This window comes from Schistocerca serialis, chromosome 3 (assembly GCF_023864345.2).
Source record: "Schistocerca serialis cubense isolate TAMUIC-IGC-003099 chromosome 3, iqSchSeri2.2, whole genome shotgun sequence".
Lineage (NCBI taxonomy): Eukaryota > Metazoa > Arthropoda > Insecta > Orthoptera > Acrididae > Schistocerca > Schistocerca serialis.
The window spans coordinates 662,013,917-662,302,274 of record NC_064640.1 but is presented as its reverse complement, the minus strand read 5'-3'; the positions used below and the strand labels follow the sequence as shown (position 1 = coordinate 662,302,274).

At 41.2% G+C, this 288,358-nt stretch overlaps 1 protein-coding gene across 1 annotated transcript; it reads left to right on the top strand.

Moving 5' to 3' along the window:
• Window positions 1-107,481: 107,481 nt before the first annotated feature.
• LOC126469554 (uncharacterized) lies at window positions 107,482-240,788 on the top strand. Its single transcript, XM_050096676.1, has 16 exons — window positions 107,482-107,541; window positions 183,942-184,029; window positions 191,212-191,344; window positions 196,479-196,615; window positions 202,880-203,001; window positions 207,498-207,642; window positions 214,038-214,150; window positions 221,625-221,850; window positions 221,938-222,057; window positions 222,774-222,949; window positions 228,296-228,429; window positions 237,292-237,431; window positions 238,408-238,489; window positions 238,595-238,739; window positions 238,862-239,060; window positions 239,256-240,788. Exons 2-16 carry the CDS (start codon window positions 183,948-183,950, stop codon window positions 239,405-239,407), a joined length of 2,106 nt encoding a protein of 701 aa, XP_049952633.1. The 5' UTR covers window positions 107,482-107,541; window positions 183,942-183,947; the 3' UTR covers window positions 239,408-240,788.
• Window positions 240,789-288,358: the final 47,570 nt, after the last annotated feature.

The window sequence follows — 288,358 nt, the reverse complement described above, 5'->3', positions numbered from 1 at the left end:
ATATGATTTGAGGTATTTTTCCCTTCTATTTCTATACTTCTATATGGTAACATTCAAGTTTATGTAATGTAACTATTAGGTAAACTTTGATATTGTTCGAGGTATTTTTCCTTATATTTCTATGTTTCCATTTTGTAACACTTAGTATTGTGTGACATTGATGATTCACTTGTATTTCGCTATTTTACGTATTTTTTTCTCGCATTGTACATAACTGTTAGGTAGAGTTTCATGTTATGTGAGGTATGTTCCCTCATATTTCTCTGCTTGTATTTGGTAACATTTGGTATTATGTAACAGGTATTTCAGTTTTTTACATTTCGATGTTCTTTGAGTCACTGTGACTTGCAAACCTGGACTGTTGGCAAAGTTCGATTTGATACACCTCACTTAATACCCTATATGTCTGATATTTTTGTCCTATATAGAGATGTTTTGGTTTTGTACATTTTGATGTTCTGTGTTTCACTGTGAATAGCAAATCTCATGGTATTATACATTTTACTTAACATCCTAGGTTTATTGATCAATTTCATTGCTCTGTAATACTATTTTCATGAGAATACTATGTATATTTTATAGTGTATCTTCCATTGTAACTTTTTTTACGAATTTCGTGGGGAAATCTGTGCTAACTGCACAGATCCCCTCACAAAATTCTGGTCCATCGGACCAGAGGGTTGTAAAAGGTATGTGCTGAGATTCGATCAGGATAGAGCCAGTGAAAAATGTTGATAGTTCCCAACCGCAAGGTTGGACGAGTAGTAAGATCTTTGACAGCTAACAGAGCTAGGTGCACGCGGTAAAAGTTTGAGTAGTGGTGAGGAGATGCGCAGAGACAGCAGACGTGTTTCGAGTCGGAGCTAGATGCCTGCAGGAGGCAGCCGGGTCGTGACAGCATCAAAGTAAGAATTGGCGCTACGCACATAATAAGCTATATATTGAGCGAAACTCGGCACATACCTGGGGAAACTAGAAAGAATAATTAATAAAATAGGTTTTCTTTGGTTAAATAATGTCTAAAAGCTAGATAGAAATCCCATTGTTGATGCAATAAGCGTTTTGTGAAACTTTCTCGTAAATCCATGCTATAGAAGTTTTTTTTAGTTTTTCACATGTGCCTTAAAAGTTTGAACAATAAATATTTTTTAGATAAAATTAGTTTCATCTCACACTTTATGTCGTTCTCCACATCCTGTGCTTGCATTGAACCAAAAGGTACATTAAAGTAAAGTTCCCATGAGTAAAGCTAATAATTTCATTTATCAGAGTAAAATAATCTATATGCCATTGCACAGTTGGCAAATTATTCAGATCAGGACAGAATTTTTATTAAGTAACAAACAGGGCCAAAATGAGTAAAGTTATCTATAATGACAATTTTATGCCATTGCACTACGGCTGAGTTGAATATATGTTTTATTATCGGCTAAACGGGAAGGAGTGCACGAGCTAAGTCCACAGACGCAGTCAGATGCAGGTTGGTGACTTTCATTTATTTTTACCACTAAACTTTCATGCAGTCAGATGTGTATTTTGAGTATTAATTTTCCAACAATATTTTCATGCAGTCAGATAAAGTTCAGTTCAGTTAAATATGCAGTCAGATGCAAGTTTTATTAAAGACTAAAGCAATCACATGCAGTTCAGTCTAGTTTAAATAGCGAAATTTTATTAACAACACTTTCAAGACGAATTCCTGTCCAGTTCCCACGTGCGGCCACAATTAGACGATTCGCAAAATATTTCGAAAACGTTCTCACACTTTCATGCGTATAACACTAGACGTAAAAACATGGGGTACGTGAATAATTTTTCCCGGTGGAAGGGATAAGTGCGATTTGGAGGGCATCCGGCCACCCTATTCCACTAATAATGCCAAATCCAGATTTAACACGCCGACCTTGTGACGATAGAAGGAGAATGAGAAATTCTTTTCTGAAACAACTTGTCTGGAATGTAGCCTTGTACGGAAGTGAAATATGGACAGACAAGCAACTTCTGAAATGTGGTGCTTCAGAATAATGCTGAAGATTAGATGGGTACATCGGATAACTTACGATGAGGTAGTGAATCGAGTTAGAGAGAAAGGAAATTGACGGCACTGCTTCACTTAAAAAGGGATCGGTTGTTATTGGAGGGAAGTGGAGACTGAGCGGGGTTGCGACATAGATTGAAAATCTAGATGGAGACGAAGGCTTGACTGTAGTAAGCGGATTGCACGTAGGTTGTAGTAGTTATGCACAGATAAAATTACTTGCACAAGATACATTAGCGTGGAGAGCTGCACTCAACCTATCTTCGGATTAAAGTCCACGACGTCAACAACAACGCAGACGCAGTCAAAAAGGTAATAAGCTGTTTCCTGATCTGATCACAGTCTGACCAAATTAATCTAAAGATTATATGGAGTGGAGCGGATGTAGATGCAATGTCGTAGAGTTTTTTTTGGGATTGTTTGTTTTATAATTCATAAATTTAACTGTTGCAAAACTCTTAAAATCAGCAGGGGAAAATAAAATAAATTGCAATGATCGTGGAAAACATTTAGCACTCTGAAAAAATTCCGGATGACTGGAAAACTGCACCGATACTTCCACCACATAAAAAGGGAAACAGAAAGGATATTAATAATTAACGAGATATCTCTCTTCTTCCTATTCAATACAAAATTCTGTCACAATGTGTCCTGGACAGAATATAACCAACAACTCCAAAGACTAACTGGTGAGTATCTTGCAGGTTTGTGACCAAATAGATATTGCGCAGAACAAATTTTAGTTCTGAAAATAATTCTAAGGCATTAAAAAATTTACTATAAGATGGTAGTTTGTACTTTTGTAGATTTTAAGTGCCTTATGCGACTCTCTTTCAGATTCTGAAATAACAAGGTCTGGATCCCAAAACCACTGCAATTATTAGTGAAACACTAAATGGTACACAATCCAAGGTAAAATTCAGGGCATAACTTTCGGAACATTTTGATTTAAACCAGGAGTGAGTCAAGGTGACGGACTCTCTCCATTACTTTTCAGCTGTGTCTTAGAAGTACTAATCCAAGAGTGGCGGAAACTAAAATCAGAGTTTAAAAATGACGAACCAATAACACTAAGAAGAACTGAGATAAGGATAGACTGTTTAGCTTTTGCAGATGGCCGGCCGCTGTGACTGAGCGGTTCTAGGGGCTTCAGTCTGGAACCGCGTTGCTGCTACGGTCGCAGGTTTGAATCCTGCCTCGGGCATGGATGTGTGTGATGTCCTTAGGTTTAAGTAGTTCTAAGTCTAGGGGACTGATGACCTCATATGTTAAGTCCCATAGTGCTGAGAGCGATTTGAACTTTTTTTTTCAGATGACCTCTCGATTCTATGTCAAGAAATTCAAACAGTAACAAAACAAACAGAAATTTTTAATCATCCGAAAGAGTATCGCATCAAAAAAGAAAGTACATGCCCAGCTACAACTTGACGCCCAAAATTCTAAAAACTACTGTGAGAAAATCGAAGAGCTCCTCCGTTCAAGTATTCGGACGAAACCATTCAGGAAATTGTCCCTCAAAATGTTGGTTACGTAATTAGCAGTCACAAGTGGAAGCATCTTTCAAAGTTCCAAGAGACATCTACAACTAAAATTGCATCTCAAAATTCACCAAAAGCAGGCATCAAACCGGAGAGCCTTTATGAGCCACAAACACTCATTTTAAACAAAATGAAAGGCAGTAATTGGGAATATTTTCGGTCTAAATAATGAAAAAGTGGCGTACAGACAAAGAAAAGAGATCCTCGTCAGGCCGTGAGAGCACAAGGGATGTCTCCCGACCGCCGTGTCATCGTCTGATGTGGTCAGCACACAGCCTTCTCCGCTGTTTTCACACACTTTCCTGACCTTGGAGCCGCTACTACTCGTTCAAGTAGCTGCTCAGTTGACCTCATGGGGCCGAGTCCACCCCGCACCAATCCTCCCAAGAAACAAAAATCCTTCGTAGCACCGGAAATTGAAACCTGGATATCCAGACGGCAGCCATCTACGCTGACCAGTCAGCTACGGAGGCAGACAATCCAAACTAGCAACACGTAAATAAATTTTAAGGTATATCAACTCGTATTCGGATATGAGAAAACGAAGGCCAATATACCCTCGGCATATTAAAAGAATAGAACCATCTAGATGAACTATACGAGTTCTGGAATTCTAGGAAACGTGAAATAAAGAAAAAAAAATGGCTCTAAGCACTATGGGACTTAACATCTGAGGTCATCAGTCCCCTAGACTTACAACTACTTAAACCTAACTAAACTAAGGACATCACACACATCCATGCCCGAGGCAGGATTCGAACCTGCGACCGTAGCAGCAGTGCGGTTCCGGAAAGCAAAAACTGAAACCATAAAATGACTCGGTGTGGAAAAAGAAGACGGGCTAGAAGCAGAAATAACACAACTTGATATGCCACACAGGAGATTATTTAGGCAGAAAATTCGCGAGTGGGCAGTTGGCTTGGCAAAGATATCCAAGAAAACAAGAACAACTTGGTCTGTCGAGTGCAAAAGAACCTATTCTGAGAGAATGAACGTAATATGGGCGCGTAGGAAAGCTAAAACAATACTCTGAAAATGTCCCATGTTGTACATCGTGGGGTCGAGTAGGGCACAAACGTGAGTCATAATAATAATAATAATAGTGTAATTAACATTACTAAGGCCGCGCGGGGTAGCCGCTCGGTCTTGGCTGTCTTATCTCGGTCCGCGCGGCTTCCCCCCGTCGGAGGGTCGAGTCCTCCCTCGGGCATGGGTGTGTGTGTTGTCTATAGCGTAAGTTAGTTTAAGTTAGATGAAGTAGTGTGTAAGCTTAAGGACCGATGACCTTAGCACTTTGGTCCCATAAGATCTTACCACAAATTTACAATTTTTGTTCAAATGGTTCAAATGGCTCTGAGCACTATGCGACTTAACTTCTGATGTCATCAGTCGCCTAGAACTTAGAACTAATTAAACCTAACTAACCTAAGGACATCACACACATCCATGCCCGAGGTAGGATTCGAACCTGCGACCGTAGCGGTCGCTCGGCTCCAGACTGTAGCGCCCAGAACCGCAAGTCCACTCCGGCCGGCTACAATTTTTACAACATTAGTAAGCATACTGACTTTGAGTGCAGTTAATTCCATCACTACTAGGAGAGTTTCACAACGTGTGGCTTAACAACAAAACCTTCACTATAACAGCTGTTGTCCCGTAGTTCTTATGATTTAGACTGTCGTTTACTAAGGTTACATTTATTATTTATATGTATTTTCTGCTACCAGTCACTTTTATTTGTTTTATGTTTAATTTAACATAAAACAACGCGTTTCGTGGAGGAGGAGATTAGTGTTTAATGTCCCGTCGACAACGAGATCATTAGAGACGGAGAACAGGCTCGTATTAGGGAAGGACGGAGAAGAAAATCGGCCATGCCCTTTAAAAGAAACCTTCCCTGCATTTGGCTGGAGTGATTTAGGGACATAACGGAAAACCTAAATCAGGATGGCCGGACGCGGTATTGAACCGTCGTCCTCCCGAATGCGAGTCCAGAGTGCTATCCACTGTACCACCTCGCTCGGTGATGCATTTAGAATATGATCTGCCCATCTTCTGGCGTTTATGCACACAGAAAACTGTTACTTAAAATGAATTGTTTTAAACTAGCTTGACATAGAACTATTTATTTACTGTTTGGAAATGGGCAGAACATGCTCGAAACGTGCTGCGTTATGTTAAATTAAACATAAAACAAATAAAAGTGACTGGTAGCAGAAAATACAAATAAATACTTATTCCACATAGGAACGCCACAATTAGTTGTGGTCACACTTGTCTTCCAAGTATTTGTGTAATAAGAGACACTGAATCCCGTGTTTCCCTTCGAGAGAAGGGATGGAAGACAGAGAATAAAAAAAAATTCGCTGAAACCTTTTGATCTTATGGTCCTTGTTGCATCTGTCTGTTCTTAGCCCCACGCAAATTCTCGCTACGTGCAGTGACAGTGCAAATCTCAGACATCCCGCACGTCGAGAGCATTTATATGCTAAGCAGGCGCTGCTCCCACCGGACGGAGCCACATCATTACGCGGAGGAAGCGGCTGAGAGTACAGGCTTATAGCTCCGTTTCTTCTGAACGTGCGCACTGTGGCGCTTAGTTAGTCTGCATGAGTCGCTTTCCCAAAGAATCTAAATAAGAAAACGATTCATTATAACGGCTATCCAAGTATATAAGAATGCGCTTGGCACTTTTAAGCCTGAACTGTTGCAGAAAATTTGTACGTGATTAGATTTACTAGTTTCAAATCTTCATTGTTAAAAACAATAGTGAAGATAATCGAAAGTAATGATTCGTCACGAAGTGATTTAAATAGTTGCCAATGGTAAGCTGGTCAGGAATCTACTAACATTGCAATAAATAAAACACTCTAACTCGATTTCTATGGCAAAATCATTTGTTAGAGAAGGCACGCTGAGATATCAGAAAGGTGAACTGATGTGGCTGTAGTCTTACAGATGGAACAGTTTCAGCACTCTCGTCGGATGGCGGCTCAGTCATGTATCATTGTGCTGAGGTTTTTCTCTCTCTCTCTCTCTCTCTCTTTTTCGGATCGTGCCCATAGAGCCATTTTGTCACATGAAATATTATATTGCAATTGGTTTTGACAATTCATGGGATACATTATTTTAAGTCGTACACTGGTGCGATGTAACATAGGATTAACAAAGGACTGATCCGACATAATAAAGATTCACAACTAGAGTATACAAAAATGTGTCAACAACATGAAAATGAACACAGGATACGCAGTGGTAGTATACTATAAAACACAGTAAGAAATGATAAATCGCCGTTGTTATGCACTTGGGATATTTCCAACTCTGTCTACATTAATAACTAGATATTTAAATTAACAATAAAATGTTCTTTCTATGTCCTCTGAGAATTGTTTCAAAAGCTGAAGATAGAAAACTGAATATCTGTGCAGGTCTTTAAGTACCATCTACACAGAACAGGAGAACCTTTTACAAGAACCAGAGTCGTGCATTACAGCTACACACCAATGTTCTGATACGTACATATAGGAGGTACATAGTGACATAAATTTAGAGGCTGAGCGTTCCATAAAAATGGTTCAAATGGCTCTGAGCACTATGGGACTCAACATCTGTGGTCATCAGTCCCCTAGAACTTAGAACTACTTAAACCTAACTAACCTAAGGACATCACACACATCCATGCCCGAGGATGGATTCGAACCTGCGACCGTAGCGGTCACGCGGTTCCAGACTGACGCGCCTAGAACCGCACGGCCACACCGGCCGGCGAGAGTTCCATATTCTGCGGTGTAGCAAGTGGGCATACACTCAATTAATTGAACTTCGGTCTTTCCCTAGTATTCTAAGCATCAGGAGCATTAAATTAGCAGAGCTGGGAGCTATGTCTTGATGTTGGCTCTGTTGACAAACTCGTACAGCAGCTTATACGTTTCTATATCGCTGGATGCCAACAAAATGGCTCTGAGCACTATGGGACTTAACATCAGAGGTCATCAGTCCCCTAGAACTTAGAACTACTTAAATCTAACTAATCTAAGGACATCACACACATCCATGCCCGAGGCAGGATTCGAACCTGCGACCGTAGCGGTCGCGCGGTTCCAGACTGAAGCGCCTAGAACCTCTCGGCCACATCGGCCGGCGGATGCCAACAAGGTTTGGGGTTTGGAAGCTATTTGGGGTTGATGACCAAGAGCTCGAAGATTACTTGCAAGGAGGCCGAGTGGAGGGTCTGAATCAGAGGCTGAGACGGTTCTGCGACCGTGTGGGCTGCAGATTCCTCGACTTGCGCCATAGGGTGGTGGGGTTTCGGGTTCCGCTGGATAGGTCAGGAGTCCACTACACGCAACAAGCGGCTACACGGGTAGCAGGGGTTGTGTGGCGTGGGCTGGGCGGTTTTTTAGGTTAGATGGCCTTGGGCAAGTACAGAAAGGGCAACAGCCTCAACGGGTGCAGGGCAAAGTCAGGACATGCGGGGACCAAGCAGCAATCGGTATTGTAATTGTAAACTGTCGAAGCTGCGTTGGTAAAGTACCGGAACTTCAAGCGCTGATAGAAAGCACCGAAGCCGAAATCGTTATAGGTACAGAAAGCTGGTTGAAGCCAGAGATAAATTCTGCCGAAATTTTTACACAGGTACAGACGGTGTTTAGAAAGGATAGATTGCATGCAACCGGTGGTGGAGTGTTCGTCGCTGTTAGTAGTAGTTTATCCTGTAGTGAAATAGAAGTGGATAGTTCCTGTGAATTGTTATGGGTGGAGGTTACACTCAACAACCGAGCTAGGTTAATAATTGGCTCTTCTTACCGACCTCCCGACTCAGCAGCATTAGTGGCAGAACAACTGAGAGAAAAATTGGAATACATTACACATAAATTTTCTCAGCATGTTATAGTCTTAGGTGGAGATTTCAATTTACCAGATATAGACTGGGACGGGTGGTAGGGACAGAGCATCGAGTGACATTATACTGAGTGCACTATCCGAAAATTACCTCGAGCAATTAAACAGAGAACCGACTCGTGGAGATAACATCTTGGACCTACTGATAACAAACAGACCCGAAATTTTCGACTCTGTATGTACAGAACAGGGAATCAGTGATCATAAGGCCGTTGCAGCATCCCTGAATATGGAAGTTAGTAGGAATATAAAAAAAGGGAGGAAGGTTTATCTGTTTAGAAGAGTAATAGAAGGCAGATTTCAGACTACCTAACAGATCAAACCGAAAATTTCTGTTCCGACACTGACAATGTTGAGTGTTTATGGAAAATGTTCAAGGCAATCGTAAAATGCGTTTTAGACAGGTACGTGCCGAGTAAAACTGTGAGGGACGGGAAAAACCCACCGTGGTAAACAACGAAGTTCGGAAACTACTGCGAAAGAAAAAAGAGCTTCACTCTAAGTCTAAACGCAACCAAAACCTCTCAGACAAACAGAAGCTAAACGATGTCAAAGTTAGCGTAAGGAGGGCTATGCGTGAAGCGTTCAGTGAATTCGAAAGTAAAATTCTATGTACCGACTTGACAGAAAATCCTAGGAAGTTCTGGTCTTACGTTAAATCAGTAAGTGGCTCGAAACAGCATTTCCAGACACTCCGGGATGATGATGGCATTGAAACAGTGGATGACACGCCTAAAGCTGAAATACTAAACACCTTTTTCCAAAGCTGTTTCACAGAGGAAGACCGCACTGCAGTTCCTTCTCTAAATCCTCGCACAAACGAAAAAATGTCTGACATCGAAATAAGTGTCCAAGGAATAGAAAAACAACTGGAATCACTCAACAGAGGAAAGTCCACTGGACCTGACGGGATACCAATTCGATTCTACACAGAGTACGCAAAAGAACTTGCCCCCCTTCTAACAGCCGTGTACCGCAAGTCTCTAGAGGAACGGAAGGTTCCCAATGATTGGAAAAGAGCACAGGTAGTCCCAGTCTTCAAGAAGGGTCGTCGAGCAGATGCGCAAAACTATAGACCTATATCTCTGACGTCGATCTGTTGTAGAATTTTAGAACATGTTTTTTGCTCGAGTATCATGTCGTTTTTGGAAACCCAGAATCTACTATGTAGGAATCAACATGGATTCCGGAAACAGCGATCGTGTGAGACCCAACTCGCTTTATTTGTTCATGAGACCCAGAAAATATTAGATACAGGCTCCCAGGTAGATGCTATTTTTCTTGACTTCCGGAAGGCGTTCGATACAGTTCCGCACTGTCGCCTGATAAACAAAGTAAGAGCCTACGGAATATCAGACCAGCTGTGTGGCTGGATTGCAGAGTTTTTAGCAAACAGAACACAGCATGTTGTTCTCAATGGAGAGACGTCTACAGACGTTAAAGTAACCTCTGGCGTGCCACAGGGGAGTGTTATGGGACCATTGCTTTTCACAATATATATAAATGACCTAGTAGATAGTGTCGGAGGTCCCGTGCGGCTTTTCGCGGATGATGCTGTAGTATACAGAGAAGTTGCAGCATTAGAAAATTGTAGCGAAATGCAGGAAGATCTGCAGCGGATAGGCGCTTGGTGCAGGGAGTGGCAACTGACCCTTAACATAGACAAATGTAATGTATTGCGAATACATAGAAAGAAGGATCCTTTATTGAATGATTATATGATAGCGGAACAAACACTGGTAGCAGTTACTTCTGTAAAATATCTGGGAGTATGCGTATGGAACGATTTGAAGTAGAATGATCATATAAAATTAATTGTTGGTAAGGCGGGTACCAGGTTGAGATTCATTGGGAGAGTCCTTAGAAAATGTAGTCCATCAACAAAGGAGGTGGCTTACAAAACACTCGTTCGACCTATACTAGAGTATTGCTCATCAGTGTGGGACCCGTACCAGATCGGGTTGACGGAGGAGATAGAGAAGATCCAAAGAAGAGCGGCGCGTTTCGTCACAGGGTTATCTGGTAACCGTGATAACGTTACGGAGATGTTTAACAAACTCAAGTGGCAGACTCAGCAAGAGAGGCGCTCTGCATCGCGGTGTAGCTTGCTCGCCAGGTTTCGAGAGGGTGCGTTTCTGGATGAGGTATCGAATATATTGCTTCCACCTACTTATACCTCCCGAGGAGATCACGAATGTAAAATTAGAGAGGTTAGAGCGCGCACGGAGGCTTTCAGAGAGTCGTTCTTCCCGCGAACCATACACGACTGGAACAGGAAAGGGAGGTAATGACAGTGGCACGTAAAGTGCCCTCCGCCACACACCGTTGGGTGGCTTGCGGAGTATAAATGTAGATGTAGATGTAGATGTAGAGGTTTATGTGATACGTGTTGCGAGGACATAGTAGAAACATGTGGTTTGGGCCTTCTTCTCCCTCTCAGCAAACACATAGAGGGGTGACGCTTAGGTTGAGCCGACATAGGTGTTTCTTGAACTTCCAGTAATTAAATTTCAGCCATGCTATAATTGTCGTGAAGCTCCTTGATTTTTGTGTCTTGTTATACTATGGTACTCTTGGAATCGTGGGATGAACTAGTGCATAGTGGCGACCTTTGGTTGTAGATGTTCACAAGCATTCCTCCTGCCAATCCGAGGAAAACCGCTTTCTGAGCGTGAGTATTATGTCCGTGAGGGACTTCATCATATTTAACAGCTCCATGCGGAGTTGCTTTCGTTGCTAGGGCATCTACTTGTTCATTTCCAGATATCTCAGAGTGGCCATTAGTCCATATCGTCACGATGTTTCGACAGTTTCTCTGCACCCAAAACACAACCTCGATAATTGCTGCGACTCTGTGGTTGGTACAATATTATTATGGTTTCTAATCAGTTGTAGGGCTGACATACTATCAGAGATGATGACTTCTGTGTCTGCAGCTGACGTCTGTGCGTACAAATGGCTCTGAGCACTATGCGACTTAACTTCTGAGGTCATCAGTCGCCTGGAACTTAGAACATCACACACATCCATGCCCGAGGCAGGATTCGAACCTGCGACCGTAGTGGTCGCTCGGTTCCAGACTGTAGCGCCTAGAACCGCACGGCCACCCCAGCCGGCTCTGTGCGTACAGTAAGGCTTTCAAAATAGCAATCCGCACGACTATCGTAATAGTGGAGTGTGGACCCTACTTGAATAGGCCTTGTTGTTTGCTTCGGGGTACTCAATAAGCGCAGCCAGCGCCGTCACTAGCCTTGAACCCATCTGTATACACCATGCACGCATCGTGATAGTGACACAGGATTTCCATTCCCGGTGCCTTAGTTGGGTCCTGGTTTTGACACGTTAAACTGGTCCTGGCATCAATCTGCAGAGTCGGCGTTTCGTAAGGCCTGTTGTAATGCGGTAGAAGAGTTTTGCACACCTGGTGCTTTAATGTCTGCATCTCCATGTATTCAGCCGCGATGGATGGAAGTTACTTATTTATCCAGTATCTTCCTCACATGCAGTAAGATGTTAATTCCCTAATTTTTTCCTGAAGTTGCTCATATTCGTCGATATAGAGTCGCAGGAGGAATTTCTTGCAGAGGAATATTCGTCGCCACTTGAACTGTGGTTCATTCGCGTCAACCAGCAATGTGTTGGTTGGTGTTGACATGAACACCCCAGTAACTATACGCAAGGCTTTGTATCAGCTGTCTGATGCTGATCCGCAGCATAAGCGTCCGTAATCGAAGAGTGCCCCTAGTAGAGGCCGCTGTGAGGACATCGCTGTGCTGAGGTTCGTTAACGTTGCAGTGCGTTGAACAAAGGCACTTTCTAGGTATCTCAGCTATAAATCTGTCCACCACTTTACCCGCAAGCTGTGGTGACGACACTGTATACGTGCTCAGTGGCATACACGTCGCACAGGGAGCTGCTGTTTGGAAACATCGCTTAGTTGTACTGTATCCTTAGCTGGCGTCTATGTGGTCATTACGACATACACCCTAGTCCAAAAATTTTCGAGACTGGGTTCACAAAAAAGTGACAAACGTTAAGATGGTGATTTTAACACTTCATGTGTTGTACGTAGTTTCCCTCAAATTGAGTATAACACACAGAACATTCACTGTCTGAAATGTCTTTCTTTAGGATGTTGTTCAACTCGCGCGCCACATTGGCTTGAATGTTGGTTATGTCGTAAATGTGATGACTCTTCACGTGAATTTCTGCACTTTTTCATTTTGTGGTCTGTTCGTATTGATAACACTAAGACTTGTCACTCGTGATGATTTGTTTTACAGTAAACAAATTTCCGTGTTTCGCATTTTAATCAAGTCGCAGCTGACGTCCACGCGTTCGGGAGTCAAGGTGCGCGGGAAAAACTTTGCACACACTTTTATATTCTTAAAAAGACTCTGAGTAATGTCTCGAACGCTTGATTCAGAGATGCTGGCTGGTCCATTGCGTTTTGTGACACAACAACGTTGATACACTTCGGCCGCAAGTCTACTACACTGCCTGCTCGCGAATGACTGATCGATTGCACTTCCGTTGTTGGTACAAGCTGCCACCGTATTTGCTGCTCTTATGTTGCTCGTTTGCCAAGATTAAAAATAGTCTCTGAACTTTTTGGACGGATGGTGTACATGCCAGTATCTTTCCTTCCCAGAAGTAGCGTACCGCCCATTGGTTATAACAACAGTCATTACGTAGGTGGCCAGCTTCTTCACGTGTGGTTTCTGACGCAAGCGTCTCAAAATAAGGCACGCCGTTCGACGCTATTTATTGGAGGGAACCAACTACACTGTCTCTCGAAATTGCGGGCTGTGCAGCTAAGCCATAATCTGCGTAAAAATTTGTCTTTCTTTCATCATTGCCTACTTCGTAATTTGTGTTGCCAAATCTTCCGCTCAACATTCTCTTGTAGTAAAATATTATTCCTTTGATTATAATTTGAAATTAATGCCATCATATGACAGTCTAAATTGCGAAAGTGTACTGGTTAGCCTAAAAATGTAACATCTTCGGTACTAACTGCAATAGATTACAGAGGTTGAGAAAGACACAAATAAGAAAGAGTGACTGTATGCTGGGAGACCTGATAGTAAGAAAAGCCATGGTCTAATTTTGCAGATAGTCTATCCGGATTGATAAGTTACACTAGGAAAAACTGCTTTTCTCTGCCAAGGAACATTACCGTGGAACTTCCTGACAGATTATAACTGTGTGCCGAAAATCGAACCTGGGAACAGGTGCAACGTACCGTTGTGTGTCAGAATTCCCTCAATTACTACCAGCCGTCACCTGAAGTCCTACCCAATGGCTCCCCATACCATGACATCAGGAATAACACTGCTGTGCCTCTCCGAAACGTTTGGAAGTCTGAGACATTTGCCCAGGTCGCCGCCATATTCACTGACGGTGGTCATCCGAGGTAGTGCAGAACCGCGATTCATCACTAAACACAATGCGACGCCATTCATCGGCGGTCCATGCTTCCTGCCCACGGCAGCACTCCTACGCTGCCGTTTGTGTTGTATTAACGACAACCTACGCGTGGGACGGTTTATTCCAGTGTTTTCCAACCCCGTGAGGACTAAAATGTAATTCCCTGAGAGGTAAAAAGTTGTACTTCGGTCATAAAAGTAAATTATTCTTAAAAGTCCATTACTATTATCATAATTTCGAAAAACTTTAATACTGATTGCTTACGTTACCAATAATTACATACTTTTTAAATGCTGGCAAAACACCTGACACAATATGGTGGGAGTTACAGCTACTGAAACAAATGTATAAACATCATCTTCCTCACAAGGTCCACCCAATACACACATACTTGTACTTTGTACAATGGCCGGCCGCGGTGGTCTCGCGGTTCTAGGCGCTCAGTTCGGAGCCGCGCGACTGCTACGGTCGCAGGTTAGAATCTTGCCTCGGGCATGGATGTGTGTGATGTCCTTAGGTTAGTTAGGTTTAATTAGTTCTAATTTCTAGGGGACTGATGACCACAGATGTTAAGTCCCATAGTGCTCAGAGCCATTTGAACCATTTTTTTGAACTTTGTACAATGCGCCTATAACAGTAAAACTGAGACATAGTTATACATCACATATGCTCAAATATTTCATTAAAAATGCGTTATCCGAGTTGTAGGTGCCGCGCTGGATTAGCCGAGCTGTCTTAGGCGCTGCAGTCACGGACTGTGCGGCTGCTCCCGGCAGAGGTTCGAGTCCTCTCTCGGGCATGGGTGAGTGTGTTTGTCCTTAGCATAATTTAGGTTAAGTAGTGTGTAAGCTTAGGGACTGATGACCTTAGCAGTTAAGTCCCATAAGATTCCACACACATTTGAACATTTTTGAGTTGTAGGCAGTTCCAGCAACAGGCTATAAATTGCCTCATTCTTCACTTCGCAGCAATAAACGAACTTTTTGACAGCAAAACGCATCATTATCTATATAGTTATTACACTGCTGTAGAGCCTAAACTGTATTATTATTACTTCTTTTCTTTCTCAGACGTTATGTCTGGTTAAAAATGGAAAGTGACGCGGATCTTGATCAAGCGTGACTTCCTTTTAACTGTACGGTATATGTTACATTGCATTTAGGAACTTTCGGGTAATTGAACAAGTATCAATAATTACAGATTTCTGTAGTTGTATATATAAGTTTGGATGTAGCTGTATTGCGTTGATGTACTGGTGGATATTGTGTGGTATGACTCTGTAGTTGATAGTATAATCGGTATAATGTCAACTTTATCCTGATGCCACATGTCCTTGACTTCCTCAGCCAGTTGGATGTATTTTTCAATTTTTTCTCCTGTTTTCTTCTGTGTATTTGTTGTATTGGGTATGGATATTTCGATTAGTTGTGTTAATTTCTTCTTTTTATTGGTGAGTATGATGTCAGGTTTGTTATGTGGTGTTGTTTTATCTGTTATAATGGTTCTGTTCCAGTACATTCTCCAGTACATTTTGTGGTGCATACTTGTATGTGGGAACGTGTTGTTTTATTAGTTAATGTTGAATGGCAAGTTGTTGATGTATTATTTTTGCTACATTGTCATGTCTTCTGGGGTATTCTGTATTTGCTAGTATTGTACATCCGCTTGTGATGTGATCTACTGTTTCTATTTGTTGTTTGCAAAGTCTGCATTTATCTGTTGTGTTATTGGGATCTTTAATAATATGCTTGCTGTAATATCTGGTGTTTATTGTTTGATCCTGTATTGCAATCATGAATCCTTCTGTCTCACTGTATATATTGCCTTTTCTTAGCCATGTGTTGGATGCGTCTTGATCTATATGTGGCTGTGTTAGATGATACGGGTGCTTGCCATGTAGTGTTTTCTTTTTCCAATTTGCTTTCTTCATATCTGTTGATGTTATGTGATCTGAAGGGTTATAGAGGTGGTTATGAAATTGTAGTGGTGTAGCCGATGTATTTATATGAGTGACTGCTTTGTGTATTTTGCTAGTTTCTGCTCGTTCTATAAAGAATTTTCTTAAATTGTCTACCTGTCCATAATGTAGGTTTTTTATGTCGATTAATCCCCTTCCTCCTTCCTTTCCGCTTAATGTGAATGTTTCTCTTGCTGAATGTATGTGATGTATTCTATATTTGTGGCATTGTGATCGTGTAAGTGTATTGAGTGCTTCTAGGTCTGTGTTACTCCATTTCACTACTCCAAATGAGTGGGTCAATATTGGTATAGCATAAGTATTTATAGCTTTTGTCTTGTTTCTTGCTGTCAATTCTGTTTTCAGTATTTTTGTTAGTCTTTGTCTATATTTTTCTTTTAGTTCTTCTTTAATATTTGTATTATCTATTCCTATTTTTTGTCTGTATCCTAGATATTTATAGGCATCTGTTTTTTCCATCGCTTCTATGCAGTCGCTGTGGTCATCCAATATGTAATCTTCTTCTTTAGTGTGTTTTCCCTTTACTGTGCTATTTTTCTTACATTTGTCTATTCCAAAAGTCATATTTATATCATTGCTGAATACTTCTGTTATCTTTAGTAATTGGTTGAGTTGTTGATTTGTTGCTGCCAGTAGTTTTAGATCATCCATGTATAGCAAATGTGTGATTTTGTGTTGGTATGTTCCAGTAATATTGTATCCATAATTTGTATTATTTAGCATGTTGGATAGTGGGTTCAGAGCAAGGCAGAACCAGAAAGGACTTAATGAGCCTCCTTGGTATATTCCACGCTTAATCTGTATTGGCTGTGATGTGATAGTATTTGAATTTGTTTGGATATTAAGTGTGGTTTTCCAATTTTTCATTACTATGTTTAGGAACTGTATCAATTTAGAATCTACTTTGTATATTTCCAATATTTGTAGTAACCATGCGTGGGGTACACTATCAAAAGCTTTCCGGTAATCAATGTATGCGTAGTGTAGCGACCTTTGTTTAGTTTTAGCTTGGTATGTCACCACTGCATCTATTATCAGTTGCTCTTTACATCCTCGTGCTCCTTTGCAACAGCCTTTTTGTTCTTCATTTATAATTTTGTTTCGTGTTGTATGTGTCATTAATTTCTGTGTAATGACCGAAGTTAATATTTTTTATATTGTTGGTAGGCATGTTATGGGGCGATATTTAGCTGGGTTTGCTGTGTCTGCTTGATCTTTAGGTTTCAGATAAGTTATTCCATGTGTAAGTGTATCAGGGAATGTGTATGGGTTTGCAATGTAACTGTTAAATAATTTAGTTAGATGTGAATGTGTTGAGGTGAACTTCTTTAGCCAGAAATTTGCTATTTTATCTTTTCCAGGGGCTTTCCAATTGTGAGTAGAATTAATTGCTTGGGAGACTTCATGTTGCAAAATTATCACTTCAGGCATTTGTGGTATTATCCTGTATGTGTCTGTTTCTGCTTGTATCCACCGTGCATGCCTGTTATGTTGTACCGGGTTTGACCACATGTTGCTCCAGAAGTGTTCCATGTCTGTTATGTTTGGTGGATTGTCTATTTTAATGTGTGTGTGTTATCTATTGCCTGGTACAATTTCTTTTGGTTTGTGTTGAATGTTTGGTTTTGTTTCCTTCTATTTTCACTTTTTTTGTATCTTCTAAGTCGTTTGGCCAATGCTTGTAATTTCTGCTTCTTTTCATCTAATTGCTCTCTCGCTTCTTGTTGTGAGATTTTACCTAACCTTTTTCGTTTTTTGTCTGATATTTCATTTCTTATAAATTGTGTTAGCTGTCCGATGTCTTTTCTCAGTTTTTCTATTCTGATCTGTAGCCTGTGTTGCCATGCTGGTTTTGTGGGTTTCTTCTGTGTGTTCGTTGGTTCTGATCTCTGCCTAGTGTGTATATTTAGTGTAGTGAGTGCTCCTATATAAATCAGTAGTTGTAACTCTTCCATTGTTGTATTTTCATTTATTTTCTTGTGTATGATTGTGTTGATAGTTGTTATTGTTGTTTCGACTTGTGGGTTATTTGGTGGTCTATGCAAGAATGGTCTAATGTCTGAATTTGTGTCTTTGTATTCTATATATGTCATGTGAAATTTTTCTTCTATATCTAACGTGTGTGTCACTTCGTGTTCTATTTGTGCTTGTTCTGGTGGCTGTCTTAAGATTTCGTTTTCCTCTGATTGTTTAATTGATGCGTGTTGTTCTTTGTTTGTTTGCTCTGGGATGTTTGAGTCCATTACTGTATTTTCGTCTTCTTCTGATTGCACATTATTTTGTTCTAGTATTTGTTGTACTTATTGTTTGATGTTTTCTAATTCTGACTGGGGTATCCTGTTATTTTTGGTTATTAGACGGATCTGATTCAGCTAGTCGTTGTTCTGTTAAAAATTTTAATTCTGGGTATCTGGTAATAAATGTTGTGTATACTTGTGATCTGTATCCAGTTGTGTTTGTTCCTAAGTTTGTTGCTTGGTAATAACAGAACATGAGGTGTCGGTTAACTTAATCTGACCATCTCATCCTCTGTCTTTGTTCTTCTTCTGGAGTGGTTGCAGGAAGCATATCCTGCAAAACACCTCTATTTGGATTTAAATCATTTTCCGTATGGCTAGCAGTGTCGTTCCCATTGTGGCCGGGCATAGGGTTCAAGCGTCGTCCCCGACCATGACAGCGCCTGTCCGAGGCTTCATTAGTTCTGTCCTGAACCAATTAATCACACTAAAAGGGGGGTTAGCCCTATTAGTGGTTTGTTCTTTTCGTCGCCTTTTACGACTGGCAGAACATACCGGAGGCCTATTCTTTTCCCGGGCCTCCACGGGTATTATTATTATTGTTATTATCATTATTATCAGTGGCAGTGCTCAGACACGAAGTGTTGTATCCTGCCTACTCGTCAAGTATGGAGCGCCTAGGAAATCTGCTTTCTCGGATCGCTATACAACAATTCAATCAAATCGTATTAATGACTTTTGTTACAAAAGGAAATGATTACAATACTTAACTTCGTGTTAAACAGATGTGTCGCAGGCAAAAGACGACAGATAAACAAGCAATATTCTTCAGTATGCTGGTCTTGAACTGCCAAATCTTGATGCCGCGGCGCTTATGTTCTCTTCGCCTGGATGCCGTTGATGTCGCGTTTTCGTCCTGGAGAGCGGTCGGTCAGCGGGCAATTGGCTGACTTCTTCACAGCCTTCTCTGCTTTCTCTTTTCCACTGTCGTGCCGGAGCTTGACTTAACGCCGTAACACAGAGCATTGGCAGCCTGAAGTCTTCCAGTTTCTGTTTACCTAGAAGTAAGGAGTCCGGCAATCAAGTGAGGTACAAACAGTAAGCCTAAATGTAACGCACACATTTTAAGTCAGTTGATTGTTGGACATGGTGATCAACTGATAAAGCGCACGATTGGAAACAGAGAGGTCATGGGATCGAACACCGATGAGATCACGAATTTTTCGGTCTGCATTTTCACATAGCCGTAACACAGAGCATTGGCAGCCTGAAGTCTTCCAGTTTCTGTTTACCTAGAAGTAAGGAGTCCGGCAATCAAGTGAGGTACAAACAGTAAGCCTAAATGTAACGCACACATTTTAAGTCAGTTGATTGTTGGACATGGTGATCAACTGATAAAGCGCACGATTGGAAACAGAGAGGTTATGGGATCGAACACCGATGAGATCACGAATTTTTCGGTCTGCATTATCACATGTAATGAATCACCAGAAATGACACGTGCTTCGGATTCCAAGGTAAAATGTAAGTGCGCTTTCCAAAAAAATGGTTCAAATGGCTCTGAGCACTATGGGACTTAACATCTATGGTCATCAGTCCCCTAGAACTTAGAACTACTTAAACCTAACTAACCTAAAGACAGCACACAACACCCAGCCATCACGAGGCAGAGAAAATCCCTGACCCCGCCGGGAATCGAACCCGGGAACCCGGGCGCGGGAAGCGAGAACGCTACCGCACGACCACGAGATGCGGGCAAAGTGCGCTTTCCCCTGTTGTATAACTGAGGTACGTTAGGGGCACGCAAGTCGCTGAAGTTGCGTCCAATTGAAAGACTTGCACCAGCCGTTTAGCCACAGGAAATTATATTAAATGGGGTAAAAGGTGTGGGTGAAGCAATTGTCGCTAGAAAGAGAAGCGGTGCATAGGAAGTATGTTTTGAAACAAGAGTACATCCTCAATGTGGACAGTTAGCTTTCATTCTGAGAAGTAGTTGCAGGTTCACTAGCGAATCAGTGAGAATTGCTTCTCATTCCACGAAAAGCATGTTGTGAGAAATAAACAGTACCAATTATCTCACAGAATCATTAGTTCGTGGTTTAATAAAAACGACTACAAAAACTAAATATCATTTCTCTTTCGTCATTTTAAAAATGAAAGTGTCTCAAGAAAATTACTCTTCATTCTAAAGTATAATTAGAAGCCAACATATACTGGTTCAGGGCACATGTGAAGGAAATCAAATTGATAGCCCAAGGTAAATCTTCATGCCTATGATTGCAAAAAAGGCATTTCATAATTACCTGACAGCCATTTACCACAGACAGGATGATCTCAGTGAAGAAAGATAGCCAGGTTAAGCTGTCATATTTGTTAACAAGACATACCACTCTTTACCTCCATCCCTCCCCAAAATCTTGCAACCATAATCAGTTGCTGTTAGTGTCCAGTTGGCAAATAAGGCAGAAGTGTGTTCCTTTTATCTGTAGGCCTACCATAACGAAGACTTAGCTCCATCTCTGGGTACGCTTTCATGCCCTCGCCGACACTGCTCACTGTAAGGTTGAACTTCGGTCACTACTTCCCGATCAGGATATATCTGACAGATTGAGTAGTCGGAATGGAAGCTCAGCAGGGTTAAACGGTGCTGTACGACCAACTGGCTGTATATGAAGCTCGAGCCAGTGTCCAGGATTTGTTGGATAGCGTCACGAACACGATTCAGCAAGTCACTGATGTATGTGTTCCAAATCTTCCTCCACAAGGCATGTTCCTGGGAAGTGAAGAATGCCACTTTGTAGTTGTGAGATTGGGTCTGGTTCTGTTCAGTTCCAAATGTTGTCTGTCTACAGAGAACCGTACAGTCTTTCGGACAGCAAAGGTCAAATTCTTCTAATTATAAGAACAGGTCATGGCAGTAACTTATGAATTCCGTAAATGCTACACTAAATGTTAGACGGTATTAGAAACCATCAGGAAGATGTAAAGCCAGGGTACTAGGTGCTGTTAATGTTGTAAGCAGAGATGGGTTCCTCCAAAGCAGCAAAGGAGACATTAGCCAGACGATGTTGCGCATTTGACTCGAATTAGTGCCATTGTGCTAGCTGGTATCTAGCTTTTCGTCTCCCTGACTGATTTCTTAAAGGATCGGTGGGGATCTCAGTTCTACCAGGGGTGTAATTTACAATCTACCTTATTCTGTGTTGGTTTTACATCTGGTCTTGTGTGCAGTACGTGACGCATTATCAAGTCACGATAAATTTCATGACAGCATGTAGCAGCACATTGTGGTAAACCCTGCAGAAGTCTTTCTTAATTCATAGGAAGAAGCTATTTTAACTGCCACCCTATAACGCGAGAAGGGCTACAAATGGCCGCATTCCTATAGTAGAGTTGTTTTCTTTGGGAAAGACTTCGTGGAGGACGTTCAACCATTGTCGTCTCTGGGTCTTAGGATCCGTAGTTGCTTTCACTGTTGATTCAGGAGATGCCATCTTTGACAACCTTATCCTACAGGATATGAGTAAACAACAGACTTTGCTTGGCAGGCACCACCCAACAGATGTTTTATTCAACTGTCATAAGGCCTACGATGGTATCTGGAGGAATAATATCCTCTGAGAGCTCCCCAGATTCGTTGAAATATTTCTATTTTTTCAGTCCTTCATCTATCTCCTCGTGTAATTTTAGATACCGAGTTTACGATGTCCTATCAGATCATCTCATACAACAGAACTATGTCCGTCGAAATAGTGTTTCAAGTATAAACTTTCCTTTCAGTACCTGTAAATGGTAGAACGTCGGAGCCCGGTTCACTACTCATAGTTTTCAGCCAATTTTGTGGTTTTCTGCTCTTTCCTCAAATCTCTCAAAAAATGTACGCTACTTGCAAATCACGGTATTGGCTAGACGAGTAGAAGGAAAAAACTTCAAATTATTTTTCGAGATCTCTCTATGTGTTCATTTAAGTCGCGTTCACTACATTTCAGACACTAGAATGAAATACACCACTTTAATTTTTAAATATTGTTTTTGTGTCTCCGTCTCGATGATAAGCTCATCTGGCTCCCATACTTTAGAGTTCGGGAAGCACCGCCCCTCAAAGCGTTCGGTATATTAAAATATAAAGGACATAAAGAACTCGTCTGTTCAATATTTATAAGGACTTTGTACAAGCCTGGCCTACATCTACACCTATAGCTACCTGGATACTCTGGAAACGTATATGAAAAGCGGAATATTATGTATATTCTAGATTATTAATTTATTTTTAACCGGTTTTCGGCTTACGAAGCAATCATCAGACTTCAATTGATTATCATTGTCAAAGAGGGAGCAGTATTCAAGAACAATATTGTAAAAGATGTTACACATCGAGAATGACGTACTAATACAGAGTAAGTGGCATGTTTGATATTGCAGAGCCAACGCAATTAAAAATGTTAAAGTTAAGCGATAAACAAACATGAAGGAAACAAACGAGCAACACATTAGCTATTAACATGAAAAACAGCGCTTGTAACGTAATTTAAATTAAATTAACAATCCGAATAACACAAAAGTAGTATGCGATAAGAGTACTGAAGAATAGGTTGAAGCGCTATTACATACGGAAGGTGGCATAGGAACAAGGTAAAAGATACAATTGGCATTTGTATCAACAGAGTATAGGAGAACACAGACAAACTGAATTTAATAAACAAATAGAAGATAAAAGGAGGAACAGAATGGAATATAAAGAAAACTATGAGGAGTAAGTGAAGTTTGGAAAAGGGAAATTATTGAGCTGTGTTTGGTCATTTAATATGAATCAGGACTGTGCGCCAGATGTTTATTGATTTCAGAGTTTCCAACAGGTTAAGTTGTTTACATCTACATCCATACTCTGCAAACCACTGTGAAGTGCGTGGCAGAGGGTACGTCCCATTGTAACTGTATTTATGGCTTTTCACCACTCCATTCGAGAATGGAGCGCAGGAAGAATGAGTGCTTAAATGCCTCCATGCGTGCTGTAGTTAGCGTAATCTTGTCTTTGCAATGCTAACTGAGAAAGAAGGCCGTCTACATCGACCACAGACGACAATCACCAGACAGTTGAGGAACTGATTCATAGCAATCACAGACCGATGAGGACGTTCACACAGCAGTTCTCGAACTGCTCCGTGATCAAGGGGCCGATTTCTATCGTCGAGGATTTGAAGGATTGGTAGAAAATTGCGACCGTTCTTTACACAGACTTGGCGAAAAACAGTCATGTATCTGTGTCACTTTGAAATTTAGTGCATCATTCCACAAAAAGTTACTTGGATAGCCATAATCATTCGTAACTCAATTTTTGAAGTCCCTTCGTATCTGTGACACTCATTCAGCACATTCTCAGCAAACACGGAGTCATAATTCTACAACCATTAGCTGCGTTCATGATCAATCTAGCGAGTTACTGTGCTTCTGCCTGACTGGCCAATACAGAACTTGTCACAATCAGGACAAGTAATTTTGTATACGCCACTGTTGGCTCATTTTTGGGTCTTAGTTTGACTGATAAAAATGCACCGGGCTGTGGTCTCCCTCTAATAGGAGGAAATCCAGTAGTTATAGAATTTGAGTGTTATGGCTACACTCTGTGATACCTGTCTTAGGTATGGGATTGTGGACCACTTCCTGCAAACATTGGAAGGAACAGCAGCGGAAGCATAGAGGAGGGCTATAATTTTCAATTTCGGTTTCCTATGCAAGATGTGGTCCATTAAGACAGAGTTATAGCCATTGGTTAAGGAAATAAATTGTATCGTGTCTAAGTCTGCTTTGAAATCTCATTGGACATTGAAAGAGATAAGAGCGGTGCACCAATGAGTGGAAAGCTGCACATTTGTGTGTTACTGAGAGCTGAGAGTATAAAGGCATCACTGTGTTGCATAATTGTGGCTCCTCACTTGCTGAGCATGTACTGAGTGTTGGCAGCAGCTACCAGCCACAGCACCATGTCCCCCACTGAGCAAACAAAGAACAAAAACGTAATTTGTTGAAAACCCTGGAAAGCAATAAACATGTGGCCCACAGTTCTTATTTCATATGTTCGATATTTCCTCTCTCTTAAACTTCACCAAATATTCACAATTTTACATCGCTTCCTACATTGTCTGCTCTATTCTATTCCTCCTTTTATCTTGTATTCAATTATTTAATTACGTTTGCCGATGTAATCCATATATTCTATAACTATAAATGTCAGTTTTGTCTTTTATTCTGTTTCTGTATCAACTTCCATAAATAATACCACTTCAATGTATTCGACAGTACTCTCGTCATACACTAATTTTATTTTATTTCGATTGTTTGAACTGTGTTATGGGTGCTGTGGTGTCACCGCCAGACACCACACTTGCTAGGTGGTAGCCTTTAAATCGGCCGCGGTCCGTTAGTATACGTCGGATCCGCGTGTCGCCACTATCAGTGATTGCAGACCGAGCGCCGCCACACGGCAGGTCTAGAGAGACTTCCTAGCACTCGCCCCAGTTGTACAGCCGACTTTGCTGGCGATGGTTCACTGACAAATTACGCTGTCATTTGCCGAGACGATAGTTAGCATAGCCTTCAGCTACGTCATTTGCTACGACCTAGCAAGGCGCCATTATCATTTGCTATTATCTTGTAATGCATGTACCGTCAGACCGATGTTTACCAATTATGGATTAAAGTTAAGTATTCCAGAAGCTACGTACTTTTTTTACTAGACTCAACTCCTTTAACTGTTCCAGACCTCACTCCAGCCTGCATGAGCTTAAACGCGTGCCTTTCGGCTTCCTGTCATAGTGGCTTGGCTGTCTTGCCAAGTCACAACAGGTGCTATTTTTTCCTGTTTATATTTAACGGGTTTCTTTTTTGTTCCCTTTGCACGCAAATCAAAAAAAGTTTTGCATCTCCTCGGTTCCAAGAGTTCCGGAACCTGTGCAGAAAATTGGAATAGAGATCAACATAAACATCATTTTCGCCCTTCTTATTGCTCATGAAAACCACGCATTGAATGTTGTACTACAATACAGCGAGACCTTCAGAGGTGGTGGTCCAGATTGCTGCACACACCGATACCACTGATACCCAGTAGCACGTCCTCTTGCATTGATGCATACTATCCACAAGTTCATCAAGGCACTGTCGGTCCAGAGTGTCCCGCTCCTCAACGGCTATTCGGCGTAGATCCCTCAGAGTGGTTGGTGGGTCACTTCGTCCATAAACAGCCCTTTTCAATCTATCCCAACATGTTCGATACGGTTCATGTCTGGGGACAATTCTGGCCGCTCTAGTCGAGTGATGTCGTTACCCTGAAGGAAGTCATTTACAAGATGTGCCCGATGGGGGCGCGAATTGTCGTCCATGAAGACGAATGCCTCGCCAACATGTTGCCCATATGGTTGCACTATCGATCAGAGGATGGCATTCACGTATCGCACAGGCGTTACGGCACCTTCCATGACCACCAGCGGTGTACGTCGGCCCCACATAATGCCACCGCTAAACAGCAGGGAACCTCCACCTTGCTGCACTCGCTGGACAGTTTGTCTAAGGCGTTCAGCCTGACCGGGTTGCCTCTAAACACGTCTCCGATGATTGTCTGGTTGAAGGCATATGCGACACTCATCGGTGAAGAGAACGTGATGCCAATCCTGAGCGGTCCATTCGGCATGTTGTTTAGCCCATCTGTATCGCGCAGCATGGTGTCGTGGTTGCAAAGATGAACCTCGCCATGGACATCGGGAGTGAAGTTGCGCGTCATGTAGCCTATTGCGCACAGTTTGAGTCGTAACACGACGTCCTGTGGCTGCACGAATAGCATTATTCAACATGGTGGCGTTGATGCCAGGGTTCTTCCGAGCGTAATCCGTAGGTAGCGGTCATCCACTGTTGTAGTAGCCCTTGGGCGGCCTGAGCGAGGCGTGCCATTGACTGTTCCTTGTCTCTCTGTATCTGTTCCATGCCCGAACAACATCGCTTTGGTTCACTCCGAGATGCCTGGACACTTCAATTGTTGAGAGCCTTTCCTGGCACAAAGTAACAATGCGGACGCGATCAAACCGCGATATTGACCGTCTAGGTATGGTTGAACTACAGACAACATGAGCCGTGTATCTCCTTCCTGGTGGAATGACTAGAACTGATCGGCTGTCGGACCCCCTCCGTCTAATAGGCGCTGCTCACGCATGGTTGTTTACATCTTTGGATGGGTTTAATGACATCTCTGAGCAGTCAAAGGGACTGTGTCTGTGATACAATATCCACAGTCAAGTTCTGTCTTCAGGAGTTCTGGGAAGCGTGGTGATGCAAAACTTTTTTGATGTGTGTATTTATTTGCCGTTTAACAATTTCAATTGTATTACCACTGCACTATCAAAGGTATCATTTACTCTGTATGAGCACTTAACTCTTGACGTATAAAATATTGCTCTTGAAGATTGTACCCTCTTTGACGACGATGGTCAGCTGAGGTCTGGTGATGGCCCAGTAAGCCAAAAATCGATTAACAAAATAAATTAATACTGTAGAATATACACAATATTGTCCTTTTTATTTATAATTATGAAGTTATTCTACCAAGAAGCAATGGAAGATTTAGTTAATATGGCAAAATAATCCATCTTCATGATCATTACTATCGTTATCATAACCATTATCATCAATATGTTTAGCCGCATTGTAGTACTTGGAGAGGTTTCTCATCATCACAATTTAATTTCGTAAATGGTTAAATGGTGAGAGACATAAGAGATCACCAAAACTGTTCGAAAACATTTCTGCGCTCATATGTGTCAGTTACTAATCTAAATAATTGCTACAGGCTAATTTTGAGTCTTGCGTTATTTTCACTCAGGAGTACACAGCATTATAACCTAGCAAGTAGTTGCCCTGTCAAATACTATATTAATGTTATAGTACCTATCGTTATCTGTGTATGAAGTCACTTATAAAGTCGTTATGTGAGAAGGTAGACTGTGCTAGTTACTTTTTCGGGCGTGAGTCGGTATTTGCCCACTGTTTTGAGTTAGTCCTCATTTGAGGCTGTTTCATTGCTAAATTCAGGGTTATTATATTAGCTGATGAGGCGGTTGTATGTTGGTGCCTGCTGATATTTATTTGGCACTGTTGCTTTCTTGGATCTCGTATCACGAGTGCATTCATACTGACACAAAATGTGCTACAATGGTATTGTATTTCACATGGAATGTAACTGCTTGATTCAGGCCTGTAAGTAGCATAATGACGATGCTTCCGAAGCTACGCAGGACGGAGTCTCTTTTTTCGAGTTCCACTTGTTATAGGAACTGGTAGATGATTAGGAGTGCCCTCACACCCCGCCTAAAACATGACATTGTACCAGTCATCATCCGGAAAGTACAATTTTAATATATTAATAAAACCAGAAACGACAAAATTATTAACGGGGTTTATTCCTAGCTCCGCACAGCCACGTGCCTGGCTAACCACGTGAGGCTCAAGACCAGTTCCAACTATGAGGAAGAGCTGGGTGAAAGTCTGACAGAATCAATGGTAGCAGATAACGACCTACAGTTCTTCCCCTTTGTAAATGTCAGTTCTACTTCCAGAGGCCCAGCAGGCTAATCCATGAGATGTGGCTCTGAGCACTATGGTACTTAACATCTATGGTCATCAGTCCCCTAGAACTTAGAACTACTTAAACCTAACTACCCTAAGGACAGCACACAACACCCAGCCATCACGAGGCAGAGAAAATCCCTGACCCCGCCGGGAATCGAACCCGGGAACCCGGGCGTGGGAAGCGAGAACGCTTACCGCACGACCACGAGATGCGGGCATCATGAGATGTGTATTTTGATTTATCTGGTACAGCTGTTCCATGTAAAGGACGTCCAGGCCATTTGTACCAAAAATGGTTCAAATGGTTCTGAGCAGTATGGGACTTAACATCTGTGGTCATCAGTCCCCTAGAACTTAGAACTAATTAAACCGAACTAACCTAAGGACATCACACACATCCATTCCCGAGGCAGGATTCGAACCTGCGACCGTAGCCGTTGCACGGTTTCGGATTGAAGCGCCTAGAACCGCAAGGCCACCGCGGCCGGCATTTGTACCTCTGGAATTTCCCACATGTGGCAGTAATACCACACCTCCTAAACAATATACCTCTAACTTCCAGCAAAGGTGACAGGCTCCATACGCTCGTCTAATATGATGGCTTCCCATTGCCCTAAACTAATCTCCATCCCCAATGTTCTGGTTGTATCAGCTAGCACTTCCCTTTCGGGCGAATGTGAAGGCCGCGCGGTTAGAGGCGCCATGTCACTGAGTGCGCGGACCCTCCCGCCGGAGGTTCGAGTCCTCCCTCGGGCATGGGTGTGCGTGATGTTCATAGCAAGCAGTTTGGTCCCTTAGAAATTCACACACATCTGAACATTTGCGAATGTGAACCAAGAGTCATAGTGCAAACTAAAGCCGTAGACATCTGTGAAGAGTACATTATTCCTTTCTTCCAAGGTTCTCGATATTGATTATTGCACAGTAAACGTGTCTGTCTCTGGGTTTCTCCGAGAGAGAATACATTCTGGTGTGTTCGACATACAGATTTCTGTGATCCCCGGTACACAGTCTGGCCGGAAATTGCAACTCCTGAGGCAGCTGTAATCTCTGTAGACAATTATTTTACATACCTTATTTTGTTTCGCCGTTGGAGGTCAGTACGCAAAAGAAGCTTTATATCCTCTACACCATAACACCTGGACCACCGAAACGATCATGTCCGACAATGTCCATGGGTGCATTGCGTGTCCCCACCTCTTGCCATGTGAAGGTGCGTCCAGAATACTAGAAGAGAGAGAAAACACGTGTGCCTGGAAGAATGAGCAGGGGACGTTAAATAACTATGCCTTGTTTCTCTGCAACCGTGAATCAGTTATGTGTTACATCTGTTTGTAGGCTAGTGCAAATTTTGGACACAATGTGGTGAATGTTTTTTCTGTGACTATTTTAGTACTAACTGTTATGCGAGGTCTCAGCTATCGTGACAGGTATCAGAGATGGAAGGATAGGGAGCTGACGCGGCCGTTACGGAGACGGACGGCGTGACAAGATACAGTTAGCTGGCGACTCTAATGCTTCTGCAGACGATAACTCCACCAGCCGCAAGAAGCGCTACGTCCGTATGGGGATGCGGCCATTGCTTGAGCATTGTGGGGACTCTCATTAACGCCGCTCCCAACGCTTTCGTATGCCACCTTGGGACTTCACACGTGCCCCGAAACAATGATCCTAAATTCTTCTTTAGACAATTAGAAGAGGTACGATTTTTATCAGTATTCTTCAGGGATGACAGCGAACTTCGATGAAACGCTAACAACTGCGAAAACGGAAACACTAAGAACGATACATGCGCTTGAAATTGATGTTATGCCGCAGAAAAGACACGGAGACCATACAAATGGCGTTGCTTACAGATCAAAGAGTATGGTGAATGCGTTTTTTTAGCAGTAAGTGTTGACCCTGCAATTTGCTACAATTTTCCCGATAGTCTGATCCGTTGAGACAGGCAGCGTCGAGTTAGAACACGTTATGACTTGTCAGTCAGCGTCCACAGATGCTGCATTGAGGATGTGCGTATTTACCGCATCTGTCGAGCACCAAGGATTCCGAACAACATTTAAGTTCTGTTTCAATTTGCAAAAAAGTGCCAATAATTGGTATATGGCGTAATGCTGTAAGTATGAAGTGGTATGAGCGATTTAAAAGCGGAAATGAATCAGTAGAAGGCGAGCAACGTTAGGGACATCCATTAACCTCAAAAACAGAAGTAAACGTGCAAAAAGTGGTAGGCGAATAAGTATTCGAGAGCTTACCGAAGAACTTAGCAGTTCGCACGGGTCCGTGCAAAGCGTTTTAACCGATCATTCGTAAATGAGATGAGTGAGTGCAAAATGTGTTCCCAAACGTTTTGAGTATGAACAGAAAGAAATTCCTGTGTCCATTTGCACCGAGTTGAAGGATTCTCTTCATTCAGATCCAGACTTCATGTCCAGCGTTGTATCTGGAGATGAAACTTAGGTCTACGGAAATGATTCTGAGACGAAAATTCAGAGTTCCCAGTGCAAAACCAGTGAACATCCTCTCCCTAAAACGACACGTCGGTCAAAATCGAATCAAAGTCATGTTCATTGTTTTTTTTTTTATTTTGAGGGCATAGTGCAATTAGAGTTCTGTTCAAGGAGAACAACTGTAAATGCCGAATTTTACAAGGGCTTACTGCAACGTCTGCGAAACGATGTACGAAGAAAGAGATCAGAAAAATGGGCCAATGGCTTCCCTCTTCATCACAACAACGCTACGTTCCATGTGTCGCTTTTGATTCGCGATTTTTCGGCAGGAAAAAAAAAGGTTCAAATGGCTCTGAGCACTATGGGACTTAACTTCTGAGGTCATCAGTCCCCTACAACTTAGAACTACTTAAACCTAACTAACCTAAGGACATCACACACATCCATGCCCGAGGCAGGATTCGAACCTGCGACCGTAGCGGTCGCACGGTTCCAGAGTGTAGCGCCTAGAACCGCTCGGCCACTCCGGCCGGCGGCAAGAAAAAATGTTCCCTACTGTCCATATCAAAGTTACTAACCAAATTTAGCACCATGCAACTTCTGGCTTTTCCCTAAAATTAAAACTGTGCGTAAAGAAAACTGTTTTAACACCATTCCTGAACGCCCTTTCGAAAATAGCCTTCCAGAAATGTTTCCAGTCGTCGATTCAACGTTGGGACAAGTGCATTGCTAGCCAAGGACAGTACTTTGAACAAGATTACGTCTAATTCTATGTAAGCTTATTACGTTGTTTCTAATAAAATATCTTATCACACCTCGTATACTACCTCTGACTGAGATTTCAGTAAGGCCTGAAGTCAAATATCTTGACGTAGGAACAAAGAGAGCTTTGATTCGTTGTTGGGAAATATTCCTCTATGCGTTTTGGATGCTAGTCTGGCGAAGACATCAACGTGAGTTCACTATCACCATCCTCAGACCACTCTAGAACGATTCTGACGTTGTGGCACTGACAGTTATCCTGCTGGAGGATGTCACTGACGTAGGGGAAACCATCAGGCATGAAGGGTGGTGGTGTTTCATGATAACGTTCACGTACGATAGTCTACAACTGTCACTGTGCCTTCGGTTACTACCATAGTCCCATGGAAACTCAAGTAAATGTCAACAATTGCGTAACACTGCCCAACCAGCCGTGGCACGGTGTATGTTTCGAGCAGCCATTCACCTGGATGATGGGGAATCCAGACGAGCGATCTAGTATTACGAGAAATGGAATTCTTTCTACCAGGCAGCACGTCTCGATGATCCCGTGTCCATTGCAATCGTAACTGATGACGCCGTTTGGTGAACAGGGGGTAACGTAGCGATCTTCCGTTGCGGAGTTCCATATCCAACAACGTGCGCTGAACAGTATGTTCCGAAACACTTTTTCCTGCTCGAGCACCGAACACTATCGTCAGACCTGCCCCTGATCGCCGCGTATCCTACTTGACAAAGCGAACAAGTTTCCGTCCTCCATGTTCTGTGATGAGGCGTGGACGTTCAAAACCTTGTCGCCTACACGTGGTTTCACTGTCCTTCAACAATTTTTAATACATGCTCACGACAGTAACGAGCGAACTGCTGACCAGCTTCTCCGTTTCCGAGATGCTAATTTCCAAGTTCCCGGCCATGAGAGTTTTCTGATTGTCAAATTCGATTATATCGGTGAATTTTCCTATTTCTGGCCAGCATCGTAAGTAGAATGATTCCCGTCTTCTCTGCTCCGCTTATACATTTACCTTAACGAGGGCTAGGGAGCACCCACACAGACAGACCAAATTAAGAGAATGAATCTGAGGATTGGTGAAAGGAATTTTCCGTGTCATTTCGCCGTCCCACGCCTTGCACCTACAGAAGGGGGTGAGCACAAAGAATAGCTGGAGTCAGTCGCAATTATGAACTTCACTACTGAAGTGAAGAATCTGTTTTTTGCGGCCATTTACCATATCGATCATACTTCCCGTAGTTGTTGAACTGGTGGACTGGCTGAGACTGAGAGCCGTAAATTGCTTCTGTAGGGCCTAAGTGGGCGCACAACTCACTGCGATGTTATCCTCTGCGGTAACGTATGTACTTAGAAAAGCACTGTGTAATAAGTTGACTTTAAGATATATCCAATGATAACAAATAAATGAATGTTCACATGTCACAAGAACATCAGCCACATATGATCTTTCCCCTTTGGTTAGTTTCAAGTACTAGGGGGACGACCGCCGCTGCGATCTTCTGCTGGTGCCTGGTACGATCATGTACGGAATAGAAAGCTGAGAGCAGTGTCGATATACAACACAATTAATACTGCATTTGTGCCAGCAACTGACTAACACATCACCTGTCTAACATCAGTTAGTTTCCTGTTTCATGAGTGATTCCTATGATTAACCGTAATTATATGGAACATGTCGTTTTACATTATTATTACACATTCATATGTTAATATGGCTACGTACTCACCATTTACAAATTTGTTGTTTTTTAATACAGATGTGAATTATTAATTCCTACCTACCTCTTTTTACACAAAAAATCGAAATTCCTCTGCAGAATAGAAGGAGCTGTGAAGAAGAAACTTTTACAGTTTGTTTTCAATTTTAACTTTGCTTTCTGTCAGACATTTAAAATCATGAACAGCTGACCAAACATTTTGGTGGTAGCATTGTGCACCCCTTTTTGTCCTAAAGACAATCTTAATGTGAAGTAATGAATGTCATTATTTCATCTGGTATTATAATTATGTCATACTTGTATTGCAGTGGATTATTTACAACAAACTTCGTTATGGGGTAAATATCCTGCGAAGCTATAGACAAAATGCCTAACATCCTAAACAGTACCACATGTTATTCTTACATCACGTTTTCGAGTAATGAAAATTTTGTTTCTTAGAGATGAGCTGCCCAGAACATTATTCCACATGATATTATTCAATGAAAATACGCAAAATATCTCAACTTACTGATTAGTTTGTCCCCAAGATTTGCAGTGTTTCAAAGTGCAAATGTGGCTCAACTAAGTTGCTTTAGGAGTCCAAAAACGTGTTTTTTTCCAGTTTAAATTCCCATCAACATGGACACATAAAATATTAAAAATTTCCGCCCTAGTTATTATTTCCTTACCATGCGTTACGGCATCACTGGTGTAATAACTCTAGATGTGATAACTGAATATGTTGTGCCTTTATGAAACTTAGAGGAAGGCCATTCGCAGAAAACCACTCAGCAATACTTCTAAGAATTTTATTTACTATTTCTTTTGTTACTGTATATACATTTGGATTGATTACAGTACTAGTGTCATCCACAAAAAGAACTACTTCCGTTTGTTGTATGTTAGACGGAAGATGGTTCTACAAACAGTCAAGTGCCTTAGATAGATCACAAAAAATACCAACACTTACTTTTTGTTATTTAACGTCCTTAAAATTTTATGAATGAACGTGTAAATGCAGTTGAGCAACTTTTCTGAAATCCAAACCTTGAAGATATTACTGTTGCTCAGGTGGGAAACTATTCCAGGATACTTCATCTTCTCAAGGGTTTTGTAAAATGATGTCAGTGGTGAAACGAGTTGGTTTTAAAGAAAATTTCAAAGGATTTTCATGTAACGCTTCAACAAATTTGACACAGATCAGCATTTCACATTTAAGACGTACACTGTAAAAGCACAGACTTATCAGAGATCGATATGCAGGCGAGTATGTCACAGCATGAAACCCAAACTGTTCCATTCGCTGTGTCACAGGAGCGCTTAGTGCTCTCTCAGCTACTGACCACTAATTCAATTGTTGATGTGTGTATTACATACATTTTGATTTGACTGTTGAGGTCTTTGAAGGCGTACAGTTTTAGAGTAATACAAGCATTCAAAGTAAACCTTACATAGCCCTTAGTACCCAGAATTTCATTTTGTTCTAAGATGAGCGTTAGTCGTGATCGAAGCTCTCCTGTACCTCGTTTTTAGAGCCACATGTGACATCAAAGAAGCTCTTTAGAGGAAACAACAAGAATCTTGCTCTATTGTAGTTCTTCTCATTTTCATAAAAAGCCGCCAGCCTTGTTGCAATGACCGTCAGCAGCGTTGTTTATTTAGCATTTTATTTGATTCCCGTGAGAAAGGAGCCGGAGCGTGTGCTCGCAGGAACGGTCTGCGCGTCGGGATCCCTTTGTACGGGGGCAGGCATTGCCCTCTACCTTCCGTGGCGATTGTTGGAGCTTGCCGTTATTTGCACCCTATACAGTTATGCCGCATTACAATACTCATACGGAACGGAACGGAATTGTCGGCTCCGCTTTAGTGCATCAGAATGGCCGAAGACATCTCTCGTATCTGATCCGAGGCGTTTGCACATCGGCAGAAAGCTCCCTGTATTCTCTAGGTCACGTCTGTCAGCCAAGGAAGCGGAGCTGCATAATCTCGTTATGCTTTCTTTCGGTTGGTCGTTTCAGCTCGTGCAACTAGAAGGGAACGAAGCAAGTTACAGTTCTGAATGGTTTTCACGAAAATTTTCATGCAACGCTTTAACAAATTTGACACAGATGAGCAATTCCCCTACCAAGAGACGTTGTGAGACTCAACCAAACACAGGGCATGCACTAACGTGCCTTTAACACAAAAGGAATGTTTATCTGCGGCAGACAGAAGGCGTAGAAGATGCTGAGCAGGAATAGACTAGTATAAGAAAAGCTGTTAAGACTGCTGAGAAAGCAGTCGGTAAGAAGAAAAAGATACGACGGAAAACGGGCTTAAAATCTGAGCGCTACACCTTGAAACAACCATAAAGATCAAAAAAATGTTTATCTCGATTATTTTAACAACTCAACAGAAGAAAATAATCACACTTTCAAACATAGAAGGGCCAGTGATAAAAAGGAAAAATGGTTCAAATGACTCTGAGCACTAAGGCACTTACCATCTGAGGTCATCAGTCCCCTAGACTTGTTGTTGTTGTTTTGGTCTTCGGTCCAGAGACTGGTTTGATGCAGCTCTCCATGCTACTCTATCCTGTGCAAGCTTCTTCATCTCCCAGTACCTACCGCAACCTACATCCTTCTTAATCTGCCTAGTGTATTTATCTCTTGGTCTCCCTCTACGATTTTTACCCTCCACACTCCCCTTCAATACTAAATTGGTGATCCCTTGATGCCTCAGAACATGGCCTATCAACCGATCCCTTCTTCTAGTCAAGTTGTGCCAAAAACTGCTTTTCTCCCCAATTCTATTCAATACCTCCTCATTAGTTATGTGATCTACACATCCAATTTTCAGCATTCTTCTGTAGCACCACATTTCAAAAGCTTCTATTCTCTTCTTGTCCAAACTATTTATCGTCCATGTTTCACTTCCACACATGGCTACACTCCATACAAATACTTTCAGAAACGACTTCCTGGCACTTAAATATATACTCGACGTTAACAAATTTCTCTTCTTCAGAAACGCTTTCCTTGCCATTGCGAGTCTACATTTTATATCTTCTCTACTTCGACCATCATCAGTTATTTTGCTCCCCAAATAGCAAAACTCCTTTACTACTTTCAGTGTCTCATTTCCTAATCTAATTCCCTCAGCATTACCCGACTTAAGTCGACTACATTCCATTATCTTCGTTTTGCTTTTGTTGATGTTCATCTTATATCCTCTTTTCAAGACACTGTCCATTTCGTTCAACTGTTCTTCCAAGTCCTTTGCCACCTCTGACAGAATTAAATGTCATCGGCGAACCTCAAAGTTTTTATTTCTTCTCCATGGATTTTAATACCTACCCCGAATTTTTCTTTTCTTTCCTTTACTGCTTGCTCAAGACTTAGAACTACTTAAACCTAACTAACCTAAGGACATCACACACATCCATGCCCGAGGCAGGATTCGAACCTGCAACCGTAGCAGCAGCGCGGTTCCAGACTGTAGCGCCTAGAATCGCTCCGCCACAGCGGCCGGCGATGAAAAGGCCGTTAAAGATGCCCAACAAGAATCATGAGAACAGTTTCTAAGTATAATCGAAGATGACATCCACGTAAGACAAGCACTAGCCTATAAGGCAATGAAAAAACTTAACAAAACAGACAGAAAAATAGCACAGATTAATAACACAGAATAGCAGCAATGAGTCGAGCATTACAAATGTCTTTGGTATGCAGACGGGCAAACGGAAGATGGAGAAATGTGATATATACACCCGTAAAGTGTGGACGATTTGTGCATTTGTGGCTATGATGGCCTTGAAGCACAGGAAAGCTGCACGTACGGGCAGAATCAACAATGAATTCATAAGATAATGTGGAATTTCTCTCTGCGTGAGTCTGCTAAATTCGTTCAATATGCATAGCACAAGAAGTGTCATACAAAGAGAATGGCAACAAGTTGAAGTTATACTGCTGTTTAAAAAAGGAGATGGGCGTAACAGCCAGAATTATAGAGGGATTAGCTTACTAGACGCAGCATACAAAGCTTACGCTAGGATCATGAATAACAGATGAAACGGAATATCAGAATTTTTACAAAGTGAAGAACAAATGGACTTCCATAGAGGAAGTTCGCCAACAGGCGTGATATTTGTGATCAAAGCGATCATTTAAAAACATGTAGAATTTAATCGAGAGACCCACTTAACCTTTGTTGATCCGGAAAAGACCTTTGATAAAGATAATAGATAAAAACTGTGGAACATAGTGAAGAAAATAGAGTCCTCATTCCATTTAATTAACTCTTTAAGAAGCTTATACGATAGTTATCAATCACGTTAGATATAAATGGAGAGCCGGCCGTGCCTTTCGTCACTAAAAATGTGTGTTTGCGCGTGTGTGTGTGTGTCTGTGTGTGTGTGTGTGTGTGTGTGTTGTGTGTGTGTGTGTGTGTGTGTGTGTGTTTGAGGGATGTGTGGGGGAGAGTCAGACAGAGATGTAGCATTTCGTAATTTCACCCAGGCTTTTTAATATACTTACAGACGGTTTATTGTCAAAAGCAAGTCTCATCCAGGTATTACAATAGTCAAACACACTACCCTGAATTGTGTTATATATACAGATGATGTCACAATCTTAACACACAGAGAGAATGACCTACAAAAAGGTTTTTATCTTCCAAGCAAGGTAGCCGAAGACTACAATATGACCATATCCACAAAGAAAACTAAACAGTGGCTTTTATAAGATGGGACCTCATAAGAACAAAAATAGTAGTGAACAGTACAGTAGGAGAATAGGTCAGGCATTTTAATAATCTGGGATATGATATTACATACAAGTATTACAGAGATATAGACAAGAAGGTAGCAAAATTTGGAAAAATAAGTGGAACAATGAAATAAACAGGTACTTCAGAAACAAGACATAAAAAATAACAACAAACAAGTTATATAAAGTAATGTCGGCCCCATACTACCCTGGGAAAGTGATTCGTGGGTCATTCACAAACAACAAAAAACTACTGTCCGGCAACTGACACGAGATATATTGTCGGTGTGAGAGGCTATATCAGAGTAGAAAGATTAGGAAACAGCGACATTAAGAATGAATTAAACATATTTAACGAAAGAAAATAAAATTTCAAACAACAGAAGGAAATGGAGTGATCATCTCGACAGAATGAGCAACGGTACATTAGTTTAGAAAGTCAAAAATTATAATTCACTAAAATGAAGAAGTCTTGGAAGTCCAAGGAAGAACTGGAAACCATAACAGGCAAAGGCCTAATATTTGAAGTGCAGAAGAATAAGAAAAAGGTGGTGATGATGATGATGATGATGATGAGGAGGAGGAGGAGGAGGAGGAGGAGAAACAATAAGACTACTCAGATCTGTACGACAGTTGGACTGCGTATTTAAGCTGTCACAATTTTCATCAAAATTGATCAACTCAAAGGCAGTGGACCGGCACTCCATACGTGTTCTTATACTCCACCAAAAAATCACGGATGACAAAAAGTAAATTACACTGATTCTGCAATTTTCTGTACGTACATATTTGGGGTATATATTCAGTTGGTAGTGGTCGCCTTCAAATGAAGACCTATTTCAGTTAACACACGTTTGAATTCGTTGCCTCCAGCGCTCAAAACAGTTCTACATGTCGTGTTCCACAAGTCCGCGCGGGGTAGCCGTGCGGTCTTTGGCGCCTTGCCTCGCTTCGAGCGGCTCCCCCCATCGGGGCTTCGAGTTCTCCCTCGGGCATGGGTGTGTGTGTTGTCCTTAGTGTAAGTTAGTTTAAGTTAGATTACGTAGTGTGTAAGCCTAGGGACCGATGACCTTAGCAGTTAGGTCCCATAGGAACTTACCACAAATTTCCTTTCGTGTTCCATGGGGCTGCACACTTTTGCCTCCTGGTGAAGTGCAAGAACACTTCTGAACTAAACTGATCATTCGCGACCAGGAATTGATCTATTTTGATGACTCTTGTCACAGAGTCTGAAATCTTCAATCCAGCACAGTATATACAGGACGGACACGAAAATAGAGATGTTAAGCGTGTAGACTTTCTAGACCTGTCATATCTAGACCGCATATGGTACCATCCGCTATAAACTTCTGATGAAGAAAATCTATAAGATGGCGATGCATCAGAAGCTAACACAGACTATCATAATTCTTCTCAAAAATCGCAGGTTCCTCTGTATGATAACTCTTCTTCAAAATCGCAGGTTCCTCACAGAGATTCAGGATAAAAGTAATAAGTGGTGGAATAAAGAAATAATCTAGAAGGCAGTGTGCTCGGCCTGCTCTATTGAACATCTACACTAACGACGAGCCCGTATCCAAAGATTCAAATAGACGGCTCATTATTTGTGCCACAATACTCAGAATCGATGGACGTCCTCCGGTTTGCTGCCAAGTGGAAGGTCTAAACCAGATTTTCGTATGATGCGAATTTTTCTACCCCCGCAATTGGGTGGAGAATTGTAGTGCCTCCCTCAATGAACTTTTCGAATTACTTAACGGTGAAGAGGGCATCACTGAACAGTGTGTGGTCTAGCAGGATGTACCGTAGAGAAAGCAGAAGGAATATATAAACAAAAGTTTTGGAATAGACGTCATCCGAATTGGTTCAAATGGCTCTGAATATATAAACAAAAGTTTTGGAATATACGTCATCCGAATTGGTTCAAAGGGCTCTGAGCACTATGGGACTTACCTGCTGATGTCATTAGTCCCCTAGAACTTAGAACTACTTAAACCTAACTAACCTAAGGACATCACACACATCCATGCCCGAGGCAGGATTCGAACCTGCGACCGTATCGGTCGCGCGGTTCCAGACTGTAGCGCCTAGAACCGCTTGACCACTCCGGCCTGCCATCCGAATTGGAAAAAACTTGTTGCTGTGTGTAGAAACCTATGAGAAGCTTAATCGCTAAGGCCACAGAGAACTGCCCAAGATTCTCAAAAATTAACTGTTGAGGGGATTGCATTTGGGGAGTTGCTGTTGGGTCATGTGGAAGAAGTAAGGCATCAGTTGTCATATGCCAATGATGGCACCAATGAATACGGGTGTTACAAATAATATTAAGGAAGGTAAGAAAACATTTTCCTTGACAAAACTGCAGAGTATCTGAGTAGTTGACACAAAATTTTCAGTTCTGAGGACGAAGGTGTGGAGTATAAATGAATACGTTCAATACGTCTTAAACCAATAGTTGCCAAGTAAGATTGTAGTGAATGAGTAAGGCCCCACGTTATTCAATAGCAAATTTTGAAAGTTGCTACAAGAACATACGGAACTGCATCACAGGAATATGGGAAGCCAAAGCCTAGATGACAAACAAAAACTGAACGAAATTGAAATGCCGGCCGGGGTGGCCGAGCGGTTCTAGGCGCTACAGTCTGGAACCGCGCGACCGCTACGGTCGCGGTTTCGAATCCTGCCTCGGGAATGGATGTGTGTGATGTCCTTAGGTTAGTTAGGTTTAAGTAGTTCTAAGTTCTAGGGGACTGATGACCTGAGAAGTTAAGTCCCATAGTGCTCAGAGCCATTTGAACCTTTTTTTTTTTTTTTTTAATTGAAATGAGCCTAAAAATAGCACTGAGAAAAGAGTTTAGTGAATCTGGAAGTAAATTTTTGACAACCAGTGTAACTAAAAGCCCTAAAACTTTTGGTCTTAGTTAAAGTGAGTAAGCTAAATGAAATAATCTACTCAGTCGCTCAGTGCCCATACTAGCACCGAAATTGAAGATGACAGAGAGAAGGCAAATACTAGGTCTTCCAAAACTGCATCACCGAGGAAGATCGTGATACGGTTCCTCCTTTGGCTCAGAACACGAATTCCGAAATGGTAGAAATTGGCATAAATGATCGCGGAATGAAAAATCAATTAAAATCATTCAATAGTGGAATGGAATCGCAACCGGATGAGATACCTGTGAAAATCTACATAAATTATGTGAAAGAATGTTTTCCTTCCAGTAGCATTTTAACATAGGTCGCTGGAGCATCGAAGGACATCTAACGACTGTCACAAATCTCAGGTCATTTCCGTTTTCAAGAAGGGTCGTAGGACAGATGCACATAATTATAAGTCCATAGCGTTGAGCTCAGTTTGTTATAGAATTATGGAACATGTTTCGCGCTCAAGTACATTCTAAGAAAAAAAAAGTGTTGTTCTACCTCTGGGCCCGTTTTGTTGACCTCCATGGCAAGCCTTCCCAGCAAGATAATGCCCGTCCGCACACGATAAGAGTTCCTAATGCTTCTCTTCGTGCAAAACAAACCCTATCTTAGCCAGACAGGACGCCGGATCTCTCCCCAACTGAGATAGTTTGGAGCGTTATGGGAAAGTCACTCCAACCCAGCCAGGGATCTTTGTGATCTAACGTGCCAGTTGGATTGAATTTCCCACAACATCCCTCAGAAGGACATCCAACAACTCTATCAGTCAATAACTGCTTGCATAACGGCCAGAGGTAGACCAGCGGGGTATTGACTTGCTCAATTTGTGAAGCTCTTTCTCATAAATAAATTATCCAGTTTTTCTGAACTTTTAATCATATTTCCTCTGCACATCTACATTACTTCTACCGATTTCTGTCCCATTTGGATAATTCGTTCGTGGTGCGTCTGTTTTTTCTTTGAGTGGATTATGACATCCTGAGGGCCATAAACACCGGCGCCCAGGTTGATGAAGTGTTCCTTGCCTAAAGAAGACATTTGATACAGTTCCGTAGTGTCGTTTAGTGAACAAAATACAAGTTTACTGAGCATCAGACCACATATATGGCAGGATTCAGGACTTCCTTACAGACAGAACTCAACACTTTGCTCTTAACGGAAGAAAATAGACACACACATAGGTAATTTCAAGAGTACGCCAAGGAAGTCTGATAGGAACGTTACCGTTTACAATATACAGTGTGAGCCAGAACTCCACCGACAAACTTTCAGAGATTGTTCGGGAATACTTCCTGAGTAGTTTGATATATGGGACCCTCAGTCTCCGTCGGCTCGTTACTGAGTTATTGCATTTTGTTCAATTTCTTCCCCAAATTAGCTCTGTATATGTGTGGCACTGAAAGTCGTTGCACAACAGTGCAAAAACTGTTTCACTACTATAACATTTAATAACTGCTTCGGCCAGTAATGTTGTCCACTTCCAAGTGATGACGGCGGCTTGTCTCGCCCCACGACGACAATGTAGGGATGGTGCAGAACGCAGTAACGCATAGGCACGCAGGACGAAGGGTGTTGATATGCGGGGCCGCAGCACCGTGGGACTGTGGCGACGTGCATTCTACAGCAGTGCATTTCGATGCCACCCGCTTCCGCGAGTGCGAGGCGCTCGTATACGAATACGAGGTATAGGAACTAGCACCGCCTAAGCGTTGTAACGTTTCTTACCTCCATTCATATGACGTCCTATGTAACGTGGGCACCCAGGTAGATTGTTAGCAGTTTGAAATATCAAAACAACATTTCTGATTAGCGATTTGTATATAGGTGTAAGTAGACCGAGCGAGGTGGCGCAGTGGTAGCACACCGTACTCGCATTCGGGAGGACGACGGTTCAATCCCGCGTCCGGCCATCCTGATTTAGGTTTTCCGTGATTTCCCTAAATCGCTCCAGGCAAATGCTGGGATGGTTCCTTTCAAAGGGCACGGCCGACTTCCTTCCCTAATCCGATGAGACCGATGACCTCGTTGTTTGGTCTCTTCCCCCAAAACAACCCAATAGGTGTAAGTAATTTACCAACGTAGGGAAACTTATTTACCACTTTATTTCTGTCTTCAACAGCCTTCGAAAATCGTAAAAAAGTTATTTACCACTTTATTTCTGTCTTCAACAGCCTTCGAACATCGTAAAAAAAGTACATCGAGCCGTTTAAAACTCAGTTATTGCTTCAAAATATTGGATTATTTTTAAGCAACAATTGTTTTCTTAGATAGCTCAATTACCTTTTCGTTTTTACTATGTTATGAGTCTTTCGATGGGTGTAATAAAGTGATCAATACATTTTAGCAAACTTCTTAAAGTGAGTGTTCAAGAATAGGGCTGTGGCCATATTATCATATGTTTACCCCGAAAAAGAGGCAAAAGTGAGGTGTGCCAGAACCTGAATCCTCAAATTTACATTTTCAGTTACTCTTGGTGAAACTTTTCACAATATCGCTGTATTCTTCCTTTCAAAAGGGCTGGTATACAAGAAAATCGTTCCACACGGCAAAAGATTACACCTTTTACGTTAACAACTTACCGAAAATGTTTTTTCTTGCATTAGTTCAAAATGGTTCAAATGGCTCTGAGCACTATGCGACTTAACTACAGAGGTCATAAGTCGCCTAGAACTTAGAACTAATTAAACCTAGCTAACCTAAGGACATCACACACATCCATGCCCGAGGCAGACTGTAGCGCCTAGAACCGCACGGCCACTCCGGCCGGCTCTTGCATTAGTGCAAAACGAAGAATGATCACCTTGAAGCAATGGCCGCCCCATATTACATAGGTGGTACACTTTGTGATATAATTTCGTTCAATTCACCGCTACTTCTGTCAGTCAAAGATCGATTTCAAGCACTCAATTAACGTCTGATCTGTTTCCTCTGACTGAAATTTCTTTGTTCCCTATCATCCAGTTTTTCACTCAATTGAAGTTTGTTCTGATGAAACATGACATTTTCGACCAAAACAAAAAATTGCTAGAAATTTTCAGCCTCCTTCCACATCAATGATTTTACTTCTGTTTATCAACTGGCATTATGTGATTCAAAATATCACTTTCGGTTTCCCCTTTAGAAACTGTGCTAGCATCGCTAACATTTACTCTAAGTGATGAGAAGCTTTTCAGGATCATATCTTCCATGAGATAAACGTACAAAGCCTGATAGAAAGACACGGCTCCTCTTGTTCGTGACACTTTTTAAAAACAGCCTTTTGCAAAAGGTGAGTTGTCTCAGTCAAAATTGAAGGTCAGAATACCTAGATTCAGGCCGCTAGTTTCACAATGAGACAATGCTTTAATTAATGTCAATTGATTAAAACATCAATAAGAATATATCGATAACTTTCAAAATACATTGCTTGGAATAATTTTATTTCAGATTTGTAATCCACAAATCAAATGCTGTCGATTAATAATATACTGATCAGAGAGAACATCATGGCCACCTACCTAAGAGCCGGTATGTCCACTTCTGTCACAGGTAACAGCGGCGACGCGTCGTGGCATGGAAGCAATGAGGCGTCGGTAGGTCGCTGGAGGGAATTCGCAGTTGACACCACATGTGCACACACAAGTCACCTAATTCCCACAAATTCTGGGGGACGTGTTCCGATTGGGTTCAGATCTGGCGAGTTGGGGTGGCCAGTTCACCAATTGGAACTCTTTATTGTGTTCCTCTAACCACTCCATCACACTCCTGGCCGTGTGACATAACGCATTATCTTGCTGAAAACTGCCACTGCTGTCGGGCAACATGACCGTCATGAAGGGGTGTACGTGGTCTGCAACCAGTGCACGATACTCCTTCAATGCTATGGTGCCTTGAACTAACTCCAAATTATCCATGGATGCCCTTGCCAATATTCCCCAGAGCATAAAGGAACCGCCGCCAGCTTGTCTCCGTGCCTCAGTACAGTTGTTAAGGAGCTGTTCCCCAGGAATAAGACAGATTTGCGCCCTCCCATTGGCATGATGAGGAAGGGATCGTGACGCATCAGACCATGCAATGCTCTGCCACTGTGCCAACGTCCAGTGCCGATGGTCTCGTGTCCATTTTTGCAAAAAAATGGCTCTGAGCACTATGGGCCTTAACATCTGAGGTCATCAGCTCCCTAGAACTTAGAACTACTTAAACCTAACTAACCTAAGGACATTACACACATCCATGCTCGAGGCAGGATTCGAACCTGCGACCGTAGCGGTCGCGCGGTTCCAGACTGAAGCGCCTAGAACTGCTCGGCCACACCGGCCGGCCCATTTTTGCAGATGCCGTTGTGTTAACATTGGCACATGCATGGGTCGTCGGCTGCGAAGGCCCATCGTCAGGAGTGTTCGACGCATTATGTGTTCAAAGACACTAGTACTCTGCCTAGCATTAAAGTCTGACGTCAGTACCACCACAGTTCGTCGCCTGTCCTGTTTTACCATTGTAACCAGCCTACGACGTCGACACCTGTAACGAGGTGGCCGCCCAACGACGTCTGGACGTGGTTTCACCTTTGTTTCGTCATGTGTTGAAGACACTCACCACAGCACTTCTCGAACACCCAACAAGCCGCGCAGTTTCCGAAATGGTTGTGCCGAGTCTCTGGGCCATCACAATCTGCCCTCGGTCAAGCTCAGATAGATCGCGTGCCTTCCCCATTCTACAGACGGACAGCATGCTCACTGAGACTACAAGCACCTTGCGTGTGTCTGACTAGAAGACATTCCCCGCCAGGTGACGCTGCTATCATCTGGACGGGTTTATATTAATATTGTATCCGTGGTCATGTTCTAGCTGATCAGCATATACGTAATAAGAACATTATATTAATTTTGGCAATGTCTTTGTACATTTAGCTTTTGTATGTTCTGAGCCCTTCTGTGCCGGCCGGTGTGGTCGAGCGGTTCTAGGCGCTTCAGTTTGGAACCGCGCGACCGCTACGGTCGCAGGTTCGAATCCTGCCTCAGATATGGATATGTGTGATGTCCTTAGGTTAGTTATGTTTAAGTAGTTCTAAGTTTTAGGGGTCTGATGACCTCAGATGTTGAGTCCCATAGTACTCAGAGCCATTTGAACCATTTTTGAGCCCTTCTATCCGCATGTAAACCCCGTACAGTCATAATCTTACAAATGTCATCTTCAAGCAAACAGAATCATCACTTTGTAAGAGACGTGCGCCGGTTCATATACAATATTTGCCTTCGGTTTCAGTTTTACTTACAAAAAGTATAAGTTTAAATAAAATATATGGAGCAAGCCATTTCAAAATAAGGTGCCTCATCTGTCTGAATGACATCGTCAATGGGAAGTTCACACACTGTCTGTCACTCGAATTGGGTCAGTATTTTGGTTTGAAATTATTTTATTCTAATGTAACATTGATTTCAGCCATGCTGGAATTCGGTCCAATTTTCAGATTTCATTCATGTATTTTTGTTCGAGCTGCAAATAAAAAAGAAAAAAGATTCTCATGTCCTTCATTGGTAATGCGAAAGTAAATAACCTTTGTCATCACAAGAGGCCATGGACCTTCCTTCACCTCTGGACAAAAACGACGCCATCAGAAATATCACTGTATCCATGGGAAACGTGGATTTGGGAGTCTAGAAACGTATTTACCATAAAAGAACGTTCTAACTAAATAGTTCACAGGTGAACAGCCGGGTGCCAGTGTCCAGTGGGCACAATATTTCGGCAAGCGACAACGATGTCATCATCAGGTGTGCTTATGAACTGGTCACTCGGGGACCAGCAAGGAGCTTTTATCTCTTTAGCCCCTCCCTCGGATCTGATCAGTCATTCGCGTCCACCATCTCCTCCTCTTTTCTTCCTGGACACATTGCTCCATCCTAGGTTCACACCTCTGCTGTTCCTCCGCCTACCCCCAAAGTCAGTTCATTGTGGGATATTTCCTTCCTCTTCTTAATCAGACTAATCACGGGTTTTCAGGCCATAGTAAGGATGTAGCCACAAATACGATTCATCAGCGATTCCCTTACAGGAATGCCGATGGATTCTTTAATGACATATTCCCTGAAGTTAGACGTCTGTGTCAGAATCTTAGTCTGGTCATAATGCATTCCGTGTAATTCCGATAGGCCGGCTTGTTAGACTGCTGAAGCCTGGTGTGCGGTTAGTATTCTCAGCAGCAATCTTCGACAGTACGCACCGTCTTACCTATATATGTCTTGCCACATTGGCAGGGTGTCTGAAAGACCACGAATTTCCGTAGTTTGAATTCGTTTTTGACATTACCAAGCAGTGCCCATGTTTTAGTTGGTGGGTAGAAGACGTCTTCACCTGGTGTTTCCATGAGTTCGCCCTATCTTCCCGGATAATGTGTCAAAAAAAGGAATAAATGCGGTGACCACATCCTCCAGAGGTTCATCTTCTGTTTCTGATAATTGTACAATTTGTGTACGGATTAGCTTATTCGGCACTTGCCCCTCCTGGTAGCAGTTCTTCTGGAACAACATCCACAGACGTTCAAGGCTTTCATTGTCAGAGAGCGCGTGAGAGCTGTGTACCAGTGTTTTCAACACGCTGTTCTTCTGTGCCAGGTGGTGGCATCTGTCTGCATGAGAGTACATGTCAGTGTACATCTTCTGTCCGTACATGTTGTGTCCTAGTGTACTGTCTGCTCTACTTTTTATCAGGGTCTCCGGAAAGGGCTACACTCCACCCACTTCTGCTTCCATGTCCTGGGGGATGGAATCGATATATATGAGGAACTCACTCAGCTTGTCTCTCCCAAGTGGCCATATGACGAAAGCATCGTCTATGCTATGTACACTGCAAAAGCTATACAGCAAGCTACAACGACTTGGAATGCCCCCTCGCTCCTGTGACCCGCTGTAAAGGTGACCCCACGCTCTCACATACCACCTTTACGGAAAAACACATGATTCGAATCTTAACCGATGCAAATCTTATGTCGGGGATAGTCCTGTAGTTTGGCTGCTCACTGAGCTCGAAAAACTTTCATGGGAGTTTAATAAGCTTCACAGCGACAACGTTCCCATAGCCAAATCGAAGGAGAATGAAGATTTGTACGATACAGCGGTTGACTGTCATATTTGGGGGCTGTCGTTAGATAGAAAAGCAGGAACTCTTCATAGGGACCTCTGTCATCTCTCGGGGAAGTTCCGTGGCGCAGCTCATAATAAGTGCAATTTTAAATACCGGTTACCAAGGCAAATTCCCGGTTTCTTTCATAATTTAAGCGGGCATGACGCTCACTTTTCAGAGAACTTGGTTGATTTCGGTATGGAGAAAGATCGGGTCAGTGTCCAACCTGAGAGCGTCGAGAAATACATTTCGCTCTTCCTTGACACAATACTTTTATGCAGGTGCCACTACAGAACTCGCTGGAACTCTACCTTGGGGGGATATGCATACCAATCGAGATGGATTTCCCGACGAGAAAGGCTCCAAAAATGGTTCAAATGGCTCTGAGCACTATGGGACTTAACATCTGAGGTCATCAGACCCCTATAACTTAGAACTACTTAAACCTAACTAACCTAAGGACATCACACACGTCCATGACCGAGGCAGGATTCGAACCTGCGACCGTAGCGGTCGCGCGGTTCCAGACTGAAGCGCCTAAAACCGCTCGGTCACAGCGGCCGGTGGAAAGGTTTCAACTTGTGACTAGGAAGAGGGTTTCCCATACGAGTATGTGGATAGTATGGCGAAACTCAACGAAACCAGGCTACCCGACATAACTGCGTTCTCTAGCAACCTTACAGGCGATGCCATAACGGATGCAGAGTAAGAGCATGCTGTGAATGTGTGGCAGCATCTCCATTTCAGCAGAGTACGCACGACTTTACATGGACACAGACGTGCGCTTGCTTGCTGACGTTTTCGAGATTTTCCAGAGTCTATGCATAGCCACATATTCTCCGGGTCCCACCTTTTATTACACAGCGTCTGGGTTGTCTAGGGACGCAACGCTCAAGAAAATGAAGTGCAGCATTAAATTATTGACCGATGCTGACATGCTTCTTTCCTTTGAACGAGGGATCTGTGGGGGACTTTGCCAATGTGTCCATAGGCATGCATGGGCAGATAACCTATGAATGGGTGACAGGTTCAACGCATCCTTTGATTCGAGTTACATAATTTACTTGGATGTAAATAACTTATACAGGCACGCCATGCAACAATCACTACCGATTGGTGAGTTTCGATGGGTGTCCGAAGACGACTGCAAGGAATTAGGTAGAAAAATCATGGGCAGTATGGCGGCTTATTCTGATGTAGGATATGTGGTGGAGGCAGAACTCAAATACCATATTAGTTAGCATGGTGTGCACGCCCATTTGCCGCTGTGTCCAGAGCAACTAATCCCGTGAGGAGGTTCCACCCCAAATCTGATGACAACACTAGGGAATAAGGGGAGATATGTTATTCATTATCGCAGTCGCCAGCAGTGTCTCAGCTTGGGGATGGAACTGGTTAGAATCACCTAGGCTATCCCCTTCAAGCAGTCCCCCTGGTTCAAGGAGTATGTTGATTTGAATACGAGACAGAGAGCTTCCGTGACGTGTGACTTTGAGAAAGATTTTTATAAATTAATGAATAAATCAATTTTCGGGAAAACAATGGAGAATTTGAGGGAACGAAGTGAAATTTTGATTAGAACCGAATGGGATGGGCGTTATGGCGTAAGAAAATGCATTGCGAGACCAAATTTTAAGCGGGTCATCATATTCAATCTGTGACAGGGCGCCTCAAACCGCTTGTAATAAAGACTATTTGCGTTGCCTGTACAGCGGTGTTCGCAAAGCTGCACGGCAGCCGCCGCATATGGTACGGCAAACTAGTATTCGATCGAGAGGACACGAGGTGTACATTTTGCTGCAGTCTAAACTCGGCTTGTCGCCTCATGGCGATAAAACAGTAATTTGTGATGACGGGATTGAAACTCTCCCACACTCACACTACTCACTTGTAGCAAGGGAAGGAGTGCGGGACTCTGATTGAGTGATAGGGAGAGAATGAGTGAGAGAGAGAGAGTGTGTGTGTCAGCAGCGTAGTTGTATGACCCTTTTATCATAGTGTAAGAATTTGTGTGTGTGTATGTGTGTGTGTGTGTGTGTGTGTGTTATTAATATTTATTTGTACTATGTACACGTCTATATGCACACACACAGACGATGTGTGGAAAAAGATAAAAAGAAAAACACACACACACACACACATATATATATATATATATATATATGTATATATATATATATATATATATATATATATATATATATATATACACTCCAGGAAATGGAAAAAAGAACACATTGACACCGGCGTGTCAGACCCACCATACTTGCTCCGGACACTGCGAGAGGGCTGTACAAGCAATGATCACACGCACGGCACAGCGGACACACCAGGAACCGCGGTGTTGGCCGTCGAATGGCGCTAGCTGCGCAGCATTTGTGCACCCCCGCCGTCAGTGTCAGCCAGTTTGCCGTGGCATACGGAGCTCCATCGCAGTCTTTAACACTGGTAGCATGCCGCGACAGCGTGGACGTGAACCGTATGTGCAGTTGACGGACTTTGAGCGAGGGCGTATAGTGTGCATGCGGGAGGCGGGGTGGACGTACCGCCGAATTGCTCAACACGTGGGGCGTGAGGTCTCCACAGTACATCGATGTTGTCGCCAGTGGTCGGCGGAAGGTGCACGTGCCCGTCGACCTGGGACCGGACCGCAGCGACGCACGGATGCACGCCAAGACCGTAGGATCCTACGCAGTGCCGTAGGGGACCGCACCGCCACTTCCCAGCAAATTAGGGACACTGCTGCTCCTGGGGTATCGGCGAGGACCATTCGCAACCGTCTCCATGAAGCTGGGCTACGGTCCCGCACACCGTTAGGCCGTCTTCCGCTCACGCCCCAACATCGTGCAGCCCGCCTCCAGTGGTGTCGCGACAGGCGTGAATGGAGGGACGAATGGAGACGTGTCGTCTTCAGCGATGAGAGTCGCTTCTGCCTTGGTGCCAATGATGGTCGTATGCGTGTTTGGCGCCGTGCAGGTGAGCGCCACAATCAGGACTGCATACGACCGAGGCACACAGGGCCAACACCCGGCATCATGGTGTGGGGAGCGATCTCCTACACTGGCCGTACACCACTGGTGATCGTCGAGGGGACACTGAATAGTGCACGGTACATCCAAACCGTCATCGAACCCATCGTTCTACCATTCCTAGACCGGCAAGGGAACTTGCTGTTCCAACAGGACAATGCACGTCCGCATGTATCCCGTGCCACCCAACGTGCTCTAGAAGGTGTAAGTCAACTACCCTGGCCAGCAAGATCTCCGGATCTGTCCCCCATTGAGCATGTTTGGGACTGGATGAAGCGTCGTCTCACGCGGTCTGCACGTCCAGCACGAACGCTGGTCCAACTGAGGCGCCAGGTGGAAATGGCATGGCAAGCCGTTCCACAGGACTACATCCAGCATCTCTACGATCGTCTCCATGGGAGAATAGCAGCCTGCATTGCTGCGAAAGGTGGATATACACTGTACTAGTGCCGACATTGTGCATGCTCTGTTGCCTGTGTCTATGTGCCTGTGGTTCTGTCAGTGTGATCATGTGATGTATCTGACCCCAGGAATGTGTCAATAAAGTTTCCCCTTCCTGGGACAATGAATTCACGGTGTTCTTATTTCAATTTCCAGGAGTATATATATATATATATATATATATATATATATATATATATATATATATATATATACATATATATGGTGTTACAAAAAGGTACGGCCAAACTTTGAGGAAACATTCCTCACACACAAATAAAGAAAAGATGTTATGTAGACATGTGTCCGGAAACGCTTAATTTCCATGATACAGCTCATTTTAGTTTCGTCAGTATGTACTGTACATCCTCGATTCACCGCCAGTTGGCCCAATTGAAGGAAGGTAATGTTGACTTCGGTGCTTGTGTTGACATGCGACTCATTGCTCTGTTGATCCCGAACGTGGTTCTGCAGTCAGTGCGATGTTTACAAATGTGGAGTTGGCAGATGCCCATTTGATGTATGGATTAGCACGGGGCAATAGCCGTGGCGCGGTACGTTTGTATCGAGACAGATTTCCAGAACGAAGGTGTCCCGACAGGAAGACGTTCGAAGCAATTGATCGGCGTCTTAGGGAGCACGGAACATTCCAGCCTATGACTCGCGACTGGGGAAGACCTAGAACGACGAGGACACCTGCAATGGACCAGGCAATTCTTCGTGCAGTTGACGATAACCCTAATGTCAGCGTCAGAGAAGTTGCTGCTGTACAAGGTAACGTTGACCACGTCACTGTATGGAGAGTGCTACGGGAGAACCAGTTGTTTCCGTACCATGTACAGCGAGTGCAGGCGCTATCAGCAGCTGATTGGCCTCCACGGGTACACTTCTGCGAATGGTTCATCCAACAATGTGTCAATCCTCATTTCAGTGCTAATGTTCTCTTTACGGATGAGGCTTCATTCCAACGTGATCAAATTGTAAATTTTCACAATCAACATGTGTGGGCTGACGAGAATCCGCACACAATTGTGCAATCACGTCATCAACACAGATTTTCTGTGAACATTTGGGCAGGCATTGTTGGTAATGTCTTGATTGGGCCCCATGTTCTTCCACCTACGCTCAATGGAGCACGTTATCTTGATTTCATACGGCATACTCTAACTGTGCTGCTAGAACATGTGCCTTTACAAGTACGACATAACATGTGGTTCATGCACGATGGAGCTCCTGCACATTTCAGTCGATGTGTTCATACGCTTCTCAACAACAGATTCGGTGACCGATGGATTGGTAGAGGCGGACCAATTCCATAGCCTCCACGCTCTCCTGACCTCAACCCTCTTGACTTTCATTTATGGGGGCATTTGAAAGCTCTTGTCTACGTAACCCCGGTACCAAATGTAGAGACTCTTCATGCTCGTATTGTGGACGGCTGTGATACAATACGCCATTCTCCAAGGCTGCATCAGCGCATCAGGGATTCCATGCGACGGAGGGTGGATGCATGTATCCTCACTAACGGAGGACGTTTTGAACATTTCCTGTAACAAAGTGTTTGAAGTCACGCTGGTACGTTCTGTTGATGTGTGTTTCCATTGCATGATTAATGTGATTTGAAGAGAATTAATAAAATGAGCTCTAACATGGAATGTAAGCGTTTCCGAACACATGTCCACATAACATATTTTCTTTCTTTGTGTGTGAGGAATGTTTCCTGAAAGTTTGGCCGTACCTTTTTGTAACACCATATATATATATATATATATATATATATATATATATATATATATATATATATACAGGGTGAGTCACCTAACGCTACCGCTGGATATATTTCGTAAACCACATCAAATACTGACGAACCGATTCCACAGACCGAACGTGAGGAGAGGGGCTAGTGTAATTGTTTAATACAAACCATACAAAAATGCACGGAAGTATGTTTTTTAACACAAACCTACGTTTTTTAAAATGGAACCACGTTAGTTTTGTTAGCACATCTGAACATATAAACAAATACGTAATCAGTGCCGTTTGTTGCACTGTAAAATGTTAATTACATCCGGAGATATTGTAACCTAAAGTTGACGCTTGAAACATTGTCCTCACTTTATTGCAGGGGCCCAAACAGCTGCAACATATATCGCGTTTCTACAGAATGATCTGCCAACGTTGCTCGAAAATGTCCCACTGGAAACGCGTCGACGTATGTGGTATCAGCATGATTGTGCACCTGCTCATTCCGCAATTAAGACTAGGCTGACCCTTGACAGGATGTTCGACGGGCGTTTCATAGGACGTGGAGGACGCATAAATTGGCCAGCCCGTTCTCCTGATCTTACACCTCTGGACTTCTTTCTGTGGGGTACGTTAACGGAGAATGTGTACCGTGATGTGCCTACAACCCCAGAGGATATGAAACAACGCCGGCCGAAGTGGCCGTGCGGTTAAAGGCGCTGCAGTCTGGAACCGCAAGACTGCTACGGTCGCAGGTTCGAATCCTGCCTCGGGCATGGGTGTTTGTGATGTCCTTAGGTTAGTTAGGTTTAACTAGTTCTAAGTTCTAGGGGACTAATGACCTCAGAAGTTGTCCCATAGTGCTCAGAGCCATTTGAACCATTTTTGGATATGAAACAACGTATTGTGGCAGCCTGCGGCGACATTACACCAGATGTACTGCGGCGTGTACGACATTCATTACACCAGAGATTGCAATTGTGTGCAGCAAATGATGGCCACCACATTGAACATCTATTGGCCTGACATGTCGGGACACACGCTATTCCACTCCGTAATTGAAAACGGCCATCACGTGTGTACGTGTACCTCACCCCTCATGGTAATGTACATGTGCGTCAGTGAAAAAGACCAATAAAAAGGTGTTAGCATGTGGACATAATGTGCTGTTCCAGTCTCTTCTGTGCCTAAGGACCACCACCGTTCCCTCTGGATCCCTACGTAATTCGGTGCTCTCCGATACACACGATCGAACATCGGAGGAGTGGTACTCAAGCATCGACTTTAGGTTACAATATCTCCGGATGTAATTAACATTTTACAGTGCAACAAACGGCACTGATTACGTATTTGTTTATATGTTCAGATGTGCTAACAAAACTAACGGGGTTCCATTTAAAAAACGTAGGTTTGTGTTAAAAAACATACTTCCGTGCATTTTTTTATGGTTTGTAGTAACCAATTACACTAGCCCCTCTCCTCACGTTCGGTCTGTGGAATCGATTCGTCAGTATTTGATGTGCGGTAATGTTAGGTGACCCACCCTATATATATATATATATATATATATATATATATATATATATATATATATATATATATATATATAACTGGATTTTATCTGTTTGAACTGAATATATGAAAATATTTCGTTACCTTACGTCTTTGTTGTTGAACTGAATAAACGAAAATACTTCGTTACCATATGTCTTTGTTGTTGATATTTACAAAAAAACCTATCCCCTACTGCGGCTGTGCAGATCACAAATGACATTAGTTTTTCTGAAGATGACTGCTATTGAGATGAAGTTTAAGATGGAAGATAACAAAATGTATAGAATGGTTGCATGGAACTACGCCTATCGTGCAGCACGAATTGGGTTATTGGAGCAGGAGGCACGTGACCGTGCCCGCTTCCAAAAACATATAGCAAACATGTCTAAAATTACATCTCCTGTGCTTGAAGAAAACTACAGACATAATATCTGGACGAAACAGTACCCTGTCAAAGCGGGGACAGGTTGAAGAGAAGTCATACACATATTATGAGGTGAAAATTCGTTTATTTCTCGTCCAAATTAAAAGTAATTTTACATTTTCATAAGCAGACACAGCAACACTATTTTCACACATCTTCTTCTTCCTGAGTCGATGGAGATCAGGACATCCGTGGAATTCCAGGTTTTGAGTAGCAGTAAACTTGAAGATTCGACTCATCAATGGGATCTTCTCCTTCCCCTTCACGTAGATGATGGTATCCGTGTGGTCGAATAACTGAAGCGACGTCACCGTATATTTATAGGATATGCCAGGATCATCCCAGTGAATTCCAAAGTAGATATGTGTTAACTAATTTCCACTTTTCCGCGTTTTAGTGCAATTCACGTCCTTGAACGACCTCAGTGATGATATGTTTACTGAGAATGTCTCTATTACTCCGGCAACTTCTGTGTACGCTATGAATGCAACTTCTTTAAATATGAACTGTCTATGCCCAGCTTCATAGAAACGCTGAGCGTCTGCAGTGATGTTCACACGTTGAGATACCATTGTGGAATGCTCGATGCACCACCTCATCTAATGTGCGACGTTCTCGTACCCTCCCATAAGCGAGTAACATGCAACGCGACTAGTCAGTCTGGCATCCCGTTAATTTTGATTTCTTGCACTGTTGAAAGCATTCGCGATAGTGGACAGAGACCCTTTTTGCTAACACACGGTTAACCCTTGACGCAGTACGCCAACGGTCTTGCTACGATAAAATTTTCCGACACCTCGCGTTTTGCCCATCCAGTGCTCAACTGTAATTTTGACGACCGTTTTAAGATCTGACGAAATCCCAGTCACGCAAGACGCCAAACTATTCAATTCGGTATGGTGCCATGTTACTTTCTCCTACATACACGTCGCGAAAAAACCACGAAGGTAAAGCTGGAGAGTTTCAAGCAGGCCGTCTCTAATCGCTCTTCCCATACGCCATAAGCGACAAGAACAGGAAAGGGAGAAGTCACAGTTGTACACAAAGCACCCTCCGCTATACAATATAAAGTGGATTGCAGTGTATAAATGTGGATGTCAATACTTAAAGTATATGACGGAGGCCCGTGACAATATTTCTTCGCACTGACACTAGGACAGGGGAGGGTGACATTCCCATCGCCTCAGCCGCCTTTTAATCCTGGAAAAGACTGCAGCACTCATCTAATAGGAGGCTGAGTGGACTTGCGGCCATCCTGTAGGGTATGGAAGGAGAAAAAATCCCCGTCCCTGTCCAGGATTGAACTCGAGACCTCAAGTGTTGGACTCCACTGCTCTATCTGCCAGATCGCTACAGTAGTACGAGCAGTTACACAATAATAATGAAGAAGAAGACTTCTCACCTGGGCCTTCGTTGAGGGCGTTTCCGTACTACACCTCTACAATACAATATTTAATGGGGCAGCCAAAAATCACTTATTTAAAAGACAGGAAATTATGGATATAAAACTACTAAAGCGTTAGATGATTTTGTTTCAGCCGAATCTCTAAAATATTGTTAAAAATCTATGTGTACTTGTTGTCTTGTATCTACTCCGAACTTCCCTTTGCGAATCGCTAGTTGCTCCTGGTCTTTACCGTGACATACCATCGATGAGGTAGGCGAAGTTTGTACTACATTTGCTCAGAATGTTATCCTCTCATCCAGCACATTTCTTGTCGTACATATCCGACAGTACATCATTTTCTGAAACTCAGGTGCTGATGCAAGACTCTCCGAAGTTTATAAATGTGTTACGCTAGTGCTGTAATATTTTTAGACTGCTTTAAGCTCTGTTACGTTTAGATGCACGAGCACACGCTCAAGGCAACACAGTTCACCCGACAGCGAAAGAATTACAGTTTCCTGTGTCCTAATTGTCTGTTCCATTGAATACAAACTAATGTATCCTGCATTTACACTGGAAGCTGCGATGAACGGTTCTGTCAGAGAAGAAGTCATTAATTTTCTACAATGAACTACGCTTATTGTCTTCTCAAAGATCCGAGAGGTGCTTGCCCCTCCGAAACTTCCGGGGTGAGCGTATCTACGGCCTATGGCGGCAATAATTCCAACCATTCTGACGATACGTAGACCACAAGCACTTCGTCGAACACAAAAGTAGCCAGTTTTTTTGTGGTCTCTTAAGTTTGCACACAGGTGATATCCAAAGTCAATGGGGGTCTACGAATTAGTGTGAAGACATAAACATTTTCATAAAATATGTTTGTCTGCATGGTGGTCTTCTGCAGCAGCTGTTAAATATAAATTATTACTGAGGTTTTCGTTTTAAGCTTACTGCAATTAAAGAATATTTTTCAGCAGACGCGTTTCGCTTTTTGATCATCAAGCATCCACTTTGTGGTCATTCTGGAAATATGGTAGAAATAACATTTCTAAATTTTTGTTATTTATTTCTTCATGAAATTGGAGCACAGCTTACTTATACTGTTTTTGCCTCTTGTTTACGTATTATGAAGGCCACTGTTTTCTCCTTAGTTATTAGTGAAGGTTGAAATTGAAAGAAACTTGGTTGTAGTTTCACTTTCGATAATGTCTTGTCTTTATTGAACCCGATTTTTCTTACACTATATTTGTCTTTTTTCCACTTCACTTCATTAACTATAAACATCACAAGAGCGACAGTACTGTAATTTCACTTGTTCCGCACTCAACACAGTGTTTATATTTATGCATTTTTTATCCGTGTACGTTGTGAGTACTACCAACGTGTGAATGCATTTCTTGTTTCTCGTATTCGTGTGTGTGTGTGTGTGTGTGTGTGTGTGTGTGTGTATGTGAGTGAGAGAGAGAGAGAGAGAGCGACAGCAGACAGAGAGAGAGAAAGAGCGACAGAGAGAGAGAGAGAGAAAGAGAGAGTGGGAGAGAGAGACAGAGAGAGGCCGACAAGGCAGACAGACTAGAGTAAGGGGGCAGAGATAAGGAAATAACAAATTTCCTTGCTAAACGATTGAGAAAATGAAAGGAGTTAATAAAATCTTGAGGTCTTTTATTATACCACCTACCACATAAGCAGTGAGCTCATTGTCATCTTTAAATCATTTCCCTAGTAGATGAGCCTTCAATCGTCCCAGCTGACGTATACCTAATGACATTTTCATTCCTTTTAAGAGGACATCGTCTTCATGCAGTCTTGTTTGCAAGTCCTATATGCATAATAGAAAGGGTTTTTATTTCTTTAGTATTATTTCATGTCCCTCGCACAATATGAGTGGTGGGTCAGGGATCAGCGGTTCAGAAATCCAATTCCCCGGTCAAAAAATTTAAAAGCCCATAAAGATGAAACAATAAAATTAATGAATGAAATATAAAATATTTCTAAATAAATATAAGACGAATTTCGTTGATGGTATGCATTATGCTTGACAAAAAAGTGAAGCACCCACAGTGGGAGGAAGATACGAAATGAAACTTCGCCAGTCCAAAGGGTATGTATTGTTATTTCAGTGATTGCAAAATCGAGTAAAATTTGCGAAGAACTTGGCAGTAGGAACCCACTTGTCACAAAAGTGTTGCATCCCCTCTGACCTGGATGCATGCACTAATTCGACAGGGGAGGGTGACAAAATGACGTTGTATTCCCTCCTGAGGCAAACTGGCCCACAACTGTTGCAAATTGTCCTTGATGTCATGGATACTGGCGCTGGGACGGAATTGACGTCCAAGATGGTCCCACACATTTTCTATCATAGACAGATCTGGGGATCTTGCTGGCCACGGTAATACGTCAACATCATGCAGATAGTTCATAGAAACCCGTCTCATATGTGGACTACCATTGCCATGTTGAAAAACGGCACCACCATACTGTCGCATAGGAGCTAACATATGAGGAGGCGGGATGTCTGACGTTGCATTGTCAGAGTTCCCTCAATTGCCATCAACCATGTCTTGAAGTCATACCTGATGGCTCCCCACGCCATAACACCAGAAGTAATACCCCTGTGTCCCTCAAAAACATTGGAAGAATGGGACCTCTCTCCACGTCGTCGACATACTCGACAACGATTGTCATCCATGATAGTGCAGAACCATGATTCATCACTGAACACAGTGTGAAGCCATTCATCAACACTTAATGCTTCCTGGTCAGGGCACCACCCGAAATGCAACTGTTTGTGGTTGGGCGTAATTCCATAGTTCAGATGCTGCTGGTTTCTGGTCAGTGATGTGGGATGACACAGAATGTTGCAAGAAGTCCATTACTTATAGTCAGATGGCAGGTGAAGATGCAAATCAGTTACGATGTGCTTGGTGCACAATACAGTGATTAGCCCTTTGTGGTAATTAGGCGTGGTACACATGAACGTCGACAAAGAGTACGCCTGCCCTCACATTCCCATGCTGCCCAACATTGGGCTGCTCTCACATCCCAGTGTCCCAAAAATCTGGATATTGCACGATTCAACCAGCTGGTCAAATGGAGACCCACAACGAAGTCCCTTTTCAAGTTCTGTTAGCTGCTGATAGCACTGTCTCAAACATGCATGCGGCATCACCATGTCCTTCACGGTGATCACTCGACATGACTTCTTTCATGCCACTTACGCCCAACCAGGCCTGGCAACAATGCTAAACATGAACAATACTAATGCTCTGTGGTGGGCGTTCTACCTATCACAGAGAACTGCAACTCTAACCATTTACATAGTCGTTGATGGCATGTATGTTCACGAGGCTACAAAGACATCTGATCATGTCTTCTGGGTGCTTCCCTTTTTTTCAGTCATTGTGTATAAGACTAAGTGTTGCGTTTAACTCTTTTAAATTAGACTCTAAAGCTGAAACGTTAAATACAACAATAAAAAGGTATTCCAAAGACGTTGCAAAGAGGTAACGATCTAAAACTGAAAAATTGCACTTTCTCTAAAAAGAACTCAAGGTATTCTCGCATTTAACAGTTTCTCCGTTAAAACGTCAGTCATCGACATATAGCTGTACAATGCAATAGTACTGTCACCTTTCTTTCCTAACCCACTCAAATATATTTATTCAGCAACGAACGACGAAACTTCTGCTGCCACCATCTCTTCCTGTTCTATTCGTGAATGGTGGCTGAAAAGAATGTCTTTCTCGTTGTGATCATTTCGTGATAACTGTGTGGGATGCTGTAATCGCTACAAACGTTTTCTTTAAGCCGTATGTATAATAACACAATTGACTCGCTTTCGTGTTGTTCACAGATGAAGTCATTTTTGCAAGATAGAGTGTGTTCAACAGAAGAAAAAGCTGTCTACGACTTAATGAAAACTCATACACACTCTGTCAATACAATTTCGTTGTGAACATATGGAATGGTAGTGTCATCGATTATGTAACTTAAACTTACTTACTTCCCGATACACTCAATGTAGTCATGCTCTTTTAACATGTCCTCCCACATATGCTTGAGTACGTTGATTATCTCTCGGTAAAACCACATTAAACCACAATTTTCTCATTGCAGTCATTTCGCGAGACGTACGTAGGAGGAAGTAACATGTTTACTGAGAAGACATAGAAGGAGGAGTAAACAGATCGCCTCTCAGCTCCGTTTTCTCAGAGTATCGATCCCCCCCCTCCAACACCCAATATTGTTGCACCATTCACGTATCTCCCAGTCTTCAATATATACCATTTGCATGTGTCCGATTATGAAATACAAAAACCGTTACATCACAATTCAGGCGCTAATACAAAAGCGTACCAATCCCTCGTTGTTTTAGAATAGTGGTTAAGTCAAGATTGAAGACGTCTTGAGTTTAGGGCGTATCCTCCGCCATATAGACAGTTCGTGTGTCCATGAAACATTTATTTGGAAAGATGGACGAAAATTGTTGTTTAGTTGCACACAGATGATATCTATCTGGTACTCACACACACACACACACACACGCACGCACACGCACACACACACACACACACACACACACACACACACACACGCGCGCGCGCGCGCGCGCGCGCGCGTTTCACTTATAGGACTCCACCAATCAAAGTCTTGCAGTTTTGCGACAAATATGCCGTCTACTAACACAATACATTTCAAGATGTGTTACAGAACTCTCCTCTGGATCACTTCTACTGTAGCAACTGTGTAGCAGATCAGTCACAAACAGTCCTTGAACATGACTACTTTGTCAGTAGCAGTGTTCTGAAAACCACTTCTTTTGCAGGTGCATGAATCCGAGCAAAACATATCTTTTGTTTTGACTTCCTTTCACGCTTTGTGGTTTTTTAGTGGATACAGGAGCGAGGAACAGACGCTTTTCATCAATAGAGGATTCATATATTAATTTGTTCTATGTCTAATATCAAATACTGAAAATAATACATAACTTTGTTGCGGTAATTGCAGTGTCAGCTGCTAACAGTAGATCTGAATAAAGAAATATATTCAGATACAAAATATTTATAAATGTGTCGCTCTTCAATAGAGGCCTGCCCACTCCGAAAGTCTGTAAATGTTATTCAGGTGGCAAACACACAAAGTGGGGTCAGTGCATGAATGTTCGAGCTTAAGTACACCAGCTGCAGTAACTCCGGAGAGGGGATGCTTGCATCTCATTGACGGCATCGTAATAGTGCATGGCAGCGCCCTTGTGCCACGGTGGCTGATGTAACACGGCGGCATAATTGGCGGCCCGCATATTCGAAAGTGTGGCCGACTATATAGCAACCGATACTGCAGTCTTCTTCTGCTTTAGCTTCTTCCTGTGTGTGTTTTTGTATGGTACTTAATGTTTGCGCCATTAGCGTACAGCAAGGATACAATGACCGCGGCCCGCAGGCACATGCGGCCCGCAATTGATCTGATAGTGGCCCGTCCCTAGCCGTTCGTACTTGTAATTATATTTAACCTTATGTTTCATTCCTTCCCAAAAAGGAGAGACCGTACCCTTGTAGAACTTATTTTCGTACTTTCAACATTGCAGCACAGTCAGCAATAGTGATAATCTAATATATAAGAAACTGTCAGTCTCGATTGCGGTAATGAAACCAAGCTTTACCTAGGTTTCAGCCCAAATAACTGAGCCTTCTTCAGAAGATATACCTGAATCTATAATATGTCTAAGAGGGCATGATCTAGAAATAAAACTGAAACAGCCTGAATAGGCGTGTTCACGTTTTAAAAATGCGGTACATAAGTCAACACCAAGACTTAACTTAAACTCTGGCGTACGCCTCGTCTCCATGGACGGCGTGCGGTGGGCCTCGGGAGCTCACGTGAAACTAAATTTCATTTCAGAATACGACAGGTAAAAAGCTCTGGGAAATACAACGTATTTCTCACGGGAACATATGGGTGGATTAGGGTACTTATGGGGGTACACAGACAATCATTTTTTAATCGAACAGTGCACGAGAGTGGGAAGGAAAGGTAGTAGATAATACTGGTATGATGTACCCTCCCACTTGCTCTGTACAGTGGCTTGCGATGTATGTGTATAGGTGTAGAATGTTTTGTGGGTGATGGAGATGTCCATGTGAAGGCAGCAGCCAGTTCAGGAACACCTGTGGAGGATCGGTACAGAGACTGCCAGTTGACCTGAACTTAAGTAAATGTAACTATTGCACATGAAGAGGACCAGATTCATCATGTGTGTACAGACGTGCAACAACTTGCAAGCCACTCACTGTAATTATGTAAAGGCCGTAAATTCAAAAATAATGTGCAGTGACGCAAGTTGTTACTCCAAATTGAAATCTCCCTACCCCAATTCCAGACAGAATGGGCCAAAAGAACAAATTTCTATATGGTTAAAAATAATTATAAGAACGAATGAGGAGGGGCGGGCCACACTCAGATCAACTGCAGGCCACGTACAACAAAATCACCATAAACTTTCACTTCCATAAAAAAAATACCTAGGAGAAAGCCAAAACAGAAGAAGAATACGTTTTACTCGGATTCATTCCAGAAATATTGAAGGACTGCATTCCACCCATGACAGAAGTGGTTTTCACACATAATTACTGACAAAAGTCGCATCAATTTAAATGATTCAGTGGACAACTCCACAACACTGCTAGGAACGTATTACGTCAGTAGAAAGAAAGGATTGTATTTCTCATGAAACTGCAAGACTCTGATTGGGAATGCCGTATGTGAGTTTTCGACGAGTGTGTGTGTGTGTGTGTGTGTGTGTGTGTGTGTACCAGATAAACCCCATCTGCATGCTACTAAACACAATTCGCTTCCATCTTTGCAAAGAAATGCTTCTAAAATAATCATCGCATTGGACATGTGCACTGCCTGCATGGGAGAAGATATACACCACTCTACCCTAAATCCGCTTTTGGAGTTCTCCGACCTTGAACGCTACCCTCAAGTACAACTGAACATTTATAATATGCATAGCGGGTCTTCGCCGTCATAGGAATCGAGCAATTTCGTAGATGTGGAATGACTTTACCACTAAAGTAAAATAACGAGGGATGGGTACGCTTTGGATGATCGCCTGAAGTTCAATTTAACGGTTGCAGAAAGAGAGAGAAGTTCTGACGACTACAGATCTCGCGAAAAGACTTCAGTTAGAAAATTGTGGCAAACACGGTTTTACCAAGAGATATTTTTACCACACGCCTTTCGACGAACAGTGGGAGGACATGTTGAAGGTGTCTTATTTACACGACTACGTTTAGTGTATCGGGAAGCAAGTTTAAATCTCATAATCGATACACTGTTACCCAAATATTCACAATGAAATTGTACTGATAGTGTGTGTATGGGTTTTCGTTATCCCATAGATAGCTTTTTTTCTATTGAACACACCCTATCTTGAAAAAATGTCCTCATCTGTGAACAATACGAAGTCAGGAGAATTGTGTTATTCTGAATAGGCTTACAAAACCTGTTTTCGGCTCATCACAGCGTCCCACACAGTTATCACCAAATGATTACAACGACGAAGACATTCTTTCTACGCGCCATTCACGAACGGAAGAGGGTGATATGGTAGCAGTAGAGGTCCTGTCTTCCATTTCTGTATAAATATGTTTGAGTGGGGTAGGAAAGAGAGGCGATAATACCGACTGCATTGTACAGCTATACATCAATGGCTGAGGTTTTCATGGAGAAATTGTTAAATGAGAGAATATAGGGCAAAGTGGTATTATCCACAAAAGAATGGCTTACGAAACACGTTTTTAGCTCGTCACGCCATCCCACACATGTCTCACGAAACGATGACAATGAAAAAAGCATTCGTTACACAGCCATTCACAAATGGTTTGTGGTGCTAGAAAAAAAGACATCATATTTCCTGCAAAACGGGATTGCACTCTGATCGGGAATTCCAAAAGTGAATGTTCCACCTGCGATTGTACACCAGATAAATCCCATCCTGTGCTATGACTGGTTGAGCCAATATTTCACTGCTCTGATTGGTTGAAAAATATAGGATATCGGTGACTGTAGTTTTAATGGAAGATTTGTTAATGGAAAGAAGCGATGTCCTTCGAAAACAGGGGGAAGGGGGGGGAGGCGGGCCCAGGCTGAAGGGCGAGGTCTTTGTCGCTTCTTCTAAGTGTTATGAGCAAAAATATTACTCCCTTACACACACACACACACACACACACACACACACAACTATATGAAAAAACATAAATTAATTACGAACTACAGTGTGCACACACTTTATTCAACATGTAAACGTCTACAGTTATTCAGATTTAGGTTATGACATGTTCGATATTCCTGCCATCATTGGCGATGATGTAGCGCAGACGAATAGCGAAATTCTGCATGACCCGCTGAAGTGTCGGAACATCGATGCTGTGATGACCTCCTGAAAGACTGTTTTCAGCTCAGCAGTGGTTTTGGGGCTATTGCTGTACACCTTGTCTTTAATATAACCCCACAAAAAGGAGTCACATGTGTTCAGATCCGGAGAATATGGCGGCCAATTGAGGCCCATGCCAGTGGCCTCCGGGTACCCCTAAATCAGAATGCGGTCCCTATAGAACATCTGCAGGACATCAAACACTCTCCTGCCTCGATGGAGTCGAGCATCGTCTTGCATGAACCACATCTTGTCATAATGAGGGTCACTTTGGATAACGGTGATGAAATCATCTTCCAAAATCTTCATGTACCAGAATGAGATTTTCACTCTGCAGCGGAGTGTGCGCTGATATGAAACTTCCTGGCAGATTAAAACTGTGTGCCGGACCGAGACTCGAACTCGGGACCTTTGCCTTTCGCGGGCAAGTGCTCTACCAACTGAGGTCCCGAGTTCGAGTCTCGGTCCGGCACACAGTTTTAATCTGCCCGGAAGTTTCTTCATGTACCGTTCGGTAGTCGCCGTGTCGTCAAGGAATATTGCACCGATTAATCCATGACTGGGCATTGTACACTACACAGTCACCCATTGAGAGTGAAGAGACTTCTCTATCGCGAAATGCGGATTCTCAGTCCTCCAAATGCGCCAATTTTACTTATTGATGAACCTATCCAAATGAAAGTGGGCTTCGTCCCTAAACCAAACCATGCACGTGCATACTAATTCCCATCACGCCCGGCAGCCAAACCTCCAGTTTGAACGTCCTAACGCAAGCCGTTCAGAAGTTATGACGTTTTTATTTCATATAGCTCAATAACTGTCACCCTGTATTAAATGCAGTGTACCTCCCAGCATTCAATGTACAATGGCCTGTGTAGTATGTGTATTTAGATAGGACGGCTGTAACAGCAGAGTTTTAACGGTTTATTTTTTCTCACTGTGATATCAGTCTTACATAGCCAGAGACAGATCGAGGAGGGTGGGGGATCGAGATGGCTTTTTAGCTTATGGGATAGCTCTGTTGTTTGTGATAAGAATTACCGATAATATCACGAAACACCTTAAGATGCATACAGTACCATTTATAATACAGAGAAATGAGAAACCACCCTAGGAATTCCATAACTATGTGCTTAGTATAGCTTCGTTGTGCAGCTATTCGATTGTATTCAGTGAACCCATACACGACATGTGTGTATTAGTTTAAAAAAAGAGAGAGAGACACAACCGAGCAGTGCTGAGTGCAAGCGTGAGGGCAAAGGGTAAAGTAGAAGTTGCCATCGTAAACAGGAAATACCGTGAGTAAATGGAAAATGTTTGTTTCGAGACGAGATATACAAAATATACCGTCCACAATTTGTGGTCTACGTAGATATTTTCAGTGCAATACAATGAAAGCGGTGCATTAAACAATGTCTTTCAAACGATTTATTTTTTATGCGAGTTTTATGCCACTGGCATTGTAGGGTGATATGAAATGTGACGTATTTGTTTACACACCACAAGCAACCAGGAGGAATGTAAAATCGTGCTTGTGGTCAGCACTGATCCGTAGAGCTATTAGAAAGGAAGTGGTCGAAGCCATCATCACATACAGGGGAACCCCAATGCCGGTTGCTACGAAAGATGGCCGCAGCGCAGTGGCCTTCGCTTATCTGTCTCTGGGCGCTAGGTGGGTCGGAGGGATGGGGTGGAGAACCCATCAGCCAATCAAGAGAACACGATATGTGTACTCTTAATGTCCCGTTTACCCATGTGCACTTCCCAGCGCTCAGACTGGCTCTGGCACGCACTGTAGTGGATAATCTCCAGTCGCCAGTGTTAGCAGCAACGGTTATGCCGTAGGAATACACTGTTCCGAGTACAGAAGCTATTTTTATTTCTTTGTTCTTAAATAAAGTGCACAGTTCTCTCTTTACTGTTCTTACCCCTGTGGTAGTGGCGTGGGTTAGGAATATTAACGATGCATATAAAAATAGGAAGAAGAAATAAATACCTTGAGGTTTGCCAATGGCATGGTAATTCTGTCAGACACGGCAAAGGACATGGAAGAGCAGTTGAACGGAATGAACAGCACCTTGAAAGGAGAATGTAAGATTAACATAAAAAAACGCAAAACGATGAAAATGGAATACAGGGTGTTTCCGTAAGAGCATGCAAAAGTGTAACAGGACATAGAGAATACTCCACTGAACAATTTGAGGTAGGTAACCTGGGATCAAACAAGCCAGCTTAAAGAGATACAGAAGTAAACTTGTATACCGCTTTGTCTAGCAATACCATTTTTCAGCTTATTTGCAACTAACCTGCGTACAAGTTTACACGTACTGTGCTTTTTATTTACATGTACATTCTTTATTTCCTGGAAGGAAAAAAGGAGAACGATCATGATTACTAGGAAGTCATGATGCAGGTTTTGTTTACTTTACTTCTCCATAAGGCGGCTCTGTTCTGTAGTTTTTACATTGTCCCATGACAGAACGTGCTATGAATCAACGACAGACCATTCATTCCTTAGTGCTATTCATAGACGTAAAGTACAATACGATGGAGCAGTGTCAGTACAGTTTCGCAGATCTCACTGACATGCACCTCGTGTATGGGGAAGTACGTTGCAATGCTCTCGGTGCTGAAAGGTTGTACAGGGAACAATCTCCTAACAGGCATCATCCGCCACGACAAGTGTTTATTTTTGTTTATCGATAAATGCGGGAGGCTGATTCATTGGCAAGGAGAAACGAGAGACCTGGCAACATGAGGACCACTCGCACACCCGATTTTGAAGAGGAGGTGCTGGGTCGTGTAGCAGCGGACCCGCTACAAGTACTCTTCGTATTGCACGTGAAATGGGCGCTGCACAGACTAGCGTATGGCGAATACTCCATGAACAACAATTACACTCATATCTCCCCCAACGAGTCCATGCAATGCTTGTGATTGACTTTGCACCAGAGGTTACATTGTGTCATTGGTTGCTCCAACAACGGATTGATCGACCAGATTTCCTCACAATCGTACTGTTTACTGACGACCTCTCATTTGATCGTGATAGTATTTCGGACGGCAGGGACAGCCATGTGTGGGATGAGTAAAACCCTCACGCTGTAGTAGGGTCACACAATCAAGTACGTTTTGCTGTGAATATCTGGGGCAGCACTGTAGGCGACAACCTCATTGGACCACATCTTCTGCCTGGCCGTCTGAATGGTCACCTGTTTTTGAGGTTCGTGCAAATAATTCTGCCTGAGTTGTTGGAGAATGTACCCTTAGCTGTTCGTGTGAGGATGTGGATACAACATTCTGAGACATCATGGGATGACCAATTTAGTACTGAATACAGCAGCAGATTGAGAAGTATATTGCAGTAGTTACTCAGAGATGAAGAGGCTTGCATAGGATAGACAAGCATGGAGAGCTGCCTCAAACTAGTCTTCAGACTGAAGACCACAACAACAGCAACTTACCTTTCTTTGTAGAAGCGCCCCCGCCCCTCCCCCATTGTTTTTACACGTCTCATATAATCTTACAGCCTTAGGGGACCTGACAGTAACGTCACACACTAATAGTTCTGGGAGTAGTTCGTTCAAGTGAAACGTAGGACTGATGCAATATTTCTTGTAAAATGAAGCGGGAGACCAGGAGATGAATACAGTAAGCAGATTCAGAAAGATGTAGGTTGGAGTAGTTTTCCGGAGATGAAGAAGCTTGTACAGGATTGCAAGAAAAATGGTTCAAATGGCTCTGAGCACTATGGGACTTAACATCTATGGTCATCAGTCCCCTAGAACTTAGAACTACTTAAACCTAACTAACCTAAGGACAGCACACAACACCCAGCCATCACGAGGCAGAGAAAATCCCTGACCCCGCCGGGAATCGAACCCGGGAACCCGGGCGTGGGAAGCGAGAACGCTACCGCACGACCACGAGATGCGGGCTAATTGCAAGAAAAGTGTTGCTGAAGAAGAGAAATTAGTTAACATCGAATATAGAGTTAAGTGTCAGGAACTCTTTTCTGAATGTATTTTTCTGGAGCATAGCAATGTGTGGAAGTGAAACATGACAATAAATACCGTATACAAGAAGAGAATACAAGCTTTTGAAATGTGGTGCTACAGAATAATACTGAAGATTATATGGTTAGATCTGGGAAATAATGGGGAGGTACTAAATAGAACTAGGGAGAGAAGAAATTTGTGGCACAACTTGATTAAAAGAAGGGACTGGTTGATAGGATACATTCTGAGACATCAAGGTACCACCAGTTTAGTACGTGAGGGAAGTGTGGTGTTTGCGTGTGTGGGGGGGGGGGGGGGAGGAAGGAGGGTAATGGTAGAGGAAGAATAACAGATGAATACAGTAAGCGGATTGAGAAGGATATTGCAGTAGTTAGAGATGAAGAGGTTTGCATAGGAAGAAGAAGCATGGAAAGCTGCATCAAACCACTCTTCGGACTGGAGACCACAACAACAACTTACCTTTCTCTGTAGAAACTGCCCCCGCCGTTATTTTTACAAGTCTCATATAATCTTACAGTCTTAGGGGACCTGACAGTACCGTCACACATTAATAGTTCTGGGAGTAGCTCATTTAAGTGAAAGGTAGGCCTGATGCAATATTTCTTGTGAAATGAAAATTGTTTTTAACGGTGAGTATACGTTTAATTTCTTAAACTGTCGTGATTTAGTAACTGGTTGACATATATTTTTATGTAAGTCTTCCTGAAAAAATTGACTGTGTATGAATTAATACAGAGAAAAACTGACGCTGTTGTTCAAGCAAGGTACAGACCAAGAATGCCAAGTCACCTCTTAGAATGCTGTGAACACTAAGGGAAGGACCAGTAGGAACACACTGCACCGTTGGGGAGAGGAGGCTCTATTATTGGGTTATAAATTACCATCTTTATGATGGCATTTGTCGAACACAGGGGTTAACATGAACCCAAGTGCACTATTCGGCCGCCATCTTGGTTATAAATAATCGTAATTATAATGACAGTTGTAGACCATTAATTGCTGTTATAGTGACAGTTCTTGCCCTTTAATTACATACTATATGAACAAAACAAGGGCCCAAGTGAGCAGTTTGTTGACATAATGGTCATTAAATTAAGCTAGAGCAACTGGCTGGTTTGGCCGCGGTGGTCTCGCGGTTCTAGGCGCGCAGTCCGGAACCGTGCGCCTGCTACGGTCGCAGGTTCGAATCCTGCCTCGGGCATGGATGTGTGTGATGTCCTTAGGTAAGTTAGGTTTAAGTAGTTCTAAGTTCTAGGGGACTGATGACCACAGCAGTTGAGTCCCATAGTGCTCAGAGCCATTTGAACCAACTGGCTGGTTTGTTTAGATAAGAGAATGATGCTCCTCCCATTGAGGTTGGACTACTACAGTCCCGATACTGATATAGAGTGTGAGTAGGTGTACAGTTGGTGGACTGTGTCGGTATAGAAGCAGCAGTGTGACAGAAGTGTAAATTAAAAGACAAATAACAGAATGGTTGGAGTCGAGTTTCTGGATAGTGAATGATGTACATAGGTGTTTAATGTGAGTGAAGAGAGGTAGGAATTTGATGAGACGGTAAAGAATCGCTGTAATTGAGGTAAAGAGATGCGGAAAGTGAGCTAGAGTGTGTAAAGTTCCAGGATTTCGAGGGAGCGACAGAACTTCGGTGGATCGGATATCTATGATGCACTGGCATAGAAGAGAATAGTTCAAATCATTGTTTCGTAGGTGTGGATGATATTGGAGGTTTGTATTGATTTTAGTCCGTTTTGCACTTTTTGCTGGATGGTTAAAAGGTAGGGCTTCCACGTTAGATGCTGGTCTAGTGTTTGGCTAAGCAGAGAGAGGATGGAATCTTGGTACACAACAACAGCAACATGAGGGATATGGGAATTGACGTTCCTAATAAAGGATGGACGATTGCTGCGGACAGGTGCAATAAGGTGAACAGAGTTGAGAAGAAATACACTCCTGGAAATTGAAATAAGAACATCGTGAATTCATTGTCCCAGGAAGGGGAAACTTTATTGACACATCCCTGGGGTCAGATACATCACATGATCACACTGACAGAACCACAGGCACATAGACACAGGCAACAGAGCATGTACAATGTCGGCACTAGTACAGTGTATATCCACCTTTCGCAGCAATGCAGGCTGCTATTCTCCCATGGAGACGATCGTAGAGATGCTGGATGTAGTCCTGTGGAACGGCTTGCCATGCCATTTCCACCTGGCGCCTCAGTTGGACCAGCGTTCGTGCTGGACGTGCAGACCGCGTGAAACGACGCTTCATCCAGTCCCAAACATGCTCAATGGGGGACAGATCCGGAGATCTTGCTGGCCAGGGTAGTTGACTTACACCTTCTAGAGCACGTTGGGTGGCACGGGATACATGCGGACGTGCATTGTCCTGTTGGAACAGCAAGTTCCCTTGCCGGTCTAGGAATGGTAGAACGATGGGTTCGATGACGGTTTGGATGTACCGTGCACTATTCAGTGTCCCCTCGACGATCACCAGTGGTGTACGGCCAGTGTAGGAGATCGCTCCCCACACCATGATGCCGGGTGTTGGCCCTGTGTTCCTCGGTCGTATGCAGTCCTGATTGTGGCGCTCACCTGCACGGCGCCAAACACGCATACGACCATCATTGGCACCAAGGCAGAAGCGACTCTCATCGCTGAAGACGACACGTATCCATTCGTCCCTCCATTCACGCCTGTCGCGACACCACTGGAGGCGGGCTGCACGATGTTGGGGCGTGAGCGGAAGACGGCCTAACGGTGTGCGGGACCGTAGCCCAGCTTCATGGAGACGGTTGCGAATGGTCCTCGCCGATACCCCAGGAGCAACAGTGTCCCTAATTTGCTGGGAAGTGGCGGTGCGGTCCCCTACGGCACTGCGTAGGATCCTACGGTCTTGGCGTGCATCCGTGCGTCGCTGCGGTCCGGTCCCAGGTCGACGGGCACATGCACCTTCCGCCGACCACTGGCGACAACATCGATGTACTGTGGAGACCTCACGCCCCACGTGTTGAGCAATTCGGCGGTACGTCCACCCGGCCCCCTGCATGCCCACTATACGCCCTCGCTCAAAGTCCGTCAACTGCACATACGGTTCACGTCCACGCTGTCGCGGCATGCTACCAGTGTTAAAGACTGCGATGGAGCTCCGTATGCCACGGCAAACTGGCTGACACTGACGGCGGCGGTGCACAAATGCTGCGCAGCTAGCGCCATTCGACGGCCAACACCGCGGTTCCTGGTGTGTCCGCTGTGCCGTGCGTGTGATCATTGCTTGTACAGCCCTCTCGCAGTGTCCGGAGCAAGTATGGTGGGTCTGACACACCGGTGTCAATGTGTTCTTTTTTCCATTTCCAGGAGTGTACATATGATGGAGTTTGGAAAGAAGGCTAAAATGACATACGTGAGCACATACTTTCTCAAGCTCAGGGAATACAAAAACTGCAGATTTTTGGTTATTAAGATGGTGGGATAGGAGTTGACTGGGGTACAGGAGTTGGTCATCAGAGGATAAGCTGGGACAGAATGGCACACCGATTAGCTGATATGCTGATTTAGGTGTTGACAGGTGCGATGAAAGGGGATGCATTCAAAGATGTTGTACATTCGTCATTTTTTCCGTTTTCTGTCGTTCCTTAGTTGCTTCAAAATTCATGGTGGTATGTTCCGCCTTTGCAACTAAATGAGGGCCTGTTTATTTTTTTCTGTAACTATTTCGCTTCTTTTATTTACAAGGCATCTTCAGTGACCTGTAAAACATGTTTGTTTTTATACATATAATAAATGCATTATCTAATAGTTACAGGTATGTTAATATGTTACCTTTTCTCATGTAATGTTGTTTTTCAGGTTAGAAACGACTTTTGTATTTCGTGAGGTTAAATTATTGTTTGATGTTACTTACGATTTCCGTTGTTGTTAGTTCTTGTGTGTCATCCTAGAGATGTGTTTACTCTGTCTCCATATATCAGATGACCAGTTTTTGGCGTTTTCTGGCCCACAATTATCACAACACTTCCCAGTGTAGTGAATGTGTGTGTGTGTGTACAGTGTGTAGTGTTGCCAACTATCTCTGTGTGTGTGTATCTTTCGTCTTTGTTGTGTATAGGTGGTTTGATATTCATACATTTGTTGTGTGTGTGTGTGTGTGTGTGTGTGTGTGTGTGAGAGAGAGAGAGAGAGAGAGAGAGAGAGAGAGAGAGAGAGAGAGAGAGAGAGAGAGAGAGGAGGGGAGGGGGGATTAAATAATTATTTATTTTGGTTATGTTTTAAATTTCTGTTCGTTATGGTTTTAGTGACTAACAGTATCAGTGAGTTATGTTGATTTCGTCATTAATTACTTTCTTTTTCATTGCAAGGGCTCTTTGTATTTGAAACAAGAACACTGCAATGTACATTGAACAAACACGTATGAAAAGTTAAAACACTCACTAACAAAAATAACCGGGATGAAAAACACAACGTACAATACATCCATCTCCAGAAATTCCACCCAAAACTACGAAACCTCATAGATAAGAAATTAAAAGAGAAAGTAACACAACTGTTCTAACAAAAAGCCTCAGATACAATATCAGTACAAAGATAGACAACAACTGCACACAAAACTGATTTTAAGAACAGGAAACATCTTGACAGAGGCAGAGAAACAAGAAAATAACGCTGTAAATATTGGGCTAGCACACGAACTAGTGAAGGAAGACGTAAACAACTTATTCGCCATATCAAAGAAAGAGCAAAACAGGAAACTTCAAACAGAAATAAGCAATTAAAAGAAAAACTGCCCTCTAATAACATCACAGTAACAAGAGTCGATAAAGGTAACAGCACAGAACTAATCAATAAAGAACAATTGTAGAAACTACCAAAGATTTCATCTCTTCTAACAATATCACAAACTGAAATCTGATCTAACAGCATGTTTCCAGACACATATACACAATAAACTTAAAAACATTAAACATATAGTCAAAGATGAACAAAAACGACACATCGTACAGAAGAACCCAAAGGTACTAACACTCAGAAGGCAACACAGAGTCCACGACGCTGTAACTCCAGTGAGCCCCGTTATTAATTTCATGAATGCTCAGTCATACCATGTGGCAAAACATATGAACAAAATCATAATGCAGCGCTATGAAATGTAGAACAGAAGAACATTGAAAATCACAAATGAACTCATAATACAAATAAAAGACTTACACATTTCAAAAACAGCATCACTCATTTCTTTTGACATGGAGGACATCAAAACCCTTAAAGTAATCACATCCAAAAATTACTACCAGCAGAGACGTCTAGTTGAGCAGCGATGTGTTTGATTGTGATCCGTCGATCACATCGAATTAGAGTGTCCACACATTTCAACATTGTAGGAGTCACACCTGCGTGAGGTCGTCCAACAAGTGGGAGGTCAGACAGTTTTGCGAGACCTTGTTGGGATGATGACAGACGCCTCGGCCAACGACTCACCATGGTCTTGGTCACTGCCAGCTCACCTTAGACATTCTGCAAGCACCTATGAATATATGCGATACAAATTCCGCGTCTCTTTTTTAACCGAAATTGGCTGAGAAAAAAATGTGCTGCATTACTTATTCAACACCCCTCAAACATTTCTTGCACACAACAATAAAGAGAGACAGCAACAACCACACATTTGACATCATCTGAAAGCCAGCAGCCACAGACACAGTGTTTCATGTCATTTCCAACTGCGCACAAAATTAAAAGTTAGCAGTCCTGCGACACATGCTGCACAGTGTAAGTAATATACAACTCAGTAAAGAAAATTATGAAAAAGAATTACAAACAATACAACTCACAGCTACAAACGATGGTTATAATACCCATATAGTACAAGAATTCAAACACAAAATCAAAACAAAACTAAAGAAAAATAAAAACAAGCAGAGAGCGCAAACGCCACAGAACCCCACAAACAATACAGACACTGTAGCACACACAGAAACTCAAAACACTAGCACTCATCACACGACTAACAGAGAGAAGTGGTACACCTTAACACACAAAAACAAATCAACATACAGAATAGCAAATACACCAAACAAACGAAGATTACAATTTTGTTACAAAACAAGAAACACACTCCGGTCACATTTACAAACAACAATAAACAAATCAGACAAATACCAAGGGGCAGGTATATACCAGTCAGAATGTCAAGAATGTGAATCAGTGTATCTGGTAACGACTCGCAGGAATTTCAAAACTAGGTAGAAAGAACATATATGAAACTGTAAGTATGAAAACAGCCATTCTATGTTTGCTGAACACCTGATAAAACATCGACATGAACCATCCCACATGGAACAGGACGTGAAAATTATTAGAGTGAACAATCACAACAAAAAACTCTTGACATTACAGGAAACGTTTCATATACAAAGAGCCCATGCTATTCATGAAAGTGATTAATGATCAAATCAACATAAGCAATAACTCACTGATTATGTTAACCACTAAAACAACAGCAATCAGAACTGAAAAACATAATGAGACTACATAATTAATGAATCATCTCTCTCTCTCTCTCTCTCTCTCTCTCTCTCACACACACACACACACAAAATAATACACTCACATATAATAAAACACACACGCGCAAAACAAATGAACAAATGCACAACAGAAATAAAAGACGAAAATACACTGCGACAACTGTTAACACCACACGCTGTAAACATACACATTCGTCACTCTGCGAAGTGCAAGTGAAGTGGTGCAATAAATGTGGGCGACAAGACGCCGAAAACCGGTATTTGGAGTGTGGACTTCGTGTAATCATATCTCCAGGATGACGCACATGAACTAACAACATTAGAAATCCCAAGCAACTCCAAACGATAACTTAACCTCACGAAACTTGGGCTGCAAGTGGATTCCAACCTGAAAAAGAAGAGAGTGACGTGGAGAAACGTAATATATTAACATATTTGTCGCAGTGGTAACACCGGTTTCCGTCAGTTCACGGAAGTTAAGCGCTGTCAGGCTGGGCTAGCACTTGGATGGGTGACCATCTAGTCTGCCGAGCGCTGTTGGCAAGTGGGGTGCACTCAGCCCTTGTGATAGAAACTGAGGAGCTACTTGGTTGAGAAATAGCGGCTTTGCTCTCGTAAACTGAGGATCCGTATCCAGTGACACGGCGGCCGGTTGGATCGGGCGGAAAAAAAAAAAAATATATATATATATATATATATATATATATATATATATATATATATATATATATATAATGTGCGATTAGACCCTGTTGGATCACGCAAAGCTTCTTGATTCGTTTTCCTTTTTTTCCATACTGCTGTAATTTTTTCTGCATGGGCTCCCTTCCTTTCCTCTGTCCATTTTGTTCCTGCGTCCTTCGGACCTTCATTCTCTGACTTAACTTCCCATCTGTCAACTTTTTGTTTAAATACCTTTCTGTCCAAAATAACTGAATAATTAATCTGAGCTTTTTGTAGGTCCTTTTTGACCTCTTGTATCCAGGGTACAGTTTTAACTCCTTCTATGCATTTAAGAATTTTGTGCGTAAGTCTTGTTTTGGGAAACCTACAGACGTGTCCATAAAATTTTAATCACCTTTTTCTAATGTCTGCTGCAAGGCTGGACAATTTCTCAGTTGTTTGACGAGATTTTAGTCCATAGCCCTCTTATGTTTCCTTTGGCCATAGTTCTGATGATTTTACGTTCTTCCTTTAATAAGTTCTCTAGGTCACCTTTTATGTGGACTGTCAGGGTTTCACTGGCATACTGGACTTCAGGTTTTAGTACTGTATTATAGTGCCTAATTTTAGTGTTTTTGGACAAGCATTTTTTATTGTACAACTTGTAGGTTCTCCCAAGGCTCCCTTTAGTTTTTGGAAAAATGGTTCAAATGGCTCTGAGCACTAGGGGACTTAACATCTGTGGTCATCAGTCCCCTAGAACTTAGAACTACTTAAACCTAATTAACCTAAGGACATCACTCACATCCATGCCCGAGGCAGGATTCGAACCTGCGACCGTAGTAGTCGCGCGGTTCCGGACTGAGCTCCTGAACCGCTAGACCACCGCGGCCGGCTTTAGTTTTCGGAGGCGAATGTTTTGTACTATTTTCTCTCGCGCCTGAGGTTCAAGTACTTCACCTAAGTATTTAAAATATAGGACTCTATTGGTGTGACCCTAGTCTGTAGTGAGGTTTTGTGTGTCAATTGGTCGGCCGAAGTGGCCGTGCGGTTAAAGGCGCTGCAGTCTGGAACCGCAAGACCGCTACGGTCGCAGGTTCGAATCCTGCCTCGGGCATGGATGTTTGTGATGTCCTTAGGTTAGTTAGGTTTAACTAGTTCTAAGTTCTAGGGGACTAATGACCTCAGCAGTTGAGTCCCATAGTGCTCAGAGCCATTTTTGGGTGTCAATTTTTGTAGCGATGAACTCAGACTTTAGGAAAAACATTTGCAGACCAACTTCCTCTGCACATTCTTTAAGGGTTTCAACCAGTTCGATTGCTGTTCTCTCATCATCCGCTAGTAAGACCAAGTCGTCAGCAAAAGCTAAAAATGAAATTCTTACGTCATCCTTGACTCGCCCCATCTGTATAGGTTTCCAGCAGTTTTTATTCTTCAATTCCTTTTCCCGTTCGCGGATGACCTTGTCCAGCACAAGTTTGAATAGGAGAGGAGACTGACCATCACCTTGTCGGATGCCAGTGTTGATCAGGAAGGGCTCGTATACTTCACCCATGAATTTCACGTTGAAGGTAGTATCGGTCAATGTTTCTTTGATGAGGTTAAGCGTTTTTGGATCTAACCCTTGTTCTTCAAGGATATCAAATAGTGCTTGTCGGTCAACTGAGTCGTATGCCTTTTTAAAGCCAATAAACGTGCAAATTATTGGGCTGTTTCTACTTTGCATTTTAGCATGGTCTTTAGATTGAAAATTTGTCCTTTGCAGGATCGACTGGGGCGAAAGCCACCTTGGTATTCACCAGTTTTGTTTTCCAGATGCTCTTGTACTCTTTGAATAAAACAGGCTGATAGAAATTTGTATGCGACCTGAAGTATGGATATGCCTCGATAATTATTTACATCAGATTTGTCTCCCTTTTTGTGTAACGGATGAATAAGCGCACATTTCCACTCCTGGGGCAATTTTTCCGTCTCCCAAATATCTGCAATGATTTGGTTAACTCTCTGAGAGAATTTGGTCCTAGAGTATTCAGTAGCTCAGCAATTATCCCATCTTCACCACATGTTCTATTGTTTTTGAATTTAATAATATGCTTGTGAATTTCTTCTTATGTTGGTGAGGATGATTCAGGGTGCGTGTAAGAAGGTCTTTCTTTATGGAATCTCGAAGGTGGTTCCGGACAATTAAGGAGTGTTGAAAAATAATGTGTCAGTTCCTTACAGTTTTCTTGGTTAGTGAGTGCAAATTTTCCAGTCAGGTTTCTTGAAACATGAATTTTGTAGGCTAGATCCGCGAATTTTTTCTACAAAAGTTCTGTAAAAATCTCGTGCATTGTAGTTGCGGAAGTTTTCTTCGATTAAATTCAGTTTGTTTTTCAGGTATTTTCTTTTAGTCTGCCTAATGATTTTGCCACTTGTTTCCTAGTTCCATAAAAGTATTGAAGATTTTCTGGTAAAGCATCTTCAGTGACATATATGTATATAGGGTGTCCCACCTAACTCTGCCACTTCAAATATCTCTGGAACAACAATAGATAATCAAAAACGGCTTTCACGAGCATGAACGTACGGCAGGGGCTTAGGAAACCAAATACTACGCGAAATTTTAAAACGTAAACAAATACTATTGTATTTTCAACACCAACTTGGGTATTTTTAAAAGGACACCCCTATTATTTCTTATGCAATCAATAGCATGAATAATCACAAAAATAATGGTGTTGGTTGTATCGCAATACGTCAGTTACATCCCGAGAAATTGCGAAGCGAAGTTGACACTTGAAATAAATGAAGCGCACAGCTAGCGCACGTCCTGACACTCAAGCGTGCACCTCATGCTGCTGGTAATCGTGATGTGATTGACGTACTACGTCAGTGGAGTGTTAGTGTATGGTGTGGTATTGTATGACAACAAATCATAGGCCCATACTTCATTGATGGTACTCCTAAAGGAGGATAGTTTAGCCCCTTCTTGAGCTGTACCTTACTTGAACCGGTCCACCTCTTATAATTTGTCAAATAATGCTGTGTCAAAATGATGGATGTCCTGCGCATAATGTTTATTGTTGCGAAATGACAACTAGAGGTACAGTTAGTGGTAACACACTTGGTTTCACGTTTCTAAACCTCATAAGTTCTGAAATATGTGGCTTGTAAAGGATAGCAACGGCGTAACAGTTTCTGACGTAATGCCTCGCATGTAGTACTGTGCTCAGAGGAGGGGTTGCCTGCACTGGCGTCTGTCTGTATCCTGCCGTAAACGTATCTATCTGGTCTGATGAACTGCTCTCATACTGTAACGTAATTCACATACGTTGCCACATTAAAACCTATTTTCTTGGGGCTTGCTACATTTGCCGTCATCTGGTCGATATACCGGCCTTCAGTAATGAAGAAAAACTAGATATTATTTTAATTTATGGCGAATGTCACAGTAATGCAACCGGAGCTGTGACGCTGTATGCTGAACAATACCCAGATCGGCGGTGTCCGTCACGTCGAACTATTGGCAACATCTGCAAGACACTCACGGAAACAAGAAGCTGGGCTCCCACAAAACGTTGACGTACAACGCCAGCGACTGGCAATGAAAACGATATTGCTGCTCTGGCTGCTGTAGCGCACAATCCTCAGGTGGGTGTACGAGAAATTGCACGGGGTGTAGGACTAAGCCGCAGTAGTGTGTGCAGAATCTTGCATCGGCATCGGTTTCATCTGTTTCATAGCTCACTGTACCAAGAACTGTACGGAAATGACTTTGAATCCATATCTCACTGCACCAAGAACTGTACGGGAATGACTTTGAATCCTGCATTGCATTCTGTCGTTTTGCACTTCAGCAGTACCAAGTAATCCAGTATTCCTAAGCAGTACATTGTTTACGGAAGAGGCTTCATTTACAGATCATGGTAATGTGAATCTGCGGAACATGCACTACTGGTCCGTGCAAAATCCCCACTGGATTCGCCAAGTTGCTCATCAACGACAGTGGAGCGTCAATGTTTGGTGCGGTATCATTGCTAACTGTATTGTAGGTCCCTATTTTTACCGTGGAACATCGAATGGACGGCGATATGCATCATTTCTTCAACACATACTAGCGCTCCTCATGGAGGATCTAGGATTGGAAACTCTTCTATCAATGTGGTTTCAACATGATGGATGTCTCGCACACAATGAAAAAGTTGCCAGAGACGTTCTATATGCGAGATTTCCAAATAGGTGGATGGTCGGGATGGTACTGTGCGATGGCCAGCACGGTCCCCCGACTTGACGCCATTAGACTTCTTCCTCTGTGGCGCAGTGAGAGACAGAGAACCCCTAAGGACAGTAGAGGATATGCAACATCGTATTACTGCGGCGTGTGCGGCAATATCTGTAGGAAACTCTACAATCTGTGCAACATTCTCTCATTACCATCTGCAAACGAGTATTGATGCAAACGGAAGGCACTTCGAATATATGTTGACGTGACACAGTTTCATTGGTCAAGATGTGGGTGTATTTTCTACGCTGGATGTAATGCACAACAATACAGTTGCTGTGGGCGACAGGGCACTAGAAAATGTGTTTAGCATAGTGAATTTAAGTGTGTTATTTCTAATTGTAGTTCTAGTCGTCATTTCACTAGAAAAAACAGACATATACAATTTAGAAAACTTTGCGTTGGACATGTTACTTGTTTGCTTTTGTGGACTGGACATACCTTCCCATTGTGTGAGCCCCTGACACAGGCAGCGTGAAGTGCACACTTGAGTCTCAGGACGTGCTTTAGCTGTGCGCTTCATTTATTTCAAGCGTCAACTTCGCTTCGCAATTTCTCGGGATGTATTTGACGTATTACGATGCAACCAACGCCATTATTTTTGTGATTTTTCATGCTATTGATTGCATACGAAATAATAGGGGGCGTCCCTTTAAAAATATACAAGTTTGTGTTGAAAATAGTATTTGTTTACGTTTTAAAATTTCGCATAGTATTTGGTTTCCTAAGCCCCTGCCGTACGTTCATGCTGGTGAAAACCCGTTTTGTATATCTATTATTGTTGCAGAGATATTTGAGGTGGCAGGCCGGCCGAGGTGGCCGAGCGTTTCTAGGCGCTACAGTCTGGAACCGCGCGACCGCTACGGTCGCAGGTTCGAATCCTGCCTCGGGCATGGATGTGTGTGATGTCCTTAGGTTAGTTAGGTTTAAGTAGTTCTAAGTTCTAGGGGACTGATGACCTCAGAAGTTAAGTCCCATAGTGCTCAGAGCCATTTGAACCGTTTGAGGTGGCAGAGTTAGGTGAGACACACCCTATATATACATACAGAGTGTTTCACTAAATGTGTTTGCCTCTGTTAGTTACGAAATAATAGGTGACGGAAATATTTATTGTGGTAGGTCACCATAAGAAACGTTACACTGTCTGCGGAGCTATGAACATAGTTTCAAAATGGTTCAAATGGCTCTGAGCACTATGGGACTCAACATCTTAGGTCATAAGTCCCGTAGAACTTAGAACTACTTAAACCTAACTAACCTAAGGACATCACACACACCCATGCCCGAGGCAGGATTCGAACCTGCGACCGTAGCAGTCCCGCGGTTCCGGACTGCAGCGCCAGAACCGCTAGACCACCGCGGCCGGCGAACATAGTTTATTGTGTTATTATCCAAAGAGTTACAGCAAAAAGATACAATTTTTAAATGGAATAATAGTTGTTTCTATCATGCACTGGAATCAGTATCACCAGCTGTGTATACATCGATTTAAATTATATTCCTATCACTTTTAGCTTTGGAGCTACAACCCTTCGAAGTTTCAGGGGCAGATACCACACACTGTACATAATACACGGCAGTGTGGTGGATGATGGATGTTCTGGCGGTGGAAAATTGATTTAAATGAGATATTCAAATGTGTGCCCAAGTTCCTGAATGCACAATTCAATGAGCCTTCTAAAGGATCTGCGGACGAGATGTAACATCGCCGGTGTTACGGAGCAACATGCGTCCTCGATGCGCTGTTTTAGATCACCTGGGGATGTGGGCTCAGTGACATAATCACGGTCCTTCAGATATACCCATAAAAAGAAATCTAATGGTGTTAAATCGGGCGACCTTGCAGGCCATGAATGAGGACCATGGCGCCCCAATCACCTTCCTGCAAACCTGTTGTTTAGTTCTTCCACAACAGCACACGCAGAATGGGCTGGGTGACCATAGTGCTGCATCCACATATGGACTCTCGTGTGTAGACACACATGTTCAAGGAGACCGCCAAAACTGTCGACTGTAAACGCTCGATATAACTCACCCGTCAGTGTACCTGGGAAGTAGTGTGGACCGATGATTTCATCCCCAAGGATTCCACACTATACATTAACAGACCACCTACGTTGACGGTAGACAGGTCGTACCCACCGAGGATTGTCTGCAACCCAGTAGTGCACGTTATGGCGATTCACTGCACCATAATTTGTGAACGTGGACTCATCAGAGAACATAACACCTTGTAAAGTCTCCAGCGTGAAATTACGCATGGTCCATCCACAGAATGTAACTCTCGCACGGAAATCGTTCCCATGCAGCTCCTGGGTCAGTGACAGGCGGTACTGGTGAAGCCTGTGGCTGTGTACTATACGCCACACAAATGTGAGAGTGACACCAGCGACTGCAGCAACGGCTCGTAAGCTGACATGAGGATCGTGGTGTACTTCAGCTAAAAGAAACACCTCCGGTTCCTCACTTCTTGCAGTTCTTCGTCTGTTACTGCGGCACATTACCAAGCTGCCTGTTTATGGAAGTCGTTGTTCGGCACGTAAGAACGTAATGGCTGCCGGAGCTCTTCACCTAGGATTCCTCAGGGCGTACGCCATGGCTGCTTCAGTGGCATCGTGTCGGCACTCACCGAGCATCAGCAACATGTCAACTTACTCGTTGTTCGTGTATGCCATCTTCATCCGATGTCGGTAACTGTGGTATATTGAGCCTCGTTTGTTTGTGTGGCTCGAACTGTCGGGTATACGGCCCTGTGCGGCGACAGTCGGCAGTCTAACAGCGCATCGAGGAAGCTTCTCGCTCTGTGACACCGGCGACGTTACAACTCGGCCGCACCACATTTAGAAGGCGCATTGCATTATGCGCAGCGTGTGTGGTATCTGCCCTTGAAACTTTGAATGGTTGTAGCTCCCAAACTAAGAGTGATAGGAATGTAATTTAAATTGATGTATACACAGATGATGTTACTGATTCCAGTGCTTGATAGAAACAACTATTGTTCCATCGCCTGAAGCAAATCGACGGCCATGAATTTCGTTATTCAGGGCGCCAAAAACATGTAACAGCACGGGGAGGGATCGGAACTTATGGAGGATGTGTAGGGGCTTCCCAGCGAAACTTCTGCAGTGTACTCGAAACAACCTTGACAACTTTCTTCGGACGAAGAGGTGCATACCTGTGTACAATCATGTTTCCGTAGGCAATAGCAAATATTTATCCATGAAGGTATTGATCGTCTTGTCTCACAGTGGGATAAACGTATTAACAGTAACAGTAATGGCGATTATTTTAGAACTAATAAACAATTTACTTATTTTTTTCATCTGTCTCTTTTTCATTTGAGTACCCTTTTATGTAAACTCTAGTATACTGGCAGGCCGTAAAGCAAATTTCGTTATTTCGTATCTTTCCTGGTGCTGCAGTTTTAAAGGTCAGCGATGTGCAATAGAAATGATATAGTATAAAATGCAAATGGCTGTTTATTTTCTTTTACACACTACTTAAACCAACTTACGCTCAGGACAACACACACACTCACGCCCGAGGGAGGACTCGAACCTCCGGCGGGAGGGACCGCGCAATTCGTGACAGGGCGCCTATAACCGCGCGGCCACTCCGAGCGGCGCAAATGGCTGTGGTGCTGCTGGTGCTAAGATGATGATGATTACGATATTGCATCTACCAAGTCCCTTGATGTCATCCCCAGTAAATGTTCTGCGCGTAAAAAGAAAATATGGATGGATGGGGCGAAACACCGACAGAATTTCTAAGGTTGTTCAAGGATATTTTCGAAGTATTTTGGTATAAGTGACCTAAGGTCCCCAGTGGCCGGTTACTTAAATTGCGTTGAGTTAAGCAGTATACGAGGTTCATATTGGCTATCTCTTCATCAGTAAACCTACCCAAACTGAGTGTATCACTGTTACGGTAAACTGACACTGCCGGAGAAACAAACACGAGACAGAACCGAGTAATACTGAATGCAAGCTTGAGAGCGAAGAGTAAAGTGGCCATTGCTGTTGTCAGTACAAAGTACCATGAGTGAACGGAACAAGGTTGTTCCCAAACAAGATACACAGCGCATGCCGTTGAAATCTCCATTGTTGTACAGATATTATCAGAGCAATGCAGATACAAAGGTACGTGGGGGTAACAAATCAAACTAAATGCAATTATTCTGTAAAGAGACAACGGAGACCACGGTTCTCTTATACAAAAATATTTCTGAACACTCTCTGTACTTCTGTTGATGGAGTTCTGGGTCACAATATAGTTAAGTTACCATGTCTGGGAGCGGGAAGATGATGGTGGGCTGGGCAGTGGGATGCAGTTGTTAAGCAGTTCAACACTGATTTCCAATCTTAAGTAGTCACTTAACTATACTCTTAGAAACTTTTGCTAGATTCTTGTTAATGTGACAACCCCGTAATTCAATAATTTGTTCTTTTCGGCGTTTTTCTTATATATATATAAAGCTCATTAATATTATTTTCTTCTCGATAACACCATGCAGTCTACACTAGTGTACAAAACTTAAACACGAAATTAACGTTCGTATGATATGTAATTTTCAAGTAACATAGCTCGATGAAAGTTGGACCATACGTAGAAAGAACTGCTAGAGTACAGAAGGCAACTGAAAGGAATACGCAATGAGATGAACAGAAACGACACTTTTATTCAAACGCAATAATTACATTGCAGTATCCTCGATTTATGATGGTCCTCTACGTATTACAAAAGGCAGGACATGTTTCTGTGATCTCCACGGAGGCCGGCAGCTGTGACCGAGCGGTTATCGGCGCTTCAGTCCGGAACCGTGCTGCTGCTACGGTCGCAGGTTCGAATCCTGCCTCGGGCATGGATGTGTGTGATGTCCTTAGGTTAGTTAGGTTTAAGTAGTTCTAAGTCCTGGGGACTGATGACCTCAGATGTTAAGTCCCATAGTGTTTAGAGCCATTTGAACCATTTTTTGATCACCACGGAGAGCACTGTGCGCTGTGCAACGTGCGCTCATGCCAGAAGTTTTTGTGGTACGGCCCGCATCTCGTGGTCGTGCGGTAGCGTTCTCGCTTCCCACGCCCGGGTTCCCGGGTTCGATTCCCGGCGGGGGCAGGGATTTTCTCTGCCTCGTGATGGCTGGGTGTTGTGTGATGTCCTTAGGTTTGTTAGGTTTAAGTAGTTCTAAGTTCTAGGGGACTGATGACCTTAGATGTTAAGTCCCATAGTGCTCAGAGCCATTTGAACCATTTTTTTTTTTTTTTTTTGTGGTACGGCGTTACATACCTGCACCAACGCGGTTGACAACTTCCGGATGGTCGTTGGGGCATGAGAATGTGCTGCAGTATGTCTCCCCACACGTGCTCGGTATGATTTAGGTCGGGGGAAAGTGACGCCAGTCCATTCGCCCAATTTTCTCTCGAGTCAAGAGCTCCACCTGCGCTGTTCGATACGGTCGTGCATTCTCACGCATGAAAATGAAGTCAGGGTAGAATGCACCCATGAAACGACGCACACAGGGAAGGAGTATAGTGTCACAATACCGTTGACCGGTGAGTTGACCGTGTTCAAAGATTTGGAGCTCAGTACGCCCATGCAGCATTATGCCTCACCACACAATACCACCTGAACCACCAAAACGATGATGTGCGACCTAACGCGTTAGTGAGAACAAAAGATAATAAAGATAACTTTTCAACAACATGACTTTACTGACATAACAAAAACTAAACTCACTCTATGTAGTGCGCTGTTGTTATACTACACTCATGATCATAAATTAAGGATAATGCTGATACATGGTGAAACAACGCTCTGGTGGGCGGTTTGCGGGTTTAAATCATCTCGAGGTATGACCATGCGGTGCATCTGACTTGCGGTCGTCGCACGGTGGCGCTGGCAGCAGTCCACATACGCAGAGGTGTGTTGGTGCATGTCAGAGTACGGTGCAGCGAGTAAGTGTGCAGACGTTTCCAGACGTGCTAATGGTGACTGTGTGTTGAAAATGGCTCAAAGAACACATATTGATGACGTTATGAGGGGTAGAATACTAGGGTGACTGGATTCTAGTCAAACACAGCAGGTCGTAGCACGGGCCTTCCGTGTGCCACATAGCGTGATCTCAAGATTATGGCAACGATTCCAGCAGACAGGAAACGTGTCTAGGCGCTACAGTACGGGACGTCCACAGTGTACAAAACCACAAGAAGACCGATATTTCACCATCAGTGCCCGTAGACGGGCACGGAGTATTGCACGTAGCCTTGCTCGGAACCTTACCGCAGCCACTGGAACAGTTGTCTCCAGACACACAGTCTACAGACGACTGAACAGACATGGTTTATTCGCCCGAAGACCTGCAAGGTGCATTCCACTGACCCCTGGTCACAGGAGAGCCCGTTAAAGCCGGGTATCAAGGACACAGTACATGGTCATTGGAACAGCGGTCCCAGGTTATGTTCACGTACGAGTCCAGGTATAGTCTGAACAGCGATTCTCACCGGGTTTTCATCTGGCGTGAACCAAGAACCAGATACCAAGCCCTTAATGTCCTTGAAAGGGATCTGTATGGAAGTCGTGGCTTGATGTTGTGGGGAGGGATTATGATTGGTGCACGTACACCCCTGCATGTCTTTGACAGAGAAACTGTAACAGGTCAGGTGTATCTGGACGTCATTTTGCACCAGTATGTCCACCTTTTCAGGGGTGTTGTGGGTCCCACCTTCCTCCTGGTGGATGATAATGCACGGCCCCACCGAGCTGCCATCGTGGAGGAGTACCTTGTAACAGAAGATATCAGGCGAATGGAGTGGCCTGCCTGTTCTCCAGACCTAAACCCCATCGAGCACGTATGGGATACTCTCGGTCGACGTATCGCTGCACATCTTCAAACCCCTACGACACTTCAGGAGCTCCGACAGGCACCGGTGCAAGAATGGGAGGTTATACCCCAGCAGCTGTCCGACCACCTGATCCAGAGTATGCCAACCCGTTGTGCGGCCTGTGTACGTGTACATGGTTGTCATATCCCATATTGATGTCGGGTACATGCCCAGAAAACAGTGGCGTTTTGTAGCACATGTGTTTCGGGACCGTTTTCTCAACTTATCACCATACCGTGGACTTACAGATTTGTATCGAGTGTGTTCCCTATGTACCTATGCTATTAGCGCCAGTTTTGTGTAGTGCCACGCTGTGTGGCACCACATTCTGCGCCGGCCGGAGTGGCCGTGCGGTTATAGGCGCTACAGTCTGGAACCGCGTGACCGCTACGGTCGCAGGTTCGAATCCTGCCTCGGGCATGGATGTGTGTGATGTCCTTAGGTTAGTTAGGTTTAAGTAGTTCTAAGTTCTAGGGGACTGATGACCACAGTAGTTAAGTCCCATAGTGCTCAGAGCCATTTGAACCATTTTTGAACCACATTCTGCCATTATCCTTAATTTATGAGCATGAGTGTATATGTGAACCGCAGATATCAACCTAGAAACCTAGCGCAGCTGGCCTCGGCACCGGAGTCGGCATGGCTGCACATCCCTGTCGGTTACTTTCATGACCTCATTGACTCTCTTCACGTCTCGCGCTGCGAAAGGTGGTTATTCAGGCTTTTGACAGCTGATCACAATATTGTGACTGGGTCCTATATACAACACTGCCAACTGATGGGTCAATGTATTGGTAATGTGTACACAGGGTGTAACAAAAATGTAAGGCACAAATTGCAGGACACATTTCTCACACGTAGACGAAGAAATTATGTTATATAAACAGTGGTCTGGAAATGTTTTGTTTCTAGGTTACAACTCATTTTCTCCAACTCATTAATCACGGGGAAGACACACGAACAGAACACACCAGCATACCACATGCAACTCTTTCTCACAGGAGATGTTCAATATACCTTCCTTGGGCATTGTTGCATCCGTCAGCCTGCCGCCTATTGAAGTTGTGTGTTTCACCTCTCGTCATAAGAGAGTACATCCAGCATTGTGGAACAATTAGAAGCGGTTTCTTATCTTGAGACTGCGTAACTGACAGCGAGCAAATACCCGGATTTTATTCATCCACAATTTGAGAACAAGAGCACTTAGCGACTACTAACAAACTTAATACACGATTTCAAACCCTTAGTAATCGTTTTCTCACTGACAACCCCACAAATTGATGAAAGGAAAAAATATTTTCGCGTACTGCATTTTCGCTGTTCATGCAGTCAGACTTCAGCATCAGACATGACATTCATTATTACTTCTTTAATACAGATTCTATTCGAAAAATATCTTACGGACGGCAGCAGCGTATACCACTAAATACACGAGCAAAATTATATCATTGTACGTCACACAGTTCAGGAGATATGACGTCATAAAAATTTAGATGAGTGAAAAACTAGCTTATGCTCAAAATGGAGCGCCAATTACCCAGATTATATTCATTCATTGTTTTATAATGAGAGCAATTAGGGACTTCCAACAAACTTGAGGTATAATTTCAAGCCGACCGATGTGGTCGAGCGGTTCTAGGAGCTTCAGTCTGGAACCCCGCAACCGCTACGGTCGCAGGTTCGAATCCTACCTCGGGCATGGATGTGTGTGATGTCCTTAGGTTAGTTAGGTTTAAGTAGTTCTAAGTTCTAGGGGACTGATGACCTCAGATGTTAAGTCCCATAGTGCTCAGTGCCATTTGAACCATATAATTTCAACCCTTATCTAAACTTATGCTCGCTTATGTATTTCACGTCAAATATTTAACGCATTAACTCACTTGCAAAGTAATCAGATTTTGAAATTGTTTTATACATGGGAGCTCGATTCTTTAAAGAACAGGAGAGTCACAGGTTGTCTCTAAACCAGGGGTAGTCAAACTTTTTTGCCTACCGCCCTCCTGTGTATCTCTGTTTGTAGTTAAATTTTTTAACCGCCCTCAAGTTCTACAGTAATGGTGTTTTATAAAGTAAGAGAGTAAAATACGAGAGTATAAAAGAGAGTAAAGTACAAAATTTATAAAGCAGATTTGCAGCAAGTAAAGCCTATAATAACAATTACTTACCAAATATTTTATGTCAAAATTTTATGAAAACCTAAAGAAAATATATTTTTATTCCCCGAGCGTGTTCCGCCCATCATGAAAGCTGGAATGCCCACTAGTGGGCGGTAGGGACCAGGTTGACTACCGCTGCGTTAAACAATATTTCAACTTCTTCTGTTCTCGCGGAGACCTTTTGCTGTAGATCAACATAATTGTGACATTCAATAGGACGGCTAGTATCATCTGCGAATGATATTGCCTCTGCCACTGACAGCTGACATGGTTAATGATGTACAAAAATCAAACATAACATACGGCCTAATAGAGTGCCTTGGGATACGTCTTAACTAATTTTCCTGTACGTGATAAGTAATTTCTTATTTCATGACGTTTATACCATATTTTATCTGCCATAAAGGTATGAGCTAAAACCAGTTATAGGCAACTCCTCGGATACCATACTTGTTTAATTCCCTAAGCAGTAAATTGTGGTTCATCAAATCAAAGTCATAGACAAAGGTATAAACAGTCCACGGTATAAATCATCATCGTCTACAGCATTAAGGGCTTGCTTCAAGAAGTCAAGTTCAAATTCAGTACATTTCTTTTTCCTGTAGGCAATTTGAGGATTAACAAATATTATATTTTTATTCAAAGGTAGATAATTTTTCATGGATGATACTTTCAGTTGTTTTAGCAAAGCTAGGTAATAGTGAGACCTGTCTACGGTTTTTCGAGTCTTGTGTATCATCACGTCTGTACAGTGGTTTTACTATTGTCTGTGTTAGGTTGTTTTGGAATGTTCCTGTACGAGATGAAACACTGATGATATCAGTTAACTGAGATCCAGTTTTGCTTGAACTTTAACGGCCTTATCTTATATACACTCAGGACTAGATGTTTTATGTATATACATACAGTTTTTTTTTTTTTGCGAGGGCGTGCTGAAAAGTAATGCCTCCGAATTTTTTATGTGAAAACGATCAATGCTTTTTAAATAAGAGATTTTACATCTTTATTCTTCACTTTACACATTTGCAGCCCTCTATCGTTAAAGGTCTTCGAATTGTAACATGGAGTATGTAACATGGCTGTGTGTAGCGTAACTACACTGGTATCCAAAATTAAATTGCGTTTACTTTGCCACGAAACACTATAATCAGGTGACCGTAAAGTAGAAACAATATAAAGAATATACAACATGAAGAACTGCAGCATGCATAACGGTAGACAAAAATTTTCTTCTTTTTTTTTCGACTTAACGGATCTACACACACATTCCGACAACTGGTTAATGCGCTCAGTATGGGGTGTGACCACCTCTGACAGACATACAGGCCTGACAAACGATGGGGCATGCTGTGAATGGTGTCATCAATCTCATGTTGAAGCAATAACGCCCATTGTTCCTGTAGCGTTGCTCGCAAGTCTTGGAGAGTGGTTGGTGGATGCTGACGTGAAGTAATCCATGTCCCTAGCGCATCCGACGTGCTATATGGGATTCAAATTGGGAGAGCAAGCAGGCCGCACCAGGAGTGCAGTATCTTCCATTTCCAAGAAAACATGAACACCCATGCTCTATGACGTCGAGCATTATCTTCCATCGATAAGAACTCTGGGCCCATAGCACCCAGCAACAACCGCACATGAGGTCCCAAGATCTCGTCACGATACCTGAGAGCAATTAAACTTTGCCGATTTAACAGCACAATTTCATGAAGAGGTTTTCGAGTGGTCAACATAATCCCTGCCCACACCATATCATCCTCGATATCAGTCTCTTTACACAACGGGTTGGGTCCCGAAACCGTGTTCCACATTTCCACCAGATGCGAATCCACTGAGAATCACTCTCCAGACCAAATTAGGACTTATCTGTGAAAAGAACATTGACCCACTGTTCGACCGTCTAGGTGGCATGTTGACGGCTCCACTCTAGACGTTCCCTTCTGTGAAGACCTGTCAGAGGTACACATACAGCAGGTCTCCGACAATAAAGGCCACTCTGGCAAAGCCATCTGTACACCGTTTGCTTCGATACAACACATCCAGTGGAAGCTGCGAGGTCAGATGCCATGCAGTACAAAGCCGGTACCGTTGTGCCCTTATAAAATAACGATTCTCTCTTCCTGATGCCGGCCGGTGTGGCCGAGCCGTTCTAGGCGCGTCAGTCTGGAACCGCGCGGCCGCTACGGTCGCAGGTTCGAATCCTGCCTCGGGCATGGATGTGTGTGATGTCCTTAGGTTAGTTAGGTTTAAGTAGTTCTAAGTTATAGGGGACTGGTGACCTCAGATGTTAAGTCCCATAGTGCTCAGAGCCATTTGAACCATTTTTTTCTTCCTTATGTTGCATGTGCTTGGCCCCGCCCTGGTCTTCGGGATACAGTTTCGGTCTCTATAAATTGTCGCCACATCAGAAAAATAACAGAACATTTCACATTAAGCCATCAGGCCACATCAGTTTGCTGCTTCCATTCTTTGCATGGCTCTCCACTACAGACGGCCTGATACACGCCTTTTCTGTGACATACTGCCCTGTCTGTGACTGTGTACACAGCGATTGTAAATGTGGGATCACTCGGCAAACATTATCCTGTTTGATAGGTGGCCTGATGTCATCGTTGGCGTGGTGGTCCGTTGACCAGGATGCCATCTTCCATGCAGAACACGATCGTACGGACATCTGTTGACAGGTTGTATGATTATATCTTGAATTAGACACAGGACGGAGAAACAATAGTTGGTTGCTTTAATTTTGGACACCGGTGTATGTAGGTGCGTGGAAACAGCGTGTTATAAAATCGAGTTTCGTATTCGAAGAGTTCGACCACACATGGAGCATCCTCTCCTTCAGCATGACAATGCCAGACCACACACGATAGCTGCAAACTCTGCAACAGACCGACGACTTAGGTTCACAGTTTTCTATCATCCCATACAGTTCCGACTTGGCCCCACCCGATTTTCATCTATTTCCAAAACTTAAAGAACGCCTTCGACGCATTCACTTTGATAGTGATGAAGCACTGCAAGCAGAAGTGAAGTTGTGGGTTCGTCAACAAAGTCAAACGTTCTACAGTGACGGTATCAACATACCCGGTCTCTCGTTGGAAGAAATGTGTTCGTCACCAGGGTGACTACGTTGACGCACAGATATGTAGACATAATGACAGAAATGTAGAAGAGTTTTCACATAAAAATTTCGAAGGCATCACTTTTCAGCTCGCCCTCGTACTTCTCTTCCCGTCTCTGGATACTGAAGATAGGTCTTCATAGGATATAGGTTCCGCCTTTTTGCAAACACACAGTTTTTTCTTCTTGCCCAAACATGTTTCAGTACATCTGTGTTATCATCAGAGGATTTTTGTTTATAGAAAACTGCAATAAGTGAAAATATATTATGTCACAATTGATTTAACAAAGTGAGGCCCAAAGAAAATTTTTGTTCGTTTTGCTTCTTACTGTGATTTTACATTATATGGTTTTGCAGGACCATCTGTCTGGTGTCCTGCACTGATAGCACGTCATCCGAAAACCATACGATGTATGCCTTGATATTTAAAAATATGTGGTTTCTCTCTCTCTCTCTCTCTCTCTCTCTCTCTCTCTCTCTCTCTGTGTGTGTGTGTGTGTGTGTGTGTGTGTGTGTATGTAAGCTCTTTTAACTGTTTGTGTTGCCTTTTCTGTAAAGTTCACACACACACACACACACACACACACACACACACACACACACACAGAAGAGAGAGAAAAAGTAAACAAAATTTAAATTCGGCGTCAAATTCTCTCGGGAACAAATTAACGCCGACGGGGGTAGGAAACGCAACTGCACAGTGCTCACCCCGATTTGCGAATTAAAAAGGCGTTTATAAAGAAACAAATTACACAAAGTACATTAATATGTGTGTGCAGTGTCATTGGAACCTTAAAGAAGAAGAATCAGACACAACAAAACCTGAGTAGTAACAATTATACACGCAAAACATATTGACACGCCAAAATCAGGTTTTTAAAAATCGAGGGCTGTGTTAACTCGCTGATGAAATTTACATTTACATAGGTTGGTTTGCAGATGACAAGCTATTAATGCAGGACACCATACAGTTGGTCCTGCAAAACCATATAATGTAAGAGACAAAACGAACAAAAATTTTCTTTAGGCATAAATAGTTTCAATTTTTAGAGTTCTGAATAAACAAAAACCCACTGATGATGGCACAGAGGTGCTGAAAAATGTTTCAGCTGCAGATCCAAAAGATGAAGAACGTGATACTTTCATTGTATAGGATTTTCACATAATTAGTTGGGTCATATCTCCCGTGTGGGGTTGTTAGAGCCCCCATCTGGCGCCTCCTCAGGTGGCGGATAGGAGAAAACCTCCCAGATATGGATGGTACTGGGGAAATGAAATACTCATAGTGGAGCAAATACTAACTTAGACCTAAACTCATTCGTGTCTGTTCTGGCATCCAGCGGCTAGTGGTCAGCGTCTGCTCAGCAGGTCTGCAACAAATATGTCTTGATCTTAACAAAAAAGTCTTTAACATTTGTGATGTCCAACAGAGATCACCACAATCACCCTCAATTTGAAAAAAATCGTGATGGAACAACAGGAAAAGTATTCACTGCCTCAGGCCCCAGAAAATATTCTGGGCTTTCCCTGTCATCGGATTCTGGGGAACCAGGAACATCATGAAAACGAGAAGAGTCGGTGCTTCTCGAAACCTCTTCGAAAACGCTATATTGGCATACTGAAAACAATATTCGCTGGTTGAGACAGGCAAACTCAAACAACTTGCGGATGTTTCGGGAAAAATTTCACACCAAAATACTCGCAATACAAGAGACGCGTGTCACAGACGAAAACCACTTCAACACAGGGAACTATAGGATATACAAAGGAAAACCGGCTGTCAGAAGAGGAACACCAACAATGTTTGGCACAGGATTTGAAGTTCATAAATCAGTCATAGGCAACACCCTACATTTCAGTTCAGTATCAGACAGAATATCTAAAATAACCTTCAAATCAGGAAACAAAAGCCAGACAGTCATCAGTACATGCACCTACAAACGCTCACAACAGAAAGAAACCACAAGAAGTCGAAGATTTTTGGGAAGACACGGAAGAAATAACAAATAAAATACCAGAAATACATGTTAAAATTGTATTAGGAGACTTCAATGCACAACTAGGCATAGAGAAGTAGTACAAACAAATCACAGGCACACACACAGCACAAAAACGCACCATCGAGAATGGAGGACATCTCATACATTACTGTCAAAATTTTAACTTAAGCCTGCCGCTGTGGTCGAGCGGCTCTAGGCGCTTCAGTCCGGAACCATGCGGTTCATACAGTCGCAGGTTCTAATCCTACCTCGGACATGGTTGTGTGTGATGTCCTTAGGTTAGTTAGGTTTAAGTAGTTCTAAGTCTAGGGGACTGATGACCTCAGATGTTAAGTCCCATAGTACTTACAAGGGAACCTCCCCATCGCACCCCCCTCAGATTTAGTTATAAATTGGCACAGTGGATAGGCCTTGAAAAACTGAACACAGATCAATCGAGAAAATAGGAAGAAGTTATGTGGAACTATGAAAAAACAAGCAAAATATACAACCTGAGTAGTCCATGCGCAAGATAGGTAACATGATGGCGAGTGTGAACACAGTAGCGCCGTGGTCCCGTGGTTAGAGTGAGCAGCTGCGGAATGAGAGGTCCTTGGTTCAAGTATGCCCTCGAGTGAAAAGTTTTCTTTATTTTCAGACAATTATCAAAGTTCAGGCACTCACACATAATCAAATTCACTCTCCAATATTCCAGGACATGTTCAGATTTCCTTGGAAATATGCAGGATTTGATGGTCTACACACGGAAAAATTTGAAAACGTTAAAAACATATGTTTTGACAGAGCACAGGGAAAACTGGAAAACTGTGCGACTGTGAAACTATTGCATTCATTTGTTGCAGTTTATGTGACAAACTCTTACGTTTTCATCACTTTTTTGGGAGTGATTATCACATCCACAAGAAAACCTAAATCGGGCAAGGTAGAAGAATCTTTTTACCCATTCGCCAAGTGTACAAGTTAGGTGGGTCGACAACATATTGCTGTCATGTGACGCACACGCCATCACCATTGTCATATAGAATACATCAGACGTGTTTTCCTGTGGAGGAATCGGTTGACCTATGATCTTGCGATCAAATGTTTTCGGTTCCCATTGGAGAGGCACGTCCTTTCGTCTACTAATTGCACGGTTTTGCGGTGCGGTCGCAAAACACCGACGCTAAACTTATTACAGTGAACAGAGACGTCAATGAACGAACGGACAGATCATAACTTAAAAAAAGAAAAAAAAAAGTAAACTCTTCATTCGCGGAAAGACTTGAACTAAGGACCACTCATTCCGCAGCTGCTCACGCTAACCACGGGACCACGGCGCTCCTGTCTTCAGATTAGCCATGATGTTGCCTATCTTGCGTTTGGACTACTCAGTTTGTATATTTTGCTTATTTTTTTCATAGTTCCGCATAACTTCTTCCTGTTTTCTCGATTGATCTGTGTTCTGTTTTTCAAGGCCTATCCACTGTGCCAACTTATAACTAAATCTGAGGGGGCTGCGATGGGGAGGTTCCCTTGTTAGAGCCATTTGAACCATTTTTTTAAATTAAAAATTATGTCAACGCAATTAAAAATTCAAATCTAAACATCACTACATGTAAAATGCCCAAAAACATATGGGGAGTATTTTAGATAGATCGTGTAGCCACAACAAATAAAAATACAAGCGAAATGCTGAATGTGAGAACGCGCAAAAGGATTCTTCGAGTCTGGCCATCATTTGCTACAAGTAAAAATTAGGCCAATAGCAAGAAACAGAAAGGTAAAACAGAAAAAATATAAGATCAGACCCAGGATATTTAAAGATAAATAAAGACAAAATTATTGAAGAAATTAATTTAAGTTCAACATAAAATTGAACACACCTAGTGAAGACAATTCAGAATTCAATGCGTTGGGGTCAACCGCATAAGAAACGAAAAGGTACAGTAGCTGGTGGAGCGCAACTTGTGACCTTGCCATTGAACGTAGAATCCAGGCCTGGAAAAGTTTAGCAGTAACAGAACAAAAGAGACGTGGTACGATTTTCATAAATTCCAAAAACAATCCTCGAAAGATATTAGAAGAGTGAAAAAGGCTTATGACAAAAATAGACTAAATGAAATAGAGGAAGACCGCAAGAGAAATAACAAGAGAAATTTCTACAGAATATTCGGAGAAAATATAAAGGATTATCAGCCTCCAAATATTTGCTTCAAAAGAACAGAACAGACGGATCTCTGGAAACAAATACTGAAGAAAACTGCAAAATTCCTAAAAACTATTTTGATAAACTCCTCAACTGTGAGATTCCTAAAGAATAATTACACTTCACGAAAGCAGTACCAAACCCAGATTCAGAACAGCATTCAATAACAGGGTTAGAGCAGATTATAAAACAACTACGAGTAAAAACATTAGAGCCCCAGGAGATGACATCTCCAAGACCTGGAAACTCAAAGGTCAAATCTCACGCAGAAAATCCATAAAATCCTCACAGAAATATGGAATACAGAGAAAATTCCACAAGAATGGAAATGTTCGTTGATTCACCCGCTCCACAAAGAGAGCGACAAGACAGCCCCTCATAACTGCAGACGTATCTCATTATTACTGGTGACCTAAAACATTCTCTCCAAAGCATTACTCAACAGATTAGAACCACAATCTGATACAAAGACAGATGAATATGAAGCAGGCTTCAGAAAAGTAAGGTCGTGTGTTGAACAGATTTGGAACCTGCGAACACTCCTGAAGGTCAGACAACAACACAGTAGTCACATTCGTGGACCTTAAAAAGGCCTACGACTCCACAGACAGGCAGATTCTCTTTGAAATTCTAGAAGAATATGGAATAGACTGGAAGACTGGAACACTCATACAACAGACACTTACAGACACCACATCCAAAATGAAAGTCGTGGGAGAAATCTTAGACCCATTCGAAATACATACAGATGTCAGACAAGGAGATGGTCTCTCACCGCTTTTATTCAACATGGTCTTGGACAAAATTGTCAAACAATGGGAAGGAAAAGTAAAAGGAATTAAGTTAGGAAGTACCTATGCAAAGAATACGACCATAAAATGCCTGGAATTTGCAGATGACCTGTCGATACTCAGCGAGAATAGACAAAAAGCACAAGGAGCACTGGAATACTTACATGACGTCTATGTCAAAACATGTCTATAATATCACGTGAGAAAACGCAGTACGTGGAAAGAAAGAACAGCAACTACCAAGCCACGTACACAACATACGTAAAAGTTAACAGAGTGAAAAAATTCAAATATCTTGGTGAATATATACAAACAGGATGATCAAACAAAGCATCCAACATAGAAGGAAGAGAAAAATTTCAGAAAGCGTTCAAACTGACATGGATGCAGTACAATAAAAGAAATATTTCAAGACAGGCCAAACTTAGGCACTACAGCACAGCTGTACTACCAGAAGCACTCTACGCATCAGAAACGACCACAATCGGAGCATCAGGCATCACAGACACAGAAAAAAAAAATAGAACTCAAAATCCACAGAAAAATTTTTGGAGCAGTACACAGAGATCGTATATGGATGAAGAGACCAACCAAAGATTGAAATGAACGCACAAACAGACTCACTGACATGATCAGAAAACGCCGACTAACATTCTGTGGAATATACATAGAATGAATAACCACAGACTCACAAAGAGGAGTTTTGATGTATTAAACAGTTCAGCCAAAAGCATCAATTGATTGCAAGAAATAGAAGAAGATCTAAAACAAGCAGGGACCAGTATTGAAATGATAAACGAAAGAGACAAATTCAGAAACAAAATTATGAACACGAAGTTTGAAGTAAGAGAAAGGAAGAAAACACGCAAAATATGGACAGAACAAAGGAAACCTGAACGCAGCCAAAGCATGAAGAGGTTTTAGGAATAGAAAAAGAAGAACGAAACAAGAAAAAAAATGAATAATCATGTAATATTCAAGTTAACCAATGTCCTGGAGGCAAAAATGTGCAATAATAATAATAGTAACTGAGTTTCTCTATTTTCATGTGTAATGACTGAAATAATGATGTACATATTTAACAGTATAGCAACAAAGGGTACCTCATTGCATCGTTACTCAAGGTCTGTAGTTTCGAAATTTTTTGCACTAGGTTACAATAATTTCTCAAAGTTTACAAAGGTAAAGTGATAATTCTTTTCACTACCTGATGTCTGATCGTCGTTTGCGTAGACTACTTGCAAGGTTCCTAATTGTCGATGAGCATGGGACTGTACTCACTCCTTCTTCTGTATAAACCTACCTTGTGACAGATGGGTGTGTTCGTCGTACGCCAGTCTGCTTGACTTCAGCTGTTTCATTGGTAAGTCCTAAAGGGATGACTACACTGAGATATGTTTGTAATTCCGTTTTACTCATTTCATAGCCGAGATCTACGTAGATGTGGTGGGCCAGTATTCGACGGCTCCGGAAGATTATCCGATAGCTTTACGTCTGAGCTTCATTTACTTTGGCATTAATCTGGACAATATGAGCACTTTTCAGGCTGCACGAAAACGTACGAAAGGAATTTGCTATGAGGACGGTTCTGTCCACGCTACTCGAGAGGTTTCAGCAAGCCTCAGGTAAAAATTATCTAGCGACAGCAGTATAATTTGCCTATTACGTAAATGCTTATTCCGCAGAACTTCACAAGACGTCTGTTATTTTATTTGAACCACCATCCTTTTAGAAAAAATTATCGAAGTACGATTTGGATTAATCGGAGAACATATGTCTAATTGATTTCAATCTGCAGCTTCCATGGGATGAAACATGTTCATTACGCTTACACGAGCGATTTTCCTTTAACTTACGTATAAGACTATTTTATCTGTAGATGACAGTATGGAGAACTGTTCAAAAGTATTAGATCCATTACACGGTGAGCTGACAAGCAATAGTAAAAATATTCAGAGAAGCTTCACACGGGTAATTAAGATACATTATTTTAAATAAAAGAACTCTGGGAAACTGGCAATGAGTGATGCTGTTTCCGTCTGCAGAAGGAGACAGGTGGTCTTATAAAGTGCTATTGAGTAATATACAAGTTCATATAATCAAAAATAACATAAAAATTTCTGCAGCCTCCAACGTATCTCATATTTAGGAAGCGGAAAAGCAAGGTTAAACTAATTATTACAAGCACCTAGGCATATAAATAATTATTCTTCCAATTACGTATCTATGACAGAAACAAAATAAGGCTCCGGTAGTAAGGAACACATCAGAAAGAAATATGTCAGTCACAACAATAACATATGGGCATATGGTAATATAAATTACTCGAAAATTGTAGTCAAGTCTTTAAGATTTACTGTCCACACTACAAATCTCATTTAAAGTCTGTAGTCAAGTCTTTAAGATTTACTGTCCACACTACAAATCTCATTTAAAGTCTCGTCAACGACGAGGTCATTAGAAACGTGGCACCAGACGCTGGAACAGCGTCTGTGGTCCAAAGAGTAAGACCATTCCAGATATGTGCTAAATCTAAATCTGGTTGCGTGCATGCAGTTTTCGTGAATATGAATACAAATTTCATACTGCACTTAATTTTTAGCGATGAAGCGACGTTTTGTCCTACCGATCGCAGTGCGAGAAGAATTCAAGCATCACGCCGTTGTGGAGCACGAGGGAGACCATTCCTTAGCGTGCGTGTTTTATATCATTTTTCACACAATGCTTTATGGCGCTTTACTTTTAAAGAGAAACGCGATTAAGAGAGAAATATCTGGAAATACTGGAGGCTTGGCTTTCTCATAATTCAACAAAGACTTGACTAACACAGAGCATCCACTCGCTGGCACAACGTTCGATAGTTGCTAAATAACGCCCTCTCGTCGATGTTTGTTTGACTGTCAGATGTCTCCAAACACGATACAGTTGGACATGAAAAAAAGTGTTTTTCTTTCATTTTGACTGATGGCCATTAATGAAATAAAAAATAAAAAGACACAAAGCGGTGATATAAAGTCACACAGGAGGAAAGTGAGCATGGTAAACCATATACAGTGGAATCTCGCTTCACGAGCACCTCCCACAATGAGCAATTCGCATAACGAGAAAAAAGAAATTTAAAAAAATGTCTAGCTTAACGAGCGATGGTTTGCATAACGAGCGACGACGATTTAGTGTAACGTCACCAGCCATTCGCACGCGGCAGGGGAAACGTTCAACAATATGAACACCATCAAGCGTTTTGTGTAAGTCTGCAGGCTTTCGTGGCCGTTGTCACTGAAGTTAAAATCTTCTGGGTTATTAGGCTGCGTCATATTTCTTCTAAAATGATCGACGTTTCAACCCCTCTGCTGGGATCTCCCTCAGGATCTTCTGGTGTCGACTACTGTTAGAACACCTTTCATTGTCGGCAGCGACATATGAACAATGTCTTTAGTACGTACTGCAGTCTGGGTTCAGCGCTCTTTTTGTTATCATCTTAGCGCAACTTGTGATCACACATTTTTCTAAACTTGTGTTCACACAGTGTTTTTTTGTGTGCAAATTTTCATAACCTTCTTAGAAATGTCCCAGAAGACAAAACCGCAAGAAGACGCCGGCAAGAGAAGGAAAATGACCTTAGAAATGAAACGTAAATTCATTGAAAAACGCGAACGTGGTGTGAGCGATGCTGATTTAGCACGCACATACAATCGCCTTACATCAACTCTTTGCACTAGGACAAGACTAAGGAGACAGTTGCTTCAAAGGGCGTGACAAGAGAATCTAAACAACGGTTTTGTCAAAACGTTGCTCCTTATAAGGATAACTGAAAATCAAATGCAAGGCGACTCTATTAACGTGAACATCATTTGTGAGACGGCGAGGATGATTCCCGCCGACCTCGATAGAAAGATCCCAGGGTCATAAGCAGTCGAAGAGGTGTTTAAAGGAAGCCGTGGATGGTTCAAGAAGTTTAGGAAAAGAACCGACATCCACAGCGTTATGAGGCACGGTGAAGCAGCCAGCTCCGACACAAAGGCAGCAGAGGACTTCATCAGCAACTTCAAGATGCTCGTACATTCTGAGGGTTATCTGCTGCAACAGGTTTTTAACTGTGACGAGACGGGTCTATTCTGGAGAAAGATGCCGAAGCGTACCATTATAACAGCAGAGGAGAATGCACTGCCCGGTCACAAGCCAATGAAAGACCGTCTCACACTGCTATTCTGTGCCAATGCAAGCGGCGATTTGAAAATTAAACCGCTGCTTCATTACCATTCAGAAACTCCACTAACCTTCAAGAAGTCCAGAAGAGCAGGTTAAAACTGATGTGGAGGTCCAACAACAAGACTTGGGTGACACGTGATCTTTTTTGTGATTAGGTCAATTAATATTTGCTTGAGATGAATCTGACACTCTATGTCTTGCTTATTATGGGCAACGCTCCTGCCCATTCTCCAGGCGTACAAGACCACCTCCTTGAAGAATTTAAATTCATCAAGATACAATTTCTGCCTCTCAACACCACTCCGTTACTCCAGCATATGGACCAGCACATTATTTCTAACTTTAAGAAGCTCTACCTTAAAGCGGTCTTCGAGCATTGCTTTCAGTTGACTGAAGCTACCAATCTCACTCTCAGAGAGTTTTGTAAATAGTACTTAAACATCGTTTCCTGCGTCAAGATGATCGAAAAGGCGTGGGAAGGGGTTCCCAAGAGAACTCTCGCTTGTGAGTGGAAGAAGCTTTGGCCGGAGTGCGTTGTCCAATGTGACTCTGAGGCATTTGAGTCAGTACCTGTGGAGCCTGTAGTCAACGAGATTGTGTCTTTGGCCGAGAGCATGGGACTAGAAGTGGATAACAATGATATCGATGAGCTTGTGGAAGATCACAGCCAAGAAATGACTACCGAAGAGCTTATGGAGTTACAGTGTGTTTCACAGGAGGAATTTGCGGAGAGGAGTTCCACAGAGGTGGAGAAGAAAGCGGTAACAGTAAAGCAGCAATCTTCTAGCGCAATAAGGGAAATGCTGAAAGCATGGGAATCGGTTGCATCGTACACTGAAAATCATCACCTCAATAAAGCAGTGGCTGCGCGCGCTACAAATTTATTTCACGATAATGCTGTGTCGCATTCACGCCAAGTGTTGAAGCGTCGGCAAAAAAAAGAATATAGATAGCTTCCTAGTAAAACGGAATTAGTTACATATCGTGAATAATAAAGTACATAATACTGTACGCTGCCTCGGGCATGGATGTGTGTGATGTCTTTAGGTTAGTTAGGTTTAAGTAGTTCTAAGTTCTAGGGGACTGATGACCTCAGAAGTTAAGTCCCATAGTGCTGAGAGCCATTTGAACCATAATACTGTGCGTATAATTTCCTTTGAGTAAATGGCGTGGACAAAACTTTTAGTACTTTTTGCTGCACGGAACACATTATCGTATTGCACATTAATTTCTGTGGGATAACTGTTTCGCTTAACGAGTGTTTCGCACTACGAGTGATAAATGTCGTGTGACTAGGGCCTCCCGTAGGGTAGACTGTTCGCCGGGCACAAGTCTTTCGATTTGACGCCACTTCGACGACTTGCGCGTCGATGGAGATGAAATGAAGATGATTAGGACAACACAACACCCAGTCCAAGAGCGGAGAAAAATCTCCGACCCAGCCGGGAATCGAACCCAGGCCCTTAGGACTGATATTCTGTCGCGCTGACCACTCAGGTACCGGGAGAGGACGCACTACGAGTGAGATTCTGGAACAGATTATGCTCGCTATGCGAGGTTCCACTGCATGTAGTCTGCAGAAAGCTGAGTAGGTCACAAGGTAATAAGACCTTAACTGAATACAAAATAACTTTGTTGATCCAAAATTACGGGTTCCGGCGTATGCCATCATCAAATAATCCTTGCATTCAAGATAAGATGAAACACTGCCAGTACTGATGAATATTTACGCGCTACTGCACAAACAAACTGAAACAGAATCAATCAACCGGGAGAGGAATTATAACTACTGATGGCGTTTAATTATGTAATGTTTAAGGCTGCTACGACTAAACTTCCGGCTGACCTGAAGTGACAATACCTATACGTTTAGGTCTGATGTATTTCTGAACTACTACCTGCTAAGGATCTTGCTCGGATTTAATTCATTCATTCATATACTTACTTTCATCCTATTGAACATACGTATCAATGACACAACGGCATCAACAAGTCGTAGCATATGCATAACTTTATTTAAAAAATTAAATTTTGATATCCCATCATGAAAATAACCTTGAAAACAACAACAATAATAAATTTTGTTATTATTTAAAACAATCCTTCGAACTTTTTTACTATAGAAAACAAGTACGGTGTGGCCGAGCGGTTCTAGGCGCTTCAGTCTGGAACCGCGCGACCGCTACGGTCGCAGGTTCGAATCCTGCCTCGGGCATGGATGAATGTGATGTCCTTAGGTTAGTTAGGTTTAAGTAGTTCTAAGTTCTAGGGAACTGATGACCTCAGATGTTAAGTCCCATAGTGCTCAGAGCCATTTGAAACATTCGAAAACAAGTATTCGTAATTTCTTCTTTCTGATTTTATTTATTTATTTTTTTCCTTTCGTCACAGTTCTTTTCATTCTTTCGGCTCGTTGTCTGCTGTGTTCCTCAGTGATCGTTCTTCATCATTTGATTTTCTTTTCTTGAAAACAGAGAAAATTTGTGTTTTGCATATTTCTTTGCTATGAATGCCATCATCCGATATAACCATTTCTTTTAATTATTTTTTTAATGTCATTAGACCATTTATTTTTGTTGGAATACTGAAAAGTCTGTTTGTTAATTCTACGTTGTTCCATTCATATCTGTGATTTGTTTCTAACATCCTTCAATTTAAGTATAAGCCTACTGAAAATGTGTGTTGGAGAATGTTGTAGCCTTTTTTTAACAGGGCTTAAGCACGTTTTCATTACACAAATATCGTTCCTCTGTCTTGGTTCACACAATGGATGCTACTGTTCCCTTTAAATGACTACATGTTGGCCACAACTCTCAATAGCGAGTTGATATACCGCGATATGTGTGTAAGACTAAATAACTTGTTTAACTGAGTGCACCTGAGTTTCATGGATTAACAACACGTATATCGCTGATGGCTCTGTTTTATTCTAAATACGTGCTTTTCGCTTGATCTAAGTTGCCCCAACATACTATCCCGCATGCTGTCAAGGAATGGAATCAGCAAAGTGTCATACTCAAGAAAGCGTCCACATCCTTCATAATTCGTAATAGTTGTGACTGTCGACAATAACATTGTTTCAGATTGCAGCATGTGGTTGCTTTGTACCATACTGACTTATCCGTGTCAGACATTATGTACAGTTCTATATTCCTAACCATGGCAGTGTTCGTTACGCATCTGATATGTTGCTGTTGTTGTTGTTCTTGTTACGGCAGCCATCAGTCCGAAAATTGATGCAGCTCTTCACGGTAGTCTATCTTGTCCAAGCCTCTTCATCTTTGCATAACTATTGCAACCTTCGTACTTTTGTATTGACTTTCTGTCGTCTCCCTCTAAAATTTTAATCCCACTCCCATCTCGAAACTTCCCTCCACTACCAAATTAACAATTCCTTGATGCCTCAAAATGTGCCCTACTAACCTATCCCTTGTTTTATGGAAATTGGGCCACACAGCTCCTTGCTCCCTAGTTCCCCACAGTACCTCATCGTTCTTCACTCGATCTTCATACCTAGTCTTCTACAGCACCTCATTTCAAAAGCTCCTATTCTCCTCTTCTTCTGTACTGTTTATGTCCACGTTTCAAATTCGAAACAAATAGTTTAAGAAACGTTTTCCTGACATAAATTTGTACTCTATGTTTACATACTTTCCTTTTTCATGAAAGTTTTTCCTACTATTGCCAGCCCTTTTTATTTCTGATGTTGTTAGTTACTTTGCTGCCCAAATATCAAAAGTCGTCTGCTACTGTCAGCGTATTATTTCCTGAATTCCCTGTACATCACCTTATTTAATTGGACTACATTCCATTATCCTTGTTTTACCTTCGATGTTATTCATCTTACAATCTCTTTTAAGGAGCTATCCACTCCGTTCAACTACTATTTGCAGAACTTTGTCGTCTCTGACATAATTACGGCATCGAAAAACTTTAAAGTGATTATCCTATGTGGTAAAGTGTTATGGTAGGATACTCGTGGTTAGCAGCTATCAATGGATGAACATTTTTCAATGAATCGATGTAGACCGTCTGACTAAAAGTATCAGGACACCTATTACTACCTTAACATGGGTCGTGTGCATCCTTCGCCCTTATGACGGTTTGACTCTGTTGGCGACACCTTCAGTGAGGTATCTGAATGTCTGTGGATGGTGATGATGTTTGGTTTGTGGAGCACTCAACTGCGCGGTCATCAGCACCCGTACAAGTTCATAATCTGTACGCAGTCCAATCTAGACACTTTCACGAATGATGATGAAATGATGAGGACAACACAAACACCCAATCCCCAGGCAGAGAAAATCCCAACCCGGCCGGGAATCGAACCTGGGACCCCGTGATCCAGAAGTAGCAACGCTGGACACAAGACCACGAGCTACAGACAATGTCTGTGGAGGGATGGCAGCCCATTCTTCCTCAAGGGCCGACACCAGAGAAAGTAGTGATGTTGGACGATAGGGTCTGGAGCGAAGTCGACATTCTATCGCATCCTAAAGGTGTTCCATTGGGTTCAGGACTGGATTCTGGGCACGCTATTCCATATCAGGAATGTTATTGCCTCGCAGATTCTGCTTTATGACGGGATGCAGTGTTATGTTGATACAGTCAATCATCGTCTCAGAACTGTTCCTCTACTGTAAGCAGTACACAATGCTGTAAAATGTATTCATATCTTCCACATGTAGCGTGCTCTTAATCACAATAAGAGGATAACAGTCTAACTACGAGAAACACCCCCATACACTGAGTAACATCACCTCCTCCGTACCACACTGTTGTCACTACACCTGATGGCAGGTAACGATCACCAGCCGTTCCCCAAACCCTTTCATTTGTTTGTATGATTCAGCACTTCAAATCACTCGTTTCCAGTCATTCACTGTCCCGTGATGTCGCTCGTTACGCCATCTCAGGCGTCTCTTAGCACTGGCTACAGAAATTTATGGCTTATGAGGTACTGCTCGATCATTGTACCCTACTTATTTTGACTCCCTACATACGGTCCTTGCTCTAGACAGACTGCTGGTAGCACTTTGTAACTCACAATTGATTTCTCCCGCTTTTCCATGAGATTTTTACAGCCATCCTTCGCAGTGCTCATCGGTCCCTGTCCCGTCAGTACTAGAGATCTGCCTGGTATTTGTTTAGCTGAGGCTGTTCCATCGCGTTTCCACTTGACGCTCACATCACCAATAGTCGACTTTGGGAGTTTTAGAAGGGTTGAAATGTCCGTGATGTATTTTTTTTTTTTTATTCAGGTGACATCCAATGATTAGTCTACCTCTAAGTTACTCAACTCACCTAACCGACCCAGTCGGAGCGTACTGTTTCTCTACTGACAACACGCCGGCCGCTGTGGCCGAGCGCTTCTAGGCGCTTCAGTCCGGAACCGCGTTGCTGCTACGGTCGCAGGTTCGAATCCTGCCTCGGACATGGCTGTGTGTGATGTCCTTAGGTTAGTTTTAAGTAGTTCTAAGTCTAGGGACGGATGACCTCAGTTGTTAAGTCCCATAGTGCTAAAAAGAAAAAAAAACTACTGACAACACAACACTCCCCCCAACCACCCTTCTTCTTATACTGGCGGGTCCGCCTTTCCTGACTTGTAGTGGTCACTTCCACATTGCGTAAGGGTGTCCCTAATCTTTTGATAAGGTACGGTATACATGAATGGCTTCCCAGTTACATCTAATGATGTAGTGAATATTCCAAAATCGATTTGGCGTGTTGAGTGAATGATCAACGTCAATAAAAAAACATTGTCACAAGTTATGTCTAAATCTACAAATGCTGCTTGTGATATAAAATTCATGTCACATATACCTTTCTCTGTCATGCAGTTTCCAGAAAAGGGAGCGCATTTTAATTTTCTGAAAATTGTATTTTTTTCCGGACGTGTAGTAGGGCTAATCAAACTTGCAGACGTATTCTGTATTACATTCTGTTTTCATTGACACATACAAGTGCTTGTACTAGGAATGTTCTTTTAGGAAGAGGCAGTATTAATGGCGTAAACAATGAGATGAAAGACGCAGGATGGAGCTGCATCTCGCCCACCGCCTCCCACTCCCAGCCAACAATGGAGCAGCAGTGGCGGCAGCAGGGAGCAGTGACCATGACGCGGCCGCAGCAGCCGCGGCCAATGGCGGCGCGCCTCACCTGCAGACACCGTTGGCCACCACACTTATAAAACTGTGGCGCCGCCAGACCCACTGCCAGTTTGCCAAGTGCAGTGCGCCGCTACCGCACGTCTGCTCCTCAGCCTCGCCTACAGGTACGTGCTCAGATGGTCACCGTTACACACTCCATCTTTATAACAACCGTTACCTTCGACAGGTAGATTTGGTACATTTACCTACGTGTAGTTTGCCACCACTGTTCTTTCAATTCCGTGCGTGTTTTAACGTAAAAAAATGCCTGTAAAAGGACACGAAAGTTTACGTTCTCTCTTGTCTCGGCCTCCCAGTTTTTGCAGCGAAGCGCTTCGGATATTCCTAGAGAGACCGAAGCACTTCCGCATCACTTCAAGAAATTTTAATTTAATTGTTGTGAGATACTGGCGTCTGTATAACGCCAGTCCAATAAAACACCAAATTAGAGCGAAGATTCTAAAACGTAGTATTTTCTTTTACATTAAAGATTTTATTTGTGCAGTTGTTTTACAGTACTCCATGTGATATAAAATGCTTTGATCGTCCTCGATCTAATATTTCATCATATTCAACAGTTATAATATTGGTCCCGCTTGTTGTAGAGGAGCAACGACGAAGACTCTGCATTTCCTCGGTCTCAAAATACATAAATCGTGATTCTTGGTGTAGACAGTAAATGGCAGAAAGAAGGTAAAGGGATCAAACAAGAATTTTGCCTCTACGTTTACTACTGTCTGTGTCAGAAATGTAGTGCTGCAGATAGTAACTCTAGTTTCTGTGATAGTGATTTGTTGGCACCAATATTTATTTAGAAGTTCCGCTTTATGCTTCCGAAGCTAGCTACTTTAATCAAGGAGTATTCTGAAACTGATAAAGTAGCTTAGCAGAAAATACATCCAAATTTTTCTGGACGCGAATCTCTTCCTTCGTAGTTGCGCGCAGCAGCACGGAAAATTATCAGCATACTATGTTCTTCTTTCTCTATCTTAACTTTATTTTTTAGCGTGTGCGCGTCTGAAAACGAATTTTTATTGTTTGGTATCAACTTTCATAGTTCTTAATTCTCAGTAGCATAATTTCTGACGCCGTATTTGTTATGACTGAAGTTACACGCAAACCAAGGTGGGTAGCCGGCCGCGGTGGCCGAGCGGTCCTAGGCGCTTCAGTCCGGAACCGCGTGACTGCTACGGTCGCAGGTTCGAATCCCGCCTCGGGCATGGATGTGTGTGATGTCCTTAGATTAGTTAGGTTTAAGTAGTTCTAAGCTCTAGGGGACTGATGACCTCAGAACTTAAGTCCCATAGTGCTCAGAGCCATTTGAACCAAAGTGGGTAGTATTTTCGAGCAAACTTTTGTTTAATTGGCTTCCGGAATGTGACAATACAGCCATCTCTACACTGGAAATGTTATACTACAGTTTCTTTCGACAATTTAGAGTATATATTGGTTTAAGTCGAACCTTGCTACGAAGTTACATAGGCCAACAAAGGACAGATTTCGATATAAAATAAATTTTACATCCACGGTATACAGAAACGATGCTAGTGTTGTATCCGTGTCTTTTTTTTCCCTGTCGTTAATGTAACTGACAATGTTGCAATAGTCATTCGTGACACAAATTATACAACTTTCGTGCCCTAGAAATTTTCCGAATGTTAGTAGACTGGTAATTCGCTGCAGTCTGAGAAAAAATTCCAAGTGAATTTCGTTTCTCTAAAAAAGAATGCAATACACAGGATGTTCGCAGGAGGACTGTAGCGTTAAAGTTCAGTGAACCTGCAGACCGTTCAGTATATTAAAAGTTCAGAACGCTTTCATCGCCAGACCAACTGGTTCCCCACGTATCAGAGTGTGATCTTATCCAGGTTAATGTTGCGGGCCCTTGCTAATAGGGCCACCTTTCTTCGTGTAATGCTGTCGATAGTCAGATAAACAGTTCGCCAACGGCATCCTAGGTGCTTTTTTATGAGTTTTTGTTCACCTTATCTGTATTCTAGGAAGTGCCTCGAGATGTTAATATGTAGTCTGTAGGAAACAAGAATCCAGAACTGTTTACTCTGTAGCTGTGACAAAAAGTAACCTCTGGTGGAGGTACTCCAGATCTGGATCGTAGCTACCGTCGGAATATAAATTGTTAGAAGCGCTTCCAGTCTATGGAATTGTTAGTGTTTAATTTCCCATATACGGCTGTGTCATTAAATCTGCTCGGTTTTTTCTTGCTCTCTTTTGTAACACTTCTTTTTAATCTTTAGAGGGAAGCTACCTCAGAATGGTCGAGGACTGAGGGGAGAATCGGAGGAGACAGCAACACACGATGAATAACTCACCTGGAGAAATTTATGCTGACTCCCTTAAAACTTAATCATGACGGTCACAAGGGGCTCTGCCAGCCATCTCGCTGGTCGCAGTTTCGATCTTCCTAGTGCTTCCCAGACGGCGAAGTTACTGCAAGCGTCGCTCAGAATAGCCGAATGGGACTCAAACCGAGCTACTGTTCGATACGTCCTGTATATTGCCGCGATGCACACTCACCAAATAACAGAAATAATTAGGGGAGAACTTTTGCGAAGATTGTGAAGTAGGGGAGAGAAAGCCTCAGAAGTTGCGGGAGCAGGTCGTCAATCAAACGTGGGTAGTTCCGTCGACAGGAGCATTGTCCGCGAAACGCGAGCTTCCGGGTTCGAGTCCCGTCTCAGCTCACAGTTTTAAACTGACTGGAAGCTGAAGTTTCAAAATAACTTGTTTCAACCTAGACTAGTAGTACAAATAATTAAGTAATAATGCTTATTTCTTCATACATACTTTGCTTTGTATTGATTTTTGCTGCAAATCTGCCCATTGCTGACAGGTTATAGATTCTAGAAGGATAAGGCTGTGTTAAAATACACACTTTTTTCCCGAAAGTAACATGTGTCCTATGCATTCATTGTAGTAAAAATGCGACGGCAAAATCTCGATAAGAGTCTTTATTTGAAGTACAGGGTTTTGCGACATGGTCACTTCCTGAAACTGACTTTAACAAACTACTGGCGTTACATTTCAGCGCTCTGGTTAATTTACCTACAGGACCCAGTATTTCGTAATGACAGAGTGGCCTTTTTGCGAGGTAGGGGAATCGCGTTTGACACTGGATTTTTCTGCTGCAAGGAAGGCGGTCAGTAACGGTGTTCCCTGAAACTCGTGAGGTCAGCTGAAGAGCGGCGTTCATGCGGAGAAGGCGCCTCGCCGAGATTTTATTACAGGCCACGCTATAGCAGTCTACCAGGCCGTAACACTAGAGAAGCTTTGGTCGAGTACGAAGAGTGGTGTTACCTCTTACTTCTTTTTTCTGAGACCGCATTGGGTAAGACACTGGAATAAGACCTAGAAGAGCGAAGAAAATCAAGTTAAAAGTAAGCCTTATATGACAGGAGCTTTCCTAGCCAAAATATTTCGTGATATACCGACTGTACAACGGTACTCGTAGTTTATTGGTGCCTTCTTCATGGGGCAAAACTCCATTTACGAGCTAATTAAGTAGAAACAACTACAGACTTGTTTTTTTCTGCTTCGCAATGCGTCAGTATCCCAGTCTGACAGAATGTGCGGAAGATATCAGCTGTAGCCAAATTTAAGGAAGAATTTCAGGACTTACTTAGAGTGATTTGCGAAAATCGTGCGAGATTTAAATCAAATTACCCGGTCTCAAATTCCAACCCAGCTTTTCCTGTTTAATCGCCCAGTATTGCACCGATGGGCTCGGTTGTACGAAATTAATGCAGGTCTAAAAATTACGGATTCTATCGTAACTCTTCGCTGTCGTTCTCCTTAAGACTTGAAATTGAAACAGATGTCTTCACAGTAGCTTTCCGTACAACTTTGGCTTTCGTGGCTGTTGCAGAAATAGCGCACGTATACATGTAAGCGTATTTGCATTAAGCCTTCAGTACTTCTACATCAATATTTGCAGTTTTCAGGAGAGAAATACAAGGAACATCAGTCAGTGTAATACAGAGAGCTACTGACGGACGTTCGTCTCTCAAGTCGATTTCTGCACAGGATCTGCGTCACTCGTCACGAAAATGGCATCAGTTTCTTTCTTCCAGCATACGAACATGAACGTTGAATGGAATTTATGACGCAAGTTACTATTGTTCACTGGGGAGATGTAACAAACCTTATACGGATGACAGAGAAATTTCTTTGAGATTACGAACTAACAGTCAAAAATGAATACTTATCTGCTGTTTTCTTCTTGTTTATATAAACAACTTACACCTTGTAGTGATTACGTAAACCCATCGCAGTAACTACTGTTCGGAGTAAATACCTCCAATTTTAATGCGTATATAGAATTATGCGGTACTCTCTCGAATATCCAAACAGTAGAGTGACGCAGGCAGCTAGGACCAGTTGCTCTGCAGTTTCCACTTGAGTTTTATTCACCAATGACCGCATGTAGCCCCACGGGAAATAAACATTTGGAGTTAAATTCGATGATTTCGCTGGCCATGGAGCACCAGGTAAAGTGCTCCATTCAAATGGATGGCAGCAAATAATGTTATGTTAGTTGATCGTGTATAATTCCACCCGACAGATGATATGAGACTGCGGTATTTTATCACACCGAACGTGTCTATTGTAGCAGCTCATAACGTCATCACAGTTGAAATAAGTTTCAACCATGAAGAAAAAATGGCTTCAAATGGCTCTGAACACTATGGGACTTAACATCTGAGGTCATCAGTCCCCAAGAACTTGGAACTACTTAAACCTAACCAACCTAAAGACATCACACACATCCATGCCCCAGGCAGGATTCGAACCTGCGACCGTACCGGTCTCGCGGTTCCACACTGAAGCGCCTAGAACCGCTCGGCCACACCGGCCGGCATAAAGGACAAAAGGTCACGTACTGTCAGCAGTATTCATTTCCGATCATTGTGTTTTAATCCCAAATGCTGATTTTGGGATCCTCCCCTCTCTTTATAGTTTTAAGACTGTAGGCTTGGAACACACTGTATAGGGAACGCAATGGAATTTCGTCTGCCTGTCGTGGAAAACTCGTCCGTCTACCCGTGTTCGAAGCAATATCACTTCGATTTCGAAGAGGATCCTTAGCAGAGAAATAGGTGCACTGCAACGTCAACGGCGACGGGCTCATCCAGCAACGCCTTTTTTAACGCTATCTATGCTTCAGTTACGTTTGTTGACAACGAGTAACCTACACTCAGAACGGCAGAAGTCAAAGACGTTTTCCGTTTGGCTTTGGACGTTAATTTACAGAAATGATACTGTCACCAAAATATTAGTACCGTCCCTATGGCAAAGTCTGAGAAGCTTATGAGACAAATAATGATAACAGTTATCCGTAGCTTAACTTTCGACTCTCTCTTAATTTCTATTATCCATCATACTGAAGTGTGACAACTTTAAGAAACTAGAAATCCTCTCTCGAAATCTGTTGCCGATATTTGTCAGTTAACAAACTAGAAACATCAACTTTTGAGCAGATTTGCGCTCTTACTAATTTCGTTGCTCCTCGTTTCCCTCCTGAGCCTGTAATCTGCTATCACAAGTTGCACATTGTAATTGCGAAACTCTTAAAGATCAAATTAAATCGAATTGGTGTGGTTTTCACTTGTTATTTGCACGCCCCATCTTCTCTTCCGTTTGAAATACGCGTATAGGAAGCGTAACAAGCGCCAGAACATGTTGTAAATGATTTGGAAAGAGCCGAAGATATTTTTTTCTCAGTTTTTAACTTCGCCTTTTACGTCATTTCTGGAAACGACGAGGGCATAATGAGCTGTGTACGATTCAAAACTAACATGCCGTGATTTAGGGAAAATGCGAAGTATCGAAATCGGAGTGGTTTAGTTTTACTTCTTTGTTCCGAAACTTTCCGTACTGTTACATATGTGACTCCATATGAGAAATGTTAATTTAATAAAACGTCAGTAATAGACGAAATTATTACAGTGGATTCTCACCGGTGTAACAGTTAAGCTTAAACGAAAATACTGTGGTATCGGAATGCGACGGTAGCCTTTCTGCAGGAAGTGTAGGACACAGCTTTGACTTCCGTGTCTTCCTCCCGTACCCAAGTAGCGTCGTCAAATTTCCGGCCGGAGGCAGACACTCCCTCTGCACACTGCTTACTGCTCACGGTCGCATTGTCTGTCTGGTTGCCTTCTATGGTAGGCCGGGGGTTCTTCCCTCCTGTACTAATTTGGCATTTATTTCTAGGAAAGTCGTATGATCCATTCCCAAAACGTCTTGGAGAAACAAACGGATCTCGCGTAATCAACAGAATTTTTTTATCGAAGAAATAATAAAAACAAAGTTAGCAGTACCCTTACGCACAGATTTGCTTACCACGGCAATGAACTCGTCTATTCGTATGCTCAGTGATGTTTGAGATGTACATTCCAACGAGGTTTGCACAAAACAACACAGAATCACTCAAGAAACGTTGTTCTGAATTTACTCAACTAGTCGCACACTGGAATTCAATAATGACAGCATATTCAATAAATGCTCTATACAAAACTATCATATGAAAAGCATCTCACGTACCTTATACGATTGCCTTCAAGTACAACGAGAAATACTCCGTACTTTTCAATGGATGTTAATATGATGGCGAACTACCGTCCCGGTAATGGCTTAAGCCACAAGTGCCACTGATGGCGATTTGACAAATTTTCGTCCAGTAAGTGTGTTTCGTAGGCTTTCCAGAATTATTCCACAAGGAGATCTCAGTTTTTGTATGACATATCTAAACGTGAGTTTGTGAGAAGTGTTCCCAAAAATCACCCTTTCACACAGCTCATTCTGATTGTGCACATGTGTGTGTGTGTGTGTGTGTGTGTGTGTGTGTGTGTGTGTGTGTGTGTCTTTTCTTGATTAGCTCTATTTTCGTTCTGAACACAGGACTGTAAATATACACAAATTGGATGTTTTCGCACTAGCTCTATGAGTTGTGAATCATCCATTTTGAGCAGCAAAACTGTCAGATCGAGGCGAACTGCAATGACAACGCTCTCGATCGCGAGCGGATATTATGGCTCGACTGCTCGACAGAGCATCATCTCAGCCGCCGCAATGGAATCGCACCTTAAGGTCAGGTACGAAAATGAATCACTTAATTCCTTAGAAGGGGATGACCTAGATACAGAGGTAACACAGACTTTTTCTAATTATCTCAATAGATTCAATATAAGAAGCACTGATAGAATCATTTATGGAAAAACGGGAACATGTAGTGGCAGAGCGCTTCGATCAAAGGCTTACACTGGATGCAGAGATAAGACTGTTTAAGAGGCCGTAGTTTATATGTTATTACATGTGACAGGGAAGCACGTGCTGTTTTGATTAGACTATCAGACACATTTTCCAGGAGAGGGGAAGTGAGCAAGAAGCTCGGTAATGTCAATCAAGACTGCATCATTGTAAACCCTGCGTCAGATGAGACAGTGTAAGGAAATGATGTTTGACGTCAGCATTAGTAATCTAACTCCTTTGTTCCTGATGAGTACCAGTGGTTCCGGCTTCGTAGTCGCCCGCTGAGACCGAGCGGTTCTAGGCGCTTCAGTCCGGAACCGCGCTGCTGCTACGGTCGCAGGTTCGAATCCTGCCTTGGGCATGGATGTATGTGATGTCCTTAGGTTAGTTAGGTTTAAATAGTTCTAAGTCTAGGGGACTGATGACCTCAGATGTTAAGTCCCATACTGCTTAGAGCCATTTGAACCATCTTGAACCGGCTTCGTGCGCACTCCAGCAGAAAAAAGGATAACAGCACGCCACATCTACAGGGTCTCTAAAGATAAAAGGCAAGCTGAAGTCTGTGGCGCAAACCAGTGACTGGGCTACTGGCCTGACTGCAGGCAGAGTGCAGCCTTCCTTCACTGCGACACTAGGAGGGGTAGAGTGGTGGATTCATCGACCCGGCGCCTTTTACCCCAGAGAATGATCCATGGTGCTGATTTGATAGCAGGCCGAATGGACCTGGGGCCATCCTGGAGGGACTAGAAGGAGTAAAATCCGCACTCCTATCCAGGATTGAACCCGGAACCTCCAGGAGTGGAGTCTGTTACTCTACCTTCTTTTTTTCCCATAGACCACCTCGGCCACCAACAGGATCTGTCGTGGGGACAAAGGAGAGAACCACAGCGACATCCTACGTGCCAAAAACCTGAAGACCAGTGTTAATCCTACACTAACAGTCAACAGTTGTAGAATGAAAGAGGCTACATTTATCGAGACTGAAACTCGGCGTCGGATTCGAATGATGTGGACTTCACCATTCTAGCAGATGTTGACAGTCAATCTAGGATTGACACTGGACTTCATGTTTTTACTGGCTGTGATCAGTAGACTGCCTTTTATCATGCGCAGATAAAACAATAGCCGTGCGGGATTAGCCGAGCGGTCTGGGCGCTGCAGTCATGGACTGTGCAGCTGGTCCCGGCGGAGGTTCGAGTCCTTAGGGTAATTTACGTCAAGTAGTGTGTAAGCTTAGGGACTGATGACCTTAGCAGTTAAGTCCCATAAGATTTCACACACATTTGAACATCTTGATAAAACAATAACAGCATAATGAATAATTCCTACTTAAGCCTACTATCGTCTCTTTAATTTTCTTACTATATTTTACCATAGCTGCCAAAATCTTTTCGTTATTTTTAATGTTTGCCTCTAGTTAAGTTGTACGTTGTTTTTGTTAATCTCACAATCTCCTTTTCTCCTATCTTTTCTTCTTCTCTAGCTCAGTTTCTTTTCATTAATTATTTTTCTACTTTTTAAATAGTTAAGTAATGTAATGAGGTGGTGGGTTTCGGGGCTGTTCAGATAATTGCATATAAAAGAAGGAAACAGTTTTATTTATGTATTGTAATAGTAACGATAGCAACTGTGAAACGCGGCCTTCAGCTGCTTCTGTGGCGCATGTTACACATAAAAATTAAACCAACTAAACTCCGCCCACCGGTCTTGGCAGCCCCAGCGGGGCTGCATTGGATCGGTATGAAGCACACCGCTCGCCTAACCGTTGTGTTTTCGTCCCATGGAGCCGCTACTTCTCGGTCAAGTAGTTCTTCAGTTGGCACCTCGAAGCTGAATAAACCCGTTTCAGTCCTTCTGTCAAGAAAAACATTGCTGGCAGTACCGGTAATCGAACCAGGTTCCTCTACACGAGGGACAGCCATGCTAATCACTGTTTCTGTTTATCTCATTTTTTTTCGTTATTCGTCGTTGCATGTGTTCGAGGCGGACGTCGCATGACACCTGTTCAAGTACATCGTTGATCCAGTTACTCATTCTTTTTACTACAGAGGGCAGTTAGCCCCCTGACCGAACAAGATGAGCCACCATGCCGGCAAATAAATATAAAGTAAGTAAAAAGACGCAGTAAAGGTGGCAAAACAGTTGCGCACTAATACAACAGGGCAAATAGTCCTCTAGTAATGCACGCTGTGTCGTTTATTTTGTGCTGAACTGGTAGAAGAAGCTGTGACACGTTTACGGCTTCGCAAGCCGCTGAGTGGTGTAAACTTTTCAGGATGGGTGTCCATGACTTCTGTATTGTTGGTGTAGCTTCTACCCGCCACCGTAGTTAACTGTCTCATGGAAGAACAATGTTCAATGCCCAGTACTGCCAAAGAATTTTTCTTGGTGGGAGGATTGGAACGGGTGTGCACTCCGTTATGCAATGGCCGATTTGCAGGGCGATGCTCTTATGCAGCGAGGGTGATGCGGAGGTACCGCACTGTTGCTCTCTGACACTAATAAACGTAAGACTGTCAGCCACCCAGCGTTATTTCAGCTTTCGTATTGGCTGCGACCAGCGGAGGAAGGAAGGGAAGATTGAATTTAATATTCTGCAAGCGTCGAGGTTATGGGAGACTGTTTTTGACTGCTGTTTCAGGTGAATTCCGAAGTTGATTCGGCACGGAGATGCGGAGTTATGCTAGCAGAAATAGGGTGAAATGCTGATGATGCTAATGGTTAGGTGCGAGGCGCAGTACACAGCTCAGGGTCTGCAAGCGAATGTAGACATTCGCGTCTTCAATATGTGGTGTCCTTCCGTGTCGCAGTTAAAACGGCTGCAGGCGACCCGTTATCATAGAATAGAATTGCATTTGTATTAGACAATTCCGCCATATTTTTATATGCTAAATAGCCACAGTGCATCTGTAAAACCATTCATCAGCAGTAGGTCGTCAACTTTTGATGATACATGCGCTCAGACAATGCTAGTTTCCATAAGCTTAAGGACAGTTCTGAGGAAATCATATTGAAATTGAAATGCACAAGTTTCCCGCTGCAAGACAAGTGCTCTGCTGTTAGTTCTTCTCGCTCACAAGGAGTCCCAGGCCACCGATAACGCAAGTTACCATGAGGCAACGACCACTTATACTCTCATCTTCGTCACCAAGACCAGAGACCTTCCGGCCAAGTTATACGTAGCATTTACCAAAATACAGTAGCATTCATCTCGCTGGATTCATTACTGCTGCAAGTGAACATAAACCGAGTTTCCACTACCAACATTAAGTTGGCTCTTAGACTACAATTGCAGCTCGTAATTGTCTGAGATGATGCCGAATTAAGCTCCATCCACGGGGTTAACAAAATATTAACAATCGCGGAGAGCTACTGCTAAAGTGTTATTACGACAGCGTCGATGACTGAGAACTGCACGTACAGAGCCATAAGTGTCTATGCCGCCATAAACACAGTCTGGAAATAATTATCTCCCTCCTCCGATATTCCAGACCTAATAGCATTTCTTAGCGAAGAGAATTTCCTCAAGGCCTATATGGTATGTAAGAAAGAGTCGCAGTCCCATCTGAAGAATTTCTGTGGACAAAAGTCGACTGAAGATAATAGGTCTATTAGTGAGCCATTTGTGAGTTCCTCTAGTACCGGAGTTATAAGTAGTCATGTTCTTTGGCAATTAAAGTAAAATTGATTATCACCACACCCCTTATTTTCGTTCCCTTGCGTCTGTTTTCTTTCCTAAACACGATAATAGCTGCGGAAGATCAGAGTTATTACATAAAACTGGAGAAAAAGAGTCGTTCAGCCATTCAGCTATCGCCATTTTACTTTACTGGAACAAATAGTTCAACAGATAGTGATCTAGCAATGTTTCACATCTGAATAAATATGGAAAACTACTGGTATATGAAAGGCATATAACAGATTCCGGGTACACATTTGGTCAGTTCATCCACAAGAGATGATTAAACGATTTAGATAAATATGTTTAGAAAGCTGTATCTTCTGTTTTCCTCGCCCTTGCAAGTTTCACAATCATTCCTTTACTTACATAACAGGAGACGTTGTTGTTAATGTCGCTGTTCGTCTTCTCCAGTGCAACCGATAATTCAATACAGTACATTTTTGTTGTTAGTAACTGTTGTAAGCTATACTTGTAACGAGGACTCTTTCGCTGTTTTCGGTTGATTCAGCAGTTGAATATAAGTATTTGTATTGCGTATCTGTCCTCGTGTACCGTCACTCGAATCAGTAACTAACTATCTAATGAGAGAAAACAAGAGAGATTGAACATTTTATTTCCAGAGCATAGTCGAAAATGAAAGATTCTCTTAAGTAATATGATGTTTAGCTCCAGTAAAACTACACTATCAAAGGAGAAATAACCCAGCCAACCGGATGCAAATAAGTTTGACAGAAACATTAACAAAGATGAAAAATGTCATGACATCGAAAGGTTACTTGCGTACAGTTACACTGCGAGCAGGCAATAGTCAAAGTTACGAGCAGACACGCTCAAGTCAAAAATTTAAAGTTAAAAATGTTCCAGCATTTGGTAGGTGTATCTTGCAATGAACATCAGACTTTACGGTCCAGTGGCTTACATTGCTGCCACGAAAACAGGACAAGTTGCGAGCCTTTCGGGTGCGGACATTTGAGACATTATAACAGATGTAATCGAATTAAATACCTCTTAATTATGGAACAACAAAATTCAAAGGATGAGAGCTTAACGAATCTTTGAAAGTACAAAATAGTCAAGCAAATGAAGTACAACTGAGAGCCATCTATTAGGCTTTACAGAAATGGCCATGACATGAAGTCCAGAATATTGTAGAATATTTATACAAACAGCTGCACAGTCCAAAAAAACATCCCCATGAAGGAAACTTTAGTAGTACGTATCTATATGAGGTTGTAAGAAACAGATGTTTCGGAACTAGAGGCAGGAAAACATAGTAAAAAATAAAGAAATCAAAATTTTGCGAGTAGTGGATTAAAGCCATAATTCGTTACGTAACTGTTTATTGAGGATGAGGCCATTGTTCTTAGAAATATGCTTGAAAATCTCCAGCTCTTCGAGTACGTCGAGCCCCTGACCTTTCTTTTCCCTATGTAAAATGGAAATTTCTTCAACACTTTTCGACTTGTGACCAGAAATTAACAAATGATCAGCAAAGTGGAATTATGTACATTAGTGCCTCTTTTTCCCAACAAATATTTCTTGTACCAGACACTGTAAGATCTTCCAGTTTGCCCTACTTAAAATCCGGACGCGTACCGCAAGTGATCTAATAAACTACGCTAAGTACCCGTACAGGTTGCAGCGGTGGAATACTAATTATGGCAAGAGATGTACTCAGTAGTAAAGCCGCATTATAAAAAGGGAGAAAGGGATAATGTAGACGATTATAGACCTATTTCTACGCCATCAGTGTTTGCTAAAGCTATTGAAAAAGCTGTGTATGTAAGGATAATTGGTCATTTTATATCACATAATTTGCTATCAGATGTACAGTTCGGCTTTAGAAGTCGTTTAACAACTGAAAATGCTATATTCTCTTTTCTCTGTGAAGTACAGGTTGGATTAAACAAAAGGTTTGGAACGCTAGGCAATTTTTTGATTTAACTAAGGCGTTTGATTGTGATGATCACGAAATATTGCTCCAGAAGTTGGACCATTACAGAAGTTAGCTTATTGAAAATGGACGCAGCTGTATACTGCACACCTTTCTACACAAGAGTTAAGGAAGCACGACTCAAATGCAGATTGGGTTTCTGCCGAATATTAACTGAGTGAAAGTGGCTAATTACTGGGATTAAGCTGATATCGTTAACAAGAAACGACAGTAAAGAATATATATATTGAGAGGCCAATGTCAAAATACTCAGACTAGTGAACAGGGGTCGACAAGAGGTTCGCGAACTTACACCACTTGATGCCCGAACTGCCCGTTTCTGAGGCAAATATAGCCTTTTAAAAAGGGACGAGTTACTCCAAAATATAATACCATACGACATAAGCAAATGAAAATAAGGGAAGTACACTAATTTTCGTGTCGAGCGATCACTTATTTCAGATACAGAATGGGCATATGATTAGTGAAACAGAACAGTTCAAGTTTCTAGGTGTTCGGGCAGATAGTTAACTGTCGTGGAAAGCCCACGTTCAGGCTCTTGTTCAAAGACTTAATGCTCCCATTTTTACTATTCAAACGGTTTCTGAAGTAAGTTATCGCTCGACACGAAAATTAGTGTACTTTGCTTATTTTCATTTGCTTATGTCGTATGGTATTATATTTTGGAATAACTCGTCCCATTTTAAAAGGCTAGTTTTGGCTCAGAAACGGGCAGTTCGGGCAATAAGTGGTGTAAGTTCGCGAACCTCTTGTCGAACCCTGTTCACTAGTCTGAGTGTTTTGACATTGGCCTCTCAATATATATATTCTTTATTGTCGTTTCTTGTTAATGATATCAGCTTATTCCCAGAAATTAGCAGCTTTCACTCAGTTAATATTCGGCGGAAACATACATTACCTGATCGGAATAATCCGAACACGGCTAGTAATGTTGATTTGACTACAAGATGTCTTGAAAGGGGAACCTGACAATATTAAATGAGGCGGGGAGTATAGTGTTGTCAGTAGAGAAGCAATTACAGCAGAAATTGTCTGTCAGGAGAGCTTAGTGACTTCGAACGTGGAATAGTCATTGGATGTCACCTGAGTAACAAATGCATCAGGGACATTTCAACCCTTCTAACACCGTCTAAGTCGACTGTTGATGACGTGGTTGTGAAGTGGAGATGCGAAGTAACAACCACAGTTAAACCAAGACTAGGCAGACATTACGTACTGACAGACAGGAACCGTCGAGTTCAGCGGACGGTGGCGGTAAAAAATCACGTGAAATCAGCGAAAGGAGTCACTCGTGGATTCCGAAGAGCTACAAGCAGTTGAGCTAGTTGTGAGTAGGGAGTTAAAAAGAAGCTGTAACAATGGTCGAGCAACTCCTCATATGCTATAAATTTCTGTAGTCAGTGCCAACGGACACTTGAGACGGTGTGAAGAAAGACGCCACTGGACACTGGGTGACTGGAAACAAGTATTTTGGAGTGATGAATCACGTTATACCCTTTAGCAATCCGATGAAAGAGATTGCCTGGAGTACACTGCCTGCCATCATGTGTGGTGCCAACAGTAAAGCACCGAGGATGTGTTGTTACAGTATGGAGGTGTTTTTCTGGTTAGATTGTGGTCCTTTTATTGCGCTTAAGAAAACGCTAAATGCGGAATGTATGAACACATTTTACAGCAGTGTGTACTGCTTACAGTAGAGGAACAGTCCGGAGACGATGACTGACTGTATCGGGATGACAATGCACGCTGTCATAAAGCAGCGTCTGTGAGGCAATGGTTTGTGGTCAATAATGTTTCTGAACTGGACTAGTGTACCCAGGGTCCCGTTCATAAACCCAATGAAACAAAAAAATGGTTCAAATGGCTCTGAGCACTATGGGACTTAACTTCTGAAGTCATCAGTCCCTAGAACTTAGAACTACTTAAACCTAACTAACCTAAGGACATCACACACATCTATGCCCGAGGCAGGATTCGAACCTACGACCGTAACAGCAGTGCGGTTCCTGACTGAAGCGCCTAGAACCGCTCGGCCACACCGGCCGGCCCAATGGAACACCTTTAGAATGTATTAGAATGTCGACTTAGCTCCAGACCCTATCGTCCAACGTCACCAACTTCTCTCGTTTCGGCTCATGAGGAAAAACGGCCTGTCATCCCTCCACAGGCATTCAGAGACCTCACTGAAAGTGTCGCCACTAGAGTCCGAGCCTTCATAAAGGCGAAGCGTGGACACGTCCGATATTAATGTCCACTAGTCCGGATACATTTGATCAGATAGTGTATCTTCCTCGTGATCTTTACACTAGTCTTTTAAAATTTTGTATTCATATATACGAGTGTAAATAATACGAGGACGATATTCAACAGCGATGTCATTTCCAACCAAAAGCAACAAAATCCACAAATTCGATTTTTTCGAAGGTTCTGCAATGATCAACTAATATACTGAAGATGAAGCTGTGCTTCGAAATGTACTTTAGCGAATAAATACGCTCTTAAAGAGAGAATTGACGGACTTTTAGATTAGGATTTCAGTTTTTATTTACAATGTATGCATGAGAAACTCAGAATCGAAAGAAAAATCAAATGACGCGTGTTTCTTACAAAAGAGAAGACTGTCGATAAGGCGTCCAGCTGAGCCGGCACAGGTGCGTGCGGTTCGTTCCGTTGTTTGACAATGAGGACATGACGGTCACGGCAACGGGATCCGGCGACCGCGAGCGCCAGCACCAGATAACGTACAGGAATGCTCCCCCTACCCTCAGCCGGTCCGCCCCCACCACCGGCGCTCGCTCGGCCGGAAGACTCCGGCGGACGGCACGGCACGGCACGCCGCGCGTACCGACCGGTTACCTCCGCGCCCAGCCACGCTACCGGGCTTCCTTTTAAAAAATACCTGTTCCGGTCGCTCATTGAGGGGCCTAGCAGTACCACGTCAAACGCTGACTCTAATTATCTATCTCCGTTAGTTTCCTCGCCTTTATCTGTGTCCGGACATAAGTTTATGTGAAGTGTTTAGCAGGTCTTCCGCACACTACGTTTACACAAGACACAACTTCCGGAAGACGGAAACCGAATTTCGGAAACCATTTATCGGTGTCGTGTTCACATGTTAAGGCTTTACAGACTGACTAAATACGGCGTCTGGAAATCAGGCGTTCTGGTTTCTGATTCGCTCACCACAATGGCTGTTTCCCTTCATTTAAATTACACGCTCAGTGTAACATATCTACTTCTTCACTGGACCAAAACTCACTCCATCCAGATTAGCCGATTTTTTTAAGTAACACGTTTAAAAATCGGTTGTGCGTTTACATGGGAGAGTTTGTGGAAGTGGGAATTCGGCAGCTAGAACCGGATTTCCGGAACCGGTATTGTAGTATTTACGCGACCAACCAGAAGCGGTATTAGGAAATCGGTTTGCGGAATCCAGTTTTGGGAATCCCATGTAAATGTAATAATAGGAAGGTCTTTGAGGCTGGGCAACGAAGGACTTATCTGTATCTGCTAGGGGCTGCGAAAGAACCGTTTGCAACAGTAATTATGATAGCATTTCGCACTGTACAGTATAGTCTCGGTGGTACGATTTAGGCTTCTGTCCGATACAGATGTTGTTCTAATCATCCGTAAGTTGCAAAAGGCATGTTGCGTTCAGTATAGATCAGTGGCTGAAATGGACAGCCAATCACGAGAAATACAAAATTTGAAATCCGGTAAAGTTCAACTGATAGAATTGTTATGTAAATAAATAAATATACTGTTCACATATTCCAAATTCGCAACAGTTTTTTGGGCATGTGGCACAGTGAGGAAAGTACAAAAGCGGAGCATAGACGAATGGGGAATCATTCTAATGGGGAAATCTTCTCACTTAAGCGACTTTGACAAAGGGTAGACTGTTATGGCCCAACGCCTGGGAACGAACATCTCTCAAACAGCGAAGCTCGTCGGCTGTTGGCGTGCTACTCTCGAGAACATCTGCGGAAAGTGGTTGAAGGTCGGTCAAACCACGAGTAGGCGACAAAGTGTTGGGTGTCCACGCCTCATCACAGAACATGGAGGCTTGAGGTTTGCCCGTACTGTTAATCAGGATAGGTGTTCCACATCTGATGTTTCCTAAGTGTCCCTATGTTCACTGAAAGACATCCTCAGTTACGATTTTAGTGGGGTGGGATCATCAAGATTTGACCGTGGATCAATGGAAACGTGTCGCCTGGTCGGACGAATCATGTCTTTTATTACACCAAGTAGATGATAGCGTTCGAATATACAATCATTCAGGCGAATGGCTGCTCGAAACAAGCACCGCGCCACGGGCGCAGGCCGGTCGAGGCATCATTATGCTGTGGAGGTATTCACCTGAGCTTCCATGGGACCTGTGGCAATAATTGAACACACCATGACAGCAGCGGACTACGTGAACATTACTGCGGACCACCTGCAACCAATCATAACTGATGTCTTCCCGGAGGGTGATAACATCTTCCAGTATGACAATGTCCGTGTCACAAGGCCAGGATCGTACTACAGTGGTTTGAGGAGCATGATAATAAAATCACGTTGATGTCTTGGCCTCCAAATCTGCTTGATCTGAACCTGATGGAACACATCTGGGACACTACTGAGCGCTAGCTCCGCGCCCTCAAACAATCAGCCAGTAACTTACGTGACCTATGCGTAGACATCTAACGCCGCATACACCCAGAAAACTACCAAGGCCTTGTCGAATCTCTCTCACGCAGAGTCACTGCTGTATTACGTTCCCAATGTGAAGCAACACGCTATTAAACAGCCGGTCATAATTTTTTTGGCTTATCGGCGTAGCTTCACTCGATCAGAAAATAAAAATGTATATTGTCATGCAGAATCCGGAATCAAGTAACAGTTACGAGAGCAGGATCATCAACAGGAACTAACATTTCACACTGAAAGAAAGTTTATTAAGCACATATAAAATACACGCTGAGCTGATCTGTCTCTCTCCAGAAGGTGTTCCTGTTCGTACTTATACAGAATGTTCTGGCAAATTACAGTATTTCATAAATAATTAAGTGCCTCCAGAAACATCGAAGCATAATTAATAGTAGGAGGTGGGATTCGAACCGAGGACCCGCACGTCGCTAGCCAGTTACGCTACATAGGACAACACAATGCACGTGGTAACATTGATGACACTTTCTGACGAACAATTCTGATTTTCTCGGCCCTTGATGTTGTGATACGAAGGTCTGTGCAGTATATAATGCTGCAGCCCGGAAGTGACCGATTATGAAATGGAAGCAGTTGATTCAGTACTCACCACGATCCCTTTCAGCCCACAGCTCTCGCGTTGTACATGTCGCTGCACGTACTCACAGTACTAACTGTTGCCGCGAGACAAACAATCAAAAATGGTTCAAATGGCTCTGAGCACTATGGGACTTAACTTCTGTGGTCATCAGTCCCCTAGAACTTAGAATTACTTAAACCTAACTAACCTAAGGACATCACACACATCCATGCCCGAGGCAGGATTCGAACCTGCGACCGTAGCAGTCGCGCGGTTCCGGACCGAGCGCCTTAACCGCGAGACCACCGCGGCCGGCGACAAACAATCTCTTTCGTACTGGACCACCTACGCATCTTTCATATGGAAACAAAATACTGTTTTCAAGTTTGCTGAAACAGTTTGCCATCTGCAAAGCTGTTCATATAGCACACGGAGTGAGACACTAAACGAGCCTCCATACACAGAATCCTGGTTTCAATAATTCTTTAGAGTAAATTTCAGTATAAAATATAGTGCTCTAGTTTATTGCTTTCGATCTACTCCTCTTCATTTATCTCTTTTTTATTCTTCGATGCCTCGAACTCCGCAAAATTTGAGAAAGTAATGTTATTTTACAGGACAAACATATATTGTAAAGTTTTGTCTTTAGTCTTCTTCTTTTATCTTTATCCTGCAGCTAACTTACACGGGTTCGTCATGTTAATTATCGTAAATTACATTCTTAATGATAGTGGTTGGACCGATGCCCTTCTTGTTGCCTCTCCTTAGCACGCAAAAACGGAAATTGTTTACTCCATCTGTCTGCGTCTAATGTAATTCATCAGAAAGTTTGCGAAAGTTTCCCTAAATGTTTTCAAATCACGTAACTGAGGCGGGACGTGGGTACCGGCCCAGTATTCTCCCAGATGAATGTGGAAAATCACTTAAAAACCACAACCAGTCCTCGTCGTTAATCCGCCTGACGGATTCGATCCGAGGCCGGCACGCCCTCCTCAAGCACGCGCAACTATGCAGGCGTTTAGAAATGTCGATAAAACCCAAATCGTTGAAGCTGTATGCTACCACAAAGGGTTGCACGTTCATGGGGCTTGTTGAGCAGAAGTAATCACGGGCGCGTGACTTTTTTATGTCACTTCTGTCACCTAATAGTAATATCCTAGAAGTCGACTGTACCGTGAGAAGCCTACCGATATGATATTTCCTCAACTTGCATCCAACTGTTAAGGTCTTCTAGGCGTCCAGCAAAGGGGTGCGTGTATAACAAGTTGCTTACGAACGAATAAATGCTGGTCGCAGATTACCCCACTGATCTTTTCACATGCAAGGTGTAACTTCCCATGTCATTTTACGGTACGACCATACCATGAACAACAATTAATTTTGTTTGGGGTCTAAGCTTCGTCGATTTTTAAGTCATCGAGAGACCCATCTAACTAACTGTCATTTATTGTAGCTATGCAGAACTGTGACTGCGTGAAATAGTTATTTGTATTTTTCTGCTACCAGTCACATTTATTTATTTTATGTTTGATTTGCAACTGAGAGATCTTTATGTAATATCTGTAGGCATAAAAAAATAAAATGTGGATGGCAGCAGTAAAATACAAATAATATCTGATTCTGGTTTCCTTACTCAAAAAGCAACTGCAATTTCAATTTTTAATGGAAATTGCACTGCCTTGTGAATCAGAAGTTGTGTTCGTGAAAATAGTGCGAGAGGTTAAGGCGGAGGCTGTGAATCTACAAGGCCATTCAAAATCAGACTCGAGCTGGTCTTTTCGTCACTTTTCAGAAAATGAAACTGAATCACGACACGTCTCCGTTGACTTAGAACCCCGCAGTGAACACAGAACCCGAACGTAAAAATTAATGATGAAACATCAAATTTTTTCGCCACAACTGATTGAGACGACGGATTAGTAAAGTCATTTGATTCGCATTCTAGAGTATCAGGATTAAAATCCCTTTCTGGTGATCCAGGTTCAGCTTCTCTACGGTTTCCCTAAATTACTTTAGTGAAATGCTAGGATGGCTGTAGCCATAACCGATATCCTGCTCCAAACATCTCCAGTATAGACTTGTTTCCAATCTCTAATGACCTACTCGTCGAGAGAACGATACGTCCTTATCTCCCCTTTTCTCACCATATTCCAGTGAGGACGACAAGCACAGCCACCACCGTCTCGAATAATGATGAGCATACAAATTTACTGACAGGACTGGAAACTGGCAAAACGTTGTCTTTCCGCGGGAAAGGCATAAATATGCGACCCGGTCGAGCAAGCAGCCAGTCTCAGGGAACACCTGATGAAGACGTCAAGTAATGACGTCGAAATATCGTGTTTGGAAGACGCTGATATCCGGCAGAAAACCCGATTTCCACGAGTAGATTGATTGTATTTAACATTTACAAATAATTGAATATAAATCCCAGAAACCAGTTTACTGATATATACAATTTCTGACGATCCTAGAGCTACACTCAAGACCTCGAGTCACCTGGATCGTACCTGAGACTGAATAATTGTATCTTTCAGTCACGATTCTGGCAGTCGTTTGCAAATTAGTGTTTAGCACGTCCTTTTTGCAATTTTACTCGAAGGGGGAACCTGTTTTACATTAAAAAGTTAGTACTGTTATAATCCACGAAGCCAACAATTTGTATGTACGGTTACAAAGCTAATGTCACATGAGAACAATTTCACTAGCGGTAATTGTAATAGGGGATGGTTTACTTAGGTAAAAAGGTATGGAAATCGGGAACATCAGCTTTTGATCTGATTTTGATGTATCTGATTTCGTAAGATAATCGGAGCACTGATAAGATACAGTGGAGCGCTAAACAAACTGGTATAGGGTTGCGCTTTCAAATACAGAGATATGTAAACATGCAGAATACGGCACTGCAGACGGCAATGCCTATATAAAACAACAAGTTGTTAGATCGGTTACAGCTGCTACAACGGCAGATTGTTAAGATTTAAGTGAGTTTGAACGTGGTGTTATAGTCGGTGCACGAGCGATGGGACACAGCATCTCCGAGGTAGCGATGGCGTAGGGATTTTACGATACGACCATTTCACGAGTGTACCGTGAATATCAGGAATCCAGTAAAACATCAAATCTCCGACATTGCTTCGGCCGGAAAAAGACCCTGCAAGAACAGGACCAACGACGACTGAAGAGAATCGTTCACCCTGTCAGAAGTACAACACTTCCGCAAATTGCTGCACATTTCAATGCTGGGTCATCAACAAGTGACAGCGTGCGAACCATTCAACGAAACATCATCGATATGGGCTTTTGGAGACGAAGGTCCACTCGTGTCCCCTTGATGACTGCACGACACAAAGCTGTAGGCCTCGCCTGGGCCCGTCAACACCGACATTGGACTGTTGATGACTGGAAACATGTTGCCTGGCAGGACGAGTCTCGTTTCAAATTGTATCGAGCGAATGGACGTGCACAGGTACGGAGACAATCTCATGAACCCATGGACCCTGCATGTCAACAAAGGACTGTTCAAGTTGATGGAGGCTCTGTAATGATGTTGGGCGAGTTCAGTTGGAGTGATATGGGACCTCTAATACGTCTAGATACGACTCTGACAGGTGACACGAACGTAAGCGTCTTGTCTGATCACCTGCATATATTCATGTCCATTGTGCATTCCGACGGACTTGGGCAATTTCAGCAGGACAATGCGCCACCCCACACGTCAAATATTGCTAAGGAGTGACTCAAGGAATACTCTTCTGAGTTTAAACACTTCCGCTGGTCGCCAGACTTCCCAGACATAAACATTATTGAGCATATCTGGGATGCCTTGCAACGAGCTGAGATCTCCACCCCACGTACTCTTACGGATTTATAGACAGCCCTGCAGGATTCATGGTGCCAATTCCCTCCAGCACTATTTCAGACATTCGTCGAGTCCGTGCCAAGTGTTGCGGTACTTCTGCGTGTTCGCAGGGGCCCTACACGATAGTGGGCAGGTGTACACGTTTCTTTGGCTCTTCAGTGTATATCGAAACACGACATTTAGGTCGTATGTGCTTTACTTTTTGGATTACTCTGCCAGCTGCTTCCCGGTGAGATGAGAAGGTGGACACTTCATGCATTTCAGAGAGAGAGAGAGAGAGAGAGAGAGAGAGACAGACCTACAGTGTTATGTGACAAGCTACCCCGCAGGAAAGTGGAACATTTACTCGCTGCTGCGCACCACAGACGAAAGTGAGCGCGTTTCGTTGTCCGAGAGAAAGTTATGTAATGTCGCAGGAGCTGTCCATTCTAGGCGCCTGTGAAAACCTTCAGAGGTGCATCTTATTATTATGTGTGGCACACCTATCAGCAAAACGGAAAACGAAGGACAATCAATTTTAAATTATTCCATCGGCGCAGTTGTGTGGTAAATATGTTCAAATGTGTGTGAATTCCTAAGGGACCAAACTGCTTATGTCATCGGTCCGTAGACTTACACACTAATTAAACTGACTCATGCTAAGAACAATACACACACCCATGCCCGATGGAGGACTCGAACCTCCGGCGGGAGGGGCCGTGCAGTCCGTGACATGACGCCTCAAACCGTGCGGCCCCTCCGCGCAGCTGTGGCAAATATTTTAACGGACTATTTTCTACACCTGAAGAACTTTTTATCATTTTTAAGAGAGAAAAGGACACAAACTACAGTTTTTCTACAAAAATTTATTTATTATGAGTCAGTTTTCGGATTTTTATACCATAGTCAGGTAACAAATGACTATCATCCACAAAGAAGCTAATGTACAAGAAACCAATCCCTGAAACGTATAGTATACAGGGCAGAATGCATCAGATCGAAACGTTGTGCTCCTAAATATTCAACATTTGTTACATTTCTGCATCGATACACTAGATAAAACTGTTTAAGTAGGAACATAACCAATTGCTGTCTGCCTTACAGGAGCATTGCTATTTTCAGCATGCCTTAGCAGTAAGAAAAGAGAATGTTTAGTGTTTAACATTGAGTCCACGTTTAGTTGATGAGAGAGAGAACGACTAAGGATGTGGGAGGAAACCAATCTTCTCCTTTGTAATGAAACCATTCTATCATTCGTCTATACCAACTAAGAGAAAGCTAATTGAGCATTTGACTTTATGGCTGCTCCTCCAGAATGCACGCGAAGTGTGATAACCACTGCGCCATCTCCTTCGTCAGCAGCACAATCAATATATAATACCGTCCATGCAGTCTACAAGCAATCAGTCCTGATAGTGTAGCAGTACAGGGCGTGCTTGGAAACCGAGAGGTCCCAGGGTCAAAGCCTGATCGGACCGCGGAAATTTCCTGTCTCTCATTAACCTAGCTAGCCAACACCTATCAACGATGTGAGTAATCACCAGCAACGACATGTGATTCGAATTCCACGTTAATCTGTGGGTCTCCTTTCGCCGGTTAGACAACTGAGGTAGGTTAGGGACACGCAAGTCGCCGAAGAGGCGGCCAGTTGAAAGACATACACCCGGCAATTGAACCACACTCTATTATTATTAGTCTTCGAGACGGATCAGTATCATCCGTGCTCTCTGCAGATATCATAGTTGATTGGGAGACCATTTGATGTCAGGAGATTGGAAGGAGGATTATCTTCTAACATTCCGTCGACGACTAAGTCATTAGAGTAGGGCACAACCTCGGACTAGACACAGATAGAGAAGTATGGAAGGAAATCAGCCCTACTTTCAAAGAATTCGTCCTGACATTCCTTTTAAGCGACTTAGGGTCTATACAAAACCTAAATCTGGAAAACCGGACGGAGATTTGAATTCCTTTCCCTCCGATTACGAAGCCGCTGTGCCACATCGCAGGCATCTTAGGAGGGGACCTGTCGTATCAGTGCGTACTAAGGACAAATGCTCATCATAGCTAAGCAGTCAGATGGATGGAAATGTAAAAGCGAGTAGGAAATAACCTCGAGGACAATTTGAGTATAGTTTGTCCATCAGGTTCGGCCAGTGGAGGCAGAAAACTATGCAGCTGCATTCGATTCTGCGATGCTTATTTTGTAAACGTGCAAATAATCACACTCGCTGATTTGGTCCATCATCCTCGTTTTTCCATGGAGATTTAATCCATTTCCGCTGCGCAAGAGGTGTATTCATTTTTGTGTGTTCTTTTTTTCCGGTTTGGGTATTATTAGCTATGAGGCGATCGGAGCCGGCTGGTAAGGGCCGCTAATTGCAGGAAGACGGAGCGGGACTGCTGCACGTAGAGCGGCTTCCCGTTACGTCGTGGCCTGGCCTACTCCCGCCGCGAGCGCTCACTGGAACCGAAGGCACTAGCTGACATCGCTGGAATCCCATTGTTTCCACTGCCGAGATAGTGCTGGCCAACGAGCTGAGAAAAGCAGCACACCTAGCCGAAACCTATTACGGTACGCCTTTATCGCACCATTCGTCCTTCTTTCTTTGGTATTGCCTCGTAACATTACTTCGTCTTCAGTTCCTACTATTAAAGCGCCTTTCGAAAGGTAGACTCGACAATGTCTTCGTTTACTTCACACCAGGATGATCACAAGGAATTTCGTGTTATCTGTTTCATATCTATACATATTATAAACTGGAGTCCCCGACCGCGATTTTCTGTCTGTATGTGAACGCAAAACTCACGAACTGCTGTAAGGATTTTGATATGGTTTTCACTAACAGAGAGACTGATTCACGAGGAAGGTTTGCGTATGCAGCTTATAACTGCTGGTATATAAGTATGTAATTTAGAGGATTACAATTATTGAACTATATAAAATAAACGTAAATTAGTTACAGACTACGGCGTGCACGCACTTTATTCAACATGTAAACGTCGCTACAGACATTCGGATTTAGCTTATGACATATTCGATATGCCTGCCATCATTGGCAATGATGTGGCGCAAACGAATAGCGAAACTTTGCATGACCCGTTGAATTGTCGGAATATCGATGCTGTCGGTGACCTTCTGAATGGCTGTTTTCAGCTCAGCATTGCTTTTGGGGTATTGCTGTACACCTTGTCTTTAATATAGCCCCACAAAAAGGAGTTGCAAGTGTTCACATCCAGATAATATGGCGGCCAATCGAGGCCCATGTCTGTGGCCTCTGGGTACCCTAGAGAAAGAATGCGGTCTGCAAAGTGCTCCTCCAGAACATCAAACACTATCGTGTTTCGATGGGGTCGAGCTCCATCTTGCATGAGCGACATCTTGTCCAAATCAGAGTCACCTTGGATAATGGGGATGAAATCATCTTCCAAAACCTTCATGTACCATTTAGTAGTGACCGTGCCGTCAAGGAATATCGCACCGACTATTCCGTCACTAGACTTTGCACACCACACATTCACCCGTTGGGGATGAAGAGACTTCTCATTTGCGAGATATGGATTCTCAGTCCCCCAAATGCGCCAATTTTGCTGATTGACGAACCCACCCATATGAATGTGGGCTTCGTCGCTAAACCAAGTCATATTAACATCGAAGTTCTGTTAGTCAGTTCTGTGGACAATAGTGTTGGCGAAACACAACCGCTGTTCCATGGTCCTGAGACTAAATGGCTGATGAGTTTGAATTTTGTATGGGAAGAGATGCAGGTCTTCAACAACAATTTGTCGCAGTGTCTCCCAGTTGATTCCCGCCTGTGGAGTAGCTCGTCTGATCGATTTCCTGGGGCCGATTTGAAACACAGCGCGTGTCTTGTCGATGTTTTCAGTCGTTTTCACACATTTTTGGATGACCGATATTGCCAACACTGTCTTCACGAACACTACCCTTTCTTTGAAACTTGCGAATCAAATTCCTGATTGTTAGCACACTTGGACCGGTTGTCTTCAGCTTGAACTCGGTCGCAAACTTCCTTTAAGCCGCAGGTGGGCTGTTATTGCTCGCCTAGTAGGCCTTCACAAACGCTATACCCTCAGGCATGTTGTTGCACCGTGACATTTTCACGATCAAATGACCGATAACAACAAGGCGCGGGGTGCTCATGCAGAGACTAATTCTCATCATGCCCCGCGGCCAGTTTGAACGTCCTGACGCAAACCGTTCAGAAGTTATGACGATTTTATTTCATATAGTTCAATAATTGTCACCCTGCGTGTATTGTTATATCTAAACTGTCGCAACGAGTAACAGGAAAGTAGCATGGGAGAACTGTAATTTCAGTCCTGGAAGATTTAAATCATAAAGAGATATGAAGAAGATTCCAACGGAAAAGTAGCAAGTGCGCATATTCCACAGGCAGCTACACTTAAACAGTGAAGGACGGCGTTGGTGTTCTACATAGTCGCCGTACTTCTTCAGACATTGCTATTAGTGACACATACAAGCATCGACACCGTCATCTGTGTAACGACATCGTTGTGTTTTACCTATCACACAAGTAAAGCGTATACACGAAAATTACGGGGTGCCAGCTCTGTGCTCTGACACTCATGATTTCCGTCCGTGTCGGCCATTACCGAAAACTTGTCAGTGGGTTCGCAACCGATTTGAACCTCCAGCACGCCGTCAGATTGTGAGTCCACGTATATATGCTGTAGTGCAACGATAAAACAAATGCTTAAAGAAGTATGAATGTTGTGTTTAAAAGTAATATGGTCCACTGCCATACAACAGTGACTCAGTGTACCTCACATTGGGAAAGAATGGGGAAGAAAAGCTACCATGTTCTTTCAAAATAACCATCCCAAAATTCCTTAAAACGATGTAGGAAAATTACGGAAAATCTGTATTTAGATGGTCGGACGAGTATATGAACCGATGTCCTCCCTGACGTGAGTCCAGCAGCACTGGAAATGGCCGTACGGGGATTTGAAACGTCGTCCTCCTTGATGTGAGACCAGCGGCACCTTTGTAGTAATTTGTGAAACTGATCCTTCTTCAGACGCGTATCTGAAGCATCTCGCCCGACGTAGTTATTATGTTGTTTATTACGATGATGTATATAGTTGGTCGTTAAAATTGTTAAGCCAGGAAGGAGAGCAAATAACGAAATTTTACTTACTCCGCACACACAGTGTAGTAGGGAGAATACATTATTAAATTTGAGGTTATTTGGGATTATGAAGAGTGCGAAATTTAGTACGCAGATCTACCTCCTCTGGCAACGAGTCGGACTTAGCTTGGATGACAGACACGGCCATGTCATTCCCAGCTGCTTCATTCTATGCCAGAGTTCGTCAATCGTAATGACTGTCGAATGTTAGCGTGCCAGTCTCTCGTCAACCAATGACATCAAGGAAACCTCGAAGCCAGGGAACAGGCACCGACCTCTAGATGTCGTCACACTATTCTTGTGGACACGTGACTTGCTGCGAACAAGTCCATGTCCTGACCCAACGTATGAGACGTGGCTGTACGATCCTGCACGGTCGAATGGACAATAAGTCTACCTTCGCGGAAGCCAGTCGTACGGAACCGTTGAGATCCTGCATGGTGCTAAGAATGACCCTCCTGAACCCATCGGCTCCATATTCACATGACAGTCGTGGACCCCCACCAATGCGAAAAGTAACATGACGCAATGATAAACTGCTGGCTCAAAAGGGCACAGTCCTGCCGCTGTTGAATTCCAGCACGTGCTGTAGACGGTTCTCTTTCTTGCACGACGCATAACATGATTTTTTCACTAACAACCGACATTCAAATGCTATTTCTGAATGAGAAACGCGCACTTGTCTTTCCTAATACACAGAATGCAGATTGTGTCACTCCTGTGTACATTGTACGGTTGCGCTGTAATGCTAATCATTTGCATATCCCAACTTCTAATACACTGCATGCCAATTTGACGTTCGTTGCATGCTGTCTTCATGGTGTTGCGATTCAACGACTAGCAATGTACTTGTGAACCAGATAACAAAATTAGATGAGAGAAGGGTGGTACACTAGCAGGTACCGACCAGGGCTGCACCGAACGAAGTGATACGATCGTTAGTAGCAGATTCGACGGGTATCCAGGAGAGGCAGGGTCCACCTTCCTATCCAGGTTTCCAGCTTTGCGTTTCTGTTTTACCCTGAGGGAAATGCCAGAATAGAACATATGCGGATCAGTAGTTGTCGTGGAGCAAGTAGTCAGTTTTACATGCAGTACACAGCGTCCAAAGTCACACAGTGCACAGTATGTGAAACTGAATACTTGCTCCGCAACTATGATGACGTTCTGTAAATGAAAGAAGCCAGATGTCACTGTGCAAAAGTGCGACAGCAGACTGTAAAATAAGATGTTATCATAAATCATATTTGAAATTGTTTTTTGGAACTTCTTTTACTAAATATGGTGATTGACACAATTCGCACTTCATTTCTCTTTAGGAATTTTCAATGAAGTCTAATATTTTCTTCGTAATCTTTCCTTAGCAACTGGAATTTAATACACAATAAGAAATATTTACTGAAATATCCTAGACATGCATCGTAATTTAGTGACAAAAATACAGGCTTACCGAGTATAGGACCAGATTTATGACTGGATCCAGAATTTTCTTGCAGAGAGAGGTCATAACGTTGCTCTTAACGGAACAAAATCGACAGATGTAAAGGTAATTTCAGGAGAGCCCCATGGAAGTGTGATAGGATGGCTCTGAGCACTATCGGACTTAACAGCTGAGGTTATCAGTCCCCTAGAACTTAGAACTGCTTAAACCTAACTAACCTAAGGACATCACACACATCCATGCCCGAGGCAGGATTCGAACCTGCGACCGTAGCGGTCGCGCGGTTCCAGACTGAAGCGCCTAGAACCGCTCGGCCACACTGGTCGGCTGAAGTGTGATAGGACCGTCACTGTTTACAGTATTTATAAATGCTCTAGTGCATAACGCCGGACGCTCCATGAGGCTGTTTTCAGATTATACGTTAGTCTATAAGAAGGTAGCAACGCAAGAAGACTGTAGCGAACTACAGAAAGACCTGCAGAGGAGGGACTGGTAGTTGACCCTAAACATAAATAAATGTAACCTATTGCACCTACGTAGCAGAAGGATCCACCGTTGTACAATTGCATCATTGGTGACAAATCGATGGAAACGGTAACTACCGTAAAATATCTACAAGTAACCATCCAGGGTGACCTTAAGTGGAAAGATCGCACAAAAAAAAAGCAGGAAAAGCAAAGGCCTAGTTGAAATTCATAGGAACAATATCACGCAAATGTAATTCAACCACAAACACTTGCTCGACTGATTCTTGAGTGTTGGCCAGTAGTCTGGGAACCTTGCCAGGTTGGATTAATAGAAGAGATAGGCAAAATACAACGAAGAGCGACACGGTCCGTCACGGGATCGTTTAGCCCGCGCGAGACCTTTCCGACAATGCTCAACCAGCTACAGGGGCAGACGCTGCAAGAGAAAAAAATGGTTCAAATGGCTTTGAGCACTATGGGATTTAACATCTGAGGTCATCAGTCCCCGAAAACTTAGAACTACTTAAACCTAACTAACCTAAGGACATCACACACATCCATGCCCGAGGCAGGATTCGAACCTGCGACCGTAGCGGTCGCGCGGTTCCAGACTGAAGCGCCTAGATCCGCTCGGCCACAACGGCCGGCTCTACAAGAGAGGCGTTGTGCATCACTGAGAGGTTTTCTATTAAAATACAGAGAGGGATCGTTCTGGGAAGAGTCGGGCATCTTTTTACGTCCTCCCACATACATCTCGCGAAATGATCACAACGAGAAAATTCGAGAAATTGGAGCTAGTACGGAGGTTTACCGACAATCACCCTTTCAACGCGCCCTTCGCGAGTGGTACAGGGAATGGAGGATCAGATATGGGTATCAGACATATGTCTATCCTCTGCCACACATCTTAAGAGGACTTGCACAGTATAAATGTAGCTATAGATATCAATTTTAAGTTGGCAGAAAATACGACCACTCTCTGTACGGACGCAATACTGTTATGTATCTTTTCCAAGCCAGTAGGGACAGGTTGTAGGAGAAATAATTATTCCATCTAGATTTCAGTCGTGTGCTATAATTGCAGATTGAATGACATCCGCTGTCGTTGAGACGACAGCATTTTTGGAAAACGTTCTTAACAGCACGGGAGCTGAAATACTCTATTCACCGCCAGACATAGAAAGGTGGGTTGGACTTTTCCCACATCCGAGCATAGTGTGGCAGTCGGAAAAGCTTTCAAATATTCAGATGGAAGTAGTGAGAACTTTGAACGTCATTCATTTGCAAATTAGGTTACACCTGTTACTGTTACGTGACAGCACTGAAGAAGGCTGCAATTAATGGTAGAGAGGTCTGAACCAGCGTAGCGTAGCGTAGCGGAGAGACAAGCTGATTGTTCTGCAACCACAAGTTGATTGGCTAAAAGACCTCAAATGTTAAACAAATTTCGAGAATTGCGGACAGTCCACCGGGACCAGGTCTTGACCTGATGTCGGCATATCCGAGCTTCGGAGGAAAATGCCGTTGTTTTATGGAGGCAGCGATCCTGCAGTGAAGACTAATAGCCAGTAGCTAATTTCCAAGTCGAGTGTACGGCACTTAGAGCCAACGGGTGCGAATATTCGGAACTTTGAATTAGATAGGGGAGGAGGTGCTGGTCGAAGAAACGGATATTAAGATAGGAACATATGATATTGTTTCCGTGGGACCTGAAGTGCGTTTATGACAATCACATCTCGAACGCCTACCCAAGACTTGTTATCAGCTGAGAATGTTAAAAGATGCTATTTGAAGGTTAAGCGGAAACTGCCCACGCTGTAGGTTCTCATTTCAGTGTCCGGATCTAGAAATTTCCACGGGTACCGCAGGAGTACACCAAGATCAGCGATATGAGTTGTCTAACAGGTCAAAGAGGGATTCTCGACTTTTATTAAACATTATTTCGCTAATACGCCAAAGCAGAGAAATGGCCTGAGTTAGCCATTTAATAATTCCCACGCCAAATAGTGCAATTACGTCGCGCAGCAAGATCACGAGCGCCGCGAACGATGGGTGTATCGATCTCCACACGGAGCTATTTTTGCGAATTGCACACTTAAGAAGATAAGGGAATTCTTACAGGGTCGCAGGTTTAAAAGTCTTATAAGCAGTACGAACACCTTGTTACAAACGTATGCAAGTCGATGTCAGAAGCGATACTATTTCAGCACGAGGGGAGAGTGTCACGGACGTGATAAGGATTTGGGTTGACATCATTTAAACAAAGGCATTTCTCGCTGCGGAGTGGATCTTCTCACGAAATTTCAATCACCATCTTTCTGCTCCGAATGCGAAAATATTTTGTTGACGCCAGCTAAATGTGGAGAAGCGATCATCGTTATAAAATAACGGAAATCAGAGCTCGCACGGAATGCTATAGATGTTCGTTTCTTACGCGTTGGTGTTTGACAGTGGACAAACAGAGAATTTTTGTGAAGGTGTTTCGATGAACCCCCTGCCAGGCAATTAAGTGTGATTTGCAGAGTAACAGTGTAGATGTAGATGACCCATTAACGTTCTCTTAGGTAAAGTGGTGCGTGAGAACGAAATTGCAAAGATAACAAAACTGGATGAAGAGAGAGTAACGAATCGAAGTACAGAATCTACCGGCGCGGTCTCCGTCGGGTAACAACCACGCGCGGGAAAGAAAATGTGTGAGTAACGAAATGAATAAGGGAGTGCTTAACCTACACTTAGCGTCTCGTAGAATATCTGTTACTGTATAACGAAACCACATGTTTTCCAACAGCCCTAGTGTCGACCTGTACTAGGAGAACGGCCGCTGTCACATAACGCCAGCGTGCGCGGTGTGTCGGTGGACCGTGTTCCCGTGCGTAGCTCTTCTGGCCCGTGACGGCCTTGGTGACGCGGAAGCCGGCAGAGCAGTGGCAGCGGGTCAGCGGCACGGGTCACGCCCAAGTGGGTCAACGCCACGTAACGGAGCCCAGCACTCCTCACCGCTCCTCCGCTCTCTCTCTCTCTCTCTCCACAGGTTAGCTGTTTCTGCTTCAAGCTCCTCCCATTCTTTTCTTCTTTTGGTCCATACTACCACCTCTGAAAGTTAGTGGTGCAGTTCTGGTTCGCCCATTGTATATGCACCGTCTGACACAGTAAAGGACCCAAAAGACAAGGATGATGTCAATGTTACTTCGCACTAGTACACACCATCCGCGGGTACGTAAATTCTTTGAGTGGCAGTTCTCTGTGACAGGTAACGGCCACAAAAGTCCATTAGTGTTGTTCATGTTTAGTGTTGTTACCAGGCCTGGTAGGGCGTGAATAGCGTTAGATGTTGAGTAATCACCGTGAAGGACTCGGAGAAGCCGCGTACTCGTGTGCGACAGCGTTGTCATGTTTTTCGAAATTCCTTCACCAAAGAAGACGAAATAAACATTTCAGAATTCTAATCAAGAACAGCTACCAACATGAGTAACTTAGAAGGAGATATCCACGACGTAACGAAGGAGTTTAAATCACTTAATAAAGGCAAGTCTTTCGGTCCAGATTATACAGTAACTGCTGATACAATAGCTCCATACTTCGTAAAATCACTGCAACTGCTCGCTCGACGAAATATCCGTACCTAACGACTGGAAAGTTGCACAGGTCACGCCAGTATATAAAAAAGGAAATACGAGTAATCCGCTGAATTACAGACCCATATCACTGACGTCGATTTGCAGTACGCTTTTGGAACATATGATGTGGTCGAACTTCATGAAGTACATCGATGAGAACGATCTGTTGACAAATAGCATGGATTGAGAAAGTATAGCTCCTTAGAAACACAACTAGCGCTTTCTTCACACTAATTAATGTGTGCTATCGGCATATGGTATCAAATTGATTTCATATTTCTAGATTTCCAAAGGCTTTTGACACCGCACGAGTGACTTCTAAAGGCGTGCCTGCGTAGTATTTTCTCAGCTGTGCGACTGGATTCGTGATTTCGAGTTTGAAAGGTAGTTGAAAAGTCATCGAGTAAGACAGAAGTGATATCTGGCGTTCCCCAAGGAAGTGCTATAGGCCGTTTTCTGTTCCTAATCCATATAAACGATTTAGGAGACAATCTGAGCAGCGTTCTTAGATTGTTTGCCGGTGATGCTCTCATTTGCCGTCTTGTAAAATCAACAAAAGATCAAAACCAACTGCAAAATGATGGTACAGACAAGACATGTGTATTTTGCGAAAAATGTAAATTGACTCTAAATAATGGAAAATGTTAAGTTATCCGCATAGATATTAAAAATATTTCGTTAAATTTCGGTTAGACAATAAATCATACATATCTAAAGACTGTCATTTCAACAAAGTACACTCCATTTCGGATAATTTCTTCGTGGTGCAACTCTTTTTGTCTCAGACTGTGCATACGAATTAAAATTACGAATAACTTAAAGTGGAACGATCACATAGATAAAGTTGTTGGGAAAGCGAACCAAACACTTAGATGATGAAATAAGTGTACTAAAGAGACTACCTACATACGCCTCTCCGCCTTCTTCTGGATTATTGCTGCGCGGTATGGGACCCGTATCAATAGGATAAACGGAGGACATCGAAAAAGTTCAAAAAAGAACAGTTCGTTCTGTATTATGGCGAAATAGGGGTGAGAGCTTCATGGTTATGGTACGTGAGTTGGGGTGGCAATCAATAAAACATGTACTACATGAAAAATACGTTACAGCTTCTACAGCGATCAAGATCTGTCTCATTAGCGCATCACTCTACCTGTCAGTCTACAAATCTCGTGCTTCGGGGTTCAATCCTCAGGCAGTAGGAGAATTATTCCGTCACTTACCACTTCTTCCACCTCTGACAACGAGTTGTGTATGTGAAAAATGTTATGTTGCATCGTGGTTCAGGGTACTTGCTAAACTATAGGCTACCTATAACTGACTGAGGAAGTCACTTCAGATATGAGGAGAAGGCGAGGGTATACCACTTCCGATGTGAGCGTACCTAGTAAAGCACTGTGCAGTTTTAAACCAACCTTTGGATTGAGAACAGTTTTATGGAAGTCAACTGGCCACGTTCAATAAACACAGCAACAATCGATAGTGCCTTAAAGAAAGCGAGACTTGCGAACGTACATAATTTGGCTTGGCGTAACAAATTCATATCTCAGTCTCTGCTGCATTATTGTTCCAATTCCGACCATAGTTTCTGGTTTATACCAGAATAGGTCACACACGTTATTCACATTCTCAGTAAATTTTGTCGCAGAACTGTTGCTGCTGTATGTCTGAAGCATGTGCTACTCTTGCAGACAATCTGAAGAGTTCAATAGCTTAACGTTTAATTTATCTACTCATAATTGTCTGTTACGTTTTTCGCTGTAACTGCAGATAATTATTACCAGACTGGGTGGCGCACTCGTCGTCCTCTTCCGGAGAAGTAGGATTCTGTATCCCTTTGCGTTATCTTCATTTATATCTAAATCTACGTCCACTCTCTGCAAACGTTTGTGAAATGCATGGCAGAGGGTACATCTACTATCCACTGTTCCGGATATAAGGGTTTCTTGCCGGTGCAATCGCGTAAGGAACGCGGGAAGAATGACTAAATTACTTTGTGCGGGCTGCAATTAGACTAAAACTGTCTTCGCGGCCGCTACGAGAGCGATACGTTGGGACTGTAGTATATTGCTAGATTCTTCATTTAATACTCGCACTTTAAACCATGTAAATAGACTGTAAGTGGCGCCAATCTTCGAGCATCTGCCAATTCAGGTTTTTTAGCATCTCCGTGACGCTATCCCGTGGCTCATATAAACCTGTGGCCATTTCTGCTGTACTTTTTTGAATGCGTTAAATACCCCCTGTTAGTCCCATCTGGTATGGGTCTCACACACTGGAGCACTATTGTAAGATGACATGCACAAGCGTTTTCTAAGTATCTTCTTTGTGTACTGACTACATTTTCTCTGTAGATAACGTCGGAGGTTCCAGGAGGCGTTTTGCGGGTGATACTGTTGTATAGCCGTTGTGAGGCTAGAAAATTGTAGCGAAATAGAGGAATACCTGCAGAGGATCGACGCTTAGTGCAGGGAGTGGCAATTGACCCTTAACGTAACAAATGTAGAGTGTTGGGAATACATAGATAGAAAAACGCTTTATTGTATGAGTATACAATTGCATAACAATCACTAGAAGCAGTTGCTTCATAAAATAACCAGCAGTATGTGTGTGCGGAGCGATTTGAAATGGAGCGACCACACAAAATTAATAACATGTAAGTCAGATGCCAGACTAATCGCATTTAAGGCAGATTCCAGACTGAGATTCATTGGAAAGATCCTCAGGAAATGTAGTCCATCAACAAAGAAAGTAGTTTACAAAACTGCTTCGACCAATACTTGAAAATTGCTCGTTAGTATGGTATTCGTACGACATAGGACTGATAGAGGAAATAGAGAAGATCCAAAGATGAGCAGCACGTTTCGTTACAGTTTCATTCCGTAAGCGCGAAAGCGTCATGGAGATGCTCAGCCAGATAGAGTGATAGACATTGCAACACAGGCGTTCTCCATCACGGTATAGTCTACTGTTAAAGTTCCGAGAACGTGCAGTCCTAGAAGAGTCAACCAATGTATTGCTTCCTCCTACATATATCTTGCGAGAAGACCATGAAGATAAAATTTGAGAATTTCGAGGCTTACCAGCGATCGTTCTTTCCACGAACCAAACGCAACAGGAAACTGGGGAAGTGACACTGGTACAAAAAGTACACTCCGCCATACATCGTAAGGCGGCTTGCGGAGCATGGATGTATGATATATCATACGAAAGAACATAAGTCTGCCACCTGCTTTACTTACGATTCAGCCTACGTAATCATTCTATTTCACACTCTCACAAATTACTAGACCCATATATTTGTAAGACTTGACTGATTTCAGTTAGGATTGACTGGCACTTCAATCACAGGATACTTCATTCCTCCCTTCAGTGAAGTGCACTTTCCCGATGTACGTTGAAGTAGACCAAGAGTAGGTTTTTGCCGTAATTGTCGATACTAAAATATTAATGTATCTGTGATGCAGAGAAGTTCTTCCAGAAATTGTACTATATCCTTCTACATACCTCCGCTGATCGTTCGTCGGCATCTGTGTAAGCGTATTTCTTTATGAATTTAGTTTTAGAGCGCTTTATTTGGGTTCAGGTACCTCAAAACAGATCAAGAGCTGGATCGCCAAAATGGGAAGCTGTATTGTCGCGAAGACTAATGTCCCGCGCAGCGGTACCAGAGAGTATATCCGACGCGTGACCTGCACCTCGATAGCGCCCCTCATTCTATTTGGAACCGCTACACGCCATAGATAGTTACCAGCTGTCGCGCTCCTAACGACAAGGACTACTAACCTTACAAAGTCATTGAGGACATTAGAGCGTGAGTATTTTTTCCCTTGGGGGGCTTAACATGCGTGTACAACCACCAGCAGCTCAGCCAGATTGGGTCCTCTGGTCCAACTGAACTGATCATTGATTGTAAATGGTTATGTTCGGCTACTTGGAGACGATTTGCAGTCATTCATCGACTTCATGTTCCCAAGCAACGGTGGAATTTTTATAGATGACAATGCGCCATTTCACCAGGCCGCAATTGTTTGCGATTGGTTTGAAGAACCTTCTGGACAACTCGAGCGAATGATTTGGCCACACAGATTGCCCGACATGAAACCCGACGAACGCTTGTGGAACATAATGGAGAGGTCAGTTCTTGCACAAAATCCTGCACCGGCAACATTTTCGCCGTTATGGACTGCTATAGAGGCAGCGTGGCTCAATATACTTGCAGGGAACTTCCAGCGACTTGTTGAGTCCATGCCACGTTGAGCTGCTGGACTACGGCGGCCAAAATGAGGCCCGAGATTATATTAAGAGGTATCCCATGACTTTTGAAACCACAGCGTATCAGCTTCTCCATGTCTGGAGTGTGCTGATTCTGCAACTGTTGTTCAGTCAATGAAAAGCCTCTGCAGTTGTTTTCTTTAGAACTTAATTACTTCATACGACCGGTTTCGGCCTTTATATTAGCACATTATCAATTGTATCTGAAAGTTATGCTGTAGAGGAGCAATGTCAAACGATAATTTTTTTGATAATCTGACATTGCTTCTCTGCAACATAACTTTCAGATACACCTGATAATGGCCTAAAATAAAGGCCGAAAGCGGCCATGTGAAATTTATTAAGTTCCAAGAAAAGCAACTTAAGTGGCTTTTCGTTAATTAACATTGCTAAGTGCGCGAGTTGTGGCTGCGGCCGCAAGTGCGATACTGCGCCAGTTCCCAGTTCCACAAAGCTATCTTCACTCAATCTGAGCAGTTTCGCAGTGTCGCTGACAATTTTTTGTCATCATATTTACTTGATAGCCCAGGTGTTGTTCCCAGAAGAGGATAATAACAATAATAATTTCGTGTGGCTCGACGTCCTGGTCCAAGTCTTTCAATTGGTCGTCATTTCGCTGACTTGCAAATCCCTAACCCACTCCAGTTATTCAGATGGGAAAAGAGGACCTACAGTTTAACGTGGAATCCAATTAAGTGTCGTTTCTGGCGACTCCTCACATAGGTGAGAGGTGAAGGCTGGGTTAAAACGCAGAATGAAAAATCTGTGGTCCGACCGGGATTCGATTCCACGGCCTCTCAGCTTCCAGGCACGCGCTTTACACCTTTTTTTCGTTCTGGCTTTTGATCTTTTCATCATTTTTTGTCAGTACTTCTATGCGGATGTCGCTTGACACCCCTCAGTTTCATCAATGAAAACTTCACTCAGTAGCCCACCAGGCCCGACTAGGAGGGGTGACATCTACTAACACAATAATGCCTCTTTTCTGCTACGGCAGCAGCCCATTAACGCCAAATTTCGCCGCACTGTCCTAGTGTTGTTTGTCTGTTAGCACTGAGAACACTACAGATACGCCACTTCTCTCGGTAGTTAAGTGTAGACCGTCGGCCACTGCGTTGTCCGTGGTGAGAGACAATTCCTGAAATTTGTTAATCTCTGCACACTCTTGATAATGTGGCTCTCAGAATACTGACTTCCCTAACTATTTCCAAAATGGAATGTCCCATGCGTCTAGTTCCAACTACCATTCCGCATTGAAAGTCTGCTAATTTCCGTCGTGCGTCCACAATCACGTCCGAAATCTTTTCACATGGATCATCTGAGTACCAATAACAGCTCGACCAATACACTGCCCTTTTATACATGGTGTACGCAATACTACCGCCATCTGTACATGAGCACATCGCTATCCCATTACTTTCGTCACCTCAGTGTAAAAGTTTTTTGATCGTAGAGGTACGCAGTGCAGAAATAATAAATTATTAGCCTGTCACCTTCCTGGAGTATCTATCGAAGAGTTGAAATAAGTTCAAAATGGTTCAAATGGCTCTGAGCACTATGGGACTCAACTGCTGAGGTCATTAGTCCCCTAGAACTTAGAACTAGTTAAACCTAACTAACCTAAGGACATCACACACATCCATGCCCGAGGCAGGATTCGAACCTGCGACCGTAGCGGTCTCGCGGTTCCAGACTGCAGCGCCAGAACCGCGCGGCCACTTAGGCCGGCTTGAAATAAGTCTCCATTCACGGGACATCCACAACTGTTACTCATTGTCAATGGTAAAATCCGCTGCAGTTGTAAAAGTTACTTGTTTCTAAAAAGGGAAACACTGCCCGCTTACAGTACATACTCCTATGTCCCATCTTCAGGTGCATGTTAAAATGCGAGTCCATAAAGGATGCATAACTAAGAATAAAATAGGTTAAAATACGAAAAATTAGTTGAAATAAGTAAGAAAGATTTGTATTTAACACCCCCTCGATGGCGAAGACATTACAGACAGAATTCAAGTTCGAATATGATCATGAGGAAAAAAATTGGGCGTCTCCTTCGTGATTCTTGCGTTGAAGGAATTACAAGAAAAAATAAATGTCTAGGACATATTGAACCTGCACATACAACAGTTAGGTTCATAGCCGCCTGTTCTATAAAGGCAGGAAAAAGGGCCGCTCATACGAGAGACGAGGCAACTGCGAGGAGCAGCTTTGGCGATGCAGGGACGCGCTTGGCAATGACGTCAGCGGCCGGTCGTCACTCCCGAACCCGGACAGCATCCTGCCGTCTCTCAATACCTGCAATCAAACGTCTAACGTTATCACAAATTATAATATTCATTTTCTCTTATTTTATAGCTAGCTCTGTCCACAAAATAAATAGTGAGCGAGTGGTATAGAACTTACCTTTTGACGAGCAATTACCATTTCAGCTAGTGCTAGCGACAGTTATTGGCCTTTTTCATAAACTAGACCGATACAGACGCTCTTCGGAATATTATAATCTAATAAACGCGTACAACTTGTACAGAAACAAGGCTACAGTTAAGAGTCGAAGGACATTAAAGAGAACCAGGAGATGAGAAGGGAGTGAGACAGGATTGTTGCCTCTCACCGAAGTTATTCAACCTGTACAATTAGCGAGCTTGAAGGAAACTAGAGAGAAATTTGTAAAGGAATTAGAGTTCAGAGAGAACAAATTAAAACTCTGAGGTTTGCCGATAGCAATGTCATTGTGTCAGAGACGGCAGAAGAGCATTTGAAAGGAATAGATAGTGTCTTGAAAAGAGGGTATAAGATGAACACTAACAAAAGTAAAACAAGGATAATGGGATACAGTCAATTTAATTAGGCAATACTGAGGGAATTAGATTAGGAAATGAGACATTAAAGTAGTACACGAGTTTTGCCGTTTGGACAACAAAATAACTGACAATGGACGAAGTAGGGAGGATGTAAAACGTAAGCTGGTAATAGCAAAAAATGTATTACTATGAAGAACAGAAATTTGTTAACATGGGATAACGTAACTTTGGATCTAGCATTCACCTCACAATGATGTCGAAAGGTTCGTATTCCAAGCTAAATTGTAGTTCCCCATTCCCAGGTTGGATAACTGGAGCAGGTTAGGAACATGCAAATAGACGAAGTGGTGCTTTATTGAAAGACTTGCACCAGGCCACTGAGCAACACGAAATTATTATTATAGTTGTTATTAGTGTTAGGAAGTCTTTTGTACGCAAATGAAACGTGAACGATAAACATTTCAGACAAGAAGCGAATAGAAGTTTTTGAAACATGGTGTGACGAAATAATGCTGAATATGCTAGATCGCGTAACTAACGAGGATGTTCGAAATGGAATTGGGTAAAAGAAAAATCTATGGAGCAACTAGACTAAAAGAAAGGATCGATTGATAGGGCATGTGCTGAGGCGTGATGGTATCTACAGTTTGGTAACAGAGGAAAGAGTGGGGAAGGGGGGGGGATCGTAAAAATTGTAGATGGAGATCAAGAAATACTGTTGAGTACGGCTTTAGAGTCGTTTTTCGCAGTCCCATGAACGAAACGCGAAAAACTTAAGAACCAGTGATATCACGGCAGTATAATAGCATGACGGTCACGAATGGCTTGATGGAGACAGACAACTTGACTCACGTCTAGGCTTTTCTTGCTGTTTTCAGTTTGCGTTCTGGGGTCAGTTAAAATCGTCTTGGTGAGCTTATAATACTTGTGTGCGTATGAGTAGGCAATGGCAACAACGCGTATCTTGCTGCTCGAGTACTTGGGCATCCTTGGAAGGTAAAAAAGAAAAGAGATCAGTCCCATCAACGTTGAGGTCATTAGAGACAGAGTATTTTTGTTCGGCAACACTCTCCCCACACTGTCAATTTGGTAACGTTTTACTGGAGGGTAAAGTGTGTGGGCTCACGTATCGGCTACGTAAGCCAGTCTCTGTTTAATCCCAATTCTTCATTTTTCCCAAAAATCTAATGCAATCTACCCCCTTTGCAATTAGGTTTTCTCCTTTGTATGTGATCATTCGTATACTCTGGCACCTATTAAAACAGAGAAAAAATTTTCTGGGTGCTTCTTTGCTAGCCTTTTAAGTTTAGTACGCTTGGCGAAAGTTCTATTTTGGGAAGAACGACATTTCAATCGAGTCTGAGAAGTCTGTGATCGTTGAAATGCTTGTATTGAAAATAATTTATTTTCCTGCACCATCGCAACCATTTCACTACGAATTACCTCTTTGTTCTGTCACCGTCCATCTTCAGATCTACAAAATAAATCATTTTAAATGTTAAAAGAGATGTTATGTGCGAGATTGCGTCAAATTTAAAATCCAGTAAAATAACGTGTTGTTAGACAATAAGACAGATGCAGGGTTTCACTCAGACAACTGAGGAAACCACAGTGTAAACGAATATTCGTCAGGAGAGTCCTGTATACATAAGCTAATCTCCAAGTGAGCTAATAATTAACTATTCATGTGCTACTGACATATTTCAACAAAATTAAAAAAGTACATCAGTCAGTCCAATGTATAAAATTACAATAAATATTTGCAATTTCCTTATTTTACAACAGAATGTGATGCACTATTGAGAAGTAGATACATTATATAAAATGGTATGACAGTATGCCAATAAGCTTAAGACAGTCAAATTTTAATTTTTTTAAAATTTTAATAACTCTAGAAATTCGTATTGTACAAGAAGGGTCTCTTACATAGACAGTACTGTGAATAGTGAGCATTGAACGTACACCGTGACTTGCATGATGCAGATGATTTCATTTTTGACCAGCAAAGGGCATCTAAGTTGACGTCGTGTTCGCTGTGCACGTACTCATTTCCTTGTTGACAGCCCTCTCAAAAAAATAGTTCAAATGGCTCTAAGCACTATGGGACTTAACATCTGAGGTCATCAGTCCCCTAGACTTAGAACTACTTAAACCCAACTAACCTAAGGACATCCCACACATCCATGCCCGAGGCAGGATTCGAACCTGCGGCCGTAGCAGCAGCGCGGTTCCGGACTGAAGCGCCTAGAACCACTCGGCCACATCGGCCGGCCAACCCTGTCGCTCACACCGTACTGTCGCATCTGTGCCATAAATTACGTCAACTGCAGACTACTTAATGTAATTTTAAACAGTTTATTGACCAAAGTGCTTCTGCACAGTCTTCTTAGCTTTTTTATACAGGACCCACGTCAATATGTGAACCACAGCATCTGTCTTATGGTATGACAACACTTCACTTTACTGTATTTAAAATTTGACGTAATCTGCATAGCTTCTCTCTTAACTTTTAAACTTATTTGTCTTGTAGATCTGAATATGGTCGGCAACGGCCAAAACTACTAACTTCGTATTGAAGTTTTTGTTATTGTGTCCGAAAACAAATTATTTTCAAAACAAGCAAAAGCTTTAGTTTTTGCAGAGTCTGTAGTCTGTAGTTCGTAATACTGCAGAAATTAATGCCTATGCCACATTTACCAGTGTCGTCTACAGAACGCGTATTTTCCTTCGAGGACCATAAACCGAGGCTACTGCCTTCAGCATCGTGTCTCTTCTTCCGTAATTTGCGCGCTGTCGATTTACTCCATTTGAACATTCTACAAGCACATTCCGTCACCTAATCGGTGCTGTCATTCCTTTCCCTTTTGCATAGAAGATGAATTTAATGAAGTTAATAACAAAGCATCGAGCCTGCCCGCGAAGATATTTTCCCCTAACTCTTTCTATGCTTGCACAGCGAGGTAACAACGCTCATAATTTTTAATTGCGACGTGTTTGTGAGTAATCTAATTTTTCATGGGTTTTGGAGGTCAGTTTTCTTTTGTTGAGTAATAATCAAGAATTTGAAGTTTCTTATGAATAATATTGGAATAAATTGCGTTTTTAAACGATTTCCCTGCGGCAAGGGTGGAATGATTTAGGGAATGCACGGGAACCTAACAAAAGGGATTCAAATTCAGCTCCTCGATATTAACAATCTGTCACGAACTCCAATTGACAAAGAGTGCTTTTGTCGGTCTTCACGCATATCATTACCAAAGAGTTTCTGGTAGACAAATAGCACAGCTACGCCGCAGCAGGAAACTGACTACATACTCCTTTCGTACAGGGCTCTGGCGCAACATCGTGTCTGCACCGGCCAGCCTTCGGCATTCGGCTGTTCACTGCTTGCTCACACCAATCACAAAATTTCAGTCTCAACCATGACGCTGCATCCATTTTTATTCATACGTATGACTACATTCCGCTCTAGAGGTTAAACCAGTTTCGGCCATGTCGAAGAAACTGTCCCGGAAATTTCCTTAAGCTTTAAGAGGCGATCAAAAAGTTTCCGATTGAAGGCGTTGCTGTAGCGTATATGTAACATAGCGCGACTCCGATGTGGGCATATAAGCATCGACATGTAGGCAAGGGATTAGTGTGGAATTCGTGTCTTTCCTACGTGCGTGCGATAAATGCGCAAACGTCAACTATGGCGTCGCTATTACCAAATGCGTCCAAACAGGACCAACATACAATTATTCTGTTCTTGGCTATCGAAGAACAAATACTGGTAGGCGTCCATAAGGGCAGGCGCACACGGGAGACTTACTGTAGCGCCACCATTTCGTCTTTGTCGCTTTCCCGTTGTTTCGGTTTTTGAGAGCTCGCACACGATGAGCAACCCATTTTCAAGGGTTTTTGTAGTGCAGTCGATCAGTGCACAGAGATGGATTGTTTTGAGACTGCAGTTTCAACCGTAGGCATACAACTACTCGTCGTATGGTTGAATGCACATTTGGCATATTGCCGAACAAATGGAGTATTTTCCATAGACCTCTTGATGTTACCATCGATTTCTGCGATACAGTAATCAGAGCATGTTGTGTGCTGCACAATTTTGTGCGCAGAAGAGATGGAATAAATTTTACAGATATGGCTTATGAATGTCCACTGCAGAGTATAGACATTGAACACCAGGGTAGAACGATATCTGCTGTCAATACACGCAACTATTTTGCAACCTATTTTACGTCCCCTCGAGGATCTGTTCCGTGGCAGTACGATGGAATCCGATTTCACTACGACTCAACAACATTGAAAAACTTACTTGTCCTATTCACAAAACATTATTAAGAAGTGTAATATAATAACAATGTTAAAAATATGTAAATAAAAGCAGCTTTGTAAAATAATAACTTACCTGCTTGCTTTTTTGTGTAGAGAGTTGTCCCCAGATCGTACTCCACACGTTTACACACACTTCTTCCCATAGTTTGCTTTTCAAATTAGCGTCAGAATAATCTTTTAAAGTTTTATTGAACAATGCAGGACTCTTTTCTACTTCATTTATGAGCAATTCAGGGAGACAGGACGGAGACAGTTGCGTGGCCCTTCTGTCGGCGGCCAGAGCAACGGAAAAGTTGTGCCGCTGTCGCGTCGCTCCGTGTGCGCTCTTACATATGATTGTACAGACTCTGTGGAAAAGACGAGACAGTTGCACGATAAAAAGTCTGCCGTGTGCGCCCGCCCTAACAGAATGAAGAATGTGCATAGGGTAGCACGTCTGTCGAAAACCACCGTTCTGGAGTAGTCCGGCAAGGGGTGCTGCTGCTTCATAATAACGTACGTCCCCACACCGCAAATGTCGTAAAGCAGAAGTTACGTCAACTCAAGTGGGAGACACTCGAGCACACGCCCTATAGTCCTGATCTCTTCCCATGCGATTATCACGCCTTCGGTCCTTTAAACAAGACCTTGAATGGTCGACGATTCCTGTCGGACAAGGATGTACAGGAGGCAGTTACGAACTTCTTCAAGCAGCAGGACACAGTGTCTTACCGAACGTGTGTCTTCAACCTGAACCGTCGATGGGATGATTGCCTCAACGTTCACGGTGATTTTACCTGATTGGCATACCGATTCTGGACTGTACGGCCTTCGGATGGGAACTTTTTGATCGCCCCTTATCTTTAGGGCAACTATTAAAACCTAAATCTGCATTTGAACTGCCTTCCTCACGAAAGCGAGATTAATGCCTTAATCGTGGGCCATCTTGCAGTTGCTTTCCTGGCAAGACGCATGTGATCACCTCCCACCAGCTATGGCGGTGGTGTGACCTTGTGCGGAGCCATGGTACCAAACATTGTCAGTTGAAGAGCGTTTGCAAGACATGGTAACATAGCTGTCGTGTGATACGATGGCTGAATTGAGGACAATGCAGGACTCTTTTCTACTTCATTTATGAGCAATTCAGGGAGACAGGACGGAGACAGTTGCGTCGCCCTTCTGTCGGCGGCCAGAGCAACTGAAAAGTGTCGCTGTCGCGTCGCTCCGTGTGCGCTCTTACATATGATTGTACAGACTCTGTGGAAAAGACGATACATTTGCACGTGAAGAAACTACACTACTTATGGGAGCGAAAAGGAAAGCACCACCATCACTCACTGATTACAAATAGAGAACGAACTTTTTGTTGCTGATATAACGAAGCATTTAAGTAAACTGCAGTAAGGATCTACTGAGCATTAACATGTGTGATAATATTACTGTATTCATTGACAAACTGCGTCTATTTCAAGGCAAACAGAGTGGAGAGAAAATATTTGAGAACTTTATCATCTACTCTTTATTAAGATTAATTATAGCAAATAATTATTTAAGCAAATAAACCTGTTCTGGTATCGTGTCATACGTATAGAAGAATTTCCCAAGTGACGGTTATCATAGCAACTTTATAGGCGTGAAAATAATAAAAAACTGAAAATGGTCCTATATTCACTAAGCAATAATGCGAAGCATTTTATGTCTTGCTTGACACCAGATCACTTGTAAATAAAAATAAATGCCACGTTGCGAAAATATAACAAAATGTTTTGGCATGAAAACAAAAACTGGAAAAGGTCCTATATTCACTATGCAATAATGAGGAGAGTTTTACGTCTTGCTTGACAACAAATATTTCGTCACTTGTGAATGAAAAGAATGTTCCGAAAATATAACAAAATGTATGATTTGTGCTCTAGTTTAACTTTTTGGGGAGATAGTGCAGCTTGTTTCCACAGTGTTAAATCTCTCAGGTCTAAGGCCATTTTACTTTTAAAAGCATAATTTTGAAACTTAATGAACTGCGAGATTCCGAGTAGAGACCTGAACTGCCAACCTCTCGAATACGAGTCTAGTGCTCCTTACCAGCTGTAATATTGTGAAAGAAAACGTGCCCCAGTTGTCTCTCTTCATGGAATCCTAGTATTATTATTTCAACTGCTAGTTAATCACAGACGCGTTTTTGGAAATCTTTTGTGACCTATAAATGTAAGATTATCCTTGAACTTCTTTCCTTCTCATAGGAAAAATGAGCTTTTACTGTTTAAGATAAACACTACAACACAAACAGAAAACTAAAGTTTTGCACCCCATCAGACGTATAACATCTTTCTCCTCACCATACGGTATCCGGCAGTGTTTCGCTCCCGCGTGAGGTGTTCGCCCGTATGGACGTGCTCGCTGCACCTGCCACAGCCTGTTCATGGCGCTCTTGTCGCAAAGGCAAATTCCTCCCAATGCCCCCTTCAGAAACGGCCATCATGCTTGTTAATACAGATGCCCACGTAACACTCGTTCTTACTTAAATTCATTCCAAAGTAGTTACCATTAAAAGCGTCAATTGAAGTCTTCTAAGATCATATAAGTATTCCATTTTTTACATTTGAATCAATGCGCAGCATCTTGAATCGGCATACAGAAGTCATTACATACCATGGGATCATCTTTCTTGACGACTTGGATATAGATTTTGACAGACAGGGAAATAATACATCTAATAGATAACTGCAACATTCATCAGACAACAGCGTGGCTCGTGTTCCTCATTTTCTGTTTTTTTTCTGTTGAGTCAGTGTTTTTGTATTTTAATGCCCTAGAGTAGTCGAATCCACAGACCTAATAAAGGTAGTGACTAAGGCCTTTCTTAGCGCAAGAACGTATTTCTCTTCTGAACTGACTAGGAGAATGCACAATATGAAATCAACAATAAAAGCCAGAAAAATTTTATCTTCCCTTGAGGGAGTGAGATAAGCTGCTTGTGAGTTTTGCGAACCTCCGTGTCAGAATACACCTTTCATTAACAGACTGAACTGACGAAGCCATATAGAGCGCACGTGTAACAGATTGAACTCATCCATGTTGAGCTGTTCGGCAGCTTTGTTCAGAGGAGTCCTAATTAATTACGCCCTATCACGACACTTTTGTTGTTGAAAGTATCTTAAAATTCAAATACACAACTCATCATTGCTGGCAGAGAGTAAAGATAGACCCTGCGACATAAGTAGGGAAAGAGAGGTCGAGACTGTGACATTTTCAGGGCACCGCCCGCTGCAAGTCTGCAGGTAAGAGCGCAAAAGCAGTTCACCTTGCATCGTGCAAACTACTGAAGGCTGCTATAGTTTCGCCGTAACTATTCGCAGCCGGGTATGAAAAGCTGGCTCAGCAACTAGTCCTATTCTGAATGTCAGCCACTTCCTGACGCAGTCGTCCTCTTCGTCTTAGACTTAGTAACATAACACGTGCAACTGATTCTGGCTGTCAGAAATGTACACAATGTACCACGAACAGCACAAAAATAATAGCTATAGCGTTTATCAGTGGAGCCGATACCCCGAGAGCTGCAGAAATCGGATCCATTTGTCGTATCAGTACTAAAGTTCATTCACCTCCAATCAGTTCTTTACAGCCTACTGACCCACAGGACATGCCACAACCCACGCAAATGCCGAAGCGTTCTACCTACTCCTACATGTCGCACACCACACCTAACTATTATTGTACTGGCATTATTGGGTGGGAGACACGAACAGTTGTTCAGAAGGTTGGTATACACAATGGTATCTGTAGTACAGATTTTTCATCCGTTGCAGTATTCCGATGCATTTATAGAAAGGATTATCTGTGATTCTACGAAACCACAGATTTGCCACTGTCGAGTGCGGAAAGAAATTGTGTGGATATAGCAGTAACTACACAATATATGTTTATTTAGTTATCACGCTGTTCACGGGAAAATATCTCGTTTTTTTGGCGCAGCTGCGGTTCCGGCGCTTCCCTACATTGAAAGAGAATATGAAGCTTTACAGAAAATTGCTCAAATAAAGTCCCCAATCTGTCGTCTGTCGCTTGCTCGCACAGCCCTTATCGAGCTGTAGAAAAGGACTGATTGGACACCCAGAGTCTAGTGCCATTTCCTAGGAAAGGCATTCCTCCCTCGACAGCGGTACGTAAACATAGTTGTGATATACCCCGCTGACATCCATCCCCAAATCCCACAACGGCTCCCTCTACCCATATTGCAAACTTATTCTCAATAGCAGTTTACCTATTGTCAAGTAAACTTAGACCCACGGTGGCTTAAAAAAAAAGTCCGTGTTACACTGTGCTTCACCTCTGGGGCAAAATACAATGATCGGAAAGACAAAATGCTGTTTTCCGGGCTAAGAAAAGAGAAAAAAATTGTTGAATTTCAAGGTTGAAAATATGTCAGTTTCACAAATTGAAACCGTCTTCATCTCTGTAGGGTTCAGCACAGAGTTACATGCAGTCATGGAGCTACAAATTCGGTATAACGTGAAATTAAGGTGCCAAGCTGCGAAGGCGAAGACGGTTGAATCCTTGGCTGCTAAGAGTCGTTTCCACAGGCCAATTTACTGTTACGTTTTGGAGGTGTTCGATGTTTATCTAGTGGAATATTGGACCTAGAATTCACAAACTACTAAAAAAAATGGAACTTCTAAGACATATGTCGCTAAGTTGTCATTAAAAAGATAGACTGCCTGGCAAAAAAAGTGAAGCATCCAGTATGGGAGGAGGAAACGATTTTAAACTTCACGGATTGAGAGAGTACGTGATGGCATATCAGTGATCATAAACTCGAGTCAAATTTACGAAGGACTTGACGCTATAGCCCACTTATCAGTATGAAGTTGTGCCACATCTGGCCTGGATACTTGCATCGCTTCGATTGGGAAGGGTATCATAAAAGCCGTTGTACCCTCTCCTGAGGCAAGTTGGCCCACAACTGTTTAGCTTTTTCAAACTACTAATGTACTGGGTACATTGATGGTTGTCGTAATCGCTGACTGAAAGTGACTTTCAAATAACGCTTTGCATACATTCGTTTCTATCGCATTAAGTCATGTGCTAATGATTGTAATTAAAAATTTACGGTTACTGACCTAATGAATATTAGAGTCTTAATGAAACAGTGATTGTAAAGATTATTTTTAAATAATGTATCATAGTGAATAAATCACACTTTAAATCTTTTTGTAAACAGCCCTCAGAAAATTAAATTTCACATCAGTTGGGAACCACAACACTTGGTATAATGCCAACGTAACGTCAAGCTGCTGAACATTGAAAGTGATCCTATAAGAGACTGTTCATCTTACAAAATTTCGCAATGATGTAACACCATTCACGAACTAACAATAGTAGTAGAGTTTCCTTAACGGTTAAAGCAAAATTCGTAGCGGATATTCTTGACAGAGATCGTATGTTGAATTCTACACACTGCTGGGAACTGAAAGAACAGAAAAAGTGTCGTACAACATCGACGTTTATTTTCTCGAGAAAATAAATACATACAAGTACATCAAAACATATTTAGAAAACAGTATTAGGTGACAAAGCGAACTGAAGCCCTGTGCAGAGTATTTGCACCGTCTCGTTTACGCCTGAGAAACAACGTACACTTTCGTATTCTTACGAGTGGAGCTCTGTCACGCGTTGCATGCCATACTCTAATACTCTGCATAGCACAACAATAAAACATTCACCGGCACTTTTGTTTAACCATACTCCCCGCATACCATCACTTGACAACATTTACTCACACTGTGACGAATGTAGCTTCGCCTTTCGTCCCAATAAACAACTGAAAAAAACTTCGCAATCGGGCCCACAGGACCGTGTTATGTCGACCTGCCGCCGTCTGTACCTCTTCCATATGGCTTTATTCGGATGGTGTGTGGAGGGGCATGGAGTCCGCCACCGCTCTTCCGACCGTTGCTGGTCTTCCAGACACTTCTCATTTGAATAGCTCCTCACTTGGCATCATGCGGCTGCGTAGAACCCGATCCAGCCCTCCCATCAGGGAAAATTCCTGGCAATACAGCGAACTGAGCACAGGTCCTCCTGCATGATAAGTAGACAGATACGATGACTAGTCAGCTGCGGAGGCGACCTTATGCTTCATTTTTTTGTAACAGTCTAATGCAATATGCCTTTTTTAAATTCTATTTTAACTGGTTCGCAAATGATAAGTCCCTTATTCTGGCACCTTCTAAAATGTTGGTAGCCTAGAAGTCTAGATCTGTTGGCATTACTTTGTATTGGTCATGATACCGCAGGAATTTCTGTGTAATACCACACTTAGCTGCAATCGTCAGTGGGATATTTATTGTCTGCACTTCTTTGGGATAGATACTAGAATTCCATTCCACTTAGCCCTCATTTGCACAGTAACGGCATACTCAACGTTAACGTTTTTCTTCCACAATCCGCCACATTTTCCGGTAAGCAGTGTCACCCCTTTCTCCTTCTCATCGTCGGTTAATTTAATGATGTTAATAGCAGTTCGTCACAGTTGTCCACGCTGGCGTTTTCAGCGAGTGACCGCTTTTCGCGCTTGCACTGCGAAGTAACCATCGCGCTACTTTGAATTGAAACGTGGCTATACTTAATCATGTGACAGGCTAGTTCCCGCTACGGCCGGGTGGACAGTTCGCTTTATCATTTGCATCTTGTTTTCTTTGTGTTTGCGAAATACTGTTGAAACTATCTTCATAAAAACAACTTGTCATCAACTCACATTATTATTTACACATTATTTAGGCATTTTCTTATTCCAGGAATTGTATTTTGGAACTTGAATTACTTTTCGCTTTCAGATATTGGATTTCTCTTGTCATGAAAACAAAACAAGCAATAAAATGTAGATTATGAAGACAAATAATCACAAAATCGACTACAACAACATGAATGAGCACGGCGAGAATGGTTTACTTCCGATGATAGTAGATGACGTCACTGCTCCGTCTCTCAAAACTTTCTTTTCGAGAATCGTTTCGTACACAGTCTGTGGAAATGCTGCAGTTCCAAATGCATTGTGGAATGTTTTGGCGTTCCGTTCCGTAATGCCCAATAAGACTCGACCTTAACTCGATTTTTTCCCTTTCCTCCACGTCGAAGTACACTGCAAATACAAAAACCATTAAGTCACCAGTTAGGGAGAGACGTCTTTTTAGGGAAAAGCTTTGTAACTGCCAATGACTTGCAACATACGAGCCCTGTACACTGTCCAGTCGCAGTTATTTATGTTGTTGGTGGTGTTATTGTAGTACTCAGCCAGATGGCTGGGTTGATGCAACTCTCCGAGCTATTCTATCCTATGAAAGGCTCGTCATCTTCAAATAACTATTGCACCCGACATGCATTTGAACCTACTTATTGTATTCGTATCTTGGTCTCCCTAAACAATTTCCATCGCCTATACTTCCCTCCAGTACTAAAACGACGATTCCTTCATTTCTCAAAATGTGTCCTATCAACCGATCCCTTCTTTTATTCAAGTTATGCCACATTTCTTTTTTCCTCAATTCCCTTCGGTATTTCGTCATTAGTTACGCCATCTACCTATCAAATCCCCAACATTCTTCTGTAGCACCACATTTGAAAGGCTTCTATTCTGTTCTTGTCTAAACTGCTTATCGTCCACGTTACACTTCCACACAAGGCTATATGACAGACAAATACTTTCAGAAGAGACTTCCTAACACTTAAATTTCTATTCGATGTTAACAAATTTCACTTTTACAGGAACGCTCGTCTTGCCATTGCCAGTCTACATTTTATATCCTCTCTACTCCGGCCATCATTAGTTATTTTGCTGCCCAAATAACGAAATTCGTCTACTACTTTTAGTATCACAGTTCCTGATCTAATTTCCTGAGCATCGCCTGTTTTAATTCGACTATATTCGATTACCTTTGTTTTATTTTTGTTGGAGTTCATCTTATATCCTGTCGATTCCATCGAAGTCTTTTGCAGTCCCTGGAAGAATTAAAATGTATTCTCTAAAAATTTCTTTCGTTTCGTTTACTGCTTGCTCATTGTACAGATTGAATAACATAGGGGACAGACTACAACTAGGTCTCACTCCCTTTTCTACCACTGCTTGCCTTTCGTGCACCTCGTCTCTTACAACTGCCGCTTGGTTTCTGTGCCACTTGCATATAACGTTTCGCTCCCTATATTTTACCCCTGCTACCTTCAGAATTCCAAATAGTGGATTCGAGTCAACATAACGAAAAGTTTTCTCTAATTATACAAACGCAATAAACATGGGTTTGCCTTTCTTTAACCTACCTTCTAAGATAAGTCATAGGGTCAGTATTGCCTCGCCTGTTCCTATTTATATGTTTGGTGAAATGTGAAGATCCAGGACAGCAGATAGAAAGTGCTCCTGAGAAAACTTAAGCAGGACTTGTTTAATAAAGGAAAAAAAATAATGCCAAATCTTTGTGTCAGAACATAGAATCGTAGAACTATTTGGAAGGTGGTGCTTATGTTAGAGAACAGATGCAACTGGGGGCTAGTTTACGGCAACGTGTGCGACGGAAACAAGGCGACACATTCATGTTAATCTACTTCCACCGTCTGATTAGTAGTATCTCTGTCCTACATTTGCATCTACAGGGTGCCGCAGACATCTAAGGTTTCGACCCTAAATATCTCTTGATACATTAAACTAATAATACGTTCTAACCTCGACAAATATTTGTAGGCGACCCATAAAAAATGACTTTTTTTAACGAGCTCCTCGTCAGGCCGTGAAGGCCGCCGTGACGCCTTCTGCCTTGCAGCATCATGCGAGTGCGGTTGGAGGGGCATGCGGTCAGCACACCGTTCTCCCGTCCGTTTTGCAGACTTTCTAGACTGTGCAGCCGCCACTGCTCGGTCAGGTAGCTCCTCACTTGATATCACGAGGCTGAGTGTACCCCGTACCAGTATTCTCACCTAGGAAAAATTCTTGGTATTGCCGGAAATCGAACCTGCATCATCCGCATCTACACTGACCACTCAATTACAAAGGCGAAATAAAATAATATCTGACAAATATTAGTTTCATATAGCGTGAAAAGAATTTGCAATATTGTTGCTCACAGTATTATACGCAGATGTAAAGGAGCTACATGTGCAGTATCGCTTTCCTCCTATTCATCATATATCCTGGTCTCCAGCAGACGACGCTTCATTTACTTCAAATCAACCGTCGATCGACCGTCGATATGTTAGAGCTCCATACCAGAGTCTTTCTAGAAATCTATCAGTGGTAGAGAGCCTTTTATTAATTGGTATTGTGTCAACACTAAACTTTCGAGTGACTGGTAAACCTCGCGTGGGTTTAAATAGCTCGCTTTGGTTGTCGAGCTCAGTGGCGAGTGCGACTGAGGGGTGATGCGAAGAGCAAAGTGAGGGCTGCTTCCGGACGCCGCTAGAGTCAAGAGGTTTGCTGACAATACTATTTGTGTTAAATTAGATTTACATTCTGCATTAGGAATACCATGGCGTCTACAAATTTTCCCAAAAAAAAAAAGGGGGGGGGCGGCGAAGCCACATCGTTTAACGCCAAATGGGAATAACTTTACTTTTCGTATCGTTTAAAAGCCATGCAACGTGATTAATATGTCATCGCACTATTATGAACTGGAAAAACACTTATTGGAACGTCATTACAACACCAGCCACGAAGATGATATGATGCACATGTCTTCTGAAGAGCGACAGTGAAAACTAGCCGAACTGAAGGTGGCCGAAAAAAAAATGAGTTAAGGGTAAGAAGAGTGGTGACAAAATCTTTTATTTTTTGTATATCCATCCTTTAGGCAGGCGGTCTTTGGGACGACGGCCGTTTACTATTGTGACAAAATAAAACAACTACAGCAGTCCTTATGATTTTATTTTATTTTATTTTGTTACAAACAGTTTCAGCTAGTTGATGGTTAGAGTGCTGACACATTATCTGCGTATACAGTTATGCTGGAAACTGATGCGATATATATAGGGATCGTATCGAGCCTTTCCGCATCAACTACAACCTGAAGATGGCGCACTGAAGCGCTGAAACTGGTTGCAACGAAATAAAATAAAATCATAAGGACGGCTGTAGGTGTTTCATTTTGTCACAAAATCTTTTATGGTCAACATCACCAATTATTTGAATTCACTAAAGGTCTTAATGCAAGGGAAGAATCATTTTGGTTACAGATATGGTGGGTGAGATTGATGCTATCAAACAAAAATCAATTCCATGGAAAAATCACCTCGAAGTTCATGACAGAGAACGCTTCTCGGAACTTAAGGCAGTCATTTTTTGTCCAGACATGACTGACTACGTTTCAGTAATTCAAACATTTCATCATGAGTTCTCAAATAAATTTTAAGATATTGCACGACCGAAGACTGATTTCGATTTATTTGTCAGACCGCTCTCGCTTTTGGCTGGTGAAGATGCCCATTATTTCCAACTTGACCTGATAGAGGTACGCTGTGGCAACCAGCTCAACAACCTGTTTGTACAATCCAGGAATTTACAACACTTTTATTAAATATTACCCCAAGAGCAATATCGTCGAATGCACGGGGAAGCCGCTAAACTTATTTCAGTGTTTATTTCAACTCATGTCTACGATATTTTTTCTGTTATGAAATTGACAATATCCAGCCAAAATTCGGGTTTAACAGTTTTTAATCTCCGTAACGCCATGTGTTTCACTGTATCACGAACCATAGTTCCAGATGTACTGTATCACATATTCTAAAATAGAAATATGTGTAAATTTATAAACTCCGCATCTTAATGCGACTGCCTGTATGTAAACCTTTTTGTAGTTCTGCTCACCGTATTAGCATTGTCTTTTGAACTTAATGAAGTAATAAAAGTTATTCCTTTGGCAGAAAAATGAAAAGTTGAAAATAAACACACATGATAAATTCCTACTCATAAAAGTATGCTGCTGTATTCGCCTATTAGAAGTAGTCGCACTGTGTTGCAAACTCGTCCTGCTAAGTTAGTTTCCCGCGTGTGCAGCCGCTGGCGAACACCCGTCTCACCTGCTCGGGAAAGCGCAGTGGTGAGGGGGGGGGGAAGCAAGCCGGAGCGCTGAGCAGACTCGGCTGCGCTTCCGAAGCACAAATCTTCGACAGGCCTGATGTAGACGAATGTGATGCGAAACATTTCATTTAAATACTTGCGGACGTGAAAACTTTCAGCTCGCGCAAAGTGATAAGCACGGCTTCAGTGGCCATTAATCTCCCGAACATTTTGCCCACGCAAGTTCATTTGGCACGGCGAAGCTCGTACACGTGGACGTGACAGTAGCTCTGTGCTTAGCCGTTTGTACCAACATTCTTACTGCAGCATCGTCTGCGCGTGTTTAATCAATTTATGACGTACGTTCGACTCGGGTAGGATAGCGTCCAGCAGAAGACCTTAGATCTCGAGAGTGGCAGCGGGCTGTAGGAGGGAACGCTCGAGGCGTCCTTGCTGCGCTGCAGCTGTGCGGGTCATCAACCGGCCGCGCTACCTTCGCCGGAATTCTACCTGCGCCCCAAAATAGACGCAAAAAACTTCCGCGGGGATCTCAGGCTTCACACGCACAGCTTCCAGCTTCCAACTGGGTTGCGTGTCTTGTTCTGCCGAACAGAAGCCTTATGCCTCGCCTCTAAAACGACAGTCAGAGCTTTCACCTCTTCCAAAACGTTCCTTTTTCCATTTCCTGCCTCCACTTACGCTGTCGAAAAATTCGAAAGTCGCCTTAACGCACTTGATGCATTTTACGAACTACTGATTACATTTCGTAAGGACTAGGAAGTAGTAAAAAAATCAGAAAAGGATTCGAATAACTCTGTCCTCCTCTCCCCACCCCCACCCCCAAATGATCCCCATAGTTTTTTTTGATAAGATGTTAAAAATTTTGATGGGTGACAAAACACGGAAGGAGGAGATCTGAATTCTTTTATCCATAAGTCCCCGTGCATGTGCTGTAATACAGTATGACCCATCTATTTAGTCAAGTCGGTTTCAAGCGGGTTACAGTGTTACTTCTGCGTTTTTATGTAGGTATAAATGTGAAGCAAAGCTGTGGAGTGGCGCTTCGTTGAAAATAACGAACGATATCTCTGCATTGATATCACAATGCAATGAATGATTCAGCACACGCCTTCTTTGCAGTATAATGGCAGCATTGTGATTTCATTGTTTGCTTTAAATATAGCACTTCGAAAACATATATTCCCAGACCATTGCTGAACGTTTCTAATCAATGATAGCGGGAAACACAACAGAAGCACTGTCAGCCGCTAGGGACGGACATTTCGACACGAAGCAGTTTCAGTAAAACCAAATAGTCTGGAAACGATCAGCTACCGTCAACTTTTTAAATTTGTTGCACGGTATGAGAAATTTCGTGCCATCTGTGGACATTATTGCACAATACCTTGCCAGCAGCTAGCAAGATTCGTTTACAGGACTTGATCTTCGTTCTTACTTTCTTTATAGTTCATGTTCGATTTTCATATTTTTCGTTATTACAAAGCCACTTGGAAAAAGAGGCAAAAAATGAAAGAAGGTCATTCATTATTAAATGCATATAACTGCCAGTATTTTACAGGCAATGTGGACTGTGGAGGTGTGTGAATATAACAACAGGCTATAGAAAAGTAACACGTGCGTACTGTTGCTCAGACACGTAAAAGGTACCCACAGTTTTGTGCAAATATCTGACAAAGAACTTCTACACGTTGAATACCAATATATGCGCAACTTCCTAAAGCAGAATATCTCTTTGTTGGATTTCTAGTGATGTATCAAATGTTTGTATAAAAGGATATGGTAACATTAACGTCGTTCCCGCTCGACTCTCCCATCATATTACACGAATTCTTCATGCATTTTCCCCCTCTTCTTACAACAAAGTAGGGCAACTAACATAGCAGCAACATCTTGATGATCCATCATTTCGGACCGGACCACATAACTGCGTAACTTAATTGGGCTGTCTATAATAACATTGCACGTCATCATTGTAAAGTAGTATTGACGTCTTAAGGGCAGCTTCGCCGCAACACTTAATATATAAGATTTTAGTAAGAACGCATGACGGAAAAATTTAGTGAAAACATTTTGGATTACGCGATGGCCTACCATGCTGACAGAATCTTCCGATGTGGAATCTACAAGCCAAGTATAAACTATCTCGAACAAATCCTTCAGGTTGCAGCTGCAGCAAACTCCCGATTACCCGTATGTAGAGTATCGAGCTTGAGGATTATCCGTGCATAGTTCGGCGATTTTTGAGAAAAAAAATAAAGCCTGAAATACTCTGTTATGCTATCATTTGAACAAATATTTTCGTTTAGAATGCAAGTTTCTGGCTGTGAAGGCGTAGATGATCAAGACTTCCACGAGTGGGAAAACGGCATTTGAGTGGCTAGATGACGCGTAGAGAGTGAATAAAGTACGTTAGGTAGTGGAGGAGAGCAGAGACGAGCGATCGAGGAACTCGTCGTCACGCATACAGAAGCGCCGAAATTGTTAAACTGTTATCAGTGAGTGCAAGACAAAATTCGTGTGGATACATCCATTTCTTGTCTAGAAAATGAGGACCATCGTCAGGTAAAAGTGAAGGAGAAACAGAAAAAAAAATTGACGCTTATTTCTCTAAAGTGAAATGAAAGCAAGTAATACGAAACAAGGTGTGCATTAAGTGTAATTTTGTAAATACGTTGTCAGTTTTCTACGACTGACGGGTAAATAAAGTAGTGATATGACATGTACATTGATGAGCCGAAACATAATGACCACTGTCCACCGCAAAGTTGGATGCCGCCTGGTGACATTGCGAGCACGTGACGCGGTAACAAAGGTATGTAAGCGGAGCAGCCACGTATCGGGGACCATCCTAGCGAAGATAAGGGCTTCGCACGCCTAAGTGTTTCAGAGCACACCGCTCATGTACATGGAGCTCCTCAGTAGACCTGCCGTTCTCGTTCACGTGTTGAGCCAACGACATCGTCAGTTACGATTGCCGTGAGCACGGGACCATCGGAATTCGGCCGTCGATCGAAGGAAACGTGTCGGCTCTTCGGATGTATCACACTTTTGCTACACTAGGACGCTGGTCGTCTCCACAAACGCCGTCGCCGAGGTGAACGGCGGCTCGAAACGTGTAGCTGGCTATGGACGGAGGCTGGTAGGAGCAATATTATGCTATAGGAGACATCCCCCTTCGCTTGCATGGGACCTGTGGTAGTAATCGAAGACACGCTGACAGCTGCATATCCAAATGAACTTTGCAGCGTAATTCATAATAATACAGGCACTACAATATCGTATTTATCCGCCGACAACGGAGTACAGATTGTGAACGCATGGTTGATGACGTATACAAGTTTGGGTCTGGCCGTGAGTTGTGCACAGATAGCTAAAATGGTAAGGCGACTGCTCGCGATCAGCGGGATATCTGGGTTAGAGTTGCGGTCTGGCACAAATTTTCATTGTCGTCATTCCATTCTACAGCTGATGGTTTCCATATTCGCAGTTGCGATTACATTTAATGTATTTCAAAACGGCTGTAGTCGCCGCAATGCCATGCATGCATGTCAAAAGGAACTTTGCATCGTAATTCAGAATAACACAGGCATTGCAATATCGTCTTCATGCTTGATGTCTTCCAAGACGGCGATGTCATCTTTCAGCAGTATAATTGTCCGTGTCTCGGAGCCACAACCGTGCTGCAGTAGTTTGAGGAGCATTACTGTGAACTCACGTCGATGTTTCAGCGACCAAATTCGCCTGATGTAAATCCTATGGAACCCATCTGGATCGCTATCGGGCGCTACCACAGCGTACACAAATCAGGGGTCCGTTATTTATGCGAAGTACATGACGTGTGTGTAGACATCTAATACCTCCGTAAACCTAGCAACGAACTGTCGGATCCCAGATAGGCAGAATCAGTGATGTAATTCGTTCCAAATACGGACAAGCAAGTTAATAAGCAGGTGGTCATAATGTTTTGGCTCATCATTGTAGTATGTTCCGGTAAAAACATGTATACTTCGGAATATACGTGTTTTCCGTTTATCCTTGCAGTCTTAGGTCCGCGTTAACCCGAATAGTTGGGAGCTTTCTGATTTAAATGTCTAAGAGATAACGGTATACACTTTTCATCAAACATCTTGTCTCTGTAGAGTCAGTTGCGGTGCCACTAGAACAGTTGTCACTATTAACAACCCCGACATCTAACAGCAACTGCTTAATCGAATTCAGTCAGAAAATACTCAGCAGAACAACATCTCATATAAAAAATTGCCATTTATGGAGCAATGACGCGACAGATTTCAGCCGCAACTGTTAAATATAAGAAACGATAAATCCATCTAAAAAGTTCGATTCTTCTTTTGTGTGCGTATTTGTTTGTTTTCATTGCTCATTGCTGTTCTCTATCAGGTCTGTGATATACGGTCGTCTCATTTCATATTACTTTACGAAGCGATCGTACGGGTACATTGTTTTGTCTGCGTTAGCTGTGACGAATAGCCCTTTTCAGAAGCAAATAACACACGCAGTCTTTAATTTACGCACGCAAAATGTTACATATTCATTGATACCCCCATAACACTTTGGTGTTTGGCAGGTGTTCCGCACCGATCGAGGGGCGAGGGGACGCAGTGGTAACTCACTGGAGGACGGCGGTTTAAGTCTCCTCGGGCCATCCGCATTTAGTTTTTTCGTGATTTCCCTAAATCGCTTAAGATAGATAAAGGAAGGGTTTCTTTGAAAGAACATTGCCTATACTCTTAGGACCCTTCTCCAAACCAAACTTATGCTCTGCTTCTAATGACCTAGGCGTTGGCGGGAAGTTAAACATCAATCTTCATTCCTTCAGTTCTCCTAGCAGAGACCCTGATTTCATCCGATTGTTATTTCTGTAACTCTTAACGTCAGTCGTGCGGATTAATGTCTGAACCAGTACCACTGAATCTTTGAACATATTCTTAGCTTAAACGTAATGGGGTGCCTCAAACAGAATGACCGTCTTCATGGCAACCAGCTTGGATTCCGTAAACATCGATGATGTGAAATACAACTTGCCCTTTCCTCAAATGACGTACTGAAACCCACGGAACAAGGCCGTCAGGTATACGCAGTATTTATCGACTTTCAAAAAGTATTTTTCTCCGTACCACATCTACTCTTATTATTAAAGGAACGATCGTATGTGTCATCAAGCGGAATTTGTGCCTAGGTTGAATATTTTTTGATAGGGAGGAGACAGCATGTTATTTTGCATGGAGAAACATCGAAAGATGTAGAAACAACTTCGCAAGTTCCCCAGGGACGAGTGTTGGGAGCCTTGCTGTTCCTATTGTATATTAATGATCGTGCACACAATATTAATAGTAACGTCAGTTACTTCATGCAGTCATCTGTAATAAGGTAGAGTCTCAAAGAGGCTGTACCGGTACTAATATTCAGTCAGATCGTGAAAAGATTTCAAAGTTGTGCAAAGATTGGGAACTTGATTTAAATATTTAGAAACATAAAATTGTGGACATCGCAAAACGAAAAAAACATAATATTCTTTGACTATAATATCAATGAGCCACATCTGGAATCGGTAAGTTCATACACAAACCTGCCTGTAGCTCTTTGTAGGGAGCCGGCCGAAGTGGCCGTGCGGTTAAAGGCGCTGCAGTCTGGAACCGCAAGACCGCTACGGTCGCAGGTTCGAATCCTGCCTCGGGCATGGATGTTTGTGATGTCCTTAGGTTAGTTAGGTTTAACTAGTTCTAAGTTCTAGGGGACTAATGACCTCAGCAGTTGAGTCCCATAGTGCTCAGAGCCGCATTTAGTTTTTTCGTGATTTCCCTAAATCGCTTAAGATAGATAAAGGAAGGGTTTCTTTGAAAGAACATTGCCTATACTCTTAGGACCCTTCTCCAAACCAAACTTATGCTCTGCTTCTAATGACCTAGGCGTTGGCGGGAAGTTAAACATCAATCTTCATTCCTTCAGTTCTCCTAGCAGAGACCCTGATTTCATCCGATTGTTATTTCTGTAACTCTTAACGTCAGTCGTGCGGATTAATGTCTGAACCAGTACCACTGAATCTTTGAACATATTCTTAGCTTAAACGTAATGGGGTGCCTCAAACAGAATGACCGTCTTCATGGCAACCAGCTTGGATTCCGTAAACATCGATGATGTGAAATACAACTTGCCCTTTCCTCAAATGACGTACTGAAACCCTCGGAACAAGGCCGTCAGGTATACGCAGTATTTATCGACTTTCAAAAAGTATTTTTCTCCGTACCACATCTACTCTTATTATTAAAGGAACGATCGTATGTGTCATCAAGCGGAATTTGTGCCTAGGTTGAATATTTTTTGATAGGGAGGAGACAGCATGTTATTTTGCATGGAGAAACATCGAAAGATGTAGAAACAACTTCGCAAGTTCCCCAGGGACGAGTGTTGGGAGCCTTGCTGTTCCTATTGTATATTAATGATCGTGCACACAATATTAATAGTAACGTCAGTTACTTCATGCAGTCATCTGTAATAAGGTAGAGTCTCAAAGAGGCTGTACCGGTACTAATATTCAGTCAGATCGTGAAAAGATTTCAAAGTTGTGCAAAGATTGGGAACTTGATTTAAATATTTAGAAACATAAAATTGTGGACATCGCAAAACGAAAAAAACATAATATTCTTTGACTATAATATCAATGAGCCACATCTGGAATCGGTAAGTTCATACACAAACCTGCCTGTAGCTCTTTGTAGGGAGCCGGCCGAAGTGGCCGTGCGGTTAAAGGCGCTGCAGTCTGGAACCGCAAGACCGCTACGGTCGCAGGTTCGAATCCTGCCTCGGGCATGGATGTTTGTGATGTCCTTAGGTTAGTTAGGTTTAACTAGTTCTAAGTTCTAGGGGACTAATGACCTCAGCAGTTGAGTCCCATAGTGCTCAGAGCCATTTTTCTTTGTAGGGATGTGAAATGAAACGACCACGTAGGCTCAGATACAGGCAGAGCAGATGGTAGACTTCGGTTTATTGGTAAAATTCCATGGAAATGCAGTCAGTCTACAAAGGTGATTGCTTACAAATCACTCGTGCGACACATCCTAGAATATTGCTCAGGTATGTTGGACCCGTACGAAATAGGACACTGTACGTATACAGAGAAGGGCAGCATAAATGGTCACATGTTCGACTGACCCGTGTGAGAGATTCACGGAGATGCTGAAAGAACTGGCAGACTCTTGAAGATAGACGTACACTATCCCGATAAAAGCCTGCTTGCAGAGTTTCGAGAACTGGCATTAAATGAGGACTCTTGGAATATACTAAAATCCTCTATGTATCGCTCCAGTAGGCAGTAGGAATCGTGAGGATAAGACACATTAATTATAGTGCGCATGTAGACATTTAAATAGTCATTCTTTCCACGCTCCGTGCGTGAATGGAACGATAAGATGCCCTAATAACTTGTACAATGGGACTTACCGTCTGCCACGCACTTCAGGGTAGTTTTCAGAGTAGATGTGGATGCACATTGACATCTTTTATTATCACTGAAATCCATCTGTTGTAAAATTTTACACCATATACTGGGCTCAGACACATTGAGGTATCTGGAACACAATGACCTTCTGCACACCAGCCAGCATGAGAAACGAAACTTGCGCTCACATGACATCCAGAAAGCCGTGGCAATCAGATGGATTCAGTATTTCTTGACTACCGAAAATCACTTGACTCGATATCACAGCAACGCTTATTAACGGAAGTACAATCATACAGGGTATCAAACGAAATTTATAATTGGCTTGAGCATTTCATTGTAGGGGACGCAGCACATATAGTTCGGCGGACAGTCATCGACGGATGTAGAAGTACACTATGAGATCAGAAGTATCCAGACACCCCCAAAACATAAGTTTTTCATATTAGGTGCATTGTACTGCCACATACTGCCATTATACATCGTGAGAGAGCAGACTGGGGCGCTCCGCCGAACCCTCGGAATTTGAACGTGGTCAGGTGGTTGGGTGTCACTTGTGTCATACGTCTGTACGCGAGATTTCCACACTCCTAAACATCCCTAGGTCCACTGTTTCCGATGTGATAGTGAAGTGGACACGTACAGCACAAAAGCGTACAGGCTGACCTCGTCTGTTGACTGACAGAGACCGTCGACAGTTGAAGAGGCTCGTAATGTGTAATAGGCAGACATCTATCCAGACCAGCACACAGGACTTCCAGACTGCATCAGGCTGCACTGCAAGTACTATGACAGTTAGGCGGCAGGTGAGAAAACGGATTTATGGTCGAGCGGCTACTCATAAGCTACACATCACGCCGGTAAATGCCAGACGACGCCTCGCTTGGTGTAAGGAGTGTAAACATTGGGCGATTCAACAGTGGAAAAACGTTGTGTGGAGTGACACATTGCGGTACACAATGTGGCGCTCCGATGGCTGGGTGTGGGTACGGCGAATGCCCGATGAACGTCATCTGGCTCTGAGCACTATGGGACTTAACATCTATGTTCATCAGTCCCCTAGAACTTAGAACTACTTAAACCTAACTAACCTAAGGACATCACTCAACACCCAGCCGTCACGAGGCAGAGAAAATCCCTGACCCCGCCGGGAATCGAACCCGGGAACCCGGGCGTGGGAAGCGAGAACGCTACCGCACGACCACGAATGCGGGCGAACGTCATCTGCCAGCGTGTATGGTGCCAACACTATCACAGCACAGGCCTACATTGATGTTTTAAGCACCTTGTTGCTTCCCACTACTGAAGAGCAATTCGGGGTTGGCGATCGCATCTTTCAACGAGACCTGTTCGTAACGCACGGCATGAGGCGGAGTGGTTACACGACAATAACATCCCTGTAATGGACCAGCCTGCACAGAGTACTGACCTGAATCCTATAGAACACCTTTGGGATGTTTTGGAACGCCGACTTCGTGCCAGGACTCATCGACCGACATCGATACCTCTCCTCAGTGCAGCACTCCGTGAAGAATGGGCTGCCATTCCCCAAGAAACCTTCCAGCACCTGATTGAACGTAGGCATGCGAAGCTGTCATCAAGGCTAAGAGTGGGCAAACACCATACTTATTTCCAGCATTACCGGTGGAGGGCGCCACTAACTTGTAAGGCATTTTCAGCCAGGCGTCCGGATACTTTTGATCACATAGTGTAAGTTGAGGCAAGCCCCTGAGCTGTGTGTTGGAACATTTGCGGTTCACGCTGTACATTAATGACCAGACTGATCATATTAACAGTAACCTCAAACTTTTTACAGATAATGCAGTTAAGAAACATAGTCACAGTTGGAATCAATCAGATCATACAAACAGCTACGTGCAAAGGCTTAGCCAAACGGGGGAGAGGTAGAGGGGTAGGAGAGGTTGCAGGAGTTCCGGACAACCCCCCCTCCACCCCACAACCTAACTGAAATTTCACACGAACTATTTGCCATATAGTCCAGTTGAAAAATATAATGGGCAATCAATGAGTTTCTGTTTGAGGGCGTTACTACAGAGTTTATCCAACGTATCACCGACATGTAGGCAAAGGATAAGTGTGACATTCGTGTCTTTCCGACAGGCGTGTGGTAAATGTGGAAACGTGAACAATGACTACGTTATTACCAAATGCCTCTAAACAGAACCAACATGCTGTTATCGTTTTCTTGACTGCTGTAGGACAAGCACTGGTTGACATCCATCGGAGATGAAAAATATGTAATGGGCAGCATTTCTGTCGATAAGCGCCGTTGTGGAATGGTGCGACAAGGGGTGCTGCTGCTTCATGATGACGCACGTCCGCATATCGCAAATGTAACGCAGAAGTTACGCCAACTCAAGTAGGAAACACTCAAGTGTCTGCCTTACGGTCTTGGTCCCTCCCGATGCGATTATCACGCCTTCGGTCCCTCAAAAAAGGCCTTGGAGCGTCGACGGCTCCTGTTGGACGAGGATGTGCAGCAGGCAGTTACGGACTCCTTCACGCAGCAGTACACGATGTTTTACCAAACGTGTATCTTCAATCTGCTATGATGATGGGGTGATTGCCTCAATGCCCAAGGCGATTTTGCCTGAGTGACATACCGATTCTGGACTGTATGGCCTTCGGACAGAAACTTTTTGATCGTCCCTATATTTTGTTTTTCAATCATACGACGAGAAAGGGATACATTAGAAGTCTAGTTGAAATTAATGCTTGAATCAATGTTAAGATCCCATTTCTGAAGCTCATAGTATCTGTGTATTCTGTTTTGTTTCACTAATAAATTTGATTGTTATGGTTTATAATTTATATAAAAGCAGCTACCAGCCACATTTCTGGATCTCAAAATATCAAACCTAAATAACAAACACCATTTTGGTATCTTTCGAAAACCAACAACCACAGATGTTACCATCAGCAATACATCCTGCCACCCGAACCTACATAAGATGGCTAATTTCCGGTCAATGCTACATCGTATGCATAAAGTCCCCCTCACCCCCACTGAACAGCACAAAGAAATCAGCATAATCAAATCAATTGCCCAAAATAATGGCTATGATGCTTCAATCATAGACACACTCTCTCAAAAAACAAAAGTAAAAATTGCTAGCAATAAGTCTTCGCAACAAGCAACAGCCACAATAACTATGAAAGACAAAAAATCAGTAAAATATGTAGCCCTACCATATATAGGCCCACTTTCATATAAAATTTCCAACTTATTCAAGAAGAAGAATTTCAAAATCAGTTTCTCTACCAATAACAAACTCCAACAAAGAGTCATACACTCACTCCCACACAATAGCATACCCCATAAAAGATCTGGAATTTATAAACTCAAGTGTAACAACTGTCCTAAATTCTACATTGGCCAAACAGGTAGAGCTTTTGAAACAAGATTCAAGGAACACCTTGATGCCCTACGTCTGAAAAACCTAAGCAAATCTGCTTTTGCCACCCATCTTGCAGAAAACAATCATACAGTTGAGAATATAGAAAACAACCTGCAGATATTACACCTCAAAGACAAAGGTTTCACATTGAATCTCCTAGAGGAGACTGAGATTCATACACATAAAAACAGGTTCCCTGATCTCATTTTGAATGAACAGACAGAGTCAGTTAACACCCCCTTCTTAAATAACTTTGAAGAAGCTTTTACTTTTTTAAAATAACTTAAGCCCAATATTCCATCAAAAACATTCAGTATACAGTCCCCAAAAACTGCTTATATGTCATTGAAAAATTGCATAATGAAAACATGTGCTTTGCATATTATGTCATATATTAGAATTTATCTCCTACTACTGTAACAACTAATTAGTAACACACAATAATTCTGTACTACATATAATGTTTGTAATCTTATTTGTATGTAATATTATTTATTCCGTTTTAGATTAATTTCATACAATAGTAAATACATGTGGCTGGTAGCTGTTTTTTATATAAATTATAAACCTTAAGTACAACAGCCACGTTTCTCAACATGTCGACTTTCGACAAAATAGCGTTGATTGTTATGGTTTCAAGTTGATTATTGAAATAATAATATTAAAAATTTCTTGATCACTTAAGGAAATTGAAGATTTTTTATGAAATGAGAGATCATTTAATAAAACTTGAGACTGAATTGAGGAACTTCGGATGCTTTGATGTGCTGGAGAAATCTGACTTGCTTCAGATAAACCATAAATTTTACATAAGATTATAGCAGGAGAAAAATTACTATTGTTAAAGGAGGTATGAACCCGTTTAACTTTATAAGTTATTCAACCCAACGTTAAGATTCTTCTGCTCTGCGATAGTGAACCTTGTATTAGAAGACTGAGCTGTGTTTTGTTAGCAAAGAGGAATATATATAGGGTGAAGCGAAATTCGCGCACTCGGGGTTCGCAGCCCGACTCCTCACATGCCAGCGATAAAAAATCTCTCTCACAAAATTTCGTCTGGCGAGTACATCCGGCAGAAACAGGACGTTAAAGAGTGGCAATCTGGCAGCACTGTAACAACACGTAGCGTAGCTACCTCTGACAGCACTTATTACTTGTGGTGTACAGTTGTTGCAGTGGATAGAGTTTTGGGTTAGCATGCAGGAGGCCGAGGGTTCAGCCCAGGGATGGGTCGCATTTTTTTTGTTTACTGATTTCATTCTGAAATTTCATACTGTAATATACACCGTTTCTTATGTCACATGTATCCTAAATTTACAACAGTTTGTAACGCTGAATGCAACAAATACGTGGTTAGACAAATAAGAAACAGACTGTTGAAACAATTAATGGGACCATGGTGATAACACAAATAGTAACCGAGTTTGGATATTATTCGAAAAGGACGTTGCTAGTCCTACTGGTAACCTAAGGCCCTAACGAAATGTAATGGACCTGAACGAGGCAAGAATAATAGTTGGTACTAATGTATGTGACCATTAGAGGAGGGTACAAAGAAAACAGGCTTCGCATCGAGTAGATGGTGCGAATAAATTCGAGCCCACGACGTGGAAAGGGCTTCTTTCAAAGCTGACCACTCTTCCATTTCTATGATTGTCGTATGTAAGTGCAAATGTTATCCAGATGACCTGTTGTAATCGCTGTTGACGATTAAGATGCCAGATACCATACCCCCTGGACTACATTTACCAAATAAAAAGCATATGCTTGAATTCCAGATCGAACTGTCGACCTCCTGCATGCTAACCCAAAACTCTATCCATTGCACCAACTGTACAGCACGACTAGTAAGTTCTGTCAGAGATAGTTACGGTACGTGTTGTTACGGTGTCGCCAGATTGCCACTCTTTAACGACCTTTTTCTGCTGGATGTAATCGCTAGACGAAATTTTGTGAGAGACTTTTTTTATCGTTGGCATGTGAGGAGGAGTCGCACTGCGAAGCCCGAGTGCGCGAATTTCGCTTCACCCTGTATGTTACTGTTGGGTATATATAATAAATAAAAGTATTTTCATCCCTGCCCGCCCCCCCCCCCCCCCACCGCCTGTTTCACAAAAAAAACTGGCTATGTCCCTGCCATGTATAACAACCTGTGACGATATGAAATAGAATGGTCAAGTAGGGCTGAGTCGTAGGTAAAACAAGTGAGAAACATCATTCATTAGTAGAACGCTGGGAAAAAGTAATTAGTCTGCGAAAGACTGCTAAGGAGATTGCGTGCAAAACACTCGTGAGACCCTCAGATGTGTGAGACCAATACCAAACTGAACCACCATGTGATAGTGACCGTATACAAAGGAGGATAGCACGAATGGTGACAGGTTTATTCGACTCAAGGGAGAGTATCAAGACGTCAGCTATCCAGTGAAAGCCTACTTACAAAGTTTCAAGAACCAGTCTTAAGGAAGGAATATACCAGAGTCCCCAACTTGATGCTCCCAAAGCGACCGCGAGGACTGGATTAGAATGATTTTAGTACGCTCACAATCATTTAAGCCGCTATTCCTGCTGCACTCCATTCGCTAATGGAACGGGAAGAAATCGTAATACTTGGTACAATGGGGAAGAGACCTACGCTTGTGCTTAATTTCGGCCGGGACGCCCCGGAACGGCGTTCCGGAACCTCCTAGGGATTTTTTTTTTTAACTCACAGGAACAAGTCGGCACCAGAGATTTAAAATAGTACGCGTGCATTAAATCGCAACGTAGCTATAATTTGGCGCTGCGCCAGCACCAGTGAACGTGACAATGGGTAGCTATAATACAACCGTTTAAACGTTCCTGTTGGCAGAAGTTGAAAACATGACGTGATAGTCACGAAAACTACTGACTTGTGCGGATATGTATCTAGCAGAACTAGGGAGCAAAGTGGCACTATTACGAACACAGATGGTACCACCTGTCATTTATATTAAATATCATCGTTTTATTGTTTTGATAATAAGAAATTATGTTTTAAATGCCTAAATTTTAGAGCACTATTTTGTAAAAAAGATTTTTCATTGTAAGTTTTATCACAAGTTTTCAAAAATCGAAACTTTTGAGTTTTATGGCTGAGGGGGTGGCGGGGATGTTGTATGGCGGAAAAGATGTGTTTCGGCACCTACAATTTTATAAACTAAGCACGTTACAGTAGTTTACAGAATGTGTGTGATGGTGTAAAAACTTTGTTCGGATTATTGTTAACAGTAATGAATCTGCCTGCAACAAAAGTTCGATGAGAAACTGTTAGATTCACTATTCTAAGTCCGCAGCTCGTGGTCGTGCGGTAGCGTTCTCGATTTCCGCGCCCGGGTTCCCGGGTTCGATTCCCGGTGGGGTCAGGGATTTTCTCTGCCTCGTCATGACTGGGTGTTGTGTGATGTCCTTAGGTTAGTTAGGTTTAAGTAGTTCTAAGTTTTAGGGGACTGATGACCGTAGATGTTAAGTCTCATAGTGCTCAGAGCCATTTGAACCATTTTTGAACCACTATTCCAACATCCACACACGATTTTGAAAAACAAGGAAAGAGTCCAGAATGAGATTTTCACTCTGCAGCGGAGTGTGTGCTGATATGAAACTTCCTGGCAGATTAAAACTGTGTGCCGGACCGATACTCGAACTCGGGACCTTTGCGTTTTGTAGAGCACTTGCCCGCGAAAGGCAAAGGTCCAGAGTTCGAGTCTCGGTCCGGCACACAGTTTTAATCTGCCAGGAAGTTTCAAGGAAAGAGTCGACGCTGTGCCCCAAATCGTAATAGGAATTACGGAAGCAGCACCGTTATTTTATTTATTGGATCACTTTAACTATCTTCGATGACAGTTACGTAGGGAGTCTGTCTGCAGTTTCCCTTTTTGTTTTACAGGATAACTTCCTTCAAATAATATTTTGATGACAGTTTCAATGTTATGTTATGAATGATGTTACATTTAAAGAGAGACGTTGTTGTTTTATTGTGGGTGATAGGGTGTTTGAGTAAGAAACAATGAATTACCGGTACATTAACATTAGTCACCGAGGCTGCTGGACGTCTTTCCGAGTAGCAGGTTGAACAAGGGTATTGATTAGATGCTATGCACAGATGAGCCAAAACATTATGACCACCTGCTTAATAGCTCCTTTGTCCATCTGTGAGATGAAATACATCGCTGATTCTGCGTATCAGGGATCCGGCAGTTTGTTGATGGTTTGTGGAAGTATGTGGCATTAGATGTCTACGCACAGGTCATGGTACTTCGCGTAAATAACGGGCCGCTGATTTGCGTACGCGGCGATGGCGCCCGATAGCGACCCAGATGGGTTCCGTAGGATTTACATCACGCGAATTTTGCCGCCGAGACATTGACGTGAGTTCACAACAATGCTCCTCAGACCACTGCAGCACGGTTGTGGCTCCGAGCCACGGACAATTATACTGCTGAAAGGTGACATCGCCGTCGGAGAAGGCATTATGTATTAAGGAACGCAGGTGGTTCGCAGCTGTCAGCGTGTCTTCGGTTACTACCACAGATCCCATGCAAGCGCAGGAGAATGTCTCCCATAGCATAATACTGCTCTATCAGTCTGCGTCCGTGGCGCGCTGCACGTTTCAAGTCGCCATTCACCTCAATGACGGCGTTTGTGGAGACGATCATCGCCCTAGTGTAACAAAAAATGTGATTCACCCGAAGAGCCGAAACATTCCCATTGATAGAAGGTCGAATCCCGATGGTTCCGCGCTCGCTGCAGTCGTAACTGACGATGCCGTTGGGTCAACATGTGTACATGTATGAATATTCTGCTGAGGAGCTCCATGTCCAACAATGTACGATGAATGGCGTGCTCCAAAACACGTGAGCGTGCACTAGCATTGTGCTCTTTAGACAGAGATGCCACATATCACCATCTACCCCACTTTACAGAACAAGCAAGCTTCCGAACCCCACGTTCTGTGAAGAGTCGTGGACTTGATGATTTACCGCCTAGTGGTAGTTTCCCTTTCTAGATACTCGTTCAGAGACTGAGTAATAATAATCTGCCCTTTTCAAAGCCACTTGTCTCAATGTATTTCCCCATTTGCAGCCCATTTCTTCGCTAGGGTGGTCCCCAGTCCGTGGCTGCTCCGCTTACATACTTTTGTTACCGCGTCACGTGCTCGCACAGTTACCAGGAGGCATCCAACGTCGTGGTGGACAGCGTTCGTAATGTTTTGGCTGTTCAGTGTATGAAGTCCGCGGAATATTACACCCCACTGCACTCTCAGTCTGCATCGCCTTCATCTACATATATGTACATCTGCTTCTGTATTCCATTAGCAGGTGATGTGGGCAAGAAAGATATCGGTACTGATAACTCTCTGAACTCTCCCGAATTTTTTTGATTTTCCCCTTGTGACTATTAAGGGGCTCCGGAACGGCTCAAAATCATGAAAAGTTCAATTTTTACTTTTTTGCGTTTTCTGAATCTGCAGACTATTACCTTTTAATAGATATATAATTTATTCAATTCCGAAGACTACAAATATTTTTAAATTTTTTTTGAAATGTGTTCTGCATGGGCGTGACCCCCTGTGGCGCTGTTAAACTGCTGTCAAATGGTGTTATTATTAACGTCCGTGTTCATCAGGTACATTTTAGTGATGTGAGATAAAGTATGTGTTACTTACCATGGAGGTAATAATAAGGGGAGATGGCGCTACGTATCCCAGCCGTACTACGTATTGAAGCCATGGGGGCGTGGCTCGCTGCCATCACACTCTGACCAAAACATTGCCAGTGTGCTATAGCGCTGCGTGTATTTCAGTCGCTAATTGCACCATATACGCATGTAACGTCATCAGATTGGTTTTTTCAAAGTTTTTGTTTAAAATAAAATCTCGTAAAGGCGAAATTCCGCGTTTCTTCTGATTAAAAATAGTTTTTAATGTGATATTACGAATAGCTAGCCTTCAATGTAAATGATACAATTTTGTTAATTCAGTAATAAACGTGTATCACAAACTAAATAATAGAAACTGAAAACTAAGTTAGCTATACCCTCCCTCCAAAGTCCCATAAATACATTTTGTTTGTAATACGTACTGGGACATTTCAGTTACGTTACGCTACTGGGAAACACTGTTCATTACCACCAATATTTACTGAAATACGGTACATAGAATAGCAAATCTACACAGTGTCCTGTTTAGCCCTATACTTTACGCCAGTTAATGTAGTGTTAGCTTTTAATTTGGTACATGATGAAGACAAAGCGAGTTACTCAACACTTGGATTATCAACGATACATATGTATTATACTGAAACGTGAACTTGAAAACTAAGAATTTAATTCTTTGAATTAACATACCTTTTGCAAATGTTTTGGGTGTGTAGGGAAAACTGATGGTACAGCATTTTCTCGGAGCCTTACTGTTGAAAGGGAAGTTCGGTCTATGTCCTCTTCTCGGAAATGCTGAGAACATATAGTGCTCCATTTAGACACACGCCAATTCTTCCTCCTCACGGCATTCTCGCACAGAGCTTTCCGACTATCATTTTTAGGAAATCTAAAATCATACAGGAGACAAACACGCTATAGTACAAGTACCGATGTAGCACACGTTCATTCACAATGCAGTTGTAAAATCACACTTAACGAGACAACTTACACATGAAATGTTATTCCCTTCGATTTCGCATCACAATCAGAACGATTCGTACATCCGAACACCACGCAAATCACCATAATAGCGCAAAATCCTTCCAAAAGCGAGCGACAAGCCTATGCACACAAGCTTACAGCAGCAATATTTTGGTCAGATTGAGATGGCTACCCTCGGCTTCACATAGCTTCACAGCTGTGACGTCACAGCGTCTCCCTCTATTCTTACCTCCATGGTTGTGGCTAACCTGTGATGGTTCAATATATATCGCTGGTGTGATTGTCGATTGTTTCATGTTTATTTACTCTGTCGTTATCTCGAAAATATTCGTAATTAATTCTGTTTCTTGAGTCTCTGTTTTGTTGAAGTATAATAATGAGTAAAAGTAAAGTTATTAGAAATCCTCTGAAGGCTTTTAAGAAAAGGAGAAATGTTGGAAAGCCATAGGTATGTGTTATTACTGTAAACAATAAAGACGATAACCAAGTGAGTGAACCTAACCTCTCAAGTACACCTGCCCATAGCAGTCAAAGTGGGAAAGAAAATACTTCACAGAAGAAGCTTGGTTCAATGAGTGAAAACTATGAATGTTGTATGGGCGAATCGGATGTGAATGAAATATTTGATATGTCAGTTCTCAAAGGAATTTTTTCAAACTGTGTAAGATGTATTCATTGTAGTGAAGTTGGTCTGGAACTCTCCATAATAAAGCACAAAAGACTTGCTAGTGAAATACAACTGAAATGTGATAAGTGTTCATACATGACCACCTTTTGGAACAGTGTTGCAGTAACTGCAACTGAAGAAAATGGTAGCAAAATCTACGAACACAACATTAGATTTGTTTATTCCTTGCGTTCAGTTGGTAAGGTGCAATTTTCTGTGGCATCATGAATCCTCCAAATCCCCCAACCAAGTTTACGATCTATAATAAATTAATAGGGTCTAAAGTAGAAGATGTCTGTATAGAATCTATGAAGAACGCTGTGGAAGAGGCAGTAATGGAAAATAATGGTAACAGAGATTTGACTGCAGCGTTCGATGGTACCTGGCATAAACGGGGACACACATCTCTTCATGGTGTAGTATCTGCCACCAGTATGTATACAGGGGAAGTTTTAGATGTAGCAGTAATATCAAAGTATTGTAGATGTCCACAAAAATATAAAGGTACACATGAAAATAATTGCAAAGCTAACTATAGTGGCAGTAGTGGAGGAATGGAAGTGGCTGGTGTTGCCAGTATATTCCAGCGTTCTGAGGCGTGTGATAAAGTGCGATATGTTAATTACCTTGGTGACGGTGATTCTAAAAGTTTCAAACATGTTCAAGGACTGAAGCCCTATGGTGATGATGTTGTAGTGCAGAAATTTGAGTCTATTGGACACGTACAGAAGCGAATGGGAACAAGACTTCGGCGACTGAAAGCTTCGTACAAAAAACAAAAACTCAGTGATGGTAAAGGGTTGGATGGGAAGGGAAGGTTAACTGACAGTGTAATTGACAAAATACAGTACTATTATGGAATGGCTATTAGGCAAAATACACAAAGTGTCGACGAAATGAAGAAGGCTGTTTGGGCTCTTTTTTTTTCATACTTCTTCAACTGATGAAAATCCCCAACATAGCTTGTGTCCCAAAGAAGAAGACAGTTGGTGTAAATATAACAAAGGATTGCTAACTGGTGAAGTGTACACTCATAAGCATAGTCTGCCTCATGCAATAATGGAGGTGATAAAACCTATTTTCAGAGACTTAGCAGCACCTGAACTGTTGAAAAAGTGTATTCACGGAAAAACTCAAAACCCCAATGAAAGTGTAAATAGTGTTATATGGTCGAGAATCCCCAAGACTGTATTTGTTGGAATAGAAACACTTCACTTTGGTGTGTATGATGCTGTTGCGACTTTCAATGATGGCAACATTGTAAGGTGCAAGGTATTTAGAAATATGGGAATGAAGATAGGTTCTAACATGGTACGAGCGATGCTTGCTTTAGACAAGGAATGCCTTCGGGCTGCAGACAGGGCTGTAAAGAGTCTAGAAATACAAGCAAGAGTAAACAGGAGGAGGAACAAGAGGAAGCTGGAGGAGGAGTTTGCAGAGGATGAAGATAATCCATCCTATGGACCTGGAATGCACTAAAAAGTTAATCCAATCTTTGTCGCTCGATTCCCAAAACTTTTATTTTCTCATACTAATTATATGTTTTATAAGGATCTTCCAAACATATTTGTTTCAAACTTTCAGTAAATGTTACACAGTACCTTCTGCATAATTTAACACAGCCTTTTTCCAAAAAACTGTATATTTTTGAATATATAAATAAAAAATTGCAAAAAAATGTTGTGAATTTTCATTACAATTGAAAAAAAATCATCTTTAATAACTGAACTAAAATTTTGTAAAATCCCTGTGTTAAGTTGTAGCCCATATTCCAATAAATAATCTGTAAAAAGTTCAACTTCCTACCTCAAATACTTTGTGAGGAAAGATGTAATTTATAAGCGTTATTTTAACATTGCAAGTATAGGGCGTTCCGGAGCCCCTTAAGCGAGTTTTAAGCTGGAAAAAAGCAGACGATTGCCACATCCCACTTCAGATCATTCAAAACGGCGCTGTCCTGTTTGTTCATCAACTGCAGATAGATGGGGAAAGAACAAGATAGTATCAGATGCAGCACTCTAACCGTAAACTTTTGGAGCCTGTCAGTACGAAGTGATGTGAAATGGAGCGAATACCTGACATAAGTGGCAAGAAATGCATACTGGTACTGGCATGGAATAATCCTGGAAAAGCGCAGTGCATTTATTAGTGGAACCGAGTACAAGATTCTACTGCAACATTTTCGGTGCGGTTCTGCTCCAGTTTTGGGATCCTTAGCCAATGGACTTGACAGAAGAAATCGAAGGACTCCTAAGGTGCGCCGGTGGGGGCATAGCAGATCAATATAGCCCATAACAAAGTTTGACAGAAATGCTGAAAAAATTTCAGTGGGAACCCGCTAAAGGACAATCTGCCAGACCCATGACGATCCTGCGACAAAATGCAGCGATGTAACACCACCACGGGCAAAAGACATGACGAGCAGAAATTCTGAATTCCTGACCATTTAACAGTGATTTAATATCAGAAGGTTGTGACCGCGTAGCAATCGAAATGCACTGCTCCGTCGATAATCACCTAGTAATATAATGGCAAACCATTGTGTCACCGAACTGTTGAGACTTTCGTGGTCACTTGTTGATTTATTGATTGTTGGGTTTTGTGCCGGGACCTTAAGTCGACGTTGAGGGTGAACCTTTGACAATGCTAACCACTAGCGCTGGCAAAACGTGGAAAATATCGTTAAACGAACGTCGATCGAAGATCCCGAGAGAAAAGCCAACATGCAATAGGTCCTTAGCCAATGTTACCACTTTGAAGGAAAGTTTAGGCATGGAAAATGAGTGTCAAGGCTGCGGACAATAGGGAAATTCCACTCTGCACTAAATTTTAAAATCTAAGGCAGCACATTCCCTCATCAGACGCATACTAATATATTTGAAAATCAACCTACAGTATATTTTAACAAACTCCGTCTTTATTGTGCTGGTTTTAATCAACGACATCTCAACGATGAATTAAAATGAGCAGCCTTCACTCTCACATTCAGCTAATATCAAGTTCTTTCTTAAGAAGGGGATGCACCAGACACATCTTTACTGTATAATACAAACAATTCACTTGGAGCGGCTAGTGCAGCTGCTGCTTTTTTTTTTTTTTTTTTGCATGTAGTTGCAGTTCGGCTCTCATTTGGACTGCAATCGTATAATGGTCTGCGTGTTTGTTTTAGACCGTCATGAGCAGCAGCACGTTAGTCCGGCTGCGATGGATGCTGGTCATTGCTGCAGCTCTTCTGGGCGGGGTCGCTTCCGTCAGAGGTGAGTTCCCTAGTCACGGTGCGTACATTATAAATATCCTCATGTTCCTATTACAGCCAAGAAAACACCAGCCAAGTTCGGCCCTATTTGCTAGAAGAGCGTTTCCAATAAAACGTCAAAAATACCATGTTTTCATAAACATTTATCTTCATTTAAGTCTCAAAACAAGTTTAGTTTATATAATTAGCCCTATTTTTCCGGAAGCTTAATTACTTGCATGATTATTATAATATGATGATCATCATCACTGCAGTCGACGGATTTGTGGATAGTGTGAAGGTCTTCCATGTTCATGGATTCAACCCGAGTTGACACTGGGGATTGTTTTTCTATTTCTTATTGCAGTACAAAATCCATCAGATGCCATACAGAAATCAAGTCACTAAATCAACCTTTCACTATCTCTCATGCATTTCCATTAAAATTTGAACTTTGGATTTTGCACCCATATTGTTACTAGTGACACGGTACTGAAAACAAAATCGGTGAGAAACTGACCACTGTACTTTTACACATTGTCCTATAGCCAGTCAGTATTTGTATGAGTGACTAATCATAGTTCTTTCACTTTGTAGCCTAATTTGTCACTGCACTGCTGTTCTTTTTTACAATTAAATCTCACAAGTTGTTACTAAACCAATTACTGATAGATTAGGATTGGTGTATGATCCTCTGGGTACTATGGTCTAGGGTAGTGTCTTCAAATACCTCTAAAACAGAGGTCATGGATTCAGGGTTTGAGCCAAGCCACACCTTAAATTTTGAATAAAAAGCCATCAGCTATGCCAGCCGAAGACTTCTGATGCAAGGAGTGACCCTCATTCTACCGGTTGCCTTGTCAATGGAGGGTGAAAAAGCAGATAGAGGTTCAGGGTACTCTCTTGTTTTAGACATGGGAGACTAGCTGTAAAGATGGAATAATAAGCAATGCTAAATTACCTGAGGATGCAGAAGGCAATGGAACCACTGTATTAGAGCCACCACAACGTTTCCCCACAGGACATATAGTCCTCTATCATAGTCGCATGATGACCAGTTCGTTTGCATAAAAATCCAGAGATAAACAAGTCCGTTTTTAGGTCTCCAGATGAAGACTGGTCAGAAGATGGTTATCAGGAGGGTGAAGAATAGAGGAAAATGTTCTATGAATCAGGGTGTCGAATGTTAGGCGTCTGAATTTCATAGAGAAATTGGATAATCTATAAAGAGGTAAAGGTGCAGATCCAAGTTTTGGTTCTGGGGAGGATCACAGTTTGTTACTGCCTGTGTCTTCCCAGCACCCTCCAAAAACCTTTGATAATGGCATCATGCACACAGTATGAAGTTGCGCACTCACAATTACAAGTGTTTCACTAAGCAATACAATTGTGAACTCTGGGCTGCAAACTATGACTATACAAACATGTTAACGTGGAAATTCTGTTTCTTTGAATCACTTCTACCTATATTTTTCTGTTTTCTGCTTTTTTCCCCTTGTGGTTTTCCTTAGTGGAGATTATTACCCTTTCTCTCTTCCCTTACTCAGATACCTGTAATTTGCCTCTTCTTCTTGTGAACTCATGAGCCATTTGTTGCTGACATTTGGTAGGTCAGCCTGTGCGCCTAACCTGGTTGAAATGTTACTGGTCAGGCCGCTAACCCATCCACTTGAGAAGGTCCTCACATAAGCACTGAATTAAACAGGGCTTGTAAGTTCTAGATTTTCTTGCCATCTTGGAACTCATAGTTTTCACGATACTTTATTTTCCAATTTTTAGCGATGAAATCTGGAAATTATATATGTAAAAATACAAACACTACTAATAATTCCTCCTTGGGATGTGGAGTAATGACCGTCCACCCGATCCCACTTGGATCCTCACCTGAAGAGATAAAAAGCAGGTTTAATTACACTACTGGCCATTAAAATTGCTACACCAAGAAGAAATTCAGATGATAAACGGGTATTCATTGGACAAATATATTATACTAGAACTGACATGTGATTACGTTTTCGCGCAATTTGGGTGCATAGATCCTGAGAAATCAGTACCCAGAACAACCACCTCTGACCGTAATAACAGCCTTGATACGACTGGGCATTGAGTCTAACACAGCTTGGATGGCGTGTACAGGTACAGCTGCCCATGCAGCTTCAACATAATACCACAGTTCGTCAAGAGTAGTGACTGGCATATTGTGACGAGCCAGTTGCTCGGCCACCATTGACCAGACGTTTTCAATTGGTGAGAGATCTGGAGAATGTGCTGGCCAGGGCAGCATAAACATTTTCTGTATCCAGAAAGGCCCGTACAGGACCTGCAACATGCGGTCATGCATTATCCTGCTGAAATGTAGGCTTTCACAGGGATCGAATTAAGGGTAGAGCCACGGGTCGTAACACATCTGAAATGGTACGTCCACTGTTCAAACGGCCGTCAATGTGAACAAGAGGTGACCGAGACGTGTAACCAATGGCACCCCATACCATCACGCTGGGTGATACGCCAGTATGGCGATGACGAATACACACTTCCAATATGCATTCACCGCGATGTCGCCAAACACGGATGCGACCATCATGATGCTGTAAACAGAACCTGGATTCATCCGAAAAAATGACGTTTTGCCATTCGTGCACCCAGGTTCGTCGTTGAGTACGCCATCGCAGGTGCTCTTGTCTGTGATGCAGCATCAAGGGTAACCGCAGCCATGGTCTCCGAGCTGATAGTCCATGCTGCTGCAAACGTCGTCGAACTATTGGTGCAGATGGTTGTTGTCTTGCAAACTTCCCCATCTGTTGACTCAGGGATCGAGACTTGGCTGCACGATCCGTTACAGCCATGCGGATAAGATGTCTGTCATCTCGAGTGCTAGTGATACGAGGCCGTTGGGATGCAGCACGGCGTTCCGTATTACCCTCCTGCTCCCACCGATTCCATATTCTGCTAACAGTCATTGGATATCGACCAACGCGAGCAGCAATGTAGCAATACGGTAAACCGCAATCACGATAGGCTACAATCCGACCTTTATCGAAGTCAGAAACGTGATGGTATGCATTTCTCCTCCTTACACGAGGCATCACAATAACGTTTCACCAGGCAACACCGGTCAACTGCTGATTTTGTATGAGAAATCGGTTGGAAACTTTCCTCTTGTCAGCACGTTGTAGGTGTCGCCATCTGTGCCAACCTTGTGTGAATGCTCTGAAAAGCTAATCATTTGCATATCACACCATCTTCTTCCTGTCGGTTAAATTTCGTGTCTGTAGCACGTCATCTTCGTGGTGTAGCAATTTTAATGGCCAGTAGGGTAATTTAGATTTAGTAGAGATTAGTGAAGTGAAATGGAAAGAAGACAAAGATTTCTCGTCAGATGAGTCTAAGATAATAGCAACAGCATCAGTGACCAAATGATTCTTCTGAGGATTGAAAGTAATCCAACAGCAACCACACTTGTGGAAGTTTACATGCTCACATCACAAACTGATCATGAAGAAACACACATAATATATGTGGCAACAGAGGAACTGATAAAATTTGTGAAGGGGGATGAAAATTTGATAGTCTTAGGTGATTGGACCACTATTATAGGAGTGGGAGTGGAAGACAGAGTTCTTGGGGAATATAGCCTTGAAGAAAAGAATGGGAGTAGAGAGAGTCTATTAGAGTTTTTCCACTGGTCCCAACTCGTAGAAAAGTCCGTCTCCCAGAATCACAGTAGAGGAAGCTATACTTGGCAAATACCTGGAGATACCAATTAGACATCATCATGGTTAGACAAGAATTAGAAATCAAATACTCAAATGCAAAGTGTACTCAAATTGTTATGAAGCAAGCTGGGATAATTTTACTTCCCTCTTGTTTTGCCATCTGCCTCCTTAAAATTCGCCCTCCTATCAGAGGTTCGAGTCCTTCCTTGGGCATGGATGTGTGTGTCGTTCTTAGCGTAAGTTAGTTTAAGTAGTGTGTAAGTCTAGGGGCCAATGACCTCAGCAGTTTGATCCCTTAAAGATTCACACACACACACACACACACACACCTTAAAATTCATTTTGTTCTTAACTAATTACCATTAACATACGTGGGCATAATCTGCATTTTCATAAAAGAGATAGGTTGGACCTCAGTGTTGAAGAATATAACACTAGATCTAATTTTGTGCTTAGTTTTATGTATGTAATTGATTTCCTAATTTATTTTTACTATGCCTAGTTAGTATCTTTTGTTATAAGGTGAAATCCGTGACTGTTTCATAAATTAAATTCTATTGTTGATGTATAAACAAATATAAATTCTGTACTAAATATAATCATTTGGGTGAACAACTAAAAACATTCTTTAAGCGTTTATTTGACTTGATTCGAAAACATGTTAGCAAAGCCCGCCCTTAATGAATTCCAAAGTAATTAACAGTTTTGTCAAAAGTATTGTTTGCATAACTATATATGTTAATTTCATCATTTAAACAAATAATTTGGCTTAAACCTTCTAGTAGAAGAAACTCTTAAAAAGAACCAATTTTTGATGTATTCAGTTAATTTAATGAGTTAAGTTTTAATTGTAATTTCTGTAAATTTAACTTTGAACAATGTGTAGTTTACATACCTATTATTGTGAGGACATATAAGGGCCTGATTTTTGGTCCCGAGACAGTCAGTCTATGACCGAGCTTCAGACAAGAAACCTGTGATGGTTAGAACAACAACATGCTTCAACTTAATTGTGAAATAAGTGTTACACAATTAGGCTGTGTATTAAAACAATGACAGTGTCTGCTCCACGTGCACCTTTCTATTCTTCAAGAACTGTGAACTTTGTGGTTAGGTTTTTACTGCTCGTAGATGTTCAATAGTAAACTATTGTAGCAGTATATACTTATATGGATACGGTTTCTGTTCTTTCGGACATGTCTGGAAGAAGAGGCACCATATCCATATAAGTATATAGTTCTGGCAATACTGGCTATGACCTTCTTCTACTGTGCGGGTGCACACATATTCCTCAAACTCTTACAGGACTTGGTAAGAATGTCTTCCACGAGTAATGAGTATGTTGGGGTGGGACATTACAAATGTAGTGTGTGGACATACGAGGTGAGAATGTGGGTCTCGCAGGAGGTGTGCATGACATAATCCCTGCAGTCGCACTATCCTCTGTGTCCTTGGTGGCTCAGATGGATAGAACGTCTGCCATGTAAGCAGGAGATCCCGGGTTCGAGTCCCGGTCGGGGCACACATTTTCGCCTGTCCTCGTTGATATATATCAACACCCATCAGCAGCCGAAGGTATTAATATAATTCTAATTTCATTGTAGCAGTATGTGGAGGTTTGCCTGGAAACTATTAATAAGTCTTATGTAAAGTTAAAACAATACTGCACTGGCCATATATAACTGTGGATTTGTGGGAGTTTGTGAACAGTGAAAGTAAACTACTGTGAAATGCAACTGTGCACCTGTTGGCTACGTTATTTAAAGTAGTCAGTGTTGTACTTTTGCACCTCATGTTTCAGGCAGTATCACGTCACAGTACATCGACACCAAGGGCAACAAACAAAGAAATGAAGAAAGAAGGCAGAACCGTCACAAAATGCATACTCAGACCATAACCTAGCAGTGATGAATAGCAGGTTGAGATTTAAGACGATAAAAAAGGACTTTATGATGAAATGGAATACTGAAAATTGAGGACAGAATGAGACAAAGTGGAAATCCTATGAGGCAGTGACAAATGGCCTAGGTAAAAGTGTCAAGAGTAATACAGTAGAATAATTCAGTAGAAGAGAAGTGGAACTTAACAAAGAAGGAAGCAATTAAGGAAGGAGAGGACATTTAACGTGTAGCAAAAGTAAAGATAGAGAAGTCATGACCATGAATAACTCAAGAAATACTTGATCTTACAGACAGAAGAAGAATAAACAACAGTCTTAATATTGAAGTAGAAAGTCATTAGTATCAGGTTACCTAAGAATAAAATTAACAAAAAATGCAAACAAGCAAAGTCAGAATGGATGAGAGAAATATCTCAAGGCACTGAGAAAGATATAATTGTAGTAAAGAATTATAAAGCCTATAAGAAGGTTAAACAGAACTCCAGAGAAATAAAATACGAAGGTTTAAACTTATTAGGTGCAGATGAAAAACCACTATTCAATGCAGAAGAAAGAGCAGGCAGATGGCAAGAATACATCAAAGGCCTGTATAATGGAGAGTAACTGTTCTGAAGTGTAATAGTAGAGTAGGAAGAAGTTGGTGTGGGAGAATTAGGTGATCCAGTAATGAGTTGACAGTTCAACAGAGCTAAGGAAGGCAGCAGGAGTCAGTAACATACCTTCAAAGATATTGAAATCTTTGTTAGATGCAGGAACTGCAAAGTTATCTGAACTGGTGTCAAAAATCTACTAAAGATGCAACTTATCTTTCAGGTCCAAGCAAAAACGTTATCATCACATTGCCAAACAAAACATCTGCAGATAAATGTGAAGCCTATCAGACTGTTAGAGTGACATGCCATACCAGTAATCTGCTGACCAGAATAATATGTACTTTGCTTGCTTATAAGAGCTGCTCATCAATGATAGTTATATGTTCCCAGCTTTTGACTGTATTCTTACATTTGACATTGTTCATGTGATTTAACAGTTAAGTTTATTAGGTTGTACACGTTATTCATTTAATGGTGTATTTTTCATTTTGTGTCATGTACTTCATTGTTTCTGTCTACAGATAGTTTATCAGCTTTAGAGTTCTCAGTTATGGCTGGTAGACAGCTCAATACATTTATTTTTTAACTTACCAAGGTACCTAATGTAACTTGAGAGGCCAAAAGTTGTCGTAGGCTTTTTTTAAAAGAAAAAAGATCTGTTACTGCCACCAATTAAATAATAGTTTCATTTCATTTTAAGTATAAAGGTGATTGGTTCAAGATGGCTCTGAGCACTATGGGACTTAACTACTGAGGTCATCAGTCCCCTAGAACTTAGAACTACTTAAACCTAATTAACCTAAGGACATCACACACATCCATGCCCGAGGCAGGATTCGAACCTGCGACCGTAGCGGTCATGCGGTTCCAAACTGACGCGCTTAGAACCGAGGTGATTGGTAATATGGAAGAAAAAGAAAGGAAAAAAACAGCTAAAATACCCACAGATATACAACTTCATCATCTTAGATTTAAAGCTTTTTCTCATTTTACAGGTCGTACAGCATTCGAGAAGCTTACAGACCAGGACTATCGGGGCACAACATATTACTCTGTGAAGAATCTGACATTGTATGAGTGCCAAGGTTGGTGCCGGGAAGAAGCCGACTGCCAAGCAGCTGCTTTCAGGTAAGCTGATTTACCATTATTGCTTCACTTGGCACTCATAAGTGTGATGCTAGATTTACAAACAAGTGATACACATTATGAAATTTTTGAGCAATGAAATATGTTTAAGTGTGAATTGTTTAACCTTCATTGTTTCTTTCAGTATGCTTTTTCAGAAATTGTTTCTTGATTGTAGGTTTGTTAAAGATTTTTACACTTATGTAATTTTTATTATTTTTAGCCTGAATTAGTTTCATCTGTATGTAAACTAACATGCATTTTCCATCTGTTAATTAACTAAAAGAAAGCATACAACAGACTAAACCAACTCAAATTACTAACTGGACAAAAATGGTGACTGCACTTTGCAACAATCCTCATTTATGAAGCTATAAAATGTAGATCCAAATCATCTACACCTACATCAGTGTTATCCGTATTTCTGCTGAGATGCAGTAACATGTTTCGCTCCAAAGTCTCGACCTATCACAACAATATTTTCAGCATTCTGCCATCACCCCATTCTGGAATACATCCTGATATCTACTCAGCTTATCAAATCTGATTTACACACTCTTCCCAGCCTCCCCCATGCTTCTCCTCTTGCTTCCAGATATCAGGACTCATTCTTCTTCCAGAACCCTCCTTAAACCATCATATGGTTCCATCTCTATTCAGATTCTCCTGACTCACTCCACATCCTCTTCCATCACTAAGAATTCACTCATAAAACTGCTTATCTATCTCAGCATAGCCTCTCTCCACATTCACTGTCATATCCCACAGTAGAATAATACTTTCATTCATCCTCCTCTTAGCGTATTCAGCTTTGGTGCAGTTTCCTCATTAGAAATTTTTCTTTGAGCAACATTGCCAACCTTATGTTTCTCATGATAAATGTAATTTAAGTTGCAACTGAGAAAGAATGGCTGCAAATATTGACAATAGCTTCACACTAGTTTCATGTGTGACTTGAAAATAATTACTTATAATAAAAAGGTCAGATTACTAGCCATATAACAGAGTCATACAGCAGAATTTTAAGAAACTGCCTATTCATCATCTTTTCCTGAAGGTGATGAGAAGGAACTCTGTGAAACATTGCTGCACTGTCATTTGGTCACAGCCTGTATACTTATGAATAATAATTAATTATTCAAGCAAGACAGATGAAAGGAAAGAACCTGTTTAACTCAACTCTTAAACAGTAAATTTTGTGCACAGAGTAATTTAACCAGGTATTCCTCTAAGTCTGTTCTCTATGCCACTTCTCCAAAAAGCATGTTTTTAAAGGAAACATTTCTTCATGATTGCTTGGTGAAATGCCTTTGACAAAGTTTTATTTATATGTATTCTCACCAACCTTTCTTACTGTTTACATTTTAATAGTTATGAAAACGAAGACAATCAGCAATTTTTTTCCTCTAAATGAATTCATAGATTCATTTTTAAGTAGTAATGGCATAATTTCATGCTTACGCTTGACTAGTTGCATATAGTTTTCTTCATTATCAAGTCTTGAATAACAATATTTTGGACAAATTCATTCAAAACAGCTTCTCCAATTAGTCAGCCGACTGGACCTGGCCGCTCACATAGTCATTCATTTGTAGTGTAAAGCTGACTTAATTTACCTGACCTCATTGGTTTGTGATTATCTCCTTAGCATTTTTCCTTCTGGAAGAATACAGTGAGTATTCATTTTGTGATATTGCAATAGCTGTAACTCTCTGCATATTCTGTTTGGTGACTAAACTGATATCTCTTGTTTGGTCAAATTCACAATTTGATTAAACTGTATGCTGGAACTTATACTTAAATGGTGCATTAGACCTATAGAATAATAGGAGAGTCTTTGTTGTGGTGGAAACTGCAGAAGAAAATTATTGACAAGTGGTGTTTTGGTACAGGCTATAAGGCATGCACTCATGTGTCTTGATTGGTAAAGTATTATTCATGACAGCTTAAATTCTGGGTTTCAGTCTTAATGCAATGAATACTTTTATCTATTAGGTATGCCAACTTTTATTAATGCTCTATTGATAAGTTGAGCTTTTATTCTAAAACAATTCTGCATAACGTATAGGTGTTTTCTTAAGATTAATTTGAATATTTATGATTTTTCATGATATTTTAATGTACTGTGATGCAAAAGTAATTTATAGTCCTTTTAATGCTGAGTAAAATTGAATACTGGCGTGTGGATGTCCCAGTAGCCCGCAAAAAAATGTTAGAGACAGAAGAAAATGACATTATGCCAGATATTTTCCACTTAATTTACTAACAAATAATAGAGTACTCCACAGAATAGACAATGTATGAGGAACAACCAATGGGTCTGTACAGTTCTGCAAATGACATTGTCTAAACTAACCACTCAAACACCCCCAGTATGTTAAAAGAAAATATAAAGTAGTCTCTAATACAAAGTTTGATTTCAGCACTCCAGTGCTATTTAAGACAGTACAATATTCTAGATGGTATTCCCATATGCCTGTGCTTTTCTTCAACCATCTATTGATGGGTCTACATTTGAATCATGGTGGCATTTTTAACTTACACAAAATATTTTCAGAGGTGAAACTGAAGTAAAGAGCATGAAAATAAAAAGCTCAAAAACTTTTTGAGGCTTTTGTGGCCACTTTTTGACATATTGCATGTTGTCTTACATCTCAGGTACTTCAGTAACATTTGTTTGTTTTCCTGACATTTTGTCAGCATGAATGGCTGCTATTGTCAAAGGTTCACCCTCTCAGTCTGCCACCAGCAGTGGAGGTTGAACCTTTGACAGGGTCAGCCACTCATGCTAGCAAAAGTCAGGAAAATTGTTAAAGAAATATTGGCCAAAGAACCCTAGACAGAAGACAACAGGCAATACATCAGCTCAGAAAAGTTTGCACCACCCGTATGTCTACAACTATGTTTGAGCTTAGGCTCATGAGGAGCAGGGAATGAAAGAATAAGCTTTATGAACCAATAAAGAGAAAAAGGAACTTGTTTACTGTAAAACAAAAAGAAAACCATAAACAAAATAAAAGAAATCTGTTTGAAATTGTTAATTTTGTGGCATCAGTGAAATCAAAATCTGCTCCTTGTAACAATCAACATAATGTCACTCCACCCTATGCACTGTAACATGCTTGGATCCTCCTTGGAATGTTGTCCACAACTTGATTGAGACTATGCTGCTTAGGCCTGTCCACGTATTCAACAGACGCTCTCCTGGACATCCTGTGTGTCTAGACCATTCACGCAACAAGGCACTGCAAGTTTCAACTGGTCCCAAGCCTCCTCAACTGGATTCATGTCAACAGATACTGCAAGCCATTCCATTCACTTGATTCCTGCCTCCTGGAGGTGGTTGGGTGTGGTGTTCTTATGTATTATCATACTGAAAGATGAACTCATCACTAAAATGCAGAAACATGACTGACCCCCATCCCCTTCCACCTATCATACATGATATGGGTAAAACCATGAGTGATCCACATAGGGCTGGTTTAAGGCCTAAAAGGCACAAACAGCCACTTGAGGTGCCAAGCTAAGAGATGTGCCAGAGGTGTGACAACTGTAAGACTTCCGTATGTGCAACCTTTGTATACAGCACATATCACTGACATGGGTGAATGTGTACATATGGAAAGGGGGGGGGGGGGAGATGTGCCAAATGATAAGTCACTCATGTGGAGAAATTTTCTCGGACCAGTCATTGGTACCTGGCCATCTCCACATTTGTTTATGATGATCACCAAGTATGAAACAAATCATTTACTTGTCAGTGAAGGGAACTTGATGCTACTCTTCCAGATTCCATTCTAGGTGCCCCCTTGCCCACTTTCCATGTGCAACATGGTGCTGATGAGTTTGTAATGTTGTTTGTAATGGATACCTAAAGACAAAATTGATTATGTAGACAAAGCTTCATATAGCCTGATCAATACAACCATTCACATTGCCTCCAAAAAGGCAGCACACAATTCTCTTGGATTCTGTCTAGGCTATCTAAAAGCCATTATTTGTAGGCAGTGATCAAGAGCTGGTGTTTTGGATCACAAGTGACTATGGTGAGGTAGATATTCAATGTTTTGTGCCTCACATTAGTGGTGAATATTTTAATGTTGTCACCATGGTTCATACTGCTTCGGCAAGCAATTGTCCATGCTGACAACTATTTTCACTGTAAAGTGACATGGTACACAGGGGCTAAGCTAGAAATGATCCTCTGAGGCATGTTGATAGATGATCAATGTACACAACTTACATTGGTCCATTGCCTACTGAACTGCACTGAAAATGGAAATTTACTTTTCCTCAATTTCCCAGGTATGTGGTGATTTCATGTACCAAAACAAGTATTAAGGAAGAGGTTACTGTTTTTAACTATGCAAGTCATAAAAGTCATACAAAATGTTGTTTGAGCAGTTTATGGTCTCAGGACTGACCAAGGACTGTCCCTGAAATTCTGGATTTTTAGTCTGGCATTCCCCTCATAAGTCAATAAGCTCTTCCAGATAAGCAGATGTGTGTGACTCCATTAAGTTATTAGAGTAAATACTCCTTTGTTTGACCACACTCTGTATTTGCCTTGGCTCACTGACACATGCACTTCTTCGTTACACACGAGATCATAAAGTGAGGCACCACAGACTGGCGTGCCTTATAAATTTGGGAAATATGTCTATATGTATATATATTTAAATGCCACATATCTCTCATGGAATTTTGAGTGATGTGTAAATGGAATCCTATGAATATTTCTTAGTTATAGTTCTTCCATTGTCAATTTACTTAATTATTTACTTACTTAGTTATTTACTTGCTGCTAATGTAGAACTGTGGATCTAGTTTCTTTTTTTTATCTGATAGAATGAGATGACATTTTGAATTGTGCTATATGCAGTATTAAAATTTTTCAGGTGCAAATGTATGTACAAAGTATTCCTGCTTTCAGTTTTATTAATTGTTCACTCAAGTATGAAATTTGCATAAATGATACATGTTCTTAAGAAGTGACACAAAAATTTCATAATATTCTGTCATGTTCCTCAAGTTAATGAGAAATCTCATGTTGAAGCCTTTTTGAAACCTACCCTGACTTCTCAAATAAATATAAATAAGAATAGTCCACATAAATCTTTTGTTTCTGTTGTTGCAGCTTTGTAGTTAATCCATTAACACCAAAGCAAGAAACATTGTGTGAACTCCAAAATGAAACTTCAGCAACAAATCCATCAGTAACACCTCAGCGATCTGTTAACATGTATTACATGGTCAAACTTCAGATAAGATCAGGTAATGAATACGTATTTTAACCATATGTGAGATAAGGCAATCATAATTAATATAAAAAATTCATTAATATCAATACTTCCAAATTAAAAGACTTTTAATGATTGTGCACTTATTAATCTTCCATGTTCAGCAAATATATATCCAGTCTTACTATGGATCTTTAGAAATATGATGTATGAGGAAATGGAAAGATACACAGCAGAGAAACATATTTTTTCCCTCCATGTTCAGCAAATATATATCCAGTCTTACTATGGATCTTTAGAAATATGATGTATGAGGAAATGGAAAGATACACAGCAGAGAAACATATTTTTTCCCTCCATGTTCAGCAAATATATATCCAGTCTTACTATGGATCTTTAGAAATATGATGTATGAGGAAATGGAAAGATACACAGCAGAGAAACATATTTTTTCCCTGCTCCTCTTTTTATTATATAACTGTAGAACACACTAATACTGTAACATTCATTAGCAAAGTCCTGGAGTGGTAACTTCACACAGAATAAAAACAATAGGAGAATTAAACTTTTTTTATTTTATAATATGATAACAATCATCACTCGTTTTGGCCATATTCATTTTCTGTACCTATAGTGTCTGAAGATGGCCAATGTATATGATATGAAGATGACCAATGCATGGCCAAAATCACTAATGATGGTTATCATATTACAAATGTGATGTGTTAAAACAGAACTTAGTGAATAAAATGTCCACCACTTGTGTCCATAAACAGAATTTCATTTTTCAGTGTACTATTGATACATTGTTTAGAATAAAGCATGGAAGTGGTAACACACAAGAAAAGTTAGTGGTATTTGATGTGACCAAACATATCTGACTATATTCTTACATATGCAAGATAAAAATGCTTTTTCTGCTACCAGTTGTTGTTGGTAATTGTTCAAAATTTCTTTTCTTTCTCTATTTATAAAGTGTGCACTATTAATTTAGAACTGGATAGCTTCTAGTTATTTCTTGTCTGTTGGAGATTTACTTGTTATTTTTATATCATGGACATACATTACAGTTTACTTGTTCTCTAGTCCACTTAATGATCTTTTGCCAGTGGGACCAACATCTTTTTTGGCATTCTATTTTATCTCATTTCTTTGGAATAGTTTGTCCAATTTTTCTCCTTAATCTTCCTGTAAACACATTTTAATTCCTTATTCTTGCCCGATTATTGTACTTAGTTTCCTATCATGTACCCTGCAGCTAGTGACACTTCTTAAAAAATATTGTCTCTGCAGTATGGAGTCCATATTTATTTCCTGTTGTTACTACCCTAGTCTCACTGCCATATATAACACACGGCATTTCCATTGTCTTGTAATAATGTCAAGAAAGTTTATTTTCTCAGTTTGCTATTGAGGATATTGTAAGTGGCCACATCATATAATTGAATTTTTATACTACAGTGTTGGAAATTCATGGACAGAACAATGTATGACATAAGGGAAAGGCAACCACTCACTCACAGTGGACTAATATGTGGCACATAGACACATCCAACAGAAAACAGTACTCACTACCTTTTGAGCTCTGGCTCTTTTTCTAGCAAAAGTATACACATTCACACAAACAATCAAACAGACACCCAGACACCCAAACATTCACTCCTGTGGTGAGACTGATTCTAGATTTTTGAGAGCAGTTGTCTGGACCGATGGAGGTGGGAAGGGAGTAGGGAAGGATGCATGTGCAAAGGATGGGGAGGAGGGAGGGGGTAGCAGGATAGTGCGAGGCAGGTCTTTAGCAGATGACTCAGCAGCTGAACAACAATACTAAAGGAGTTCAAAAGGTAGAGTATATAAGAGATATAGAGAGAGGGAAAGGAGGAAAGGTAGAAAGGGAAAGGAGAGGAAGTTGGAGATGAAGAAGGAGACAGGAAGGGGGGAGAGAAACGGGGATGGGTGGGATAGGGGGGAGAGGGGGAGGAGTGGGAGAGAGAGAGAGAGAGAGAGAGAGAGAGAGAGAGAGAGAGAGAGAGAGAATGTCTGCAGGGGGAGATGGGAGGGGTCATGGGAGGAACAGTGGGGGCAGAAGGCAGTACACAGTCTGGACAGAGAAGGAGTGGAGAGGACAGTGACCGAAGAGAGAAAGGAAAAGGTAGGGAGAGACAGTGGGGAACATGTTAACGGAGGTTTAGGGGACAGGGGGATTGTGAGAATGTAGGACATGCTACAGAGAAACTTGTGCTGCAAGGGAGTATCCAAGTGGCCTGTGTAGTGCAGCAGCAGTTAAAACTGAGTGAGGGAACACTGTGGTTAACACACTGGACTTTCATTTGAGAGAACAGCAGTTCAAATCTGTGTCTGACCATCCACATCCAGGTTTTCTGTGATTTTTCTAAATCACTCTAGGCAAATGAAGGGATGGTTCCTTTAAAAGGGAACAACAGCTTTATTTCCTCTAAGTCTAATCTTCCGTTTCAACTGTTAAAATTACTTGTATAATGGTGTGCAGAATTTTCGTTACTGGCTGGTCAAGTTTGCAGTTTGCCAGAGTTTGGCGGTGGCTGTTCATGCAAATAGACAGTTGGTTACCTGTCATGCCCACATAGAATGCTGTACAGTAACTGCAACATAGCTGATATATAACATCGCTGCTTTCACACATGGCCCTGTCTTTTATTGGGTAGAAAATACCTGTCACTGGACTGCAGTAGAAGATGGTGACTGGATGTATGGGACAAGTTTTGTACCTGGGCCGACCACAAGGGAATGATCCAAGTGGTGCAGGATTGGAAGCAAAGTCAGAGTAGGGATGGACAAGGAAGAATATTCCATAGGTTGGGTAGATGGCAGAACACTACTTTGGGCTATGCAAGTAGGATTTTGGGCAAGATATTCCTCGGCTCAGGACATGACAAGGAGTAGACGAAGTCCTGATGAAGGATGTGGTTGAGCTTTTCAAGGTGAGGGTGACATTGGGTGATCAGAGGAGTGCTAGCTGTGGCTGGTTAACAGATTCACTGTTGTCAGAGGAGCAGACAGCATGGGAGATCTGTTTATGGATGAGATGAATAGAATAATGCTGTCAGTAAATACTTTGGTAAGATTATCAGTATATTTTGATAATTGTTTTTGACTGCAAATGTAACATCCACTGGTGGCATATCTGTAAGGAAGAGACTTTTTGACAAAATGTATAACAGTTCATCTGGTTCACATTCATTGATGGCACTTTCATGATCTGGACTCATGGGAAGGACAATCTTTGCTTCTTCCTCCATAACCTCAACACCTGCTCCCAAATTTACTTCAGCTTGTCCTTCTCAACTTCACTAGCCATTTTCTTAGATGTTGATCTCCACCTCTGAGATGAGTGTCTGTGTGTTTGTGTGTGTGAATGTGCATACTTTTGTTAGGAAAAAAAGCCAGTGTTCACAAGCAAGTCTGTCTTCTATTATGTATGTCTATGTGGCACACATTATTCCACTACAAGTAAATGGTTGCCTTTCGCTTATTTCATGTGTTGAATTTTTATGTTTCATTTGATAGAACTATTTGGTGAAAAACAAAGTATTTCTGAAGTAACTGACCTGTATTCTTTCTGTTGTTTCACTTCTGTCACTAAGCATCCATATTCATTATTAATTGTTTGTTTTGTAGCCAGTTTTGAACTCTGCCACTTTCCATTATTTATTCCAATATTTTTTTATCTGTTTGATAGCTTAGGCTTCCCTTTATTTCATCATTCCATCTATTTCATTAATGTTTATGGTATTCTGATGGAAAATTATTTTAACAAGTAGTTAGTCCACTACTTTTGTAGCATTTCTTTTCTTTATAATCTTTCACAAACTTTTGCTTCATCCATCTAATTTTAATACATACTGTTGTCATTAGTATACAATGATATGTCTCTCTCCCCTTTACATTCCTTGAGGTTACTTCTTAACTTGTAAAAAAATTATCTGTTATTGACTGATGTTCTCTCACATTCCAGTTAATTTTGTATGCTTTGTTATGTCAGAAATATGTGTTCCTGATTCAGTTATTGTTGAAGTATGTAGATTTTTCCAAAGGATTCCCTCTGGAATACAAACAGTGGTGTGAGTAAAGATACTCCCCACATTGCTATCTATTGGGGTGTCCTCCACCCCTCCAGTAATATTTCCAACTTTATTTCGATTTTTTGGCAGGAAGGATGGTGTCTCCTAATAGCATGAAGAGTATGCAATGGTTGTGGGGTGGGCCTTCCATACTAGAGCTGCCAGGTCTTAATCTTTGAACATCCCACTTCTTCACAAGGAAGTAGCTTGTATTCCTCGTTCACTTCACTATAGCTATCACCATTTTCTAAACTACTGCTGCTGCAGAACACTTCATACCATGTTAGTCATCACTAGTCTTGCAATGTATGGATTCCCATACTGTATCACCTCAACAAACAGTCACTTACTTTGTAGTGTTGTCTACCTCCTGAGATACACTTTGGGATGGGAGAATACATTTTTGTGAGACTGAAATTTCTTTTAATTTTAACATGTTTTCAGTTGAAGTTAATTTATTGTGTTAATAACTGATAAAGCTGCTGTTGCCCACATATTTTTTTATAGCTGTTCTCAAGACATTGTGCATGTGGAATTTATTTTTAAACAATGGAAAATCCATGATGGAATATGACAATATTATGAAAAGGATAGTTGCAACTCAACAGTTAGTGGAGATGCTGAGTCAGAGATAGGCGCAACAAAAAGACTGTCAGCAAGTAAGCTTTCGACCAACAAGACCTTCATTAGAAATAGACAAAACACACACACACACACACAGACACACACACACACACATGGGGATATAAACAGAGAGCTTGTTAGCTTCATTAATATGGGAGAGCCACACAGAGCTGGCCATGCAAAAAGCAACTGACACTAAGGTCCATGCATGCAACACGCAACACGTGACCTTATGCTTTGTTTATGGTCGTAGCATAACTCAAGGTCACTGGGAATTCTACAAATGTAATGCAAAGTTGTCAATTTTTAGGAATAAGCAAGATTAGTGGTACAAAAACCCACTCACCTACACCATTCCCATCAAAATTTCTGCTTCTACAACATTACATTGGAGAGAAGTAACTTTCAGCCTCTGTGAGTGAAAGGTTCTGAGGAGCTAGATAATGCATGATTCTTTTGAGCAGAGTTGCATTGCACCTTGCTTTTGCTTTTGGAATGAGTCTCCAAAGAGTGAGCTAAAGCCTGATGATCTTGAGCCACAGTGAGTCTCACCTCATGATCTTCACTGGATTCTTGAGACAGAATGTTGCTCAGTCATTTAGTAGCTCTGCTGTATTCAGAAAGACTTGATCATCTTTTAGACATTTTTACTTGTAATGAAAAGGAAATCAAAATGTAATCAGTAAACACCCAAATCACAAAGCAATTTTAATAAATGTGTTTCCCTTGGCAAAGAATATAAATAATATCCAGCCACATAAATTTACTGTTAATTTGTATTCATAAAGATAAAATTGTGGTGTTTCATTCTGTCAGTGATGTAAAATTCTGAAAACACTTCTGTTGCTGAGGTAAAACAAACTTTCCTAGGAAAGAAGTTAAATACAAATAAAACCTATTAAAAGAAGGAAAACACTGTCATTAAGTGTTTAACACACAAAGTGAAATCAGTAAATCTGTATATGCTAGCCAAGTAAATTAAATGTTATGTTGTATTTGCAAAGATGAGATCGTGGCACTTAATTCTGTCACTGATGTAAACTTCCAAAAATACTTCTATCACAAAGGCAAAAGAAAGCTAACAGTGCCATCTACTGGTTCTGTGGTGTACTACAAAACTAAAAGTGCCACCTATTGGTTCCTTAGTGTACTATGCTATAATGATTAAACATCCAAACTATTAACCTGAGCAGATGATTTTTAAGTAAACTTTAAATTATAATAGCCTTTTTTCTGTGTTCCAATTTTGAGGAAATACAGCCTATACATTGCTCCAGACTATACTCAAGTGTAGTTGATTTGGAGATAGCATGTTCAAACAGACAGACATGATGCTTTTACAGTTTTATTATTAGTATAGATTTCAAAATTTCCTTCTTGCAGAAACGAGTTACCTGATATACAGTCATTTAGTTTTGTGACAAGAGTTCCATAAAAACTACTGCTGACCATTACAAACAATTTGCTCCTGAGTGCTGAATTGTGACTGATATCTGTGTTTGTGCATGCCAAAAGAGTTGTGAGTGCCCCACTGTCTACTGCAAGAAATTTAAAACTTATAAAATGACTTTCAGATAATGTGTGCCTTCGACCCTGGGCATTTGAAAGAGTTCCAAATAAAATGATACGTGGACTAGACAATGCTCTTATCTACACATCTACAAAAGAAGCCTGCCAAGCTGCTTGTCTGAATGAGGTATGTTTCTAGGTATAATCATATAAAAATCCACCATGTTCATATGGGAAATGGATCATGTTTCCCAAGAACAGGACCTATGATACCTTTCAGAAGTCAAGAAATGGTATTAAACACAAAAAGAAAAAGAAAATTCGAGAAATTTACCGTAGCTTAACTCTTTGAGGGATAATGTTAAAGTTTTAATTATCACTTCGAGGAAGTTACATAATTAATATTTTTATTTGTTAGCAGGTGTACATCTGTACTCCTGGTACACACTGAAATCCTCACAAGAGGAGCCAAAACAAAATGGCATAGCCCATTGACAATGTGCTGAACCACATGGTAATCTGTGTACTTTATTTTAAGGAAAAGAACACTGCAACAATCTATCCTGAGTTAGTGGAAGTGTATGGAAATAGATGCTTTCATTGTAGCCAAATAAGTCTGAATGACAAACAACAAAGTGGCAAATCATCCCTCTGTGAAGAACTAGAAATTGTGAGAGAGGTGGAGGTCTAGGTGCTCAAAGACTAGCATATTGCAGTCAGAGTGATAGTGGATTGTGGAAGAAGTGAAAATCAGTCATGGTTCAGTTCTCAACCTCTCACACAAATTCTGTAGGTGGCCAAGGTCAGTGCCAACTGGGTCCTGTGACTGCTCATACCCATTCAAAAAAGCCTGCCAGACCAAAACAGCAGTGGAAACATTGTAGTTGTGTTAGGACATCCAGATGACTTCTTTAACCACCTCATCACCACCAACAAGTTCAGCTCGTATCCCTGTGAGCTCAAGACATAGAAACAAAACAAACATTGAAAATACATGGATTCTACATCTACATCTACATTTATACTCCGCAAGCCACCCAACAGTGTGTGGCAGAGGGCACTTTATGTGCCACTGTCCTTACCTCCCTTTCCTGTTCCAGTCATGTATGGTTCGCGGGAAGAACGACTGCCGGAAAGCCTCCGTGCGTGCTCGAATCTCTCTAATTTTACATTCGTGATCTCCTCGGGAGGTATAAGTAGGGGAAAGCAATAAAATCAATACCTCATCCAGAAACGCACCCTCTCGAAACCTGGACAGCAAGCTACACCACGATGCAGAGCACCTCTCTTGCAGAGTCTGCCACTTGAGTTTGCTAAACATCTCTGTAACGCCATCACGCTTACCAAATAACCCTGTGACGAAACGCGCCGCTCTTCTTTGGATCTTCTCTATCTCCTCTGTCAACCTGACCTGGTACGGATCCCACACTGATGAGCAATACTCAAGTATAGGTTGAATGAGTGTTTTGTAAGCCACCTCCTTTGTTGATGGACTACATTTTCTAAGGGCTCTCCCAATGGATCTCAACCTGGCACCCACCTTACCAACAATTAATTTTATATGATCATTCCACTTCAAATCATTCCGTACGCATAGTCCCAGATATTTTACAGAAGTAACTGCTACCAGTGTTTGTTCTGCTATCATATAATCATACAACAAAGGATCCTTCTTTCTATGTATTCGCAATACATTACATATTGTCTATGTTAAGGGTCAGTTGCCACTCCCTGCACCAAGTGCCTATCCGCTGCAGATCTTCCTGCATTTTGCTGAAATTTTCTAATGCTGCAACTTCTCTGTATACTACAGCATCATATGCGAAAAGCCGCATGGAACTTCCGACACTATATACTAGATCATTTATATATATTGTGAAAAGCAATGGTCCCATAACACTCCCCTGTGGCACACCAGAGGTTACTTTACCATCTGTAGACGTCTCTCCATTGAGAACAACATGCTGTGTTCTGTTTGCTAAAAACTCTTCAATCCAGCCACACAGCTGGTCTGATATTCCATAGGTTCTTACTTTGTTTATCAGGTGACAGTGCGGAACTGTATCGAACACCTTCCGGAAGTCAAGGAAAATGGCATCTACCTGGGAGCCTGTATCTAATATTTTCTGGGTCTCATGATCAAATAAAGCAAGTTGGGTCTCACACAATTGCTGTTTCCAGAATCCATGTTGATTCCTAGAGAGCAGATTCTGGATTTCCAAAAATGACATGATACGTGAGCAAATAATATGTTCTAAACTTCTACAACAGATTGATGTCAGAGATGTAGGCCTATAGTTTTGTGCATCCACTTGATGACCCTTCTTGAAAACTGGAACTACCTGTGCTCTTTTACAATCATTCGGAACTTTCCATTCCTCTAGAGACTTGCGGTACACAGCTGTTAGAAGGGGAGCAAGTTCTTTCGTGTACTCTGTGTAGAACTGAATTGGTATCCCATCAGGTCCAGTGGACTTTCCTCTGTTGAGTGATTTCAGTTGCTTTTTCATTCCTTGGACACTTATTTCGATGTCAGTCATTTTTTCATTCATGAGAGGATTTAGAGAAGGAACTGCAGTGCGGTCTTCCTCTGTGAAACAGCTTTGGAAAAAGGTGTTTAGTATTTCAGCTTTACGCATGTCATCCTCTGTTTTAATGCCATTAATATCCCAGAGTGTCTGGATATGCTGTTTCGATCCACTTACTGATTTAATGTAACTTCCTAGGATTTTCTGTCAAGTCAGTACATAGAATTTTACTTTCAAATTCACTGAATGCTTCATGCATAGCCCTCCTTATGCTGACTTTGACATCGTTTGGCTTCTGTTTGTCTGAGAGGTTTTAGCTGCGTTTAAATTTGCAGTGAAGCTCTCTTTGCTTTCACAGTAGTTTCCTAACTTTTTTGTTGAACCACAGTGGGTTTTTCCCATCCCTCACAGTTTTACTCAGCACGTACCTGTCTAAAACGCATTTTATGATTGCCTTGAACTTTTTCCATAAACACTCAACATTGTCAGTGTCGGAACAGAAATTTTTGTTTTGATCTGTTAGGTAGTCTGAAATCTGCCTCGTATTACTCTTGCTAAACAGATAAACCTTCCCCCTTTTTTTATATTTCTATTTACTTCCATATTCAGGGATGCTGCAGCAGCCTTATGATCACTGATTCCCTATTTTGAAAAGTTTGGGTCTGTTTGTTATCAGTGGGTCCATGATGTTATCTCCATGAGTTGGTTCTCTGTTTAATTGCTCGAGGTATAATATCACTTGATGCTCTGTCCCTACCACCCGTCCTAAACATCTGAGTGTCCCAGTCTATATCTGGATTCATCATCACTGGAAAATTTGAAGACCCACATATCACCAGGAAAGATGATGACTGTTTTTGGGACTACCATGGTGTGATGCTAACAGATAAGAGGCAAATCTTCACAAGAGCATTTTAGCAAAATCTCATGATGACGTTACAGGGTGTTGTCAAAATGAAGTGCTTCGTTAAGCTTTCCAATAGTATCTTTTTGCTCCATGAAAGTGCCCCAGCTCATAGTGCACAGTCACACATGCTGCTTCTTTATGCTATAAAATTTTGCTTGCTGCCCTCCCTCACATTCCCCATATTCTCCTGACATGGGACCCAGTGACTTCTTCCTGTTTCCTCATATGAAGAAATCGTTATATGACAGACATTTCCAGAATGACATAAATGTGATTTTTGAGGTGGAACATTTCCGGAACAGCAAAAATGCAGATTTCTACAACCCAGCTCTCTGCCAAACTGTCCACCATTGTGAAAAATGTCACACTCAAGGGTCAATATGTAGAGAATGACTAATACCATCAACAAGTATCATAGTCACAGCTTTATTTTTTCCAAGGTTATATTAGAAACTTTAATGACTCCTCAAACACAGGTTTTATTACACAAAATTAATCTCTCTACATTTTGACTCTCAGCTCTCATTTAAGCCTTGATTCTTATCTCAAGTTTTCAGACACAGGGTCTTACTTCAGTACTTTTTCTTTAATCTGATGTTATTGGATATACAGTAAATTGAGTAATGAAAGTGAAAAACAAAGACACAGAGGTAAAACTGGTATATTCAATAACACTATCAATTGAAAATTTTCAGTATCATACCTAACAAAAGTTAAAATATGAAGTGATGTATTTGACCTATATGAATATTATTCACAGGTAAACTTTAAGGACTCATCTTTTGTAGGAATCAAAGTTGTAAATATTGTTCAAATATGTTTATGACTATAACTAGCCATTTCAACCTATGGCTCACATTTTTAAAACAATGTGTCAATTTAGCTTTCACAACAAGCAGAGGTATCATATTCAAAAAATTAATCAAAGAAAATTAAGTTCAATTCCACTATTACCAAACTGATAACAAAAATTTATTTAAATGCTATTTTTAGCAGTGAATTTCATCCAAAATACGTTAATTAAATTTGATTTCCAGACATACTGTTTGCCCATCACTATAGGTTATCTTGCTACTTTCATAGACAACACAAATTTCACAAACAATTTTTCTTTGGCTTCTCTGTTTAAGTGTGATATAAAGGAGAGAAACAATTAAATCCAATTTTTTTTTCTCACCATTGATTGTATAATTTACAGTGTACTGACAAAGGATATAAATATTAAATAATGAATGTTCTTTCTTTTAGGATCGCTTCATATGTCGTTCACTGGAATATAATTATGTTACGTTGCAATGCCATCTCAGTGAATCTGATAGGCGTACTACAGGACAGTATGTTCAATTTGTTGATGCTCAAGGAGTAGACTACTTTGAAAATCTGTGCCTCAAATGTAAGTACATTTTATATGAAGTTCCACACATATCATCTTAATTGAAATATTGTACGCCAAATTGTGCAGCAGCCTGAAAGCAATAAATAAAAATAAGAAATAAGCTGCTTAAAATATTGGCCAGGCACATGAGAGGGTACTGTATGCAATTCTTGGTTCATGTATTCAGTAATCTTTGGCCACTGTAAAACATTACACACACACACACACACACACATTTGTGTTGAATATTCAGTATGGCCATAGACTTATTTAGTGTCTGACATCTAATTATGGTTCATCAAAAACTGTATAAACATAATAGCATTCATTTCTAAGGTTGTTCAGGTGTAAATCATACCAGTATGCAATACAAATACAAAAATACAGATTCACTGTGAAGGATACTTCCAAGGTGTATCATAATGACAAATAAGAGAAGTAGTGTATGTGTACAGAAAGGAACCAAATGTATAGCCACTGATTGTTCTGATTGTATGGGAGTATCAAGAAATTTTTAATAATAAGCTTTGATGATGCAACTGCCTTGGCAAAGTCACTTACATAAAAAAATTTAGGAACAATTTGCACATGTTGAATAGAATGTTTCTAAAGATTGTCGAATAAAGATCAGATACTTACACAGTCATCTTGATTTGGATTTTGTGTAACTGCCCTAAACCATTTTCAGTAAATGAAAGAATGGTGCAATCAACAAAGCTATAACTGATTTCTTCCCACATCTTTGTTGCAAAAGTTGGTTAACAATCATTTTGTTGATGGGCTTTTAAACTATAGTTTTCTGAATGTCATCCAGGGTTGACTCTGAAAATTAATGATAGTGTTGAAACCACAACATCAATTGTAATTAGAATGGAAATTGTGCCACACATCTGTCCTTAAAGACATGCATATTCAGAAAAAACAGAACACCTTGAATGACTAGAGAGAGGATGTTCATATTCATAGGACAAGTACATTAGTATGTTCTGCAAAAATGAGTAGCATTTCAGTCACATCTGTTCAGCATGCGTCCTGTTGCCTAGTAGGCACAGGGTCCACCATGGGCCCTGATAACTTGTTCCATGTGTGATGGCATCGACGTGTATAAGGCACGAATGGCATCCTGTGGTATAGCCTTCCATACTGCATTCATCTGGGTCCAAAGTTCTGTGGTGGTAGCTGGCATTGGGTCATACCACTGCAACTGTCATTTCACCATATCCCATACATTTTTGATTGTCAACTAGTATGATGGTCTGGAAGGCCAGGGCAAAAGGCTGACATCCTGAGACACCAAGAAGACAGGTGTGACTGCAGCATCATGTGGTCGTGCATTGCTTTGCTCAAAAATAGTGTCTGGGGTGTTGTGCAGAAAGGATATGGCTGTAGGACACAGGATGTTATTCACATAGGTAGGTGGAGAAGTGGATGATGTGCACATAACCCATGCCATAATAAACGGTGATAGACTGTCACCCCTGGTAGTGTATGATGTGTTCCACTGTTTCACCAGCATAGAGGAGGATGCAGATCTGTCCTGCAATGCCATTCGCATGAAGTGTTGATCTTCTTGGGGGACGGTCTGGGTGAAAAATAAAATATACCAGGATTATCACTCACCTTGACAACTTTGACATACTGTAATTAGCAGAAACCAATTTGGATTCAGAACAGTTATCTCTGCAACCAGTGCCATATTTTTATATACAAATAAAATTTTGGAATACCTTGACAAGAAAACATTGCCATCTGACATATTCTGAGAAATGTCTATGGCTTTTAATTCTGTCAGCCATAGGACACTTATGGAGAAAGAATGCTACTATGGAATCCAAGTACAACTGGATAATTGGCTAATATCCTATCTGCAGGACAGATGATATAAAATAGTGTTAGATGGAAACAATACACAGGTAGTATGGGTAGAGTCTGACTGGAGCATAGTACATTATGGAGTCCCAAAAAGTTCTGTCCGTGTTCTGCTGCCTTTCTTTTTTTTATATAATCAACAACCTACCTCTGTCCTCCTGTCCTCCAACAGAGCAAGCAACTTCACAATGTTTGCAGATGACACAAGCATTATGATAGACAATAAAACATCTACCAACTTAAGACCCTTTACTTGAAGAGATTCTGAACTGGTTCACAGTATATTCTGTACCAATAAACCTCAGCAAAACTAATTACATTCAGCCCCATTCTGGTCACAAAGCCCTCAGGAGATTAATATTGCACATGTGAGCCAGCAGATACAGAGGGTACACTGTTCAAAATTCCTTGGTGTCCATGCCCATAATAGGCTTAATTGGGAACACCAAATCTTCCAAACCTTGGAAAGGCTTAGCTCAGCAACATTTGTCCTCTGATAATCTCCACAATCAGAGACATCAATGTCTCAAAATCTGCCTGTTTTGACTACTTCCAATCATTGATGTGTTACAGAATCATCTTATGAGGCAATTGACTGATATCGAAAAAAGTCTGTACCATTTAGAAAAAGATCATCAGAGTTATATAGAGTGTGTCCAACAATCTCCTCTCATAATCTTTTCAAGTAAGAAGTGATATTAACTACTGTCTCACAATATCTCTTTCTGATCATGTCATTTGTGCTTGACAATTACTCTCAACATGAAATGAGAGAGGCATACAACTACTAAATCACAAGAAGGAAATGTGAAATACACTGTGACCTGAAGAATTTTTTCTGGGGCAAGAAGGTGTAAAGTACACCAGCACAAATATCTTGAACACATTTCCAAGTAATATTAAGTCCACACACGGTAATAATCGATGACTTATATGTAATATAAAGGAATCTTTGCTTGGAAAAAAGTTTCTAGTGTCTAGATGAATTCTTTAACAGAGACAGATATGACTGTCCCTTGTATCTTTCTGTTTTCTAGTTTTAATGCCTCATGCTACTTTAATTACACCTAATAAATCCCAGTGTTTGTTTCTGTAGGTCATGAAAATAGTCTTTGTACTTAGTAAATTAAACTCTTTGTTTAGATAATATCAGTGGTTTTTGTTTCTGACCTTTGTATGTGATTGTTAATCAGTATTTATTGAGTGTTTATTTTGATTGTTAATTTGTATTTTTATCCTCAGTATGTGATTCCCTTTGCACACCTACATGCAAAAATAGCTCTATGGAACATATATTACAATACATAAAAATAAGTAAATAAACTTCTAAATAATACGTGCCATATTCTTTGCTCTAGGCTTTTAGCTACAGAGTGTAGAATGTAGAATGTAGTTTATTCATCCCATAACATTCAGAATGTAGATAATGAAGTGTTAACTTCTCTGTACAGTTCCCCAATCCTATTCAATACCTCATCATTAGTTATATGATCTATTCATGTGAACTATAAGCTTACATTGTGCTAATCACTTCGATATTCAAAAGAATAGGACTTAGTCACAAGATTAAAAGAGTTAGCTGCATTTGCAAATCTCTCATCATTTTCCATGTCAGTAGCACCACTTTGCATTCCATTCCAGTTAGAGAATCTGCAGCTGAGGATCAAATTTGAATCATGTCATATTACAGGTATGTGCACAAGAGTTTAATGTCCCATGGCCCTACTGACAGTAAATATGAAAACATACTGCTACTGGTACTAAAAATGTTACCAAGCTCATTGTTGTTGTTGTTGTGGTCTTCAGTCCTGAGGCTGGTTTGATGCAGCTCTCCAAGCTACTCTATCCTGTGCAAGCTTCTTCATCTCCCAGTACCTACTGCGACCTACATCCTTCTGAATCTGTTTAGTGTATTCATCTCTTGGTCTCCCTCAACGATTTTTACCCTCCACGCTGCCCTCCAATACTAAATTGGTGATCCCTTAATGCCTCAGAACATGTCCTACCAACCGATCCCTTCTTCGAGTCAAGTTGTGCACAAACTTCTCTTCTCCCCAATCCTATTCAATACCTCCTCATTAGTTATATGATCTACCCATCTAATCTTCAGCATCCTTCTGTAGCACCACATTTCGAAAGCTTATATTCTCTTCTTGTCCAAACTAGTTATCATCCATGTTTCACTTCCATACATGGCTACAATCCATACAAATACTTTCAGAAACAACTTCCTGACACTTAAATCTATACTAGATGTTAACAAATTTCTCTTCTTCAGAAACGCTTTCCTTGCCATTTCCAGTCTACATTTTATATCCTCTCTACTTCGACCATCATCAGTTATTTTGCTCCCCAAATAGCATAACTCCTTTACTACTTTAAGTGTCTCATTTCCTAATCTAATTCCCTCAGCATCACCCAACTTAATTCGATGACATTCCATTATCCTCATTTTGCTTTTGTTGATGTTCATCTTATATCCTCCTTTCAAGACACTATCCATTCCAATCAACTGCTCTTCCAAGTCCTTTGCTGTGTCTGACAGAATTACAATGTCATCGGTGAACCTCAAATTTTTTATTTCTTCTCCATGGATTTTAATACCTACTCCAAATTTTTCTTTTGTTTCCTTCACTGCTTGCTCAATATACAGATTGAATAACAATGGGGAGAGGCTACAACCCTGTCTCACTCCCTTCCCACCCACTGCTTCCCTTTCATGTCCCTTGACTTTTATAACTGCCATCTGGTTTCTGTACAAATTGTAAACAGCCTTTTGCTCCCTGTATTTTACCCCTGCCACCTTCAGAATTTGAAAGAGAGTATTCCAGTCAACATTGTCAAAAGCTTTCTCTAAGTCTACAAATGCTAGAAACATAGGTTTGCCTTTCCTTAATCTATTTTCTAAGATAAGTCGTAGGGTCAGTATTGCCTCACGTGTTCCAATATTTCTACGGAATCCAAACTGATCTTCCCCGAGGTCGGCTTCTACCAGTTTTTCCATTCATCTGTAAAGAATTCGCATTAGTATTTTGCAACTGTGACTTATTAAACTGATTGTTCAGTAATTTTCACATCGGTCAACACCTGCTTTCTTTGGGATTGGAATTATTATATTCTTCTTGAAGTCTGAGGGTATATCACCTGTCTCATACATCTTGCTCACCAAATGGTAGAGTTTTGTTAGGACTGGCACTCCCAAGGCCGTTAGTAGTTCTAATGGAATGTTGTCTACTCCCGGGGCCTTGTTTCGATTCAGGTCTTTCAGTGCTCTGTCAAACTCTTCATGCAGTATCGTACCTCCCATTTCATCTTGATCTACATCCTCTTCCATTTCCATAATATTGTTCTCAAGTATATCACCCTTGTATAGACCCTCTATATACTCCTTCCACGTTTCTGCTTTCCCTTCTTTGCTTAGAACTGGGTTTCCATCTGAGCTCTTGATATTCATACAAGTGGGTCTCTTTTCTCCAAAGGTCTCTTTAATTTTCCTATAGGCAGTATCTATCTTACCCCTAGTGAGATAAGCCTCTACATCCTTGCATTTTTCCTCTAGCCATGCCTGCTTAGCCATTTTGCACTTTCTGTTGATCTCATTTTTTAAACGTTTGTATTCTTTTTTGCCTTCTTCATTTACTGCATTTTTATATTTTCTCCTTTCATCAATTAAATTCAATATTTCTCCCGTTACCCAAGGATTTCTACTAGCCCTCGTCTTTTTACCTACTTCATCCTCTGCTGCCTTCACTACTTCATCTCTCAAAGCTACCCATTCTTCTTCTACTGTATTTCTTTCCCCCATTCCTGTCAATTGTTCTCTTATGCTCTCCCTGAAACTCTATACAACCTCTGGTTTAGTCAGTTTATCCAGGTCCCATCCCCTTAAATTCTCACCTTTTTGCAGTTTCTTCAGTTTTAATCTACAGTTCATAACCAATAGATTGTGGTCAGAGTCCACATCTGCCCCTGGAAATGTCTTAGAATTTAAAACCTGGTTCCTAAATCTCTGTCTTACCAATCTCATTAGATCTCTGAAAACCTATAATTTACTTATGTTTCTTAGTGTTCCTAATAAAATATTAAACATTTGTGCTGTCTCAATGGGATACCCCTACAACTATCTTCATAATCAGTCCATAAACTGCTGACGCAGCTCAGCTCTTCCAGTTGTCGCAGAGTTCCTGCACAGACTTTATAACGTCATTATAATGAAATGCTGACCCACTTTTCTGAGTAGAGCTTAGTAACTGCCTTTCAATAAAGGATTCTTTACTGAGTATGGCATACACAGCGTTACAAATGAAGACCTGGCAGGCATAAACAAGAAAAATTCTCTTGTTAGCACTTTTTGGCTTTATCTTCTAGTCACAGTTTTTATTCAAATAAGAAATGGATGTTTTTGAAACATTGTACACTCAAAATAAGCATTTCTTCTGTATGAAATATAAATTGTATGATATTAGAAAGCAATATATCTATTGTGAGATGATTTCAATTTTCATCCATGTAATTCCAGAAAAAAAACTGTTTTTCTATTTCAGCTAACCAAGCATGCAAAGGCAACAGACAGTACATCTCCCCAAGGATTGGAGTTTCAGATGATAAAGTTGCACAGTATGCCAGTCTACACTATTATGTTGACAAGGAACTACAGGTACACATATTATAATACAAAATCCTGTAATATGACCATGAAACCTTTCATAAAGAAATGCTACATTGTTAGTAGTATGGGTTTTATTAATGTTCAAATCTTGTACATTTATGATTAATTGTTTCATTTCTGTTAAACTGAAATGCTCCTTGAAGTTTGTACATTAGCTACAAGACAAGTAGCAGTGTTTGTTGTAAGGCTATGGTAAGCAGTAATATACTGCAAATAGGATTCACATCAATATTTACAGATGTAGGTACATATGTTCCTTGAAAAATACTATTGTAATCAAGTATACATGAAGCCGCTAATAGCAGGAGAAACAGAACTCTGTAGTATAACTTAGAAGGCAACAGTTGACAGCTTTCTTCCTAATTTGGCCAATTACATTTATATGGTATAAGCATGAGTAGAACTAACCAATACTACTTAGTGAAAGTTTATTGTTAATATAGTATATGAAACAGTTTCTGTTATTGTCTTGTCTTTTGTTAACATACACCTAGACTTGTACCACATCCCTGAAGGTTATCCTCCTCCGTGAGATCTACAGAACACGAAGAGGAATGGATGAATTAATTAATTAATTCATCAGAGCAATAATTAAGAATGAGTTAGTTCTTCTGCTAATGAAAAATTGTATTTTTCTCTTCCACTCCAATTTTTATTTATTCATTTTGACAAAATGGGTTTCACCTTCTTTTGAAACAAAATAGTAAATTCAGCAATCATGTATTTTGCCACAAAAAGAAGTGACAGTAAATAATGTCATTTGTCATTTGATTTCCATCCTATAGGACACTGCAACATTTTGCTCTGTCTTTTTATTTCAACTAAATTTTATATCCTGACTATTTGTATAGTGTAAATGACACACCGTGCTAATACTGTATTAATAATTTGTTCAATATTACAAATTTGTGACATATTTGTTGAAATGGCTATGTCCAAAAGATTTCAGTCATCTTCTCATGTGTGTGATTAGAGTTCCTCTGATAAATTAAAGAATTTCAGAACTAAGTTTTCCCATCTGGGCGAGAAATGTGGTAAAAAACAGTCATATTCAGAGTATTCAATTCCAGCTAAAACATAAATACTGTACTGTTATCATTGGTTCCTCTCACATCACAAATTAGTGAATTTAACAATGAAGACCTTTAGCACTCTGTTAAAGAGATCAGATTCATATTCAGTAGGACCATGCTTATAATCACCATCTAACCACCTAGATTTAGGTGTTTATGGATTCTTGAAGTCACCTGAAGTAGATGTCATGGTTGTTCCTTGAACAAAGCAACATTCAAGTTCCTTCTCCATTCTTACCCAATCTGAATTTATATTCTGTCTTTAATGACTTGGATGCCAGTAAGACATTACATTTTATGTTTTCTCCCTTGCTTGGCACTGAGAAGTGAATGAGATGAATACTCTACGTGTTAATTTAACACAGCATAGCTCTTTTCTCTAGAAGAAACAAGAAAATTTTGTTTAATATCTCAATGCCATCAAATAATTGTCTTTAGTTAAAAAATAAATAAACTGGATATTACAGCATAATACATTTGGTCACTGCTATACTGCTATATACACTATATGTACAGTAATCTCTACAGCCATAATTTAACAATCTATTCTTCTTGTATCCTCCTCTTCATTTAATGTGTCTTTGGTCTCAATGGACACTTTGTACAGTACTACATGATCCAAAAGTAACAGAAAACAGGGAGAAAAATTGTTTGGAATGTATTGAAAGTAGTGTGATGCTATTTCATAAAAATTTAGAGAAACATTTTTGATTCACTGGAGTCCAAAATTAAAGCAACAAAAGGAAATTTTGCAAATTTGTGTTTATTTTGCCACAAAAAAGTATAAGCAAGTGATAGTAAAGTAGAAACAATATAAAAAATACAGAATGCAAACAACTGCAACATGCATAACAGTAAACAAAAATGATGGGGCATGTTGTGAATGATATCACCAATCTCATGTTGAGGCAGTAGCACCCATTCTTCCAGCAGAGCTGCTTGCAGTCTTGGAGAGTGGTTGGTGGATGCTGACATGGTGCAAGCCATCTCCGTAGTGCATCCCAGGCATGGTCTATGGGATTCAAATTGGGAGATTGAGGAGGCCATGCCATGCACACAGTATCTTCTGTTTCCAAAAAAAACATCAATCAAATGTGCTCTATGAGGTTGAGCAGTATAGTCCATCAGTAAGACATCTGGGCCCACAGTACCTAGCAACAACTGCAAATGAGGTCCCAAGATCTCATCACGATATCTGACAGCAGTTAAACCTTGCCAATTGACCCGTACAATTTCATGAAGAGTGGTTTAAGGGGTAAACACAATCCTTGCCCACACTATTAGGGATCCTCCTCAATCTTGGTTGCCTTCCAAAATTTTTGGGTCCTGAAATAATATTCCACATTCCCTCCAGATATGAATCCATCAAGAATCACTCTCCAGACTGAATCAGGACTCATCTGTGAAAACAACATTGTCCCACTCTTTGATTGTCAAGGTGGCATGTTGATAACTCCACTCTAGACGTTCCCTTCTATGAATACATATCCTTCCGCATACCGTTTGCCTTGATACAACATGTCCAGCGAATGCTGCGAGCTCATATGCCAGTTGCTGTGCAGTACTAAGGTGGTAATGTCATGACCTCACAGTCAAATAACAGTCCTCTCTTCTGAAGTCACATGTGGTCAGCCCTGCCCTCATCTGTGGGATACAGTCTCAGTCTCTATAAACTGTCACCATATCTGAGAAACAACAGAATGATTCACATTAAGCCATTGGGCCATATCAGTTTGCTACTGTCCCGTTTCCTTTCTTTCTATTGCCCTCCACCACATCTTCTCTGTGCCATATTGCAGTGTCTGTGACTGTGTACCCAACAATTGTGGATGTGAGGCTACCCAGCAATCACAACCTCATTTCCTAGGTACCCTGATGTCATAGTTGGAATGGTTGTCCATTGACCGGAATGCTATCCACCCATGTAGAATATGACCATATGGACATATCATGAATTAGACACAGGATGGGGACAAACCTATCAATTCAGTATCCGCTTGAAGAAAGCCAGAACATGTAATGGAAATGGAGTAATAGCATTCATTTCATTTTTCCTTCCTTTCTTCGCAATGAAGAGTAAACAAGACTAATAATGTTAATATAGCTGAGAAATCTCACAACTATTGCATCATTCACTATGAAACTAACATGAGTTGCCACCAGTTGCCCCCCGCCCCCCTCCCTTTTTTAGCGCAGGCCTTGTTATTGTACACGTTACTGTTGTGTTTTCAGTCCAAAGATTGGTTTGATGTAGCTCTCCATTTGAACCTGCTTACTCTATACATCTTTTGGTATCACTCTATTGTTTTTACCGTCCACACTTCCCTCCAGTATCAAATTGATGATATCTTGATGTCTCAGAATGTGTCCTATCAAATTATCCCTTCTTTTAGTCAAGTAATGCCACAAATTTCTTTTCTCTCCAATTCTATTCAGTACTTCCCCATTAGTTACAAGTTCTACTCATCTACTCTTCAGCATTCTTCTGTAGCACAAGTTTTTAGAGGCTTCTATTATCTTCTTCTCTGACCTGCTAATCATCCATGTTTCACTTCCATACAAGGCTACACTACAGACAAATACCTTGAGAAAAGACTTCTTGACTCTTAAATTTGTACCCAATGTTAACAAATTTATCTTATTTAGAAATGATTTTCTTGTCATTGTCAGTGTACATTTTGTATCCTCTCTAATCTCTCCATCACCAGTTATTTTACACCCCAAATAGCAAAATTCATCTAGTACTTTTAGTGTCTCATTTCCTAATCCAATTCCCTCAGTATCACCTGATTTAATTTTAGTGCATTCCATTACCCTTGTTTTGCTTTTGTTTATGTGCATCTTACATTCTCCTTTCCAGGCAATGTCTATTCTGTTCAACTGCTCTTCCAAATTCTTTCCCAGAAATAATTATGATGTCATTGGCAAACCTCAAAGTTTTTATTTCTTCTCTCTGAGCTTTAATTGTTACTCCAAATTTTTTCCTTTGTTTTCATTACTGCTTGCTCAGTGTACAGATTAAATAACATCAGTGATAGGTTACAATCCTGGCTCGCTCCCTCCTGAACCATTACTTCCCTTTCATGCACTTTGGCTCATAACAGGGATCTGGTTTCTGTACAACTTGTATATAACCTTTCACTCTCTATAATGTTACTGCTGCTTCCTTCAGCATTTCAAATAGCGTATTCCAGCTGCCATTGACAAAAGCTTTATCCAAATCTACAAAAGCTATAAATGTAGGTTTGCCTTCTAAGATAAGTTGTATTGCTTTGTGTGTTCCTAAATTTCTCCAAAACCCAAACTGATCTTCCCTGAGGTCAGCTTCCACTAGTTTTCCATTCTTCGGTAAATAACTCGTGTCAGTATTTTGGAACCATGGCATTAAATTGATAGTTCAGTACTGGAACTGGAACTATTGCCTTATTTTAGAAGCATGATGGTATTTCTCCTGTCTCATATAAGTATTACATACCTGGTGGAATAGTTGAGTCATGGCTGGCTCTCCTAAGGATAACGGGAATTCTGAGGAAATGTTGTTTACTCCAGTAGCCTTGTTTCAGCTTAGATCTTTCAGTGCTCTGCTAAATTCTTCTCATAGTATCATATCTCTTATCACATCTTCATCTACTTCCTCTTCCCCTTCTATAATATAGCCTTCAAGTTCATTTCTCTTGCATAACCTCTCTGTATATTCTTTCCAACTTTCAGCATTCCCTTCTTTGCTTAGCATTGGTTTTCCATTTGAGCTCTTAATATTCATACAGTTGCTTCTCTTTTCTCCAAATTCTTCTTTAATTTTCCTACAAGCAGTATCTGTATGTCACCTTTTTACATATGCTCCCAGAATATGCTCCTCTATATAACATTTGTTGGCATACAGGAGAAATTAAGAACATTAAAGCTGTTTCACTGTTGAAAGAAGGGGTCAGTAGTAACACAGTAATCACAGGGGGATCAATTTTCTGAATGCTTCTTATAAAATCTACAGTAAATTAATTATTGAAAGGCTTCAAAACATCTCTGATTCAATTTTATTAGAACGGCAAGCAGGCTTCCATGTAGAAGACCTTGTGCAAATGATACTTTCACTCTGAAACAAATTAGACAAAAAAGATGAGAATTCAGTTTTGAGACACACTGTATATTTATTGACTTTGAGAAAGTATTTGACCGTATCAGCAGAAAAAGCTCTGGTCAATAATGAAGAAAACAAGCTTCCCGTAACACCTGGTAACAGTATGCTGTGCTTTATACAAAAACACCAAAGTAAGAATAGATACTGGCAAAGAGATGACACCTGAAAGAGAGATAAACCAGGGAGTAAGGCAAGGCTGTAGTATGTCACCAACACTGTTCAACACCTACATCAACAACTGGGTCAGGGAATGGATGATGGGCAGGATATGTCAAGGTATAAGACTTGCACCAGGTAAATTTCTAAATACAATGCTTTTTTGATGACAGTCAGGTAATCATGCAGGACAGTAAAGACAAATTGCAAATAGTGGTACATAGATTAAACAATATAAGCCTAAATTAGAATCTAAAGATATCAACAACAAAAACATAAACAATGGCATTTTTATGAAAATACCCTATAAGTATTAATAACATAACAACAAAACAGGTGTCTCATTTGCAGTATCTAGGATGTGACATAACTTTTGCAAAATAGAAAGATATAAATGAGAAAATTAACACCTATCAACAAATATGTGGCATGATAAAAAGAACATCAAAGGGTAAAACTGGAAATGTTGTAAAGTCATGGCATTACTCATAGTACTATATGGAGCAGAGAGTTGGCTATTAAGATCAAAAGACCTAAGACAACTTGAAACATCAAATATGAAATTCCTTAGATCAGTGAAAGGCTGCACAAGAGAAGAAAATAAGAAATGAAGAAATAAGGAAGGGACCATGGGTACAGGCATTAACTGGAAAAATAAACCAACAAAATCAGGATTGGAAAGGAAGCAGGATGTATTGCATATGTCACCTCAGAGAACCCTCAACAAACAGTGGACTACAATACTATTGGACAAAGGGGTGTGGGAAGGCAAGGAAGAGATGATGAGGCTGGAACAGGTCATAGGGCCTAATCATGGATTGGCAGAAGAAGAAGAGACTTGCGTTTGTTCTCTAGTAATTCCTGCTTAGCTATTTTGCCCTATTTGTCAATCTCATTTTATAGACAATATAATGGAAGGAAACATTCCACGTGGGAAAAATTATATATAAAAACAAAGATGAGGTGACTTACCGAACAAAAGCGCTGGCAGGTCGATAGACACACAAACAAACACAAACATACACACAAAATTCAAGCTTTCGCAACAAACTGTTGCCTCATCAGGAAAGAGGGAAGGAGAGGGGAAGACGAAAGGAAGTGGGTTTTAAGGGAGAGGGTAAGGAGTCATTCCAATCCCGGGAGCGGAAAGACTTACCTTAGGGGGAAAAAAGGACAGGTATACACTCGCACACACGCACATATCCATCCACACATACAGACACAAGCAGACATATTTAAAGTCTTTAAATATGTCTGCTTGTGTCTGTATGTGTGGATGGATATGTGCGTGTGTGCGAGTGTATACCTGTCCTTTTTTCCCCCTAAGGTAAGTCTTTCCGCTCCCGGGATTGGAATGACTCCTTACCCTCTCCCTTAAAACCCACTTCCTTTCGTCTTCCCCTCTCCTTCCCTCTTTCCTGATGAGGCAACAGTTTGTTGCGAAAGCTTGAATTTTGTGTGTATGTTTGTGTTTGTTTGTGTGTCTATCGACCTGCCAGCGCTTTTGTTCGGTAAGTCACCTCATCTTTGTTTTTATATATCATTTTATAGACATCTGTATTCACTTTCATCTGCTCTATTTCTTACATTTTTATATTTTCTCCTTTCATCTTTTGAATTCATTATCTCCTGTGATATCCAAGGATTTCCATTAGGCCTTATCTTTTTACCTATTTGATCCCATGACTGTGAGTTTTGACCAAATAGAGGTATCAATTTCTGTCATTGTGAATATTGAAGCTAAATCTTCTGCACTAAATATTTGTCACTGAAGTTCAATTTTCTATTCAAGTGAGGCCTGTTATCTTTAGTAAATGATTACCTCATTTGGTAATGGCCAAAGTTTTGAGGGTTCACTTCTATTAATATCATTTATAGTAGTACAAATTGAAAAAAAAACTTGATTTAATTTGTATAAAACTGCCTTGTTTCTTCATGTCCTTCTAGTTGCAGATGAATAGTTTTCATATATCTAACTTTTTGTGAAGCTATTAGTCCAGAATAACTTGATCACTTCTATTTTTTTCTAATAAGCACATAACCATGTACAGTTCTATGCCTACGTTTCATCATCCTCTGTTCCATTATTGTACAGGTGAACAGTGAAGCAGCTTGCCGGCTTGCATGTGAAATAGAGAGTGAGTTTCTTTGTCGGTCATTTCTTTACCAAGGACCTCCAATTGGAAGTGCATACAATTGTCGCCTGTTTCATCTTGATCACAAAACACTACCTGATGGACCAAGCACCTATTTAAAAGCTGAGCGTCCACTTATAGACAATGGAGAGCGCATTGGTTCATACTATGAAAATGCGTGTGAAAGTGAGTAAATGGAATAATTATTTAAGATTAGATCTGTTCCTACAAAATACATTACATTAATAATGTAATCCTTGCTTTTTTCAACAGAGTCAAGCAATCCATCACTGGAAACATTACCTGTTGTCTTTGATACTACAGAAGATCCTAGTGTGAACAATCAGAGTCGTACAGATATCAACTGTGATAAGACCGGCACCTGTTATGATGGTGAGGATAAAACTATACATTTTAAAATTCAGTGGAATAGTACTATGATGAAAATAAATGCAGAATGTATAGTTATCACCCATATATGTGACAAGCAAGTTTAATTCTTACATTGCTCTGATATTAATCACAATAAAATTTTATGAACACATTAATAAAAATCAAGAACTGTCACAAAATTCAAACAGTTTTGTAATGTCAGTATTATTATCTACTAGAAGATTCACCAAGAATAATAATTAAATATTAGTTAACATTTTGTACATGATTCTCAAACTAGCAAACTAGTTGGGGTGTAATAGAGTTTATTTATCCTTTTCTCACTCTATTACAGCTGTAACTGACACTCATCCAGCTAGTAAACTCACACCACAGGGAAGTGTATATTTGATACTACTGACATTTGTAACTGTTGTATGTTTGTCAAGAGATGCTGAGTCCAGTGCTTTTTACTTCCCTACTTCCTACTGTGCAGCTGTTGACCTGAAGTGAAACATATGACCTACTAGGTGTACTCTCATAACAGGCCACACATAGACATTGTCTTGTGGAACAATAGTTATATGTGGGCAGTACTACTTTGTGTCTCATTCAGGATGTAATCCTAAAATATAAATTACTATAAATTACAGATATAGTATTACAAACAGATACTGTCTGATATTTTTGTGTTTTATCTTACAAGTAATATTCTAATTCACAAATCTGTTACACAGTTTCAGTTAACTGTAAAGATACCAGAATTGCTGTCCAGGTGCGTACAAACAAACCTTTCAATGGGCGCATATATGCACTTGGACGATCAGAAACTTGTAACATTGATGTTCAGAACAGCAACCTTTTCCGGTTGGATTTAACAATGAGTGGCCAAGACTGCAACACACAATCAGTTGTAAGTGCATTTTCTGATAACATTCATCTTAGCTGTTGCTTGATATTGAGAAAAGTGTTTGGATCTAGAATAAGTATATTTTAATGCAAACTTCCCAATTTGGAATATAGTTTAATTAATTACGGAAACTTAAGTCACAAATGATATCTGAGAGATAATTGGCTCTGTTGTGATTTTAATAATGTTTAAGTTATGAACCCAGTTTGAAATTTCTTATAAACTTACATAGGATTAATATGCATCAATATAAGGTTGAAATATCTAATTGAAAATTGTCAACCAGCTTTTTTAAAAGTAGCAATTTTCCTCCTAATTTTATCATGTTAAATTTAGTGTAAGTTATCACAAAACCTTAAACTAAAAATTTACTTCACTCAGTCATGAAAAGGATACCATACATCAGACTTGTAGTTCATTTAATGTTCACAGCAGTCTTGGTGAACTCACACCTAAAATGTCCTCATTTAATGTGGTTTATAGCAGTTTAAGATAATCAGCTATGACTGATAGTTTCTAATAGCTGCTTCTATTTATTGATTTACAGAGTCACTCTTTCTATTTTTCTATGTATTGTTCTTCATGATGAGGCCAATGAAAGATGAAGAATGCTGAATCTATTAATTAAAAATGACTCATAGGCAAAAACATGAACCTCCACAATAAGCACTTTTAGTTGTTTCTCCCATTGTTTTCAGTGAAATTTCAGTAAACCTGTCTCATCACCAAGTCTGCAGGAAATGAATTACAAGGAAGCTTCTTGAGACCAAATTTACAAAGGAAGAGAGATGGCCTTAAGCATCTTACCAGTGACAACGTCATTAGAGATGAAGTACAAAATGGTTCAAACGGCTCTGAGCACTATGGGACTTAACATCTGAGGTCATCAGTCCCCTAGAACTTAGAACTACTTCAACCAAACTAACCTAAGGACATCACACACATCCATGCCCGAGGCAGGATTCGAAACTGTGACCGTAGCAGTCGCACAATTCCGGACTGAAGCGCCAAGAACCGCTTGGCCACCGCGGCCAGCAGATGAAGTATAGTTTTAGAATAAACAAGGATGAGGAAGAAATTGGCCATGATTTCCCACATCCCTCCCTCTTCCCATCCTCCCCCCAAAGGAAGCAGCCCAGCATTCACTTTGATCAAAGTTTAAGCAAACTATGCAAAGCTTAAAGCTTGATAACTACACAAGAACCTGAACAACACTCCTCCTGAACCAAGCTCTGTGCCATAACTGTTGCACCACCTTCCTTGGTGACAGGACTTACAGAATAACAATGTGCTTCATAAAAAAATTATGTACATGTGTGGGAACATGAGAAAGTAATGATTATCTACTCCAAAGTGGAATCGTTCAAGCTACTCTTTATCAAATAGAATAATTATATCATCTTAATAGTAAGCACTGTGTGGTATGAAATGTGCAGAAAATAAGAATGTAATGGTATGGACTATGTAGGGAGAAGTGGGGAGCTCAAAAATTCATTTAAAAGGTATTTTATTTAAATACTATGTAACAGTATCATAAAAGTATGCTATAATCTTATGGCATTTTTGACATTGTGCATTATCAACTCCCCAACATACAACAATGCAAGTCAGCAGTATTCACATATACATATTTTGAGAACAATGCTCCGCAAAACTTCAATTGGAATAATTAACTATTCATATTTTACATCCTACATATTCATTCTGGGCATGTAATACTTCGTTTTATGACCCACTATTTCAGTTACATATTTGCACAACCATATCTTTGAAAGCAAACCATCCATATAGCAAATGTTGCAATTAAGATTTATGGTGCAGCTATAAAATGTTTAAATAAGGTCTTTCAGTAACTCAGTGTATTGATGACATTGGATTCTTTAGACCTGTCAAAGATTAAATGGAAACAGATGGAAGGGTGACATTTAAATGGGGATTTAATGAACAATATATAGGAAATCAGATATGACATGAAACAGAGGTGCAGCAACAGTAAGGGGTGAATTTGAGAAAGATAGAAAATACACATACAGATGGGAAGACGAAAATTTATAGGACTGAATATACATAGTTCAAGAATTGAAAATATGAATGGAATACTCTGCTGGAATATCTGAGATGTCATAAAACAGCTGGTTGGAAAGATAAATCCCATATCAATATGATAATACTGGAGAGCTAAGAAATATTCATTGGCTCTTATTTGTAGTTGTACAGCTGAGAGTAAATAGATGACCATCACATGACAAGTAAAAAATATAAGATAGTAAAACATACTTAAAATTCACTAAATATGAGCAAAACACATTTGAAGAAGCAGGATATTAAAAAGAAAGGATGCTGTTAGAAGTGCCTAAAATGTATGAAGGATAATGAAAAAGTGATGAAAGGAAAAATCACATTGCAAGGATAAAACAAAAGGGAACAAAAGTAAAAAAATTGATAATTTTACAAAAAAAATAGTCTAAAATGCTAACAGAAGAAGTATCTTAAAATAAGACAAGAAAAAAGGAAATGATCACCACAACAATAGGGAAGGAAAAGGCTATGATAAATAATTGCAGACAGGTGACAGCAAATTAATATGAATGCTCAAGATAATGCATTTAGAAACATAGAATGAAAAATAAAAGAGCTAACAGAAAATTCTTGGATGAGGTTTCATAAACAAAAAATGGGGTAAACTTAAATTTTACGGTCTCTTCTTGAAATGTATTCATTTCATGGCCAATATTACCTGTAATGTAACATTGTTTTCAAATGCTGAACCCACTAAAATGTCATAAAATAGCGTTGATCAGAAATATATTTAAATGGCAGACCCATAGACCTCTTCTTTCTCTCCACTATCACCTTTCATAGTCAAATGTGATCATAAGATACACTCTTTCTGTGAGTAAGCATTAATATATTTTTAACTTCATATACTTTCAACCCTCTGCTCACAATTACTGCCAGAGAAAAATTCACTGTATATAAGCAGGATTAGACTTTATTATAGGCATAGACTTCACCCTTCCCTCTTCTGGCACCTATAATAACACCAAACACTTTAATTACCACCAGAAAATAAAAGGAATAAAGTTCATTATCTTTGGAAATGGGTAAATGACCCAGTAAAATTTTAACTCACCCAACTATTTCATTGTCTGAAAGATCTCATGCCAAATCTGTTAATTTATTATTTCTTACCCTATGATTTCCCTAAATGCCATAATGGTCCCTTCACCAAGGCTAGGCTACATTCAGTCCTCATTATCATTCAGCTGAGCAATTACCTCATCTATAACTTCAATATCAATGACACATTAAACTCTAAACATTATTTCTTTCTTATTGCTGAGCACCATATGTTTCTTGAAAAGAAAAATAGAGAACTATTTTAACTCAAACTGTTATAAGAACTTTTTGTTTAAGTCTTCCACACTTTTTGTCAGTAAGCAGCAGCAGTAAAAAGTAAATGTAGATTTCTATAATCTTAGCACTTGCCCCTAAGTTTTCTACTTTCACTCATCCCTAGGAGTCACTTCCTTTTTGTCATTATTTTCTGTACTTCCCTTCTTGCTACCAACTGCCACTGCATCCCTACTCTGGATTCTAGCATTCATTTATTTCACACCATAACCCTACAACATGCCCCACTATGTAATGCTGCTATCCAAAAATCAGTCCAGCAAGCCAACAGTAAGGCACCAAAAGACCCTCAGAATATTTTTCTCCACCTGAACACAAAACAACCTTTAAATAATAAGACTCAGCACATCACTTAAATGATCCTTTTACCAAACTTTGTCTCCAGCTACAGCAACTCTTCAACTAACAGTGTACGAGATGGTAACACCTATAATCATTAGCTCTGTCTTCTCTCTCTGTCATCTCTCCTCTCCCCTCCCCCCTTCCTCACTCCCACCACCACTTTAACTATAATATCACATCTCTGAGTGAACCAAACTTCCCATTAGCATAATAGAAAACACTGACAGGCTCCACACTCAAGTTAACAGGAAAACAAAATGAGCTTTCTGCCAATACCTATGTAAATGAGTTATAACTCACAATACATTTTTCAGTATACACAGTAATGCTTTCAGATACAAGATCAACTTATCAAAAGTATGCTATTGTCAAACAATAGTTCCATTTTCGATTCCAGGCATCAAAAAGCCTAGCTTCTGGCAAGGAACTCCATTATGCCTGACACAGCAAGGCACACCTGAACCGTAAATCTCTAGTTCACATGAATCATGTCCATTTTCCACATTCAGTCTAGTTCTAGTTCTTGATACTAAATCTAGATAAAATAAATTTTGTTCAAAAGTGTGTTTTCTGCAAGGCACATAAATAATTTGTGAACAGCCTTCAAAGAAAAATGGGATAACAAATTAAAACAATTAAAAACAATCTTTATCAATTAGTTTTCTTTTCTTCCAAAGTCCACGTCATATTAAGTGAAACAGTGGTTTATATGAGTATTTCCTTTATTGGATCTTGCCATTGATGTGCCGTACACACCAATTTTAAGACATTACAAAAAAAAAGCACACTACATGTTGTTGCATATACACATTTGCATATAAAAATTTTACCATTGATTAAAGAGTAAGTAGTAGATTCAGTCATGATAAAGATTTTTTATTAACAAATTTATTTTCAAAATTATTTATTTGTGACTTGTAGAGACCACACTTCATATGCTTCATTTAAACACAAAGAATTTATTACATACATCCTTACACAAGCATCACTAATCTCATTAATTGTTGAATGAAGTTTCAACTCAGTAATGTAGTACCCAGTATAATTCTGCCTGTTCTTTTCAATTACGGTGTTCTTTTTTGCCCTAAAACACTTTTATTAATAGAGTCAGATGTCTTCTTATGTTAAAAATGGACAGATACATATTTTTTTGTTTTGTAATTTTTATTTTTTAGTGTTATACTACTGTTGTGTAAGAATGGCAGAAGCAATACACTCAATTTAATTCAATTCAATTTATTATCATCCATTTTATCATATACATGATATAGGAATTGTCATATAATATAGAAAGAAAGAGAGAGAGAGAGAGAGAGAGAGAGCATGATTTATATTTTTAACAATTAAGGGAAATAACATTTTGTTAGTTACACTTTACATATTTTGTCTTCTTTTTACATTAAATATGAGAAAAAAAATTTACAAGGTTTATACAAAGAAAAATCCATTAATGAGAGTAACATTTTCTTAATTACACTTAAATATTTTTCTTAATTAAACTTCACATATTTTGTCTTCTATTTACATGCAAATTGGAAAAAAACGAAGTGCAAGCATTAAATAATATAAGCTCTGCTATTTTTTCTTTTACAGACAGGTGTCTATACTAACACTGTAGTTCTGCAACACCACAGTGTGGTCATGACAAAGGCTGATAAGATATACAAAGTGAAATGTACTTATGACATGTCTTCAAAGAATATAACATTTGGAATGATGCCAATCAGGTAATTTTTAATGACATAATATTTATTTTCTACAGTTAGTGCTCAAAAATGATTAATTATTGCAATTTTAGAATGCACTGTTGAATACACTTTTTGTGCCTCAAAGACAACCTGAATTTGACAAAAATCAATACTCAAAACAAAAAATTAAGTACAGCTGTGTATTAAATACTGCAGTTCCTGAAGTAATAATTATTTCTGCCAGTTAATATTCAGTTTTATTATTTTTAAGGAAAGACAACAAGCAGAAGTATTCACCTATGTCATAGCTGCTAGGAATATATTTTAAAGTATACTGGTATTGCAATGAAGAAACCTTTACATATGAAACACTCATAAGCATGATCAACATCATAAAATTACAATGATGCAATGAATAAATATTGTAATCCAGATGCCATTTATGTCTCCTTCCAGCATTATGAACTGATGGTATCACTGTGTATGACTTGTGATGGCCTATAGGATACAGTACCCCTCTCTTCCGCACACTGGACTCGCATTCGGGAGGATGACGGTTCAATCCCGCATCTGGCCGTCCTGATTTAGGTTTCCCATGATTTCCCTAAATTGCTCCAGGCAAATGCCAGGATGGTTCCTTTCAAAGGGCATGGCCGAATTCCTTCCCCATTCTTCCCTAATCTGATGAGACCAATGACCATGCTGTTTGGTCTCCTCCCCCAAACAACCCAACCCCACCTCCCTCTCTCCCCTTGAATTGTGTGGTGTCACTAGTGGACAGCCTCCTGTAGGGCATTTGCATCATTGAAAGTCCTTCTTCTTAAAGTTTTTTTCGTTTTTATTGAAGATATTGTTGCTACATTATGAGAACAGGGAATGAAATAAGACTAGGATTTAATACCCCATTGATGATAAGATCATAAGAAACAGGGCACAGAATTGATGATCTTAGCAAAAGAAATCAACCATGATCTTGTTCAAGGTATTGTCTTGGCATTGCACTGAGTTATTAATGGTAACCAGAAAAACACTAAATCAGGGTGTTCAGGTGTGAATTTTAACCTCACTCCTCCCAAATGTAAGTCCACTGGGCAACTCACTGCACCAGTTCACACATCAGGAAAATAAGAGAAGGGAAAGGGGGGTAGGGAAGGCCTATGTACCCATTTTCATCCAGTCTAGTTCCTGATTGCAGTAACATGTTGAGAAGGCAGTACCCTACAACAGTAGTATTTTGCTTATGGATTCTGTGTCATAGATATCCTGCAAGAATTCAGTAAGTATTTCCATTCAGTCTCTCCTGCATGGGTCAATAGATGAGCAGAATTCATTTTGAATACTAAAATATTGATGGCAATGGATTTTCACATCTGAGGGCAGATGCAGATTTTCTTAGGTGACAACTTCTGGAAGTAAAGAAACTTAGAGTTTAACACCTAATCAACATTGAGAACATTAGAGACAGAGTAACATTTCAGTCTGAGAAGGAAATCGCTATAGATTGTTTAAGAACTCTTTGTACAATATCCCTGATGTGACTTTCTGTGATCCATTGGAAACTTAAATCATGATGTCTGAGTTGCAGTTATTCTTTCTGAACATGAGTCCAGTGTCTTATCTACTGTGACATGTTGCTTTGTAGAAGTCGCTAAAAAGTGGCCATATCTGAATCAAGGGTCATAACTAGCTGTCAGTTGAGAAAAAGGAGCCAGTGGACTGCTGCCATTAATTGCCAGCAATTATTTGTTGTATTTAATCTACTCACACTTTTGCTTATGTGCCTGTTTATGAGGTAGCACACGGCACACAAAACTCCTCCAATTTCATATTGTTTTCAATAACTGAATATTAGCTGCTGCCCCCAAACTTTGTTAAATGTGTGTTTTGTATGAAGATACTGGAAATAAAAATATACAGAAGTATTTCTGTCATTCCTCACCTACTAGGCTGTTAGGTCCTTGCTGATGCCCTCAGGGGCTCAGCATTCATTTGCTGGGTACAGGCTTGGTGAACCCACAGTTCCTGAGCTGCAGACTCAGTTGCCTCCAGAATTCACATTATTTGATGCCAAATTATCTGTGATCTTGAGGGCACTGGAACAGATGAGATGTTCCATGCCTGCTAAATTCCCCATCCATTCCAACTCACTGAGTGCCTTTCAGTCTCTGCGAAGTTTGTACCCAGCTGATAATGTAGTCCAGGATATCCATAACACCCTTCTCCACATACAAAGGCTGGGGAAGGAGGTGACTTTCTGCTGGATGGCAGGGAACATAGGTATTGCGGGGAGCAAAAAGGTGGAAGTAGCAGCCGAGGAGACATGTCATGATCCTCAGTTATTTCAGTGTGCCATCCCCCTGCATGCTATCATCTCACTGTTGAGGTGCAAAGTCATGCATAGATGGAAATATGAATGGCTGAAAGTGACAGGCAATAGCTCTGTCTAGGGAAATGCAAAATGTGGCAATAGTGTACCTCCTTCCAGCTACACAGATGAGACAAGGTTCTCGTTACTCATCTTCGCATAGGCCACAGCCCTATTGACTTATAGCTTCTTGCTCCAGTGAAAGGACCCTCCAATGTGTGGTGCTTGCTCCACATTTTATTATAGTGAGTTTTATTTTCACACCAAATGACAGTGGCAGACTTTCTGAGAGGTCTGCCCTCTATTTTAAGTAACATTCAAATGAATGTTGTGAAAATTTAAAGGTTTTGTGATTTGTCCAACTTATTTCCTAAAACTTTAGGGTAATGTTCTTCATGTGTTAACAAGGTTACAGGAGACCCACTGTTTTTTGTAAGTGGTCAGCTAGTCACACTTCCCTGTGCCTTACTCTTGTCTCCTGTCATTTTACTTCTTTTTAATCCCAGGTATATCACATTTCACCCTTTTTCCATTGTCTTAAGCCATGTGAGATAGAGTGATTGTGCAGGTCAATGTGAGTGAGGTGCACACACACACACACACACACACACACACACACACACACACACACACACACACACACTTTCTCTCTCTCTCTGTCTCTCTCTCTCTCTCTCTCTCTCTCTCTCTCTCTCTCTCTCTCTCTCTCTCTCTCTCTCCTTGCTCACTTGCCATCACATTTCGTCCTATTGTCAAAGTACTTGTACCATCTAAACACTGTTTTAAACTTTGGGTCAGTGTCTCTCCACATTTCTGTTAGCTGCTGGTGAATTTCACCTACACTATCATGTTCATTTCACTGAAACCATGCTGTCTAGAGTAGTCAATGATAAGTGCACTCCATTTATAGTCCACAAACCTTGTCAGTACTGAAAGACAACAACATGTCAAATGGTCCTAATTGCAATGGGTGGTGCCAAATCATGTCATTCTCTACCACCTATGCATATTCCATCAAGTGTCATTAATTCATTCATACATCTGTTTCTGTATCGCATTTTTAGGAAGAATCCCAAAGAACTTAGAATGAGTCAAAATATTAATTCCTATAGAGATACAGTTATTATAAACTGCTCTTGCAGAGTATGTTAACAACTACCATTGAAGACAGGATGCATATATTATTTGCCAAAACACACTGTACTCCATATTTAAAAAGCCTGAAAATCATTGGCTTACTTAATTAATTGAAATGTAGCTACTTTCAAAAAGGCTGCTCTTCTTATAATCATACTATTCACCCTATGTTCATATATTATCACATACTTTAAATTTCTTTGAGTATAAAGAGTATTGTATTGTATTTATTGGTCCAGTAAATCTTACATGTACAGTACAGCACATCAGATATTGGACAGGTCAAAGTATATCTTACAATTAAAACACTTTAGAAACTAGAAAATTATGGTCACAAAATTTTACAGCACTTCATATACTGGGCAAGTCAATGTGTAAGTTATAATTAAACCACATTAGAAACTTGAAGTTTACAACTGAATGCATGTATAAGCCAATATTAACAATTACAGTATTTGCATGATCCTCACTTAAGCTCTAAGGATTTTTGAGGAACTATTCTACACTATGAATTGACATGTACACTAGAGAATTACATTCACAGAATTTTACTTCATATACTGGGCAAGTCGGTATACAACTTATACTTGAACCCCATTAGAAACTTGAGAATTACATCTGAATGTATTTATAGGCCAATATTAATGGTTACAGTATTTGCATAATCACCACTTAGACTCTCGAGGATTTTGGAGGAACTCTTCCACACTATAAAAGCAATGTGTCAACAGATATTCTTTTAATGCTGCTTTAAAATTTTTTACATCAGTCTTTACTTTAATTTCTCTTGGCAATTTACTGTAGATAATTTTTCCATGGTGTAATGTTCCTTTTTGGCACAAACTGGTTTTTGTATGGAGTACATGAAAGTCAGTTTTCTGACTTGTATTATGATGATGAACATTTTCATTTTTGGGGAGGATACTAGGATTTGTTATTGTATATTTCTTTATAAACATTGCACTTTCAAATAGGAAAATACATGGAAGGGGAAGAATCCCCATCCTTTTAAATAATGGTCTACATGGTTTGTTCCATTTTATTCCAGCCATGATTCTCACTATTCTTTTTTGCATCCTGAAGAGTCTTAGGCAGGATGGCGAGTTACCCCAAAAAGTGAGCCCGTATTTTAGGACAGAATGCATATTAGAATAGTAAACTGTCATTAGACAGTCCTTATGACAGCAGTTTTCTAGCACTCTCATTAAATAACACATGGTACTTAGCTTCTTTAATATGTTGTCAATGTGAGTTTCCCATCTAAGATTATCCTGTAGCCAGACCCCCAGAAATTTTGTATTAGGCACACTTGCAATATCCGTGTCTGACATCTGAATTCTTATATCCTCTTCAATGTTTCTCTTGAAATTATGAAAATTTAATGCTACTGTTTTACTTTTATTTATTATTAGTTTGTTTTGGTTGAACCAGTTTACAACATTTGTTAATGCCTCGGACAGTCTTGTCTGTAGTATCTCTGCAGTCTTCCCGCTGACTAATATGCTTTTGTAGGATAACAGTTATGTACTGTATGATCGTATTTTACAATGAAAATAGTTCACCTTAGTGCTAACAGAGATTTGTTAGTAAGGAACCAAATATTATAACAATTTACAGGTTGCAACATCCATATGGAAACTATATTAGATCTTGTGTTACCATTAATGTATTTTACTGGTAGTTTGTTTGAAGATAATCTCTTATTATTATCTATGAATAGCTGTAAAATCAAATAAATTTACATACATGGGTAAGAAAACTTCTGAAAACTTTTTGGATTATAAATATTGCATAATATTCTTATTGCTTCATATCATATTAAGTACTTCATTAAGCACAGAAATGTTGCCCTAAAAGATTATTCTATAAGACAGCATAGAATGAAAGTATTCAAAATATGCTAGAATTCCTGTCTGGAATTCCAGCACTAGATGCAGATAAGAGCTAAACAGGATGAACTGAGCTTTTTATCTATGTATTGCTTCCATCTTAATCTTTCTCCCTATTATCTGCCATTATTAAACATGCAATAATTAAACAAAAATATTTTTCATCTATTTTGCTTGATGTTTTTAGTTCACCAAAACTGCAAGACATTAATTACACCACATTCTTAGTTGGAAGTGAACATCTCACTGTAACATAGATTGTTGTAAATTTAGTGTTAGTACAGTAGTTATCTACTGTTCTTAATTTAAAATCATGTCAAATAATCTTCAGCTTTTTACTGTATTAAGTCAGACACTTTTCTTCACATTCTTGGTTTATTTGATGATTCCAGAGAACATTTAAAATTCCAAATAACTGACACTGAGGCAAAATGAGATATACAGAGCCAAACTGGACTGTGTGGTCACAGCTGCAATCAGATTTATAAATTTTTATTAATGAATACATTTCTTTCTTTGTTGGAAACATAATTACTATAAATTTTATTATACTTGGACAGTTTTATGGGAGACTTCTTCATTGAATTATTTAATATTTTCAGCTGAAATTATTGACATCCCTTTACAAATATGAACTTCCTGACACAAGTACATGATTTTTTTTTCATGTGAGTGATACATTCCTTTCACGTCCATATATATTCAGTAATAGCTCATCATATATATTTTTTTATCATCACTATGTCTGCCCTGGTAGCTGAGTGGTCAGCGTGACGGACTCTCAATCCTAAGGGCCCGGGTTTGATTCCCGGCTGGGTCGGAAATTTTCTCCGCTCAGGGACTGGGTGTTGTGTTGTCCTAATCATCATCATTTCATCCCCATCGACGCGCAGGTCGCCGAAGTGGCGTCAAATCGAAAGACCTGCACCAGGCGAACGGTCTACCCGACGGGAGGCCCTAGCCACACGACATTTCATTTCATTTATCATCACTATTATTTTTATGTGAGAAATTGCAATTTTACATTGTTAAAACACTGAAGTGCACTTGCATATTTTTATCAGACATTATTACTTTTGCCAGTTATGATATTTCACTACAGACTGAAACAAAATCCCAAATTACTGACCAAAAGTGTTTACTGTGTGCTCAAAATTATATGTTGATGCAAAAATCCTAAAATGACAAGGTATTGGACTGAGACATAAATATGTATTGGGTTCTACACTAATGCTGTGAATCACATACTACTTTATAATATTAATAATGGGTGACAGTCTCATGAGAGGTGCAAAACCTTATAATTAAAAAAAAAATATATTTATTGGAACAGATTCAGTTGCAATTAGTCACTCTAGATAACTAGTTTCAATCACATTCAATGATCATCTGAGATCTGATTAGTCCCAAGTTGTGAAAGACAGATTTCTTTAAAAAGACAGCCAAAATATGTAAAATAAAAGGAACAGCACTGCATTACTCTTCTGACAACGTTCAGTTGTATCCATCATTTTACTCAAATGATTTTGTCTGTGCCTCACATATCATGCACTGCTCAACAGTGAATGCTGAAAGTCAGTGTTTGTTAAATTGACTGTTTCTTTGACTATGCTTATGAATTTCAGTCTTATGATTATTATGGATGAAGCAATGGAAAATCCAGGACGGAATAACAATAACATTATGAAAAGGGTAGATTGCTACTCACCATATAAAGGAGACACAACAAAAAGACTACTAAGCATTTGAGCTTTCATCAAAAAGGCCTTCTTCTAAAGTAGAAAACACACACACACACACACACACACACACACACATACATATTCATACAAGCAGAACTCTTACACACATGACCAGTGGCCAGAGACAGTGGTCATGTGTGTGTGTGAGCTGTGCTTGTGTGAATGTGTGTTCTTTCTGTTTTAGAAGTTCTTTTGGCCAAAAGCTCAAATGTACAGCAGTCTTCTTGTTGTGCCCATCTGCGACTCAATATCTCCTCTTTGTGGTGAGTAGCAATCAATCCTTTTCGTAGTAGTGTGATTATTATGAATTTTAATTCTAAATATTATTATTATTATTATTATTATTATTATTACACATTTTTGCCTCCACGACAGTGGTCAACTTAATGTTACATGATTATTAATTTTTTCTTTGTTTCTTTCTTCTTTTCCTCTTCTGAAAACCACTTTGTTCTCTGGCTGTGTTCCTGTTTCCTTTGTTTTGTTTCTATTTTGCCTGTTTTCTTCCTGTCTTTTACTTCAAATTTTGTGTTTGTAATTTTGTTTCTGGATTTGTCTCTTTCATTTAACATTTCAATACTGATCCCTGCTTGTTTCAGATCTTCTTCTATTTCTTGAAACGAATTGGCTTTTTTCATTGGACTGTTTACTGCATCAAAAATGCTCTTTTTGAGTCTGTTGTTGTTCATTCTATGCATGTGTCCACAGCATCTTAGTTGGCATTTCCTGATCATATCTGTGAGCCTGTCTGTGCATTGATATAATTCTTCGGTTGGTCTCTTCATCCATATACCATCCCAGAGTACTACTTCAGAAATGTTTCTGAGGATTTTACATTCAATTTTTTTCTGTCTCTGTGATGCCTGATGCTATGGTTGTGGTCATTTCTGACCTGTAGAGTATTTCTAGTAGTACAACTGTATTGTAGTGCCCATATTTGGCCTGTCTTGAAATATTTCTTTTATTGTAGTGTGTCTATGTCAGTTTGTACACTTTGTGAAGTTTTCCTGTTCTCTCTATGTTGGACACTTTGTCAGATTCTCCTAATTGTACATATTCCCCAAGATATTGGAATTTTCCCACTCTGATAACCTTCCCGTACCACGTGTACATGGCTAGGTTACTGTTGTTATTATTATTATTATTAATGTTGGTTTTAGACAATAAAATAACATATAGTCTGTAGGTCCTATGCGAATAAATAACTCACTAGTTTACTTTTTTTTTCCCCCCCCCCTTGTAACCAACAGCCTATATCTGAGACCTATTAATTAGGTTTTAGTTATTTTAAGCTTAAATTTCTTATAATTCTGCCCAGCTTAAGTTTCTTATAATTCTGCCCAATTTGTTCTAACTTTCCTGATTATAAAACAAGAACATAGCTGCCATAATAAATACTTTTTCATCATTCAGATTCTGTGGACTGAAGTGTACATCAGCAACAAAAATTTCACCGCTGATATATACTTTGTGCCCTTGAAAACCTCTCCTTCAGTAACTTTTGTCACTAGGTTACCATGATTTATTCAATAAAAGGTTTTGAACAGTCTAATTGCATGTTACCCTGTTTTGTTTTAACAAATTTATCAACAATATAACGTGAAATGTTGGTCTCAAAGGGACATTTCTCATCAAAATATTTGTCCTGCTGTTCTCTAAGGAGCTCATATATCCAAGTAAAAGCAACAGTGAGAACTTCTGAACAGAAGAAAGTGTCTATGCTTTCAAATTACATCACATAATAACAACCATTATTATTTTTGTTTAGGGATCCAGAGATGATCAGTATTACTTCTGCACCAGAAGCACCTCCACCACGTATCAGAATTTTGGACAGTAGAGGTCGTGAGGTGGAGACAGTGCGCATTGGTGACAAGCTGACATTCCGCATTGAAATTCCAGATGATAGTAAGGAATATTATGTAATTTTATCAGAAAATGTTACAGTTTCATAGTGACAAATAAAAAGTTGCACATAAATGAAAATTATAACCTTAAACTAAGAACCAAGATATATTAACCTAGATTTTAGGTAGCAAATTTTATAGTTACAAAGCATTCTGTATCAATTTTGAAAATTATTTTTCTTAGTAGACAGCTTTAGCAAACATTCTAGCTAGAACACTAAAACTGTGTGATTTTGAAGATTAATAATTTATTGCAATTCTCAGAAAACGTAGTTCTTTTTAGAATGATCTCAGACTTTTAAAGGTGGTATTACATACATTAAACTCTTCATCTACCCTAACTTAAATACAGAGTAAAGTAACACTAATAATTATTGAGGAAAAATGCAAAATAAACACAGCATTCATTATCCACTTCAAATTTGGACAAAAAAATCAGAATTGGTTCTTAGTGGTAATGATTACAAATACAGATAATATAATTTAAAGAACTTGTGTTTTCTACTGAATTTAAAATTTTTGATGAAAAAATACTGTGGAGACAATGAAAAATATTTCTTGTAATGAACGCATCCAAAACAATTATGTCTGCAGTTTAGAAAATCATGGTTATGTAAACAGTATAGTTGCAAGGAAATAAGATAATTAACATTTCCAGTTCCTGATCCTCAAATGACCACAATTCATTGATGTTGCATGAGGGTAGTAGTATCTTCTTGCATGGTACACAGGCAAACAAATATCATTACAGAATGAATATCTGTTTGTATGAAGAAAACTGGAACTGATATAGTCCTGTCTTCATAGTTATTAAAAATTATAACCACCAATGTTTAAAGTAACACACATTAAAATGAATGTTTACATTTTGGCACCTAATTGTATTACTTTAGTTTCTTTTTTACCTTTCTTTTCAAATATGTATTTCATTCATACATAGCATTTGTAACTAATTTTAAATGTGTTTTTATTTCCAGCTCCATATGGTATATTTGCACGAAGCTGTGTTGCAATGGCAAAAGATTCAAAGAGCACATTTCAGATAATTGATGATGAGGGGTAAGAAAAAATTAATATGACAGATAACAAAGTGGTGAAAAATTATAAAATGTGCACTGATACAACTTATTTTGTTCTGTACTGATACAACTTATTTTGTTCTAGCTGTCCAATAGATCCCAGTATATTCCCAGCATTCACTCCAGATGGTAATGGACTGCAGTCAGTTTATGAAGCCTTCAGATTCACTGAATCCTATGGTGTCATATTTCAGTGCAATGTGAAGTACTGCCTTGGGCCTTGTGAACCAGTGAGTACAGCTGACTAGATATGTAGAAAATGTTCTCCATCTATGTGCTTTAGAATGAAAATTTCAAAATGGCACATTCAGTTAATGAGCTTCATATTAATCTTTTTTTTTTTCTTTTTAAGGCTGTCTGTGAGTGGGGACATGAGTCTGTTGAATCATGGGGGAGACGTAAGAGATCTATTGCCTCCAATCACAGCAACACTGAATCATCAGAAAATGATGATATGACTCTTAGCCAGGAAATTCTGGTTCTTGATTTTGGTGATGAGAAAAACAGTGAATTTCTCCGCAATGAAGCTCCATTTTCAGATTTTTCAAAAGGTAAAGAGAGAAAGGTTATAATGACACTAATGAGAATGTTCCATAAAGTCTCATGTTTATAGATCTATAGTTCATTATTTACTGCCATTTAATTGGGTACTGCTTCAGAAAATTACAAGCAGAACAATATGTTTAAATCACTGATAAAGCTCATAAGTTTGCTTATGTTCATTATTTTTCTGCTTTTCTTTCCAGATAAGACAGTTACAATTGTGGAACCTTGTCCAACAAAAACATCTGTTCTTGCTCTCGGAGTCACATGTGCACTTCTGATACTGATTTACATCAGCACAGTTTTCTGCTACTACATGAAGAAGTGGATGTCTCCCAGGAAGGTGCTGGGTTGAAATTCACGATATTTCCATTATTACGTGAAATCAAAATACCAGCAACAAAGTCTAAGACAGTTCAACAAACAGCATTAATTTTACACATAGGGACATCCAGCTACACGTCTGTGCATAGAGGGTTGCTGTATGATAAATGTTGCCCAGTGGAAATAATTACTGCCATCACGTTGAACTTAAGTTTGATGCATGCAAGAAACATGAAGAACCATTCAGATCAAACATTTGAAGTGCTGTGTGAAATACTTCACTTTAAACCAATTCTTCTCAGTTTCAGAAGTGAAATTTTAAAATACTGATGCAAAATGCTTTAATGTTCTTGTTACGGATGCGGATATGTGATACCCATTTTGCCGTAACACTTCTGCTCTTTTGCTCGTCATGTACTCTAAGTCCTAATGATTAGTGGGGCCTCCCTAATTTCGTATGATTAAGCCCAAATCTTCAGCTATCAGTGTATGTTGGTTGCACAGTGATTTACAAACAATTTAAATTAAATAAATTTTGAATTGTATCAAAAAGAAAATTCGGTTGAGAAAACCATTAAATTATGAGGCAGGATCATTAGTATTGCTCCCTCAGGAAGTGATATATTTAGTACTACATTTTCTCTGTGTTTATGATATTTTTTCATGTTTAGCTAACCTCTTTCTTTGTTTAGCACAGTACTAAATATTTTGCCTCCTGAAGAAATTCTGAATTATTGTTTATATGGCCAGTATTTGGAACACATTTTGTTTCATGTCCCACAAGTTAAACTTTCATTAGAAGTTTAAATGAATGTAGTAAACATAATCCAGGGAAAAATAAATATAATTTTATAGTTTGTGTGGTGTAGATAGAAACAATACGCAATCTGCTTTTTCAATTTTCAAACATTTTTTGGATCATCTTTGTAAGACCACCACCATACTAATTAAAGGCATGTTCAGTATTATGCAATGAAAACTTGATGTGGGATTAAAATGTCAGAAGAGATTGATAATTGTATTATATTTAGTTAAATGAACAATTGGTAAAGTGATACTATTATTTGAAAAATCTTTTGGAAATAGTAGATTATTATGTACCTTAGACATAGCTGCCATTTGCTGTCAACAAAATCTGAAGATTTGGGTCTTATTCATATGATACTGTAGTAAAATTGATGAATACAAAAAGCCTAGGAATAATGAGGGTTCAAAACTCATGTAAATAATTATTTACAAGGCTTTTTGGCACATTTTGGGACAATGGCTGTGGGTGTGGTGGAAGAATACTCATTAGCATGTAAGTAACAGTATCAGCTGCTATTCATATTTTGTATATATTCTACATTTCATAAGTTTATTTATGTAATTAATTAAAATAAATAAGCTACATTTGTAGCAATGCAACAGCAGTATGCATTTTTGTTTCATTGTATCAATTATACAAAAGCTGTTATTTCCTCTTTATATGCCATGAGGGGATTTGTAACTTACCAGTTTTGATTTTCCCAATACGACTGCATAAATTTTCACAAAAATAATTTAATTATGACATACACAGTACATTCTCAACCCATAACATGTAGGGAAATATAAGTAACTTTTACTCCCATTACACAACCTTATTTTTTATGTTCATATTTTTGAACTTACGTGATCTCTGTGGAGTCAGATTATGTTATATACCATGCAGCTCATTTGTACACATAAAATTATTACCTTAAAAAATAAGTATTATACCACCTTCTGAAACTTCCTGGCAGATTAAAGCTGTATGCCCATGTAGAACGTGAACTTAGAACCTTGACTTCCATGGGCAATGGTCGCTATCCAGGCATGACTCATGATCCAGCCCCACATCTCCATTTTGGACAGTACTTCTCACCCGAACTTGTGAGCATGGGTTGTGTGTTGTGACTCATTAGGTCAGTCTGTAACAGTATTGCACATAAAAGGCAAGGTTCTGGGTTTGTGATTTAATCTGCCAGGTAATTTCAAAACAGCATACACTCTGCTGCAGGGTAAAAGATTCGTTCTGCATAATAACTTATGATAACCTCAGCTAAGTCTCTTTGGAGGCATACACACTCCAACTTCATATAAATTATCTCAGCTGTCCACAAAATGCACTTTCAGTGACAATCTACATAAGGTAAACATAAAATGCAATCTGCAAATTGATGCTGTGCAAACTGAGCTACAAGGATTTTACTACAAACTTCTGGAATCAAGAATTTAATACATGCTGCATGGTGTGTGAAAAGATGTTTTCCCACTGTGAAGAACATGCTGCTTCAGAAAACATAAGTAACATGGAAACATGCCTAACCATCTTGTCAACTACTCATCAATCTACAAAATGTGCTCTCTACCTCTTTCAACAAAAGGAAAATGAACTAAAAGTGTTATAGTCAGTCTCTATGTTTTTTATTTTCCTTCCATAACTGTTTCCTACATAAGAAATAGGACACTTTTAAACTATTACCTACAATGCCATGAAACTTCTAGTATCTGTCCATTTGCTGGCCACTCCTGCTTCCAGCATAATGCCTTTGACCATGTGTAGTTCACTCCAGGGCCACAGGTGCTTTTCCTTTGGAGACTGTTTACACACCTCATGAGTGCATTGCACATTCACAAACTGTACTTTCAATAAACTACCTGTTTACACACTGGTGGCTAACAGTCATCACCAGGGGCACCATCATCACTCATAGGCAGTGTGCACAGCAGCAACATGCCCATGCTTGTGAACCACCTGAGGACATGCCTCCACCTGCTGTGTATTTTGGTGGCTCAGCTTCCAGCTGGCAGCACTTCATTCAAAGTGCTAGCTGTATCCCATGGCCCATTCATCAGGGTTTTCCACTGAGTCTACACTGCACTGAACCACCATGCTCCTGCAGCTACCAGGAATGCCACTTAGCAATGTATATCAGAGCCTCCTGCTCCTTCAGACCCGAGCTATCCCATGATTCCATGCCACTGCATCAGTAGTGCCGCTGTGAAATGTTTACTGTATACTTGTGTTAGTGTGAGCATTGGACCAACACCACTACAGAATTTCATTCTGTTGCTCATCAGATCAAGAACAATTCCAGTTGTTATTCCATTTTATGTTTAACTATGCTTTGTTGTGATGCTGTAATAAAAGTGTACTTAAACATAACCTGGGAATCATCACATCAATCAGCTATTTGTGTGCAACATTTACAAAAACAGGTATAAAAGCTGACAACAAGAGGAAAAGAAGCATTTCTCAGTGTAATCGTCTGGTGTCACAATTATTGGTCCTTTCTCCCATTATGTCCTGCCTAGTTTTTGCCCTCTGTCTAAGCCTGATACTGTTCCAATAACTTCGAGACGATGCAGACATAGTTGGCTGTCCAGGAGAGTGTGGTGCAACACTTTGTGCTTCTTCTTCTGGGTAAATTACAATAACACATTGTTTTTCTTGACTGCCTTAATCCTTTGTCATTTCTTCTTCTTTTCATTTCTGCAGTGTGATCTGACTGGCGTTCTTGCACACACATATTTTGTTGCTGTGGTGTAGGTCCTTCTTGGATCCTCCCTGTTTCTTTAGGGCAGTGGTAGTGCTTTTCTCTCTTCTCATGCCCCTGTGTCAGTTTTTCTTTGACGATATTTTTCATGGTCCTTAGCTTTTTTTCCTCTCCTGGTCTTTTCCTTTCACAGGTTCCTACACATTCCATATTATCTATGCTCCAGGCATCATGAATGCTGAATTGTAACTATTGTTCTGTTCTGTTCTTCAAGTTTTCAGGCCTTTCAGCTCTTCCTTTTCTCAGAACCCACAGCGCTCCCACAACACAGTCCCATTTCCAACTCCCAGATGTTTCCCTCTTTCCATGGTTTCCACACATTTCTTTATTTGGGGACCTCTGCCCCACAAGCTTCCTGGCTGTCACATTGTCATATTTTTGGTGATATCCACCCCTGGTAGCTGAGTGGTCAGCATGACAGAACGTCATACCTAATGGCCTGGGTTCGATTCCCAACTGGGTCTGCTCGGGGACTGGGTGTTGTGTTGCCTCTATCATCATCATTTCATCCCCATTGACACACAAGTCACTGAAGTGGTGTCAACTTGAAAGACTTGCACCAGGCGAACGGTCTACCAGACGGGGAGCCCTAGCCACACGGCACTTCGTTTATGGTGGCCACTTGATTGAGTTCTGTTTCCCAGTACCACTGGCATTCTGCTGTTGCCGCATTGTCCACTAGCACCATTGTGTTCCCAATGGCTACATTGATTGAACCCTGTCTTCCACTGCTCCTGGCACCTCATCAGCCACCATACCACTGCACCAGCAGCTGTATGTGTCAGACCTTGTCAGCTGTTGCACTGGTGGCTGCATTGGCCGATCTCTGTCTCCTAGTGTTGCTGGAATCCTGTTGATTCATCTGCCCCAACACCTTCCATCTTCCAGCTGCCACATTGTTTGAGCCCTGTCTCTCAGTGCTGCCAGTACCCACTGACATCTTCACATTGCTGGCTGTGCCTGTGGTTTTCGTTGACTATTTCCAGCAGTGTATGTGCACATTACCAGTTGGCTCCAGTCAGTCACCATGTTTGCTTCCATGAGCCACCAGCTGGGCATGTCTGACCCCATGGTCATTCCTTCCAGACCCACTCCACCAGCATGCTACATCATTCTGCACCTCTAGTGCCACAGTTCTCTTGCACTTTTTTTCATTTCAGCTCTACATCTCCTTTACAGCCATGACCATGCTGCCCACCACTTCTATGGACACCACAGCTCTGTCATTATGCACCTCTAGTGCCACAGTTCTCCTGCACTTTTTTTCATTTCAGCTCTACAGCTCCTTTACATCATGCCCAGGCTGCCCACCACCTCTGTGGACACCACTTCTCCACTTAAGGACCCAGGTTCTTGAGACAGGGTTCCGGCCACCAAGAGCTCCTATCACTCTTGGATAGCCTCTGCATCAACTCAGGAGGAGGCAGCCCCTTCCAGTGGACACCTGGCTGCACTGTGATGTCCTTCTTTAGTTGGCTCCCAATCTGAGGGGTAGCTTGCACCATCTTTTGGCTGGTGTTAAGATGGATCTGCCATCTTTTCTTTAACGAGAAGAGAGGTATAGTATCTGACCATTTGTGGGCCATTCCTACATTTGCACAATGCCCATGACAAGCAGGTTGTCTGCTCCAGGGCCTTAGGCACACCTCCTTCAGAGATTGTTTATGTGCCTCACTAGTACATCACATCTGGAGCCTGTATTGTCAATAAACAATCTGTTTACACACAAATCGCTTACAGGTGCCACCAGTGGCACCATCATCACTCATAGGCATTGTGTGCTGTAGCAACACTGGCACTGCAATTGTGGAAAATAGCTTTTATCCATAGGTCATGTGCTCGTGAAGTGCCCATGTGAATATTTCTCTGCCTGCTGTGTATTTAAGTGGCAGTTCAACCTCCAGAAGGTAACTCTTCACTCAGCTCTTGGCCAAGCACTGACCACATCCCATGGCAAATTTGTTTGAGCTTTCCACCAAGTCTACACTGTACTGCTCCATGATGCTGCTCCTGCAGCTACCAGAGAAGACACTCCACGTAAAGTGGCCAGCAATCTTTGTCTGAGCCTCCTGCTTCCTCTGATCCTGGCTTTCCCAGGACCACATGCCACTGTACTGGTAGTGCTACTGTGAAACTTTGACTGAATGGTTGCGATAGTGTGATCACTTGATCAACATCTTTACAGATTTTGATTCTGTTACTCACAGCTGATCAAAGACAATCATTTAATTTGTTATTCTTTTTAATGTTGAACTTTGCTTTGTCATGATGCTCTAATAAAAGTGTACCTAAATTCAACCTGGGAATCATCACATCAATCAGCTATTTGTGTGCAACCTTCACAACTAAGTATATAAAATTTCTCACAGATATACTGCTTCACATTACTAGGATCTAAATATTGTGGAGTTCAGGGTTCAATAAGATGCTACAGCAAAACTGCAACAAAGTTAATAAGGGCAAATGCCATTCTAGGCTTTCTGGACAGTATCTTCATTTGCAGCAGTCACTCAGACTGGAGCTCTAATTGCATCTTCTGAAACCATTTATCCATCAAATAACTTATAAAGATTAGTACTTACTCCAGATTTCTCAGTCCACACAATCATGAGACTGCTCTAGTTTACTTGTATCATAGGCTTCCACACAAGTAGTGGAAGGCAACAATAATGACTGAACTAACCAAGTAGAGAATGTCATGTATTGTCATACAATGAGCAAACATAATACCCAAATTAGTTGTTATGCTTTTACACAAATATGTGAATGCTGAAAGTAGAGAGATCTCAGCCTTAAAAAAGATAAAATACAAAGCAAAACAAACTAACTGGTAATTAACTGTATAGGGTGTTCATTTTAAATGAATACATTGAGATACCTTGAAAACTATGCATAGGATCAAAAAAGGTATAATTCCAATTTGTCTGTCTCAGAGGGGGACATCTAATGATAATACACTCAACCCCGCCACCCCACCCTGTGTGAGGGTGGCGGGGAACAACTTTGAAATCTTCAATGGGAACCCCCATTTTTTATTGCAGATTAAGATTCTATGGCAAAATCTACATAAATGTTGTCTGAAGCATTTGCTTCATTTCACCACAGATGGTGCTGTCACCAGAGGAATAGAAATGGGTACGTAATCATAATTTACCATATGCTACTCAATGGCACTTGAATATCCAATGGCATGTGGGACCCCACCTCCATGGTGCATGGATAGGACAGGCCAGTATTTCATAACTTCTAATCGGAAACCCCATTCACAAGGTTGTATTCCTCCAACATATCGAACAAGGGACTGCTGTGGCCATGGCTTGAGGCGAGTGCTACTCTACCTTTCCAATTAGAGTAAGTGTTCAAATGTAGTACCACCAACTTCAATACACTTAGTGATCCATTTTTCAAATGACTGTGCACAGTACAGAAGCATATCTGTGGGAATGTCAGCACTGGTGTTTCTGATGCGGTCGACCTGTTGGCACTTGTTGGTACATCTTATCTTTTAAATATCGCCACAGAAAGAAATCTGGTGATGTAGTGGACCAAATAAGGGGGCCACCTCTGCTGATCTACTGATCAGTGTAAACATGGTCTAATACCTCCTGTGCTCCAATTGCGTAATGTGCTGGGCAACCATGGACGTGGAGTCTCACATGCCATTGAATATTCAAAGGCCATTGAGTAGCACATCATAAATTACTATTGTGTAACCATTTCTATTGCTCTGATTACAGCACCATCTATGGTGTCATGAAGAAAATGCTTCAGACAAGACATACGTAGAGTTTTCTGTAGGATTGTTATCTGCAATAAAAAACGGTGGTTCCCACTGAAGATTTCAAAGTTGCCCCCCTACTCCCTACTACCCACAAACAGGGTAGTGTGGTGGGTCAAGTGTGGTATTGTTGGGTGTCCTCATCTGAGAAAAGAAATTGAACTTATCACTTTTTTTATCTGATGTGTAGTTTTTGAGATATTTCAGTGTCTTCATTTAAAATGAACACCCTGTATATTTAAACCTCTCCAGGAAGCTTTATCTCTAAAGTTTCAGATATGACATTCTATTCTCCTACCAACAACTCTGTACTCATTTTCTGAAATTTGCCAAAAGATTATGGTGTTTTCTCAATAACTGATGCTGTTTACCGAGGTAATATTTGCAAACAATGTGTGTACATAACATTCTTATATAACCCAGAAACACAATTACAGCAATAGGAAATTTATTTAAATTACACAAAAACCTATGATTTATGAGACATTACAGATTTTTCCAATATATACTAAATGGCAATGGCAAACAATCTAACCATAGTAAGGAAACTATTATCTGCCACCACTCTAATAAACAGAGGACTAGCACACAATGAAACCATTGCATTATTTTAAGTTACCAGCTGCAAGTAAAAGAAATGAGAATTACAGGAAAAGAGCATCGTTTTTAGCATAAGTATTTTGCCTGAATGTGGCATTTAATATGAAGATAGAATACTAAATTCTGGGATTTAATAGGCTGAGCAGTAGAGCACTGCAAGTATGTAGCCAATCTGAGTGGTCTTTACTTGGCTGCCACATGCAAGAGATAGGGTGAATAAACTGCACTTAGTTTGTATTAAGTTGCTAAAGATGGCAAATACCACATCATCTAATGAAAAAAACACCTGAACGGCATTTATAGCCCCACAGATCTCACTTGAAAGCCCTCACTTGCACATAGGCTGTGAAGTCGCAATGTGTGCGGGTGCAATACACCACCTTAACTCAGCACTATACCTCACAGGGCAGTGTGACAGAGTTTACAACCATGTTTCCTTAGCCACCTGGAAGGGTCGTGTATTTGTTGTCATACTTGCCATGTGCTTACCTCCGTGAAGGTGACTAAGGAAACTGCCTGCTGAGTGAAGTCGAGTGATGAAAGTGAGTGATGGGAATCAGTGTCTCTCTCCTGGTTTGCCTTGTGGATGCACTGTGCTGAGTCATCCGAACAAGACACAGGCAGGGCAAAAGCAGCATAGGCACAAAGATGGATGGGAGCTGGTGCCAGTGCCATAGAGACTCATCACTTGCTTGAGTTCCACCAGCGCCACGGGTGGCGCTGCAGATGAAGATATCAACTTTGCCTCAGCAATTGCCAGCTGAGTACAGTCCACCAATGGCTGGGCAACAATGGACAGAAGCCTACTCGGAAGGTAGAAAAGCAGCTCTTGCCCACTTGGTTATAGATCATCTTCCCAGGTTGACTTAGATAGAGAACATCATGTAGTAAACTCTTAAAGTGAACATACAGTTGTTGTAAACTGCATTTGCTATGTACTGTGAAATCTACTTATGATTATTTGCACTTAGCCATTGAGGGGCTTTTTTGTGTTATATTACAAGCAGTGTTGCAGACTTAATCATTCAACAAGTCACAAAGGTAAGTAAACCTTTTAACTCATTTGTGTGACTTTGTTACTAATTTGTTGGAGTATTGTAGAACCTTCATTCTTCTATCCTGTTACCTGACCCTGAGGCATAGCTGTGTAAAAGTGGCAGGGAGGAACTGTCTTAGCGGTGTACTGCACCAGAAGTCATTTCATGAACCCACAAACTCGGCCTCCACAGCAGTAGCGACAAGGCCTTTACAAAATTGGCGTCGAGGGTTTACAAAACAGAGCTCTACTATATGATGTGAATGACATAACAAGACATCTCACATTTTCAATAAACTGATCAAAATTTTCAACAAGTAGCAGTACACAAAAGGATGAGTATTTCACAGTATGGTTAATACTTATAACTTTTTATGAGCCAATTATGGTTTTAAGAACACGAAATTATGTAGTTGTTAAATTAAATTCAAGCCCTGTTGGAATGAGACCTGAAGTAATATCGTCATGTCAAAATCACAATCAAGTCCAAATCTGAAGGCAGAGTCATCAATGAAGCAAACTCTCAGAATTGAAAGCACATTTATTAATGACAAAAGAGAACTCAACTGCTGGAAAGAGATTGCAGTTATTTGTACAAACATCAAATATTCCAGAATGCTGGTATTTATACAAACATTAAATATTCTAGAATATACAAATATAAGATGTTTCAAGAACATTACAGAAATGATAACTAATTGCTGGTGGTTGGGTTAAAACTGCTGACCAACAGCAAGCCAATATATCAGGTGGTGGTTGTGGTGGTGGTGGTGGTGGTGGTGGAGGTAGTAGTAGTAGTAGTAGTAGTAGTAGTTGTTGTTGTTGTTGTTGTTGTTGTTGTTGTAGTAGTAGCAGTAGTAATAGTCATCTTTTGGATTTGCAGCTATTGTGTTTTTTCCATGTCAGCAGTTAATATTATTGGGTATAGGTTCCACCTTTTATATAAAGCACTGTTTTTTTCTTGTTACCCAAACGTGTTTCAGCACCTCTGTGCTATCATCAGTGCCACTGGTGCTGGCACATAGGTGCCAAAATATGTTTGAGTAACAAGAAAAAAAGTGCTTTGCATCAAAAACACAATCTATATCCAGTAGTAGTAGTAGCAGTAGTAGTGGTTTCATTTATCTGTGCATCAGTTTTATATGGATGTTGGACATGTTGCTGTATTAAAATGAAAGACTAAAAAAGCATGATTCATTTACAAGGTGAATCAACTAAAACTTGCAGCACAAATATTGCAGAAATGGGAAGTGCTATTGATGTGATGTGTGGTTTTCACAGAATGGATTGATAGTCAGGGGCTCATATTGTTAGCCAATCAACAGAGTGTAATAATACTTTGAAGTGCATTTTTTGTGCAAACATACACTTTTTTAAATGGGTAGTGCCTATTGATATTATCAAACTAAAGGTATGGTAAATTAGACTATGAGTGGTGTTTGAGTGGTGTTTGTTGCAGGATTCTAGTGAGAGTCAGTTATATGTCATTCAGTCTGCATAGTTGCTAGGTCTGATGTCATTGTACTTGCTTACACAATGTGCTTGTGTGTTCCTTGAGTGCACTATGACTTGCTGATCAGTTAGTGTGAGACAGTCCTAGCAGTAGATCATGAGTTGATCATGGGATTTATCAGAGTAGGAAAAGCCAACATGCTCATGATGTGTGAAGAATGTAGGAAGAATGCAGTTCATTCTTGTATGGTACACACGGCAAGATATCCCAACAGACATCAACCATCTTGGCAATTACACTCCTGGAAATTGAAATAAGAACACCGTGAATTCATTGTCCCAGGAAGGGGAAACTTTATTGACACATTCCTGGGGTCAGATACATCACATGATCACACTGACAGAACCACAGGCACATAGACACAGGCAACAGAGCATGCACAATGTCGGCACTAGTACAGTGTATATCCACCTTTCGCAGCAATGCAGGCTGCTATTCTCCCATGGAGACGATCGTAGAGATGCTGGATGTAGTCCTGTGGAACGGCTTGCCATGCCATTTCCACCTGGCGCCTCAGTTGGACCAGCGTTCGTGCTGGACGTGCAGACCGCGTGAGACGACGCTTCATCCAGTCCCAAACATGCTCAATGGGGGACAGATCTGGAGATCTTGCTGGCCAGGGTAGTTGACTTACACCTTCTAGAGCACGTTGGGTGGCACGGGATACATGCGGACGTGCATTGTCCTGTTGGAACAGCAAGTTCCCTTGCCGGTCTAGGAATGGTAGAACGATGGGTTCGATGACGGTTTGGATGTACCGTGCACTATTCAGTGTCCCCTCGACGATCACCAGTGGTGTACGGCCAGTGTAGGAGATCGCTCCCCACACCATGATGCCGGGTGTTGGCCCTGTGTGCCTCGGTCGTATGCAGTGCTGATTGTGGCGCTCACCTCCACGGCGCCAAACACGCATACGACCATCATTGGCACCAAGGCAGAAGCGACTCTCATCGCTGAAGACGACACGTCTCCATTCGTCCCTCCATTCACGCCTGTCGCGACACCACTGGAGGCTGGCTGCACGATGTCGGGGCGTGAGTGGAAGACGGCCTAACGTTGTGCGGGACCGTAGCCCAGCTTCATGGAGACGGTTGCGAATGGTCCTCGCCGATACCCCAGGAGCAACAGTGTCCCTAATTTGCTGGGAAGTGGCGGTGCGGTCCCCTACGGCACTGCGTAGGATCCTACGGTCTTGGCGTGCATCCGTGCGTCGCTGCGGTCCGGTCCCAGGTCGATGGGCACGTGCATCTTCCGCCGACCACTGGCGACAACATCGATGTACTGTGGAGACCTCACGCCCCACGTGTTGAGCAATTCGGCGGTACGTCCACCCGGCCTCCCGCATGCCCACTATACGCCCTCGCTCAAAGTCCGTCAACTGCACATACGGTTCACGTCCACGCTGTCGCGGCATGCTTCCAGTGTTAAAGACTGCGATGGAGCTCCGTATGCTACGGCAAACTGGCTGACACTGACGGCGGCGGTGCACAAATGCTGCGCAGCTAGCGCCATTCGACGGCCAACACCGCGGTTCCTGGTGTGTCCGCTGTGCCGTGCGTGTGATCATTGCTTGTACAGCCCTCTCACAGTGTCCGGAGCAAGTATGGTGGGCCTGACACACCGGTGTCAATGTGTTCTTTTTTCCATTTCCAGGAGTGTATTTATCAACCTCTTCAACTATTTATGTGGAAGTGGTAGTATAACACCTAGACAACATAACAGAAGGAAACGAATGATGACAGGCAAATTAATGCTCCTGCTGCTGTTGCAGTTGCTCTGCATGTTAGTTCCTGCTCAATCGCATGAGGAAGTGGCATGAGTCAGGCAAGTGTCATACACATGCTTCATTGACATAGGTTACATCCCTATCAAATCTCTCTCCATCAACAGATGCATGGAAGTGATTATGAGAGCTGTGTTAACTTGTGTACATGAGCATTAATACAGGATACTTCAGATGTATCATGTATCTTGTTCAGTGATGAAGTCACATTTACCAATCATTGCCAGGTAAATGACCAGTGCTATTGGTCTGTTAACAATCCCTATTGGCTTCATCAGGTGGAATGTTAGCGTCCATTGAGTATAAACATGTGGTGCAGCACAGTGAACCATGTGCTCATAGGCCCATTTTTTGTAGACAGAACACTGAACATGTAGAAGTATTGCAGCCTCCTAACAGACCATCTCAGAATGATGCTAGACAATGTTCTTCTGCAGATTAAGAGGAACCTGTGGTGTCAATATGATGGCTGTCCAGCTCATAGTGCACAAAATACTACAGCATGTCTTCACAAATTGTTTCCAAATCATTGGATTGGATGCAGAGGGCCAGCACCTCGACCAGCCCATTCCATGGATTTGATGACGGTAGACTTTATTCTGTGGGGAAAGCTGAAAGACGCTGTCCACAAGGACATATCAACTACAGTCAATGATATGCAATGATGTATTACTGCAGCCTGTTCATACTTCTCCGCTGAAATGTTAGGATGTGTGCAGCAGTTGTTCCATACAAAACTGGAAGTGTGTACTGCCGCTGCCGGTGGTCATTTTGAACAGAACCTGTGATGGTCAGTTGTCTCATTACTGGTCAGAATCCACATAACTAGTGCTTCCACTTGTTTTGTTCTGTAGTGTGTGCTACCACAGGTATTGCACAAGTGTAGGTGTGGGAATGTTTCAAAGTACGATATCTCATAAATCCCTCAAACTAGAATCCTGTAACAAACATCACTGAGATTCTAACTTACTCTACTTTCAGTCTGTTAATGTCAACAGGCATTGTTCAATTTAAAGAAGTGTAAATTTTCAGAAAAATACACTTTCTAAGTATTATTACAATATGTTGATTGGCTAACAATATGAGCACCTTATTGTCAGTTGATTCTGTGAAAATTGTACATCAGCAGCACTTTCCATTTCCACAATATCTGTGGTGCAAGTTTTAGGTGATTTAACCTGCATACAAGCGTTTACATACTCTCAGGTCTAGTTTGACAACTTAGCCGTAACCTTACATTAGGAACCGTCCTGGTATCTGACTGAAGTGATTTTGGGAAGCCACAAAAAACCCGAATCAGAATGGCTGGATGGGGATTAAAGCCTCCATCCTCCTGAGTAGAATATTGGTTTGTTCAATCATTCTTCCAGAAAGTTACTTCATGATGTAGAAAGCTAGATTTACAATATCCATTCATTTCTCAACACCAATTACCATACACACAACACACTATAGAGCATGGTTGATAGTATGGAAACAGCCTTCTAAGACAAAAACAAGTGGATAAATATAAATTTAAAGTCAAGTAGTATGATATGGAGGGCAGGGTTCAAATAGGGGTAATTATGTGTAAGACATGATTTTAAGCAAGTGAAGATCACTTAGCCTCTCCTACTCAATTCCGTTTCTCACCTCCATGTTGGTGAACACCGGGAACCTGAGCAACCCTGTGCAAGATTCGATACCCAACCTTAGTGGAAAACAGAGTCAGGCCAAACGAGAGTGAGAGAAATAGTCCTTCAAAGAATAGGGGTTGGTCTATGGGCTGATAACACATACCCAGAAGAAATCCTTACTATAAAAGCTCAAGGAAATACAGCCAGATGGACTCTAAGGCAAAGACATGGCAAAGTAAAAAGGAATATGAGAATTGGATCATGGAATGTACAGATGTTATATAGAATTGGAGCCCCTGGAAGCCTGATTGAAATAGTAACAACATAGAGGGTGGATATCATGGCCTTGCAGGAGATAAGATGTATTGGACAGGGTACCTTCCAGAAACAGCAGAGTACTGTGTTCTACAGAGGCCATCACAGGGAACACATATTTGATGTGGGGTTGATAGTCAATTGAAGCACTGAACAACTAGTAATAAGATTTAAAGCAATAACTTCAAGGGTATGTTATATGCAAATAAACAGGAAATTCCTTAACTACAGTCTCCCAAATGTACATACCCATCCTGAGGAGAAGACAGCAGAAGAGCAGCTCTTCTATGAGGAAGTGGAGAAAGCTTATCAACAGCATAAAATGGTGACAGGATACATGACTGCTTAGGTAGAGCAGGAGCAGGTATTCTTCCCTACCACTGGTAAATACAGCCTCCATAAACAGAGTAATAACAATAGACTCTACCTGATAAATTTTGCAGCGTGACTTACAATGACACTTTGTAGCACATGGTTCTGTTGTAATAGTATACATAAAATGACCTAGTTGTCATCAGACAATAATACTAGGAACCAAACTGATCATATATTAATACATACCAGACATGTTTCTGATTTACTAGACTGCCATAGTTTCATAGGTGGTAATATGGATTCTGATCATTATCACCTCACACCAAAAATTAAACAGAGAATTTCAAATGCAAATAAAGTTAAAGGAGAAAGACAAAATAAGTATAATATTTCAGAGCTTAAGGACCAAGGAAGGCTGACCACCTAACTATAAGTCTGAAAAATACATTGACAGGAATCCTGCAGAACTATAACATAAATGAGCAGTGGAATAAAATCAGAAATGGAATACAGGCTGCTGCAGAGGAAGTAATTGGCATGGAAAAACAGACCAGAAGGAATGAATGGTATGATGTGTGAGGGGGCAACAAGAACAGGGAATGACGCATATAAAAGGATGCAGGCCTCAAGAACAAGAATTCTTGTGGATGACTATAAGGAAAAAAGGTGTGTAGAAAAGCAGATTCTGAAAGCAAGAAAGAGATGCTTTTTCAAAAGACAGGCGAAGGACATTGAGTCACTAAATAATACAGGAAATAATGCAGGAAATTCTATAGAAATGACAGTAGCTTTAGAAAGGAATTTCAACCAAAGACAACACAGTGTAGAGGAAAAATGGTGAACTAATAGCATCACAGTAAGGAGTGTTACATTGCTGGGCAGAATATTTTAAGGAATTATTAAACCCAGAGCATGCTGAAACATGGGAACAAACTGAAAGCCAACAAGTGGAAGAAGAGGGAAATGGAATGCCCTCAATGTAAGAGAGTCTACTAGCAATAAAGAAACTAGCCAACAAGTCACCTGACAATGACATCCTTATTAAGTGTGGTGGGGAACATTTAGTTAGATGCATGCATGCCCTGATCTCAGGTATATGGACGCAAAAAGTCATCCCAGATGATTGAAATATTGGCAAGATATGTGTTATGCATAAGAAAAGGGATATCCCGGAATGTACAAACTATACAGAAATTACATTTTTGAACACTGCATATAAAATTATTATCCTCCCCGCTTTGCACCCATGTAAAACCCTTTGCAGAAAAAGCAGGTTTAAGATCTTGCAAATCAATTATTGACCGTATATCCACCCTGAGGCAGTTATTGGAAAAAACAGGTGAGTCCAATATAGGAACATGTCATATATTTATTTATTTTAAAGTAGAATATGACACCATAAAAAGAAATAACCATATTGTAACCATGAATGAATGGGGCTTACTACAACATTTAATATGCCTCATAAGTTTGACTATGGAGAAAGTAACATGCGAAGTATGGCTACAAAGAAATTTGACACCAAATTTTGAAACTAACTGTGGACTGTATACTTTTTTAACATAGCACTTGATAAGGTAATAATGATAGCTGAAATCAACACAACAGGCACAATATACAACAGAATGGTGCAGCTTCTGTCCTATGCAGATAACATGGATATTCTTGCAAGAATAGAACTAGCAGCTAAAGAAACACATAGGGCACTGGTGGTAGTAGCGATAGAAATGGGACTGGAAGTGAACATCACTAGAACAAAATACATACAACCAGAACTAAATACAATGTTAGAAATTGGCCAGGTACAAATAGAATCTGTTACTGAATTTGTCTATCTGAGAACATAAGTAACATAACAAAATGATATTAGTATGGAAATAAAGCAGCACAGCCGCCTAGTTAATAAATTCTATAATGGGCTGGCCCCACAACTTAAGTCAAGAAATCAATCCAGAACAAAATGCTGATTGTATAAAACTTTCATATATCAACTATTAACATGTGGCTCAGAAACCTGACACTGACACAAAAATGTGAAGAGCTAATAGGATGTTTTGAAGGAAAGGCGTTACACAAAATCTATGGGGTGACTAATGGAAATGGAGCACAGCATAGACAATATAATTTTGAATTTTACAGATTATATAAAGATCTCAAAATAATAAAGTTCATTAAAATAAACTGCCTGAAATGGGCTGGCCATGTTTTTCATATGGAACATGAGAACTCAACAGTAATAGCACTGCTGCCAAAATCCTGTGTGACAAAAAAGCTGGGTAACACCAAGACTTTGATACTTGGATGACACCCAAGAAGTTTTAAAAATTATTGGTGTCAGAGGATGGAGATGTAAGACACTGGACAGGGGTGAATGGAATGATGTCCTAGAGCACGCCAAGACCTATCAAGGGCTGTAGAGCCAGGAAGAAGTATGATACGGTGGAGTGTGAAACCTGAGGGGGGGGGGGGGGGGGGGGGGGGGGGCATGTAACAAACATGGCAGCCATTTGGGAAGCCACCATATTGGCTGCAGGTCAGTTGTCAAGTGGAAAAAGGGTCATGTAACATACTATATGGAGAATTACACAAGAAAACAATGTTATTTTTCATTTGAGCATAGCATTATTCATTTTCAAGTTTCAACTGACATTTCTTTCTTATGTGTGTTGAGAATTCTGACTGCTTTAACTTAAGACAAATAAACTGAGATCAAACTTCCTGGCAGATTAAAACTGTGTGCCTGACTGAGACTCGAACTCGGGACCTTTGCCTTTCGCGGGCAAGTGCTCTGCTCCGCTGCAGAGTGAAGATCTCATTCTGGAAACATCCCCCAGGCTGTGGCTAAGCCATGTCTCCACAATATCCTTTCTTTGAGGAGTGCTAGTTCTGCATGGTTCGCAGGAGAGCTTCTGTGAAGTTTGGAAGGTAGGAGATGAGGTACTGGCAGAAGTCAAGCTGTGAGTACCAGGCGTGAGTCATGCTTCGGTAGCTCAGATGGTAGAGCACTTGCCCGCGAAAGGCAAAGGTCCTGAGTTCGAGTCTCGGTCGGCCACACAGTTTTAATCTGCCAGGAAGTTTCATATCAGCGCACACTCTGCTGCAGAGTGAAGATCTCATTCTGGAAACTGAGATCATCCTGACATCAGAAGAGAGAAGCACCTGTGACAGAGGATTTCAACCAATGCCACCCAGACCAACCACGCATTATCCACAGCAAGGTGGCAAAATGTCTTACAAAATTTCATGAAACTGGCTTCATTGCACACAAACTGAAAGCTGGATGATCACAAATGACTACAGGTGAATCAACATCAACATCAATGTCTGTTCTGACACTGTTCAGTTAGAGTCCAGAACACAGTACTCGGTGCATCTCACTGAAGACTGGGGAACAACCATACAACAATAATGAGAATTTTGCCCAGATGTAAGTACCAACCTTTAAAGCAATGCAAAGGTTACATATGACGTACTTTTTACATATGAAGCTAATTTTTATGTGAACAGAGAGATAAATAAGCATAATCACAGATGCCACTCAGGTGTCAATCTTCATTGGATGGAACCACTGAAGGTAGCTGGCACACTGAAAGTGATAGTTTTGTTTGGAAAATAGGGTTCTCATATTGTTGGGGCCTCAGTTATTCAGAGTACACTAACAGCAACCCGTTATCTGCAGTTGTTCAGTAAAGATATGCTGCTGTCAAGTATTGTCTGAAGGGGTGGGACATTTACAAGTTCTTTCAGTATGGTGGTGATAATGGTCCCCCACAGCATTACAGGTTAGCTGTCCGGGCATACCTGGATATCCAGTTTCCCCAAGGTTGATAGGTCATAAGGCCTGCTAGAGTGACCACCACAGTATTTGGATTTAAGGTCATTAGATTTCCATCCGTGGGGACATGTGAAGCCAGTTATGTATGCAGTGAATATCAGAAACTCTGCACACTTTAGAGAGCAGATTGTTGATGATTATGCATGCATTGCAGTAGACATATGTGTTAAATTCCTTGAGGAATGGATGAAGTGTGTAACAACAAACTTGCAACATGTTGGGTGACACATCAGCACATCCTGCATGCTTTATGTTTTGTCACTGACATTTGTTACGGTCTGTACAAAATGTGACAAACTCTAGGAGGAATAAAGATATGCTCAAATGAGAGACACTATTTTTTTCCCCTCATGTAATTCTCTATCTGCTTATAAACTTTATCCGAGATGGTGGCTTCCTCACCAGGGAAGTGCTTTGCCATTTGCTTCCATCCCTAATTCAGCTTCCCCAAGTACTGGCAAAACAAATGGAGCTTTTCAATTCTCTCTGACAAGAATTTACATAGTCTTCTCTATGGACCTTGCATATTCTGCAAGCAGTGTCCTTATGGTACAGTGAAAAACTCTACTTCAAAACAAGGTTAGTTTGACTCATTGTTCAGCTGGATTAGAGTCACAATGGCAGCGCTCTGTACTAAATTTTGCTCCCTGTATACCCCCAAACCACCTAAAAATTTAATAATTTATTCTTCCTATTTTGTTGTATACACAATATACATACAATTGTGCTATTTCTTATCCTCCATGGGGCTGTAATTTTAATGGCAAACAGTGCATTTCACAGCAGTCTTATTACCTTACTTAGAAAAAATTAGCTTACCACAAAGTCAGTATTTAGAAACAGTTCATCAGCTGTTATGCACTAATGAATTTTCACCGAGTTGCTATTGAGACTGTTTAATCTTGGTGAGCTTAGATAAACAGAATAATTCATCAGGTTAAGACTTTTGATTTCTGCAATATTAGGACCCACAATGCAATAGGTTGAAATTTACTGCAGTGTGAACACAGCTACATAGAGCGGAATTTTTTGGATGAGTTTGGTCACATTTTGAGCTTATTTATGATGCATGTTGAAAGAGAAGTCTCATTTTTTTTTTAATGCCAAATCTGTGAATACCTGGTCATGCATGAGCCTATAATTTGATTTCATATTGAAAGACTTACAAAAAGTGCTATTAGTTTAAAGTCAATATACATATGCACATGAAGATCACATGTGTAATCATTCACAATTCTATTCCATAAATCTTTCATTTAATACTGTGTCCCAATTAAAATGTTGAATCAGGACTGAACAACCTAACTGGGACACACTATGGTAGTATGTGATCTCCCCTACATCAGTAAAGCCAAGTAATTCTGAAGGCCATGGGACCACATGCAAAAGATAAATTTGTGAGAGTCCAGGGATACTGCATTAATGTTTTAACTGCTGCACCATCTGTGTGGGGTAGGTTTTCTTACTGGGGACACCATTTATTTGAAAAAAAAAAAATGGGACACCTTGTATTCATTTGAGAGCCTTTGGGCACGGTTTATTGGTCCTTGAGGCCCACAGTCTTGGTATTTTATATATACTTATTGTTGCTTCGTTGTTTTGTTGTGATCTTTCTGATTTGATTTACATCTTGGTTCTTAGTTGTATTGTAATATGGATAGCGGAACTCTTATTTTGTGCCAAGGGGCTGGTTCTACAGTTGCCAATTCTTGTAATTGCTGTCTGGTAGGTCTGAGCCTTTCTATTTTTTCGAAGAGTCTTCTTGTAGAGATGTTGATTTGGTTGTCCACTGTCGGCATGTTTAGTTCTTCATGTATTTGATTAGTACTCGTCCACCATGGGGCGTTAAGAGTGAGCTTTAAGCATCTGTTTTGAAGTGTCTGAAGTGGTTTCCTGTTGGTTTTACTGGTTATGCACCACACCGAGTAGCCGTAGAGCATCATTGGTTGGACTATAGCTTTGTATATGTTTAGTTTTGTTCTTTGAAACATTTCTTTGCTGGCCAGAAGAGGGTAAATTGCGTGGATGGTTTTTGATATGCGTTGTCATTTTTGTTCTATGTGTTGCTTGAATAACATTTTATTGCCTATTGTTATGCCAAGGCATTTTACTGATGTTGTCCATGGAATTTGCGTACCGTTTAACTCGATTTGGTCATGGATTTGTGGTCGGCGTCATGCAAATATGATGGCGACTGTCTTCTCTGGGTTTATTTTGATCTTGTTTAGTTTGGCCCATTTTTCTGTGTAGTCAACTTGTTTTTATAGTCTATTTATTGTTGTTGATAGTCATCTGTGCGTTTCCAGAAGTGCTGTATCATCTGTGAATCGCGCTATTGTTGAGGTTTCTGTTTTTGGGATGTCGTTTACATACACGGTGAATAGATTGCCTATCTATTTGCTAAAACAAGTGAATGAAAAGAAATGGTTCAGAAATACAAGAATCACAAAAGCTGAACACATATCAAGTGGACCAACAAATCTACTTTTGCCAGTTTCAAGTCATGTTCAGATGGAGAATGCCAAGGGAACAGTACAACTCAGTCAGTCTTATTTTAATTGTGCTGCATGGGTGGAGGACCTGTGATGTTTTGGGTCATCACATTGTGGTATTAATTGTATCTTGTGGTTACACAAAAAGGAAAGGTAAGTGGCAAGGTCTCAGACTATTGTGGGTGATCATATTCATTCTGTGATATTGTTCCCAGACATGGGCTGCATCTTCCAAGATGCCCCTACTCACACAGGTCAGAATGTCCGAGATTGGGGTGATGAGCATGATGATGAAACCACACATCCTCTCTGATATCTTATAATAATCATATTTTAATATTATTGATCTTCCGTGCCCCATGTTAAAAGACCAATTAACAGAACATTAACATCTTCTTGCATCTCTCAGTGAATTTGAAGAGTTTCCTTGTTAGGAATGGTATAAAATCCCATTGACAATATTCACAGTTTACATTCATTGAATGCATGAGGATTAATGTTGCTTAGGGTGCCAGAGATGACTTGACAGCATATTATGCACGTCTTTGTTTTACTTTGTCCAGGTCTTGGATGTATAACACTATATTTGAATGTTCGGCTGTTTAATTGCTTTATGGTGGACTATGTACACAATTTTGAGGCAAGAAGGCCTATGTCATTCACACAGAACACTTTTAAATGCAAATTGACAACAGACAGTAACTTTGTAATAGTACAGAGAATGGATTCTATTGATATACTAAATATGGTTAATAAATTTTGTAGCTATAGGACACAGTATGCTGTCATCAGTCCTGTACAATGCCAGCTTCCCAGTAGCAAAAATGCTACAAAAATCTTCTCTGTTGTCTAGGTGATGTTCCCATTTCTAGTTACAACATAACCATCACTCAGCACAGTTGACATTTCTTATCTTCCTTCTTTCTTTGCCAAAAATCCTCTTAAACTGGTTATTTGTCATGGCAGGAATACCTGAAATTCATTAGTCATTTATTTTATCACTTTAAGATTTATTGTATACCCACATTTCACCAATTTGCTGAAAATATCTGCCACATACTAGCCCTGATTGTGGAACAACACGCTTCTTGGTTCACCTAAGAAATGTAGAATGAATGCCTCAGCAGCACTATCAACCTTGCTTGTGGTATAATTTCACATATACTTGATTTTATTCATGGTTTTAAAGAAGACCATCCTCCACCTAACATCCATTTGGATGAAACTTGTTATTTGTCATGGCAGGAATACCTGAAATTAATTAGTCATTCATTTGATCACTTTAAGATTTATTGTATACCCACATTTCACCAATTCAGCTGAAAATATCTGCCATATACTTGCCCTGATTGTGGAACAACATGCAGCTTAGTTCACCTAAGAGATGTAGAATGAATGCCTCAGAAGCACTATCAACCTTGCTTGCGGTATAATTTCACATATGCTTGATTTTGTTCATGGTTTTAAATAAGGCCATCCTCCATCTAACATCCATTTGGATGTGTAGTGGCCAGTTAAATGTATGACCAGAATCCAATAAGTTTTGACTTTGATTTCCATTTCTCAAAAGTCATTCTATCTGCTAAATGAACCCAGACTAGCAAGTGGTTTCTGGCACGCATACATTAATTGCTTTTGGACTGAGTGCTCAGTAACAGTTATATGGCAGGACTGGCTCAGAGACCCTCAAGAGGGACATTCAGCTGTGAGCAAGTCTTCCAATAGCATACCATGTCAGCGATTTGCATCCCCCTAAGATACCCTAGTAATCCTGCCAAGGAAAGGGGGCTAAAGCATAATGTGGAATCCGTACCATGTATCATTCCTGATATATCTTCATATCATTCAGAAGTGAAGGCTAGCATAAAGGAAGATGGAAAAATTTCAAGTTGTGATCAGGATTCAGTACCTTGAACTTATGGTTTCTAGGCATGTGCTTTACCACTCATCAATGAGTGCTATCACCAAGAGCATGAGAACAAAATGGTAGATGAATGGGAAGAACAACTGCGTTTCAGCACTGGTGATCATTGTCTGTTACTGTATCAAATGACAAATGATGCTCAATGATTATCTCAATAAATGGACAGCCTGGGCTGTATGTGAACATACTACTTTTTTTCATTAAATTGGCCTAGGAAAACTGGAGTTGTGCAACAATGATCTTGAGAGCTTTAGTGTATGGAGGATCATGGCCAGACAGGTACTGTCAGCAGAATGAGACACAGATTATAAGATTTACTGCCTATAAATCAGTGGTGGAAGATGTTGGCAAGGAATAATATGTTACTGATCAGTAACTCATTCTGCTTTTCTCATTGCTTTCACCACATTCATTCTTTAGATCCAGTCTCTAAGCCCCTTATCAAAGGTGCATTAGAATATTTAAAATGGCTCTTTTTTTCTGTAGCAGAAGTTTCTCTCCCTGTACAAGATGCTTATGCCCTCCATATGAATTTACTTATCATTCCACTGGGTCACTGTGAGACAGGCAAATGGTTTTGGAACATATAATGGTCTCAGAGGTGGAGGAGGAATCCTATCTCCCAACAGCAGGGAGAGTGGAAAAATCTAATGGAGAAAACCATGAAAAACAATCATTTAGGATTAACAATTAATCTTAGCTTGGAATTTATTTCCTACCATGTACAATTTCTATTTGGTTATTGTTTTGCTTTAGGGCACAAAAAACAACTGGGGTCATACGCACCCAAGTCAAAACTATACAACACAAAGACATAGATGAGTTAAAAAAAACTATGTCAGTCCCAATTGACATAATAGGAGACAGCTAAAAACAGGTAAGTGGAAAAAAAGATAAAAAAGACACCATACAGAAACAGAGGTCCAAAACTAAAAATTAAATGGCCTTTACCATATCACTTTGGCAGGTGAATGGCGCACACGTCATTCATTAAAATGGCTGATAACTCAGACAGCAAACCCAAGTGCGAAGGTAAACTGTTAAAAAATGGACATTCCATCAGGAAGTGGCAGACAGTTAAAACTTGGGTGCAATGTGTACAGTGTGGTAGGGTAGCACCATTTATCAAATGAAAATGGCTAAAAAGGCAATGCCCAGTACGCAGCCTATTTAAAATGACCTTCTCCCAGCAGGAGGGCCAAGAGGAGGTCATCCAAGCTGCTGGGAGAGGCTTAATAAGCCAGAACCTATTCTCATGAAGCGAGGACATTTGGCGATGCCGAAGAGACACCACCTCCTGACAGACGGCAACACACAGATCATCAGAGGGAATATAGGAACTCGCGGGCTGAGGTATGAGGACTGAAGCCTTGGCAGCACTGTCAGAAGCCTCATTTCCTGGCAGACTGAAATGACCAGGAACCCACAGAAACATCACACTGGCTCCACCAAGAGTGAGCAAGTGACAGTTTTCCTGGACCCGCTGTACTAAGGGATTGGCAGTGTACAGCACACATACGACTTTGAAGGGCACTGAGTGAGTCTGAGCAGACAACACAATTGAAAAGGCTGTGTCACCGGATGTAGTTCATGGCCTGATACAGGGCGAAGATCTCAGCTGTAAATTCTAAGCAGTGTGCCAGAAGCCAATATCGAAAGACACGGATGCCAATGACGAAGGAACACCCAACCCCACGGTCAGTTTGAGAGCCATCAGTGTGTACAAAGGTACTATCGTGAAGTTCCATGCAAAGGTCGTTAAACTGAAGGCAATAGACTGGGGTTGGAGTAGTGTCCTTAGGAAGCAAATGAAGGCCAAGATTAACATGGGCCGCTTCACAAGGACAAGGTGGTGAAGGGTTCACTCCCACTGGGAAAGTTGCAAGTAGTGTGCAGTTAAGCTGCTGTAGCAAGTGCCAAAAGCAGACTCCAGGAGATAACAGAGAAGAGGGACACACCCCATACTGTCGATCAAAGGATGGGTGGACATGCATGGCAGACAAATAGCACGCATACCTGCTGAGGAGAAGGTCGCGGCAGTAGGACAGTAGTAGTTCAGCAGCTTCAACATACAGACTCTCAACCAGGCTAATGTAAAAGGTTCCCATTGCCAAACAGATGCCACAATGGTGGATAGTGTTGAGACGGTGTAAGGGGGACTGACATGCAGATGCATAAACAAAGCACCCATAGTCGAGTTTTAAATGGACAAGGGACCGATACAAATGGAGGAGGGTGGTTCGATCGGCATCCCAAGAAGTACCATTGAGGACACTTAGGGCATTGAGGAACTGCGAACAGTGGACTGCCAGGTAAGACAGGTGGGAGGACCAAGAGAGTTTCTTATTGAGCTTGAGCCCCACGAATTTAGTAGTTTCAATCAATGGAAGGGCAACAAGCCCAAGATGTATGATGGTGGGAGAAACCAATTGTGTCGCCAGAAATTCATACAGACGGTTTTGGCAGTGGAAAAGCGAAAGCCATTATCGATACTTCAGGAGTAAATATGATCAAGACGTCACTGAAGACGCCGCTCAGTGAGACAGGTCCATGGAGAACTGCAATAGACGGCAAAATCGTCAGCAAAAAGGGAGTCAGAGATGACCAGCAGAAGACAGGCCATTATAGTGTTAGTGGCAATAGCAAAGAGGATGGAACCCTGAGGCACACTGTTTTCCTGGATAAAGGTGTCCGACAAGGCAGAACTGACACACACCTTGAAAACTCAGTCTTTCAACACAATTTCTATTGCAGAAAGGAAAGTCCTCTAAAAGTAAGCACTACCCAACATGGTAACTCAAAAGAGGAATCCACCATCGCTTTATGCAATGCATCAGGGCCCATGGTTCTGGGGAGTCCCAACATTTGCAGTAAGGGAGAGTCAGAGAATCCTTGATATCCTTCCAAACTCAAGTTCAAAAGGAAATTCTTCACAAAGATCTTGAATGTAAACTCATTACCAAAAATTGGTAAACAGAAAGAACTTTCAATTCTCTTAGACGAGAATGAAATACAAATTTTAGTAGTAGAAGAAATCAGGTTTTTGAATAAAAATGTTATAGAAACCAAAAACCACAGAATTTTTAAGGATAAATCAGCAACAAAAATCATGAAAAGCATGCCAATACTTGGTACTGCCAGTGGCAGATACAGAAAAACCTCAAGGAGGGGGTGCTAAAGATATCTTGAGCTACCTTTACTTTTACTGTGATAAAATATGATCAAGTTACATGCAAAGTTTAAGAAAGTTTTATTTAAACTGATTACACACGTATACAAGACAATGCCAGCTTATGATTTAAAAAGTTACAATTGTGTTTCTCTTCTTTAGATGATGAATTCTATGTGCCTTTTCTTCTTGGAAAATTGGTTAATTACATCAGCAATAGGACAATCAATGTGAGTGTGTGTGTTCAGAAGAGCTAAGCCATTGAGTTGACCCTGCTTCATTGTTTACCTCTGCCATGTCTTTGTGTGCCACAATGTTGAAAAACTTCTTTCTACTGTAGCAATAGATGCAGGTACACAAGCAAATATTTTGTACAGTGTGTGCAAAGTAGGACAGTTAGATCTAGGACAAACAGGCAATGCATGTGTAACAGAATCATGACCATTAAGGGCGTTTATGATCATTTGCTTGTACTGGAGAACCTCTCCTATTAGTCTCTTTTTAATCACGAAGAGCGATTCTTCTGCAAAGAGTGATATTTCAGTTAACCACTGATTCAATTTATGTGGATAAATATTTTCTTCAGCAAAATGTTCTCTCATGTCAGTTGTAACATGGTCCAGTGTTGGAATAAAAACAGTTCTTTTCCAATATGTCATAACCTCATCATTATGATCGTAGTTTCCCCTGTGTCTTTGCTTGCCTGTTAGATGAGGAACACTCATCATAACTGCCTTCACCTCTTCAACACTATGAGCAAAGTGGGCATCAGTATTAGCTCTCATGCCATCATACACCTTGAGCATCAAATCTAATTTTGCTTTTGCCTTCACGACGTCCAAGCTAGGGCCTTGTAAGATTTTGCTGACTGGATATGTTACGCTTATAACGTCACTCAGTGTAAACAGAGTGATAATAAACTCACAATTAGAGAGAGCCTGAAGGAGAATCTATATCTACATCTACATCTACATCCATACTCCGCAAGCCATCTGACGGTGTGAGGCGGAGGGTACTTTGTGTACCTCTATCGGTTCTCCCTTCCATTCCAGTCTCGTATTGTTCATGGAAAGAAGGATTGTCGATATGCCTCTGTGTGGACTCTAATCTCTCTGATTTTATCCTCATGGTCTCTTCGCAAGATATACATAGGAGGGAGCAATATACTGCTTGACTCCTCAGTGAAGGTATGTTCTCAAAACTTCAACAAAACCCCATACCGAGCTACTGAGCGTCTCTCCTGCAGAGTCTTCCACTGGAGTTTATCTATCATCTCCGTAACGCTTTTGCAATTACTAAATGATCCTTTAACAAAGTGCGCTGCTCTCCGTTGGATCTTCTCTATCTCCTCTATCAACCCTATCTGGTACGGATCCCACACTGCTGAGCAGTATTCAAGCAATGGGTGAACAAGCATACTGTAACCTATTTCCATTGTTTTTGGATTGCATTTCCTTAGGCTTCTTCCAATGCATCTCAGTCAGGCATCTGTTTTACCAACAATCAACTTTATATGATCATTCCATTTTAAGTCACTCCTAATCCGTACTCCCAGATAATTTATGGAATTAACTGCTTCCAGTTGCTGACCTGCTATATTGTAGCTAAATGATAAGGGATCTTTCTTTCAATGTATTTGCAGCACATTACACTTGTCTACATTGAGATTCAATTGCCATTCCCTGCACCATGCGTCAATTTGCTGCAGATCCTCAGTAGAATTGTCCATTGTTACAATCTCTCGATATACCACAGCATCATCCGCAAAAAGCCTCAGTGAACTTCCGATGTGATCCACAAGGGCATTTATGTATATTGTGAATAGCAACATTCCTACGACACTCCCCCGTGGCACACCTGAAATCACTCTTACTTCAGAAGACTTCTCCCCATTGAGAATGACATGGTGTGTTCTGTTACCTAGGAACTCTTCAATCCAATCACACAATTGGTCTGATAGTCCATATGCTCTTACTTTGTTCATTAAATGACTGTGGGGAACTGTATCGAATGCCTTGCAGAAGTCAAGAAACATGGGATCTACCTGGGAACCCATGTCTATGGCCCTCTGAGTCTCGTGGACGAATAGCGCGAGCTGGGTTTCACACAATTGACTTTTTCGAAAACCATGCTGATTCCTACAGAGTAGATTTCTAGTCTCCAGAAAAGTCATTATACTTCAACATAATATGTGTTCCAAAATTCTACAACTGATCGACGTTAGAGATATAAGTCTATAGTTCTGCACATCTGTTCGACGTCCCTTCTTCAAAAGGGGGGGGGGGGGGGGGGGGGAAAGAGGAAAGAGGGGGGGGGCGGGGACCTGTGCCCTTTTCCAATCCTTTGGAACGTTACACTCTTCTAGAGACCTACGGTACACCGCTGCAAGAAGGGGGGCAAGTTCCTTCGCGTACTCTGTAAAATCGAACTGGCATCCCATCAGTTCCAGTGGCCTTTACTCTTTTGAGCGATTTTAATTTTGTTTCTCTAGCCCTCTGTCATGTATTTCGATATCTACCATTTTGTCATCTGTGCGACAATATAGAGAAAGAATTACAGTGCAGTCTCCCACTATGAAACAGAGGCTTTGGCAGCCATTGTTCTATCCCTGGAACTTTGGATTTCTTTGAGAACTTGGCAAACTGTTCTGAGGTCAGCTGCAAATTTAATAACAACACCATGTTGCTCAAACCATCTTGTTTGACAATGTGACTGCAACAAGTGTTTTAGGTGACTCTTCAATATTGCAAACCGCTTGCTAGATGCTATAAAGAACAATACTACTTCTTCAATAGCGCCAAGTGAGTTTCTCACACTTGTAACTTCGCAACTGCAAGAGACAGTGAGATTGAGCTGATGACTTCGACTTGGTGCTACTTGCATGTGGATAGCTTTCTTTTTATTGTAGCCACAGCTCCTTTCAGGTTGAACATATTAACTGAGCAGTCATCACAGCCCATACCCACACAGTTCTCCAGTGACAGAAAAAGGCTTTCCATTCTCCTTAGAATCATAGTACCTAATACTTTAACAGTAACGTAACAATCTTCATTTTGTCTCTCGAGTTTCATTGTCAATGTTTCCACTACAATCACTGTCTTTATGGATGTCAACAAAACCCAAAAATCTTTTGTGCAATTTGCCATCACCATCAACATATCTTGCAGCTAAACTCAGTTGGGCGATGTGCGCTGTGTCCATAGTCTCATTGAAGATTATGCTGTATTCTCTGTCTTGACAACTGATTTATGACCTCAAGTTCACAATTGTCTCATGTCACCAAAAATAATTTTGCATCTGTTGATGCTTCAATGTGGCACCTGAGCTGAGAGTGGGTCTCAAGGTCACCATCGTCACCAGTAAGTTTGGCAAACTTTGTTGGTAGTTCAGTCACAAGTTTCTTAGCGATAATGGATTTCTTTCCTCCAACCATTTTTTATTCACAAAAATTGAGCAGTTAATGCAAAGAAGTCCCTTTTTAACTTTTGAGAACACCAGCCATGGATACTGTTCAAAGTGACTATCATGCACTTGTCTGCGTTCAACTTGTCCATCTTCTTGTGCTCAGAAGTAGGAAAGATATAACCTTTTTCAGTTTCCTTGGAACTATGAGAAGCTTGTGTTTTATATTGTAAATAATATTTCCTGATGCTAATATATCCAAATAATTGTCAATATTGGTGGGATTAAAGGAATCAGTTGATGAGCTTCGTTGTGGAAGTTTCGATGAAGTGCTGGGCTCTGTCTGTACACCTGGTGGTGTTTTTGGGGCTGAATGGTGACTGGGATCTTCAGATGTTTCTACTTTTCTTTTTTTTATTACATAATGATCCATTTTATTATATTGTTACAATGTAGGTAAATTAGATGCTAATTATTCTTGAATAAACACTTTATTCACACTGAAAACTGAAACACTAGTACATTTATCACTAAAACACATGTGGTCATACTCCATGTATTTCTAATATCACTAAGCCCAACAATGACTGAAGACCAGTTCACTTTTTATCACTTCCAAGTTATGGCACGATTGTAACTTTCAAACTGACTACCTGGCAGTGACTCTGCTTCCCTTCTATTTGTGGCTTGGTTGTTTCTAGAACATTCACTGCCAGAATGTTCACTTCCAGTCTTTTATGGAGTGTGAACAAATACCTACTGTGAAAGCAACAAGCCAATATGTACCTTACAACATATAAGGACGAGTTTCCAATGATGACGTCATCTGGCAATTTATGTGTGTGCAACTTTTATTATCAATTCTGTTCTGTTCTGTTCTAGTGCATTCAATAAGGGCCTATATAGTAACAATGCATTTTTAGGAATCTTCTCGAAAGTCACTAATACCGGAGATATACACATCAATAGTTTCCCATACCTAACTCTTACTATGAGTTAGGCATGGGAAACTATTGTTACAGTATCAGTAAAAATATTGTTACGTGTCTTGTAACAATGTTTTTACTGAGAAATTACTATTATTAATACTTCACAATCAACTGGTCACACTCACTCTTGACTAATCTTCACACTTGGACTTGCTACAACTAGGACTTTTTACTTATTCATTCTTCAGTCTTAATATTTCTGCTTTTGAACATAACTATCTTCCTATTTGGTAAACAGTCCATATTTACAATGCTATGTATCGAAGGTTCTCTGTACAAGAAAACATAGAATATTTGCGACTTTTCTCAAACAGATCCCAGACAGAATAACGTATCAAGATCACTAAAATGGCTGTGACTTTTCTCGTAGGCATGTGTTAGCTATCTATGTGCCAGACAGAAACATATAAAACACAATGATGCAGATGTGCGTGCTATGTAGAAATGTACAACTACTCAATAACTCAATTCAGTCAAGTCGACTGATGAAAGAAATGAACAAATAGTGTGTGCCCCCATATGTATCTGACACTGGGTACTGCTTTCTACATTCATAAGAATTTAGCAGATAACATTACAGAATTCAAATCCAGTTCAGAAAGACTCTATCTTCTCACAGTGAAATGCAAAAACAAACAATATACCTTTGTTAATTGCTATGCTCCAACCAATGATGACAATGAGAAAAATCCAAGTAAAGTAGAAGCATTCTGGGAACTTTTAGAAAATGAAATATTAAAAATTCCAAAATCAAATGATACTATAATGGATTTTAGTGCAATAATAGGGAGGGAGAAAGCTTTTTGAAAAATAGTAGAAGAATAACCAGCCCATAAAAGAATGAACAAAAATGGTACAGAACTAATTAATCTTTGTAAAATATTTTAGTTGAAGCTACTGTCAACTTCCCTCAAAAAAATTGCTAAGAAAATAAAAAATATGAATATCTCGAAATATAATAGTATGGGAGCTCCAGTTAGTGGTGTAGGTGGTGGTGGTGGTGGTGGTTGGTCGGTTGGTTGGTTTTGGGGTTTGATAGGGGCTAAACATTGAGGTCATCAGTCCCCTGTTCCAAACAGACATACTTGTAAAAGGCCTATACAGTAAAAGCATAACCTCTGCACCCAGAGGGAGGGAACACCAAGGGGTACAGAGCTAAAATGAACACTGCAATAACACCAAATTGAGGACACTTAAAAGGAGCAGAGCAAATAGTTGACTCGATTAAAACAGACTACAGTGGTTGATGGATCAGGGAAAAGGTCAACCACTCAACTACAAACAAAGAACCACCAGCTGGAAAGCATTGATAGAGGTACCAACACAACTTGTTGCCATAAAAGACACTATTCTGGTATCCACGTCACAATTGTAAGTCGCTGGAGTGGGTGTAGCCTGAGAAATCATGCAAGAGCGCCCACACTAGAGTGAGTGATAAAACCCAGCTACACGGATAAAATGTAAAATTGAGTCAACTATAGAGGCATCATCACCTAGAATTAAGGGAAGTGCAGCTGGTAAATTAAAGGACTGCCGCAAGGGGGCTAAAAGGGGGCAGTCCATCTGAAGATGGACCACTCTCAGCCCTGCATCACAGCTACACTTGGGCAGGTTCTCACAGTGAAGGAGATAGCTGTGGGTCAACTGCGTATGTCCAGTTCGGAGATGACAGAGAACAACTGAGTCCCTATGCGTGCTCCTCAAGGATGAGTTCCATATGGCCATGGACGACTTGACCATGCAGAGCTTATTTGGTGTGTTCAAGACAGACCATTCAGAGCTCCAGACATTGCAGACCTTGTGATGTAGGGCTGACCGGAGGTCTCTTTCCACGAGACCAAGCTCCAGGGGTGGCAAAGTGGTGGCCTGCTTGGCCAACCGATCGACATGTTCGTTTCCTGGAATGCCAATGTGGCCCGGGGTCCACACAAACGTCGCTGAACGACCACACTCGGCGAGAGCAAAAACAGCATCTTGAATACTGTGCACCAAAGGGTCCTGAGGAAAACACTGGTCGAGTACTTGCAATCCACTCAGGGAGTCACTGCATATGACAAATGACTCCGCAGGGCAGGAGGAAAGGTGAGCGAGTGCACGATAAAGAGCAACCAGCTCCACAGTGAAAACACTGCTCCCACAAGGCAGGGAATGCTGCTCAATGTAGTCGCCATGGATGAAAGCAAACCCAGTGCATCCATCGACCACAGAACCATTGGTGTAGACTACATCGGCATTGCGAAACCAGGCAAGAAGAGCCATGAATTGTTGACGAAGACTGGCAAGTGGAACAGAGGACTTGGAGTCACAGGACAAATCCAAGCAAAGCCGCAAGCGAGGAAGGGACCAAGGAGGGGTAGAAGAAGAGGGCCGGAAGGATGGAGGAAGGGGAAAGAACTCGAGTGACAAGAGACGAGAATGAACGCGGACCGCGATTGGAAGACCCGACCTAGGCTACCGTCGTGGGGAGGGGAGTGCAGAAGTTGGAAAAAATAGCCTGCTGTTTGGGTGGTTGGGGGAGGCATAGACGCGGGTGATGTATGACGCAAGCGACTGTTGTCGGCGGAATCATAGGGAAGGGATTCCAGCTTCTGCAAGAAGGCTAGTCACCAGATCAGTGCGGAAGGCACCTGTCGCCAGTCTGACGCCACAAAGGAGAATCGGGTCGAGGATCTGCAACATTGAAGGTGCTGCTGAGTCGTACACCGCACTCCCGTAGTCGAGACAGGACTGGACTAAGGCCTTATAGAGCTGTAGGAGGGTTGTTCGTGTAGCCCCCCGAATGGTGTGGCTGAGGCAGCGAAGGATGTTGAGGTGCCACCAGCACCGTTGTTTAAGCTCACGAAGATGAGGTGTCCAAGTGAGCTGTGCATCAAACAGCATGCCAAGAAAGTGATGTGTCTCCTCTATACGAAGGGGTTCATTGGCAAGGTAGAGCTCTGGATGGAGGTGGACCATTCGATGACGACAGAAATGCATCACTCGGGTCTTAGCGGCTGAGAACTGAAAACCATGGTTGGATGCCCAAAAATGTGCCTTATGGATAGCTCCCTGCAGCCACCGTTCAGTGACACTGATGCTTGGGGAACTGTAATAAAGACAAAAGTCATCGGCATATAGAGAGGAACTGACCAATGAGCCTTCCGCAGCTGCAAGACCATTAATCACCACCAAAAAGAGGGGAACACTGAGAACCGTGTCCTGTGGGACACCATTCTCCTGAATATGAGCAGAGATAAAATAAGTGCCAACTCTAACCCGAAAGGAGCGATTGGAGAGAAAATTTTGTAGAAAAATTGGAAGTGGATCCTGTAAGCCCTATCCGTGCAGCATAGCAAGGATATGATGGTGCCAGGTGGTATCATACGCCTTCCGAAGATCAAAGAAAACAGCAACTAGATGTTCTCGCTGGGTAAAAGCTGTATGAATAGCTGACTCTAGCGAGACTAAATTTTCTATCGCTGAGCGGCCCTGACGGAAGCCCCCCCCCTGTTGCTGGGCCAGGAGGCTCCAAGCTTCGAGGATCCACATAAGCTGCCGACTCACCATCCATTCCAGGAGTTTGCACATAACGTTGGTAAGGCTGATAGGGCGATAGCTATCAACCACCAGTGGATCTGCACCAGGTTTCAGCACTGGGATGGTAACGCTATCCTGCAAATGAATTTGGAAAATGCCCTCCGTCCAGATGCAGTTAAACAGGACGAGTAATTCACCCTGACAGTGCGCCGAGAGATGGCGAAGAAACTGGTTGTGAAATCGGTCTGGACCTGGAGAGGTATTGGGGCAAGCTGTAAGGGCACTTTGGAACTCCCATTCACTAAACGGGGTGTTGTCTCGTTCCCAACAGTGTGTGCGAAATGACAACTGCATACGCTCAACCTGCTCTTTAATGGCGCAGAATTCTGCACAGTAGCCTGCTGTCACGGAACTACGAGTGAAGTACTCTGCCAGATGTTCGGTGATGGCGATTGGGTCAGTACAAAGTGTACACTGAAGAGAGAGGCAAGGGACAGACGCATGAGGGCGAAAGCCAAAAATGCACCAAACCTCCAACCACACCTGAGATGGGGAGTTTCAAGAACCTATAGTGGTAACATATCATTCCCAGCAGTCCTCTTTGCTCCGCCGGATTAACCGCCGAGCCCGGGCTCACAGCCGTTTAAAGGCAACAAGATTCTCTAGGGAAGGATGGTGCTGGTGTCGTTGCAGGGCTCACCGGTGGTCCCGGATAGCTTCTGCAATCTCTGGTGTCCACCAAGGGACTGGTGGTGGTGGTGGTTAGTGTTTAACGTCCCGTCGACAACGAGGTCATTAGAGACGGAGCGCAAGCTCGGGTTAGGGAAGGATTGGGAAGGAAATCGGCCGTGCCCTGTCAAAGGAACCATCTCGGCATTCGCCTGAAACGATTTAGGGAAATCACGGAAAACCTAAATCAGGATGGCCGGAGACGGGATTGAACCGTCGTCCTCCCGAATGCGAGTCCAGTGTGCTAACCACTGCGCCACCTCGCTCGGTACCAAGGGACTGACTTACATCTAGGGTACTTGAAGAGCAGGGGACAGTTGCCTCAGCAGCAGAAACAATGGCCATAGTGACCTCGTCCACTGCCAAATCAATGTCACCAGGAAGCGGAGCAATGGCCATAGTAGCTGAGGTGTAGGCTGCCCAATCAGTTCCACAAAGAGACCATCGTGGCAGCTGGTCAGAGGGTTGGAATTGAAGAAGAGAAACCAGGATAGGAAATTGGTCGCTTCCACATAGGTCATCGTGGAACCTCCAACTGAGGTATGGAAGAAGACTTGGGCTACTAAGAGAGAGGTCAATGGCCGAGCATGTGCCATGAGTCAAGGTAAAATATGTGGGAGCACCAGTGTTAAGGAGGCAAATGTCCTGCTGTGCCAAGAGAGCTTCAACGTTCCTACCCTGGCCTGAGATCTGGGGCCCACCCCATAATGGGTGGTGGGCATTAAAGTCCCCCAAAAGGAGGAATGGCGGGGGGAGCTGGGCGAACAAGGCAGCTAGGTCAGCAAGAGGGACAATCTCATCCGGGGGAAGGTAGAGGGAACAGATGGTAAGCTCCATTCCTGCCCGGATTCTAACAGCCACAGCCTCGAGAGCCATGTGAAGTGGCACTGGGGCATTAGGAACAGTGTCAAGAACATAAACACAGACACTGCCAGACACCCTGTCATATTCTATGTGGTTCTTATAGTAACCCCGGTAGCCACAGAGGGAGGGGGTCCACCGAACAGGAAACCAGGTTTCCTGTAGGGCCAGACAAGTGGCACGGAAGCGGCACAAAAGCTGTTTCAACTCAGCAAGGTGGTGGAAAAAACCACGGCAATTCCATTGAAGGATAATGGTATCCGACTGTGAAGACATGAAAAAGGGGGGGGGGGGGGATAGGTCACGCCTTAGAAGCGCTCGCCACCACCGATTGCAAAGTAGCCTGATCAACTTCCACAGAAGATGCGGGTCGAGCAACATCTAGCTCCTGAGTGGACAGTAGATGCTCCATATCATCCTCAGGTGCAGTAGTGAATTCCTTTTCTGTCTCTATGTCCTTCTCCTTTTGCTTTTTCTTCTTTTTGGTAGGATCCCGTTTGTCCTTCGGTTTATCAGACTGAGTGGTTTTTTTCGACCCAGTCTCATGGACCGAGGAAGACCTGGAAGCCCTACAGCCCTCAGATGGTGGCTTTTTCAGCCACTGGCTGACATCTAGAGGGGCAGTAACCATGGAAGGGAGGGCACCAAGTGATCCCTTCTGCACGAGGGGAGCCGGAGGAGGCGGGCACTTCTCCGGCTCAGAGGTTCGGAAGAGGGTGTTCCCCCAACTACCAGGGGGACAGGAATAGACGGCCGGGCTGGAGGACCCACAAAAAGCAGCTGAGCTTGGGGGCTCATCGCCAGGGATGGCGACATCGAAGCTGCTACAGCATATGTCGATGAAATGCGCACAGGGTGATGTCGGTCGTACTTGCGTTTAGCTTCGGTGAAAGTGAGCCTGTCCAAGGTCTTATACTCCATAATCTTTTGTTCTTTTTGATAAATCGCACAGTCTGACGAGCAAGGTGAATGGTTCTGTCCACAGTTGACACAAACAGGGGGCAGCAAACATGGGACGTTGGGGTGGGAGGCACATCCACAATCGTGACAGGTAGGGCTGGCGTCACATCTCTATGACATATGCCCAAACCTCCAGCACTTACAGCAGCGCATGGGAGGAGGGACGTAAGGCTTAACATCACAGCAATGTATCATCACCTTGACCTTCTCGGGCAGGGTGTCACCCTCGAAAGCCAAGATGAAGGCGCCGGTGGCGACCCTACTATCTTTCGGTCCCCTGAAGACATGTCGTACAAAGTGGATACCACAGCGTTGCAGATTTGTACGGAGCTCAGCGTCAGACTGCAACAACAGGTCACGATGAAAAATAAGTCCCTGAACCATATTGAGGCTCTTATGAGGCATAATGGAGACTGCAACATCACCAAGCTTGTCACAAGCAAGCAATGCCTGTGACTGTGCTGGGGATGCTGTCTGTATGAGGACTGCTCCAGACCTCATTTTAGACATGCCCTCAACTTCTCCAAACTTGTCCTCTAAATATTCCATAAAAAACTGAGGCTTTGTGGTCAGAAATGAGTCACCATCTGTTAGGCTGCAAACCAGAAATCGAGGAGAATATGTCTCACCAGGTAATTTAGACCGCCATTCCTCCCCTAGTGTGAGCAGGGAAGGGAACAGTTGGGGGGTCACACTTTAAAGCATTGAACTTTCCTTTCTTAGAGACTTGTGCTTGCGCACTATTCATATTTCTTTTCATGGTGGTCCCACGAGCAGCTAGGGAAAGGAATGTCCATCCAGACAGAGCCCCGCTTGTCTGGGTAAGCCTAATACAACCGGGGGGGGGGGGGGGGGGGGGCAGGTTCCCCCAGAGGTCGCCCACTAGCAACTGTTCTACCTCAACAGCCATGTGTCTCCTCAGCGCGCAGCACACCTTGAGACTGAGGTTTTTTTTTATAGAGGTTTATACCATCCTGGTGACCCAGGCAGTTAAGCCAAGCTCCCCGGGCTCTGTACCATACAACGTTCCACCGTCGCACCTTATAATGGTCGCTGAAGCACGCTCAGAGCTTATGGTATTGAGACTGTGAGTAGTGGCCTTTTGTGAGGTACCAAACTCCGAGTGTCCATTCCATGCAGTTCCCTTTGCAGTGTTCCTCCTGAAATTGGTTGAGATGTACCTGCATCCACTGGTAGGAGCAATTTCCGTTGTATATGAAACCAACTGCAACTGACAAGGTGTGACACTCATCTGATGTCCCTGTCAGTTATGAACATTTTACATCACTATTCTTATGCAACATTACATTGTTGCAAGTGGTACACTATTAATTGTACACCCATTGGACAGTCCACATTAATACACCAACACATTGGTTAACTTCATTCCCATTATGGTCATGGGCACATCTAAACATGATAAAACCTTTCTACCATTCTGTCACGTCTTCATGTCAGCCTACCTTATGGTGCTGATTCCATGTACCCAACTGGCATATACAAACCACTTCACTGCAATGACTTACACCAACAGTGGAGAGTTATATGACTGCTTGTCATTGGTTCTACACCATCTAAAATGCTCCAAATCAACAAGCGTTCTCTTTGAAAGGGTTATTAGTATTTTGTCCAGTAAGCTTAAGCTGATCGAGTTTTCCCATATCATTCCAGGCAAATGCTGAGATAATTTCCAACAGTAAGTTTTGGCTGTCAGCTTCAAGATTCCATAGCCATTACCAATTACTGGTATGATATTAATGTATTATGCTGGTACATTCTTCTTCTTCCCATTTGGGTCAGGTCATCTAAAGACCACTTGCCAATTTCAATGCTTCCACTTTTTTTTTCTTTCTTCTTCCTCCAGTATTCTTTCCTTTTCTCATTATGTACAGGGCTATTACAAATGATTGAAGCGATTTCATAAATTCACTGTAGCTCCATTCATTGACATATGGTCACGACACACTACAGATACGTAGAAAAACTCAAAGTTTTGTTTGGCTGAAGCTGCACTTAAGGTTTCTGCCGCCAGAGCGCTCGAGACCGCAGTGAGACAAAATGGCAACAGGAGCCAAGAAAGCGTATGTCGTGCTTGAAATGCACTCACATCAGTCAGTCATAACAGTGCAATGACACTTCAGGACAAAGTTCAACAAAGATCCACCAACTGCTAACTCCCTTCGGCGATGGCATGCGCAGTTTAAAGCTTCTGGATGCCTCTGTAAGGGGAAATCAACGGGTCGGTCTGCAGTGAGCGAAGAAACGGTTGAACGCGTGCGGGAAAGTTTCACGCGTAGCCGCGGAAGTCGACGAATAAAGCAAGCAGGGAGCTAAACGTACCACAGCCAATGGTTTGGAAAATCTTACGGAAAAGGCTAAAGCAGAAGCATTTCTTAAACAGGAGATTGGAAAACCGATGGATCGGTCGTGGTGGAGATCATGATCAACAATTCATGTCATGGCCTCCACGCTCTCCCGACTTAACCCCATGTGATTTCTTTCTGTGGGGTTATGTGAAAGATTCAGTGTTTAAACCTCCTCTACCAAGAAACGTGCCAGAACTGCGAGCTCGCATCAACGATGCTTTCGAACTCATTGATGGGGACATGCTGCGCCAAGTGTGGGAGGAACTTGATTATCAGCTTGATGTCTGCCGAATCACTAAAGGGGCACATATCGAACATTTGTGAATGCCTAAAAAAACTTTTTGAGTTTTTGTATGTGTGTGAAAAGCATTGTGAAAATATCTCAAATAATAAAGTTATTGTAGAGCTGTGAAATCGCTTCAATCATTTGTAATAACCCTGTATCTTGTTTCTCTCCTCAGACCATTTTGACCCTGTCTTCTTCTCCTCCTTCCTGTAAATACTACAATTTTTAACACTTTTTTCTTAAAAATCTCTCTTTCTGTTGCATCTTTTTCACTTATGTTGTTTCTTTCCTAACTTCTTGAATCCAGGCTTCTTGTCCCAAAGATATTAAAAATCTGTTTGGTTAACCTGTTGCCATTCGTTCTATGTTGCAGCATACTTCTTAATTTCCATGCCTCTGTATTTATTAGGGGACCAAATATTTTTTGAATGATTCTTCTTTTTAGGACTTCAAGTTTGTGTAATTTGTAATTCAACATTAAACATTCACTTGCATAAAGACATTCTGGTTTTATTACTATATTTTAGTGTTGTATTTTCAAATTTTTGGACAGAGAGCTTTTGTTGTGTTCCTGGTTATACCATACACTCCCTCCATTTTACATACTCTTTCTTCTACAGCAAATGTTTCTAAGCCATTTTCTCGAATCATTTCTCCCAAATATTGAAATTTATTAACCCTCTTTATCTGTCAAGTATCTGTTACTAGGACTGCTGGACCATTTTTTATATTTGTCATAACTTTTTTTCTACATAAATTCTTAAACCTACGTTGCTAGTGATTTTTTCTAAGAGATTGATTTGTATTTCTGCATTTGGTAGGTTTTCAGAAAGAATGACAAAATTATCTGCAAATGCTACACTGGATCAGTTTACCTGGTGTTTCCCTGTCAACTGAATCAAATGCTTTTTTAAAATCTATAAATGTTACAACTGTTCTTTAGAATTTGTAAATCTGTTACAAATTATGGACTTCAAATTGAAACTTTGTTCTGAGCAAAATCTGCCCTTTCTAAATCCACTCTGATATTCTCCCAAATGGCTCTCAGGTGTTGCTTCTACCTTGTTTAGTAACATTGTTGAAAATATTTTACAATGTACTGGCAATAGAGATATACCTCTATAGTTATTCACATCAGGTTTATCACCTTTCTTGTGCAAAGGATGGATAAGAGCCACTTTCCAGTCTTCTGGAATCTTTTCATTTTTCCATATTTCTTCAAACATGATCTGATGGTTAGTTATAATTTTTAATTGAGACTACAGTCTTTTCCTCTAACTTTTTTGTTTTTCAGGGTATTTAGAGGTTTTTTAATTTCTTCAGCTCTAGATGGTGGATCTGTTTCTTTTTTTCATGAATATTTGGAAATTCTAGCTTATAGTTTGGTTCTTCACAGTTCAAGAGCTTTTCAAAGTACTTTCTTAGTATTTCACAGTTCTAAGTACTGCTTAGACCTATTTTACCACTTTAATCTCTGAAGCAAAGACTTCTAGCTTGGTAGCCCTTAGATGATTTTTAAACATCTGATACAAATTCTTGTTATTTTTAACAAAGCTGTTTTGTATGTCAAGAAGTTGTTTCTTTCCTTTGCATTTTAAATTCATCAAAATGCTCAGTTTTCCCAGAACACTTCAATTTTTTCCATTGTTTTGTTCTTTCTGCAACTGCTTTTTTACATGTTTCATTCCACAGGACTTCCTTCTTCATTTTTGTTGATGTTTTATTGCCTCTTTTGTGATGTTGAGCCTGTCTGTGTTATATTAATTCAGTGTTTGCTGTATCTTTTGGTTTTTATTAGTGATAAGTTTCAGTTTAATTTCACTCGGACAATGATTAGAGTCAAACTGCCTGTTTGTTGTTGCTTTTACATTCATGATTTCCTTAATACTGCATTGAGAAATAGCCACACAATCTTACTGGAACTAAGAACCAATGACTTCAGCAGCTTGGTCCCATAGGTACTTACCAGCCCCCCCCCCCCCAAAACCCCCACCCCCCTCTTGGGGCTCAGCATTTAGTTGCTGGGAACGGGCTTGTCGACCCTGGGGTCCCTGTTTGGTTCAGAAAAAGAAAGGAATACAGTAGTACAATTCACTTGGGAAGATTGAGCAAAATAGCTGAAGGGAAAATGTGAAGATAATGAAAAAGAAGTTTTCCACAACAGGACAGATTCAGTATATAAAAAAGTTGGAATAAATTATGGCAAAATTAAAAGCAAAAGCCCCAACATTAAGAATGCCAAAAAAGAGAAATCAGAGGAGAGAGTGGATAGGTGGAAAGAGTACATTGAGGGCATCCATGAGGGGACGGGATTGTCTGTAGATGTGTTGAAGAAGAAATTGGTGTTGATCTGAAAGGCACACAGGATCCAGTATTAAGTGTTAGAATTTGACTTAGTTTTGAAAAAATTCCTTTGGAATTTCTAAAATCATCAGGGGAAGTGAAAATTAACTGATTAATCAGGTTAGTGTGTAGAATCTATGAGACTTGAGGCATATCATTAAACTTCTTGGGAGAATATCATCCACATAATATTGAAAGTGGCAAAGATAGATAAATGCAATAACTATTGTGCGATCAGCTTAACAGCTCAGGCATCCAAGTTGCTGATGAGAATTGAAAAGAAAATCAAGAATCTGTTTGAAGAGGAGCAGTTTGGCTTCATGAAAGGAAAATGCAACAAACCGGAAAGTCAAAAACATCAACACAGTTTTACAGGATTTCTCACCCAAAGCAAGCATCCAGCAGTATAAAATCATGCAAGATGTTTGAAATTATCAGGAAAATAGGTGTAATCTATAGGGAAAGACAGGTAATATACAGTATGTACAAGAACCAAGAAGGTACAGTAAGGACGGAACAAAATTAGATATTAGTTTGGATTAAAAAAGGTGTGGGGAGGAGTGGGGTTCCATCTTTCTCTCCTGCAGCTCACTGTGTACACTTAAGAAGGAATGATGGAAAAGAAATAAATGTTCAAAACTGGTACTAAAATTTTGAGTGAAAGGGCAACAATGACAAAGGACACTGATGACATGGTTATCCTTAGTGAAAGTGAGGAAGAATTAAAGGGAATGTTAAATGGAATAAGTGGCCTACTAAGCACGTAACATGGACTGAGAATAAATGAAAGAAAAATGAAAGTAATAAGGAGTAGAACAAGTTTGACTACTGATAAATTTAACATTGAATACAGAGACCACATAGTACACCAAGAGAAGGCATTCTGCTACCTAGGAAGTTAAATAACTCACAATGGATGAAACAAGGACAACTTAAGAAGCAGATTAGCACACACACAAAAAGTGTACTCCTCAAGAGAAGTCTACTAATACGAAACAGAGGCCCTAATTTATGTAAGAAATTTTGGAGAATGTACATCTGGAGTGTAACATTCTATGGAAGTGAATCGTGGACTGTGGGAAAACTTGCAAAGAAGAGAATTGAAGCACTTGAGATGTGGTTTTACCGAAGGATGCTAAAAATGATTGGTTTCATAAAATAAGAGATGAACAGGTTCTCCTGAGAGGCAGAAAGGAAAGGAGTATATGGAATACGCTGACTATAAGACACTACACAATGATAAGATGTGTGTTCAGGCATCAGTGGATAACTTCCCTGGTAGTAGAGGGAATTGTAGAGGGCAAATACTGCAGGGGAAGAGAGAGATTTGAATATGTCCAACAAATAATTGAGAATGCTGGGTGTAAGCACTACTCTGAAGTGAAGAAGTAGGAACAGGAGAGGAAGTCATTGTAGGCTGCATCAAACCAGTCAAAATACTGATGACCCAAAACATGTAGAAAGAAGTAATATGTTGTTTGACTCTCCTTTCAACATGTTGTTGTTGTTGTAGTTCAAAGACTGGTTTGAAACAGCTCTCCACACTAGTCTATCCAGTGCAAGTCTCTGCATTTTTGCGTAACTAATGCAGCCTACATCCATTTGAACCTGCCTACAGTATCTGAACTGTGTTCTCCCTCAACAATTTTTAGCCCCACAATTCCCTCCATTACCGAACTGATGATTAACTGACGCATAAGAACGTGTCCTAACAGTCCATCCCTCCTTCTAGTCAAGTTATTAAAAAAAATATTTTTTCTGCAACTTGTTTATCTCATTAGTCATTCAATCGACATATCTTATTACCAATATTTTTCTGCAACACCATATTTCAAAAGCTTCCACACTCTCCTGGTCTGAACCGTTCATCATTCATGTTTCTCATCCCTTCAAGGCAACACTGCAAATACCTTCAGAAAAGATTTTGTAGCATTTAAAATTTATATTCAGTGCTAACAAGTTTCTATTTTTCAGAAATTCTTTTCTTGCTGTTGCCAATCTGAATTTTATATCATCTCTAGTTTGCTCATCATCAGTTTTCTGCTACCCAAATAGCAAAACTCACTATTTCTGGTGTCTCATTTCCTAATCTAGTTCTATCAGCATAACCTGATTTAAACAGACTATAGTTCATTACCCTTGTTTAGCTTTTCCTGGTGTTCATTTTGTTCGCTCTTTTACAAGGCACTACTCTTCCATTCAACTACTCTTCAAGTCCATCGCAGTCTCCAACAGAATGACTGTCAGCACACCTCAAAATTTTAATTTCTTGTCCTTCAACTTGAATTTCTTCTCCAAGTTTCTCTTTTGTTTCCTCTGTGTACAGACTGAACAACATTTCAGATAGTTTATAACCCTACCTCACTCCCTTCTCATTACTGCCTCCCTTCCACATCCTTCAATTCTTGTGCAGAAACCAGACTGCAGTTACAAGTTGTGAATTACTTTTCACTCTCTGTATTTTACCCCAGTCAGAATGTCAGTGTAGTCCACTGAAATTTTCCAAAAGCTTTCTTTAAGTCTACAAATGCTATAAGCATAGGTTATTCTGTCTTTAATCTTTCTTCTAAGACAAGATGTAGTATTGCCTCAGATATACATTTATCTGGAACCCAAACTGATCTTCCCAGAGGTCAGCTTCTACCAGTATTCCCACTCTTCTGTAAATAATTTGTGGCAGAAATTTGCAAGCATAACTTATTAAACTAATACTTCAATAATATTTACAACTGTCAGCAACTATCTTATTTGAATTTGAATTGTTACGTTCTTCTTGAAGTCCAAGGGTATTTCTTTCTGCTTCATATATCTTGTTCACCATGTAGGATAGTTTAGTCACAGCTGGATGGAAGGAATGTAGTCTACTCTAATGGGCCTTGTTTCAATGTAGGCCTTTCAGTGCTTCACCAGATTCCTCTCGTAGTATCATATTTTCCATTTCATCTTCATTTCAAACTGTTGTCTTAAAGTTAATCTTCCTTGTATAGCCCTTCCATAAATTCCTTTCACCTTTCCATTCTTTGCTTAGCGCTAGCATGCCATATAAGCTCTTGATATTCTATATGTGCCACCCATTTTTACCAGTCAGGAAGTGCTTCTACCGCCTTGTATTTGTCCTTTAACAGGGCTTTGTTTGTCATTTTGCACTTTCTATCAGTCTTGCACTATATGCATTTGGAATTTTAACAGTAAACTTACCCATGGTCAAGAGTACCTTACTTACAGTATCTGGCACTGCAGTTTGTTGATCATCTCTGTAATGCACTTGAGTTTACTATACAAATCCATGACAAAATGTGTACCCTTTCTTGGAACTCCTCTATTCATTCACTTTGGTCTGGGTCCCAGACTGATGAGTAACACTCAAGAATTACCTAAAAAATATTCTGAACGGCACTTCTTTGGGATACTTCTAAAGAACCTCAGTATGGAATCTGCTTTTCCTACAACTAGCTTTATGTGGTTGTTCCACTTTAATGTTCTCTGAACAGATATTTTATAAATTTTACTCGTTCCGGTACAGGTACAGAATCTTTGAGGGCACCTCAGATGAAAAATGTGAACTATACAAAATCATAGTGTTTATTATTATTTAGAGTGGCTAAAACCTGCTGAATTCAGCTGGCATGCTCTAAGTTAGCTAGTTTCATGTTCCACATATCATTTGCACAACAAATCTTAAAGATGTGGAAAAAAGAGTAATTTTACATACACATCACAACTTGATTTTTAAATATGGCTACATGCTGAACAAGTATAAAGATTTTTTTAATTTTATTTTTATTTACTTATTTTAAAAGCATTAAATAATAAAACAGTGCCGGTTGGTGTTTTCTGTGACCTACGTATCTGTGTGGATCACAATATTCTCCTAGATAAATTGAAGTTTTATGGGATTGGTTGTATAGCCACCTAGCGGATAATGTCACACCTGACCTAAAAAACGCAGAAAGTTGTACTTATTAATTCAACCAATGTAGTCCAGGGAAATTATTCTGACTGGGGAGAAAAATCATGAATGGGGTTCCACAAATCTCAATCTTAGGTCCACTATTGTTCCTCATGTACCGAAATGGTCTTTCACTTACTACACAACAAGCATAAATAGCTTTTTTTTTATGAAACTAGTATTGTAATCAATCCAAGCATGCATACAGAAACCGAAGAAATAGTAAACAATGTTCTTAAAAGTATCGCTGACTGATTCTCTGCGAATGGTCTCACCCTCAATTTTAAAAACACACACAATATTCAGTCCTGCACATCTAGGGGTACTACTACCGAGTGTAATACATGCTGAAGAAATAAAAAGTAAGGTGGAAACTTACTGTAGACGGGGTTTAAACTGGAAAAAAAAAACACATTTTGGAACTCTAACTTAGTTCAGCCACATTTGCAGCTAGACTCATTGCAACTCTTGGGAAGAGACAAATCAGTAAGTTGACATATTTTGCACATTTTCATGCTCTAATGTCATATGGAATAATGTTCAGGGTAACTCATCTTTATTAAAGAAAGTTTTCATTTCTCAAAAACATGAGGTAAGAGTAATATGTTGCACACACTCACAATTCCCTTGTAGACATCTGTTTAGATGAAACTTCCTGGCAGATTAAAACTGTGTACCCGACCGAGACTCGAACTCGGAGCTGTGAGGACCGGGCGTGAGTCGTGCTTCGGTAGCTCAGATGGTAGAGCACTTGCCCGGGAAAGGCAAAGGTCCCGAGTTCGAGTCTTGGTCGGGCACACAGTTTTAATCTGCCAGGAAATTTCATATCAGCGCTCACTCCGCTGCAGAGTGAAAATCTCATTCTGGATCTGTTTAGATGTTGGGAATTCTGGCTACTGCTTCACAGTATATTTATTCCCTCATGAAGTCTGTTGTAAACAATCCAATGGTGTTCAAAAGGAACAATGATATACATAACTACAAAACCAGAAGGAAAAATGACACTCATTACTCCACATTTAGATTGTCTTTAGCACGATAAGGAGTGCACTATGCTACAACCAAAGTTTTTGATAACTTACCCAGGGATATAATATGTCTTAGAGATAGCAAAGTAAAATTTGAAAACACACTGAAGAAATTTTTCTCCTTGACAACTCCTATGTTACAGAACAATTTCTATTACTGTAATGTGTAAAAGGTGGTGGGTAGGAATCACTAACAAACATTGGTACATATCTCTTGGCAAAGGTTTTGATTTCTACAGTTAGCCCTATGTTTATTTCTGATTGCATTATATAACACGATAAGGGACTGCTTTGTTCCATACACATAATGTAATGAGATGGTGCAAGTTTGGAACGAGAATGAAGTTACTCGAATAAATTTGTGTAATAATGATACATTCTCATAATACTCTTATTCCAAAACATTTTCTTCAATGAATCATTTGGTTACTGATAACTTCACTGTGGAAATTTTGAGAAACTTTATTACATGAAAGAAACTTATTTTGAAGCAGTGTAAAGTGACCTCGTTTCCTACTGCATAAATAATAGAGAAACTAAATGCATGACTTTTGCATGATAACATAATCTTGTAACTTTTGAATGTCAGTCAGTACTGTTCAAAAGCTTTTGTTATGTCACAAAAGATATCTAATAACCAGTGTTTTCATCAAAGCCTATTGTTTCATGTAAGCAATAAAGTCTATGGTCAACTTAACATCAGACCTTGAGTGTGATAATACATTACGGTTACTGAAGTAAGCAGCAGTTCAACTGCACACTGTACTATCAAATCTTCCTAAATCTATCCACATCCACCCCAAGTCTCTTGTATGATGCATTGGGTACTTTGTACCAATATCAGCCACATCCTGTCCTATTTTACTGATATATGAAGAAAGGGATAAATTGCTACTTGCACACACCTATACACATCAGTTTCATTATTCCTGCAAGAGATACAATGGGAGCAGTAGAACAGTTGAACAATCTACAATGAAAACCAGTTCAATAAATTTATCTTACAGGGTTTTGTAAAAACAATATGACTTTTCTTCCAATTATTCTCATTTAACTTCTCTGAGTGTCTATATTATACATACATATGGTGTACACCAACTTATTATCATCTTAATAGTGTTAGGATTCTTTGATGCCTTCATAAATGTAGTCAAGGTGCAAGATTAGACACGTTTACTGCAAAATCTGTATCTACCATGTTTTCTAAGAAGTGATGGAAAATTAAGATCATATAACAAATCTTACGTGGCACCAGAATGAACAAAAGTAATATGATGCTCAGTCATAATTAAGACTGTAATACAGCTGTAATTTGTCACATGTTTTATAATTTCTAGAGGAATTTCATACAACTCATTATCAGATACAGTACACACATTCCATGAGTGATGGTGGGGAAAGAAAACACCAACAAATTATCTGCTGCAAAAAGGAACTATAGATGCTTAATAATGTTCAAGTCTGAAGATTAAGTTGTCCAGGGGAAAAGCTGAAGTTCACATTTTTCAAAGCAATCCTAAACAAAATAAATCACAAAATACAACAGTGTCAGCATTAGAAATGTTATGCCCAGTCATTGATCTAATTGATCTACCCTCTTACAAAATTTCACTTCAGCCGGCAGTGGACCACAGTATGCAGTAAATTTCACTTATTTATACTTTTATAACTAATGCTACAGAAGACGTAACATTACTAGTAGGTAGGCTTGTCACACTTTTTTGGGCCTAAAACAGGAAATATTTTTTAAATTACTTAAAAGTCTTAACAGTTTACTGAAACATTAAAACTTACTTCATTCAGTTGTATTTTTCATTAGATGTAACAATAATTGCCTCAGTTTTGGCCCTAGAAAATGAAAATTTTGTGTCATAACTTTTTAAGCAGCTCAGATGTGTAGTCTGATTTTTTGAAACTGAGTTCATTTCTAGCACTGTGGTATGAAAATGCAGCACACTCCAGATCACAGTTATTCCTATTTTATTGTTTGTTTAAAAAAAAAATTCTTGTTTGGCGAAACAGTTACTGTCATTACACAATTACAAAAATTTTTATTTTTGTTGGAGACTGACTTCAAACACACTTTCTTTTGCCCACTGCTAAATGATAAGACAAAAAACAAATAGATATAAACACAAAATGTAGATGAGCTACTTCAAACATGAAAACAACAAACACATTGCCCACCACCACCACCACCACGACCACCACATATTTTGAACACACACACACACACACACACACACACACACACACACACTGGTCATTCCATTGTTAAAACTTTTACTTAAATAGGAGCTACATTACCTCCTTCACACCTTCAATGTAGAGCATATTCCAAAGAATAATTTGCTGGTAGATTATTTCATATTTACTTATAAATTATTTATATTTTGTATATGAATACTTTTATACACATAAAATAATCATGAATTGCATTTACATTGTGCAAAAGCTGAGCAACATAAGCACACAAAACGTATACAAAATTACTGTTATAAAGTAAGTTTATAAGTGAGTTTATGTACATACTGTTCATAAGGACACTTGTGAACATCAAAAACGAACACACACAGAATAAATCATTTAAGCAGTATCTCACAATTACATACAGACA

Coding starts and splice junctions, on each gene's coding strand:
- LOC126469554 (XM_050096676.1), top strand. CDS start 183,948: ATGAGCAGCAGCACGTTAGTCCGGCTGCGATGGATGCTGGTCATTGCT. Junction 196,616..202,879: donor CAAACTTCAGATAAGATCAG/GTAATGAATACG, acceptor AATGACTTTCAG/ATAATGTGTGCCTTCGACCC. Junction 221,851..221,937: donor CTATGAAAATGCGTGTGAAA/GTGAGTAAATGG, acceptor TTTTTTCAACAG/AGTCAAGCAATCCATCACTG.